Below are 288,358 nucleotides of genomic sequence, written 5' to 3'. Positions count from 1 at the left end.
GTGTCTTTCTTTCTATTCCATTGGTAAATCTATCAGTTTTTATGCCAATACCATGTGACTTTTATTACTATTGCTTTGTATTACATCTTGAAATTAGGGGTGGTGATACCTCAAAAACTTATTTAATTCTACAGAGTGGCCTTAGCTGAGACTCTTAGCAGCTGGAATCAGAGACTGAAGTGAGCACCTCCTTTAGCCAGGCAGGACTTCCAGTAGAGGGAGGGAGGACCAAACCACCCTCAAACCTTTGGCCTAAAACTTTCCCTCTCTACAAGATGTACAGGGATAAAGATGAAACAGAGATTGAGGGAATGGAAAAACAATGGCTGGCCTAACTTGAGAAACACACCATGGGAGAGAGCCAACCCCTGACACTATTAATGATACTCTGTTATGCTTACATACAGGAACCTAGTATAACTGAAATATAGCTTCAGCCAGCAGCTGATGAAAACCCATGCAGAAACCCACAGCGAAGTATTAGGCAGAGCTTGGGGACCCTGATAGAAAAGTGGGACATAGAATTGAGGGGGCCATAGATCTCAAGGACACTCCAACAAGACCTACAGAATTAACCAACCTGAGCCCATGGGGTGCCCAGAGACATATCTACCAACCAAAGAACATGCAGGGCTAGACCTAAGCCCCCACCCATCTGTAGCAGATTTGCAGCTTGGTCTTCCTGTGGGTCCCCTAACAACTGAAGCAGAGGCTGTCTCTGACTCTATTGCCAGTCTTTAGATCCCCTTCTGCTAGCTATGCCAACTTATGTGGACTCAGTGGGAGAGGATGAATTTAACATTGATGTGACTTGATGTGCCAGGACAGGTTGGCACCCATGGGGTGCTTCTTTCTCTTTGAGGAGAAGAGGATTAATGGGAGAAGAGTATACACAGGTGATAATGGGAGGAAATGAGGGAGGGGGCAGCAATCAGGATGTAAAATGAATAAAAAATGAACATAAAAAATAAAAAAATTAAATATCTACCTCAACCTATTATTGATTTCACATAAGTGGAGTTAAAACCTTTCACAACTTAAATTGTGTTTTTTACATAAGGGTTTAGTAAATTACGGTTAATTATTTTTCCTACAATCCAAATAATTGTGCTATTAAATAATTATGAAAAACTCTCATATATATACATATACATACACACACACATATATACATATACATACACACACACATATATACATATACATATACATATATATATATAGATATATATATAGATATATATATATATCCACCAAAACTAGATAAGATGGATGAAGCTAAGAAGTACATACATGCTGACAAGAACCGGATATAGATCTCTCCTGAGAGACACAGCCAGAACATGACAAATACAGAGGCAAATGCTAGCAGCAAACCACTGAACTGAGAATGGGACCTCCGTTGGAGGAATTAGAGAAAGGACTGAAAGAGCTGAAGAGGCTTGCGACCCCATAAGAACAACAATGCCAACCAACCAGAGCTTCCAGGGACTAAACCACTACCCAAACACTATACATGAACTGACCCAGGGCTCCAACTTCATATGTAGCCATGAATAGCCTTGTTGAGGCACCAGTGGAAGGGAAAGCCCTTAGTCCTGCCAAGGTTGGACCCCCAGTGTAGAGGATTGTTGGAGGTGGTGGTAATAGGGGCTGGATAGGGAGGGGAACACCCATATTGAAGGGGAGGGGGAGCGGTTAGGGAACTGATGGACAGGAAAACGGGAATAACATTTGAAATGTAAATAGGAAATATCAATTTAATAAAAATGGGGGGGAATAAATATGGAAATCAAAAGAAAAAAACTAATCTAGCTCTCCTCCAGTCGAGCAAGATGCCCAAAGCAAAGAAGGGCAAGAAGAAGAAGACCCTAGCCCCCGCCGTCCTCAAGAAACAGGATTCCAAACTGTTGGTCAATCCTTTGTTTGAGAAAAGACCCAAGAACTTCGGCATTGGACAGGACATCCAGCCCGAAAGAAATCTAACATGCTTCATCAAATGGCCCGGCTACATCAGGCTGCAGTGGCAAACATCCATCTTCTATAAGCGGTTTACAGTACCTTCTGCCATTAACCTGTTCATCCAGGTCCTGGTCAGACAAACAGCGACTCAGCTGCTTAAGCTTGCCCACAAGTAAAGGCCAGAGACAAAGCGAGAGAAGAAGCAAAGGCTACTGATCCGTGCTGAGAAGAAAGCTGCGGGCAAAGGGGATGTCCCTACTAAGAGACCACCTGTCCTCTGAGCAAGGGTCAATACAGTCACCACCTTGGTGCAGAACAAGAAGGCTCAGCTGGTGGTGATTGCCCATGAGCTGGTGGTTTTCCTGCCTGTCCTGTGTCGAAAGATGGGGGTGCCCTACTGCATCATCAAGGGAAAGGCCAGGCTGAGTCGCCTGGTCCACAGGAAGGCATGCACCACTGTCGCGTCACACAGGTTAACTCGGAAGACAAGGGTGCTCTGGCTAAGCTGGTGGAAGCTATTAGGACCAATTATAATGACAGTTATGATGAGATCCGCCGCCACTGGGGAGGCAACAGACTGGGTCCTAAGTCTGTGGCTCGCATTGCCAAGCTCCAAAAGGCAAAGGCTAAAGTACTCGCCACTAAACTGGGTTAAATCCACACTAAGTTTTCTGTGCATAAATATAATTACAAAATTATCTTCCATCTAATAAAAACTAATCTAATTTCAGAAAGCCCAAACTAAGGAACAAAAATGGAAAATTGAGATGGGAAGTTGAATGAGTGGGTAAAGATGCTTGCGGCTAAGCATGATTAGATCGTACCTTAGATCCCTGAGAGCCAGATGATAAAAGAGAGAACTTACTCCCATGAACTGTCCTCCAAATGTAACACATACACACATGCAAGCACACACACAAACACACACACACACACACACACACACACACACACACACACACACACTTGCATGCATGCCTGTAATAACTAAGTGAAAACTTAAAACCATTTAATGTGATATTTACATCTTTGTATTTTGCAGTCAAAAATATAAAGTTGAACTATTGTCACTAGGTAATCTCTGCTTGGACATAATATTAAATATATGAGTATGATAATGTTACTGACTTATCTGAAACCTTTTAATTTTGTTATTAGAGATCATTTTATTTTTACCTTTAAGATTATAGTATAGTTACAACATTTATTTTTTTCTCAATGTTTCAAATTTTTAATCACTAAAAGAGACTTTCATACAATCCTTGTCTCACTTTTTTGCTGTTGTTGTTGTTGTCAATTGTAACTAGAAAGCCCAGATTAAAGACCCGGAGGATGGTTCTGACAAATCTCAAATATTCTGTCGTGGGTCTGTTAAACTTCGCAGTTTCTTTTCATTTTCTTTTTTTTTTTTAAGATTTATTTATTTATTATATATAAGTACACTGTAGCTGTCTTCAGACACACCAGAAGAGGGCATCGGATCTCTTTACAGATGGTTGTGAGCCACCATGTGGTTGCTGGGAATTGAACTCATGACCTCTGGAAGAGCAGTCGGGTGCTCTTAACCGCTGAGCCATCTCTCCAGCCCTTCTTTTCATTTTCTTAAAGTTTCATTTATTCTTTGACAGTCCCCTACACCTTTATATCCCCACCCCCTCCTTCACATTCCCAGCACATCTTTTGCCCAACTTCATGGCCCCGCCCCCTTGAACACATCCAGTTCAGTAGTTGGTGCTGCCTGGAGGAATGTTGGCAGATCTTATTGGCTGGCTCTTGTGTTACTCTTAACCATAGCTTCAGTGAGTTGATGAGAACAAAAGTCATGCCACATCCAGAAGAGAGCTGGTCACAGTGCTCTTCCCCATTCTCTGCCACTTAACAGCTTTCCTACCTTCTCTTCTGTTTCCCAAGCTGTGGGGTGGCACAGTGAGGTGAGGTAGGGTGTTGACATGGATGTTCCATTTGTGGCTAAGCAGACACCAGTCACTTATTCTCAGCACCATGACCAGTTAGTGAGTTCCTGCATTCACATGCTACCTACTTAGGAAGTTTACGATTTCATTTTCCATTTGAATCATAATGCCTTGTTGGAAGTCTAAAGGGATAAGCATGTTTTTACCACCCCCAGATCGGCACCACCACATGCCCTTGGTCTGTTCTTCACTCCTCCCAGTGCCCAAGGTTTGAAGGTACAAGGGACTGCTGACAGTAGCCATACGTACTAGGGTTGACCCTTCTGGGAATCCACCATAACTAAAAGGAGCAGCGTGGAGAAACTACTGGCAAGAGCCAAACAGAAGTTAGCTACACAGAACAGGCAGCAGCCAACCGCCTGTGTGGTTCCATTCCCTCCTCAGTGATGGAGGATAGCTAACAAGCAAAGCTTCTTGATTATGCTGCACACCACATTTACCCTGGGGTTTTGGCTAGGAGGAAGTCTATTCTGGAAAATATGTTGGCATTTTCTCAAAAACCAAGGGAAAGAAAACACTCTTGGTCGGTCTTAGGCCAAGTATTACTAACATCCAATTTTCACCTGTAGAACTTTCTTATTGTCCATCTTTGTAGCTCTTGCCTGGGGTCAGGCACCCCTGAAAGTATCTTTCATATGTAAATATAGTCTCCTGCCACCTCCTGGTAGTCACAGGTGACTGATGGCCTCTATATTATTCTACAAGTGAGGACCACAAGACACACACTGAGATGGCACAGGGATCTGGACCAGCCCCTCTAGTCCTGGGCACTGAACTTTACTCCTCTCCTTGAACACAAAGACTTACTTTTTTTAACAGTGAGGTCTCATGGACACAGTGGTTGTGAGCAGGGAGACCTGTAGTGGGGGGTGAAGTTGGGCATTGGGGAAAATGCCAGATGACTAATAGGGCTCAAAGCAGGGGAAATGGATGAACACAGGGCTCAATTTCCTTCTTAAGAAAAACTGGTAGCTCTGAGTTGCTACATTACTTCAGCACCAACTTGGATGTCACTTTGCAGACAAAAGAGCCAAAAGCTGGCCCAGTCCAGTGGATACTATACAAAGGAGATGAAAAACTGGGTATTCTTAAAGGACAAAAAGTTGAAACCATAGGGTTAGGGATAGAATGAAGCTGGTAGAACACTTGCCTAGGATGCTGGCAGCTCTGAGTTTGTTCCCTTCATCAGTACCACATAAACTAAGTATTGGGGCACATTCCTGTAAGCCTAGTACTCAGAGACAGAGATAAGAACAGCAGAAGTTTATAGACATCCTTGGCTATCTTGAGAGCCCAAGGCCAACCTGGGATATTTAAGGCCTGTCTTAGGGTTTTACTGTTGTGAACAGACACCATGACCAAGACAACTCTTAGAAGTATATTATTTAACTGGGGCTGGCTTACAGGGTCAGAGGTTCAGCCCATTATCATCAAGGCAGGGGCATGGCAGCGTCCAGGCAGGCATGGTGCAGTAGGAACTGAGAGTTCTCCATCTTCATCTGAAGGCTGCTATCAGAATGCTTGCCCACAGGCAGCTAGAATGAGTGTCTTAAAGCTCAGGCCCACAGTGACACACCTACTCCAACAGGGCCACACCCTCTAATACTGCCACTCCCTAGGCCAAGCATATACAAACCATCATATTCCACTCCCTGGCCCCCATAATTGTATTCAAACATATAAGTCTACAGGGGCCATACCTAAACATAGCATAATGCAAAATACATATAGCCCAGTGTCAAAGGTCCCCATAGTCTATACAGTCTCAACAATGTTAAAAGTCCAAAGTTCAAAGTCTCTTCTAAGATTTATCCAATCACTTAACTGCAATCCCCAAAGCAGGGCAAACTCTAATCTGTGCAACTCCATGTCTGATCTCAAGGAGGTCCTTAGTTCTCCAATCCCCTTTTCATTGTTGACTACACCAATTTCTTTCTCCTGGACTGGTTCCCCTCCCTGTTAGCAGCTTTCCTTAGCAGATTGCCCATGGCTCTGGCATCTCAAACATCATGGGCTGTCCATGACAACTTCAATATTACAGCTTCTTGTTCAATGTCTGGGGTTGCATATGGTCTTCGGGGATCCTCCAAAAGGCTGGCATCACCTCTCCACTTCTGTCCTCTGTAGCAGTCTAAGCTCAGGTTGTTTTATTATACTGCTGCTGCTGTCCTTGGTGATCGTTCCACAGTATTGGCATCTCTAATATGCTGTGATCTTCCACTGCTACTAGGCTTCACCAATGGTCTCTCACAGGCTCTCTTCATGGGACCAAGCCTCAACTTCTTTACATGATACCTTTAGTCCTGGTCTGTTGACTGCAACTGAGGCTGCACCTTCACCAATGGCCTTCCTCAGTCTCTCACAGAGCCAAATGTCAGTTGCTCTTCATAACACCTTCATGCTTCAAAACCAGTACTACTGAGGTGACTCTTACACATACCAAATTTAACTGCAGCACAAGGTGCAACCTTGACTATCTCTGGAACACAGCTTCTTTGTGCTCTCAGAAAACACTTCCCAGAAGATTTCACTATAGTAATTCTGGTCTCTTCTTAATCAACATTAATTTCTTAGCTCCAGCTAGCCAGCATCAATTGTCCCAGTAGTCCCTTCTATTCATGACTCTAAAGCCAGAGCCACAGAGCTAAAGCTGCTGAATCCTGCTTCTTTCAGGAGCTGGAACATGGCTCGAACATGGTTCCCCTAGTTCTAGTCCATTATCTGATGTCTAACTCCTTCACTGCCTAAACTTGACCATCCTGGATTGACCTCTGTAGATTGACATTGATCTCAGAGAACTACATGCCTGTCTCCTGGGACTAAATGTATGTACCACCATACCTGGGTTTAAGCTTTTTTCACCTAGAACTTGCTTTGTCCCAGGCTGGCCTTGAGCTCAGACATCTTCTGGGATTAAAGGCGTGGACCACCGTGCCTAGATCTAAATTTTGTTGGGAAGGAACTTACCCCAAATTCCATTAATCTGTCATTTTCTAGAACTTTATTCAGTTCCATTTCACTTCCTGGTGCCCCTTTAATACTTGAATCATATATTATATTTTTCCTTTCTAAGCTTACTATGCTTGTTCAAAACACTCTTCATGAGACTTAATCATAGAATAAGTCTCTGCTGGGCTTTTATGAAACTCCCTTTGTCAATTCAATTAATATAAATCTCTTTACCTTAGCCTTAGGTCAACTCTTCAGACAGGGGCAAAAAGCAGCTGCATTTTTCAACAAAATACTAAAAAAACAGTATTCTAAAACAGAATACTGAAATTCTTCTCCTCTGAAATCTCTGAAATCCCTGAAACTGGGTCAGGTCTGCACAGTTCAAATCACTCACACCAACAAAATTTTCCATATTCCCACTAGGTTGGCTCATGAAACCCACTTAAAACATAGCATGGCTTTCCAAATCCGAAGACCCCAAATCCACATACTTCCAATCAAAAGCATAGTCAGGCCTATCACATCTGGTATCAACTTCTGTCTTAGGGTTTTACTGATGTGAACAGACACCATGACCAAGATAACTCTTACAAGGAAAACATTTCATTGGGGCTGGCTTATAGGTTCAGGGGGTCAGTCCATTAAGAATCAGGGAAGGAACCACTCAGGTGTGGCACAGAAGAAGCTGAGAGGTCATCATATTCTTCTGAGACCTGCTAGCAGAATACTCAATTACAATGTTTCTTTGTCCCTTTTCCTCCCTCCGAACTCTACCACATACCCCTCCCCCACCATCCATTATTTTCATAGCCTCTTCTTTTCACGAATTATCATTGCATGAAAATATGGATATGAATATACACATATTTCTAAATATAACCCGTTAGTCTTTGTAATGTCATCTGTGCATATATATTCTTTCTTCATAAAAAGCCCTAAAATGTTCTTTTTCATACAGATGTTAATACACAGAGAAATGCTCAAGTGTGCCCAAGAACACTATTGTCATCCAGTAAATATTACTGCTATTACTAATAATATTTGAGACATTTGTAAGTCTTATAAATAGAAATAATTCCATACTTTAAACATAATTTATCAATTAAGGAAAATCTTCTAAAAACAAATACTTTCTTGAGTAAAATGGACAAATGCATGTGGTCTGCATGACAAAGTACTTTTACCATTTTGTCTAAAACCCTCTTTTTTCTTCCTTTTCATCCCCGTGGTTTTCATTTGTATAGCTGTCAGGTGTTGATCAAATATAATATGGAATCTTATCTACCTTCTGTCCTGAACAGAATCACTCACAGCCTCCCAAATCTAAGCTTTTATTGCAGAACGTATATAATATTAGATTCCTAAGACATTTTCTACCACCATAACAATAATTACAATACCTTTGGGAAACATTAACTTCAAACGGAATGAATATAAAATCAAAAGGCCATTCTTGCTTTACATAAGTGATTTCTAACAAGCCGTCAAGCTTAACAGTCATTCATAAAACTGTATGAAGTGAGGTGTTGAGAATCTTAAAGAGCTCAGTAGTGTTTTCAAGATGTTCATTCATTGGTTATCCATTTTGAACTGCTTATCCTCACTTCAAAGTGTGCTGTGCAGAATTTGGCCCCATACATAAAAACTCCACCTCTGTTTTCCTACCCAGTTCAGTCTAAGTTGATTAATTTTACTTGACTCTTCTTCCTTTCTAGCTGCTATCTACACTATAATAAATGTTGTACTTCCTATAAAATTCCTCCCCTCTTCCAATCTTTTCTTGAGCACAATTTTGCCAACATTTTTAACAAGTTTTTTTAAAGTAGTCTCCACATCTATGTTCTATGTCTTCTTATATGTCATAATACATATTTATGAAAATATCTCTTGATTCCAAAGAAACTGAGTCTTTGGTATAAATCACAGAAAGGTTAATATATTGTAAGTTACTTTGACTTAACCTGATACTCAGCTGTGAGCTCAGCCTGTTGAAGTTTACTAAGACTTTCATAGGTCAGTGGAATAAACTTGACAATGCTATATACTTTCAGATTAATCTCTATACCCTAAGCTAATTTCAAGTTATATATATATTTTGCTTGCCTATAACCCAGAAAAATGTGTGTGTACACAATGTAGTAATCATTTGCTGAAAAGAGCAAACAAATTGGAAGCACCTTGAAACAAATGTCAACCATAAATCTTGCATCCAACATTGATACTAGTTGATAACGTCTTTGGCAGTACTGTTTGATTTTCTGGGCTGTATGGGACAGTGATGTAACTTCTTCCACTTTTAAACTAAGAGACTTCATGAAAGAATTTCTCATTTTTTTCCTATGGTATACTTTCTGTGCTGCTCAAGGGATACAGAGCAAAGCCCAGGGTTGGTCCTAGACATGGGAAAAGAAACAGGTTCAGACAGAAACAGATTAATAGGTGCCGCAGTGATAGTCAAACATCAGACAGATACACACAATGGACATGCTATAGGCAGGCCAATAAATGCAAAAATTAACCCGAGTAAGGCACAGGGAGAGAAGTAGATGATTTGAATTAGGCCTTACTTTTAATCAACTTACTCTGAGAGGAAATGCTTTGTTTTCATGACCCAATGCAACAAAGACACACCATTCAGTGCCTGAGCGATTAATGTTAATGCATTGTCCAGCACTCGTTTCTTTCTTTCTTTTTTTTTTTTTTTAAAGGCGAGGTTTATTACGGAGATCTATTATGGAGATCTCCGGGCCGACACGTATCCTGCGCAGGAGACAAAGGTGTCGACCTCGTTTCTTTTAAACATCAAGTTCAAATCATAATTTTAATATTTTAGTAGTTTTACATACTTAAACAAAATTAAGATTTACTTCATTTAACTCCAATATTGAACAATGTTATCTCATATTCATTATAAAGCAGTCTAGCCAAAATTTATAAAACTAAGGAAAAATGATAACATATATGTAGTAATAATCCTCAACTAATTAGACTACATTTAAAAAATAAATTTATATACTTTTTAAACTTTTAAAAAATATGGTGCTAGCACTGACTTTGAAATAAAAATGTTGCTTTTTCCATACATCATTTAATGATGTTTAAAGAATAAACATCATCCTCACAATTTCATAACACTACTGATACTTTTTTTGTTTGAACTTAAAGGAAAGACGATATAGGGAGAGAACTTCAAAGCAGAAAGGACACACTCAAGCCTTTCTCCCTAGACCAATATACTTCTTTCTTATACAGCTGCTCAGTGCATTTCCCCAGTTGGAACACTCATCCTGCTGTTTGCAGACTCAGCCATAGGTGAATTGGAGCAAACCAATCTGCCACTATTATATATGTAGGGATCAAGCAAGATACTATATTACATGTTTATGTAGTTACATATAGAACTGGTACATAGTATGTTCCATTAGTGAACCTTGAAAAACTATACTGTTAAAAATTTAAATTCTGTTATAATCCCTACAACCATGTTTTATTGAGAATTATCAAACATTAACCATGAATATATTTAATTTTTATTACATTTATATAAAGACATTGCTGACCTATTTGGACAAGTAACTCCCCCCCAAAAAAAACTTCTAGAGTTTAATCATTATATATATATATATATATATATATATATATATATATATATATATATATATGAAAATTCCTTTGGATCCAGTTTATCCAAATGATATTTGTGAATTTAATTATATATTTACCTAACTTAGAGGTAAGGTAAACAAGACTCTCTACTTAAAACCTTTCTTTTTTTCTTTTTTTATTGAATAGTTTTTATTTACATTGCAAATATTATGCCCCATCCTGGTTTCCTGTGTATAAAACCCCTATCCTATCCCTCCTCTCCCTTCTATGAGGGTATTCTCCATTCATCCACCCACCCCTTCCCACTGCCCTACCCTGACATTCCCCTACACTGGTGGGTCAAGCCTTGGCAGGACCAAGGGCTTCTCCTCCCATTGGTACCCAACAAGGCCATCCTCTGCTACATATACAGCTGAAGCCATAAGTCTGTCCACTTGGACACTGGACGGTGGTTTAATCCCTGGGACTTCTGATTAGTTGGCATTGTTAGTTCCCTCAGTTTTTTCTCTAACTCCTCCATTGAGGTCCTCTTGTTAGCTGCAAGCATCCTCATCTGTATCAGTAGGGCTAGCAAAGCCTCTCAGGAGTCAACCATATCTGGCTCTTGTCAGCAAGCACTTCGTGGCAGCAGAAATAGTGAATTGGTTTGGTAGCTCCAGATGAGATGGATCCCCAGGTGGAGCAGTCTCTGGATGGCCTTTCCTTCACACTGCTCCAAATTTTGTCTCCTTATTTCCTCCTATGAAAATTTTTGTTCCCCCTTCTAAGAAGGATGCACACTTTGGTATACCTTCTTCTTTGAGCTTCATGTAGTCTTTGATTGTATCTTGCTTGGATAATCTGAGTTTTGGGGATAATATCCACTTTTAAGCAAGTGCATAACAAGTATGTGATAGGATTTTTTTTTTAGGATTGGGTTACCTCACACAGGATAATAGTTACATCCATTTGCCAATGAATTTCATGAAGTCATTGTTTTTAATAACTGAGTAGTACTCCATTGTGTAAAAGTACCACATTTTCTGTATCCATTCCTCTGTTGAAGGACTTCTGGGTTCTTTCCAACTTCTGGCAATTATAAATAACGCTGTTATGAACATAGTTTGGTATGTGTCCTAGATATATGTTGGAGAATCTTTTGGGTATATGCCCAGGAGTGGTATAGCTGGGTCCTCAAGTAGTACTGTATCGAATTTTCCTTCAGACTGATTTCCACAGTGGTTGTACCAGTCTGCAATCCCACCAACATTGCAATCCCACCACATCCTTTCCAGCATCTCTTTTTACCTGAGTTTTTGATCTTAGACATTCTAGCTGGTGTGAGGTAGAATCTCAGAGTTGGTATGATTTGCATTCACCAGATGATTAAGAATATTGAACATTTTTTAAATGTGTCTCAGCCATTCAATATCAATAAGCTGAGAATTCTTTGTTTACCTCTCTCCCCCATTTTTCACAGGGGCATTTGATCATCTGTAGTGTAACTTCTTGAGTTCTTTGCATATATTGGATACTAGACCTCTATCTGATGTAGGACTAGTAAAGATCCTTTAACAATCCATTAGTGGCTGTCCTAATGACAGTGTCCTTTGCCTTACAGATGCTTTGCAGTTTTATGAAGTCCCATATGTCAATTCTTGACCCTAGAGCATGAGCCATTGGTGCTCTGTTCAAGAAATTTTCCCCAGTGCCCATGTGTTCAAGTTTCTTCCCCATTTTTTCTACTAGTTTGAGTGTATCTGGTTTTATGTAGAGGTCTTTGATTCACTTAGACTTGAGCTTGGTACAATGTGATAAAAATGGGTCGATTTGCATTCTTCTGAATGTTGACCACCAGTTGAACCACCACCATTTTTTGAGAATGCTATCTTTTTCCCACTAGATGGTTTTAGCTCCTTTGTCAAAGATTAAGAGACTATAGGTGTGTGGTTTCATTTCTGGATCTTCAATTATATTCCATTGATCTAACTGCCAGTCTCTGCACAGGTTTTATGATTACTGTTCTTTAATACAGCTTGAGGTCCTGGATGGTCATTCCCCCAGATGTTCTTTATTGTTGAGAATAGTTTTTGCTATCCTGAATTATTTGTTATTCCAAATGAATTTGCAAGTTTCTCTTCTTAATTCAATGAAGAATGGAGTTGGAATTTTGATGGCAATTGCATTGGATTTATAGACTGCTTTTGGCAAGATGGCCAAGATTGTTCAGGATAGGACATTGAGTACTACACTGAATGATGAGGGAGAGAGTGGGCAGCCTTGTCTAGTTGCTAATTTTAGTGGGAATGCTTCAAGTTTCTCTCCATTTAGTTTGATGTTGGCTACGGGTTGCTGTAATTTCTTTTAACGTGTTTAGGTATGGGCCTTGAATTCCTGATCTTTGGAAGTCTTTATATATATATATTTTTTATTAACTTGAGTATTTCTTATATACATTTCAAGTGTTATTCCCTTTCCCGGTATCCGGGCAAACATCCCCCTCCCCCCTCCCCTTCCTTATGGGTGTTCCCCTCCCAACCCTCCCCCCATTGCCGCCCTCCCCCCAACAGTCTAGTTCACTGGGGGTTCAGTCTTAGCAGGACCCAGGGCTTCCCCTTCCACTGGTGCTCTTACTAGGATATTCATTGCTACCTATGGGGTCAGAGTCCAGGGTCAGTCCATGTATAGTCTTTAGGTAGTGGCTTAGTCCCTGGAAGCTCTGATTCCTTGGCATTGTTGTACATAGGGGGTCTCGAGCCCCTTCAAGCTCTTCCAGTTCTTTCTCTGATTCCTTCAACGGGGGTCCTATTCTCAGTTCAGTGGTTTGCTGCTGGCATTCGCCTCTGTATTTGCTGTATTCTGGCTGTGTCTCTTAGGAGCGATCTACATCCGGCTCCTGTCGGTCTGCACTTCTTTGCTTCATCCATCTTGTCTAATTGGGTGGCTATATATGTATGGGCCACATGTGGGGCAGACTCTGAATGGGTGTTCCTTCAGTCTCTATTTTAATCTTTGCCTCTCTCTTCCCTGCCAAGGGTATTCTTGTTACCCTTTTAAAGAAGGAGTGAAGCATTCACATTTTGATCATCCATCTTGAGTTTCATTTGCTCTAGGCATCTAGGGTAATTCAACCATTTGGGCTAATAGCCACTTATCAATGAGTGCATACCATGTATGTCTTTCTGTGATTGGGTTAGCTCACTCAGGATGATGTTTTCCAGTTCCAACCATTTGCCTACGAATTTCATAAACTCGTTGTTTTTGATAGCTGAGTAATATTCCATTGTGTAGATGTACCACATTTTCTGTATCCATTCCTCTGTTGAAGGGCATCTGGGTTCTTTCCAGCTTCTGGCTATTATAAATAAGGCTGCAATGAACATAGTGGAGCACGTGTCTTTTTTATATGTTGGGGCATCTTTTGGGTACATGCCCAAGAGAGGTATAGCTGGATCCTCAGGCAGTTCAATGTCCAATTTTCTGAGGATTCTCCAGACTGATTTCCAGAATGGTTGTACCAGTTTGCAATCCCACCAACAATGGAGGAGTGTTCCTCTTCCTCCACATCCTCGCCAGCATCTGTTGTCCCCTGAGTTTTTGATCTTAGCCATTCTCACTGGTGTGAGGTGAAATCTCAGGGTTGTTTTGATTTGCATTTCCCTTATGACTAAAGATGTTGAACATTTCTTTAGGTGTTTCTCAGCCATTCGGCATTCCTTAGCTGTGAATTCTTTGTTTAGCTCTGAACCCCATTTTTTAATAGGGTTATTTGTTTCCCTGCGGTCTAACTTCTTGAGTTCTTTGTATATTTTGGATATAAGGCCTCTATCTGTTGTAGGATTGGTAAAGATCTTTTCCCAATCTGTTGGTTGCTGTTTTGTCCTAACCACCGTGTCCTTTGCCTTACAGAAGCTTTGTAGTTTTATGAGATCACATTTATCGATTCTTGATCTTAGAGCGTAAGCCATTGGTGTTTTGTTTAGAAAATTTTTTCCAGTGCCCATGTGTTCCAGATGCTTCCCTAGTTTTTCTTCTATTAGTTTGAGTGTGTCTGGTTTGATGTGGAGGTCCTTGATCCACTTGGACTTAAGCTTTGTACAGGGTGATAAGCATGGATCGATCTGCATTCTTCTACATGTTGACCTCCAGTTGAACCAGCACCATTTGCTGAAAATGCTATCTTTTTTCCATTGGATGGTTTTGGCTCCTTTGTCAAAAATCAAGTGACCATAGGTGTGTGGGTTCATTTCTGGGTCTTCAATTCTATTCCATTGGTCTATCTGTCTGTCTCTGTACCAATACCGGGCAGTTTTTATCACTATTGCTCTCTAATACTGCTTGAGTTCAGGGATAGTGATTCCCCCTGAAGTCCTTTTATTGTTGAGGATAGCTTTAGCTATCCTGTGTTTTTTGTTATTCCAGATGAATTTGCAAATTGTTCTGTCTAACTCTTTGAAGAATTGGATTGGTATTTTGATGGGGATTGCATTGAATCTGTAGATTGCTTTTGGTAAAATGGCCATTTTTACTATATTAATCCTGCCAATCCATGAGCATGGGAGATCTTTCCATCTTCTGAGGTCTTCTTCAATTTCCTTCTTCAGTGTCTTGTAGTTCTTATTGTATAGATCTTTTACTTGCTTGGTTAAAGTCACACCGAGGTACTTTATATTATTTGGGTCTATTATGAAGGGTGTCATTTCCCTAATTTCTTTCTCGGCTTGTTTCTCTTTTGTGTAGAGGAAGGCTACTGATTTATTTGAGTTAATTTTATACCCAGCCACTTTGCTGAAGTTGTTTATCAGCTTTAGTAGTTCTCTGGTGGAACTTTTGGGATCACTTCAATACACTATCATATCATCTGCAAACAGTGATATTTTGACTTCTTCTTTTCCGATCTGTATCCCCTTGACCTCCTTTTGTTTTCTGATTGCTCTGGCTAGAACTTCAAGAACTATATTGAATAAGTAGGGAGAGAGTGGGCAGCCTTGTCTAGTCCCTGATTTTAGTGGGATTGCTTCGAGTTTCTCTCCATTTAGTTTAATGTTAGCAACTGGTTTGCTGTATATGGCTTTTACTATGTTCAGGTATGGGCCTTGAATTCCTATTCTTTCCAGGACTTTTATCATGAAGGGGTGTTGAATTTTGTCAAATGCTTTCTCAGCGTCTAATGAAATGATCATGTGGTTTTGTTCTTTCAGTTTGTTTATATAATGGATCACGTTGATGGTTTTCCGTATATTAAACCATCCCTGCATGCCTGGGATGAAGCCTACTTGGTCATGGTGGATGATTGTTTGATGTGCTCTTGGATTCGGTTTGCCAGAATTTTGTTGAGTATTTTTGCATCGATATTCATAAGGAAAATTGGTCTGAAGTTCTCTTTCTTTGTTGTGTCTTTGTGTGGTTTAGGTATAAGAGTAATTGTGGCTTCGTAGAAGGTATTCGGTAGTGATCCATCTGTTTCAATTTTGTGGAATAGTTTGGATAATATTGGTATGAGGTCTTCTATGAAGGTTTGGTAGAATTCTGCACTAAACCCGTCTGGACCTGGGCTCTTTTTGGTTGGGAGACCTTTAATGACTGCTTCTATTTCCTTAGGAGTTATGGGGTTGTTTAACTGGTTTATCTGTTCCTGATTTAACTTCGGTACCTGGTATCTGTCTAGGAAATTATCCATTTCCTGAAGATTTTCAAGTTTTGTTGAATATAGGTTTTTAATAGTAAGATCTGATGATTTTTTGAATTTCCTCTCAATCTGTTGTTATGTCTCCCTTTTCATTTCTGATTCTGTTAATTTGGACGCACTCTCTGTGTCCTCTCGTTAGTCTGGCTAAGGGTTTATCTATCTTGTTGATTTTCTCAAAGAACCAACTTTTGGTTCTGTTGATTCTTTCTATGGTCCTTTTTGTTTCTACTTGGTTGATTTCAGCTCTGAGTTTGATTATTTCCTGCCTTCTACTCCTCCTGGGTGTATGTGCTTCTTTTTGTTCTAGAGCTTTTAGGTGTGCTGTCAAGCTGCTGACATATGCTCTTTCCTGTTTCTTTCTGCAGGCACTCAGCGCTATGAGTTTTCCTCTTAGCACAGCTTTCATTGTGTCCCATAAGTTTGGGTATGTTGTACCTTCATTTTCATTAAATTCTAAAAAGTTTTTAATTTCTTTCTTTATTTCTTCCTTGACCAGGTTATCATTGAGTAGAGCATTGTTCAATTTCCAAGTATATGTGGGCATTCTTCCTTGATTGTTATTGAAGACCAGTTTTAGGCCGTGGTGGTCCGACAGCACGCATGGGATTATTTCTATCTTTCTGTACCTGTTGAGGCCCGTTTTTTGACCAATTATATGGTCAATTTTGGAGAAAGTACCATGAGGAGCTGAGAAGAAGGTATATCCTTTTGCTTTAGGATAGAATGTTCTATAAATATCCGTTAAGTCCATTTGGCTCATGACTTCTCTTAGTCTGTCTACATCTCTGTTCAATTTCTGTTTCCATGATCTGTCCATTGATGAGAGTGGGGTGTTGAAATCTCCCACTATTATTGTGTGCGGTGCAATGTGCGTTTTGAGCTTTAGTAAGGTTTCTTTTATGTATGTAGGTGCCCTTGTATTTGGGGCATAGATATTTAGGATTGAGAGTTCATCTTGGTGGATTTTTCCTTTGATGAATATGAAGTGTCCTTCCTTATCTTTTTTGATGACTTTTAATTGAAGATTGATTTTATTTGATATTAGAATGGCTACTCCAGCTTGCTTCTTCTGACCATTTGCTTGGAAAATTGTTTTCCAGCCTTTCACTCTGAGGTAATGTCTGTCTTTTTCTCTGAGGTGTGTTTCCTGTAGGCAGCAGAATGCAGGGTCCTCGTTGCGTATCCAGTTTGTTAATCTCTTTCTTTTTATTGGGGAGTTGAGGCCATTGATGTTGAGAGTTATTAAGGAATAGTGATTATTGCTTCCCGTTATATTCATATTTGGATGTGAGCTTATGTTTGTGTGCTTTCATTCTCTTTGTTTTGTTGCCAAGACGATTAGTTTCTTGCTTCTTCTAGGTTATAGCTTGCCTCCTTATGTTGGGCTTTACCATTTATTATCCTTTGTAGTGCTGGATTTGTAGAAAGATATTGTGTAAATTTGGTTTTTTCATGGAATATCTTGGTTTCTCCATCTATGTTAATTGAGAGTTTTGCAGGATACAGTAACCTGGGCTGGCATTTGTGTTCTCTTAGGGTCTGTATGACATCAGTCCAGGATCTTCTGGCCTTCATAGTTTCTGGCGAGAAGTCTGGTGTGATTCTGATAGGTCTGCCTTTATATGTTACTTGACCTTTTTCCCTTACTGCTTTTAATATTCTTTCTTTATTTTGTGCGTTTGGTGTTTTGACTATTATGTAACGGGAGGTGTTTCTTTTCTGGTCCAATCTATTTGGAGTTCTGTAGGCTTCTTGTATGCCTATGGGTATCTCTTTTTTTAGATTAGGGAAGTTTTCTTCTATGATTTTGTTGAAGATATTTACTGGTCCTTTGAGCTGGGAGTCTTCACTCTCTTCTATACCTATTATCCTTAGGTTTGATCTTCTCATTGAGTCCTGGATTTCCTGCATGTTTTGGACCAGTAGCTTTTTCCGCTTTACATTATCTTTGACAGTTGAGTCAATGATTTCTATGGAATCTTCTGCTCCTGATATTCTTTCTTCCATCTCTTGTATTCTGTTGGTGAAGCTTGTATCTACAGCTCCTTGTCTCTTCTTTTGGTTTTCTATATCCAGGGTTGTTTCCATGTGTTCTTTCTTGATTGCTTCTATTTCCATTTTTAATTCCTTCAACTGTTTGATTGTGTTTTCCTGGAATTCTTTCAGGGATTTTTGCGATTCCTCTCTGTAGGCTTCTACTTGTTTATTAATGTTTTCCTGTGTTTCCCTAAGGGAGTTCTTCACATCTTTCTTGAAGTCCTCCTGCATCATGATCAAATATGATTTTGAAACTAGATCTTGCTTTTCTGGTGTGTTTGGATATTCCATGTTTGTTTTGGTGGGAGAATTGGGCTCCGATGATGCCAAGTAGTCTTGGTTTCTGTTGCTTGGGTTCCTGCGCTTGCCTCTCGCCATCAGATTATCTCTAGTGTTACTTTGTTCTGCTATTTCTGACAGTGGCTAGACTGTCCTATAAGCCTGTGTGTCAGGAGTGCTGTAGACCTGTTTTCCTGTTTTCTTTCAGCCAGTTATGGGAACAGAGTGTTCTGCTTTCGGGCGTGTAGTTTTTCCTCTCTACAGGTCTTCAGCTGTTCCTGTGGGCCTGTGTCTTGAGTTCACCAGGCAGCTTTCTTGCAGCAGAAAAGTTGGTCTTACCTGTGGTCCCGAGGCTCAAGTTCGCTCGTGGGGTGCTGCCCACGGGCTCTCTGCGGCGGCAGCAACCAGGAATACCTGTGCCGCCTCTTCCGGGAGCTTCAGTACACCAGGGTTCCAGATGGCCTTTGGTGTTTTCCTCTGGCGTCCGAGATGTATGTACAGAGATCAGTCTCTTCTGGTTTCCCAGGCTTGTCTGCCTCTCTGAAGGTTTAGCTCTCCCTCCCACGGGATTTGGGTGCAGAGAACTGTTTATCAGGTCTGTTTCCTTCAGGGTCCGGCGGTGTCTCTGGCAGGGGTCCTGCCGCTCCTGGGCCCCTGGAAGTCTTTTAACATGAAGGGGTACTGAATTTTGTCAAATCCTTTTTCAGCATCTAATGAGATGATCATGTATTTTTTTTTAATTTGAATTTGCTTATATTGTGGATTGTATTAACGGATTTCCATATATTCGACCATCCATGCTTCCCTGGGATGAAGTCTTCTTGATCATGATGTATAATTGTTTTGATGTGTACTTAGATTCACTTTGCAAGTATTTTATTAAGTATTTTTGCATTAATCATCATAGGGGAAATTGGTCTAAAGTTCTCTTTCTTTGTTGGGGCTCTGTGTGGTTTAGTTATCAGTTTAACTGTGGCTTCATAGAAGGAATTGGGTATGTTCCTTCTGTTTCTCTTGTAGAATAGTTTGGACATTATTGGTATTAGGCCTTCTATGAAGGTCTGATGGAATTCTGCCCTAAGTCTATCTGGTCCTGGTTTTTTTTTTTTTTTTTTTGTTTGCTTGTTTTTGTTTTTGTTTTGTTTGCTTTGTTTTGTTTTGTTTTTTTGTTTTTTTGGTTGACAGACTTTTAATGACTGCTTCTTTAGGAATTATGTGTCTCTTTAGATGATTTATCAAATCCTGATTTATCTTTGGTATCTGCGATCTGTCTAGAAAAATGTTGATTTCATCTAGATTTTTCAGCTTTGTTGAATAGTTTTGCTTTTGTAGTAGGATTTATTAATTTTTAAAAAAATTTCCTCAGATTCTGTTGTTATGTCTCCCTTTTCATTTCTGATTTTGTTAATTTGGATACTCTCTATGCCCTCTGATTAGTCTGGCTAAGGGTTTATCTTTCTTGTTGAGTTTCTCAAAGAACCAGCTACTGGTTTTGTTGATTTTTTTTTTGCATACTTCTCATTGTTTCTACTTGGTTGATTTCAGACTTTGATTATTTCCTGCAGTGTACTCTCCTTGGGTGTAATTGCTTCTTTTTGTTCTCAAGCTTTTAGGTGGTCTGTCAAGCTGCTACTGTATGCTCAATCCAGTTTATTTTTGGAGGGTCTCAGAGCTATGAGTTCTCCTCTTGGTAGTGCTTTCATTGTGTCCCAAAAGTTTGGGTATGTTGTGCCTTCATTTTCACTAAATTCTTAAAAAGTCTTCGATTTCATTCTTTCTTTCTTCCTGGACCGACTTGTCCTTGAGTAGAACACTGTTCAACTTCCATGTGTATGTAGGATTTCTGTTCTTATTGTTGTTATTGAAGACCAGCATTGATCCTTGGTGATCTCTTAGGATGCATGGGATTATTTCTATTTTCTTGTATCTGTTGAGACCTGCTTTTTGACCGATTATATGGTCAGTTTTGAAGGTATCATGAGATGCTGAGAGGAAGGTATATTCTCTTAGCATGAAATGTTCTATAGATACCTGTTAAATCCATTTGGTTCATAATTTCTGTTAATTTCTCTGTATCCTTGTTAACTTTCTGTTTGCATGATCTGTCCATTGATGAGAGTAATGAATTATTATTACTCTATTATTATTGTTTTGTGAGGTGCAATGTGTGATTTGAGCTTTAGTAAGGTTTCCTTTATGAATGTAGTTACCTTGCATTTGGAGCATAGAAATTCATGATTGAGAGTTCATCTTAGTTGATTTTTTTCTGTGATGAATATGAAGTGTCCTTCCTTATCTTTTTTTGATATCTTTTGGTTGAAAGTCAATTTCAGTTGATATTAGAATGGCTACTCCTGCTAGTTTCTTGGGGCCATTTGCTGGGAAAATTGTTTTCCAGTCTTTTATTCTGAAGTATGTCTGCCTTTGTCACTGAGGTGTGTTTCATGTATGCAGCAAAATGCTAGACCCTCTTTACATATCCAGTATGTTCATCTATCTTTTAATTTGGGGCTTGAGTATATTGATGTTCAGAGTTATTAGGGACCAGTGATTGTTGGTTCCTGTTATTTTTGTTGTTAGAGGTGGAATTATGTTTATTATTATGTGGCTATCTTCTTTTGGGTTAGTTGAAATTTGATTACTTTGTTGCTTTTTCTATGGTGTAGTTTCCCTCCTTGTGTTGGAGTTTTCTATCTCTTATCTTTTTAGGGATGGATTTGTAGAAAGATATTGTATAAATTTGGTTTTGTCATGTAATATCTTGGTTTCTCCATCTATGTTAATTGAGAGTATTGCTATATATAGTAGCCTGGAATGACATTTGTGCTCTCTTACATTCTGTATGACATCTGTCCAGGAACTTCTGACTTTTGTAATCTCTACTGAGAATTCTGAAGGAATTCTGATTGGTCTGTCTTTATATGTTACTTGACATTTTTCCTTTACTGCTTAAATATTCTTTTTTTGTTTTATGCGTTTGGTGTTTTGACTATTATGTGATGTGGGGGAATTTCTTTTCTGATCTAATCCACTTGAAATTCTGTAGGCTTCTTATATGTTTATGGGAATCTCTTTCTTTAGGTTATGGAAGTTTTCTTCTATAATTTTGTTAAAGATATTACTGGCCCTTTAAGTTGGGAGTCTTCGCTCTCTTCTATACCTATTACCTTAGGTTTAATCTCATTTTGTCCTGGATTTCCTCCTTGTTTTGGGTTAGGTGCTTTTTGCTTTTTACATTTTCTTTGATCGTTGTGTCAATGTTTTGCATGGTATCTTCTGTCCCTGAGATTCTCTCTTCTATCTCTTATATTCTGTTGGTAATTCTTATGTCTATGACTCCTGATATCTTTCCTAGGTTTTCTATCCAGGGTTTTCTCCCATTGTGCTTTCTGTATTGTTTCTATTTCCATTTGTAAATTCTGGATGGTTTTGTTCAATTCCTTCACCTTTTTTTGTTGTGTTTTCCTGTAACTCTTTAAGGGAATTTTGTGTTTCCTCTTTAAGGACATCTACCTGTTTACATGTATTGTCCTGTATTTCTTTAAGGCAGTTATATATGTCCTTCTTGAAGATCTCTAACATCAATATGAGTTGTGATTTTAAATCAAAGTCTTGCTTTTCCAGTGTGTTGGGTTATCCAGGGCTTGCCATGGTTGGGTAACTGCATTCTCAAGATGCCAAGTGTCCTTAGTTTCTGTTGCTTAGATTTTTCCTTACTCTTGCCATCTATTTCTCTCTGGTGTTAGCTGATCTTGCTGTCTCTGACAGTAGCTTCACCCTCATGTATGCCTCTGTGTCAGCACTCCTGGAGACCAGCTTTTTCCCAGAGGAATCTGGGTACAGAGAGCTGTGTCACAGGGTCAGCTCAAGGCACATATGTAAACCAGTAAGTTTCTGTCCCAGATTACTCCTTGGTTCCTCTGTACAGAGGGCTCCAGGCTGGTTCCTCTTAGGTCAGGCATGTGAGCAGAAGTGGTGGTCTCACCTGGGCTCTTAGGATTATCTGTACTTTTGAGAATCCAGCTTTCTCCACCAGGATGTGGGTACAGAGAACTGTGGCACTTGTCCAGCTCTGGGTGCTGGCCACCTAAAAACTAACAGTTGAATTACACTGCCTGATGTTCCCTGCTCAGAATCTAGATGGTGCAGTGTTTGTAGCATAGTCATAGACTTTGGGCTGTCCCTATCATGGGTGGCCAGATATAATACACATTCTAATTATTACCTATAATTACTAGATAAGAAATCTTCAATGAAATAGTAACACAACACTGTGGCATAGATCCACCTGTTGTAATGGACTTGGACAACTAGAAATATCATTTTGAGCTCTGATATTATCAGTTGCAAATAAACACACACAAACATGTATACGAAAATAAAATCATAGCCAACATAGTACACTTTGTTCAATTTATGTTGAAACTCAGTTTTGAAAACTAAATTAAAAGTTCTTTTAATTAATAAACTGAAAAGCCTACAGAAGCATTCATATGTTGCTCAACAGAATGTTCGTTCTTGGATTTGTGTGTGTGTGTGTGTGTGTGCATGTGCATGTGTGTATGTATGTGTGTGTGTGTATGTTCGTGTGTGTGTGTGTGTGTTTGTGTACACGTGCACGTGTAATACATGTAATATAGTATAGACATCTCTTAGTTCTGTTTGATGTTAGTTATAGTTGTAATGAGTTTCTCTATATTTGGTCCAGATGACTTAATTATTGGAAAAGAATATGGTGCTGAAATCGGCTGTATTTCATTGGTCTGGTGTTAATGTGTGTCTTTAATTCCATTAGTTTGCTGTTTATGAAATTTTCCACACGAGAGTGTAGGGAATATGTATTGTGCCTTTCATAATTACATGTGACTAGGAAGATTACCCTCTTCTAGAGATCAGATGCCTTGTTAATGATCCAATTCATAGTGATCAGACTTGAAGATACACACTCCAACCCAAACTCCTCAGAGTCCCAATAGTCTCTTAAGCAGGATATTCAGTAAAAGTACTGCAATTGAAAAATACAATCTGAAATCTGTGCCCAGATATTTGGGAATTCATTCATTGCTACCACACGGTATAAAGGCACGTGAAGTACAAAGAACAGATATGTGTCAGAACCAAGGCTCCAGTGAAGTTACATGAAACCATACGGTGAGAATGGACAGAAATTCTGATTTTTTTAAAAAATTCATTAATGTTCAGTCATTGTATGCTCAGAAACATTTTACAGTTTCCAAATTTTTATTTTCTATATTCAATTATGTTATTCAATACAGTTTTAAACTAACAGATTCAATGGCCATGATTTAGGATAAGTATTTTTAAGTTTTACTGTCTCAATCTTACCTCTTAAAGTTTTTCTGCCATTGAAGAGTTTTTTTTTATTTTGCTGATTATTTTTATTGAAAACAGATGTTTTCTATATTGTCTAGAGCAAGAAAATAAAGCTAACCTAGTTATTCATCAGAATATCAATAATTAATGAAAATCTGGTACATGTATGAAATGGAGTATCATTCAGCCTGGAGAAAAAGTGAAATAATAGAATTTACATGAAATGGGTATCCTTAGAATGTATAATTCTAAACAAGATGATCCAAATTCTGAAAGCGAAAAAAATCCACATATTGTTCCTCATATGTGGATCCTAACTTGTTGAAAAGATTTTTAATTCAATACACCTTCATTTTCATTTATCTATTTTAAAATAAATACATTATAAATATATTTAAAACATGTAAATATTGTTTCTGAATTGTTTTGTTTTCATGTAAAATAGGGAACAAAACTTCAATAGAGCATGTCAGAAATCATTTTCAAAGTATGTGGTTACTGTTCAGAAGTGACCATGCCTAGATAAGATTATTGCCATAAATAGTAATCTATATACATTGATATATATTATATTAATATTACATTAATATATACATTGATATATATTATAATATTATATATCTTATCTCTAGTGGTTCTATTGGCATTACCAAGTAATCTGAGCTAGATTACTTGGGGGCCTAATTTTAGAAGGGCAAAACTCTACAAAGGGAGTCCATAAATTATACTATATGGCTGTAGAATTTAATCATATTCCAAGTGGAATTAAGATGTATGAAACAGACATAACCTTTAACCATTTATTATTTTTATTGTAGAATACAAGTAGAAATAGATCACATTTGTTCAATGGATAATGTATGAAGAACTATTAGTTTTCAGAGTTATTGCAATGATGATTTAAAATAAGCTACAAAAAACACATCATCTACTCTTAGTAACACTGGACAAGAAGACATTATAGTGGGAACAAAATAAATATGTACTTATTTAACTAGAACTTCTGTGTGTATCTTAACTACAGAAACATTAATTTTTAGTTCTAAGGAGGCTTTGACTACAACTGAGAAAATATAAATAATTTACAGATAATATTAAAGATCTTAAATCTATTTCTTAAAATCTAGAAGGGTCTACAGTAGGAAGAGTGCGAAATCAAAGCACAGTATTTCTTTCTCTTTTAAAATTTTTTATTATATATTACTTTACTTAAATTTCAAAGGTTATTCCCCTTCCCCATTTCCTGTCCATAAGCCCACATTCCCTTCCCTCCCCCTGCCCCATTCGGGTATTCCCCCTATACAGCCCACATATTCCCCTGCACAGGGGGTACAACCTTGGCAAGAACAAGGGCTTTCCTTTCCACTGGTGCCCCAACAAGGCTATTCTCTGCTACATATGCACTTGGAGCCCTAGGCCAGTCCATGTATAGTCTGTCAGTAGTGGTTTAGTCCCTGGAAGCTCTGGTTGGTTGGAGTTGTTGTTTTTAATGGGGTTGCAAGCTCCTTCAGCTCTTTCAATACTTCCTCTAATTCCCCCGCAAAGGGGTCCTACTTTCAGTTCAGTGGTTTGCAGCTAGCATTGATCTCTTTATTGGACATGCTCTGGATGTGTTTCTCAGGAGAGATCTATATTCAGTCCCTTTCAGCATGCATTTTTTAACTTCATCAATCTTATCTAGTTTTGGTGGCAGTATATATGTGGGCCACATATATACTCTGAATGGCCATTCCTTGACTTGCTGCTCTAAACATGGCTTCCATATCCTACATTATGAATAATTTTCTCCCTTTTAAGAACAAGTGGGAGCATCTGCATTTTGGTCATCCATCTTCTTGAGCTTCCTGTGGTCTGTAGATTGCATCTTCGGTAATTTGAGCTTTTTGGCTAATATCCACTTATCAGTGAGTGCATACCAAATGTATTGGTTCTTTGAGAAAATCATCAAGATAGATAAACCCTTAGCCAGACAAACCAGAGGACACAGAGAGTGCATCCAAATTAACAAAATCAGAAATGAAAAGGGAGACATAACAACAGAATCTGAAGAAATTTAAAAAAATCATCAGATCCTACTACAAAAGCCTATATTAAAAAAAACTGGAAGATCTGGAGGAAATGGACAATTTTCTAGACAGATACCAGGTAGCAAAGTTAAATCAGGAAAAAATAAATCATCTAAACAACCCCAAAAGTCCTAAGGAAATAGAAGCATTTATTAAAAGCCTGCCAACCAAAAAGAGCCCAGGGCCAGATAGGTTCAGTGCAGAATTCTATCAAACCTTCATAGAAGACCTCATACCAATACTATCCAAACTATTCCACAAAATTGAAATGGATGGAGTGCTACCAAATTCCTTCTATGAAATCACAATTACTCTTATACCTAAACCACACAAAGACCCAACAAAGAAAGAGAACTTCAGAAAAATTTCCCTTATGAATATTGATGCAAAAATACTCAATTAAATTCTTGCAAAACGAATCCATGGACACATCAACACAATCATCTATCATGATCAAGTAGGCTTCATCCCAGGGATGCAGAGATAGTTTAATATACAAAAATCCACCAATGTAATCCACTACATAAACAAACTCAAAGATAAGAACCACATGGTCATTTCATTAGATGCTGAGAAAGCATTTGATAAAATTCAATGACCCTTCATGATAAAAGTCCTGGAAAGATCAGGAATTCAAGGCCTATGTCTAAACATAGTAAAAGCCATATATAGCAAAGCAGTAGCTAACATCAAACTAAATGGAGAGAAACTTGAAGCAATCCCACTAAAATCAGGGACTAGACAAGGCTGCCCACTCTCTCCCTACTTATTCAATATAGTACGTGAAGTCTTAGCCAAAGCAATCAGACAGCAGAAGGAGGTCAATGGGATACAAATTGGAAGGGAAAAAATCAAAATATCACTATTTGCAGATGATATGATAGTGTACTTAAGTGACCCCAAAAGTTCCACCAGAGAACTACTTAACCTGATAAACAACTTCAGCAAAGTGTCAGGGTATAAAATTAACTCAAACAAATCAGTAGCCTTCCTCTACTCAAATGATAAACAGGCTGAGAAAGAAATTAAAGAAATGACACCCTTAACAATAGTTCCAAATAACATAAAATATCTTGGTGTGACTTTAACCAAGCAAGTGAAAGATCTGTATGTCAAAACTTCAAATCTCTGAAGAAAGAAATTGAAGAAGATCTCAGAAGTTGGAAAGATCTTCCATGCTCATGGATTGGCAGGATTAATACAGTAAAGATGGCCATTTTACCAAAAGCAGTCTACAGATTCAATGCAATCCCCATCAAAATTCCTACTCAATTCTTTATAGAGATAGAAAGAGGACTTTGCAAATTCATTTGGAATAACAAAAACCTCAGGATAGTGAAAACTATCCTCAACAATAAAAGAACTTCTGGGGGAATCACCATCCCTGACTTCAAGCAGTATTACAGAGCAAAAAAAAAACTCCATGGTATTGATACAGAGATAGGCAGGTAGATCAGTGGAACAGAATTGAAGACCAAGAAATGAACCTATACACCTATGGTCATTTGATCTTTGACAAAGTAGCTAAAATCATCCACTGGAAGAAAGATAGCATTTTCAACAAATGGTGCTGGTTCAACTGGAGGTCAGCATGTAGAAGAATGCAAATCAATCCATTCTTATCACCATGTACAAAGCTTAAGTCCAAGTGGATCAAGGACCTCCACATCAAACCAGATACACTCACACTAATACAAGAAAAGGTGGGGAAAAGTCTCGAACACATGGGCACTGGGGAAAATTTCCTGAACAAAACAACAATGGCTTATACTTTAAGATCAAGATTTGACAAATGGGACCTCATAAAACTGCAAAGCTTTTGTAAAGCAAAAGACACTGTCATTAGGACAAAATGGCAACCAACAGATTGGGAAAAGATCTTTACCAATCCTACATCTGATAGAGGGCTAATATCCAAAATATATAAAAAACTCAAGAAGTTAGACTCCAGAGAGCCAAATCACTCTATTAAAATGGGGTACAGAGCTAAACAAAACATTCTCAGCTGAGCATTATTGAATGGCCAAAAAGCACCTAAAGAAATGTTCAACATCCTTAGTCATCAGGGAAATGCAAATCAAAACAACCCTGAGATTCTATCTCACGCCAGTCAGAATGGCTAATATAAAAAACTCAGGTGGCAGCAAATGCTGGCAAGGATGTGGAGAAAGAGGAACACCCCTCCATTGTTGGTGGGATTGCAGACTGGTACAACCACTCTGGAAATCAACCTGGAGGTTCCTCAGAAAATTGGACATTGAACTACCTGAGGACCAAGCTATACTTCTCTTGGGCATATTCCCAAAAGATGCTCCAACATACCACAAAGATACATGTTCCACTATGTTCATAGCAGCATTATTTATAATAGCCAGAAGCTGGAAAGAACACAGATGTCCTTCAACAGAGTAATGGATTCAAAAATGTGGTACATCTACACAATGGAGTACTACTCAGCTATCAAAAACAATGACTTCATGAAATTCATAGGCAAATGGAATGAATTAGAAAATATCATCCTGAGTGAGGTTACTCAATCACAGTATTTCAACAAAAGATAAAATACAGCCTATCATAAGGTCATAAAACAGCTCCAGGGAATGGAAGATAAAAGTTGGAATCTCAAAAAAAAAGGTAATAAAACATGGCTTATAATTTACGGTATGTAAATGATGTATTCTGTTTATTTTACAGCTAGTATTTCTGAGATTATTCATTAAGCAATGCCCTGGCATGGTTAGACTTGGGGCGTAGAAATGTCTGTAATGGCATGGATTGTCAGCAGGAATTGAAAGACACAAGTGTGAAACTTCCTAAGGGGATGAAAAGGTGGCTTAAGGGAGAAATATTATCACAGGTAAATAAAACTAGATAGGTTTAAGGACACAGAAGTTATTCCTAATCTTTCTTCTCTCTAATGTGGTGGTTGGAATGTCACCCATAAGGTAATATTTGAACACTTGTTCCCCAGTGCCATTTGGGGAAAAGAATACTTTTAGTACTGAGAGCTTTATGGAGGAAATATGTCACTAAGGGAAGAGATTGTAAAACCTTGCTCCACCTTGAGTTCCCTATGTTCTAAGATGGTTACCAAAATATGTTCAGCCTGCCTCTGGCTTTGGTGACTTCCTGTCATCCCATCTTAAACTTTATCAACTCTAACACTCAGAACCATAAGTCCAAACAAACTTTCTTCCTTAAGTTGCTTTTGGTCAGAGTATGTCATTACAGAACAAATGACTAATGGTTATAACCATTCACACAGTTCTTGGAGACAAGAATTGTTGAGAGAGTTAATCTGAATTTAGAGAGGAAATATAAGCATGCATTAATCTAGGTCTTCTTATACCAGCAGTGTGGGTAAAGGTTCTCAGACAATCAGTTCCTAATGCATCACTCTAAGTAGGTATTTCTAGCAGGCCTGTGATTTTTTATGGTAATGGATATAAGAATTTTCATATATGGAATGATATTAATTCCTATGCATCCACAATGATTTTTGAATACTATTTAATTTTTGAAAAGTCGTCTAAACACTTACCATTTTAAACTGAAGACAAACAAAAGAACAAACTAGTCAGAGAAGGTAACTATTAAGATTATGAAAGGTCCTTACTGTCAATCATATGTTTTCCAGGCAAACTCATTTCATCAAACAAAGATACTTATGTAAACATAGATCTTTTTTATGTTACTAAAACAAACAGCAACAATGAAACCTTTGCTTCCTAAGTATTGTTTTCAATGAGTCCTCGATAATTGCATGCAATCACTTTTGAACGTATTCACCCCTGTTAAGTTTTCCTACAACTAGACTCTCTACCCTGTCATTCCTTCCTATTCAACTTTGAGCCCTGGTGTGTGGTTAACCTCAAAATGTCACAACCTTAAAGTCAACTTTCACACCATCTATGAAACATAGTAGATCTTCATCCTGTGGTGGAATTGTGGTTTTGCCTTTCCCTCTTTAGCAGGATTTTGACTGGTTGGAGTTGGCATAGGTCTTTACACACATTTGAAATTATATGTATTATTTCCTGTTGCATCTAGAAAACAAACTTTTCTTGATTTTATCCACTACCTCAGCAACTTATAACCATTCCGGTGCTTGATTTCTTCCAAGATCACTGAGCCTTGACAGTAGGCATGTGGCATGCATGATTCAATAGCAAAAACAAAATGACATTATCTATCAATGTCTCTAACAAACATAAATGTTAAAATTCTCAACAATGTACTTATAAATTGAATTTAAGAATGCATCCAAATATTATCCATCATAATTAACTTAGCTTCATCCAAATGACACAAATTGGGTGAACATATGAAAATAAATAAATTCAATCCACCAGAAACATCAAGTTATGATCCACATGATCATATTAGATGCAGAAAAGGCAGTTGCCAAATCCATCAATCTCTTCATCGTAAAAGTCCTATAGAATTCAAGAACGGAAGTTGGGAGTGGCTTTAAATTGCTGGGTAGTGATCATATATCTTATTTAACCTGAATAACCCAGAGACTGAAAATGAATGCTGAAAACAAAGCAGAAAAACGCAAAAGTAACAAAAAATTCTGATATGCTTCTCTTTTTAAGCCCTACATTTTCATTTTAAATTATAAATGATAGCTTTGAAGATAGGTAAGTGAAGTTGTTCTATAACTTTAAATCACCTCATAGCCTAAAGGTGATTTAGTACTCTAAATACGTGTGAGAGTTAACTATTATCACAGTCTTCGCAGTGCACAGTTTGTGTCCTGAATAGAGCCATTTCACAGAATCTGAAAATGTGGGACTTAGGTTTGTACAGTGGCACATATCTTCCCTGAGAAGATGTTTAAATATGACTCATATACCTCAAGAGAACCACAGACGTTCTTATCTTACTAATCAGTTCTGTATAAGTAATATTCAGAAATGATTCTTAGTATGTACTAGATTTTCTCTCATTATCCTCTAAGATGATATTCATAGTTATAACACAGAGCATAAGATCTTCAAACTAGTGATTTCCCCTCAGGTTCCCTTGACATTCATATATCTGTGCAATAAATTGAGGAAGGTCTTGGAAGGTGCTCTGTCTAAAAGAGAAAACATTTTAATGTGTCACTACATTCAAAATACCTTCCAATAATGTAATTAAATGAGTCTTCCTGATTGAAGAGGAAAAATTCCTTAATTTTTTATCAAAGGGTAAAATTCAGCAAAAATTACATCTTACTCAAAGGATGGGCAAATATGGGAAATTCAGAATATCAGCTGTCAAACTATTTTAAAATAATGTAATACCAGTTACAAGAATTATAAAATACAATAGTAGAATTTTAATGCAAAACTTTTATTACCACAACTCATTATCATTTAGTGATATTTCTTCTGTACTACCGGTCTTTAGATATCCATACGAGAAAAAATTACAAAAGCTATAAGGCTAAGAAACATTATTATACATATTTGAAGGTGTGATTCCATGCACTTAGAAAGTATGTAGATGGTGGGATACCTGTAGGCTGGTTCTTTGCTTTCCTTCTGCCTGTTGCTGTGACTGTACAAGCTGTGCAAGGTCTCTACACACCAGTGTGCACGCTAGAGAAGTGGGTGTGATGGGAGTATACAGCTCACAGGTTGGATGTGTCTTAATAAATGATAGTTACTTTTTATAAAAACTGAACTATGAAAATGGGAAACAAGGAAAAATGTAGATAAGATGGAAAATATCGGTTGCTCATGTGACTACTTTTGGAACTTAAACCCAAATGGCTGGACATGCAGTGAGAGTTTTTCTTAAACTCTCTAAGTTCTGGGCCATTTGAGAACTCTGAATAATATAGGAGCCATCTTGAAAATGAAAAGATGATTTTTGTATCCCAGCAGAAAGACTGATGTTAGTGCATTATTTTTTCCTACGTTAAGGAGCCAAGAGTACAATGTAAAGGTGCACCAAATGACCTTAATCATTAAATCCTGAAACATAGCCAGGCCGTGTCCAGCTTCATGTAGTTAGCATAGTCATTTGTCTTCATTTGTGTTATCATGGATGGTTCTTGTTTTTAGGACTTAATGATAGAGACATCATTTGTCATCATATAAATCGCATTTTATTAATTTATTTTTCAATGAGCATGCAGGTTGTTCCCATGTCATGGATTTTTTGAGTAATAATGCAATGAAGATAAGAATGCAGATATCTCTTTAAGATCTTAATTTCAATTTCTTTGATATATATGAGAACTGGGCCTGCCAAATTATATGGTAATTAAAAACTTTAATTATTTGACTTATTTTCATATTGCTCACCATGGGAGTTGCATCAATTTACACCCTCTTCGAGATCTTTCCATATTCAATACATCCCTGTCAACTTTAGTTAGCTTTTGTTATTTGTAATAGCAACTTCAAAAGGATGAGGAAACAGCCGATTTAGATTTTATTCTTAATTTTCTTGAAAATCAAAGTTAAGTGCTTTTGACCTACTAGTCATTTGGAGAAATGTCTCAGTCAGTAGCATTTAAATTCATTACTAATGAATCAAGATGAAGAGAACTTGATAAAAACAGTCTAAAAATGACACAGAAAGATTGAAATAAGAATAATGTTAACTAGGAGAAAAGTAGTTTATTCAAAACATTAATATGTAGAAGTTAAGTCAGTTAAAAATAATAAAATTGTGTCCTGTGTTAATAAATTAAAATAGTAAAAATTAGGATTAAAATATCTACACAAGCCAGTCTACTGATTTAATTAATAATTTAGCAAAATCATAAGAGTGGCTTTTACAGAAATAATAAAACAGAACACTGCTGAAAGCTGACAGAATAACAGAAGACTTAAAGAAAACAGTAACTTTTGAGGAAAAACAAACTGAAGACAGTATGCCAAATGCTTTTACATATATTGAAAGTATAATATTATAATGAAGATATACAGAACTGACACGAAAACAGAAAGTTCTAAAGAATAAAATAGTTACACAGAAATAAACATAAGCATATAGGATAAAATGACCTTTAAAGGTCATATGAAAGGAGTCGTTCATTCAATATCATGGGCAACTTGAGTACTCAGAGGCAAAGAATGAAAATAAAGTGTACCAATATGAGCTTTAACCATAGCCTTACATGAAGCTATGTACTCAGTGGCACAGTCCTTTTCTAGCAGGTGATTTCTCTCCATACACTGAGATGGAAGAATGGAGGGATAGAAAAGAAATGGATAGAAGGTTTAAGCACATACAAAAGAATCAAGCCAAAGGGGATTAAAATTTAGATGTAAACCTGAAACAACAACACTCTTATAAGAAAATACAATGAAAAATGATTGTGCCAGTGGTCTTAGCAAAAGACTTCATGGAAATGGTAGACCCAGGCAACAAAAACAGAAATATAAGTAGATAAGTAAGACCATATTAAATTAGAATCCTTCTACCAATGAAAGAAAAAATAAATAAAATGAGCAGATAATCCGAGGAATGGAAATAACATGTATATGTTAATATTAATATCCCAAATATATAAAGGGCTTTATATAATCTAATTTTCAACTAAAGCATCAAATGCTCTACAGCTGGCATTTTGCTTTGTATAAATCCCTATGTATATGACAATATTTCTGTATTACTGCATTCTAAGCTGGGGTCATGGCTTCTCAGCTATATTGCTTGCTGTTTTCCAGAGGGGGTAGGGAATAGAAATGTCCCTCATTTCCTCTGTCTCAAGGCTCTCATATTGAAAAATGACAATACTAACACTAGGTAGTCAATGCTTCTTGAAAGAATGCTCTTATAAATTCTATTTTTGCTATGAGACATAAGACAAAACACACAAACAGAATTTCAGCACAAATTACAGTTTACTTGTAGTTAAAAAATATGAATATGAAATCCATGGAGTTTTTAAAATTAAGGATGCGGTTTTTTATAAACACAATGAAAATGTTTAAGGGAGAAGTTGATATAATGAAGTTAATCTGCGCAACTAACTATGATTTGGGTTAAGAATTATGAGTTTCATCTTTCTCAATTGGCACAAAAATATTCAGCATGTTTAATTTTCACAGTCTGTCTAGATATTACCTAGGTCTTTAATCATTTACCGATGCCCAATATGTGAATCAGAATCAAAGTTTTTCAGCAATCAATAAGAAATTCTACTGTTAATTTAAATATGAAAATGATGTATAAAATCAGCATAGTGATGATGATAATGTATGTGAACACAGAGTAACATTTTTGAAAGAAAACTTGTGTAGTTTATACTCCCCCTGTTCGTTGTTTCATGGTAGAAAGAGCTAAGTTAGAACATGAAATATGAACAGCATTACTATGCTGACAATCAGAGCAAAGGAAAGGGATTAACTAAACATTGAAACAGATACACACTGCCAATGCAAACATCAAATTGTATACATTTTAACACCTAGAAACACAGTTGTGTAAAGCATCAACCAGGTCACTTTGTGAACTGAACTTTGTGGCTTTGGTGCCCATTGTAAGTATGTCAATAGGGATCTGCTTTGTCAGGGCTCACTAGCTCCTGCCTTAAAGTTCCAATTGGAAATATTGAAACTAGTAGTCAGCTAAAATGTAGCTCATCAAACCTAGAAGACTAGTTATGCTTTAAATGTGACTTTGAAATATATTTGGACTTTAGGACTGAAATCAATGACATATTCCTTTGACTTTAACATTGAATTCAATTTATAAGCTTGTATTATTCCTCAGATATCTATTGGTTTGGGTGACTGAGCCTCTAAATATTTTAGATTTTTGGAATCTTTGATTTAAAATATATTACTGTTAGAAAGAGGCTTTCCAATCAAGTGAAATCTAGTGTACCATGTGAATTTGCCATGCAGTTCTTAGGAGTTAATAGTATAATTGGGCTGACACCAAGAGCGAACACTCATTTAGCCATATCAGCATGCTCAGACACTCAGCAGTATGAATCTCCTTCTTCCTAACTCAAGTTCTGTAATTATTGGGCTGCAAATAATGACTATTCCTTTGTGAACTGGGTTTAAATATGGATGCCCACTCATCCCCTTCTTCTCAACCTAAATGAGCAGCTGGACTCCTTTCAAAAACCACATTATTTTTTTCTAAACCGACAGAGACTAGAAAATAATTTAGCACATTTATAATGTTGTTTGACTGGCAGAACAAAAAGGTGGGGTGTGGGTGGTTTCCTGGGCTCTTCTGCTTCAAGGAGTGACTAATTTCCCAGTCCACAGAGTCCTGTGTTTTTATTAATGAAGTCCAAGCATACTACATTGCAGTCCAAGCATTATACATTGCTGCCCTATAATTTCCTGGACAAAGTGAACTGTTGCCTATGCCGAACGAGAACTGCACTCCATTATCTTTTCAATAGGCCTGAAAATGATTTGTTTAAACATCTTTCCCACTGTCACTTTTAGATGTGTTCGCAAAAGTGATTGTTATAGATTTTCCTCCTTAATTACAATTTCAGTCCTGTGTTACATCTAGTGTTTCTTATATTGCAATAAGAAAATCAATTAGAAACTTAAAAATCACCTGCTCCTTTCCCAAGAATTGGGATTTGTTTATTTATCAATATTTTGGTTCCCAAGGATTCTTTGTTCATTTATTCAATTCCTCCTTTATAGTCCTCTTGAGAGAACTTCACAATATGTCTTCCAAGGGAGAGACTGTACCAAGCCCTTAAATATATTCTTCACACAAAGTTGTTACTTCATTTCTCCCCCAACACCCAAGAAAAATATGCAGTTCTGGATTTTGTTTCTGGTGGCTTAGCTTTTAGGAACCATATTTCTGAGGAGTTTGTTTTTGATGTTGTTTTGTTTGTTTGTTCGGTTTATGTTTGATTGCCATAATCATCTGGCTCTCAAATCATTTCATTATCCAATTCAATAAGCAATTCTGTATTTTCAATAGATTTTTAGAGGTGCAACTATGGTCACTGTCAAGACAACTCAGGACCAGACTTCTATCTATGCTTTCTTTCTTTCTTTCTATTTTTATGATGTATTTTATTTTTATTTTCTATTGGATATTTATTTATTTACATTTCAAATGTTATTTTATTTCCTGATCCTCCACCCAATCCATCTGCTTCTATGAGGATTCTCCCCCTCCCACCTGTCCACTCCTACCTCACTGCTCTGGCATTCTCCTACATAGGGGTATTGAGAATTCCCAGGATGAAAGTCCTCTCCTCCCAATTATCCAGCAAGGCTCTTTTCTGCTACATATGCAGCTGGAGCTATGGGTTCCTCCATATGTATTCTTTGGTTGGTGGTCTTGTCAGTGGGAGCTCTGGGGTGTCTGGTTTGTTGATATTGTTGTTGTTCTGATGGGTTGCAAACCCCTTCAGCTACTTTAGTACTTTCTCTAGTTTCTCCAATGAGGAATTCATACTCAGTCCAATGGTTGGCTCTGAGCATCTGTCTCTATATTTGTCAGATTCTGGCAAGGCCTCTCAGAAGACAGCTATATCTGGATCCTGTCAACAAGCACTTTCTGGCATCTGTAATATTTTCTGGTTTTGGTGTCTTTCTATTGGGTGGATCCCAGGTGGGGCAGTCTCTGGATAGCTATTCCTTCAGTCTCAGCTTCACATTTTGTCTCCATAATTCTTCCATTGAGTATTTGTTCCTCCTTCTAAGGAGGACTGAAATATTCATGCTTTGCTCATTCTTCTTCTTGAGCTTCATGTGATCTGTGAATTGTACTTTGAGTATTCTGAGATTTTGAGCTAATATCCACTTATCAGCAGGTGCATACCATGTGTGTTCTTTTGTGACTGGGTTACCTCACTCAGAATGATATTTTTTAATTCCATACATTTGCCCAATAATTTCATACATATAGTTACCAAACCTAGACAATATTACTGATGCCAGGAAGTAAATGCTGATAGGAGCCTGATAGAGCTGTCTCCTGAGAGGCTCAACCAGAAGACAAATACAGAGGTGAAGGCTAGCAGCAAACCATTGAACTGAGAACGGGGTATACATTGGAGGAGTTAGAGAAAGGTTTGAACGATCTGAAAGTACTTGCAACCCCATAAGAACAACAATAACAACTAAACAGGGCTTCCAAGGACTAAAGCACTACCTAATGAGTATACTTAGATAGACCCATGGTTCCAGCTGCATATGTAGCAGAGGATGGCCTTGTTGGGCACCAATGGGAGGAGAAGCCCTTGCTCCTGCCAAGGCTGGACTCCCCAGTGTAGTGGAATGTCAGGTTGGAAAGGGGATGGTTGGGGAGGAATAACACCTCATAGAAGAAGGGGGAGGTAGGATGAGATAGGGGCTTATAGATGGGAAACTCGGAAAGTGAGTAACATTTGAAATTTAAATGAAAACATACCCAATAAAACTCTTTCTTTCAAAAATAGGTAATTACATTATAATTCATAACAATGGCAAAATTACAGTTACAGTGTAGCAATGAAATAGTATTATGGTTGAGGCTCACCACAAATTGAGGAACCGTATTCAAAGGTCTCAACATTAGGAAGGTTGAAAACTATTGGTTTAAGCATGGCTTCTTGCATCATCAGGTGCTATCCTAATGTGAAACACATGGCCTCAGCAAACTTGGACTTAATACTGACATGTAATGTCAGATATAAGCCTAAAAGTGTGACATAAATGAACTCGTTTTTCATTATTACTTGCCCCAGGTATTCTGTTATAGCATCACAAAACTGACAACATTGATATTATGAAACACTTTCCTTTATTACTGAATGAATTTCAATCTCCATATTCATGCATTCTTTCCTTATTCTTCCTCAATATGGTAGATAAAAAAATAATACCCCAGCCTTAACTAATTGACATATATAGGCTTAGTTAATTTTATTTATACCAGTTTATATTCCTTGACTTAAAAACAGCACCAAATATGCCTAACTATCTTATGTGAGAAGGATGGCATAATTAAGTGAGTTGTAATAAAACACTCCTTTGCTGCCTACTATAGCTCCTTTCTTTGCCATAGAATATGTTTCACATAATTTTGGTTATTTTAAAACTTGTGGTCAATTTGGATCAGATTTTTCTTTGTTTTGTTTTACCCTAGGTTTCATGGCCATCCAGCTTCTGGTTTCTGGCCATCCAAGTAGTGTCAGGCATGAGACTCAAGTTAGACCAGTTATTGGCTGGCTACTCCTGCAAGCTCTGAGTCACCATTGCACCAGCATATCTGGCAGGTAGGATAGGTTGGAGGTTGAAGGGTTTAGTGGATGGATTGTTGTTGGAGTTCCACCAATAGAAACCTTGCCTGGTTACCAAAGCTGGCTGTCTTTGGCTTCATAGTCTCTATTACTAGGAGTCTTCACTTAGGGTCACACTCACAGGTATCAGAAAGCTTCTACTGTAGTAGTTTTCTACATCTCCTACCTCCCCAAATGAACCCCAAATTATAGTTTCCTCTCCCTGTACTTTCTCTATGCCTCCCTCCTCTCCAACTGATATCTCTAGTTCCCATCTTCACCTGCCCTCAGTCTACCCGCAAAATCTATTCTATTTCCTCTTCACAGGTAGATCCATGCAGCTCCCATCCCCAGGCCCTCCGTGTTACTTAGAGTCTGGTGGTCTGTGGATTGTGCCATGATTATCCTTTACTTATCTGCCAATATCCATGTAGAAATGAGTACATATTATGTTTGTCTTTCTTGTTCTTGGTTTCTATCTACTCTACTGAAACTCAACACATGAGAAGGACATTTGTTGCATGTTTGTGGATCCCCATGAAATTTCAGGATTTCTTTTCAGATTCCAAAGGACCTAGAATTATGGGTTTCATTTAAACTCGGTCAAATAGTTAAACTTACACAAGTGTTGAAATTTGAAAACCCAGATAATAAAGGTTTTGCTATGATTTTCTTGTTTATTTTTGCAAAGCATGTTGGGTAAAATTGGTTGTTACTTGCCATAGTAAGAGCAGGAGTCTGGAGCTTCAAGTTCCAGAAAACTTGAAATAATGACAAAAATGCATAACTTATTCATCTTGATTGTGGCTAAAATATCTCATGGGCTTCTACATGTAGACATATAAGCCTGTGTTAATGATGGTCAGTTGTAATATTAGTGCCACCCCGTTATAAAAAGGCACTATATCTGTTTGTGGTCATGTTGCACTTCTCTGAAGTTGTCACAACCTCTCCCTTTCATGGCATATCAATGATTATATGTAATTCCCCTCCTGTCAAACACCCATTTATGATCAAAATCAAATGGATATTTTTCTTTTTCATATGAAAACTTTTGGGGATTGAAATTTTAATAGGTTTTTAAACTTATAGTTTCTCATGGAAAAGAGAATTTGGAGAATTAAGTAACTTAGTTCAACTTTAAGTCACCAATGTTCCTTCGGTGTTAGACGGTTGGATGTGGCTAGCCTACAACACAGAAAGACCATTACATAATGGTTACTTAAAATCCCAAATGCAAAAGAAATTGCTTTAATTTGTAGACTGATGATTGATGTTATATATTTTAGCCTAGGGTGTAAATAAAATTAATCATTCTATCTAGACTGTGTAAAAAACACATAATCCAGTTTTGTTTTTTGTTTTTTGTTTTTTGTTTTTTTTTTAACAACCCACAAGCATGGGTCGGGCAGGTATGGAGGTATTCTAATGCATTTCAACCTCTCAGCCATAATGTAACCTTTACTTTCTGTTTCCTGGCCACATGCTCATAGTCCATCTCCTCTCATGGTGGCTTCCTTCACTTCTGTGTCCTTTCTTCTTCTCCCTGCCACACCCTCACTTAATCCTCAGGTTCCATTTTTCTCCATCTGCTGCCCAATCACAGATCTAGCCTTTTCCTAACCAGTGAAATTGGGTAGCAAGGTTTACACAACATCATTTGGTGTATATGAAAATCTTCTCTTTGGGGGGCAACCAGATCTTGAGAGGCAGTATTTAGCATCAGAATACAAGCTGAGACAACCCACTACAGATTGGCCACATATTAGGTATATGGTTTTCAGTCAGTTATCACACTGATCTGCTTTAATTTCCTAATCGTGTAATATCTCCTATTTATACCTTTGTTGTAAGAAAGTAGATTTATGTATTTTAAGAACTATTTGACTGGTGAGGTGGCTCAGTAGTCATTAGCCATCACTGCTCTTGTAGGAGACCTACATTCAGCTCCCACCATCAACTTGAAGGTTCATAACTGCCAATAACTTCAGTTCTAGGGGATCTAATTCCCTCCTCTAGCTTCCACAGGCTATTCATGAATGTGTTACACATGATATCATACATAAGAATAATACATAATAGAATTTTAAAATTCTCCAACGATGCTGGGATGCAATACCTTTTATTCTACCAATACCTCTTTTATTTTACCAGTGCCATCGCTATTTTTATTTTTTGTAGTTTTCAAAAATTATTAGTACTAAATTTTAGTATAAAGTTAACCCAACATAGTTTTTTGCTTATTATTAAAAGACAATAAACTTCCTGAATAACACCACGTTTATATCTGTAAGTCAGTCCTCAATTACTACAGAGTTAAATAAACCAAAGAAAAAAATGAAACTAAATAAGACAAAACAAAACCACAATCTCAACAACAGAAACTCAATAAGTTACATTTTAGAAACAAATAAGCAAACAGAATGGCCAAGCTTAGGGATAGGAATGCCCTCTGATTATTCCTACTCTTTACTTTAGAGAAAGATAGGTTTCTCTCATTACACAGTAAATAAGTAGACATGGTTGCTACTTTTAACTTCCAATGGCTGTTCACAATATAAAAATACTTTAACGGTAGTTGGGACAAAGGCATTTGGTGCCTTCATTGATGAGACATGCAGAGTTAGGAGATAATTTGTTGAGAATTGCTTCAAATGAGGTCAGCTTCTCATTCCTATGCTATATGGATTTCTGTTGAATTTTTCTGCAACTATATGATGTCTCAATGAGCTCATTGTGATCCTTCTAACCAGCAGCTCAGAGTCTACTTACTTAACTTGTCTCAAGCAGCATTAAATTGATTTTGTTATCAACAGGGTCTCTACAAACACTCCTCATATTTATAAGTCATAATTATTTAAAAATTCAGCACCAAAATGTTTAAAGTGATTACATCTAATGAATCCATTCTGATTTTACTTTGAACTAACTAGAATTGTCATGCATAATTTTGGAAGGTAAGACAGAAATGAGATAAACATTGCTCAGAGATACTCTGGCTCAAGCCAATTGCCAGAATTCTAAATTATGAAAGTTTTCTGTGGGTGAAAGTCTGATTTTCCTAAAGTGTTAATTAATATTAATATGCAAACATTTCATATTCTGATCAGTTCATTTTACAGCTAAAGATTTACCAAAACTATACAATTTAATGTAAAGAAAATATTAAGAATATAAGTTTTAGGTTAGGCAAATCATTTGCCTTTTCTCAGATTACAGGAAAGGTTTACAAAAGAAATGAGAACCTCCACAAGAGGGTAACAGACAGGGAAGACAGTGGAGAAGGTTCTAGTGGAAAATGAGTGTAGGTAGAGGAGAAAGCATTAAAAAAATTGATGTTGCTCCATTCATTCAGCCTAATATAGACTAATGGAGAAAACAAATGTTTTATGTTTATAAGCATCATGGAAGCACAGAATTTATTCTGGATTTTGCAAACACAAGTTTCCATAAAAGTGATTTTGAGCTTGATTCATAGTTTGATGAATGGCAAGGCCATTACTTACCTTTAATTTAATTTAGTTTAAATTTAGTTATATAAATTCCCTCTCCCCTCTCTTTTCTTAACCATCCCATATCAGCCCATATTACTAAGAATTGAGGTCTGATAGCATAGAAATTAATGCTTATTATTGCCATTGCCAGTGCCATTATGTATATATTGAATTTATCAGCAGAAAGTGAAATTAAAATATTGAGCTTTCCATGTAATATGTTGTCTTGAAAAAAACTAATTGTTTCTAGAATCTTGTTTTGGCCTCAAATAGGAATTCCCATGAGTCCTGAACACAATAGAGAGGACTAGGTTTCTTACAGATTCATAGGGGATGAACAAGATCAATGGCCAAGGGACGGTAGAAGAGAAAAACCCTCTCCTTGCAATGAGGAGCATTGGCAAAAGGAAAATTGTGCCATCTACTTACTAGCTTTACATTGAGGCTAGCTTTTAAAATCACTGGATCAACATGTCTTTCTGAGGGATATTTTCCTGTCAAAGTGATTGACAGATGCATTTGGATTAAGATTATCTGGTAGAGGATAACAGTAGTGGTTGTTTACAAAAAACCATTGCTTTACCTAGGGCAAGAGAAACGACACGTACAATATCTTTCAACAAAAGCATTATATAAAAGAATGGATTAAAAGGAACTTAAGGGGTAAATTTCAACATACTAAAAAATAGTTCTGTTTCATTAATGTCTAACTAAAAGGAGAAGTCTTTCCTTATTTGCTCTTGAATAGTGTCCTGCCACCTTAGCCTTGCTCCCTCTCATATGCTATTTAGAAGTCTCAGAAGGGACAATGTGATACTTCCCCCTTCTTAAAATTACTGTGTTAACTAAGAGAGATGACATAAATCTGAAAAGCTGCTTAGGAGGAGATATCCCTAGCTTTGATGAGCTTCAATATTGCTAATCTCAATTAGCTGTTGAATAAGTAAAACAAACAAACAAAACTGCTATTACATATTTTAAGTAGAAAATTCAATCATTATTTGTGTAACAAAATTAAAACTATATTATAATTAGATAATGAATACAGAATATATATTTAATGCAGTAGAATAATATTAAGACTAAATGCCAATAGCTAGCCCTGAAAAGCATAAAAGAAACATTTTGAGTGATACTTCTTTTTACTCAGGCCACAGAATTATTTAATTATTGTCTTCCATTAAGGTCTTTTTATTTTAATTTAATCTTTTTCTACAGTTCAGACTTTATCGCAATCCTGGGCCACCCTCTGACTTTTCCATATCCTATGGTCCTCCACCATCTCCATGAGGCTGTCCATACTCCCCACCCCCACCCAAACAAACCTCCTCACTCCCTAGGGCCTCCAGTCTCTTGAGGGTTAGGTGCATCTTTTCTGACTGAGGCCAGACCTGGCAGTCCTCTGCTGTATATATGTCGGGAGCCTCATTCAGCTGGTGTGTGCTGCCTGGTTGGTGACCCAGTGTCTGAGAGCTTTCTGGGGTCCAGGTTAATTGAGACTTGTTGGTCTTCCTGTAGAGTGGCCCTCCTCATCAGCTTTTTACAGCTTTGCCCTAATTAAACCACAAGGGTCAGCAGCTTCTGTCCATTTGTTGAGTGTAAATGTATGCATCTGACTCTTTCAGCTGCTTGTTGGGTCTTTAGGAGGGCAGTCACGATAGACCACGTTTTGTGAGCATACCATAGCATCAGTAATAATGTCAGACCTTGGGGCCTTCCCTTAGATCCCACTTTGGGCCTGTCGCTGGACCTTCTTTTTCTCAGGCTCTTCTCCATTTTTGTGCCTACAATTTTTTTAACATACGGGGTCAGAGTTTTTGTCTCTGGGATGGCAACTCCATCCTTCTTATTGATGCACTGTCTTTCACTGGACGTAGGCTCTACAAGTTCCCCCTCTCTACTGTAGGACTCTTCATCTAGGGTCCCTCTCTTTGAGTCCTGGGAGTCTCTCACTTCCCAGGTCTTTGGTATATTCTATAGGATCCCACATACCTGCTACCTTCTGAGGCTGCCTGTTTCCATTCTTTCTGCTGGCCCTCAGGGTTTTAGTCATGTTAACCACCACCCACTACCTGGTCATGTTTTCCTCTTCCTCTCCCTGTCCTCTATTCCACCCAGGTAACTCCCCGCTCCCACCTCCTGTGATTGCTTTCTTCTCCCTCCCAAGTGAGATTGAGGCATCCTCACTTGGGCCCTTCTGCTTGTTAACCTTTTAAAGTTCTGAGGATGGTATCCTGGGTAATCTGCACATTTTTGGATAATATCCACCTATTAGTGAGTACATACTATGTATGTCCTGTTGGCTCTAAGTTACCTCACTTAGGATGATATTATCTAGTTCCATCCATTTGCCTGAAAAATTTGTTCATAGTAGCTGAGTAGTATTTCGTTGTGTAAATGAAACTCATTTTCTATATCTATTCCTCTGTTGTGGGACATTTGGGTTGTATCCAACTTCTGGCTATCACAAATAAAGCCTCTATGAACATAGTGGAAAGTGTGCCTCTTTAACATGGTGGGGCATCTTTTGGGTATATGCCTAAGAATGGTATAGGTTTTGGCTAATAGCCACTTAAAACCAGATATATAGAAATTAATAGAAGAGAAAGTGGGGAAAAGCCTCGAACACTTAGGCACAGGGGAAAATATCCTGAACAGAACACCAATGAGTTATGCTCTAAGATCAACAATCAACAAAAGACCTCATAAAATTGCAAAGTTTCTGTATGCAAAGGACACTGTCAATAGGACAAAACAGCAACCCACAGATTAGGAAAAGAGCTTTACCAATCCTACTCTGATAGAAAGTTAATATCTAATATACACAAAGAACTCAAGAAGTTAGACTACAGAGAATCAAATAAACATACTGAAAATGGGCTACAGAGCAAAAAACGAATACTCAACTGTGGAATACAGAATGGCCAAGAAGCACCTAAAATTGTTGAACATCCTTAGTCATCAGGGACATGCAAATCAAAACAATCCTGAGATTCCACCTCACTCCAGTCAGAATGGCTAAGATCAAAACTCAGGTGACAGCAGATGCCTGTGGACAAAGAGGGACACTCCTCCATTGTTGGTGGGATTGCAAGGTGGTACAACCACTCTGGAAATCAACCTGGAGGTTTCTCAGAAAATTGGACATAGTACTATTTGAGGACCCAGCTATAACACTCCTGGGCATATATCTAAAAATTCTTCAACATATAACAGGGGCACATGGTCCACTATGTTCATAGCAGCCTTATTTATAAGAGCCAGAAGCTGGAAAGACTTCAGATGTCCTTCAATGGAGGAATGGATACAGAAAATGTGGTACATTTACACAATGGAGTACTACTCAGCTATTAAAAACAATGACTTCATGAAACTCATAGGCAAATGGATGGAGCTAGAAAATATCTTCCTGAGTGACATAAGCCAGTCACAGAAGAACACACATGGTATGTACTCACTGATCAGTGGATATTACCAGGAATACCATGATTTTTATCACTACTGCTCTGTAGTATAGCTTAGGGTCAAGTATGGTAATTCCCCCAGAAGTTTTTTTGTTGTTAAGAATTGTTTTTGCAATTCTGGGTTTTTTGCTTTTCCAGATGAATTTGAGAATTGCTCTTTCCATGTCTTTGATGAATTGTGTTGGGATTTTGATGAGGATTGCATTTATTCTGTAGATTGAATTTGATAGGCTCAACATTTTTACTGCTATTTCTGCCAATCCATGAGCTGGGGAGATCTCTCCATTTTTTGAAATTTTCTTTGGTTTCTTTCTTGAGAGACTTGAAGTTTTTATTTTTTTTCATACAGATCTTTCACTTGTTTGTTTAGACTTACTTCAACGTATTATATTATCTGTGGATATTATGCAGGATGTTGTTTCCATAATGTCTTTCTCATCCTGGTTATCATTGTATACAGGAAGGGTCCTGATTTATTGGAGTTAATTTGATATTCACCGAATTTGCTAAAGTTGATTATCAACTGTAGAAGTTCTGTGGTAGAATTTTTGGAGTCATTTATGTACATTATCATATCATCTGCAAATGTGATACCTTTACTTCTTCTCTGCCAATTTTTATCCCCTTGATCTCTTTTTGTTGTCTTATTGCTCTAGCTAGAATTTTGACTATTATATTAAATTGATATGGAACGAATGGACATTCCTGTCTTGTCCCTGATTTTACTGGGATTGATTCAAGGATCTTTCCATTTAATTTTTTTATTGGTTGTTGGTTTGTAGTAAATTGCTTCTATAATGTTTCCGTATGGGCCTTGAATTCCTGATTTGTCCAATATTTTTAACATGAAGGGGTGTTGTATGGCCTAAGGCTGGTCTTCAATAACAACAAAAGTAACAGGAAACCCACATACCCATGGAAACTGAGCAACTCTCTACTCAATGATAACTTGGTCAAGGAAGAAATAAAGACAGAAATTAAAGGCTGTTTTGAATGCAATGAAAATGATGACACAGCATACTCAAACTTATGGGACACAAAGAAAGCTGTGCTAAGAGGAAAATTCATAGCACTAAGTACCCTGGCAAAGAAATCAGAGAGATTCCTTTCTAGCAACTTAACAGAATACCTGAGAGCTCTATAACAAAAAGAGGCAAACATATACAAGAGGAGTAGATGACAGGAAATAATCAAACTCAGGGAGGAAATAAACCAAATAGAAACAAAGAGAACTATGTAAAGAATCGAGGAAGAAGAAGAAGAAGGAGAAGGAGGAGGAGGAGGAGGAGGAGGAGGAGGAGGAGGAGGAGGAGGAGGAGGAGGAGGAAGAAACAGAAGCTGGTTCTTTGAGAGAATCAACAAGATATATAAACCACTAGCCAAACTAACTAAAGGGCCCAGAGGCTGTATCCAAATTCACAAAATCTGAAACGAAAATGGAGACAAAATGAAAATGGTGGAAATCCAAAATATCATCCAATCCTCCTACAAAAGCCAAACTCAACAGAACTGGAAAATCTGGATGAAATGGACAATCTTCTAGACAGATACTCATACCAAAGTTAAATCAAGAGCAGGTCAACTTTCTAAACAGGTCCATATCCTCTTAGAAAAAAGAGGAGTCAATAAAACCTTACCAACCAAGAAAAGCCCAAGGCCAGATAGCTTTAGTGCAGAATCCTACTAGACCTTCAAAGAAGACTTAATACCAATACTCCTCAAATTAGTCTATAGAATAAAAACAGAAAGAACACTAGTGAATTCATTTTATGAAGCTTTGATACCTAAATCACACAAGAATGCAACAAAAAGAGAACTTTAGACCAATTTGACTTATGAATATGGTTGCAAAAATACTCAATGAAATTCTTGCAAACTGAATCCAAGAACACATTAAAACCATCATTTACCATGATCAAGTGGACTTCTTCATCCCAGGGATAAAAAGTTGGTCCAATATATGAAAATCCATTAATGTAAGGCACTATAAAAACAAACTCAAAGAAAAAATTCACATGATCATGTCCTCAGTTGCTGAAAAAGCATTTCACAAAATACAACACTCATTGTATGTATTTGAATGTACTGTAGCTGTGTTCTGACTCACCAAAAGATTCTGTTACAGATGGTTGTGAGCCACTATGTGATTGCAGGAATTTGAACTCAGGACCTCTGGAAATAGAATCAGTGGTTTTAACCTCTGAGCCATCTCTCCTATTTTTTTTAAATAATTTAAAATAATGTTATTTTATAATTTAAATAAAATATAACTGTATCATTTTCTTCCTCCTCCTTCCAGTCCCTCTGATGACTTCCTCCACTCCATTCCATCTAAAATGCATGACTTCATTTTCTTTAATTATTATTGTTTATATATACATGTATGCAAACATATAAAAATGCAGTCAGCTGAGAACATTTACTGTTGCTTGTGTATATGTTTTTAAGGCTTCCTATTGATGTCAGAAGACTAATTAGGAGACTTACTCTTGTGGAGGGTCAAGCAGCTAATTGGTAATGGCTGTTCACCTAGCAACAGGATCCTATGAGATTGCCTCTATACATGTTGGTATGTCAAATAGTGCTGTCATCATTAAATTCTTGCTTAAGTAGCCATATTTTTGAGATTTTTTTTGGGGGGGTGCATCTTCTCTGTCTTCTCTAGAGCACACAATATGGCATCAGTCTTTACGGTCCTCTGGCATATATATATATATATATATATATATATATATATATATACATATATATATATATATGTGTGTGTGTGTGTGTGTGTGTGTGTGTGTGTGTGTGCGCGCGCGCGCGCATGTGTGTGTAATGTATATATGTATAGTTGTATGTATACTCTATGTAATCAGGAGCCTATAAAAATATATGTATTATATATGTATTGTGTTTATAGGTATAATTATATGTAGTATCTCTATATATCAATTAGAGCTGAACACATCACAATCAATTCTCTCAGTTTTGACTAGCTCTGACTTTCTGTAGTGGTGTTAGTCCGTGCAAAGAAAGATTTCTTTGGTTAGGATGAGAGCAACGCTTCCCTGTGGGTATAAGGATCCATTTAGAAATTATACTCATTAAAAAATGGTTTTACTAAGTTTTCCTTAAAGATCCATAACCTCACTAAAACAATATTGTGTTTATTTCTCACAGGCTTTCCTTATGATTTACTTTGGTATCACTGTGGCTAAATAGAAGGCCATGAAGAAACTAACACACTGAATGTTCTTGTTACACCATAGAACAATCCTTTTCCATGCAGCATGCTTTCTAACTCTCATGCAGTTCTGCTTCTTTTCTTGGCCAGGTTTCTGACATTTCTACTTGTTGATTGTAATTCATGTGCAACATTTTTTGACAAATAATTTGTTTGACCTTAAACGTCTACATATTTCTAGCCTTGGATTTGACAAATTAGAAAAGTGTGTCCCCCAGAGTATCATCTACTAGTTCTGATCTTTGTGATTGAGCCACAGGCACCTTCCATATCCCTGAACTAACATAGTTCACTGTGGAAAGATATCCATGTGTAAATAACAACTTTGAAAGTGTTTTGAAGTACACAAACATATTCATACTCAAACACATCAAATTATATGAAATAAAATTTTATATATACTGTTTTTTCTCATTGTACAGAGAAAAATAAGTGAATAATTGCTTAATGCTATCATTAAGTAGCTGACTTGTGTCAAATAGAAAATACACTCATATAGTGTTGATGGTGTTGTTTCTTCTTAACCATGTTTTGAACTTTCACTGTCACTTTTGGAATTTTACAAAGTAAAAGTAAAATATGTGTGTGTTTTAGTATTCTCAATATTTATAAGTATGTGAATTTTGAATATTAGCCCTCTATTACATGTAGGATGGGTAAAGAACTTTTCCCAATCTGTTGATTGCTGTTTTGTCCTATTGACAGTGTTCTTTGCAATTTTATGAGGTCCCATTTGTCAATTCTTGATCTTAGATCATAAGCCATTGGTGTTCTGTTCAGGAAATTTTTCTGTATGCCCATGTGTTTGAGGCTGTTACCTAATTTCTCTTCTATTAGATTCAGTGTATCTGGTTTTATGTGGAGATCTTTGATCCACTTGGACTTGAGCCTTATACAAGGAAAAAAGAATGGATAGATTTGCATTTTTCTACATGCTGACCACCAGTAGAACCAGTATCATTTGTTGAAAATGCTGTCTTTTTTCCATTGGATGGTTTTGGCTCCTTTGTCAAAGATCAAATGACCATGGGTGTGTAGGTTCATTTTTTTTGGTCTTTAATTCCATTCCATTGATCTACCTGCCTGTCTCTGTACTGATATCATGCAGTTTTTATCACTAATGCTCTGTAGTACAGCTTGAGTTCAGGGATGGTGATCCCAACCCCTGCCTCCAGAAGTTCTTTTATTGTTGAGAATACTTTTTGCTATTCTGAGTTTTTTGTCATTCCAAATGAATTTGCAAATTGCTCTCTATAACTCTATGAAGAATTGAGTTGACATTTTGATGGTGATTGCATTGAACCTACATATTGCTTTTGTCAAAATGGCCATTTTTACTATATTAATTCTGCCAATTCATAAACATGGGAGATCTTTCCAACTCTGAGTTCTTTTTCAATTTCTTTCTTCAGGAACATAAAGTTCTTGTCATACAGATCTTTTGCTTGCTTGGTTAGAGTCACACCAATTATATGTGACTATTGTGAAGGTTGTATTCCCTTAATTTCTTTCTCAACTTTATTATCCTTTGAGTAGAGGATAACTATATATTTATTTGAATTAATTTTATATCCAGCCACTTTGCTGAAATTGTTTATCAGAGGTATGAGTTTTCTGGTGGAACTCCTTACATATACTATCATATGATCTGCAAATAGTGATATTTTGACTTCTTCCTTTCTAATTTGTATCCCTTTGACCTCCTTTTGTTTTCTAATTGCTCTGGTCAGAACTTTGAGTATTATATTGAATAGAAAGGGAGAAAGTGGGCATCCTTGTCTAGTCCCTGACTTTAGTGGGATTGCTTCAAGTTTCTCTGCATTTAGTTTGATATTGGCTACTGGTTGCTGTATATTGCTTTTACTATGTTTAGGTATGGGCCTTGAATTCTAAGTATGTGGAGCCTTTATGCTTACCTCCTTAGTGGGCATTTTCTCTGTAGGTGAATGGGTGACCCAGTGCCCACACGTGTCCTCTTTACTCAAGATAATTCAGGAGATTGGACCCAACTGCTTCTATCAGATAATTTTACTGAAAACTTTGAACTGAGCTACTCAACCAATGGATCTTATTACTTGATTTCAAAGTAAAGCCCACAGCCTAATTCCTTTCTCTCTTGAACTATAGAATTTCCATTAAATTATACTCACATGAGGTATCGTTTGGGTTTATATGACCTTTTACTGTGTTTCAATTACTATGATATTTCTCCTTTTTTGTTCTGTAAGTTATGGGTAGAATAATAAAAATTGGTAGACAACATATGGTCTTCTCAGAGAAGCCTTCTCAGTATTTTTAAAGTCATCAGTGAGAGTCATGATAGTCATTATCAGTAGTCACAATACTATCACTATATCCTAATAGGAATAGAGTGGTTGGTATGTGGCATAATCTAATAATAGAAATTTTATATTTAGAATAGTTTGTTAGATACCAGAATACCACAGCCTTTTCATCTTCCTTGGTGACCTTTATTTACAAACATTAAAATCTTTCCCGTGGCTGATGTAGATAGAGCAGTTTAAATACAAGAAGTAATAAATTTTGAGTATTGGCATTTGCTTTATTTCACCATTTATCTGGCATTTCATGTATATTTTACAGTGGAAATGAAGACACTGTTATGGTCTGAATGTAAATTATGCATAGCTCATACATTTAAGGCTTGGTCTCATGTTGTGGTATCATTGAGAAACAATTAATTAGGATGTTCATTACCTCATCAAAAAATTACTCTGTTGGTGAGTTTTCAATGGGTTTAAAGAACACGGATTTAGACCGAGGGAGCGAGGCCCAGGACCTGAATGCTCTCTCCTATTTGTCTTATTCTCAGACTCGTCCTCTCTGACATCCTGCTTCTTGTCTGACATGAGACAAGCATCATTCTTTTGCCATTTTTTACTTTACTACTCACATCAAAGCAATGGAACCAGTGGACACATGCATTAAAGCTTCAACACCTTAAGTGAAAATATATTTTAAATTGTTTTACCCATGAATTTTGTCTTAATGATAGATAGCTATCATGAAGTAAATATAAGGGTAGTTCAAAACTGCTGGTCTTAGTCTTTCGTGCTTGCAATCCAGGTGTTACAAGGGCTGAAGGAGGAGGATCACCACAAGTTAGAGTCCAACCTGAGGTATTTAAAATGTTCAAAGTAAAGTATCTTGGTCTATATTTTGAGATTTGTCTTCCTATTCAAACAAAAAACCCTAGTTTTAATAGTCTTTCCCGTTAACAAATGAACAACTGATATACGTCAATAACCAATGTGCATGTTTTTATCATGTATCTCTAGATAATTTTTTAAAATATTGTTTCATAGAATAAAGGTTGTAAATTTTTAAGTCATTAATAGAATGTGGTACTCCACAGATGTGCACAGCTAATGTTAAACGCTTGGTCAGTTATTGATGCATGAAAGTAATTTCTCCTCCTAAGAATTTTTCATAAAATTGTTACGGTTTCTCATCAGAAACTGTATCTGATTGTTTACTTGTTTATCTAGATGTCTCCATGCATCTGAAAATCTATCAAAGGGACAGGGTTTGAGGATACAAAATCTTTTCAAATCAACCTGCAAACATCTTCACAGTGTGATTATTGTTGTGAAAGCTTATTCTTTATATCAGGATTTTCTTTGTCGTTTCATCTGAAAGGTGTTAGAAAGCTTCTAACCCCTCTGAAACACTTAAGCCTTGGCTTTTCTTTTTCGAGTCTTTCAGAACAAGGGTGACATGACATGAATGTTTCTATTTATAGCATACTAAGTTAAATGATTTAAGCAAAATATGGTGAGCAAACCGATGCTACAGAAATGAATCATATCTTGCAAAATCTTTTCATTTTCAGATGGCTGAAAATTTGCAAAAGTGTGAATTTGGGGGTAATTATTTCTGATTTCATTATTTGAATTGATTACATTCGTTCCAGGAAAAAACATGTCAATGTGACTTTTGAGAATATTTGATCAAAAGTATTGAGGAGGACAATTATGTCCTCACATTGCTCATATTGATAATTAACTTTATTAAAGGCAAAGAATTAGAGGGAAATTTCAATAGCTTATTAAGAATAAAAACTACAGATGTCATCCCTGTGGCTCCTGGGAGCTTCTTGCTTTCCTGGTATCTGAGACTTTCTGGTGGCTATCCCCTGTTAGCTGAAATATCCAATAAAGGGGAGAAAGAAGCTGTAGAGAGCATATCCAAAGGTTAGGCATGGCTCTCTTTTGAGGGATGGGGCCACACACCCATCTCAAAAATATTAGCCCAGAATTGCTCCCTTCTAAAGGAAAAACAGGGACAAAGAGTGGGGCTGAGACTGAAGGAAAGGCCATCCAGATACTGCCCCACCTAGGGATCCATCCCATCTGCAGACACCAAACCCAGACACTACTGCTGATCTGAAGAAGTGCTTGCTGACAGAAGCCTGATATAGCTGCCTTCTAATAGGCTGTGCCAGAACATGACCAATACAGATATGAATGCTTGCAGCCAACCATTGACCCCAATGAAGGAGTTAGAGGAAGGACTGAAGGAGCTGATGGGTTCAAAACCCCATAGGAAGAACAACAGTATCGCAACGAACCACACTCCTCAGAGCTTCCAGGGACTAAACTATTGACCAAAGAGTACACATGGAGGTGCCTATTGCTCCAGCTGCATATGTATCAGAGATTGGCTTCATTGGTAATCAATGGGAGGACAGAACCTTTGTCCTGTGAAAACTCCAAGCCCCAGTGTAGGGAAATGCCAGGACTGGGAGGAGTGAGTGGGAGGTGTGTGAGTAACCCTTATAGAAGCAGGGGGAGGGAGGGTTGGAGGGAGGTATAAGGAAATAAAATAACCAATAAAAAGTACAGAAAACTAATTTGGTATTATGATTTGATGGTATATCTTGTTGACTGAATTATGTTAAAACTTAAAATATCCATTTGATTACATAATGTATCTTTTATTACATACTACTGACTAAACCAAAATCTAGAGATTAGCAAGTCAAGGTCTTTTCACATTAGAAAGAATGATTACCTATGTTTCATAAAAGGCACATAAAATTACCTATAGATTGGAATTCCTGAGAAATGTTTTGTTTTAAGTAATTTTCCTGCTTTTCTCTGAAAATTCTGAGCTGAAGAACCAAAGCTGCAGTATCTGCATGACACGGGGCAACAACAGGATATCTGAGAGGTTTCCCTGGGAAGATCCAGTACTGACAGAATAGCCAAAGCCAGAGTCCTCAAACCAAACCAATGATTCACTGCAATGAACCTTTGCAAGTAAAGTCGTATGGACAAAGGGTACACTGTATGACACAGTGACATACCATAGCCTCCAGGGTTGGATTGTTTGTTTATTTGGTTTTTGTTTGTTTGTTGTTTGGTTTGTTTTGGGAGAGAGGTTGCAAGCAGAGGGCTGATATTGACGAATAAGGAGATGAATAGGATTGGGTCCATGATGTAAAATTCACAGAATCAGTAAAAACTTAAACAAATAACTGATTTTAACAACTATTATTAAGAAATGCTCGGAGGAACTTAGCCTGTTGGAAGTGGTCATGTTCTCTGTATGCCATTTTGATATTTGTAAATATTTTATTGAATTGATCTTAACAATAATGTACTAATCAAGAAAGTAAATGGTATAAGTAAGATCGGTTATTAAAATAGATCTAACAAGAACCTGACAGGCCTCTGGGTTTATACACAGAAAAATGAGCTTGAGTGTGTCTAAAGAAATGAAAGTTGTATTTATTTTATTTTTATGTTTTCATGCAAACATGATAGTTGATTATGGAAGGCAGCCGATGTTCTGGGTGAACTTATATTTTTCATAGTACCATCTTTTTAACTATTTAAATAAATCCAAATTACCATTTCATAATTTTCCTTCAAAAATTAGGGGTGAATTAGACACTTTCTCACTGTGTAGATTTTTACTTTTAAAATATTAAGAAACTAGTGACATTTAAAATAACTATTATGAGATTTGTTATATTTTAATAAAAAGCTTCATTTGCATAAATTATATTCTTGTTATCTAGTCATATAATAATTGGGTTATAAATGAACATGAGTTTCAGATAAAATGCATTTAAACTTACTGGATACAAAAAGTCAATGCTTAGTTTAAGTTGTGTATAATTATGAGTTTTTAAAACATGGGCATAATGACACATTCAATATTTATCAAATTATTTACTAAATGTGTAAAAATCAGTGTTCTTTTCCCAAAAATAGTGAGGGCACTAATAACAAATATTGATTAGCACTTGAATATGTTCTCCCACCTGGAAATCAACTCTTGAAGTGCAACAGCCAGAAAGTTTCAAAGTACGTGCAGCTAGTCTGCATTTTTATTGTTGGAGTTTTAAGGTTTGTTCTCCATGTATGTGTACATGTGATTTTATATTTGACTTCAATTTAAGATGGTGTAAAAATGATGGTAGGGATAATTATTGAAAGAGGAATAGCTTCATTTACAAAAATTTTCTTTTCCTCTATCCAAAGTAAATGCATGGTGGATAGTTAAACTTAGCATAGTTGAGTATTCAATTAAACAAAAGATATATCTCAGGGACAACTGAAAAAAACAGCAACGACAACAAAATTGTGTGAACATTCCATGCAAGGATCCTCCTCAGAGTGTTCTGCCATAAAGCATCCCCTCCTATGTGAGAAGAACACAGAGGTGTGAATTTGTATCTGCTCAGGAAATACTCCAAAGCAATGATAGACGGTCTATAAACATTGGACCAAGGAGAGCACGGACGCTAGAGAATGACAAGGAAACAGAGACAGACAAGTTTAATCTGTGACAGTGGCAGCTGAGTAGTGGAAAGCCACTCTCTCTTTGTACATTAAACGTCTAGATTTAAAGCAGAGCCCACCTTCTGCCTTTAGTAATGTAAGAACAAGAGGATGTGGAAACGGCCATGTTGCTTTGCTTCCAAAGTTGTCCCGTCATGGTGATCCAGTGACACTGGCTCTCACAGAGCAGGCTGGTATAAGGAAGTAAATCTCCATAGTCAGGAACACAGAAAATGCCAACCCTACTGCCACAGGCATAATAATCATAATAATCATAATATTCATTTGGAATCCATCAATTTGGGTTCTTTTGTTTCTACAAATCATGAATTACAACAAAAGGTTTGATAGGAATAATACAAAATCTTTTAACTCCAGTAGGTTTGAACTTCATAAAACTAACAATACAGAAAACAAAAATACTGCCCAAATTAGAAAACACAAAGAAATACACAGAGCGGCACTTTCTTTTGAGAAGTTCTAAAATACCTGGTGAGTCCCTATGGGCCAAAATATGGAAAATCCAAGAGTTTGTATTTTAAATGAGTTAGTAATCAAGGTTAGTACGTGGGAAACTTCACAGCCATGGATGCTGGGTGGATGAAAAATATATTTTCCTTGATTTTGTTATGTTGTAAAGTAGGTAGAGGCTTCCTGACTGGATGTATAATCTTAAAAAATTAAGAAAGTAAGTGCAAAACCAATTTCTCTAACAATATATGTTGACAGGTGCATTTATTACATAAAATCACATCATTGCAGGACTTCTTGTCACTCAGGGTTTGCAGTTTTGTAAATACTGAGTGGAGTAATAGGGTAATATTTGGTGTGTGTGTGTGTGTGTTTGTGTGTGTGTGTGCTTATCCACTTTCTTACAAATTAAAGGGGAAAGATATTTTAGTTATTTCAATTAGTAAAACCCTAATTTTTCCCTGTGGTATTTTTTATCATTCTGTTTTTTTGAATTTGCTAAAAGTATGAACTGTTAAAAAGTAATAGAAAATATAAATAAATTCAACATAAACATTAATACTAATTTAATCGATGTACACTTTCATTTTAAAACATTTTGTAATTTGTCTGGTGCACACATGGCTGTAAGCACCTTTCATGCCCTGCTCTTGTTTGTGAATATACATATGTTCAAGGTGTACAAATTAATAACTAAGCCTTATATTTATTGATATTAACTTTTGCTAATTGTTCTGTCCTTTTAATGTGAGTCAGTAACTTCATGCTTCATATTGTGTTATGAACTATTTCAATAAAATATAGTTTACTGCCTTTAATGAACAAACTCCTCAGGCTATAAAAGGAAATTAAAAAGTATTAGTGAGATCCAAAATGAATGAAAATAAGTGGTATTTTGAGTCAGCAAATGATTTTTTCATGGTTCCCTTGAAATCTTGAATCATTTCAAATGAAAATATATCTAATAATTGCCTCAAAATTATGGAAATGTATATTGGGATGTTTAAAATTTAATAACAGATATTACATGTTTAGTAATTCCGTCTCAAGATTTTGTCTAAGATATGTTTCCGTTTCTCAAAACAGTGTCTAAGGATATAAGGCATACATGTGCACACAGAACAAAGTCCTTTCCAGCTGCTGAAAGGGAATGTATGGACTCCTACTCTCAATGGAATGATGACAGGCCATCCCAAAATACAAAGTATTCACAGAGCTTTGGAAAAGTTTTCTCCAGCAGCTGACTTGGACAGCACAAAGAGTGGCTGTAGGCTGGGGACTCAGGGAAGAATAGGGGTAAGGATTGGTGGCCCAAAGGGGAGAGGAACTCCACAGGAAACCAACAGAGTCAACTAACCTGGATCCTCAGGACTCTCAGAGACAGAACTGGCAACCAAAGAACATACACAGCTGGATGTATGCCCTCTGGCACATATGTAGCAGATATGCAGCTTGGTCTTTATCTGGGTCTCAAACAACTGGAATGGAGGATATCCCGAAATCTGTTGACTATATATATGTAGGATATGTTTTTCTAGTTTGGCTGCTTTGTCTGGCCTCATTGGGAAAGAATACATCTAGCCTCATGAAGATTTGATGGGCTAAGGTGGTTAAGTAGGTAGATAGATCGATAGATAGATAGATAGATAGATAGATAGATAGATAGATAGATAGATGATAGATGATAGATAGATGGATGGATAGAGACATAGAAAGATAGAGACATGGAGACATAGAGACAAAGATGCATAGATAGATGAATGGATAGATAGGTAGATAGATGGTAGATAAATAAATGATAGTTGATAAATTGATAATAGCCAGATAGATAGATGATAGATAAATACATGATAACATGATAATCTATTTGGTAGACAAATAGATGATAGGTTGATGATAGATAGACAGATGGACAGAGACAAGATGAAAACTAATACCCAAAGAAAATGTGAGTGAAATAATGTTTAGTTTATTTTAAATAAATTGTGAGCTATTGAAGGGGATTTATAGAAATATTATCCATGAGTTTACTTATCCAGATATGTTTGAATTTGTAATTTATCTCCAATGGATATTTTATGTGCACCATTTTTTTTTACTGTATTTATTGTTAAGGAGAGTAAGGGAAAAAGAAGAACAGCCCCAGTTTAGTAGGTCTGTAGCTCATAAATTTTTCATTATTAATGTGATTGATATATTTATATGTTAGGTATTTATAATAAAAATTTATTTTTACCTAGAGTCTATGTTTGTGATATGAGAGATATTTACATATAATATAAAAAAACACCTGTCTTCCATAAAAAATAAAAACAAAAATCAATAAACATCCTGAAAAATACTGCCATCAACATAATCCCCAGCACTTTGTTGAAGATACAAATGGATCTTTTCGGTTTGCCTGTCAAAATTATTTAAGAACTATTTTTATATATGTAAATATTTATAATAATGTAACCTATAATCAGCCACTAAAAGGGTGGGACAGAAGGATAAGTTACTAATTTTAAAGATTTATTTTATATTTAAAATTATTTTGGGTCATGGGGTATGTGAACACATGTGTAGTACTAACCAAGGAGTCCTACAGAGAATGTCAGATCTCCTGGAGCTCTCGTCACAGTTAATTGTGAGCTACTACGTGGGTGCTGGGAATTTGAAATCAAGCCTTCTGCAAGAGAAATATGATGTGCCGTCACCCTCTAAGCTCTCTTCCACCACCCTAAGCTGGTCCTAAGGTATGGCAACATATACCATAGAAAGCAATCGAGTGTCATACCACTTCTCACTGCTGCACCCATGCCAGACCTAACCACAAGAGCCTTGTTTGTACGTAAGTATTTAAGAAACAGGGGATATTTTATTTCACTCAAATGGGCAATATTCACACTCTAAAACTTGTTTAGATGATAGAGAAGATGTTACTGAAAGGGAATTAACAAAATACATTTATTGGCTCATGTAATATTTTTATTAATGTTTATGGATTACTCTTTGTTTTTGTGAGGAAGGTTTTAATGTCAAGGCTGTCTTCATAGCGAATTCTGTTAGTAAGATGAAGCTGTGACCCTGGTATGAACACAATCATGCAAAGCAGATAGTAAAATCCCACTAGGAAATAAAATGGGAAAAGTCGAATGAGACAAAGGAACAGCAGGGTGTTTGGTTGGTGTTGAGAGTTTGCTTATTTTCCAGAAGATGCCCCTTTTATTGATTTTGTGAACAGACCCGATTTGCACTATACTCAAATACTGTACAAAATTGCAAGAAATGCCACGGCTTGACTACTTAATTTCTACAAAAACATCATCGTGAAGTTGCGTTTAATTTTAAAAGTCAACTAATAACTGCTAATATACATATCAGTCATAGGTAAATTTAGTCTGACAGAAACACAGTTCAGCTTATTTCAGGGACATATTTTAGGGACATACATAATATCATTTGATATATTAAAAGAAACATGAGTTTTACCCATTAACAATCAGAAACTTTATAAAATTGAAAATCATGTTTCCTAATTTAGCTACGTGGGGTGAGTGTGTGTGTGTGTGTGTGTGTGTGTGTGTGTGTGTGTGTGTGTGTGTGTGTGATATAATCCACAATCTGTTGATGATGTCTTAAAGTCATTGTTTAAAAATGTTCAACTCTTACCAAAACCTCTTCTGGTATACAAAGCTGCTGTAAATTCGAGTCAATGAAATTGAAAGTTTGCGATTTACAAAAGCGGATTTACATTAACTCTTGTGTGAAAAAGAAAGCTGCTTTCCAGACAGAAAAGTGTGCCAACCAACTGCCCTTTCCTTTAAAATGAGCGGCTTCTGAGCCCTGATGAGAAGAAGCCTTAAGGCAGAATTTGCAGTAAACAGGAAAGAAGAGAATCATATAAGTGCTCATCCGTACCTGGGACACCTATGAATTCTCATTGCTTGGAGTTTTTGGCACAGCTTTCTAATCTGATACGAGTGAACGTTGCTCTGTTGCTGCCAAGATGGCGCCTTTCTTCCATTCTCCAGCACCAGAAAATTTCAGCTGACAGCACACACCTGGAAGGACTAAGTCCATATATCTTCCTATTTATTTTATTTTTTTTAATGTTAGGTAGTTTCCAATGATTGAAGTGAACTGTAAGGTTCAGTTACTACTTTCAAATAAACTCTGAAGCTAAAAATATAATGACTGTGACATTCCAATAGTTATTTAAGCATAATTAACATCCTGTCATGGTGACTCATAGTTACTTGAGCTTGTCATGCTTGTAATATGTACATGGCTATAGATATTCTACATAGTAATTAAATGCTTTTTTCACATCTCTAGCTCTCTCCTTATGTGTGTCAAGCTTCCAATTACACTAGCAGGGGTTCAACTCTCCTAAAGCAACCAGGCCAGAGGTTTAGCTGTTTCATATATTTGAGTGACAATATTAATCTCTGATCATCCTGAGGCATCCGTAGAAATAGTTCTCTATGTAATATCTAAATCAAAGGTTTCCCGAAGTGTGACATAGGATCTCAACTTTCATTCTAATTAGAACATTAATAAATAAATTATGGGATCTGAAATCCACTTTGAACTAGGTCCTAGGTAAATGTGTTGAAAAGGCAATGGCTCTTCTGGCACGGGATGTTTTCTGCCTGTATTTCCATGAGCTAGCAAGTGCAGGTCTCCTTTAGAGGTCTACTGGTAAGCTCTACCATTATATACATACTATACATATTGGGTCATAAATTAGCAGTTATTAGTCAGACTGTACAAAGCAAAAATGAAAACAAAACAAAAACAAAAACAAAAACTAAATATAACACTGCAATACAGCCCCAAAGTAACCAATGTCTAGACTCAAGGACTAACCCCTAATACAGGCTCCCGGTTTAAATACGTAGCCCAGTAAACTAAATTAAAAGTACCAAACAGAACCGGGAACACTATTCTAGACATTCTGTCGATTTTGCTGACACTGTTGAAAGTTTTCTTGGCTTCGGCTGGCTTGTTCTCTGGCTTCTTGTTTGGTTCTGGAGTAGTTGCACTTTTGGAAATGGTAGAGAGGACAGGATCTTTGGAAAGATTCGGGGCGTAGTTGGCAACGGCTACAGCATAGGCGTTGTTCTGTATCATGACGGAGCCTTTCTCTTTTTTCTATTGGAAAATACAGAAGTGGGTTTAGCCTGCGTCCTAAAAATTTCCAAACTACAGTTCAAATTCTAGAAAAAAATATTACTCAAGCACGCATCATTATTAGTAGGCAAGAAAAATTAAGGTAAAGTAAATAAGTTTAGTAAATCCTAAATACCCTGCGTGAAGAAACTTAGAGAGAACAATACAGGCACCATTTTACCAGAAAACTAATTTCCGTTCTTTATATGAAAAATGAACACTGGAAAACATAATTTAAATAAAATTTTAACAATAGATACACTCTTTAAATTCACTCATCTGTTTTTTTAATAGTGAGCAAATAAAAAATAAAAATGTAAAGATTTTTAAAGAAGTATGATCTTCAACAATGAATGACCACACCTTTTTCCAGGTAGCACAACTCCACTGACCTTCTACTGAACTTACATGGCAGACATTTAAGGTGGCAGGAAATTGTAACTTTACATAGAAGTTACAGAGGTAGAAGAGGAGAAGCCTGCGAACCACTAATGTAATAAGAAGCTACGAATTCTATCTTTTCCGCTGCCCTAAACCCACATCCCCTTTCTTTCTTATTAAAGGAGAGTTAACTTCAGTTTGGGTATCAGTAGCTTTAGTCTCTGTTCTGACCACTTGCTTCAACCAATTCCACTTGGTGTTCTTGGCCTAACTCCTTCCAGTCATTAGAAACTATTGCTACAGGGGGAAACTTAGGAACCAACTTAGAACACAAACCCTAGGCTTAAATCTCTCCAAATTTCTGTCATGGAGCATCTTTTAAAACAAATATCCTCTGTGTTCACTAAGTATAAACCCTTGTGAGATAGTTTGGTTTTCTAAGTGTTTGTCAGCTAGGGTACCTCGGAGCATCTCGTCTTAGATTTGTTTCTACTCACCCAATTTTCCTCATGATTAATTTGTTTTCAGAATTCACCCTGGATTTCAATGCAATGTTCATGGAACACTTTGCATCTCAGAGTATTTAAATATGTCTCTGTGCTAACATTTATTAAAGAATATAAGCACTTCCTTTGACATGTGATTATTTAATTGGCATCTTCTATTCTCATTAGGATCCAAGGTTGAATGATGGCTAATGGAATCTCCGTCTTCTTGACCTTGGTAAACTCAGCACACAGCGTGAAACTTTCCCACAAATATCTTTTTGCTGGATAAGCATAGCATACCATTAACAAAAGGAACCTGAAAACGCAAACACTGTTTATATTTTTATTCTAATATAAGTATTTATGATTTACCTACATATCAAAAGCTGACCCAACAATGAGTTGCCCAAAACATAGCAAGTAATTTCCACTTTAGCTCCAAGTTATTAGGAACAGTGGTTATGTCAGTTTTAAAACACTGCAAGGGCTCCCGTCTATGAAATAGTTGGGAAGAAGTCACAGCACTTAAACATGTCAGCCTTCCAAACACTTACCATGACCTTCTGTCTGAAAATATTGTTGAACTGTGGATTGAAGTATTTTCCTCTAAAATGCCTTAGTTGAGGATTATATCACTATGCCCAACTTCACAAGTTCAATAATCCAGGAAATGCATAAAAAACGTTTGTTCTATTATTATTTCAAATATGTCTAAACTGATATTAAAAATAATAATCAGATTGAGCTTAAAGGGAAGCCTTCAGCGAAACTTGTAGCCATTCTTTTTCAATATCCTGACTCATAAGAGGGAAAGATAATGGCAAAAAGCTATACTGACTGGATGTGACAAACAAATTAACATAGGCCACTCTTACATTATGAAATTACTTTCTTTAAGAGAACTGGAGTCAACTTTTATTATAATAAACTAGACCAGTGGTGCTCAAACTTCCTAATGCTGTGACCTTTTTGTACAGCCCCTTATGTGGTGGTGACCCCCAAGCAAAAAATTATTCATTTGCTACTTCATAAACTGTAATTTTCTACTGTTATGTATTATAATGTAAACATCTGTGTTTTTCAGTGGCCTTTCGTGACCCATGTGAAAGGAGGACTCGACTCCCAAAAAGGGTCCTGGCACATAGGTTGAAAATCGCTGACCTAGACAATTATCACCTGTAAAAGTAATGCACAGCCTATCTGTCTTATTATGTATTTGGGGAAAACTACGTAAACATTGAATAGAAAGACTCAGGGAGATTTTCATGAAAATAAAGAATTAAAATTAGATTAGAAACTATGGTATAGAAGTTAAGACAGCTAAAAATATATTCTGCTGCAGTAAGGATTTATAGATACAAATACTTTTACCAATAGTCCTTCTTTGCTATACCTTACTTTTAGTTTTAAATGTATACAGTTAATAATAAAGACACTTGTGAATGAAAAAAGTGTACAACAGTTAATAATAAAGACATTTATGAATGAAAAAAGTGTACAATTTACATCAATGGCAAATAGAAAAGGAAGGCCTGTGTCAGTAGGTACTAGCCAAATTTTAGCCCTGGGTAATTTGTGGCAGGATACTTGTTTGTTCTGTACTAATACTGAACACTCTTTAAGAAACCACAAACAATAACAAAATCAACAACAGCAACAACAAAGCAGCCTTTCCAATAAGTGTTTGGAATTTTATCATTCTAAAGGAAAAGCAGTGAGGCCCTTGGTCCTGAGAAGTCTCATTCATTTACCCAGTGTAGGGAAATGCCAGTGTGTTGAGGTGGGAGTGGGAACATCTTTACAGAAGCAGGGGGAGAGGGAGGGGGAATGTGGGGAGGGGGAAAGGGGATTACATTTGAAGTGTAAGTACATAAAATATCCAATTAAAGAAGGTAATTTGGATTTAATATATGACAATAAATACACATATCAAGGAGGTTTAAGTGTGAAACAAATGGTTGGGGTGACTTCAAAACACTCCCTTGGAAGTTAGAAATGACTCTTTCCTATCAGCAGCAAGGAAAGTCCAACGTAGTACATCCAGTCCTCTCAGTAACCTACTTCTGCCATGTGGACTCTAAAACATTCACTGAATGAGATGCAGAACACTGGGATGGTGTCACGTCCGCTCTATCCTAGCTGGAGTACATCACAGCTTTCTTGACTTGGGATATTACAAATTCCTGTCTAAAGAGAATCGGTTCCACTCAGTGCACTTGAAAAGTATTGATGATTTGAAATAATTCCACGCATTCCTCTTTGTTTAAAATTAACTATACAGACCGAAATATGTTAGTGGGTTCATAACATGAATATGCTTTAGTGAAATTAAATTCTCACTGACCAGGAGAACTCTCCCTTGATGGCTAGTTTTTATAGTGTTGAAAGGTGTTACACAGTCCAGTCCAGGAGGAGATGAGGCAGGTCACCAGCTTGCCCACTGTATACTCTAATACTAAGTCTTAAAAGTAACCAAACACTCCAATAAAGTCTCAAAGCTGATCCACAAGACGTAATTCATGCTTTGAATTTAAAATGGGGTAGGCAGGTAAAGGATTTGTCTCCCAGGGAGGAACATACTATTGGTATTGAGATCAAAAGTTATACTAGTAAACTTCCTTTTAAAATTATATGTTGATGCCCACAGTTGTGTGCTGCCTTTAACATTAAGTATATTGCTTTGTTTTGTGGTCATTGACTGATGCAGAGACTCATAATTGATCAAAATGTTGAGGCTAAGTGAAGATGAGTATTGACCCTTAAATGAGACATCTATATCAATCCTTTCTTCCAGGACTCGGGCAATATCATAGAAGAGTGGAGAGAGAAAATATAGGAGCCACTGGATGGAGGGCAATAATGCAAAGAGCCGACTATGTTTTACTAATTTTAAAAAGTTACTCGTACCCATACATAGATGACCAGTAAAAACTCTTTCCACAGCACTCAATCGCTGTATCTCACTTTACTTTGTTTCTCCGGGTAATAAAAAGGGAAGTAAGCTCAGCTTAAATCTTTCCACTTGTTGGCCAAATGCACCAGTGCTCACACCTTAACCTATAAATGGGGCCACAGTATAGCCAGAACCTCATAATTAACCTGTATTGCTCTTCCAGTCAGCTGGACTAGAGTTCGTACAATTGCTGTTAGTAATGACTGGCTTTGAGTCTCACTCAGTGAGACAGCACTACCAACCACTTGCTGTAAGTGGCCTTATCCTCCCTTGCCATAGCATGCTGAACTACTCTCTATAACAACAAATAAATGTTCTTTCTCCCTCTATTTCATTTAACTGTAAGCAAATTGAAAGCATAGCATGTCCTGCGGAGACCCTAGCATATGTATTAGTCCAGAGCACACTCAGAAATGCTCTACAAAATGATAGAATTCTATTTAAAGACAAGGTTAAATAAAAATTAATAAATGTAAAAGGAGGAAATCTACTTTATAGGACAAAATAAGTACTATGTTACATAGAAATAATCTAGCCGCTTGTCCAGAATTTTACATTTTTATCCCAAGGTCCACTATGTCACTTTGTAGAGTTGGGAAAAACTGATCATTGAACAAATAACTTCAACATATATGGGGTGAGAGGCACAATGTGATTGGGTTATGTACAAGTAACTATCACACTGTTAGCCCACGGTATATTGACAACTCAGTTCTCAATGAAGTGAAAAGAAACAGAAATGTAACAATTGTCATCCCTGTGAGGGGGGACGGACAAACTCCTATGTTCCTGCTATCAGGTTTCCAGCCACAGTGGATGGCCACAAACTCATGAGCACACAGCTAGCACTCATTGGATGCAAGGGATTATCAGTAACAGAAATAAGCCAGAATAGAACATGAATCTAAGACAGAGAGAGGGTAGGGACACTATGGGGAGTGGGAGGAAGACAGTGATGAATAGATAGGATCAGTATACACGCGTGGAACTTTCAAAGAATAAGAAAATTAGTATTAAGGCTGAGAAGTAAAATTATATTTGACAAGATTCAAAGTGTTTTGAATTTACTACATTATTGGGACTGTTGATTCATATTTAAAATGTCAAGTCTAGACTCGTGACTGCTAAACCAAAGGTTTTACACAATTGTTTTACAAACTTGGCATCATTATGTGATAGAGAAAGTAACAGGCTAGTAAGTTGAAAGCATCATTTAGCTAATATACAGGCAGCAATCAGAAGCAAGACTTGACAGATGAGTGAAAATAACTACAGTGTCATCCAAGAAATCAGCACTTACAATAAGCATATAAGAATTCCTATCAAACAGGCCATGCAACAAACACTAGAAGAAAACCTAGGTTTACAAAGATGAATGTTTGTTCTTTCTACTTTGCTCTTTCACAGTGTTTGTTTGTTTGTTTGTTTGTTTGTTTGTTTGTTTTTGCCACTGGAATATCCAGTACTTGTAAAACAATAACAACTCCCTGACCAGATACTGCTTCCATTATCGCTCACTAACCCGGCTGAGAGAAGTTATACTTACAGAAGACGGTGTGAAGGTTAAAGAGATCATCTGCTTCTCCAAGTGCTGTAAAGGCTTTGCATGGCTTAAGCTGGACATTAAGAAAGCATCATACTTTATGACCATATTAGTTTAGCTCATTGAAAAACTGCCTTTAGTGAGTTGGGTGTAATTCAGTGTCTTCACCTTTTATGAAAGGGACTACAGTAAACATTGATATGAAATTCATTGAACCATTTACTGTGAAACAGTTGACATCACTTGCTACAGCAACCAGCTCACCATCATAAAAGCAATTCTAATCTAGGAAAGATCTTTTCTTTACGAAAGTTTAATTTTCCTCCTTTTTGATTAAACCATAATGCCCTGAACCCATCTACAGATTTGCTGAGCAAAGACCTTAGAATGTGAGGTACAACCAGTATGGATGTAAATTCTGCAAGTGAGACAGCTAAAAGGGATAGTTGAACCTAGTTTTCTTTGATTCTAATTTCCTTCCTCTACCTTACAGTTTTATTACAATGTATTATAACTGGATTTTATAAACTCTGAAATTTTTAAACAAGATGATGTCAAAAATGCAATCAAGGGGCTGGAGAGATGATTGAGTGATTAAGAGCACTGCTATTCTTCCAGAGGATATGGGTTCGATTCCTAGCACCAACAGCACAACTAATAACCACCTGTATTTGCCAGTTCCAGGGGATCCCATGTCCTCTCCTGGCCTCCATAGGCATCATGCATACCCAAATACAGAAATACATGCAGACAAAATATACATACGTGAAACAAAGCTAAAATTTTAATTTATAAATGAGAATAAATGAATAAGTACACTTTGAGGTGTGGTGTTACCTACAAATCAATAGGGTGAATCAAAGAAAAATTACTCACTCCATAAGTTTGGGTAATAAATTCTTAGATCTGTGTTTTATGTTATTTATTATCTTGTGTTTCCTCTGCTTTAGTTAGCCAGTTTGAACTTAATGTCTCAAATTAATGAATGAAAACAATCTGAAGAAATTGAACCAAAGCCAACACTGCTTGAACACAGGGTTAACGCCAGCTATGGGCTGGACAGTATGCTAGGTGACAAAAGATATAATCACTAATATGACAAACAGTTATTATTCTCTCAGGGGTTTTAATCAAGTGGTAAAAGGAATTATTTACAATAAAACCATGATTCAATGAACTTATACAAATGATAGTTTCAGTTGCTCTGGGAAAGAAATGAAGGGGTTTAATTTATGTAAATCTGGAAATGTTGAGGTCAAGATAAGACATTTAAGGTAATTGAAGTCAGAGAAGGAAAGAGGATATTGCACCAAGGACGGAAAGCGTGTCCAATGTCAGAGACACGAAGACACATATTTTGAGGGAAATAGCTGTGATTTGTAATAGGCAGAGTTAGAATATGAACACCAACTCTGGATAGTTTGTATTTCAGTATCAACACTTGTAAAATATGTGTCCATTACCAAGTAATTTTGCTAATGTAATCCTCAGACTTAAAGATTTTTACAGGCATATAAATATAAATTTATTATACTTTTAAAAAATCCTACATAATATTTATCATATAAATAAATCTATGGAAAACTACTTACGTGGACCATATTAGTCTTGGAATTTTACCTTCAGTAATTGACTAATAGAGCTGAAAAAATAAATGCCCTGCAGTAATACTTAGGTTACTCTAAGATGACAATGTATATTAAAAAGAAAAAACCCACTAAAAGCAGGAAGCAGTAAATGAAGTATAAAATAATACTGAATACAACACGAGGTTTATAAGGATAATGAACATAAGTTAATGCTAGACACACCACACACACACACACACACACACACACACACACACACACACACACAGAGTCCTGTTTGTTGGAATGTGACATTTTGTCATGTCCTATCTGAGGTATATTGTAGGTAAGCACCTAAATAAGAACAAAGAAAAGACAAAAAAGGAGATCAGGTTGGATTTTCCTTGTTTTGCTGCTGTTGTTTTCTGTATTTTTGGGGGGAGGCGGGTGTAGAAGTTGATAATAACCATGCTTATTAATTATTACATTACTGCCTATTCATAACAGTTCTAGAGACATCACTGTTGCACACTAACACTAGGAATCCAGTGTTTAAGGACAACTGAGAGAACCTAGGCTGAAGCTACTAATGCACTTTCATTGTTAGCAACATTGAGTTAAAAGACTTAACTTATGCTGTATAAACAACTGACCAGACACATAACAGAATCAGTTATCCTGTTCTAACATTCTAAGTCCTTGGCTTTTTAAATTTAAATATTTATTTTTTGTTTATATATTTATATATTTATTCATTCATTCCATTCTTCTATCCGATGTGTACGGGTGATTTTCTGCACATAAACAGATGCATTAACTAAGTTTCCAGGGCCTTAGGGAGCTACAAGTGGGTGTCAGATTCCCTGTGACTGCAGGCTCAGACAGTTGTCAACAATGCAGGAGCTGGGAATCCAACCTTTGTTCTTCTGGAAGAGCAGTCATTGTTTTTAACCCCTGACCCATCTCTCTGGCCCTTGTCCTTGACATTATATCAGAAAATGTGGAAATGACTGGAAACATCTGAGCACAGGCAGTTCTCAACGACTGCAGTGCTAGACAAAGTGGAAATGACTAGGGAAGAAGATGGTAGATAATTGGAATGAAACAATGCTGTCTGTAAGACAGGTATAACACTGCACTATAAGACAAGAGTGTTGGTTTTAGAGTTTTGAATTGGTAATATTTCAATAATATATGCCATGTTTACTGAATATGTAGAATATGTAAGATGCTGTGCAACTTGCCAGGGATAAATGACTTGTTAAAATGACAAGTCTGTCATTATGATCACTGGCAGACTTAAAGTTCGAATATTCAATCTCAATGGATGATATGGTTTTTCTAAAACTCTGAAAAGCACACCACTTTTAATGGGACCTAATGATATTGGAAAGCAATGTTCAGAAATAACATAAAAAACTGAAAATTGTGTCGACAATGGACAAGGATTACATGATTTGTGGCAGCAAATGGACTAATTATGGCTTTAATACTGTAGATATTCCTGCAAATTTTGTCAGTACAACTTGGAAATTGACAACCACATTGTAAACAACGAGAAACCAACAAAAGTATCAAAGACTGCTGACATGACTTTCTCTGGGGAACATGAGCATGATCTAGAAGCTCAACTGTGGCAAAGGGCTTCACAGTGTGGAATGAATTTTGCAGCTGCCAGTGATGTCAGCAAAGGGCGCTGAAGTCACTGAAGTACTTCTTACCACAAAGAGAAAAAGTTGCCCAGTTGCACCCAAGACTATGTCCTCAGCATAGCAGAGGAAGGCTCAGTGAGCATCCCAGGGGGTGTGGGGGTGGAAAACTTTCATCACCCAATAGTCGATTAGGGCTTACTGGCAAGGGGGCAGAGAAGGGAAGAATTTCAGGGTACAGAGGACTAAGAGCTGAAGTAAAAGAAAAACCACAGGGGAAAACTCATTTCAGAAGTTTCTGTGGTAAAAGAAGAGTTACATCTAGAGGTAGGGGCAACCGTGATACCAGATCTTGGGAGATGGTTCTCAGTCGTGGCAAAGTAACTAGGTCTCTTCACAGGAAAATATAAATGAGATAGTTAAAAGGAAAAACAAAGCAAGAAAGTAACAACGGAAAAAGCTTGCGAAAGCAACAGAAGAGGTTTCAGCAACAGAAGTGAAAGATTGGTTTGGGGATAGAGAAGGGCCACATTGTATAACTTCTTTTAGAAGTTCTTGGATGCCCTGCAAACAGTGTGTCCCTTACAATTCTTGTCTTTGATGAGATGTATACTTTTAGAATAAATGTTTCTTTGCTAATGCCACGAGTGAAGCTAAGCCCAATATAAAGATCCATCAAGATCTTAGAGCTCAAAAGCATCTGAGGCATAAAAAACAATCTGTCAATAGCATTTATTCATAATCTTGTATGTAAAGACCTGATTCTAGACACATGAAATTTAAGTACACGTTTCTTCTTTTCAACACACATTAGGGACATGTATGACTGAGTATCTTTTTAATGTGGCAAGTTAATGCTTTGTACTTCATAAATTGTCGAAGGAGCTCTGAATGCTGTCTGGACTGACTGGTCACAAACCTGCAGCTCTCGTGTTATAAAATGCAGAAGGAAAGGACCGCATGCAGTCCACTGACTGTGAAAGGACAAAACCTCTGTGTTTTGAGAAAACTGTTATTTTACACTTAAAATTTGTGTCTCGGGAAATCCAAATGGCTTACACGGAAAATCTCTTATGAAGTTTTTAAAAACATTTTTTGTTGAGATAAATAAGTTGTCTCATCAACGCATTGCAAAATTTAAAATAAAAAAAAATGTAGTCAGCCAAGACTCTGAAAGAGCCTGGGGTCCACTGTCATAGCCAGGTCATCTATGGAGAAAGTGTATGCATCACTAATAGAGCTAAAGAGAAGCAATCACAACGATCCGATGATGAGGAATTCTCTATATGCGAAATGAAAACAGCACAGATCAGCAGTGCTGGAATCAACCAGAAGTTAAGCATAGAAACCTGAGAAGTCCCACTCAAAATCTTATCCCTACTCCCATAGTAGGCCAACACAACTTAAAAATAAGCTAGCAACTTAATTAGAACTTCTATAGCTTGTAAGTGAAAAAAAAAGACAGTTGTCTTAAACTCTACAACTATATCTTTCCATGTGCAAACTGTAACATAGGTAAGAATTAAACATATAAATATTTACATACATTCAAATAACTGAGACAAAAATCAAACCACAATAAAGGTTTTCCAAATCTTATTGGAAAATTTGTATAATATGCTGTTCAATGAAACTTTCCAAATAGAAGTTTCTTCCAGTACTTAAAATATTTATATCACATAAAAATATATACAAAGTTGTTTCCTAGGGCAGATAGCAATTGATAAAATTGGACAGGAAGCCACTGGTGTATCTATGCATAAGTATCCCATTAGCCTCTGTACTTGAAATGTGAAGAGATAGATATCAGGACTCTTAAGAATTAATATTAAAAGTAAGTTTCCCCAATTAGACCACATGACCAACTTAAAATTCTTGGCTATTTCACTATTCATACTATATGAATGCAGTATTTCATATTATAGGGAAGAGGAAAATCCTACCTTCACTGTTACAAAGCAGTAATAGAGATATGGACATATGAAGAGTCATTGACCCATTGACAGAGCAATTAAGTCTTTACTAGATATAATTAATGCTCATTTTACCTGCAAAGCTCTATCATAATATATATTTGGTGATCTAAAGGCATGAACTTTCTTAGCAGACAGAACTGGGTTCCAGTAAACTTACTGGTCAGTTGTATGAGCTGGAGCAAGTCAACACATTTGATAAGATTGAGATTAATCGCTGTGGAAGATTAAAATTAAGAAGAGACCCTCCTTACTTCAGAGATTGTGGAAGCCATGTGTGAACCTACAACAGTGTTGTACGCAGAACTCCACAGAAGCTGAGGAACACATTTAAAAGGTGTCACTGTCACAAGAACGCTTAAAGGATTTCAAGCAAGAACAAACTTCTGAAAATTGATAATTTCAATTTTCTTTAATTTCAAATTTTAGGAAGGAATCTGCAACAAGCCTGAATGCATTCAAATTTTCCTTTAATAAGATTAGAAGGGGCTCGACTTACCTTGTCATTTACTACACTCTTTCCATCCCAAGCCCATCCTCTTTTCGTGAAGTAATTAACAGTTGCAAATTCAATTAAGGCAGAGAACACAAACGCGTAACAAACAGCGATAAACCAGTCCATGGCAGTGGCATAGGCCACTTTGGGAAGGGAATTTCGAGCACTGATGCTTAATGTGGTCATTGTCAAAACAGTTGTTACTCCTGTAAAAGAAGAGACAGGGACCAAAGGAACAGTCAGTGATTGAGAGAGAGACTAGCACAAAGTTATCCTTTTCTTTCCCTTGAAACTATTTTTGTTGTCATTTCTAATCACTAGGCAAGTGTTAGAAAACAGAGCAAGACCATTATTCTTAGCTATCCTACTTCTTGAAGCAGAGACACCAAACAGACCCTGATAGTGCCTTCATTTTTTTTTACTTCATTTTGTATTAACTCCACTTTTTCTTAAGTATATTTGATATTTAAAAAGACTGGTAATACGGAAGCATCATTAGGTGTGACAAAGTGCAGGCACTTTAGAGTGACCTATTACCCATCAGCTCAATTAGTATTAAAAACTCATCAACCATAACTCACAATCTGTTTCATTTAGATGAATCATGCTAAAGCACCTGGTCAAATCCCCACAGTCATTATAGCAGAAAGGTAATTGAGAAGGTTTAAGACTTTTTTCATTTAAGTATGGCTGTGTAAGCATGGAATTAACTCTGCTTGTTGAGCTTTGCGGAGGCAGATCTCTTGCAGCATCACTTAAATTGTGTCTGAAATAAGACAACTACTAATCCAAAAGTTTGTAAGATAGAAATAACCAATTTAAAACAACCAAAATCCCCATTCCAAGACAAAAAAAAGAAAATTTCTGGGAGTCAACTGCTGTAGAAAGAAGAATAATCAGGCTTCTCCAGGGACAAGCTCCTAACAGGCAACACAATGTGAAGTGTTCATTTCTAAACACATACATTTATAAGCAAGACTAAACTGACTCAAGAGGCTTTCTCCTTCTGCCTGTCTGACTCTCGGTGTATGTGTAACAATTATTTAAAAAGTCATAGATTTGAGAGGAAGTGGGGGAACGTATGAGGGTTCTAAAGGGTTTAAAGGGAGGGATAGACATTATAGAAGCATAATATCCACGTGTGATATATTTTAAAAAGATAAATTAAAGGATGCTTTATACATTTTTTGTGTCCCACCTTCCCCCCCCCAAATATTTCCTTTCTCCTAAAACTCTTTATGCTGGTGACAAGCAACTCACATTTATGGGGAAAAAGAGGACAATAAGTTAGGCAGGAAGTTGCAGCACCAGCACTCAAAAGGCTATAATCAACTGAAAGTCCAATAGGAGCTTAATTGCATACCTCAGGGACATTTGAAAGAAAAAGAAAATAAATGGCTTGAAGATGTTGCTCAGTAATACAGTAGTCACCGAGCTTGGATAAGGCTACAGGTCTAATCAACATCAACAAAGCAGCTAAGAAGATATGCAGGATAGTTTCATGTCAACTTGACACAAGCTAAAGTCTTTACAGAAGGAAGCCTCAATTAAGAAATTGCCTCCATCTGCCTCTAACTGGGAGGGAGGGGTAGTGGGGGGAGAATCAGCAATTCAGGATCAGGTGTGGGAAAGGACAGGACAGATGGCTAAACGGCCGTGAAAATGAGTGGAAATCTGCAACTGATGGGGGTAAGGAAGTGGGAGGCATCTCCAGGATGAGACAGAGCCCCTCATGAGATAAGGGAGTGACCCAAGAATCAGTGGGGTGACCACAACTGAGGTGCACAACGTTGGAGATATGGAACATGAAGAGGCCTGTAGCTAGGCAGGAACCTTAGTGGGGTGATAGAGACACCAACCCACCCACACATTTTCAACCCCAAGTTTACCCTGTCTACAAGAAATGCAGGCATGGGGTATAGAGCAGAGGCTGAGGTAATGATCAACCAATAATGGCTCCATTACCTAGGCAAGAACCAATCCCTAACACAATTTATTAATGATATCCTGTTATGCTTACAGAAGGAACATGTTTCCTCTGAAAGACTCCATCCAGCAGCTGACACAGACAGATGAAGACACCCACAGCCAAACAGTGGATGGACTTTGGGAATTCTTATGAAAGAAGAGGAGGAAGGATTGCAGACCTGGAAGAGGATAGGAACTCCACAGGAAGACCAACAGAGTCAACTAACCTTGACTCTTGGGTCTCTCAAAGTCTGAACCACCAACCCAAGAACATACAGAGCTGGAAATAGACCACCCAGCTCATATGTAGTAGATGTGCAGCTTGGTCTTCATGTGGGTCCTAAACAACTAGAAGGAGATCTATCCCAAAAGTGGTTGTCCAAATGTGGGATATGTTCTACTAGCTGGGCTGCCTTATACGGCCTCAGTGGGAGAGGAAGCTCCTAATGTCATAAAGATTTGAAATGCCAGGGTGGAGGGATACCCAGGGGGCCCTCACCTGCTCAGAGAAGAAGGGGAGAGGGTATCAGGAAGGATTGTGACAGGGGTGACCAAGAGGGGGACAGTGAGTGGAATGGAATGTGAAGTGAATAAGTAAAAACATAAAATTGAATTCAAAAAATAAGAAGAAAATGCCTCTGGAAAGATCAAGAGCATGATCCACAGAATCAACTTTCCAGGGCTCGTCAGTGATCACAGAGTCTGAAACAATGATAATCAGGGAAGCTCTAGAGTCTGAGCTAGGTCCACTACATACACATTATGGTTGTGGACTCAGAGGATCTCTGACTCTTTTGATTGCTCTTGGGATTCTTTTCCTCTTACTGGGTTGCGTTGGTCAAAACTTGCCTAGACTTATTGTAACTCGTTATGCCATGGTAGGTTGATCTCTCCGAGGGGCCTTCTCTTTTCTGAAGGGAAATGGAAGAAAACTGGATACAGGGGAGAGGGATAACGGGGAGTAAGGGGTGGGGTAACTGCAGTGAGGATACAATATATGAGAGGAGAATAAATTACATTTTCAAGAAGAAGAAAAAGGAATTGTCTTCCTGAGATCTGACTATGGACCACCCTATAGGGCACTTTTAAAATTAGTGATTGATGAGGGAGGGCCCAGTCAATTGAGGTTGGTACTATTCCTGGGCTGATAGCTCTGGGAACTATAAGAATTTAGGCTGAGCAACGAAGAGGAAGCCAGTAATCAGCACTCCTACATGGCCTCTGTGGCAGCTCCTGCCTCCAGGTTCCTTGCTTGTTTAACTTCCTGCTCTGACTTCCTTCAGTGATGAACTTGGACGGAAATGTAAGTCAAATAAACTCAGTCCTTCCCAAGTTGTTTTAGTCAAGGTGTTTCATCACAAGACAAAAATATATACTCAAATTTTGATTATTTGAAAAGTTGGAGGCTAGGTTTGTTACTTTTCACATTTTCTTGAGATAAGGCAGCATTTTCCCCTCATGTACAATAAAATCATGAGTATTAAGTAGTAATTATCCCTCTCACTAATAAGTGAATGCACAAGACATGGTGGTCACTGTGGAAACATTGGGAAAATAAACTGACCTCAGCAGCTGTTCAGTTATTATGAAAACTGCATTCAGAAAACCAACAAAATGGCTCAGTGCATAGAGGTGATGTCCTGTGCTCATGAACCCTGGGATTCTTGGTTGAAGAGGAGAATGAACTCCTACAAGTTGTCTCCAACCTCCCTCCACATGCATGCTATTTGTGCAATTGCACACATGCACACACACACACACACACACACACACAAATCAATCAATCAATCAACTAGTGAATTAATTAAATGTCTTTAGGAAGAGTGAAAAACATTTTTTAAAAATCCATTTAACAAAAACCTATGAATGCACCATGTTTTGAAGCAACACACTGGTGGATATTTTCTTTCAGTATTTTTGTCCAATTGGACAAATGTGTACATATAAATGCATAATTATGTGTACACATATGCCTAAAATATAAAAATCAAAAATGAAGAGACATCTGCCCTGAAACACTGTTTATGACATTAATTTCCTCTTGTTTTGATTTATGCTATAGTTTGGATATTATTTTAGTGTATCCCAAATGTTAGGTTCTGGAATCCACAGTGTGGTTGAAGTGTCGGAATCTCTTAGAGAAATAGTTTGACAATGACTGGATCATAACGGTGCTGCTCACAAAATACATTAAGGTAATGCATCGGAGAGTTTGACTGAGACCAAGCCAGCAAAAGAAAGAGAAAACCTGCAAACTAAGTAAGAGAAAGGAGGAGAGGGAGCACAAGACCCAGAAGAGACAGAGTTCAAGGCATGTCCTTGAATAGCCCTGGCTTTCTGTCTCAATATTGATTTTTTTCAGGAAGCACTCTTAACCATTCTGATGTCATAAGCCATTAGTCCCTCAACAGCTTAGCAAATGGAACCACCTCATCTTAGACATTGAGAGTCCAAAATAAATGCTCTATATTTATAAAGTAAATGGATGCTCCTTTTGTTAAAGAAAAAAACCAGAACTTTTTAGCATTTTATTTTGAACTATTTTCTTAGCTGTGATCCTGGGCACTATAATCTATAATATAATTAACATTAATGCCAACTAAATACCAAGAGTTTAAATATTTTATTTGACTATAATTCCATCACAGATTATACCATTAATTTGTTTGTTTTATACAAATATATAACTCTCACATTGTGTATTTCACTTCAAAATCTAAATAAAAGAAGATGGCAAAGAAATAATATATGTTAACTAATTTTTACATTTAGCCATAGAGTAATGCTCACTGTTAGGTTTTTAATTCTGCTGTAGATTTGAGTGACCATCGAGCATTTTTTTTTTTTTTTTTGGAGCTGGGGCCTAACCCAGGGCCTTGCACTTCCTAGGCAAGCGCTCTACCACTGAGCTAAATCCCCAACCCCTCGAGCATGTTTTCATTCAGGTGGATGATACTCTACTCAAGTTTTGCTAATGACAACACCTACTCAAATTTATATAGATATCTGAGATTAAGTAGATGCTGAAGATAATATCTGGCATATCATACATGTACTTATTTCATATATTTTCATTATTTATTGTCACTCTTCTAATAAGAATAATATTTGATTTTTAGTTAAATTGAAAAATTTAGTTTTGAAAGTTTAGAATTATTGGGAGACAGTCTTTCTTTTAACACCCTGACTGGTAATTATGATGAGTACCTCTTTCATATCAAATATCAGTTTTGCTTTTTGTTTTTTAGTGTATTAATACCATTTATGTGTTTCTATTCATGTCTTAGTACATGAATGTTTGGGACCATTGAAGCTTGTTAGCTTGGTAGACACCTATCTTATGAATGAAGAAATTTCCTTAAATGCCTAAAAACAAATAATCTAATCAGAAATAATTTCCCCAAGGCATCTTTATGTATAGTTTAATACAACATAATAACTGATTTTTAAACTTTAAAAGACAATTGTTCTGCTTGTGTGCACTCTTAAAGTCAAGCAGAAGTGAGAAGATCATTTTTTCACTTTTTTTCAGATGTCTCCTAAACACACATGTAACCCTGGCAGTATGTGACCTTATAGACTCTGAGAAATATGCCAGTGTTTGCCACAAATATAATGTACAACTCTTTCACAAGACTTCCTTTATAATATTTGTGTTTAGTTCCTGGTTTGTTCCAAATATTTTTGTTGTTGTTTTTGCCTTGAGGAAGTCTAAACCCTAAAGCCTCTTCCTGGAAATATTTTCAGTGGTTAGCCTCACCCTTTCGTATAAGGGAAGTTTTGAGTTCAGGAAACAAATAAAAAAAGACTTCTTTGGAGTGGTCTTCCAGGGACTCACTAGGAAGTGATGCTTATTCTCTTTTCTGTATGAATAGGGGTGTGTGTATGTGTGTGTGTGTGTGTGTGTGTGTGTGTGTGTGTGTCTGTGTGTCTGTGTGTTTGCATTTGTGTTTGTGTGTGTATGTGTGTATGTGTGTGTGTGCATATGTATGTTTATGTATGTGTTGTATGCATTTCTTCACTACATGTCCAAATATCTTTGCCTGTACTATGAAGTCTGGAAGATATCTTAGGTGTCTTCCTTAAACTCTACTCACCTTATTTTATTGAGGCTGGGTGTCACATTGAATCTAGAACTCACCATTTGTCAAAGATGGATAACCGGGAAACCCATATAAATCTTCCTGTCTCCACCTCCCACCATTGGGCTTTCAGAAACCTTCTTTGTTTGTGGGGATGTGAATTTAAGTTATCGAGCAACAAAGATTTTATTCACACAGCCATCTCTCTGTCCCACTCATTTTCTTTTAATGATATGTTTTAATTTCTGTAGTTGAGGAAGGTAGGCTGTTAAATTTATGGTTTTCCATACCATATCATATTATCTCAAAGCTTATTATTCTCAACAATATTCACTATTTCTTTCTTAAATAGGTGTACCCTGGGTAGCTACAGCTAGGTAATTTCCAAAGTTCTGCAAATGTTAATTTTCATGAATTTTGATAGTTCTTTTAAGTGGTTTTTATGAATAGGTATAATTTCAGAACTCCACTCCATTGTTTGCAGGTGTCACCTCTCCCAACATTTTAAAGGGGATTATCCTGTGACTGTTCACTTACACTTTTAGATAGAACAAAGCCATGTGGATCTCTGTTTCAGGAGGGTGGGCCCTCAAATGGCCCCACTTGCAGACTTATTAACCTTGTGTTTACTGTTTGTCACTAGCATGACCCTGAAAAAGTTATATAAAAGATTATTCCTTATTCTCAAGTAGAAAACAAGTAAAAATTTTAAGTCTTCTGGTGTAATATGGTGAATTATACTCTTAGCTCAAAGTCTGGCTCCCCATGCATAAATGCTATTTTTAATTCTTATTTTTCATAATATAACAACATTCTCAGAGCAATATGGATTACCAACATGACAAAAGGATATGGAGTAAATAATTCAGGAATATAATTGTGTAAACAATTCTCTGAAAGAAAAGACTCACAAATTGATATTTAAAAAGCAGAGATATTGAAAAAATGTATCTATTTACAGTATGAACAGCAGAACCCTGTGGCAACAAGGAAATAGAGCTATAAACTGATATGATTGTGTCCATGAGACATTATGGTTAAGGAAGTGACGCTAATTATGTGTAATGAAAGCATATTCAGTTGTGCTTACATGTTGACATCAATGAGCTCCGTAAAATAAGTCAGTCTGGACACACTACAGAGCATACTATCATTTTAGAAAAGAATGTAATATCCCAATTTAAAGTAGAAAGGAATGTTCCTGGTTTTAATATTATGGTCATTTTCACATTCTCACATATATTTAAATACTATTGTAAAAGTGAATGGACTATATCATTTTTATAATAAAATGTAAGCTGGAAGTGATTGTTAATTTGAATTTTTACATATTTAATTTTATTCTTTTATTAAGAATTTTAAATAGAATATAAATTCGTTTCCCTCCTTCTCTTCTCCCTTTCTATATTCCCTCCCTCTAAATTCTCTCATGTCCTACACTTCACTACATCATAAATTGAAGCTTCATAAATTGATCATATACATAAAAGCCACACTTCACTAGATTACAAGCATACATATGCTTCTAAACATATATGCTTCTAGCTCCAGTAGTGTGTGGGTTGTTTATATATGAGTTAATATTACATGACTGAATTGGATGAGCAAGCAGTGGCTCATGCATGCAACAGACTAACTTTCCCTCTCTAAAGATTTCTAGGTTTTTATATATGTGTGAAACTACTTACGGTTCCTATCTTTTACATCAGCATCCTATCAATATTCTTACTGTCCATGTCATGTTTACGCAGCTATATTGTTGAAGAGTCACTGGTAAAACTTCCTTGTCATTTCTTCAAGACATGATTTCACAGTACATTCCCTGGTTCTCTGACTCTTACAATCCATCTACCCCACCCCTTCAGAGAGGTTCTCTGAGCCTTAGTGGTGGGAGTTATGCTGAGACTGAATTTCCCATAATCAGTTGAACTCTGCTGTCTGATCTAATGTGGTTTTTCTAAATAGTTTTAATTTGCTACAAAGAGAAGCTTCTTTGATATGGGATAAAAGAAACACTTATCTGTGGGTATAAGCATACATTCTAGAATGAAGCTAACACTTTGCTGTTCTAGAAGCAAGGTAGTCAAAGATTCTCCTCTAAGGTCTGTGACCTCTTCAGCCCGGGATCATTGACTGAGTTCAATATCACTCATGATTTCCATCCTGCTGAGCAAGCCTTAAGTCTAAATGACTGCAGTCAGTTACCATCAAGATACGATTGTTCCTGTTTTACCCTTAGGTATAGCTGGTCATTGTTATAGCTCCTTGTTTTAGCACCATAGGACTGTTGATAGCGTCCCTTCCTTGGCAGCTTACATAGTACTTTTTGCTACTATGGAAACTACAGCCCAGGAAGGAGGTTCTCAGGTTAAATCCAGGTCAAATCTTCTGAGTTCCATGATTTAAGTATGTGATTTCCCCAGCAATAGGGACTTACTTTCAACCTACAATAGGGAACTGAGGAAAGCTGCATTAGTTTATATTGTTCTGGAAGCCATGTAGGCTAATCTGACATAATTCCAGGGGTAGCTTAATCCTTATGCCTAATCCTGGAGTTGTTGGTAGCATCACACTCACACACACACACACACACACACACACACACACACACACACGATGATAGATGTATAGTAGGTAAATAGAAAATAAATTTATATATATACATACATATATGGAAGATAGATAGATGATATAGAGATAGATGGATGGTAGATAATAGATATAGATGGATGAAACATAGATTCACAGGTAGGTCTGTAGATAGTTATTTCCCAATTAGATCCTCATTTTTTCCCCATTTTTTATGCTTTCTTAAAAAAAGAAACTCCTCTTTGCAGCAAATGGAGACTATTACAGAGACCACAATACGTCGTAACACAGAGATCAGTGTATCTTGGGAAACCCAGGCTCTGTGCATACACCAACAAGAATTCACACACCTAAGCCTTAGGTAACACCACATAAGAGAGAGCACAGGGAATGTAAGACCCTGAGATGCAGGGAATCAGCAGTGAGACTGTCCTGGGTTTGACAGTGAAGTTCTACATATATCTCAACAGCATGGCTTCCCAAACAAGACCTAGATAACGACAATGTCATTATTTGGGAATTTTAAGTTGAAAGGAGGAATGTCATGTGTACTTACCATCAACAAAGAACTGTAGGCAACTAAAGACTGCTAAGAGAAGAAAAACTGGACTTTCCCAAGGATAACCCTAGTTGGTTATCTAAAGAGAGGTCAACCCTAAAATCATATGCCCATAAGTCACACCATATAAATTCAGAAACGTGCAATCATTTAGTTATATTCACACACACACACACACACACACACACACACACACACACACACGCAAGTACAATAATTAAATAAAAGGGACTATTAAACTGTGAGGAAGTTTTGTGGGTTGTCTGACAGTGTTTGGAAGAAGAGGACATGAGAGTGAAGGCAGGAGGAAAGGCAGGTGAAAAATGATGTAATCATATTTTCATTAATCTTTTACAAATTAAGTATCATTTAAGTACCAATGACCAAGGCTCATAAGTTTAATTTTCTTTCAGAACTTGTACTCATAGCTAAAGCTCTTGTCAGGTCCATTCACTGAAGTGAATACCCTGTGACAGTTGATTCAATATGAATCTTCTGTGCACACATTAGCTTTGAACCATATTCAACCATTTCCCCTATGCACCTATCATTTGCTTTCAGAAGGTTTTTGAATTTGACAACAACAGTGTTCATCTCATCTGCAAAGTGCCTTCCCCCTGCCCTCCCCTCAACTCTCCCATTTACCCTTTCACGAGAAGGATAAGATTTTCATATGCTAGCTTTTCTGTCTAATGGTTCAACCCAGATGGTTCTCATTACAATGTAAACAGAAAGAACTGAACATTAAGAAGCGATGCACTAATCTGGAAAGCTCAAAAACTTTGCAGTGTCTTCCAACAATGTCAACCTGCCAGCTCATCATGCCCTCAGTAAATGAGTGTTCCCATAACATCTCTTCAGTGTTCCTCCTTCTCACCTTGGTGTGACCTGTGCAAAGCACATCTAGTTCTCTCTCTGGAAGAACTAGATGTTTCTCAGTAAAGCATGAAGGCAAGTACCTTAAAGTGCTTCATCGTTGAAAATATCTGCATATATGTGAGTAGGTGAGTTAAGCTGGTGGCAAAGACCACATCTAATCTCTATCTCTCGTATATCCTGGTTTCGTTTCTATGTAATAGTATACATAGTCATAGGAACATGTTAAATTTAATTGGTATTCCAACTCCTGTATTTGAATAAATGGCCTCGAAACAGGGCAATCCTAAGTGCTGGGATGAAATATATGTTGAATGAAGTCAAATCAGAGAGAGTGGTTTCAACACCATTCAAGGACTAGTCACCACTGCCAGATGTCTGAGTCGTAACCTGTGACTTTGGGAGATTTTCTTCACTGCTTCTTTTGTTATAATCTGTTTATTTTTAAATTAGTTAAAATCAGGGTTTTTAAATTGTGCTTTCTAATATGTTGTTATTGAGACCAAATGAATTAACAGAGTGTGAGCTAAGTCTTCTATTTTCAAAAGATATATCTACATATAAAAAAGAGTAAGAGCCTCTAGGTGGATTCAATAAATTAAATAACAAAGAGCTGCGGGGTGTGTGTATTGCGTGTGTGTGTGTGTGTGTGTGTGTGTGTGTGTGTGTGTGAGAGAGAGAGAGAGAGAGAGAGAGAGAGAGAGAGACAGAGAGAGAGACAGAGACAGAGACAGAGACAGAGAGACAGAGATACAGACATAGACACAGAGATACCAAGAGAAAGGAAGACAGAGACAGGAAGGGAAAGAGAAGGTAGACAAAGAGACAGAGACAGAAAGAGGCATTAGAAGAAATGTAAAATTGTTTGATACCACCTGCTGGCTACTGCTAGAAATCGCAGAAACAAGAATCTGATAAAAATATTTTGTTTCTGTCTTTAATCATTACAGTGAACAAAACAATACTCAACTCTTACCCAAATACAGCAATGTTTTTGATATTTTTCTACTACCACTGAGAAAGTTACAATTGTAACATAGCATAATAACGTTTAGAACTCATTACCATCACTTGGAGAAAGGTTACAATTATAACTCACAGCTCCTCTACACCTGTCCAAGGAAACATTGAGTCTTCTCTGTCTTACAGGCAATTTACACATTTATCATTATTGTAAAGTTCGATTATATTATATTTTCCTAATTTATACTTTGTGAGAACACAGATACAATTATGCCCTATAAGGTTCTATTTACAGCTTATACAATCATAATATGACTGCAGGGTGACGTATTATTTTTCTGCCTTACATGAGTAGATCACAGATTTATTAGATCCAAAACTCATTTCCAGAGTCGAATACTTTACTTCTTATAGGTCTTTTTTCAGTGACAGTGCCTACAACCTAAATGACACCCATTTCAGATTTTCAGATTCAAGGGCGGAGGCATAAAGGTTTTGTTGGTGTGAGTAAATGCACATACTTTTTTTCTGAAATTGTACTTTTTCCTCTTGTGCACATTTCCCTCGTTTATAATTTGATAACTCATATTCCTTCATGTAATGAATTGTTATTGATAATTACCGAATTCTACTTTTCACAGGTACTTGTGAGCACACAAGTTAATAAAGAGCAAAGGCTCTTGGTCTCTGTAGTAGCCATGGTATGCATGCTTCCCTTGGATTCTTTTCCTTGAGATCTTGTGTGACCTGTCATCCCTGTCATCACCTTTCCTGCATAGTTTGCACTCGTTTGCACAAGCCTATTCCCCAGTAAACTGCATGCCATCTGCCTCTTTCCAAAAATGAAAAAGAAAGGGGGCACCTAGTGGAATGTAGAAATGTACTACAAAGTTATAGAATACATGAATATTTATTTAAATGGCTCCCTAATGATCTAGAATGGAAAAACATGTATTTATTAGCATAATACCAAGAAACCTATCACTTCTTTCCTGAAATAATCCCCACATTTTGGACATGGTAGAATACAGCAAATACAGAGGCGAATGCCAGCAGCAAACCACTGAACTGAGAATAGGTCCCCTGTTGAAGGAATCAGAGAAAGAACTGGAAGAGCTTGAAGGGGCTCGAGACCCCAAAAGTACAACAATGCCAAGCAACCAGAGCTTCCAGGGACTAAGCCACTACCTAAAGACTATACATGGACTGACCCTGGACTCTGACCCCATATGTAGCAATGAATATCCTAGTAAGAGCACCAGTGGAAGGGGAAGCCCTGGGTCCTGCTAAGACTGAACCCCCAGTGAACTAGTCTATGGGGGGAGGGCGGCAAGGGGGGGAGGGTTGGGAGGGGAACACCCATAAGGAAGGGGAGGGGGGAGGGGGATGTTTGCCCGGAAACCGGGAAAGGGAATAACATTCGAAATGTATATAAGAAATACTCAAGTTAATAAAAAAAAAAAGAAAAAAGAAAAAACCAGAGCTCTCCAAGAGATATTAAAATGTAAGAACACAAATGTGTCCTACATATAATTGGGGAAGCTGCTTGACAACCCATAATAGGTCACTCTGTGTAGAGAAGTAGGTTGGGAAAATCTAACATAGCAAAACAGGCAGTAAGGAGAAATGTGATATCAAGAAGACCACAACTGAATTAGTAGATAACATGTACAAGACTGAAGGATACAAAATCCAGGCCTTCAGGGGAATTGCACAAAGGATACAAGCAAGAAAATAGAAACTGAGGATTTCAAGCAAGGCCATAACATCAGAGCCTGATTTAAAGATTACTTCAGATACTTTACCTAGAGCTGAGGTGATAGTTTTCACATCTGTTTTCATTTTCCTTCTTCAACCACACCCAAGCTTTTATAAATGTGTTTAGTTTATTGTATAGATTTTTTTTAACTTGAGTATTTCTTATATACATTTCGAGTGTTATTCCCTTTCCTGGTTTCCGGGCAAACATCCCCTTAATCCCTCCCCCTCCCCTTCTTTATGGGTGTTCCCCTCCCCATCCTCTCCCCATTGCCACCCTCCCCCCAACAATCTAGTTCACTGGGGGTTCAGTCTTAGCAGGACCCAGGACTTTCCCTTCCACTGGTGCTCTTACTAGGATATTCATTGCTACCTATGAGGTCAGAGTCCAGGGTCAGTCCATGTATAGTCTTTGGGTAGTGGCTTAGTCCCTGGAAGCTCTGGTTGCTTGGCATTGTTGTACATATGGCGTCTCGAGCCCCTTCAAGCTCTTCCAGTTCTTTCTCTGATTCCTTCAACGGGGGTCCTATTCTCAGTTCAGTGGTTTGCTGCTGGCATTCGCCTCTGTATTTGCTGTATTCTTGCTGTGTCTCTCAGGAGAGATCTACATCTGGCTCCTGTCGGCCTGCATTTCTTTGCTTCATCCATCTTGTCTAATTGGACGGCTGTATATGTATGGGCCACATGTGAGGCAGGCTCTGAATGGGTGTTCCTTCTGTGTCTGTTTTAATCTTTGCCTCTCTATTCCCTGCCAAGGGTATTCCTGTTCCCCTTTTAAAGAAGGAGTGAAGCATTCACATTTTGATCATCCGTCTTGAGTTTTATGTGTTCTAGGCATCTAGGGTAATTCAAGCATTTGGGCTAATAGCCACTTATCAATGAGTGCATACCATGTGTGTTTTTCTGTGATTGGGTTACCTCACTCAGGATGATATTTTCCAGTTCCAACCATTCGCATAGATATTTTTTAAAAGGTACATGTTCTATGTAGTTTTGACTGGTCCAGAACTTACGTTATAGACAAAACTGGTTCAAATTTGCTGTGAGTCAACGAGATCACCAACTGGTGGGGCCTGGGCTCTCACATGTATATCACCACACTCGGCTTTCTGCATGTTCTTCAAGCATTTATACTTATTTCTGTTCTTGGGCTTTCTTTTATTTCTGTGGTTCAGTCTATAATTAGTATTCCTACGTTTTCAGCCATTATTATCTCAAACATTTATTTTATACTCCTACTTCCTTCTTTCCTTATTTTCCAACTATGAATATTTAAGACATGATGAAGTCGTAGCAGCTCTTCCACTAGTGTTTAGTTGTCTGTTTGAATTACACTTTAACTTCACAGTGATGCATACCTGGAAACTCATCAGTCCTCCTTTTCTTACTCAGCTGACGGCTGAGCCTCTTCCTTGAATCTGTGTTTCCATGCTGTGTTTTAACTTCTATGGTTTCCTTTATAATTTCACTCTGTTCTGGGGAATTCATGCATGTACACAGTAAAATCTGTGTTTCCTTTTGACTATTCCTTAGTTACATCCCTCTGCCTGTGTTACTCAGATCTTTCTTGTCCTTCATGCTTACCAGCAGATCCATTAAATATTGATGGCTTACCAAACACTTTGTTTCCCATCCAGCAATACCAACAAATAAAATCATGGTATAGTGTTGGCTTTGCCACTTTACCTATTTTTATTTTACCTTCTGTCATGTCATGCAATTTTATTGTTACTAACATTACTGAGTTGGGAAAGGGAACATAGGTGGACTTGTAGTGTAGGAATTATGTTCATTGTCCTACTTTAATTTAATGTTTGCTGTATTGGGTTAATAATGCTTGCTGTAGATACGAGTGCCACCTGCCATGAGTTCTAGAATGTTCTATTTAGCTCTCTTATAGATTGTTAGAGTCCAGAGATGCTGTGATTAGCAGCTGAGGGAGGGCTGTAAATGATTGCATCTCTCTGCTAGTGACCTTATGTCCCAGGTTACAACAAACACTCACAAATGTTTCCCCATTGCCATAGCTGCTCAACTTGCTACAGCACTCAACGCATTTCTAAGAATTCAGGATGGACAGACTATGAATTATCACCCTTTTTGGTTCAAATTAGAAGAGCTAGATGGGCCGGATAGAGAAAGCTTCATTCCTATCATGGGGGAGAGCTCTAGTCTGTCTTTCTGAATGTTTTGATCTGAAGAAGGGTCCAGGAAAAGATCAGACTTATTAGTTGCAGTGACCCTGGCTATAATTCTCACGTCTTCTTATTTTTTAGTATCTAGTAATGGTAATTAGTTAGAGTCCATGAACGTGTGATGCTCCAGGAACACTGTAGCTTGATAAATGTCTCATTGCCACAGTGATACAGATTCAGTCCCAAGCAATTCATCAAAATTACTATGACAATGTTCCAACCAGCATATGGCTCCCACAGCTTCTCTTCCAGGTAAGAGCTCTTGGCTGTGTCACTCTGAGTTTGCGTGCCTCCTCACAATTTGGGATGGCACTTGGGCTGTCATCATAGTTCACCGTGAATGCAATGCGACACCTTAGTTTTCATGTTGTTCAGCTTTGGTTTGTGAGGATAGGAGAGACAGATTGCAAACTCTGCTCGTGTCAGCACTGAAATATGAAGTGTTCAGCCTCAAAACATTAGCACTTGATTTGAAAAATAAGACCCTATTATTAGTCAGATGCCTATCATTCCCTTCTGGGCGATTTTATTTTGTTTGTGGCTGATTTGCAATCAGAAAAGCTGCATAAATGCTTGCTAACAGAATACACTGATATTATATAGGCAACCTTTGAGAATTAAAGATTAGCAGAATGTAAGTTATGATAAAGACAACTCACAAATATCCCATCATGGCCTGAAATTTTAAGTAAGAAATTCAGAAATTCTACTAAGCCACTGTATGCTGCTATCTTACTTTTAAGAAACAGCCTGTGAAAACATGTAGAAATGGATGTCAATTAATTATAACCCATTAGAAGATTGATATATGATAACTTTTCCTCTGCTATTTTCAAATAATTATCCAAAACAGAAAATTCAAAAAATCAAAGTGTTTAATAATTATGCTTCTGGTTTAATTATTAAACTTGCTTCATCTTCACTCTAAGCCCCAAGCCTGAACTACAGTTTGTAAAAAAAAAAAAAAAAAAAACTATGGACCATAAAATTATTTTAATGCTTTAATGAAACCTTTAACATAATTATAGTAAGATTGAAAGTACTAATAAGCCCATACAGATATATTATTTAAGTCAATTTAAAATCAAAGCATGTAGTAACACTTAAATTTAAGACACCAAAAGATTTTTCAAGACAGAGTGAAATTAATTCACAGTATATTTGAGACTGAAAGTCCATTCATACACACAGAGATCCATGGTGATTGTAGAACTCAGATGTTGGCAGAGTCTCAAGACACCTGATCAAGGGTGGGGGTGGTACTCAAGTATTTGGTATTGTCAGAAGTATTTTTCATATTAACATAGCAAAGTTAACCAAATGTGCTGGGTATTTTTATCTGTCCTCACCTCAAATAGAACACTAACTCTCTTAAGGACAGGCATCACAGTTTTGCTTACCATTACTTCTGAAAAAACCCATCATAGTTCCTGGCAAGCATAATTTCTTTAGATTGAATAAATATAATATGCAATGTGCCTACTTTTGTGCATAGAGATGTAGAAATCTGTAAATACAATGTCTATTGCTTTACCCAGAATTCACTGTTAATCAGACGGGTTGGGGGGGGTAGGGAGGAATGAGGTAGGGGTAGAAATAGAGGTAAAGACAGAGATGAGAGTTAATGGACAGTTCAGGAACCACAGAGAGATGGAAGGCACATGGGAAAATTCAAAGGTTTTGGTCAAATGAATCAAGGAAGTATTTTTGTGCTCGTTTTCATTTGTTAATGTGACATCAACACTCCTCTAAGTTTATCTTCAATGCTTTAACGGATGCAGCTATTATAATTATAAACAAGAAAATTTAAATGAAGTGAGATTTACTATCTTATTTAAAATCACAGCATTATCAAGGAGTCAATGTAAGACAAAATTCAGAGAGCCTGACTTGAAGCTCCACAATTCTTTGCCACAAATTTAAAAAGCTGATTTCTTTCGATATTAGTTTTAGATTCATATCATTTTCCAGCAGTGCATTTTACTGGTGAAGGCTGTAAGGTCTCTCTTTTATGTTAAGGACCTAGAATTGTTGGAACAGTTGTAATTGCTTGGGATTTGGGTATGCTTAGAAAAACTGAGTTTTAAAGCTGAATGGGACTTTTAAAATCTTCGAACCACTTCTGGAGAGTGGCACAGAGGTTTAATTGCATCAAAATATAAACATCATTTTAAGTTACGTAAGACGGTGGCTTTTGCACAGCACAGCACTCCACAGTGAACCTCTTCAGCTGAAAATGGAACTGACGTCTTCTTGGATTGTTGGGCTAAGTGGTGCAGGCATATAGGTCTGCCATTTGCACTTCCTGAACAACTATACAACGCTCCTGCCATCTTCCTTCTCTCACACTGTACCTCATTCACATTCCCTCTACAACGGTGACTAAAATCTGCATTGTATAGACCTAACAGCAAACACGAATAAACCACGTAGAATCTGTCTAGTGCAGATTTCTGTAGCTTCTTTGTTTGTTTACTGTGCTTCTTAGGCCCCCTAGATAAACAGTGGATAAAGATGCTGAGAACGGAAAGCAAGGACGTAAGAGTCCCATCTAGTGGTAGACTGAGAAACACCAAAGAACACTGAACTCCATAAATGGATTCAAAATGACTCAATCGTTTGATTTTTCAGCTCTTCACGCCCCACTTGGGTTAAGAATTAGCACGGGTCATTAGAAAGGAGAGTGGGGGTGGGGAACAGTTTCTTCTCCATTCTTTCACTGTCTCCACGAAGCTGAGAATCTTTTCAAAATAAATCTGTAACCCTGGATTAATTAAACCCTTGACATTCGTGACTGAACTACTCTGTTCTCAGATGTCTCAAAGGACATGACTCAGCTCTTTAATTAGGCATAATTTGATAACGATTTGGACCTTTCAATGCCATCAGTGCTTAAGACAAAGCTCTTGCAAACGTAAACTGTCAACTTCTAGTGCACCTTATGGAGAGTGTAATTTCCAAATTTTAGCATGGCTCATAGCCAATCTCGAGATCTCTGAAATGATGGTTGTTCAGAATTGTCTTCATTAAGGTAAAGCTGGATGTAGAAATAGTCAGAAGCAGATGCCTGAGACATCTGTTTTCCTTTATCTAATACAGGCAAACCTGGTGTGACTACTGCTATATTTCACAGTAATATTGTGATTTGTTGCATTTAAGATAAAATAATATGGTTGGCACTATGACAATAAGACAATAAAAGAACATCAGACCAAAGAAAGTCCTTCTCTGTACAAACTCCCTACTGTTATCAAATCCATTTTCCTCCCATTCCTGTAAATTGCATTGCCACAAAATGCAGGTTGAATGGTGAAATGTTAATCATTTGGGAGGCTTTTGTAGCTCCCTAAGGTGATTTAGCTGGGGAAATATTCTGTTATTTATGATGAATAATGTATTAGAAAAAAGTTCCATCAAAAATTAATCCAATTAGAAACTATTTCTTTGAACTGACAGTGAACATAACTAGTAGCTTGTATAATTTTTAGAATTAAAATCTGAAAATGTACACTCATACGCCTATAAAGTAGGGGAAGAATCAAACTAGAGAAGCTATTGTTCTCTACATTATAATTTCAAAGTATAGGAATTGTAAACAAAGATACCCATCAAAATCTAAGTCAACTTAAAACCAAAGGGTACACCAGTAAGATATTATTATTTTGGAGGCCTGAGCAGGAGATGACGTCCTTCATGCCTTAGCTGCTCTACACAATAAAGTCGGAATCAGCAAAACAAATAAAATGACAATGAAAAAATCTTAGATACCCACTGTCTTCCTCATAAAATCTACAATACCATAAAGATTTCATAGATGACTTGCAAGACAAAATGTATTGTACAAACATTTTGAGAGCATGGTTAATACAACAATCAAATTATGCTCAGTTTATACTGAGTTTATAAGTGTTAGCATGGTGCAACTCTGAATAGTTATATACTCAGAAATGGCTTAATCAGGATAATTTTGCTTCAAAATGTAACAGGACAGGACAGATGAGAATGTGAAAGTTTATATTACTATATCAGTCCTATTCCACTAATAATAAAATTCATCTATAGTTCAAAGCACACAAAACTCCTTCCAATTCATCTTTTGACAGCTAACTGTGAAGATGAGAGTATAGTTCTTAGTGTTGGATGCAAATTCTGACATACTCACGGTAAACACAATTCTCAAAAGAAATACACATACACACACACATACACACGCACATGCACACACACACGCACACACACACACATACAGATGCACATGCACACACACACACACACATACACATGCACATGCACACACACACACATACACATGTACATGCACACACACACACGCACACACACATACATACACATGCGTGCACACACACACACACAGACAGAAACATACACATGTGTATATTTGCTGTTTATGTATTGACCTGATATTAGATAATAGGGTGTTATGCTTATAGAAGTTATAGGGCCTCAGAACTGTTACATGGGTCAGTTCTTTTGTAAGCAAATAGGAAAACAATGTTTATTATTTTAACTAAGAAATTGTTTCATAACTAACAACAAATCATTTTCATATACTCAACTCAGCATATAGTATAAGTAGCATTAAATAGTGCTGTTTTCAGTATTATTTATGAGCTACAAAAAAGAGTGCCTTCAACAATTATGACTATGTTGTGTTAAAATTTACAAGGCCTCATCAAAGTCTCAGTATTAGTGCGAAGTTGACCAAGTAAACAACAGCATTTACTTTTAATTACCTTCTTATACCCTTACAGAAAGATGATAGTAATTCATTAATACTGAAAAAAAACTTAGGCAGTCCAACTATATTCCCAGCAAATCATCTCAGCCCAAACTAGAACTGGAGAGGCTCTCTCTAATTTTTCTTGCCATGGCTTATTACTGTATTTTGCTTCACTCACTTTCCTAATTGGCAGTGGGATGGCTGGGATGATACTGTGGCAGCAGCAGGGAGAAAGGCGGCTGGTGGGCTGGCAGCTTGCATCTGATTAGCATGTGCTGCCTTGTGCCAAAGTCAATTCTGAGATGCCAGGTATGCCTCCTGTTAGCACTCCGCAGCCGGCGCCTCTTGGAAAAGGGAGATTGGGAATAAACTCTTAAATTATCTCTGCCATGTACAGTCTTCGTATTCATTATTTTCATACCCTGCCACCATCCACACATTTACTTCCTCTAACAGCTTCTTCTTGTGAATTTTAGTGAAAATTATCGTTTTCCTGATAAGACTGCTCCAATCCTTCAGCTACACAGACTGAAGTCTTTACTCATATAACTGTCTCCTTGCTGGCTACCAGCCCACCCATTCACCTCTCTCTCTCTCTCTCTCTCTCTCTCTCTCTCTCTCTCTCTCTCTCTCTCTCTCTCTTCTCTCTCTCTCCTCTCTCTCTCCTCTCCTCTCTTTTCCTCTCCTCTCTTTTTTTTTGCCTTGAGCTTCTACAGTGTTATTTCCTATCACTGCCTGCCCTCATCCACAGACTTCAAAATAATATGTCCATGGGTACTAGCCAGGAAACAAGCTCGGTAGGGTGAGAAATATAGTTTTGAGTCTCCAGTAAATAAAACTCTAAGTTTACAGTGGAAATTTACTCTTCACCTTGATTTAGCCAAAAGTGATTTATGCAAAAATATGAGTCCCTCTACATTTAAGAGAAATCTTGTTTTCCCCTTGATAAAAATATTAGCACACAAGATCAAGCCAACAACCAAAGAGCATGCATGGATTGGCCTGGGCCCCCTACACGTATATAGCAAATATTCAGCTTGGCCTTCATATGGGTCCCCTAACAGTTGGAGAGGAGCTGGGGCTGTCTTTGACTTGTACTCTGTTTCTTGCATTTGGATCTCTTTCTCCTCGCTGGGCTGCCCTACCTGACCTCAGTGTGGGAGGATGTGCTTAGTTCTGTTGCAACTTGATTCACCAGGGCAGGTAGATGTGGTGGGGGCCTCCCCTTCTCATTAGAAGAGAAAGGGGTAAGTGGCATGGATGGGTGGCACAGGGATGAGAGGAGGAGGTGTGTTTGAGATGTAAACTGAATAAATTAATCAATGAAAACATATTTGCATACACCCAGTGTAATTAATATCTATGAGTTTATTTTGCCTAGCTAACTATTACTACCCATCACCATCTTTCACGGCCCATAGTCCTTTACACAGTGTGTAGATTTACTGATATAGAAAATCTATATTGCTCTTGCATTTGTTATTTCATGCATCCTTCTAGCCTTTCCCTAATAAACAGCTTGCGTTTCCATTTACAGAGAAACAAGCCTAGAGTATACAGAAATTAAAAGGGTTTTCTTAACTAGCATATTCTGTTCACAGTACAATCAGTCCTAAATAGTATTGCTTATATCATTAAGTGATAAATATACACATATATGTATATGTATTGTGAAGAAATATGTGTGTGTTTGTGTGTGTGTGTTTGTGTGTGTATGTGTGTGTTTTTCCTTCCTTGTTTAATTAACTTCAAAAAAAAGCTTTCAGCATACATATGGTTTCTCACAAGTTATGATAGTGAGCTCTTTTACTTCTACTGGTGTTCAGATCATGTGCCTCGTGTGATTATGTTTCTGACAGCTGGTATAGAAGCCTGGACCCTGGATGTCTTTATAGGTTACATGCAAATGGGTATATTTTCAACACACAAATTCCATAGTAAAGAAGATATTTTTAACTTTGCACTACTTTTTTTCTATTAGTGATGACTAAATATTGAAGGCATTGATGATATTAGAGATGGAGGATTAGGTCAATGGTATTCTTAAGCAGGTGAGAAGGATGCATTCCAGCGTATAGATAAGAGGGTTTGCCACTCAGGAACATAGGTAGCAGATGATTCCTGCAAAGTAGCTGAGGGCAGTGACCCTGTGAGATTACAGCTGGGTCCACGTTTAGCTTTTGCATTGTTTTTATTCAAGCTAAAAGCCAAGGCAAAATCAAGATTCAGTGGTGGTGTTTTTAGATGGCATACATTTCTCTTTTTTTAATTGGATATTTTATTTATTTATAATTCAAATGTTATTCCCTTTTCCAGTTTCCCCTCCTTTCCAAGTTTCCCCTCCAGAAATCCCCTATCTCATCCTCCCTCTCCCTGCTTCTATGCGGGTGCTTCCCCACCCATAAATCCGCTCTTCCCCACCTCCCTGCACTAGCATTCTCCTACACTGGGGCATCAAGTCTTCCTAGGACCAAGGGCCTCTCCTCCAATTGATACCAGACAAGGCCATCCTCTGTTACATATGCAGTTTAGAGTCCTGGGTCATTTCATGTGTACTCTGTGGTTGGTGGTTTTGTCCCTGGGAGCTCTGGCAAGTCTGGTTGATTGATATTGTTGCTCACCCCTTCAGCTCCTCCAGTCCTTTCTTTAATTCCTCCTTTGGAGTCTCCATGCTCAGTCTGTGAGCATCTGCCTCTGTATTTGTCAGGCTCTGGTAGACCCTCTCAGAAGACAGCTATATCAGGCTCCTGTCAGCAAGATACTTCTTGGTATCTGTAAGAATCTATATATGTGCTGGTTATGGGTGTGGCAGTCTCTAGGTGGCCTTTCCTTCAGTTTCTGGTACACACTCTGTCTCCATATTTCTTCCCTTGAGTATTTTGTTCCCCTCTTCTAAGAAGGACTGAAGCATCCACACTTTGGTCTTCCTTCTTCATGAGCTTCATGTGGTCTGTGGATTGTATCCTGGGTATTCCAAGCTTTTGGACTAACATTCACTTATCAGTGAGTATATACCATGTGTGTTCTTTTGTGACTGCGTTAACTCATTCAGGATATTTTCTAATTCCATCCATGTGCCTAAGAAAAGAATGAAGTAAACAGGGGCCAACAATTGAGTTGAATCAAATTCCCCTCTAGAAATTGAATTTCATTACTTGCATAGAAGTGAATTTTGCTACTTGAATTGACTTGAATTGTCCTACCACTCTAAACCTGAATATACACGGTTTGGAGTCCACACAAATAAAAACTGTCAAGGATTAGAGCACTCTCTTCAAAAACCCACCCTCTGGTGATCTGATGTCAAAGAACTAGCCCACATCTATTGTTGCTAGATCTCCAGAGTTTATGATTCTTCAAAGACTCTGTCTCACGAAAGTGAGTACTGTTACTCTGCTTCAAATGGGCTGCCTACCCTTTACACATGTCTTGAAATAAAGAAGAAAGCCGTGTCTGAATCCAGATAACAATCATTGCAGATGTTTACACAGCATTTATCCTGTGCCACAACGATGGTCAGTGTTCCCTAAAGGCATGTATATGAGTGTGTTGTATAATGCGATTCTCCTAGGCTCATCTATGAGGACAAGATTAGTACATGTACAGTTTTATGGGTGGAAAAAAACGAAGGTACAGAGGATCTGAGAACCCTGTTGGAAGTCACTCAGCAATAACAAGAGGGAAAGGCCTAAGCAAGTTACTCTGTATCTAAAAACTAAGTATTTCTCATCACTTTACAATCTTTACCAACCATGTTTTAGCTTTGATAAAACATACTGAGAAATAATATAATATGCAATTAACCCAAAATAATATAACACATAATCTATAAGAAGAATTTCTAACATCTACCCACCTTCAATAGCTTGGATTTACAATATGCCCTGCCTTCAAAGAATGCTTGGTGAGCAATGGTGGCACAGTTCTTGGGGGAGTAACTAACCTATGTCTAATTGGACTTAAGGCCCTCTCCACGAGATGGAACCCATACACAACACTGCTTGGGTGACCGAGAACCAGAGACCAGATAGACCAGAGACCTGGGATAAAACCAAGTACTACTGGTTAAAGAAAGGTAACAGTAAAAATTGCTCCAAATGATATTCTACTGTGCTTATAAATCAGTACATTATTCAGCCTTCACAGAGAAGTTTCCTCGAGCAGTAGATGGGAACAAATACAAAGAATGACAATAAGACACATAAAGAGAGAGTTGTTGGATATGCAGTCTACATATAATGTCTCTGTCAAATCCCTCCCCTTAGGGCTAAGGAAAATCCACAGGAGTAGAGATGGAAAGGGTGAAACAGCAAAGGAGTGGAAGATACCAAGAGGACAAGGCCATACAAATCAACTGATCAGAGCTCGTATGACCCCATAGAGACTGAACTAGCAAGCATTGGACCTACATGGGAAAGCATTATATATATATATATATATATATATATATATATATATATATATATATATATAGAGAGAGAGAGAGAGAGAGAGAGAGAGAGAGCTTTCAGTTAATTTTTCATAGGACTCCTGAGTGTTTGAATGAATGGGTCTCTGATTCTAGTGTCTTCTCTTGGCCCTCTTTTCTCTTTGTAGGTTTGTCTTGTAGGATTCCCATGAGATGGCTTTTTTTACATTATTTTATTTTGTTTAGGGATGTATTTTAAAAAGAAGAAATTGTATAAACCTCCCTAGATTTAGAGTAAAATGTTTAAAACGGGTTGAAACTCTAGGAACATGGTTTATGGTAACTGCTTCTCATCACTCAGATGAGTTACACCATACAAGCCAGCAGGAAACCATGAAAGAAGGGTGGGGTACACAGTACAATGTGTTAAAAAATTCAATGCAGCATATATAAATATATATATATGTATGTATATAAAGAGTTATTTTGAAAACAAACAATAACTTTTAGAATTTTTGCCAAGAATGTTTTACCATTAAACAGTATCTATTTGCAAGAATACTTTCAGTCCTTATATCTATACATATATATTTCAAATCATGTACATTTTGTTCTCTCTCTCTCTCTCTCTCTCTCTCTCTCTCTCTCTCTCTCGCCTTTGTGCCTGTTTCTCATGCATTTGTATATGTATGTGCTGGCAAAAATATTCGTGCAGGTGTGGATGGATATGTGTATATGTGTGTGGAGGCCAGAGGGCAACATTAGGTGGCATTCTATAGAGACTTCTTTTATTTAAGTGTATATGTGTTTACATATGTATGTATACACATACATGCTTCTGTAGTCATTTTATAGTATATTTTTATATTGGCAGCTTAACACTAACATCCTTTGCTAATTTGGACTTAAATATGTATTGATATATTCATTGCACTTCTATTTAAATAGGTATTTTTACAGGTTTCTTATAAAATATACAAGTTTATTTTTATGCTACGAAAACCTTGTGTAGACATTAGTAAAATATTTTCCTTATAATCTGTACTGAACAAATGAGCTGTAATGTGTTTTAGACAACATATCTCATATTTACACTAAAACTCTACAGTGTGTCTCTTGTATCGCCTTGTTCTCTTCTTCATTACTATATCATTATTATCAATATTCTCCAATATTCTTTCTTTGAAAGTTACACATCCGAACTTTTGGAGTCATTACAACTATTTCCATTATTTCTGGCAACATCGTGTTTTTGCTTTTAATTAGTAATTTTCATAATGGGAAATATATATCTGAGAAAAAAATCTGTGCATCTCAATTCTGAGAAATAGCTGGTATTCAGATTCAGTGTTGAATTTGTTCATTCGTGAAGATGGTTGATGCTAAATCTATGAAAGCTTGATTGAATTCACCACTGGATCCATTTGGTATGGGAATTTTCTCTGTTTGAAGTGCCCAGTTACTTCCTGAACTGAGTACTTCCAGTTATTTCCTTATTTTTACTCTTCTGAGATTGTTTTTTTCAGTTAGTTTTTTTTCTCGCCCAGATAGCCATGCCATCAACATTACATAACTTGTTGATGTGGCCCTGTCATGTCGTTTACCTCTGCTCTGTTTACAGTCTGTAAAGTTGAGAGTAACATCCATTGATTTTAAGCTTCTGGTCTTTTCTTTCTTTGTCTGCTAGCTTGCCAATATTTCAAAGGAATGAGCTTTGATTATGGTGACAAACTATTTCTTTTATGTTTTCTATTTTTATTTCTTCTCTACTCTTATCTACTTCTCTTTATATGCATTTCATTTGGCTGTTTTTCTCTTCTGCTCTTACATGGTAATGTATATAATTTAATTATTGGAGTCTTTTTCCTTGTTAATATAGACATTAATTACTATGAATTTTCCTCTGAGCATTGCTTTTACTGAATTCTATAATGATAATTAAGCCTCATCACGCTGTTTTTGCATGCTATTTCCCCCATACATAGTCTGATTTCCTAAGTGGCTTACTATTTGGATAGCTGGTTCTTTGAGTATTTGTTCATTCCCCTATATTTCCAATTTAATTGTTATTTTTTAATTACCATGTCATTGGTATACTTGGAAGAAGGTACTTGGAATGATATCATTCACTTCACATATATTGAAAAGTGAGTTGTAACTCTAAATTTCAGATATCCTGTATAATATTCATGTATACTTGATAGCAATTCCTTCAATTTTTATCTTCCCAGTGTGCAGTTTATCACATCCATTTTGAATATTTCTTATCAGTTTCTGTATCCTCACCCATTTCTTTGCTCATTTTGTTTCCATTTATGAAATGTTTTCTTAGCTATTTTTAACATATCTTCATTTTATAAATAAGTATCTTCTTTACAATTTTATTTATGAATAGTTAATGTGGTTTTATTTCATTTGTTGCACTCAGAATATCTACTGATGATTAGAAGAGAATACATTCTTGCTCTGATTATGTGTAAATATACAGTGATTTTAATGTCGAGGAACTTTCCATTGTTGTAAATTATGCTAATACATCCCATTTCTTTGGTATACATTCATCATGATCATGTAGAACACATATTCCAAGCTCTATATCAGTAACAATGTGCACCTACTTTGATATGATGATTGAGACATGCCCAAAATAAGCATAAATATAATGATATCTGATTGGTGTCAAAAGTTCATATATATATATATATATACATATATATATATATATATATGTATATATATGTATATGTATATATGTGTGTGTGTGTATGTGTATGTATATATATACATATATATGAATATGTGTATATATACCATATATTTTATATACACTGCTCCTTTTTGAACTCTGTAGCTCAATGTCAAGCGACATTACCAGTGCACTGCTAGACTATATATAATCGAATTTTCACATACTATGTAAAAAATATTGGACAAATCTGTGTTTGGAAAATAACCAACTTATAAATCACTTCATGTAAACAATGTCAATTGTTTATAGCAAAAAAGAATTAATAATAGCATGCAATATTTTTACAAAGAAAAGATGACCAACATTAAATAAACATGTGAATACTTTTAAACCAAAATTGATTCTGGGAATAAATCTTAATTTAAATTTTATTTTCAAAAATTTTCTATATAAATCCATATACATTTTAAAATGTAATTGCTTCCCCATTATCTTTTTGCTTGCACTTTTCTTTCTTTAAGATTTGTTTTTCTCATATAATATATTTTGATAACATTCTCTACAGTTACCTAACTCTCTCCAGGTCGTCCTCAACTCAGTACCTATCCAATTCCATGTATCTTCCCTCCTTTCTCTCTTTCTCCCATGCCTGTATCTGTCAAAAAAGTAAAACTGCCAAAAAGTAAATAAATAAATGATGATTTTTAAAAACATTAAAAAATAGAAAGAATAGAAGGAAGAAAAGAGATGGGGAGGGCCATAGAAGGATGAGAAAGGGAAGGAAGAAAAGCCCTAGAGATAGAGAATAAGTCAGTAAGACAAAAGGTTTCATATCAACCACATTCCAGAGAAAGACCCATTCCTATTTGGCTAACACAAATTGGAAGTCGATCCAATTCTTAGAGCATATTGAGTCTGTTTAGTTCTTTCTAGGGCAGTTACATAAAATCTGAAAAATATTTTACTGTGACGGGGGAGATTATATCTCAGGAAAAAAATTTATGTTTAGCTCTTTATATATACCTGTTTATGAGAGGGTGAAATTGTAGTCCCTCCCTATTCTGTGTTTTCTATTCAGTTTTTTTAAAGTTTCTAAACTTCATCATTTACTGATAAGGATTCTTTCCTCTTAACCCACATTTTCCCAACTGATTTATCTGCTATGTAAATGCTACATCCATACATTCTGTTGCCTTAGCCAGAATGTTCACGCTTAGACCTGCCATTGTTTTATGTTTTATATACTTCTATTTACACATTGTACTGAACACAGATATTTCAAGTAACATCAAAAACTAAATCTATACAACCTAAATTACACACATTTTCTACTTTTCTATTCTGTTCATTTTGGTTTTGCTACTGACAACATTATTCTCTAAAAGCAATAAAGAAAAATCACTTTAAATATCTTAAATTATCTTTCCATGTGTAGTTATGTAAATATCTATCCAGACTCCTAGACCTTTTCCCAAACAACGTTTCTGCTTTTTCTCTTCATGGCCTGTATATTCTTTATTAATCACATTATTTTATTTCATTGGACTTAAATATCTCTCTACTTTGCTCTGGGACTCTGATTGTTTCTTACATTTCAGCTTTTACAATTTTTACAAGTTACAAGTAGGATGATATTAATCATACAGAGGACAACTTTAAAAATATAAATAACATTTTATAAATCTGCCACACAGCACATATACATACATATATGTATATGTATATATATATACATATATATCAATTTGTATAATACAAATGAATTCTGCCAAAAAATGGAACTTATATTTTATGTCTCCAACACACATAACAATAAAAAGCAGTTAAGAAAAAGCTAGTATACAATAGCCATGACACTTGTATATTGATATTCATTGGAATATATACATATATACATATATATATGTGTGTGTGTATGTGTGTATAATATATATATGTATAGATATATAGTGTATTGTTTTAAAAATATCAATAATACTCAAGTAGGTATCAAAATAAAACAAATAGCATATATTAAATAGCAAGCATTTTTCAGATGTTATTCCTAATATTATGACACCAAAAACAATGTGCCAGATTGCCTCTTCTGTAACTGGAGGTTCATTCTATTAAGAGGAACTGAAATCCTTTTCTCACTAAGGTCTTGAATAATACCTCTATCTGTACCTCCACTGTCCATCTTGAAACAATTCTCACCCACACACAGTGTCCCTTCATTCCTCAATGTTATTGAACATTTTATTCTCCTTGGGTATTGTTTTGTTCAGCCAAAGACATATCTGTTCTACACATACCCACTTGTTTTAAGACATTTCTCAAATATTTAATCACCATCGTATTCATAGACTTTAATTTAAGAGAATAAACTTTTGTGGATGTGGATGTGTATGTGCAATAAAGCCTTCATCCCATACTGTGATTATTCTTCGGTTATTCTGCTTACATCCACTAATCAAACCACCTGAATGCAGGAGCTATATTTTGTGTGTTTTGATTTCCAGTTCTTGGTACAGTACTGAAAGCAAATTCTCAACAACACTTTCATAAATGCATGCTGACAGGGAGCGGATATAGATCTCTCCTGAGAGACACATTCAGAGCACGTCCAAAACTGAGGTCAATGTTAGCAGCAAACCACTAAACTCAGAACAGGACCCCCTTTGGGGGAATTCGAGGAAGGATTGAAAGAGTTGAAGGAGCTTGCAACCCCCAAAAAACAATAATGCCAACCAACCAGAGCTTCCAGGGACTAAACCACTACCCGAAGACTGATTCATGGACTGACCCAGGGCTCCAACTGCCTATGTAGCAGAGAATAGTTTTATTGGGGCACCAGAGGAAGGGGAAGCCCTTGATCCTGCCAAGGTTGGACCCACAGTGCAGGGGAATGTTGGGGGGGTTAAGGGGGATGGATGGGGGGAACACCTATATGTGGAGTGGGAGGAGATTGGGGCTTATGGGCAGGAAACCGGGAAAGGGAATAACATTTGAAATGTATATGTAGAAGTATATCTAATAAAAAATAAAATTAAAAAAATAAGCAGAATAAATAAATAAATAAATAAATAAATAAATAAATAAGAGAGTCACTCCCACAAAGACACAGAGATAATCTGTTATAGAATGTGCTCAACCCTTTCTATGTTAGAAATAAAAGGCATCAAGTTCTCCTGCATTGTTTTAAGAACATCAGTTTTAAGTGGGCTTGGTGACGTGCACCCTCCAGAGACAGAAGCTAGACTCAGTTATACAGTAGAATATTGTTACAAAGAGGAGGAGTCGGTGGTCTCAAGTACACTACTTACATAAATGACATTCTATGTCTCTCACCTAAAATCCACAGATTATATTTCTTAATAAACCAAAGTAAAACCAAAGTAAATATTGAAGACCTAAAATCATGATATCCTCCAGTTTAAATTTTAAGAAGTCCATCACCCATTCTTAACTAAGAAAATCAAGTGCCCGATGGACATAAAGAAAGTCTAGCTCAATATTTTCCTTCTTCTCTAAGTGGTAAAACCGACATCACCTTTCTTCATTAAAAATGGAAGGTAAAAAAAAAATGGAAGGTAAGAAAAAATTATAAGGAACCTTTAAATATAGTATGCTTCTCCCCTGAATTAAAATCCAAAAAAGCCAAACAAACAAAAAATCCACACAAAACCTTCTTCGTCTGTTAACATAGAGAAGAATGATAAATGTAGTATGATTAAACAGAAGATACTACTAATAACAAATAGAAAAACCCACAGCTAAATATAGTTCTAGAGTATTTGCATAATCTGAGCACTTGTTTAAAGTGTAGTACTGACATAGTTTACCATTCTGTGACTCTGTCTTAGCATCCAATACCTAGAACCAACTTTTCCTGCACCACACATAGCAGGGCATGGAGGTGACAAGCATCGAGAGAGAGAAACTCTGAAATAAACTGTGCTATACTGAAGGCACTCACTCACCAAACACAGTTCTCGCTGGCACCGATTCTCTGTTCAGCCAGAATGACACTTGGGAGAGAATGACAGTCATGATGCAAGGCAGATAGGTCTGAATCACAAAATACCCAATTTTCCTTTTCAAGTGGAAATGAGCTGTCATTACCGTGTATTCACCTGGAAGGAGAATTTAAGGAGCTTAAGGAACCATAATTGTCAACCTTCAGAACAATTTGGAAATGGAAGGGATTACAAGAAGAATCCCTGACTTAAAAAAAGGAAGAAGAAAGAAATGATCACATACATTTCAGGAAAACTAGAAATGCCTCCTTAGAAAAAGAGTATCTTAAAAAGAATTACACAGTATCAGCCACCTTCCATTGCTATGCCCCCATGAGACGGTGTAAATTTTTCTCTTTAGCTCATGCACACTCCCCAGCATGGTTCTAAAGACTCTGCTAATGGATTATCTTATTAGCTTAGGTCGCTCATGCTGAGGCAGTAATTAAGTGAACTCCATCCTCCTGGGTCTCCAAAGCACTGGGGCCTGGTCTCACCATTGATGCTGCTCTCTCAGGCCAGCTTTTCACTTTCAGTTCTATCACTGATTCTGACTTTCTCTCTGCTTTGTGCCTGCCATAATTTGCTTCAATCAGTTTTGTCTAATTCTCATACCTATCTTGTTTTTTTTCCCTCTTCCACGATTTTAATTATTGCCAGGTGCCCTTTTCTTTACTGAGGACAGCCACGGAGAGGTTTCCATGCAGGCCACTGGCGATAACCCAGAAATCAAGAGTTGAAAAATCATAAATTATCCAAAATAGGAAAAGCATAAATGAGAAAACTAGGAAAAATGTTATCCCTGCTGTGAATATAAATGCTAAAGTTGACTAATTTGAGAAGACAAACATTTTTGAGTATATAGTACATTTTGTTTTAAGACATGACTTCTCAATCTTGCACGCACATATCGATCTTGTGGATTTTTGCAGACCTGCTTCAGTAATGGAGTAGTCTAAGATTATGAATGTCTCAAAAAGCTCCCAAGAAACACATGTCTTTAATCTATAGATCCCAAGGGTTAATGTTTTCAATTATCTTACGCATTTTTAATGATTTTATCCTACTAATTTCTGGGGGGAGGCATTAGATTTATTTTTAAAATGCTACTAACCTGTGCTTGATTTAATTGTCTCCTTCCCAATTGACTGGCCCAGCAAATCATACTGATTTAACCTAGAGCCATCAGGAGCAACCTGAACAGAGTCAGAAGCATTGTAAGTCCAAATATAAGTGACTTCCGAGGTCGTGTAAGCATCTGTCATGAACAAGGAACAAATGTTGGAAACACTTGAATGAGAAGCACTAACAGAATGGTTCGTCTACATTTGTAGATTCCATACAAGACTATTTCATCACAAATTAATATTTAGTGATCCAAAATCTAAAGGAAAGAATATCCTTTGATAAAATCTATAACTTTTTAAACATACTGATGAAGAGCATCAGGAGAGCCAATCACAAGCATGAAAATTCATTGGTACCATTTTGAGAGTTGATGAGTAAATTTCTCTTTCTAGATGGTCAAAGACACTGTTTCCCAAGATGCTTAAAACATTCCCTGGGTTCCAAAGTAGCAGACAAACACATTATAGAAACAAGCAATGAAGTTAGTTATACAGTTTACTTTGAAATAGTGACCACCCATGAAGTAAAAATTAGGATCCAAACATATATGGTTTTTTGAACATTGAACTTATTTAGTTAAGAGACAACAACTTTAGAAATCATAAACAGAGGCACTTAATTAGGACAGTGAGAACTAATGATAGACATTAAAAATAAATCAGAATATTAAACAGTACCATCAGATCGTAAATGCGTTTTCAACCATATCCATTTATAAACTAACCAGTAAGCACCAAGGCACGTGTATAGCTTCCCAGTGAAGATGAGTATTAACAAAGAGAAGAAAGGTAACATCACTGTATTTGAGCAACGATGAAAGACTTATCAGATGTGAAACACCTCTGGAGTTGATCAGGGTGACACGTCTGTTATTAGCAATTCTCTATGCTGATATTCCTTTGCCCTTCCGGGTACTCTTTTGGACCATCTAAGGCTCCCTGTCCCTATGCAGGGAGTCTCTTCACAATTGCAAATAAAGATGTGGGTAATTGCTGCTCCACTGCAAACCTTTGGAGAACTTATTTGTAATTTTGTTTATATGGCTGATTAGGAAACAAAGCTTAGCATGATAGTAAGGTGACAGCTTAACTAGGGAGGAAAACTAGACCAATTTTTTTCCCCTAGCATTATCTTTGCCTTCGGTTCCCTATGACACTTGAAATTAGATTTTTTTTGTTCTGTATATATTTTTGCACAGAACATCAGGGTACAAACGTGGCCCTCTTATAGAAATTAATCTAAGGTTTATTGCTAAACTGATTTCCTTTCAAGTATCAGGGGCAACACGTTGAATGATAATAGGTATGTTTGTCATTATCTGTATGATCTTTAATGACACTCAATGTTATAATTCTTACTGAATGTTGTTACTAAAATTATTATAAGTGAAATACTCCTTATACTCCTGTATGGATTTATGCATCCACAAATAAGTTGTTATGTAAAACAATTTTTAAATTGGTATTCTAAATATAGGTATAGTCATGAATACATATTTATAAATGTGGTTGTAATACTTTCATAGAGAAATATTTATCTATTTGCACATGTAAATTTTAGTTTTTCCAGAGTCTAAATTGCCAATTAGCTAATTTCAATTAAATAATCACTCATGCTGTCACTGAAAACATTAAATAATAAGTTGACAGTGTAGCTAACTAAGCATTCATTTGTAGATCATCAAGTGGTTTGCTTTGTTTCTCTCATGAGTAAACATCATGTTCCTTTCCTCAACCGCATTTCCAATGCTGTGCAATTTAAAAGACCAAACAACCATTGTTTGCATCTTATTACTATTCCCACATAACTAACAGAAACAGAAGTTTATAAAAGTGATGATATTCTTATAAAAATTGTGAGATACAGATGGGAAAAGGATATTTGAGTGCTTTTTGTATCTACTCAAAATTTTTCCTTTTAAATTAATAACCAAGCTGTGTATATTACAGTAAATCTGCATATCTGACCACAGTTCCTCCCTGAACACATTTCTAGAAAAATAAAGTCAAACGAAACATTAAAAATATAAAGAAAGTGAATGGTCCTCTATTTTTCTATTTGAAAAAAATTACTGTATTTCATTAATTAACAATCTAGATAGATAGATAATAGATAGATAGATAGATAGATAGATAGATAGATAGATAGATAGATAGATAGATAGATAGAGAATATGGTTTATATATTGTTTAGTGTCTTGAGTGGACAATGAATAGAATGCAATGCAGTGTAGCTCAGAGGCATTTCTCTGTGCTCAGACCCACCGGTGAACCAGGAGGGATCACTTTGTTTATCATTAAACTCTAAATGAAGAAGAGAGGCTAGACACATGGCCCAGCATTTAAGGGTAGGTACTATTCTTGAAGAGCATTTGGTTCTCAGCACCCACACTGTGTGGGCTCATGGGTTTTTAAACCCCAACTTCAGGTGGCCTGATGCCCTTTTGGCTTCTCTAAGCATCTGTACTCCTGTGTATTTACCCCATACCCCACCCCACACCCCAAAAATATAGAAATATTCTTCAAAAAAGTCAGAAGTCAGTTCGTTTTACAAATTGCTTTGTAAATCCCACTTGGAAAGCAGCACTTCATAGAGTGCTTTTATTTAATTTAGTCAAACAATCTATGTTTGAATGCTTGTCTGCATTACACACGTGTCTATTCAGACTTAATACTCAGTGAGCAATAAATATATTCCCAAATCACTTGAGACTATTACCTATTGTCTGAAAAATGTGAGTTTTCCCTTTCTTTGGGGCTATGCCACTGTGCTTACGTGCAGGAACTTTCGAGTCAATTTGGAACATCAAAAATATAACAATACAAGGTGATCAGAATAAAACCAGAATGGATTTTAAATTGCACAAATACAGGGAAGAGGATTATTGTGTTTGAGGAGAATGATAACATTCCAGAAGTTCAGTTCTTTCTAGGGTGACGGTACTTGTAAAAGAGAGTAAGAAGTAACTGCAAGATAATGTCATGGTTGCTTCTGCCAAAATTGTTCTATGTCAGCACATTAAGGTTGTTCTCTCACTTCACAGCGCTGTCCACACTGCTAACACAGATGCTCCAATCCTTGCTATACACAAAGATAAACAACAGAATGAATAAACTGTTTGTGCCATGTGTCAGAATATGAATGTGAAGGAAGAGAAATACAGTAAGTAATAATTACACAGAGAAAGAATAAGGAACAGAGACTTTGTATGTTAACCACATGCGTCCCTTCTCAGTGAAAACTAATAATCTCAGGCATCCGAAATCCCATTTCTTTGTAGCTGCACTCTGTGAAGCTTTTAATTTGAGATCAAACGCTTCCCAGCAAATTCATTTCTTTTTCAGTATTGAGGCATCTTGCCATTGACATCTGATGTCATAGTAACAATACCTCATCTACCGAAAACACTTGTCCTTCCCATACCATTACTGCATCTTGCATAAATTCTTTTTGGTGCCAACGCTTTTCAAGTTTCCCTTTAATGTCACTTATGCAATGCAAATGAGCTTCTCTGCTGCATCTGTTCTGGTTTTCTCAACACTGTGTTTACGTTGTATAACATGATTGACTATCTTAAATAATATTGGAAGAAATGCCAGTTTTAAAGGGATGGTTCCCATGACAATAAAGAAAGGCTTGTGGTTAAGCCCAGAGGAGGCTCAGGAAGAAAATTGAGAACTGACACCTGCTACAAGGGTACACAAAGCAAACAAGCCGGAACCTCTCGTCATCCTTAAAGAATCAGAGGAATCTGCATTCTCACAGTGACCGTTCTCTTTTAGTTTGTATTTTGTGAGAAGATGCACTCATCTTCAGTCAGTCTTACATTTAATCAGATTAGAAGTGGGCACTTCTATGGAACAAGAAAGAGAGGAGCCTGCAGCTGCTTGGAATACACAAAAATGTATGTCAGAAAGAGCACAGTTTCTAAAAAGGTCAGGGATGAAGGCATTCTCAGACAGAAGGAAGCTGCCTAGCTGCAATGATGAATTAATCCTGAACCTGCCTGGAGTGTACTGTGGGCCTGAATGGATGATCTGACTTTGCCCTTTCTATTACGCCATGGTGTGAATTCTTCTGCTTGACATATCAGATACAATCCGGTGACCTAGAGAATGGCCAGAGGCACAGACACTTTCAAAAGTGTTCTAGGTACACTGGAGACACTGGTCTGTAAGCATGCAATGTTGTCATCCTCGTTAAATGTATTCTAAGGAGGAAAAAAGAGCTTCTTCCATCAGGACAGTGGTAGACAGACAATGTTACCGGCTTCATGACTTTTTCTGACCCTTGTAACACATCAATAGGAATTCATCATATATAATTCACTCTAAGCCGAACGGTAACTTATTTCACATTTTTAACATGCTATATGAATAAATTATGGTAGTGACTCTACCACAGCTCCTGCTTTTAGTTTTATACACAAAATAAAACATAGAGTTCTTAGTTAGTAGTAAAACAAAGCTATGATTTAAACTCTAAAACATATATAAGAATCGAAGTATTTGAGCTCTGAAAAAAATAAGAAACGATTAAAGTATTTGAGCAAGACATAGGAGATTCCAATTGGGTCATATAGGACAATCATCATAGCATTAGTTCCTATAGAGCGACCACCACAGCTTTCACTTCTGCATCCTATTAGTCTATTATGAAGCCTTGCACAATATGAGAAAAAAATGCATGACCCAACAGAGATGCTGTCGACTGTGACGCGATTGATTCGTGAGACGTATGTTCACTGTCATACTTACAGCTTCCAAATTTCAGTGGGCATGAGTGAGCGTCCATTGGAAAGTCCTCCAAGTGCATTGGACATTCGGCTTGGACTGTAAGCCTAGAAGCCAAAATCCCACTCTTGGTTTAAGTGGATTCGCTAGTCAAGATACATCACTCGATACAGTTTTTAACAGAATAAGGAATTTATATTAGGCTTGAAAAGGTTTAAACACAATAAAAATAAATTATATATGTATTTGAAAAATGCTTGCCATTAACACCATTATAAATATTTAATAGCCGATGATACTTAGAGCTCTATTATGGAAAGGGCATCTTTTTTATTGTCATCTCATCAACTATAGAGAGAAGTTCATGTAATACTTTGGTGTTTGCTTCCTTAAAGATAAGCCACTTTTAATATCTTGTATTCATATCTGTAGATATGTGTTTAGAAATAAATACAAATATAGACAGACTTATGTATCTTCTAAAAAATATATTGTTCACACATATTGGTTGCTAAATTATAGATATAAATAATGACTATCAAATATATATTTTCCATGTCTGAATATAATAAACTGTAATCATTAAAAATCTGTCATAAAGAACACTTCTAATTACTTCCATTTCACATAAAAACAGATGAAATAGACAGGAAGTAAATTGAACTCAAAGACAAATCTTTACTAATTGGGCTGAGAAAAAGTGGTCACCAGCCAACTCTGGCATTAGCTTTAAACACCATTTAAATAGACTCCTCTGTAATTGTCCCTAACATTATATAATACCTGAACCATAATCTACAGGAATAAGTGGTTTAGCCAAGAGTCATTTGGTCTTTACTAGCTAAGTTTCGTACTATTCGTAGGGAGGAAAAAGGATAACCCAATGATCTCATTGCACTGTATCCAATGATTATCTAGAAATTAGTCCTCAACTCTTGGATCTCCTGCTCCCACCAGGCACACAAGAAAACAATGTCAATTAATAAAATCTAGTTCTTCACCTTCCATACAACGTTCTAAGACATCAGATGCATGGAACACGGTATCTGTATATGCAGAGTGCTATTGACAGCATTTGCTTTTAAATACACCATTAAACTTTAACGTTTCACTCTACATCACCTTATTAGGCATAAAACATTCAGCTCTTATGTAATAAAGTTAATGTGTTTTAAAACATTCATGAGACTACTTAAAATATAATTGTACGTGTCAACAAGTACAGATGCTTCTGTATTTGCACAAAAGGATGGCCTCCATGAGATTGATTTTATGTGATTACTTTTAATCATGAAATGATAATTTTAGATGGTTAAGCCTAATGCATGATTTAAGTTGACCAATTTATTCAATAAACAAAAAACTATATTAATACAGATTAAAACTGTCTATTTAAAATTGGACAGGTTACAGGATGGCATACTGAAAAGCAAATCACATCTTTCTGGCAAACAAACCTAGGGTCACAAACTAATATGTAATGTGGAGTACCAAAAAATCAATTTTTCATAGTCAAGAGAATCTTTTACTTTAAATTTTAAATTCAATTAAAATTTCTTTTTTACTAATATGCCTAGACTTTTATGAAACCAAATATAAAGTATTTAGTAATTTTAGAAAAATTTTCCAATTGAGCAAATATTTACCCATACCTTCCCTAGCTTTTCAATGCATGATTTCATAAAGACATTTCTAGTCTCTCACACCAACATACCTCATGGTGTACAGCAATGTTCCGTCATCCTGGATTCGAAGCAGCTTGTTTGGCATTGTCATATTGTGAGCCACTGACTTTTTCCCGTTGTGAAAGAAGGTGTCAGGAGTCCAGATTTTGCTAGCCATTAAGTTGTTAAGTCGAAGGATATTCATGGGACCTTTAAATTTTAACCGCTCGTCTTTCCATTTTTGTCGAAAGAAAACATCTATTGTATATTCCTAAAATATAAATTTTACAACTTTTTGAAAACAGTAAAAGTTTTTCTAAATAATAAGACTATAAAATTCAAGAGACAGTATACTCTGAATAGTTTATGAAAAATATTGTATTGAGAGGTATCCGTACTTCATAAAGATTAGTCTTTAAGTTATCAAGAAATGCTGCCTCTTATGATGGTTTAGAGTATGTCTATTTGCATAATTAGCTACCCATTCCTGAGAAAGAAAGGAACAAATTTATTTTGTACCCCCCCTCAGTTGAATGCTCTAAGTAACTGCATTACAAAAGACATCATGTACAAGTGTCTCCTGGAGCAAGGCTGCATGGGTTGTTCTACATTATTCCAAGAGGGATTGAACAGGTAGATTTCAGAGTCTCTCTCTCCCTCCCTCCCTCCCTCCCTCCCTCCCTCCCTCCCTCTCTCTCTCTCTCTCTCTCTCTCTCTCTCTCTCTCACACACACACACACACACACACACACACAAACACACACACACACAGAGAAACAACTTTTAAATGTACTGTCATATACTCAGGAACCATCATTTTCTGTTGAGAGTGAAAGTGTTAAACATCACTTTTTTCAGAAGTTCTTTTTTTTTTCAGAGCTGGGGACCGAACCCAGGGCCTTCTGCTTGCTAGGCAAGCGCTCTACCACTGAGCTAAATCCCCAACCCCTTTTCAAAAGTTCTTAACCAGTGGTGATGCATCATAATGCTAGCCAAGTGTGGGTCAGTAAATGATGAACTCAAAAACAGAGTAAAGAATTATTAATTAAATTTGTTGCAGTACAAGAATGTTAACAACATTAGACCACTTGGACTCTGAACTTTTCAAATAATATTCATGTAAAGCATGCTTTAACCCACTCATATACACTGCTATCAGTTTTCAACATTTTAGTTTAGTTGAACTGTGTGCCTCTCATCTTCTCACTTTCCTCTATTCTGATTGCATACTCTCATATTCCCTCTTCTCTCTCTCTCTCTCTCTCTCTCTCTCTCTCTCTCTCTCTCTCTCTCTCTCTCTCTCGTGTGTCTGTGTGTGTCTTTCTGTCTGTCTCTATCTCTGTATCTGTCTGTCTGTCTCTGTCTCTCTGTCACTCTCACTCTGTCTCTGTCACTTACACACATACCTTTTAGATGAAATACACACTTAAAATGGTGATTATTATTACCAATAATCTGATGGATTCTAGTTTTTGACACTGTCTATATTTGTGCATGCACACATAAGTAATAGAAATGTTTCATTATACTCCTCAGAATTGTAAACTCAGAAACAGTCTATTATGTATAAAACCAAATCATCATATGCTTGAAAATAATGTTAAGAAGTAAACAGCCTTATTCAAATAAAGTTCTCGTTATAGTAAATGGTAATTAATAAGATCTTATTATAAAAATATATTGCTTGAACTAGTATAAGCCAATTGGAAGTTGCCTAGTGGTCCATCAAAGAACCTGAGTGAGGATAATGAGAATCACACATCAGAACACCAACAGGAAAATAACAGGAGCTAATATTCAGGGGACCATTCCATGCAATCTCTGTGTCCTAGAAAGTCACTTCTTAATGTGAAATCCCATGTGAATGGGAATAGGAAAGCTATAATAAAAGATATGTGTTTGCTTTCTAAGCATCCATGCAGCTATTCCTTTCCACACACATTATCTAAAATCCCTAACCATGTGACATTATATTTTTTAAGAGAAATTATAGACCTTATAAACTTTTACAGAAAAGTTCAAATTTAACTTTTCCACTTTTGGAAAATTAAGGTAGGTTTTATATGATTCTGCTTTTTTGTTTTTTGAGGCTTTTTAGGGGGTTTTGTTTTTTCTGTTTTTAATGCTTGTTGATGTGGTGATCACATACAAAGTTAAAGGATGGCTTAGGAACTAGACTTCAGAGACTACTAAGTGGTCCCATCAAATCTGTCCAATACGTAGAGTATCTTGACAACCCTGCTTGCATTTTCTGAGGCCTCCCCAAACCAGAGACAGCCAGGTGAGACCCCTATCTCCTATACCTTAACTACCATCAAACCCTAGGGCACATCCAGCATTGGTGAAAAGCACCCTGTCACTGAACTCCATGTTGTTGCCCACAACAGCACCTATATTCCTAGAGGCCTGCCTGCACTAGAGATAACCAGATGGCTAAAGGCCAATATAAGAATACAGTCAACAAGAGTCAGGTCAATATGGCACCACCACAGTATGCTAACACACCTGAAGCACCAAAAAAATCATGAAGATGGTAGAGGCCTTTAAAGAGAAAACAAATAAATGCCTCAAAAAATACTGGGAAATATTTTTCTATCATCTGCTGGAACTGAAGCTGCTCCCTTTGTTCCTTTTCAAAGCTTTGCAGTCTTAGAAGACAATGTCCACAGCAGTACATATGCTTCTTTGGTTTCCAAGTATCTCACTAGTTTCTAGATGAATTATTCACATTTATTTGTACATCATCTTGCTTCTAGAAATATAAAAAGGTCTAAAACGTCTTACAAAGGTGCATGAGGATACTTGCTGTTAAGACTGATGATACCCAGTTAGATTTCTGTAACCCGTGTGGTAAAGTAAAAAACTAATACCTGCAAGTTTGTTCTGATCTCTACTTAAGTTTCCTACCTGGCCCTCTTTCCTTTCTCTATCATCTCTCTCACAAATGCAAATTAATTGATTGATCAATTAACTAATTAATACCATTGCAATTGCCTTGTAACTGCTTTGATTTACTTATTCTCAGTTATGGTCTCCTGGTCCTGGGAAGAACAATTTATCCTGAATTTGGCACTTATTAATCCCATGCATGAGTTTACAGATATAAAACAAATATAGCCACAATTTAAATATTCCTATAAATTGCATTCTTAGCTATCTCATTGGCAGTATTGACTTACTATCTGCATAAAGCTTAGATTCATTTTTACTCTGATAAAGGACTATATGGGAATATTATGTCATAACCTAAAGATCTTTCCTAGAACTTAAATATATCCTCCATTTATGCTTGGTCATTGTCACACACAATCTCACTGTGAAATTATTTTTCAACCCTACCCTACAAAAGTATGAGGGCTGATTTCATGACTAATGTAATGACCCAGAGAGCCACTGGCAGATGTCTCTAATTTCCAAATTTAGTACAGTTCACTTGTCTGTTTAAAATACTTTTATATTTCATTGATTTTGGCTTTTATTTTTTACTGGTTTCTATTGCATGTTGACTGCTTTTTATAGTGGTCTAAAACCAGTTTATATATGCATCTGAGAGGATACATAACTCAAAAATAAAAAGCAAAGGATGTATAAGCTATCATAGGTATATTGATAATATGGCACTAAAAATAAATTACCTGTGTCTTTCACATTTCAGCTTTCATACACCATTTTAGTCTGTGTATGAAGTAAAGGATAAATTTGTTATTGTCTGATTGAAGATACTTGAAAGTTTCCATCTGGCTTTCCACAATTTTATATTGAAAATGTTATGACTGTATGTTTGTACTTATAAACATATTGGTTTACCATATTGATGCTTTATAATTTATTTTAATCCTACTACAATTGACATGTAAGACTTTCAAGACTTTAGAATGTGTTAAACATTTTAGAATAAATATCTTTTGGAAAATCTAGTCATCCTTACATTTTATGGTGATAATGTCCATTTGCATTTATAGTTATATTAATACTGGATATATTCTCATGTAATATTACTTATAATGGGCACAATTGAAATAATGAAACTAAAGAGAAAATACAGAATCTTTTTCAGTGAATAGTAAAAACAAATAAGAAAGATATTATAATATTATAGAAAAAGAATCCTAAAAGGAAACACACATGCGCGTATGTGTGTGTGTGTGGGTGTGTGTGTGTGTGTGCGCGCGCGCACGCGCAATCAAAGCATAGGTACAATATTAGACTACCAGAAGAGTCTAGAATCCCAAAATTCCAACCATGACAAATATAAGGTAAACCTTATGGCTAAAGAATGCAGAAAATTCTGGAACTCAGACCCAGATGCCCTTCAACAGAGGAATGGATTCAAAAAATTAGGTACATCTATACAATGGAGTACTACTTAGCTATCAAAAACAATGACATTATGAAATTCCTAGGCAAATGGAATGAACTAGAAAAATATCATCCTGAGTGAGGCTATTCAATCACAGAAAAACACACTTGGTATGCACTCATGGATATTAGCCAAAAAGCTTGAATTACCCAAGATGCAATTCACAGACCACAGGAAGCTCGAGAAGAAGGATGACCAAAATGCGGATGCTCCCACTCCTTCTTAAAAGGGGAAAAATATCCATAGGAGGGGATATGGGAGCAAAGTTTAGAGCAGCAACTCAAGAAATGGTCTTTCAGAGCCTGACCTATATCTCCACCAAAACTAGGTAAGATTGCTGAAGCTAGAAAATGCATGCTGAAAGGGACCATATACAGATCTCTCCTGAGATACATCCAGAGCATGTCCAATACAGAGGACAATGCTAGCAACAAACAACTGAACTCAGAACAGGACCCCCTTGAGGGGGATTAGAGGAAGTATTGAAAGAGTTGAGGAGCTTGCAACCCCCAAAAAACAACGTCAACTAACCAGAGCTTTCAGGGAATAAACCACTACCAAAAGACTATACATGGACTGACCCAGGGCTCCAAATGCATATGTAGCAGAGAATAGCCTTGTTGGGGCACCAGGGGAAGGGGAAGCCCTTGATCCTGCTAAGGTTGGACCCCCCCCAGTGCAAGGGAATATGGTGGGGCAATAAGGGGGATGTATAGGGGGAATTCTCATATGGGGGAGGGATTGGGGATGGGAGCTTATGGACAGGAAACTGGGAAAGGGAATAAATTGAAATGTAAGTAAAGAAATATATCTAATAAAATATTTTTTAAAAAAGAGACTAGGTATTGTTCTTAGCCCCACGGTCATGAAGCAGTGTGTGGTATCTCTTTTATCTAGCCTCAAATTGATCTTAGCTAGGATTCCCTTTGTGAAGCAGAAAATCACTGGTTATCAAGACTTCCATCACATAGGAACATGCAGGTTGTTCAGCTTGGACTCAAGTGTTTCAGCATTTTTCATCCCCTTCCAGGACGTCTGGGTCCGAAAAGATTACCTTTGTTTCAGAACAGTGACAAAAATAGAATACAAAACAAAACATGAAAAACCCATCTATCATTCATGATATGATTGCTGATGGATATAAGTCACACACTTGACTTGGCTGAGAAGCAGAGTTAGCGATGACTTCTCTCCATTAAGGATAGCTGTGTAATTGAGTATAAATATCATAATCATGTGAAAAACTAGGGCCAATATGCAATCTTTACAGCCTAGCACACTAGCCCTTTTTTGTGAAAAATAATAAAATGATGCTCGTGAATGGCTAGTTTGAGAACACCTGAAGGAATAGTTCAAGGACATCTGAAATCCCAATGCAATTCACATGTTCTAATCCTATCGATACATAAATTATAAATGGGTATGTGTGCCTTTTAGCAAATGAACTTTATCTTAATAAAAAGGAATCTTGTAAGCAGAAGCACAGTGATCCATTTCGAATGGCAGTATCTGAAGTAGAATAGATATATTCATTTATGTATCATATGAAAATATTAGAATTATATATTCTATACCATTAATTTATATATACATATATGTGTATATATATGTACGTAAAGCTTTATATAAAGCATTTGCAAAAGAAGACAATTGTTTGTCTTCTCAAAGGTAAGACCAACAGTTTAGCTGCATCATACTTTGATTGTGTTTATAAGTTTACCCAAAGAGGACAGAGAGAAGTTAAGTGGGAATGGTTGGGTGATGTTCTTCCTTTCAGTGGACTGTGAAACTGCCCAATTAGTTGAATTTTCACTACATAATTCTGATTAAAATAACTCAGTTGAAGTGGAAAAATGTTCTTTACAAACTAAAATTAAGACATCATAACAGAAAACATTAATTAATTACATTTGACAAATAGAAGGTACAAACACATGCCAGGTTTATGCCTCCATAAGACACCTAAAATGATAATTTGTCCCTAAAATTTATAAGTGTACATTGCTAATATTTCTCAATGATACTATTCAAAGTATGGGTCTCCACATATTGCGTTTAGCTAAGTTTCCTTTTGAACATTAGTTAACAACAAAACAAAGCCACTGCAAACAGCGAGTTATTTTAAAATCTAAGCATCTGGAATGTGAAGCAAACACCTAAAATTGTTGGATAAGTGTTACAAATGTGCATCACAGCTCAGGAGCCAGCACATTCAATAGAAACACAGTTAGGAAGAGAGAAAAAGGCATACACATGTTTAGCACTCTAACAACTGAAATAGGAGAGAGAGTAACAACACAGAGATGAAGGTCCACACAGCCAAGGTATAGCGGGAAATATTTATAGGAAACTTAATTATTTTATAGATGGAATAATAGATAGAGAAAGTCACTTTATTGTTTCTATGCTTTCTACAGAGAAAAACCAAAATAAAAAAAAATAGGCAGTAGACTCACAATAATTTTACAAACACTAAAATTCTCCATTTACTCATCAAACTTCTTTAGTGTTATTTCCACAATTGGTCCTGCAAACAAGGAAATCATTTTCTTCAGCACAGCATGTTATATAAACACAATTTCAAGGACACATTAAACTTAGAGAAGACAGTATATTCTGTAGTACATAATTACATTAATTATAAGTCAATGCTCATAGCCAATTTCTGAAGACTATATCTAGTCACTAAAAACAAGCAAATTTCAGGACTAATTGTGGAATGATTTCTCATTTACTTGGAATTACTAAGTGTATTTAAAGGGAGTAAATTTATTTCAATATTCCCCTCTTTTGCTATTAAAGTCTATCTCCTATGAAGTAAATCCCAATCAGTATTGTTTCTCCCATAATGAAGAAAATGTGGCTTATGAGGAAGGTACATAATAACTAAAACATAACCCTTGAAATATATAAGAATATTTAAGCTTAGAGTCATATATTTGTATTTAAAAAAACTCAGTCAACAGACTTGACAATATATTAATATTAACAATCATTCCAAGGGGTAGGGCAGTTAGACTCATCAGAATGCCAATAAAACCAGTTAGTATAAAAGTGTAAATATCTGCGCATAAACATGCTCAGTTAAACACAAGTTCCAGAAGAGCACAGCTGTTCCAACAACTGTGGAGGGGAAATTCTTGTGTTTTCCCTTTGCAGTTAATGGTAGGACGTTTGAATCATTAACGAGAGAGATTCAATAGTGTTAGATCCTTACACTACATTATTAAAGCATACCTAATGAAAGTATCAAAATCACTCATTTGCAGAGATCCAAATCATTCTGAAATATTTCATTCCATCTAAAATTCATAATTACTGTGTTAAATATTCAGATTGTCCCTAACCCTTAATGGAACATGTTTCAGTTGCAATATTCAAATATTCAGAATTCTAAATTTCAATTCAAACCTGGTGCTTCCAAATTTTATAGACTTGTCATTCTATCATATATACCAACCAAACTTTGAGGCAGGAAACCACAGTTAAATACTCTTACATCATAAACCAGAAAAGGGCCAGTAAGTTACAGGAATGGTTATTGTGAATTGAGTTTTATCATCTCTGAATATAAAATCTTTAACAGTTTGGTTCTTTCCATTGCAGGGGAAACTGAGAATATGGGTTCACAAGAGTCAGAGGGTCCTTTTCTTCTACCATAAAAAGAAGTAAACTCAAAAGAGATGAGTGATTTGAACAATAAAACATATGAAAGTGCAAAATTCTAGGGAAAAAAAACAGTCGAACGCAACTATGGGAGTGTGTTCTTCTCTATCAAATAATTTACTCTCAAATATTTAATGCACCAAATATCTAAGTAAAAACCATATTTAAATATGGTTTAGTATAGTTAGTAACTATGGTTTTGTATCTAATGCATAGATTGGAAGAAACATTAACTCAGCAACAGAACAACACAATTTAAATAAATGCCTAAAAATCCTAAATGCTGAGTTTTTTTAATTAAACATTAAAAATAGCTTACAAGTACATAAAAGGTCATTCAATATAATGAATCACTAAGAAAATGAACACCACAAAGACATATGAATAAGAAAGGTTATAAAAAAGATGATAGGTCAGTGGTGGCTTAGCTATGAAGAAAAGGAACCCTATCTTGCACAGTAAGGGTGAAGGTTAAAATTAGAACTGCCATTATGGTAAATAGAATAGAGTTCTCCACAAAAGATAATTATAAGTATTGTCATAGTACATCATGAAAATGTATCTTCTTTGCACTCACAAAAGAAACTCAATTACTAACTGAAAAGTTATAATGGTGGTATATAATATGAAATGTATGCTAAGAACAGACTCTTAAATTAGGTAGATGAGAGAAATTACTGGAAAACAGATTATTTAGTCTGGTTTTATTTCAGGTGAATTTTAGAAAAATTGATAACAGAACCAGCCTGCTAAAGCTCTTAAAAAAGGTAAAGTGTAATATACAGAAATTCTGGGGAAAAGTTCAACCACAGGGACATCAACTGGCACAGATCACCTTTAAAGTAGAAGGTCAAAAAGCCAAAGCAACAGCAAATTCTGACAAAGCAAAGGACCAAGGTTAGAGGCTGTGTAGAACACCTCAGCAGAATCCTACCAGAGAACCACCTTGTGTGGATGACAATTATTTTACAATTAACAGCAATCAGAGGAGAAGTCCCATCTGTACCCAACATTTATATAAAAGATATCTGTAATGCAAACAGCATCGATTAATCACTAGTAGAATCAGACAAATAAGAATACATTCTCCCCTTTTCTAAGCTTCCTTCTTCTCCTTGCCTCCATTCTGTATCATTCCATAAGAGGAGAAGAAACATAGATGGCAAGCCATTCCTCATGGTACACCCCCCATATGTGGGAAGGAGAGGAATTAGATAGTGCACACAACATTTTGCGGTGTACACACATTAGCCTGACCTCCCTTAAGCTGTGGGATGGAGTAAGATGCTGTCACAGAACAGGAATGTTCTGAAAAATATAGCATTCCTGAATTTGGTCATTTGAGTTTCTAAAATGCTTTGAAACACTATGGCAGAGTCCCAGGTTATGTTATGTCTTCCTACCTTCTCCCATCTTGCTCAACCAATCCCCTCCTCACACACTTGCATGCACACACATTGCACTTCAGCAGGATTGACATACATGCAACTTTTTGGATGTATCAAGTCATGGGTCCCTATGTAATTCATTGGTAAGTGCCACCTTCACTCTTTATCAGCTCGCTATATTTGACCATCTCCTACACCACACTGAAAGCACAGTTAATAACTTCCTTTTCATGACTAGGTTAACAGTATCTAACAACCTGCCTGGATGACTGGATGTCAAGAGTAATTGCTCCCTGGATGAAGTTGAATGGCTGGATGAGTGAGTGGATGAATGAATGAGGGAAATCACAGGAAGTAAAACATACTGCAAGTATTCTGAGTAGTGAGGTTCTGAGCAGAGACAATGGTATAAACAGAAGCAGATGTGAAAAGATAATGCAGGTGTTAGTGCAGATGTTCTTCTTATGCCCTAACCCTTGAACCCTCAAGAAGTTCATGGTATGCACATGTGTATTTTTATATTGTTTTATGTGACTCTAAATGAGTCAGATTACACAGATGAATATGAACACATGACAAGTAAGCTTGTTGTCTGGAATCTGGAATCTGGTATTGTTGTAAAGTTCTATTTGGAATATTTACGTATCTTTGGGACCTCATTTAGATCCAGCAGCCCTCCTGGGCAGACTGTGATGACATTCCCAGGCCATCTTCCCTGTACATGGCTCTAGTAGCACTGAACTTCACATTTCACTAAATGGAGAGTGCATCTACACTTTGTGATATAGAGGTCTGTTCTTCAGCTTGACAGTCTTCTGCTAAACTTTTTCCCTGGAAATCTTGAGAATTCTAGATCCTTTGTCCATATTCCCTCGACTACATGTTTACCCCTAAATACTTAAATAAAACCATTATCATACTATTATGCATTGAGTAATCTGAAGGCACATCCTGGTTATATGTAGATACCTCTGGTCTCAAGTCTGTCATGGACAGAACATCTACTTTTAAATCTGTTGAAATATATGGACACAACTATGCCTTTTCACAGCCCAAACTGCAGTAAACAAGACAATGATGTATATGACAGACATAAACACACACACACACACACACACACACACACACACAGACAGAGAGAGAGACAGACAGACAGACAGAGAGACAGAGACAGACAGAGACAGAGACAGACAGAGAAACAGAGACACAGAGACACAGAGGCAGAGGGACAGAGTGTCAGAGAGGCAGAGGCAGAGACAGAGAGACAGAGACAGAGATGTGCACACATTTAAGAAAACTACAAAGTGAAGTACAAGGAAAAGAAAAATTACTATTTTGAAGACCCCCCCAAAAAAGCACTAGAGAAAGTTAAGTTTGATATTAGCCTTGACTACATGAAAAGAAATCCAGTTGGCAAAGCAGTAGATCAGTATAACAAGTATGGAGAAAAAAAAAATGTGTGCAAGGGCAGCAAGCTGTTAGCAATAATGGCGTGTTCAGAGAATAGTGAGAAGTTCATCGCAATCTTTAAAAATAAAAGCCTCGCTGAGAGTCAGTGCCGTATAATGGCTGCCCTCTGTGCAGGCCCCTTCTCAGCCATGCTGCTTAAAAAATGTTGCCTCCAATCTTTCTCTGCTTCCTCACTTCCCACATGCCTCCGCCCACGGCAATCTGGCTGCTTTCGCCACCACCAGCAAACACCTCCTTGTTCTTAATCTAATGACATATTTAAGCATTTTTTTCTCCGCTTTGCCGTAGAAAAAGGGGTAGTTTTCATCTCACCACTTCAGCAATATTCTTCAAGATGCATCTTCCTCTTCTTGTTACTACTGTAGAGATCCCACCACAGGACCTGAGACCGTCTCATGCCCACCAGTCTATCTGTAGGATATGTCTTAGAGACAGTATGGGAGTTTGCGGCAATGAGTAAATTTAATTCTTCTTCATTTATACATGCAATTTCTGGATTGCTTGCCTAAAATCAAAGGTTCCTGCAGACTTGCAATCTAGGAATCAAGCATTCGGTCTCTGGACTTTTCATTCACTTATTTATGTTTAGAAAGAGCATTTATTTTGATTCACACTCACAGGGTAGAGTCCATCATAGTGGAAGAGCTTTGCAGTCAAGCAGCTGACGGTGCTGCACCCACACTCGGGAGGCACAGGGTGATGGGGACCAGTGTTCAACTTCTATGCAGTCATGTCTGGATTCTGGTTTTATTTGAAATATGTACATTCTGTAATTTATGCGTATGGGTCTCCTTGTTGCTGTGTTCAGTGTGTCTGCCACCCATGTATCAATTCGTAAAGAAGCCAGAAAATGGTGTCAGAGCCTCTGAAACTCAAGTGTTCTGGCAGTTATGAGCCTTTCAAAGGGAGTGCTGGAAACCAAATCCGGGTCCTCTGGAAGAGCAGTAAGCACTCTTAACTGATGACCCATGTCTCCAGTCCTACAAGTCTTAGATTAAAAAGCACTCGAATTCAAGTAGTCCATTTCTTATAATTGAATAGGAAGTAAGTTACCCAACAGAATGGCGAGCATGGGAAATGTCATTCAGTCCAAAGGAAACCAGGACATCAAATACAGATGGTTTAAATTTACAAAACACTCCCCCGTCCCCTGAAAATTAATGGGTGGACTCATTCTAAACTCATCTTCACTTACTCTTTTTTTTCTGGATTTGTTACCTTCCCCCCAGATATTCATTCTGCATTTTTTATTCAGCTTCTACATCCAGTAGGTCAACAAGTCATCACTTGCATGCATAGCGAAGTTTAATTAACTGCCTTATTCCTCGTCTTCTACCACCATCTTATCCTGTCCCACCTCAGCCGACAGTCATGTCTTGGCTAAGACGGTCTCCTTCTAGCTTACTTTTGCTTCTCCCCCACATCTGACATCTATTACAGGTTTCTGAGGACCACACAGACTCTAAGATACAAGTCTACCAATGAAGGTATCATACTCTCCACCTAGTGCACATCAATTTTGAGAGGCACCAGGGAAACAACTAATTTACTAGAGACCCCAGACTATTCCAATAATATATTTGTGATTGTTTTAGTTTGAGAAACATTTTTACATGTTTTCATGGGGCTGGAAAATATCTGATGTATGAAAGTACTCTTCAAGCCTAAACTTCTCATATCAAAGCATCAATAATAAGCTTGAAACTAACTTTTTTTTTACCTTTTCATTTTACACGCCACTCACTGCCCATGTCCCTGTCAGCCCCTCCCTCAATACTTCCCCATTCCCCTGCCCTTCTCCTCTGAGAGAGTGGCTCCCCCTAGGCATCTCCCCACACTGACACTTCAAGTCTCTGCAAGGCTAGATGCTTTTTCCCCATTGAGGCCAGACAGGGCAGCCCGGCTAGAAGAACATATTCCACATACAGGCAACAATTTTGGTGTTAGCTCCCGATCCAGTTGTTTGGGACCCACATGCAAACCAAGCTGCACATCTCCTATAATTGAGCAGGGAAGTCTTGGTCCAGTTCTTTGGGTGGTGGTTCAGTCTCTGGGAGTCCCAAGGGTCCATGTTAGTTGATTCTGTTGGTCTTCCTGAGGAGTTCCTCTCCTCAGAGGGGCTGCAAACTAACTAAAATGCCAGTTTTAAAGTTGGCAAAGATGCTAACTTCAATTCTGATACACACCACATCCCAAGTTCTCTGGATCAATTATACCTGCAAATGTCGATGTGAAGAAAGATAACAAGGAAGCCCAGAATGAGGTTTCCACTAGACACTCGTATCTCATGGCTTTCTGTACTTCTGTACTACACAATACTTCATTGGCTTCTTGGGATTTCTACTTTGTATGCGTATTTACAGAGAGGAATAAACATATGACCCAAGCAGACCAATGTAATAAATACATGAAGTTCACAGTCGCCCAAATGTCTAATTTGTTAACAATATAAAGGATAGCACAGTGTATGAGAACTCACAATTACACTCCAAAGTTTCCTTGCTATAGCACTAACACTGAGCTAGGGGCAACCACCTAAGCTGTGGTTCTTTTGTAAGCCTGGGTACAACATTTTGTAGCTACACTGCTCATGTCACAGATGTCACAAAATATACACATGCTGAGAAATGTTCACCAATACAGGAAAAGAAATCAAAACATATGTTCTGAGGAAAGGACATATTTCTTTATATGGAAATTCATGGAGGGAGGGAGGTCGGGCATAGACACATTTCTTTATATGGAAATTCATGGAGGTAGGTCAGGCGTGGGAAAAATGGCTGTAATGTGCACGCCTACTGCAAACTTTGTCCATTGTTAGCTACCAGTACGTCCTAATGCTTAATTACCTTCTTACTCATTAATTTTCAAAGGTTGAAATTAAAGATTTCTAACTTAACTGCAGACACTATAATTAGAATCACTAATTATAATTCAGACCCACAACTTTCTTTGGACAATTACACTGGTTAATGAGTTTTTGATAGCCAAAAGTAAGCATGTATCTGCATGTTTATGTGCATGTGCACATGTGTATATATGAGCATGGGTATTTTTTCTTTGGTTCTTAATTCTTTGTGCTATGCTGCTATTTTCTCTCAGGCTGGTGTCAGAATGAATCTACATCACTGACCTGAACAGGAGAGCCTAGGAGTTTAGTTAGGCTTTGCTACGGATTATGTACTTCATGGAAAGCACAGCAGTTACACTAGTAAAAAGGAAATGAAATATCTTCATTATTTGACTTATTAACTAAAGGCTTTTATGAGACATGAGCCATTTGCCTCCATATCTTCTTCTAGTTGTAGGTTATAAAATGAATGCACTTTTTCCCCCAATTGCTGCACGTCTGTTTAGATTTTATCTGTTGTCAGTAATCACAAGTTCAAACTTGTCCTCCTTATTTTTCTTACTTTTCACCAAAAGTAAGTATTCATCAAGAATAAAATATTTCATCTTGTCATGAAAACTGAGTCATTTCTCATCACAAAGTTGACGAGGACCCCTTTTATACTTCACTTGCTTCCTGTTTTCTACTTTTATTTTTTGGGAAATTTCATGCATGAAAGTTATATTTATATCACTTCCAATTTCTTTTTACATCACATTAATCTTCTCTAGCAGACTTGGAGTATAAGCATGTATGTTAATGTAATCTATAACTTGCATATATGTATATTGTATTTATGTAGAATTATAAACAGATAAGTGTATGTACATGTATACAAATGTGTATACACAACGCTTTTAAAATAAATGTTCACTACTTTCATATTTCTTTCCTGGACCTGGACAAATGCGATATCAAAGCTTCTCAATGACTGAATTAGTACCTGTCCCTCACTTTAAATCATCTTTCCATTCTATGCTACTATGTGTCCCAGGGCTCGGTACTTTGTCTCACCTCCAAACCTCCCTTATGACCCCCTTTCCCTTAGATTGGGCGATGGAATATTTCATTTTTTTTCAGCTATGCAGTATCCGGTCCATCAAATGAGGTATCTGGAGGAACACTCCAATGTCATGTCAAGAGGAGAAAGCTTTACTTCCTGACTCTTTCCTGGTGTTTTCTGGGGCAAAGCTTTTAGGACTACCATGCTGGGAATTTTCAGCACCAGGCAAGGCAGTGTTTGGAAACAAGCATCCCTTCACATGTTCCTTCAGCAGCTGCAGCTTGACGTTCCTGGCTGCTGACTCTCTTCACTGAACTGTGAGCTCTGTCTTGGAGGATTGCATTCTTTTGCCCTCCCTCATCCCCTGCTTCAAGCTGCAGCTACCTGTGCATGCTGTTGTTCTCCTTTACTTTGCTCTAAGTGCTATTGTAGCCATTTAAGTGCACATCAGACGTCTTGGTAGTTAATAATGCTTTATATGAGATTTTCCTACTCCCAGTGTTCTTGTAGGCCCTGTCTTAACTTTTAAAATTATATTTGAAGTTGAAACAAGATGGCATTGCCTTCCCCTTTCTCTTCTCCCTCCCGACAGCCTTTCTCAGGTACTCCTCCTCCATCAGCTCCCACGAATCCCACATGTAGTTGCAGCAGCCTCCTTTGGCCCCGGTTATTATTGTTTCATATATACACACATATACATACACTGTGTAGGTGTGAGTGTGTGAACAAACAGCAGTAACAACAAATCCCTGCTATCTCTGTTTGCTGTGTATATGGTGACCAGGCTAAAATTAGAATTGGCCAATCAGTAGGAGCATTGATCCCTGGGAAAAACTATTTCTTCTCCCATGAGTCAGTAGATTTTGCCTGTGGTGAGTTTCCATTAAATTTCCCCCTTCTATATGAATATTCTCATTGGTATTTCTATTGTGAGAGTCCACCTCCAGTAGATAAACAGAGTCTCAAATGGAAGGACTGGGTTACCAATCCAGGCAGAAATTTTTCTGACCCAGAATTGTTCCTGTCTAAAAGAAATACAGAGACATAAAAAAGGAGTAGAGACTGGAGGAAAGGCTTTCTGGTGACACCTCATGGTAGGGGAGTGGGGGGAGGGTTGACTGACACTATTACTGATGTTATGATATGCTTACAGATAGGAGCCCAGCATGGCATCCTCTAAGAGGCTCTATCACTTACATGACTGAGACAGATATTTACACCCGACCATTGGACTGAAGTGGGGGACACCTGTGGTTGAATCACAGTATGGATTGAAGAAGCTGAATGGGAGAAGAACCTCATAGGCAGACCAGCACTCTCAACTAATCTGAACCCCTGAGAGCTCTCAGAGACTGAGCCACCTACCAGACAGCATACACCAACTGCACTGAGGCCCCTGGGACAAGTATTGCAGAAGACTCTCTGATCTGGCCAGTGGGAGAAGATGTGCCTAATCCTGGAGACACTTAAGACCCCAGGGAAGGGAGATGCCTTGGGGGTGGGGGGGAAACACCCTCTCAGAAGCAAACTGTGGGAGGGAGGTCCATGGCTGTTATGTAAATAAATAAAATAATTTTTTAAATGAAAAAAAAAACAAGAAAAAAAGTAAAATAAATGAACATGATTATGCTTGCACACATGAGCATGCACACAAGCATGCGCCCACATGTACAATGCACACACACACACACGGACACACAAACAAACAAATGCACATACACACACACACACACACACACACACACCCCTAAGATGTGTTTGCACCCCAATACACAAAGAAATCTAACCAATCAAAAAGTGATACTTTATTTAAATAGTATCAAGTGTAAGTCCACTCAAATGAATCCAATTTAAAAATAGTTGGAAACATGAGCACATTCTAATATTTACTGTAAATTACATGAGTTTCCACAAATAAAAGTATGTCTTGAGAATACTAAATAGTTTTTTTCAACAAAAATACCAAAGTATTTCAAGCAAAATTTAGACTTATTAAAAATTGGTTCAATTCTTCATGGCTATGTACTTAATAGTAAATTTCTGACATTTTAAAATGCCTTTAAATGGTCAAAGTACATAGAAGTAGAAAGTTAATAAAATTTATCACTACTAGAAGGAAAACAATTGCATAGAGTTTTCCAGAAATAATGTGTGTTGTCCATTCTTGCTCACTTTTCTCCCTCCTTCTCTCTCCCTCACCCTCCTCTCTTGTTTACTTCAGAAACATGCCTCAACTCGGAAATACTGATACTGTAGGTGTATTTTTCCACAGTATTTTGTTCTAAATCTCAAAACATGAAACAGAGGATGCTATTAGAAATTGATTATAAATAAATATGTTCTCCATTCATGAGATTATTAGGTGAAAATATTCCCTTTACGAATCAAAACTCTTGCTACAATAACTCACTTCTTATATTCTTAATACAATTAATAAAAGAGTTACATAATTCCTGGTATCTAATCATTTGATAATATTTCTCTATTTTAGCTAGTAGTTAGACATAAATGTAACCATTGAAACTACATAATGTGTATGTTATGCCTCAAGTTTTTCAAAATAATGCTTCATAAAATGTTGCCATTCCCTGTTTCTTTACATAGAATCTAGTTATTTGTGGACACATCTAGAATCTATGAGCATTTACTAAGACTAGTCTTATTAAAACTAAATAAAAAGTTTTCAACCAGGCTATAAGACTTGGTGTATGTGCTACTACAAGAATGGGCTTGACATCACTTCAAAGTCCTGTCCGCTTGCATTGACCTATTGTGCAGACAGATTATTATTTCAGGTTAACCATTGAATGTAGCACAGTAGTTGAATGACTCTCTAGCTCTGGTGTAAATTCCTAAAAGTGGAGGAAAATAAAATCAAAGAGTGAAAATAAAAGTTGGTGATTCACTGAGAGGGGTAGATTGCATTAAACAACATGTTTTCCTGTTGTTGTTGTAAATCAACTACCCGTAAAACTCATCAGTCATTTAGAAGTCAAGCAAATAAGTGCCTTAATTCTAGGCAATCATTGCTAACAATGTAATTGTCCTTCTTATATTTTAATTGTATGCCACTTTGCAGCTAAGTAGGTAAGATTAGGATATATATCTCTATATATATTATATATAATATATAATAAAACATATTACATATATGTATACATATATATATATTTAGAGAGAGAGAGAGAGAGAGAGAGAGAGAGAGAAGGAGAGAGAGAGAGAAGATAGAAAAAGAGAGCTTATTTAAACATTCTGGAGCTGTGTTCCACAGAACCAGAAACACATCCTCAATTTTCTGCTAATGTGGCTAGAAATGTTTTACATGTAGAGTTCTATGACAATAAAAATATGTACTGACTATAAATTCCCATCATTTACCAAGTAAGTTAAAAAAATGTATTTAACATTCAGAAAAGGTAAACTTACCATATCTGTATCTGAGACAGGGCCAAAACTGGTCACATAGATGTTGGTGAAGACTTCAGTAATGCTGTCTAACAGGAAGAAAAGAAAGTGGACATAGATTATACATAGTGAAATCTGTATAGAAAAGGAGTTGAGTATACAGTATAATACAGAGGTGAATGATAAAGCAGTATCAAGATACACTTGATATTGAGTGAAGATAATCTTCACAACCAACAAAACTTATATCTAGAAGTTCTTTAACCTTCCTCTTTAGAAGGATGCTTGATCAAAATTCCTTTTTAAGTATTGCATTGCTAATTATAAATAACTTCTTTAAACCATCTTGAGTAAATAAGTCAAACAAAGTTTTATCATTTATGCTGACAATAGACCGAACTTATTCCGTGATATTATAAATTTGATGATTAAACTAATATTTCAGATGTCATTTTACAATGATTGAGATTGTTTGTACTCCAGACTAATTATTTTGCCTAAAAATCAATGTTTTTCTATAAAATAAAATAAAATCAAGTTGTCCATCATTATAAATAAATGTGCCTCATATTCATATATAACCTTATCACTTAGTAATATAAATATTAAAATAACTTAATTAATCCATATTGGATTATTTTTCAAAATGGCTCTATAAATGTCTTTATAGCATCCTGAAATGCTAATGTTCAAGTGAATTAGATCCTAAAATTATATAAATATGAACTATAAAACAATTAACAAAATTTAACAATTAACTTGACAATTTAGACACTCAAACTCAAATTAAAACAATAAAGGCATCATTTGTAAAGATTGTACTTCCACATGGACAATATAATAACATCTTTCCTATCCAATAATGGGCATTAATTTACAAAGGGGTAATCTATGCATACAATCTTGAAACAAGAAGGTAATTTTTAAGTAAAAGAAGTTTTAGGACACAGATTTCAGAAACAATTACAATTTTTACTGCACTAGCTATTCTTCAAAGAAATTGGTATAGAATAATGTTTATATCAAAGCTATAGATTCTCTGTTACATCCCTGTGGTATATACAGTATTTCACGTAAACTATGAAAAGATGTCAAAAACCCACACCAAGTATAGACAGAGTCCAGTTTTAAAACCCAAGTCCTCTGATTGCTAAGACTTCTGCTAAGCCAAGGAACTGTACCACATGGACAATAGATGAGAATATAGCAAATTTAGATTCCTATTATCAATGTTTTTCTACTTGCTCTATAGTCTATATGAAAATATGCTGAAAGTATATTGATTAACAAATTTATTCCCCACTATTCTGTATACAATCTCACTACTTTAACTACATTTAACTCTATTGTATTGAACCTCAGCACATAAATTATTCAATGCCATTGTTTTCCTGACAATACTTGTCAAAGACACACATAGGTTTCTGGGAATGCCACCTGTGCAGAAATACTAGATCCCATACTTAGAAATGTCCTGTGCTTGATATTTTTCCTGCTCTATTAAAACCTGGAATTATTTTCTAACAAAAGTCAAGAATTTCCACTTTGACACAACTATGTGTTATCATGAAGAAAGTCTAAAATTAAACTCAAGATTTGCATTTTATAAGACATCAAACATGCCACTATATTTATTGAAGATATAAATAACATAAAATTCAGATATCATAAACATCTAATTAAAATGCTCCAGGGAAGAGAAATCATAGTATTAAGGAGCTTTTGCTCTACCCAGGAAATATTGTTCCCCTCAGTCTGAGTAGTAAAATTGGGGAAGAGAAACAATAAAATTGTGCAATGCAAAAGATTTGAATAATGTTTTGTCCTATTGACAATGTCCTTTGCCTTACAGAAACTTTGCAATTTTATGAGTTCCCACTTGTATATTGCTGATCTTAGATCATAACCCATTGGTGTTCTGTTCAGGAAATTTAGCCCTGTTAGAGGTTCTTCCCTCTTCTATTAGTTTCAGCGTATCTGGTTTTATGTGGAGGATTGGTTCACTTGGACTTAAGCTTTGTCCAAAGAAATAAGAACAGAACAATTTGCATTATTCTGCATGCTTCCTGCCAGTTGATCCAACACATTTTATTGAAAATGTTATCTTTTTTCCACTGGATGGTTTTAGCTCCTTTGTGAAAGATCAAGTGACCACAGGTATATGGGCTCACTTCTTGGTCTTCAGTTCTATTCCATTGATCTACCTGTCTGTCTCTGTACCAAAACCATACAGATTTTATCACTATTGCTCTGTAATACAGTTTGTGGTCAGGGATGGTGATTTCCCCAGAAGTTCTTTTATTGTTGAGAATAAATTTTCACTACCCTGGGATTTTTGTTATTCCAAATGAATTTGCAAATTCCTCTTATTAACTCTATGAAGAATTGAGTTGGAATTTTGGTGGAGATTGCATTGAATCTGTACATTTTTTCAATGAGATGGCAATTTTTATTATATTAATCCTGCCAATACATGAGCTTGGAAGATCTTTTCATCTTCTACGATCTTCTATTTCTTGCTGAAATTCTTGTCATACAGATCTTTCACTTGCTTGGAAAGAGTCACACCAAGGTATTTTATACTATTTGTCACTATTGTGAAGGGTGTGATTTCCCTAATTTCTTTCTTAGCCTGTTTATCCTCTGAGTAGAGGAAGGCTAATGATTTGTTTAAGTTAATTTTCTATCCAGCCACTTTCATGAAGTTATTTATTAGATAGAGGAATTGTCCGGTGTAATTGTTTAGATCACCTAAGTATACTATCATACCATCTGCAAATAGTGATATTTTTACTTCTTCCTTACCAATTTGTATCCCCTTGACCTCTGATTGCTCGGGCTAGGAATTTAAATACTATATTGAATAGATAGGGAGAGAGTGGGCATTCTTGTCTAGTCCCTGATTTTACTGGGATTGCTTCAAGTTTCTCTCCATTTTGTTTGATGTTGTCTACTGGTTTGCTGTATATTGCTTTTACTATATTTAGTTATGGGGTTTGAATTCTTGATTTTTCAAGATTTTTATCATGATGGGGTGTTGAATTTTGTCAAATGATTCCTCAGCATCTACTGAGGTGAACCTCTGGTTTTTTTTTTCTTGGAGTTTGTTTATAGTGAATTATACTGATGAATTTCTGTATATTGAACCATCCCTTTATCCCTGGGATAAAGCCTACTTGATCATGATGGATGATCATATTGATATGTTCTTGTATTCGATTTGTGAGAATTTTATTGAGTATTTTTGCATTGATATTCATAAAGGAAAACAAAGGTATTATGAAAATCCTGGGACAAATTCATGTGAGTAACAACTGCAATATGTAAAAATATTTCCAACCTAGGTTTGGAAATCATGGATGTCTTCAGCAAAATTGCTAGCATTCAAACTAAGTTCTAAAATTACTAGAGATAGTAACCCATTTTCTGAAACCTTGGGGTCACATGTATTTATCCAGACTTCAGAATAGAGGAGTTAGAGAAAGGGCTGCAGGAGCTGAAGGCATTTGCAACCTCATCCTAAGAAGACTTTCAACCAACCAGACCCCCAAGAGCTTCCAGGAACTAAACCAACAACCAAAAAGTACACATGTAGGGACCCATGACTCCAGCCACACATGTAGCAGTTGATGGCCTTGTCACACGTCAATGGAAGGAGAGCCCCTTGATCCTGTGAAGTTTCAATTCCCCAGTGTAGGGAATGCCAGGGGGAAGAGGCAGGAATGGGTAGGTGGGTGGGGAAGCACCCTCATAGAAGCAGGGTTAGGGAGGATGAGATGGGAGTTTTCAGGAGGAGAAACCTTGAAAGGGGCTAACATTTGAAATGTAAATAAATAAGATATCCAATAAAAAAGGTGTGAATAATGATCATTCCTCTATTCATAACAAGCAACGAGTAAAGGGGACAACCAGCATCTGGTAGCGGTCAAGATTGCCAGCTAAGGAGTAGAAAGGTGAAAATTAAAATATGCCCCAGAGCCCTAAGTATATAAGAGAAGCCACAAAGACATGGACTACACATGTATAAAGTTTCCTCAAGGAAAAGAAAATGACTTTATGCTTTATGATTTTTATGGAACTTCCCAAATAATATATGCACTGGAAATGATTTCCTCTATGAACATTCGGGACCAGGAAAATCAGCAAGGGGGTGTCTGATGTTGGGTGTCAAATATTTATCTATGCGATATCTGAGCCTAGGAAATGTGGATTTGGGGCAGAGATTTGCGGATTTTGATATAGATGGCTGTATCGAAGTATAAACTAGTAGTGTGTACTAATGATATGCTCTGATGACAATGAAAAACTTGATATACCTAACGACATTCTATAGTTCTCTGTCCAGATTTCAATGTGTGATTATGATTTGATAATTTGTAAGATAAGGGATGTAAAAGGAACAGAGTTAAAGAAAGGTATAATTGCCCAGAAAAAAAATTACATGTGTCATATGACACTGACTTGTCAAAGGTGGTCTGTAAGTTATTTCATGTTTGTGTCTATGGGTTAGAGCATGGTAAAACTGAGTTATTGGTGTATGTTACAATATTTTGATTCATTAGACTGAGGATATCACAAAGTAAGCAGATATTTGCTGGTTGGTAGAAGCCTCGATCTCTGCATTTTAGGAACCATGAGTCAGCCTCCTGGGTGTTCCTAGTGAACAGCCTAGGGTAAGGTCCTGAGTCATCCTGCACACTGGTGAGGATCCTTTCTCACCCAAGCTTGAATAATTGCTTCTCAACCTTGATGTATCTATTTAATTGTTTCTCCTCTCCAACCATGGGCGGTCAAATCAGTTTACAGAACCAATCATGAATTCCCCTCTCAGTGAGGACAACTTAATTTCAATTAGACAGTGTTGGTTACAATGAAGATAAAGGTACCACTATCGTGGTCATCGGGGTAATCTTGCTAGGTCACTGGAGTACTTGGAGGCTCTACAGTTGGGTAGGAATTTTGATTGCTTTTTCCCTTGGCAGCTTGCAATGCACATTTGGATACTGTGAGAGCGAGTTAGTCTTTAGGGAGGATGATTTCAGCACAGTTCTGGCTTGATTCCACAAAGTTCTGTGTCAACACTGTGGGCTATTTTCCAAACTAGTCTTAACTTCATGTTCAGGGACTCCACCAAGTGTAATGGAGCAATGGAGCAAAGGTATTTCTCTGTATTATTTTGGGAATCCCTGGGTCTGACTTGACAAACTCACAGACAGATTTCACACACACACACACACACACACACACACACACACACACGCACGCACACACTCACACACACACGTGTGCACACATATAAACACAGGTAAAGACCTTTAAAAAAAGACTTCCTTGTTTATTATCTCAAATACTCTTAAATATCTATTACCTGTCCTTTTTCCTTTGTTCTCTGTATTTTCTCCCTCTCCCAGTTTTTCTTAGCACCCTTTTCATAACTCGTGTACTTCTTCTCCACTCCCAGCATGCTCCCTCTCTATTTTATACTTTCTGAAGCTACTTCAACTTACACACTTAAATGTAAAGATTGTGAGCTAGGATCCATAAAAGAGAGGGACCATATGGCACTTGTTTTTCTTTGTCTTGGTTATTTCACCCAGAACCCTTACACCTAAGGATCAGAGAAAACAATCACAAAAGAGAGAACAGCAAATATTATAAATATCAGAGACCTAGAATGCTACTGGGGTGATAATATCTTCTAAATATGGCCAGGAAGCTGCACTCAAGAAATTTCAAAAATATGGTGTCCTAAAGAACAGAGGCGGCGATGAATGGCTGCTGATTGGTGGAAAAATCATTGTCTTCAGGGACTATCCTCTTCTTTGGTTAGTCAATCCCATGTGGAATTTTTAAATATATGGGTGGGTGGCGAGTTAGAGAGAATCTGGGACGAGTTAAAGTGTGAGAAACCCTAATCAGAACATACTATATGAAAACAATCTATCTTCAATTGAAAATTTTAAAAAATAATAAAGATTGACACCCAGAGGTAAAATGTACACAAAGTAAAATGTCCATGACTAATTTACATCCTAGAGGAGGAAAAAAAATTCAAAGTTGTAGTTCCAAAATGAGGTCACAGTTTCCAATGATAAGGGAAGCACTTGAGACGAGATCTACAAGTGGGTTTCACTCTTTTTGATGTTCGAAGTGATACGCAATCTCAAAGACAGCAAAATGCAGGAAATATATTTCAGGGGAGTATCCCACATGCAAAAGTCAAGTCCTGCAGACAGGTTGGGCTCATGAACTTAATCTACTGTATATGCATATGAGTGCAACATCACACAGGAACAAAAAGCAGAAGTTTGTGTCAAAATAAGAGCTGATCAACTATAATTAGGAGAACAAGGTCACTATATTTCTGGCATCATGGAACTGCCATGAGGAACTGAATTTTAGAATAGTGTCTAATTAGAAGTGCTATCCTATCTTCTCTGTATAAATCTGGCTATGCAGGGTCAGAAGAGTCTATGTGCATTCTAATCGCTGCAGAAAATGTTCAGGCAAAAGAAAGAAATGAGTTTGAAAATAAGAAAAGTCAAAACAAACAGAAAGACAATTTGTCTTTTTTTTTTCAAGTAATGTTAGTGAAATTGACTTTTTGATCTGACAACTAGAGACAGTTTTTCAAGACTGAAAATGAATGACTTCTGTGGAGCTGTACCAGCAGGAAAAACAGGAGATAGGGAAAGGAAATGGATGCTGAGACACTAGGAGAAAAAGTAGAGCGCACTCTTTTAAAAGCCTGTCAAAAGGATTCCCGATGAACTCACAGGTTGTTAGCCTGTACTGTATCATACAGCACACAATACCACTCATAGTTTAAAAAGAAAAGACACTTCTAACACGTGGCAAGAGCAAAACCATGTTTTTCCTAAAAGATTACTAATAGTCGGCTGGCTGTTCTCTGTAACGTCTCCTTTCCCACCCTCCCCAGGACAGATACATTCTCAAATTATTTTCTCAAATAGGTAGGGCAGATTCAAGATTAGGAAAGATAAAATATAATAGCATGAAACAGCTCTGAGAGCTTTTACATACAGCAAAGGAACTTACAGTGGGCAACTCTTTAAGCTATTCGTAAACTCTCAGTTATACTGGAGACTCTCACTCCCTCACGTCACTGTGATGGGATCTAGGGAACCTGCCTAAGCCCTGGCTATATGTAACTGAACCAGAAAAAGTAATGTGTGCCATTTTCCAAAAGGCATATTACATTTTCACACTTGTAATCTGTTACTATATTAGCCAAATTTCAATAAATATTGAGCAGCAGTGAACATGGAAGCATCTTGTTAAGTAATTTTTCAATTTCATGTTAGCAGAAACACTCTAAGAACGGGCATTTCCGGAAGTGTGTTAACCCCAACCGATGGATGCAAACCAACTTTCCACAGTTCCTTGAAAAGCATCTGTGACTGTGGATTTTGTAGAGAGTGTTGTCCTTAGTCACTACAGAATTTTCTTCGAATAGACTATGAAGCTATTGTTAATCTCTCCCCTTCCTGTGGCTGATGATATAGTCTTATATTTTAAAGGGTTTAAGGCTCTAGATGCTTTCTCTAATGTGAAGTAGGAAGACTAGAAGGATTTTCTTATCTAAACATGGTGTCAATCAGATGAACAGATAGCATAGGTGAAGGGGAATGTAGATATAGCCCAGGGCATGCATCTTTTGAACAGTAATTCTCTCACAGAAATCTGTACTACAAAGACCCATCATGGTTCCATTGTTACTTCCCCAGAGCAATGGTCATAATGGTATGGGAATACTGGTCCCATTCCTCTGTATTTATAGTCTACTCATTGACTTTTAGTAAAATATTTATAGTGTTGCTACTTAAGTCATATGAAATTTGCCCTTTAAAATTGTATGACTCAGTGTTTTTGAGTACAGTAGCAAGTCACACTTCTCCCGTCACCAAGGTTTTAAAACAATTATTACTTATTCACAGATTTCTCTTGAATCTCTATATATCTTTTCATTTGGCCTAAATGACATCAGCAGAAGCTCTTAAATCTCTAGTTATTTTTAGAGCATTTGTATCACGAAAAAAATTAATAAATTACTTTTTGAGACAAGGTCTGACACGGTATCCCAAGATAGTGTGGAACTCCCTATTAGCCTAAGTTACCTCTTCACTCACGATGATCCTCTTGCCTTGGCTTCTTGAATACTTGGGTCACATATCTGAGTATAACTAAGATAATAAATGCATTTTCTTGGCTATATGGTCATTTCATTTATGTAAAAATATCTTAAAACTCCCACTTTATTTCATTGCTTGAGATTTTGCCATTATATATGCTGAAAATGCATTCATGTATGTGTCCTTTATGTATTCATTTATGTATTCATTTATGTCTTTGTGTGGGTATATGTGTGTAGGCATATGTGTATGCACATGTGTGTGTGCTTGTGTGAGTGCATGAGTGTATATGTGTGCATGTGTGTAATCTTCTGTGTGAGTGCATATGTGTGTATATGTGTGCATACATGTGGTATATGTGTCTCTGTGTGTGTCTGTGTGTATAGACATAGCACATGTGTGGGTGCTTGAGTGTGACTGCCTCACTTTCTCAAATTAGTTTTGGTTTTGACTTCTAATTTTAATCTATTATGGTTATAAAGCACACAACTTATGATTTTATTTTTTTAATGTATTACACATGATTGTTGGTCTAAATTTACTGTACTTAGAGAGTGATCCATGTGAGGAGTAGATGGTTGTGTATTATTGTCTTGAACATGGCTATGTCAAAGACCCTAATACTTCAGACTTATTGGAATGGCCAAGCCTTCTCTAGATCGGACTCAGAAGAATGTCAAAACCACCTCAGTAAGAATGAGTAGACATGTTTACGACCTTTGATATTTAGCTACAACCAATGTACTCAAACACTATACATAGCTTCCTATCTCTCAGATGACAGCAAACTGAGTCAGCTCCCCTATAGAGACCTTTTACAAAGATCTAGTCCAGCTCTTCTCTTTCCTTTCTATGTAAAAACCTGAAGAGTTTCCAGGCATCTCTATCAGAGTGCAAGGCCTGCCAGATTCCAACTTCTCTGGCATCCTCTATTTCTGATTCCTCTATGTTGTGTGGGTCACAGATTTCTGTGCATTTAACAAAGTCAGTTATTGGCTTAGATGGGCTTTAGATACTTATTCATCCTAGTTGGTTGGCACTGTTCTAAGTCTTCTATTTCCGTGGACTTCCTTAATGTAAATAGATAGGTGCATGGCTGTTATATATGAAATATCTGTTTCTCCTCTTCAATATTTTCACTGTGTGTCTATAATTCCTAATTTTATTTTTATTACCTAGGTAAATTAATTCCCTGTCTATGACAGCATTATGAGTTCTTTCATTAGTTCTCAAAAAGGAGATTGCTACCTCAGCCTCCTCAAAATTATTTAAATGGAATTAACATAAAATTAATTCTAATAATAAACAAAAGTTTGTTCCATTGACACTTTTCTTGAATCAAGGAACATGTACATTTATAAATCTTCAGATCACTAACACTGCACTGCTCTAAGATAAGGTAACTGGTTATGAATGAAATAGAAAATATTTATGACAGAAAAGCATTCACTCAAGAGTTTTCTCAGCTGCATAACTACTTTTTGATTGCTTTAAATGTGTGGAATGTTAAGTCATTGTCTGACTAAGTGTGATATCAAAGCTTTCCAAAGGTTAGTTTATTTTGTATATGAAACTGGTTTCTCTGCTTCCTTGCATGAATGGGAACTTGACATTTTAGCTAATGTAACATGGTAAGTAAAACTCAGAAATTCACCCCACCCTACCATTTGTTACTTTTACTACTTTTCTGTTTGATGTCTTTGTAAGACCATTTCTACAAAGCTTCTAATATTTCTACTTTGCATTTACTGAAATGTTAAGTCTCTTGGTCAAAAGGCAGTGTTTGAGAGGTCATGTAGGAGTTTCAATAAAATCTTCAACTCTACTGGTTGATTTATATCTCTGCCTTAGCCTTCACTCCCAGTTTACACAGAAATCAAGGCCACATTGAATGAAAGATCAAAACCTTGCCTGTTTTTTTTCCAAAGTATGTGACATAACTCTGCTTCTTTCTATGGCAAAAACTTCAACCCAGAATTGTTCCTGTCTAAAAGAACTGCAGGGATGAGAATGGAGGAAAAACTGAGTGAAAAGAGGTCCAGGGACAGGCCCACATCTTAAGGGGAGGTTCTGAGGCCTGACACTATTACTGATGCTATGGTGTGCTTACAGGCAGGAGCCTAGCATGGCTGTCCTCCTAAAGGCCCAACAAGCAGTTGACTGAGACCCTTGCACCCAACCAATGGACTGAAATCGGGAACCCCTGTGGTTGAATCAGGTAATGAATGGAAGAGGTTGAGGAGGAGGGCAACCCCATAAGGAGATCAGCAGCCTCAACTAACCTGGACCCCCAAATTCTCTCAGACACTGAGCCACTAACAAAGTCGCATACACTGGCTGGTCCAAGACCCCTGACACATAAACAGACAAGAACTGCCTGGTCTGGCCTCAATGAGAGAAGACACATCTAACAATCTCAAGAAACTTGAGACCCCAGAGAGTGGGGAGGCCCAGCAGGTGTTGGGAGATAGAGGGTGGACAGGAACATCTTCTTGGGGGAGGAAGAATGGGATGACGAACTGTCTGGAGGGCAGGAGGGGAGGAGGATAATGACTGGACTATAAAAAAAGATTAAACATAAAAATGAAAAAGATTTTCAGAAGTTGTAAGTCCCTTGCTCCTCCAACTATCATCTTAGTTTCAGTTCTTTTTCTTTTCTATTTAAGTTTTTCTTTAAAAGTCAGGTTCTTGTTAGCTCCAGATGGTGTCTCTGATAAAATATCTGTGAACCAAAACAAAAAAAAAACTATGTTTTCATTTCGTTTTGTTTTGTTTTTCTGGCTTGTGTCTTGAGAATAGTGTTACCTGCACAAAGTCTAAAGTACCAAGTTAAAAGAAGACAAACCCTGAGAATGGCAACACCATCATAGAGCAACAGTTCTCTGGAGATGGTATGTTTTTAAAAAGAAGCTCTGTTGCATTCTGGCCCTCCAGTGATTTATGGGATGTTGAATTTCATGATTTGAGTAGTTATAAGGCTAGTAGTCTTCAAATTGAGCATGTAACACAGATAAGTGAGCAGGATGATAAAGTTAAAATGCCAGAGGAAACCAATTGACTTATTGTAATACATCCATATTATTTTTCTAAATGGGACTGGGATATTCGCAAGCCTCTAGTTAATATCTAGAGGTCTCTGAGAGTCAATTATGTAACTCTGGTTACTGTTCTTGCCACTGCTTTTGCAGGGGAAGATTTCTTGAGGACCTCATTCTGCCACTCCACATGCTTTTTAGCCATTGTCTCCTTTTAACTCACAAATGAGTCTGTGTCACTTCACGTCGTGATCGGCTAGAATCTAAGTCTCTACCTAGAAGCTAAAGTTATGCCCTCCAGATTCCTAAGAAATACAACACTTGATACCCATGGAGTAGCCTTTTCTGGTTTTCTGTACTATTCATTGATCTGTTTCATTGATTCCTGAACAGCCATCAAACATGGATGGTCTTTGCAAGCATTCAAAAGATCATAGTTTTACATTTATACTTTGCTCTCTAACTTCAATGAATTATGTTATGTTCTCTATTTATTTGAATGTATGTTTCCATGTAGTGCATTTCTTAAAACTTAGCAAAATAATATTTCGAGTCTTTTCTCAGACATCAGATTCTTTTTACATTGAGCCACAAATGAGCACTGTAATTTAAAGAGCACCATTCCTTTACCACCAGCACTCCACTGCTTTCTTCAATTTATAATATAAAAATGATATCTCCCAACAGTTTGTAAAATTTGCTTACATATTACATTCACTCCTTAAAACAAAACTGAAAAACCAGTTGTAGTTCTACCTTATACTTCTCAGAGTTCCTGTGAAACTTAAGGCTTACGGCAATATAGGTCAGGCCAGTTAACAGTGTCTGATGAGGTTAGGCCCCGTTTTTGATCCCAATATTTCATACTACAATGGACTCTTAGAAGTGGATTGATTAAATCAGAAGACCCAACAGAGAAAAAGGACAAGATTTCAAAATTTAAAGAAATTAGAAAAATATGCCAAGAAATTGGATCAAGGAAGAAAATCCAGAGAAAGAAAGAGAGAGAGAGAGAGAGAGAGAGAGAGAGAGAGAGAGAGAGAGAGAGAGAGAGAGAAGCAGTAGAGAGTACTATAAGAAAGATGATGTGTGGAGGAGGCAATGTTGCAAATTCAGGTCCAAACTTGATTAGGCTGTCTTTAGCCCATCTCAATAGCCATTGCTTGTCCACTTCTATGTTTCACCTAGTATCATGTGACTGGGGAATGTACAGACCCTTAGCACCCACCAACCCAAGAGCTAAAAATGTCATCACATCATCACATAGCATTTGAAGTCATTAACAGAGATTCACTTAGGTGAAATTGGGGAACCCTAAAGAAGAAGAGGAAGAAGGATTGTAGGAGCCAGAAATGCTGAGGACACAAAAGAACACGCCCCAGAGAATCAACTAAGCATGTTTCACAGGAGCTCACAGACATTGAAGCAACAATCACAAAGCCTGCTATACTAGAGTCTATACTAGAATCCAGACTGAGAGACATTGTGGATGGGACTAAAGGGTAGGGTTGAAGCCATCTATGATTATCTCATAACTAGGCCTCCAGCCTTCAATGAACCAATGAGAATGAGCCTCATTCCAGCCTTTTCCAATCCCATGACTCTAAGTATATATCAGACAGAAGACCTGTTCAGTGGTATTAAATCTCATATGAAGTTTGGGACTGGAACAATATGACCTGGCCGCTGAAGACCTCATCCTGTCACTGCCTCACCTTTTCCTCTCTCTACCACCTGCCCCTACTTTGACCAAAAATAAGTTTTGCTTCACTGGAGAAAGAACCTTCTATCTTCTAAATTATAAACTGAAGTCATCCATATGGCTAGCAAATCAAAGTGTGAGAATATATAGTGGTGGGGTTTTGCTTTGTCTTGCTTAAGATGAATTATAACTGAGAATATAGCCTTTGGACAAGGACACTGTAGTAGACAAGGGAAGATCAAATATGTAGGAACAAAAAGAGATCAATGACAAAGGAAAACTCCATGACATCTGTCACAAGATATTGGTGAAAGACACAGGGAGTGGAAAGCAAAAGCTTAATCCTGTTAAGAGAGAGTAGAGGAAACAAATCAGGTATTGACTATCAACTGACTATTAGCAAAAATGCCAAGAGCACAAATAGACAGAGAATTGTTTCTTGGATCAATCAGATTAAAAGAATTGGCAAACTCTATGCAGGAGAATGAGCTTGGACTGTGTTTACACATGGAGACCACTCAAATCAGAGTGAAGCCTATACTGGTAAAATATCTAAGAGACAGGACCATGTATTGGCCTTGGAAATGTGTTCCTTCATAGAACCCTAAAACATAATCTACAACAGTAAGGAACTGGACACATCACCACACAGTAAAAAACTATCTAGAAAAATCAAGGACCAACTAGATTCGCTGCTGACTTCTAAGGAATTTTCAGATATTTAATACTAATCTGTCTCAATTTGTTCCACTGTGGGGGGAGAGAACAAAGTCATGCTATGAAGCCACTGTATATTATGCTCTTACCTACACTAAGGACAAAGGTATAGGAAAGTAAAAATATAAACCAATTTCTCTGAAGAATTCAAATACAAAATGCTCAGCAAACTATTTGCTAAGTAAATTCAGAAGTGCATTAAGACGTCCATGTATCCTGATCAAGTTGTCTTCTTTCAGAAAATCCAAGGTTTGTTCAATATATGCAAATCAATGTAATCTGTCACATAAATAAATGTAAGCACTTAAACAATGTAAACATTTTATTTGATGCCCAGAAAAGTCATACAACAAAAGTCTGAAAAGTATTAGGAGTCAAGTGAACATATCTGAAGACAGTAAAGACTGAATACAACAAATTTACTATGAACATTAAAATCAATGGATACAAGCTGATAAAACTTCCTATGAAATTAGGAAGCAGACAGGATGGCCAGTGCACAACCTCTTATTGATATAGTGCTCAGTTTTATCTGTAGCAAGTAGGCAACAAAAAGATATAAAGGGGATCAAAATCTAAAACTGCATTCAGGAGGCAGTTGTAGGTTGATCTTTGTGAGTTCAAGGCCAGCCTAGTCTATAAGGAAAGTTCCAAGACACTCAAGGCTACATACTCAGAGAAACCCTGTCTTAAAAATCAAAAACAAAAACAAAACAAAACAAAAAAAACAAACAGGGAAAAAAAGAAGGTAAACAAAATGTACAAAGGAAAGAAGGGAGTGAGGGAGGAAGGAAGACTTGCAGATAACATAATTCTACACTTAAAATTTCATATACATTCTACTAGAAGTCTTATGTCTAATTAACACTTACCAGTAAAGTTGCAGAGTGCAAAATAAATATAAAAACAAACACTAACATTTACATATACCAATAATTAATTCTCAAAAAAGAAATTTAGAAAACATTATCCATCATATACCAATGAATAGCATCTAGGAATAAAAAGATGTAAAAAAAGAGGATGAAGGAAAAGAAGTAAAAGGACTCTGCAAAGACATTGAAAGGAGAAACAAATGAAGCACTAGACAGTAAAACGATCTTCTATGCTCCAGAATTGGGAGAAGTAACATCATGAAATTGTTTAAACTACCAAAGTTAATCTACAGATTTAACACACTATTCATTGAAATTCCTATGTCACAGTTCACAGATTTAGCAAAATCATACAAGAATTGACATGGAACCACAAAATAGCGGAAACATCCAAAACTATTCTAAGGAGCAGAGCGGGATGCATCACGAAGCTTGACCTCAAATTATGCCACAGATTATAGTGAGAAAGACAGCCTGGTGCTGGCATACAAACACAGAACAATTGAACAGAATAGAGGACCCAGAAATAGACCGAAGCAGTTTGTGTTAAAGATACAAACACAGAATAAGATAAAACTATCTGCAAGGTGTACAACAGATAAGATGTTCATACCTAGAAGTATTATAAAATTCAGGCATATCAGGAAAAAGTAATAGTTTTAAAATGAGAAGAAGATGGACTATACATTTCTTCAGTGAAGACATAGCATAGCCAACAGTTCTAATAAAATATAGTCATCATCACTGATCAACAAAGAATTGCAAAACGATGCACAAGACTTCTCCCACAGCTGTTAAATAGATATTATAAAAAAACACTTACGTTATAATAAGCATTGGAAAAAATAATGAAAGGGGAAACTATAATAGTCTATGGTAGGAGTATAAATTAATACAGCAATTTGGAAAAATACATAAATTTCTCAAGAAGTATATATAACCTATCACATTGTGCTCTAAAACATCTTTAGTTCTTTTTTTGTTAATCAATACATTCTTTTAAAATAATTAAAACCTTTAGCGACTAAAAACATGCTATAGACAGACATTAAAGGTAAACTCAGGTTTGAGGGTTTAGTCCCTAATAACTTTCTTTGAAATCTATGCAGTTTATTTCTTCTTCCCCCCTTCCCTCTCCTACGCCCCTTCCCACTCCCTCCTACTCTCTCTCCATGTCCCTCTCTCTGTGTGTGTGTATGTGTGTGTGTTTGTGTGAGTCTGTGTACAATAATTGGAAGACCATTTCATGCCCTAGAAATGACACATAGTTAGAAGAAAGGGAGTGTTTTATTCTCCCTGTAAAGTTTGTCTAAAATGTAGATTCAGACTACTGGTGAGGGAGCTATATTCACAGACTTTTCCAAAGCAACAGTGATGGAAATCCAGGAGGAGAGCCAGAAGAGATCTAGCACTTATTGTTTTGCATTGGTGTAATAGGACCATTTAGTTCCATTTGGTCCAATTAACAAATACCTACCAAGGGCTTACTTAGTCAACACAAAGACATCCCCTGCTTGACTGTCGAGGCAGAGAATACTACCTCTGAGGCAAGGTGCAAGGGATATCACAGGCCATTTACAGCCTCCAAGGCACTATTTTATTAACGATTTGTGCATTCTTCAGCCTAGCCTTTTATAAGCACAGAAGTTAGGCTGTTTGAGGGACACAACTTTTTATTATAAATAATATTCTACTGGAAGGAGATTCTAGTGACTTTGCCACTCACCAAGTTGTGAAAGATGAGATCTTGAGCACATACACTATGCTACAAACCTAATGGCCAAAAGATTAGTCAGAGTAACAGTTACAACTGTTCAAGTACAGCTGGTTTTGATAGTAGTTTATTTATGAGTGCTAGTTATGCTGCTCCCAAAGACGCACTGGGAGAAACGGGATTAACAACTGAATAAAGAGGATTCAAATATAAAATCTATATTAACATAAAGTTTTACCTGCCTCCAATATTCGTAATAACAAAACAATTTGAATATCCAATATATAATGAGGGTTAAATTTATCTAAATAAAATGAGAAAATATTTTACAAATCAAAACACACTGAAGATCTCAATGTTCTAAGATCCACAGTTCTTGGGTGTCACTAATGTCAAGGGTATGCATATTTATTATTTACACTAATCAACATTTATAGTGTTTTCAATACATCCCCCACAATACTACTTCTAACCACATTTCTGTCTACTTTGAAAATAAATTTGTCAATGTTTGAGGAGATAGTTTAAACATTAAGGTGCTTACCACATATGCATGAAGACCAGAGTTCTTATTTCCATCACCTACATAAATATTGGGTGCATTGTTAGATGACTATAATCCCAGTGGCTGGGGCGTGGAAAGGGGAGGATCCTTGGGCTTAGTAGACAGCAAATCTAATTGAAACAGCATAGTCTCAAAACGAGATGAAGACTGACTGAGGAAACAGCTATTGCCACATATCCTACTAGATATCATACAATAAGCATAGCCTTAGTGATGAGAGGAAAATCTCAGAATGCTGACTAGGGACATAGGCTATTTGCTGAGCTACAGGACAAATAAAGATAGGATCCTGAAATGAAAAAGATAGACCACATCTAAGTAGTTACACCAAGGTTGTTCTTTGTCTCCACATACATGCAAACATATATGTGTAGGCACAGACTCAGCCATTCACAACAAATAATAAGCAAATAAGTCATCATTGAATTAGAGAAAACAATGTTTTAAGAAAATTCACTTTCTTTCTAAGCTTCCTGTCTGAGGTAGAGGATTTCTTTGATTTTCTCCTTGCTGGATTGTATACTCTAATCAAGAATAAACTGGGACCGATTAAATGTAGGAAAATTGTTGTGATGACAATCACTCCACTTGGAAAGTTGAGAACAAGTCATCTTGGGAAATAAAAAACCTTTAATCATGGGAGTCTAGCATTTAAAGGCTCAGGACCATAGGTTTTAACAGCATTTACTTTTGTTTCAAGTAGAGCTGAGATTTCACATTCAACAATCCAGTGATTTTCATCTCTGGCTTGCCAAAGAGAAACGCATGCAGAGTCTTGCTGGCAATATTAAAGCTGTTGCTATCGTCCCCAGAATCTCCTGGATCAGTCGCCAGAAGAAACTGTACTCATAACACAGTGCCATGGAGCTTATTGACATTCTCGTTTGATGATACTATCACTTTCTCCTCAACAATAATGTCAGCTTCAAGACACAGAAAGGGAAAGAAGAGAGCTGCTGAAGTAATTAACTTCAACACACACTTCTAGATGCTGTTTCCTGGAGCTATGTATGTTAGGAAATATTATGAATACTCTATAGCTAATATATAATTAGGAACTTTTAGAACCTTAAGTCACAACTCTGCATTCGTCGTATCTGCTGAATACCCAGTGAGATAACAAGAGAAATTTACCACCTCTTAAGCTTTTAGAATATGCTCTGGTGGGTTAAATTTATCTGCACCCTCACCTTATAAATTGCATGTTATTGTATTTATTTTATCTCTTATCCAAATATAACTATTAAAATGGGAAAAACTACACTGAAGTGTAGTACTCTCATTTTATATTGAGTTATCATAAGCACTACAGTAATAAAAGACCATTTTGAAACAGCCAGTAGAGGTCTGGAGACACGGCCTGGTAGAGCACTTGCTTTACATGCACAGTCCAACGCTCAGTCTGCAGCATCACTTAAAACCAGGAAGCAAAACAGGAACAGCAGAACAAAGGCTTTGTATTGATTTTATGATTACCTTTTGAATAGTACCATTATAAAATTACACGTATGGACTATGAAGTGATTATAAGTCAGAAACACACAGTTGGAAATGTAGAATGATCCAGGCTCCTGTAGCTCAGATACACAATGTTCATTTAGTGCCTCAATAAACTTCCCTCTGTCATCGCTATGAACATGATAGAGACCCAGTGTCTGCTTTCAGCATTTGTTCTTACGAACACCTTTGGAGGGTCTTTGTCTAATACCTTGTGCTATGGCTTCTCTCTTGCTAAATTTCATCTTATTTGAATTTTATTTTATTTATCTCTTTCCCTTTTTTATCCTATAGGTCTTATGGCTATACATCATGGCTTCCAGTTTAGTGTTTTTCTGGAATTCATGAGTGAGCAAATAAATGGGTGGATATCAGCACTTACTTCTGTTTCTTACACCTTTTCTCAGGCTCTTCTCCTTGTATTTGGTTATTCTGATGTGTTCGTTTTTGTTTTACCCTGTTATTTTATCTTCTTTTATTATCCCTTAGAATTTTGTTTGTTTGCTAACTAATGGCAGAAGGTGGAGGATGGGAGGGAATGTGGAGGGAACCTGGACAAGTAGAAGGAGGCAAGTCCACAATCAGGAAATATAATGTGAGAAAAATTCTATTTTCAGAAAAAAGAAAATAAAAATAATGAATATATTTTAAAAGATACATATTTTAAATTTATAAAATGTGTTTAAGTATAAACTATATAAATATATGTCATTTTGCTCTTAAAATATAGATAAGCATATATCTTATGTATAATATAGATATGATTCATATGTTAATTTCAGTACTGCATTGCCTCCCATTCAAATAAGAACAACTACAAAATTTTGTTACTATAAAATTATTTAACCATGTAATTTCTCAAAAATAAAAAGTATATACAGAGATAAATTTTCTTTTTTATCCTTTTATTCCTGTTTTTCTTTTTTTAATGTTTTTTTAAGATTTATTTATTATTTTATGTATATGCGTACATTGTAGCTATCTTCAGACACACCAGAAGAGGGCATCAGATCCCATTACAGATGGTTGTGAGCCACCATGTGGTCGCTGGGAATTGAACTCAGGACTTCTGGAAGAGCAGTCAGTGCTCTTAACCTCTGAGCCATCTCTCCAGCCCCCCCCCCGTTTTTCTTCTTTATAAATAAATAAATAAACAAAAAGTAACATTCTGAATGCCTGTTCTGCTCTTCTCTGTCTTAGATAAAAGACAAAGAGTGTAGCATGTGATCACCAGGATCTTCTGAGAGTAAAGAACCAAGTGGATGCATTAATGCCCATCGAGTATGGTCAGATGGAAAGGATCACAAACATCTAATCACTGACAAGGGAGATAGAAGAGAGGTGCTAAGTAAAGGGAGATGTAGAGAGCCAAAGACACACACACACACACACACACACACACACACACACACACACACACAGGGTGGGGGGAGGTGTGTGTGGGGGAGAGAGAGAGAGAGACAGAGAGACAGAGAGAGGGAGGGAGGGAGGGAGGGAGGGAGGGAGGGAGAGAGAGAGAGAGAGAGAGAGAGAACACCAAACAAACAAAAATAAAAAACAATTCCTGAGCTTTGGTGCTGAACAGACAGCAGAATAGGTAAATACTTCCTTTTTACTTACAATGTATGCTCCCTTTTTAAGAAGAAAAATTATCACCTCTCCTTATTTGCAGTTTTCATGATTGTAGCTTTGAAAACAAAGAACAAAAGAGAGAGGGGAGGGAGGGCTAAGGGAAGGGAGGGAAGGGGAAGTGAGGGGAGGGGACACTTATTCTAAAATGGTAAGCATGTATGGAGAACTCCAGGAGATTTAACATTCTACATAAGGAGAAACCCTCAAATGTAAAGTTTGTGTCTGGAATTGAGTATGAAAGTTAATAGGAAAAGACTTAACAGTAACATCAAATTTCTACATAACAGAAAGAAGTGAATTAGCCCAACCCACAGAAGGTAGCTGCAACATGAACATGAGTGTGAGCCTTGAGACTCTCCCAAATTTGTTGTGAGACTCACGCCTGGATAGTATCCCCAAATGCTAATATCGATTCACTGCATGTCATCAAGTTCAGTATTCTTCAGTGAATACAAATTTAATTTCACTCTTTTTTTTTATTAACTTGAGTATTTCTTATATACATTTCGAGTGTTATTCCCTTTCCCAGTTTCCTGGCAAACATCCCCCTCCCCCCTCCCCTTTCTTATCTGTGTTCCCCTCCCCACCCTCCCCTCATTGTCCCCCTCCCCCCAACAGTCTAGTTCACTGGGGGTTCAGTCTTAGCAGGACCCAGGGCTTCCCCTTCCACTGGTGCTCTTACTAGGATATTCATTGCTACCTATGAGGTCAGAGTCCAGGGTCAGTCCATGTATAGTCTTTAGGTAGTGGCTTAGTCCCTGGAAGCTCTGGTTGCTTGGCATTGTTGTACATATGGGGTCTCGAGCCCCTTCAAGCTCTTCCAGTTCTTTCTCTGATTCCTTCAACGGGGGTCCTATTCTCAGTTCAGTGGTTTGCTGCTGGTATTCGCCTCTGTATTTGCTGTATTCTGGCTGTGTCTCTCAGGAGCGATCTACATCCGGCTCCTGTCGGTCTGCACTTCTTTGCTTCATCCATCTTGTCTAATTGGATGGCTGTATATGCATGGGCCACATGTGGGGCAGACTCTGAATGGGTGTTCCTTCAGTCTCTGTTTTAATCTTTGCCTCTCTCTTCTCTGCCAAGGGTATTCTTGTTCCCCTTTTAAAGAAGGAGTGAACCATTCACATTTTGATCATCTGTCTTGAGTTTCGTTTGTTCTAGGCATTTAGGGTAATTCAAGCATTTGGGCTAATAGCCACTTATCAGTGAGTGCATACCATGTATGTCTTTCTGTGTTTGGGTTAGCTCACTCAGGATGATATTTTCCAGTTCCAGCCATTTGCCTACGAATTTCATAAAGTCGTTGTTTTTGATAGCTGCGTAATATTCCATTGTGTAGATGTACCACATTTTCTGTATCCATTCCTCTGTTGAAGGGTATCTGGGTTCTTTCCAGCTTCTGGCTATTATAAATAAGGCTGCAATGAACATAGTGGAGCACGTGTCTTTTTTATATGTTGGGGCATCTTTTGGGTATATGCCCAAGAGAGGTATAGCTGGATCCTCAGGCAGTTCAATGTCCAATTTTCTGAGGATCCTCCAGACTGATTTCCAGAATGGTTGTACCAGTTTGCAATCCCACCAACAATGGAGGAGTGTTCCTCTTTCTCCACATCCTCGCCAGCATCTGTTGTCCCCTGAGTTTTTGATCTTAGCCATTCTCATTGGTGTGAGGTGAAATCTCAGGGTTTTGATTTGCATTTCCCTTATGACTAAAGATGTTGAACATTTCTTTAGGTGTTTCTCAGCCATTCGGCATTCCTCAGCTGTGAATTCTTTGTTTAGCTCTGAGCCCCATTTTTTAATAGGGTTATTTGTTTCCCTGTGGTCTAACTTCTTGAGTTCTTTGTATATTTTGGATATAAGGCCTCTATCTGTTGTAGGATTGGTAAAGATCTTTTCCCAATCTGTTGGTTGCCGTTTTGTCCTAACCACAGTGTCCTTTGCCTTACAGAAGCTTTGCAGTTTTATGAGATCCCATTTGTCAATTCTTGATCTTAGAGCATAAGCCATTGGTGTTTTGTTCAGGAAATTTTTTCCAGTGCCCATGTGTTCCAGATGCTTCCCTAGTTTTTCTTCTATTAGTTTGAGTGTTTCTGCTTTGATGTGGAGGTCCTTGATCCACTTGCACTTAAGCTTTGTACAGGGTGATAAGCATGGATCGATCTGCATTCTTCTACATGTTGACCTCCAGTTGAATCAGCACCATTTGCTGAAAATGCTATCTTTTTTCCATTGGATGGTTTTGGCTTCTTTGTCAAAAATCAAGTGACCATATGTGTGTGGGTTCAATTCTGGGTCTTCAATTCTATTCCATTGGTCTATCTGTCTGTCTCTGTACCAATACCATGCAGTTTTTATCACTATTGCTCTGTAATACTGCTTGAGTTCAGGGATAGTGAGTCCCCCTGAAGTCCTTTCATTGTTGAGGATAGCTTTAGCTATCCTGGGTTTTTTGTTATTCCAGATGAATTTGCAAATTGTTCTGTCTAACTCTTTGAAGAATTGGATTGGTATTTTGATGGGGATTGCATTGAATCTGTAGATTGCTTTTGGTAAAATGGCCATTTTTACTATATTAATCCTGCCAATCCATGAGCATGGGAGATCTTTCCATCTTCTTTCTTCCCTTTTAACTTTGAACATTTTATTCTTTGACAATTTGTATATATGGTTCATATCCATCCTCCCTTGTTTTCATTCAAGGCCCCTACAGCTCCCAGCCTGTCCCCCACAACTTCTTGTTCTCTTTTATATTATTATTGATAACATCTACCTTTTTCTAAAAATATTTTTTCAAATCTTATTTTTTTCCTCAGTTGCTCAGAACAATGATATAATTTTAAGCATTTTTAATAAAAGTATTAGAGAAAGTTGAAATGTGTTTTTATAAACAATATTCTCAAAGACACATCATTTGAAAAGACCAATGTACAATAACATTGAAGACTGGTTTGTGGAAAACTGATATTCAAAGGAAAAATCTTGCAAGCCAGGCTTGAAATGTTTAAAAGTGTTTTCTATTCGGTCTTCTAAAACCTCAATTTTCAGCTGCAGCCAAGTCTTGTAAAATATTTTACTGTAAATACTCTTGTTGTTTTGCCCTTGTTTCATTTGCTCTTAAACTTTCATTTTTTGTTTCTTTCCCTGCTCAGATGAACTATAAAGTAGTAGCCTTTTCCCCTTCCCCTATTCAGTTTCCAGCATCACTTCCTACAAAACTGTTTACTGCTGTCTACTCTTGTAAATTAATGTCTTTGGGGTTTTAAGAGAAACTGATTCCCACCTGCTCAGCCCTGCTTTGTGCCTGCTATTCCTGATAGTCTTTTAAGCAGCTATTTCAGCTCTCCAGATAGTTTTCAAAGGCTACAATCCCAGCTCACAGATCAAAGCCTTTCACCGCCCGGTTGCCCTCACTGCATGCAGAACTTGGAACTGTGAGGCTTCGCTGTAAGGGTGGACAATCGCTGTCAATGAGCCTTTGCCACTCAGGCCATAAGAACATGTCTGGTCTGCAGCTGGGAGACAGTTACAGCTAAATCAGGCCATTCCATCCTTGCCCTGGCTATCCCCACCCACAGCGCCTGCTTGGAAGTGACTGCAGCTCTGAACTCTATTTACAACTGTTGAACCTCCATGTCCACGTTTTGCTTACATTTGTGACTCCACTGATTATGAAGGGAAACAAGGCAGGAAAAGTGAGCTACATAATTTATTTTTCATTTGGTCCTCCAAGAAATAACAATGCTTGCTTCTCCTCTCAGAGCGAAGCATTTATACACCCCATCTATAAATGCTCACAGGGATATAAATCTGATACAGAAATAAAATGTATCATTTCCTGAAAGCATGGTGGCACTTCTCTGCAGTTCATAAGGATGTAGCACGACCGAAAGAGAAATGATGAGATGCTTTTTCTGCCTAGAGGAGAAAAATTTTAGGCAGATGTCTAAGGATTTATTTAATCAGGTAATTTCACCCATTGTCCATTTCTATGTGGTCAGAGGGCCTCATAACTCTCAGTGCTCCTACAGTAGAACACTGTCTGAGATAGCAAAAGCTGTGCCAGCCATATTGATTGGTGGGTGGATGATGCAAAGTGCCTGAGTGGGGTTTTACCAGAAATGAATACGCAGAGCCAAACCTTGGAACCTAGGAAAAGGTTTTCGTGAAAGTCTCTACTACTCCACCCTCTGATGTTTTCTCTGAGCAGACTTACCCTCATATCCTTCAAAACTATAGTCAGAGTTTACCTAACACCTATTCTGCACAAATAAACAAATAGATAGATAAATATAGGAACAAATAAATAAAATTCGATTTGTTTCATGGGAGTTGAAAAATGGTTATGCTCATTGTGTTTTGTTGCTGTTGTTTGGTTTGGGTTTTGAACTGTGCAAATCAAGAAGCCACCCATTATAAAATACCATTAATTGTATTTCTTATTACTCTTTCGGGTGCTTGGGCCAATTATCCAATTAAGGTGATTACTCTTGACCTCCCTCTTTCCCACATATTCATTGCATGAAGAAGTCTGTTGACACTACCATCAAAATCTACGAAGGATGCCCCTGCCTCTCCAGAACTCAACCACCACCGTGTCCCACCTGAGCATGTGTGACCCGTGCATGATTCCTTTGCTGCTCTCATCTTTACTCTGGGCCAACAGTGTCCACATAACACACAACAGTGGCTACATAGAATGTGTGAAAATCAAACCAGGCTGTACTTGGTGTTCAGAATGCAGCCGTGATTCACCACTTCACGGAGAAGTAAATGTTAAATTTCTTATAATGGCTAAGAGGGTCCTGAATGATGACTCAGACTCACATGAGCTCAACCTCTATCAATCCAGTTTTCCGTCATTTTGGCCTCCTTTCTCCAGAATAAAATTGCCTGTGCTGCCTGCCATCCCAGAGTCCAAATCACCTCACAGCCATCCTTAAAGTGATTTTCTTAACCTTCAAGTCCTAGTTAAAATGTCAGTATCTCAATGAGATTAAAAGTCCTGCATAAACCGAAAAATATCTTAGTTCCAGTTTTACCATTCCTCACCTTGTGCTTTATTTTGCATTTACTTTTATTTCTGTCAAAGCATTTTTCTCTCTCCTACAATCCATGAATTTTATTTCTTTCTTCTGCTTACTGTTCTCTTCCTAAATGCTAAAATGCAAAAGGGAACCAGCAACCTGTATTGGCCTCCCTCTAATGGAGTTCAGTGGATTGAAAAACGACATGTACTTGGTGCTGTTCAACAGACACGAGGTAAGAAAAAACAACAGATACGTTCTCTTATCTCCTCTCACAAAAAAATGTAAGGTTAGAATCGCTCTTATTGACTGCTACAGAAACTGATATTCTACAATATTTTTTGTTTGCTCAAGGTTGTACAGCATGTAAGTGCCACCGGCAGGGCAAGAAACTCACATCCCCCACTGGAGCTAAACCTTGGATGTTTACTGGCTGTGACATCCTGAGAGTAGCAACTGGTTTCACTACACAACTCTGCATAAGGATGAGGCTGTGATGGGTAGGAAAGAATCTAAGTTTTTTGGACTGGAGAAAAGAAAGTCATTACCCAGGCTTATGTTATTCCAGAGTATGTTCTATATTTGGAAACATCTTCCCACGATACTGGCTCATAATTTTCACAAAGAGAGGCAAATAAAACACAGAGTGCATGGATTAATTTTAGAATAGATTTTACATTTGTTGTCATCTTATTTGTGTATGAAGGAGAGAGAGAGAGAGAGAGAGAGAGAGAGAGAGAGAGAGAGAGAGAGAGAGAGAGAGAGAGAGAGAAAGCGCTTGCATGTGAGGTGCATGTGTTGGCACTTTCCTGGAGTTGGAGTACAGTGGACTATGAACTGGTGTCTGAAAATGAGTCCAATGCAAGATCAAAAGGCTCTTATCTGCTGAGTCATCCCTCCAGCCCATTAAAAACTTAAATATATATTTAATTTATCCCCTCCTATCCTCATTCTCAGTTTTCCCCTAGGGATAATTCCTAAGCACATCCAAGACTTGACTTCAGTACCTTATGTCTCACTAACACCAAAATTTAAACACTAAAAAATTAAGCATACCTAAGTAAATTATATCACTGATTTTATTCATTGAAACTGTTTGTTTGGGATCATATAACCCAACTGATCAATTGACCATCACTGAGTGTTACTGCTTTCCTGTCCAGTTTGACCAGAGTCTCAAGAATAACACTCGAGCCCTTACTTCATAAAAGACAGAGTCATTAAGTTCCCTTGTACACAGAGTAAATGTAAGCACTTGCCCCTTTATACGCATAACCTTATTTCAAGTTTAAATTTGTCATCCAGCTGGAGGGTAATTTGTACCCATCTGTGTCATGTGTCATTCGTGGCTCCATTTATGTCTTAGATTCCAAGCTTCCCTGGGAGAGGGGCTGAATACAATTAGACATCCTAACTCTCTTGATACTGACCTCACAGGCAGCCATGTACCACATAGACTCTTAATGTGTGCTTTCTGATAAAAATATCCTATCTACTCTCTGCCGAGGCACCCTGCACCCACGCCAACACTTCACTTTCTTCTTCATTTGGTGAGTCATATCGGTGCTGGCAATTTATAGTAAATGCTTCAATCCCAATTCTTGACTCTTCTTTTCTCCTTTTTTTTTAAATCCTTAACCTGAAAACCCTCAGAGTGGTAATGGTTCATGGCTCTGGATAGAAACATAGAAAAATCTATACACACTAAAAACAGACTCCAAGCATCTCAATGCACAAACATCATTTTCTTTGAGAATTAAACATTTATCATGCTTTAAAAACACTCCAATGGATTGTCTTCTAAATGGCACTATAAACAGCAGTTGTCCCTTCATTTCTAAGTTTGGTAAAGACTTAATACATCCTGTGGGGTCAGGCTAAGTTCCATTTTCCCTACAGTCAACACATTAACTGCAAATAACGTTTCTTAAATGCATCCTAAAATTTCTTTTTAAATCAGAGTCATTATTAAATTAATCAAGAGAAGATTTGGTGTGTGGAAAAAACACAGAATGAATCTGCAGGTGTGGTGATCTGTATATGTTTAGCTCAGGGAGTGACCGTATTTGGAGGTGTGGCCTCATTGGAGTGGGTGTGTTACTGTGGATGTGGGCTTAAGACCCTCATCTTAGCTGCCTTGAAGTCAGTCTTCTGCTAGCAGCTTTCAAATGGAGATGTAGAACTCTCAGCTTTTCCTGCACCATGCCTGCCTGGATGCCACCATGTTCCCACCTTGATGATATTGGACTGAACCTCTGAATCTGGAAGCCAGCCCGAATTAAATGTTGTCCTTATAAGAGTTGCCTTGGTCATGTTGTCTCTTCAGAGCAGTAAGACCCTAACTAAGACAGTAGGGAAGCTCTTTTACATATTCAAGGCATTTGGTTCTTCCGCTGGGAAAGAGAACCTTGAGCACAAGATCTGTAAATAACACACAGTACTGTCTCGGATTTACTGGAGAAAATACAGCAAAAATGTGCTGCAAATCTTCATGTTGTTTTCATAAACTTATTGCAACAGTTAACATTCCTTTAGAATAATACTGTGCTAATTAAAATGTCAAATATATAATAAGAATCTCCAAGGATCTTTAGAAGTACATGCTCTATTGGTTTCTTGGATGACTGGAATCAAAAGTGATTTAACATAATTGTATTTATGTTTTCCAACTACCAGGCTCAGCATGTGATCAAGGTTTTACTCACTCCAAGAGACGCTGAGCTTATCTTCATTTTCACTGAAATTACTATAATGTTAACTTCCTTTGCTTTAAATAAGATGCCATTACTTGTACTGTGGTACTCGGTGCTGTCACCTCATTGAATGTCATTTCCATCTCATACCCCCTCCTAAAATCAATTCCATCAACCAATGCTCTCTCTTGTCTTCCTCAGAAAGTTTTCAAAGTGCCAACAATCGCTCTGAAATCAAGTCTGATTCCTTTTGCTCTAATGAGCATCTCTTCCCTGAAGAATTCCAGTTTTATCCTCCTCCAGATGTGCCAAAGTAAATTCTGGTGCTGATGATCTACCTGTTTTCTCAATTGCCATCACATCTCTGGTCATAAGGGAATTTGCTAGTTACCTTCAACAGGTCTAAACAATTCACTGAGTGCAAGACAATTACTCTCTCTCCCTGTTATCTCTCAATCCCACGTGTCAGAATAAGTGTCCCTTTGAGAACCTCCAGTGCACACATGAAAACCATGTGCAAAGTTCATAGCAACTTCAGTACTTCAGAGATGGCACCGGATGATGAAGAAGAAAGCTCATACCTCTAGGATTTCCAGATTCTGCATTATGGGATTTTAAAAGAAAGAGCAAGACACAGCTACAGCTCTACAAAGATAATGCTTAGTGGGAAACATTTATTTTCATGCTTATATGATCGTGGGTAGTTCCCTCCCGAGGGTGAACATTACTATCTCCACTCACCACTTACCCAGATATCCCTGACTGAACAGTCGTGATTTATGCCAAGGAAGACAGAGCAGGAACTAAATATGTTCGGCACCACCTCTCCAGCATGCTTAGGATCTCTGCCCAGTTGTGATTTTCCATTTTCACTTCTTGTGGTAAGCAACATGTTTCCACCGACTAGTCATCCAGAAGTCTGAAAGAATATACCTCTTGGATGCCTTATCAGAACTCTGCATATGAAACTGTGGTCAGAAACAGGTCCCCTACAACATCTATACTCTCTGGGCTGAGATATCAGAAAACTTCACTATTATGTTTGGTTTAAACCACATTCTCTAATCTAGCCTTATCAACAATAAAACTAAAAACAATCTCTATACTTCCCTTTTCGGTATCTGATTGGCATTTGGGATGTTGGTATTGCTAGTTGGATTTGGGTTTAGAAAACAAATTAAGGCATCTTGATAAAGGCCCATGGCCTCTCAAAAGCAAGTTATGAATGTTTCTTGCTCTGCATGCTTTAGTCTATGAGGCCCTTATGGAGCAAGTAGACTTCAACCTAAATCTTAACTGTTTAAATTAATATATTTACAACATTGAACATGTACTTAAACTCTAGGATTGTTGACTGAGGAGTCATGAGGAAGTAGTATTCAGATAGTGTTTAATAAGTACATATAATATATTATGCACTGTACTAGAATCTAAAGCTATACAGTAAAAAGATCAATGACCTTATAGCCTCCCGAGAGGCTCTGCCAGAGTCTGACAAATATATATGCAGATGCTCTCAGCCAACAATTGAACTGAGAATGGGGTCCCTAATGGAGGAGTTAGAGAAAGAATTGAAGGAGCTGAAAGGTTTTTCAGCCCCATAGGAAGAACAAAAATATCAACCAACCAGACCCCTCAGAGCTCCCAGAGACTAAACCACCAACCAAAAACTACACATGGAGAGACCCATGGCTCCAGCTACATATGTAGCAGAAGATGGCCTTATTAGGCTTCAATGAGAGAAGAGGTCCTTGGCCCTGTGAAGGCTCAATGTCCCCATGTACGGGAAAGCCAGGGCCAGGAGATGGGAGGGTGTGTGTGGGGGGTTGAATACTCTTAAAGAGGCACAGGGAGGGGTAAGGGATAGGGGGACCCCACAGGGGAAATTGGGAAAGGGGATAACATTTGAAATATAAGTAAAGAATATATACAATAAAAATAAAATAAGATAAAATAAAATGCACAACCCTGTGAAAGAGGAAAAAGACTTCAATGACCTTGTCAGCTTTACATTATGTTTCACTAGGTAACATTGATTTTTACCTCTAAGGTAAGATCAAAATAAATATCACATGGGTTAGTATACAAAAGCATAATAGTACCTGGGACAGAGGAAGCTTTCAGTGAGTGTTGATGAACATAAAGATATGGTTGTGATGATAATGATGATTATAATGATGATAGTGGTGGTAGTGATGACAATGGAGATGATAATGGTGACTATGATGATGGTGGTGATAATAGTAATGGTGATGAGGAGGAGGAGAATGGTGAGGATGATGGTGATTGTAGCTGGGATTATGATTATGAAAGTGTTGATTATGATGTACACTTCACTGAAGGAAGCAAACAATATCTGAGTAACAATAGTTATTAAGGAAATTATTTTCTGTGATTTTTCTCTGAGATCGAGGACCACCTATGACACAATAGAGAAAGTATTTTGCAACTTTCCATCTTCTAAGAGAATACTTGTATTTATCAAAAAAATGTTGTATCATGGTAGAATTGTGTTCTGCCTTTAGAGGTACAAGGCTTTCAATTTTACCTCAGTTTGCTTTGCAACATTCACAGAAAGCATCTGCTGTACAATGCACTGTGGTTTGAATTGCATTGTGACAGGCAATATCAAATACTTCATTTATATTGTTCATTTTTTTTTCTTTTTTTTTTTCCTTCGGAGCTGGGGACCGAACCCTGGGCCTTGCGCTTGCTAGGCAAGCGCTCTACCACTGAGCTAAATCCCCAACCCCTATATTGTTCATTTTTAAATGAGAGGCTACCACTAAATAATTTTGCTTACTTGACATGGGGGTGGGGATGTTACCAAATAATATTGGTATCACATTCAGCCTGTTGTAATCACAATCTCAATCGCATCACTGGACAGTTAGGGATTTTAAATGTAAATGTTTATTAGTGTACAGCATAATGTAAAATTGGCTATATTCCTGACCTTAGGTCCATTCAAACTCACTGTACTGTCTCCATCAGAGCAACCTTTCACATGTGTATGATGTGAGCTGTAATGGTCTTAGACTCCGGTTTAGCATCTTGGTACAATCTCTCCACTTAGAATCTATCCATCTGTGACCAGCCCATTTATCTCAGCCGCATTAATATTCTATACAGATAAAGAATGATGGATTATATGTACAAATAATCAGCAACAACTATGAACAACTATCAGCAAGTTCATTTATTTATCTATTCAGTTGATCACTATAAATATGTGACCTTTATTTATCAAATGATAAACTCTTAAAATTCATCTTTATTTTGAAATAGAAAATCAAAACAAGAGTTTAACTGCCTATAGCTCATAAAAAGAATACCAAATAAATTAATCAAAATATATGCTCCAGATATTAAGTTTTTCAAATTACAGAGATCAGATTGAAAAATATTTTCAAAATCTGCCCAATTACATTGTAAAATTTATTGAAAGTCTATTACTGCAAAGTTAAGGTGATGGTCTCATTCAAAATCTTAGGAATATAAAATTCTCTAAGACACTCATTCACTGAAAGTTGAGTAAAATTCACTTATTCAAAATGTACAAATGTATTGACAAATAAATCAAATGGTTGGGAGAATTATTTGTCTGTGTTCATGTATGCATGTATTGTATGTGTTTATGTTGTGTGTTCATGTATCTGAGTGTATCCATGGCTCTAGCTGATTATGTAACAGAGGGCTGCCTTATTGAGCATCACTGGAAGGGGAGTCCCTCAGTCCTGTGGAGGATCAATGACCCAGGGTAGGGGAATGCAGAGGCAGGAGTGGGTATGTGGATGTGGGAGCACCCTCATAGAGGAAGGGGTGGGGCCAGGGGGGGTAGTTGGTTTGTGGAGGGGAAACTGGGAAGGAGGATAGCATTTGAAATGCAAATAAATAAATTAACTAATAGAAATGGGAAAACGAATAATAAAGGTATTCTCCTTTATTGTTTTATTCATACACTGGCTTTTTTGTGTGACTAAATTCATTAGAATAAACAAAAACATATATTTTGTAACAAGTTTTACCACAGTCACATTAGTTAAGCAAGGAATACATGAATATAAATTCATTGGTTTATAGAGGAGAGATTAATTAACATTCATAACACAAAAAAATCACAATTTACAAATATAAGTAACTTTAAAATTAATTAGAGAACAATGGTCCCAAAGTTACCAGGAAGTGAAAATTCTGAGATGATATCCCTAAACTTCTATCCCAGTTTTCGAGCATGTTTCTAGTACTTAGGAACTGAAACTTTGAAGAACTAGAGAGAAAATTTTTATTTTATACAACCTTTAAATTTCACAAAGACTTTGAATGTTGAAAGAAAGTTCACATGTTCATAAAAATACTAGACAGCTAATGTGCTTGAATTTTTAAAGAGTATGAAACTTTAAAAGTTTGGAATATATTTTATATTGTGATACTGGCCTATAAGATCTTGGTGGTATGCAAGAAAGGAAAGGATATGATTTATTAGAGATGTCTTTGTGTATCAAATGGACAAAGGGTCGATTCTGCTCCTTGGTTGTCATCTTAACACAACCTAGACATATTGGAAAGAGGAACCTAAGAGTGGCCTAGAAGCAAGCCTGTGCAATGGTTTCTTAGTGATTGATATTGGAGGATCAAGTCTACTGTGATTGCCTCTAACACTAGGCAGGTAGTCCTTTGGTTTATAAGAAATGAGTGGGAGAAAACCAGGAAGATTGGGCAAGCCACTAAACAAAATATATACATAGCCAATGATTCAGTTGAAGTTTCCAGGCTCCTGCCTTAAGTTACTACCCTCTACTACTTGGAGAATGGCCTACAAAACATAAGAAAAAATAAATCATGTTTTCTCCAAGTTGCTTCAGGTCATGATGTTTTATTACAACAATATAAACCTTAAGATATTAAAATAATATATTTGTGATAATATTTTTTGACTTTGGAGACAGCACAAATTCAAAAATTCAAAATCTATTTTAAAAGTTAATATGTAGCTATTGTTCTCAAAAGCGCAAGTAGCTGTGGTTATTTCCACAAGACTTGCACAAAATCAAGCTAGCTCCAGCAAGGAGAGCAAAGGGACAGAAGGCCCCACACCTTGGCTAAAAAGTGCTATTGGCAATTGATGCCTGCTGAAGACAGAGGTTTTTTATTTAAGGGAATTTTATTTAGGTAGTGTGGTCAGAATTGTGTTGCCCATGCTATAGCCAGTATTAAATAGATAAAGTAGAACTTTAAACAGATTTTTTAAGGGTATAAAATTGAGGGAAAAATGTGTTGGGGATATCAAAGGAGTGTTAGGGTGGTAGAAGGTAGATTTTATCATAACATACTGTCTACATGTGCAAAATTCTCAAAGAATAAATAAAAATATGTAAAGAGAAGCTAGGGAGGGCAGAATCGTAAGCATAATATAGGCCTTTCTAACTTACATAACAGTTAGTCTTCTCCCTTTGTAGATGCACTCCTTAGCCTAAGGTTTAGGCTATGGACCTGAGTGTCCTCCAAAGGCACACGTCATAAATCCTCAACCATCCTGCCCTCCCCAAGCTTGGTGACATAGAGAAGAGGCGAAACCGTTGACAGGTAGGACCCCCTAAAGTGCTTCTTATCAAGATGAGAGTCCTTGGAGTGGATGTTTGGAAACATATTTACTTCCCTGTCGTTAACCACCCTGTCAGAAGATGACTGGGCTCCCTCTATGGCATGCTCTGCCACATGGAACAACAACACAACAAAGCAATGAGTCAAATCCTCACAGACAGGCGCGAGCGAAACTACCAACTACAATAAGCCTCCCCTATTGTGTTTATGTGTTTTTAAAAATAAGAAAGGACACATACACACATGTAAATACATACATACATACACACGTACTGAAACCAAATTTACACAATACCTTTCCACAAATCCAGGCCTACAAAGGATAATAGATGAGAAATGCAAACAAAAGAGGGAAAATATACCCTAGAAAAAAATTAAGAAAATAATCTAATTTCCACTAACCCAAAAGAAGATAGCCACGTCGAATCACTATCCCTGACCTCAAGCAGTATTACAGAGCAATAGTGATAAAAACTGCATGGTATTGGTAGAAAGACAGACAGATAGACCAATGGAATAGAATTGAAGACCCAGAAATGAACCCACACACCTATGGTCACTTGATTTTTGACAAAGGAGCCAAAACCATCCAATGTTTTCATTTTCAGCAAATGGTGCTGGTTCAACTGGAGGTCAACATGTAGAAAAATGCAGATCGATCCATGTTTATCACCCTGTACAAAGCTTAAATCCAAGTGGATCAAGGACCTCCACATCAAAGGAGATAAACTCAAATTAATAGAAGAAAAAGTGGGGAAGCATCTGGAACACATGGGCACTGGAGAAAATTTCCTGAACCAAACACCAATGGCTTATGCTCTAAGATCAAGAATCGACAAATGGAATCTCATAAAACTGCAAAGCTTCTGTAAGGCAAAGGACACTGTGGTTAGGACAAAACGGCAACCAACAGATTGGGAAAAGATCTTTACCAATCCTACAACTGATAGAGGGCTTATATACAAAGAACTCAAGAAGTTAGACCGCAGGGAGACAAATAACCCTATTAAAAATGGGGTTCAGAGCTAAACAAAGAATTCAGAGCTGAGGAAGGCCAAATGGCTGAGAAACACCTAAAGAAATGTTCAACATCTTTAGTCATAAGGGAAATGCAAATCAAAACAACCCTGAGATTTCACCTCACACCAGTGAGAATGGCTAAGATCAAAAACTCAGGTGACAGCAGATGCTGGCGAGGATGTGGAGAAAGAGGAACACTCCTCCATTGTTGGTGGGATTGCAGACTGGTACAACCACTCTGGAAATCAGTCTGGAGGTTCCTCAGAAAATTGGACATTGAACTACCTGAGGACCCATCTATACCTCTCTTGGGCATACACCCAAAAGATGCCCCAACGTATAACAAAGACACATGCTCCACTATGTTGATAGCAGCCTTGTTTTTAACAAGAATCTGGAAAGAACTCAGATGTCCCTCAACAGAGGAATTGAAACAGAAAATGTGGTAAACTTACACAAGGGAATACTACTCATTTTTAAATACAATGACTTCATGAAATTCATAGTGAAATGGATGGAAGTAAAAAATATCATCCTGAGTGAGGTAAATCAATCACAAACAAAACAAAACAAAAAAAAATCATACTCATGGCATATACTCACAGATAAGTGGATATTATCCAAAAGCTCAGATTACCCAAGATCCAATCCACAGTCCACTTGAAGCTCAAGCATAAGGAAAACTGAAGGCAGATGGTGCAGTTCTTCTTAGAAGGGGGAACAAAAATTCATAGGAGGAGATATGGATACAAAGTTTGGAACAGAGACTTAAGGGAAGACCATCCAGTGTCTGCCATACCTGGGGATCCAACCCATATACATACAGCCACCAAACCCAGACACTATTGCTGATGCCAAGAAGTGCATGTTGACAGGAGCCTGATATAGCTGTCTCCTGAGAGGCTCTGCCAGAGCCTGACAAATACAGAGGCAAATGCTCACAGCCAACCACTGGACTGAGAATGGGGTTCCCACTGGGGGAGTTAAGTAAAGGACTGTAGGAGTTAAAGTGGCTTGCAACCTCACAAGAACAACAATAACAACCAATCAGAGCTCGCAGGGACTAAACCACTACCCAAAGAATACACATGGACAGACTCATGGCTCTAGCTGCATGTGTAGCATATGATGGCCTTGTTGGGCACCAATGGGAGGAAAAGCCCTTGGTTCTGCCAAGGCTCAACCTCCTAGTGTAGGGGAATGTCATGGCTGGTGGCAGAAATGGGTGGTTGGATGGGTGGGGAAAGCCCTCTTAGAAGAAGGGTTGATTGGATAGGAGGGTTATGGATGGGAAACCAGGAAAGGGGATATCTTTTGAAATGCAAATAAAATTCAAAAAAAGAAACAAATATAAAGAAGTAAAGAAAGAAGATATAAACTTTGTAGTAGAAGGCATGGAAAGAGTTGGAGGGAGAATACTCAGAAGGACCTAAAGGAAGGAAAATAATGTGGACAAAGGGATTATTTCTACTTCAATTAAAAATGTAATTCAAAACCCACAACAGAAAAGAGAAGAATGAAAAAAGAAAGCCAAATAAAAACTTTGTGTTTTCTTAGTTTCTATGCTTTTACCTCATTTAGTAAAACAATTTATTTTTCTACATTTTTACTACCTACAAATTAGACAGTGTCACAATTATCATGAGTTGATTACAAATAACATAAATAATGAGGCCTTGGTATATAGCACAGGTGCCAGAGTATTTGACACCTAGGATCACCAAAATAAACAACAACAACAACAACACACACAGACACAGACACAGATACACACACATACAAAGAGAGAGAGGGGGGGGGGGATTCAGTGACTAAATAGTGAAATAATGTAAGAAGAAAGATTAAAAGGGCAAAGAAGAGGTTTGTGGCAAGTGGGGTTGTTGAGTTGATGAAAGTAGTTAATAGATAGACCTAGGAGATGTTTAGTTTCACAGAGCTTAAGTGAAATTTGTAAGCCAGAAAGAGATTCTGGAATCATGTACCCAGGAAGCAACTGGATTTACCAGAAAGGAATATATTACCAAAAATGAAAGAGATGAGAAGCCATCAAGGAACAGAGGCAGAAATATATTAACCAAATCTATGATGAGACAGTGGCCTATTGGAGAATATAGAATGATCTGTAACAAGTTAAAAGAATAATTTTGCAAATAGATGCTTTGAAAACAGATTTTATTAGATAATATTTCTAATGTGCAGTGGAACCACATAGCTCCCTTTAGCTATGAAGTTAATATTCAAAGAATATTTAATGACATATTTAATAAAGGCTTACTAATATTAACAATCTTAAAATGGCTTTAAGAAACATTTATTAAATGTAGGAAAAGTAATAAAAATACAATTTAATATTATAAATGTACCAATAATATATTTTTAAAATGAACCATTTGTACTATGCAATTTCAGTCAGACAAATGATAGCTCTGAGCTTTAATTGACACCCCAAAATTGTTGGATTTAATTCAACTTCTCTGTGGTATTTTCCTCAAAGGGAAAATTCACTTACTATGAGGATTGAAAACTATAACATCCATGGCTAGTAATCTTATAACCTAAATACCAAATAAAATTTCTTTCCTTTTTCCTGATGAGTGTTCAGAATTATAAAAGGCAAGACTGACTACTCACCAAAGTCTGACTCTAAATGACATTATATAATGTCTATAAATTATCTGTCTTTACATATAAAAGGGCCACACAATATACAAGCCTTAAAACTATAGAAGGCAAAATTCAAGTTCTAATCATATGCAGATAATTTTGTATTACAAATATTACCTAATCTGTATGAGTTAAATAGTTTAATGTATTAAGTAGCTTACAGGATTAAAATACCTATGCTGTGATATTTTAAATAATTCAATCAGGTGATGTTTTCTAAGTTTATTAATTTAAGCATTGAAGACACCTGACTTTTAAAAGCTATATTAACTGTCTATTGCTCTGAAACAAACTGGTACAAATACACTGGAGAAATCAGTATTCATGTAGAGTTGGTAACCCAGAAGTCCCTAAGGAGGGATGCACTTCAGGATCCTACAAGGTTGAATTCAAGGTTGTCTGGATTGTGTCATTTCTGAAGACCTGCATGGTTGTTGGCAAGTCAGCTGGTGCAGCTTTACATGTAGGCTGTCATTCCCTAGGGGGACTTCAGGTCTCATTTCGCAGTGTATTCACATTTATCATCACTTGCCCCCAGCAGTGACACAAACTCTCCCTACTTCTCAAATACCTCTGGCTTCTTTTTTTCTGACCTTACATTCAGTTTAAAAGCCTTTTGTGATGAGGTCTGGCCCATCTTGGCTATTCTTTCTTTTCCAGAGACAACTATGTTACATAGTGAAAGCTCCCTATTGTCATTCTAATCAAACTCCCAGGACTGTGCAACATCTGTGAAACAGGTAGGAAGAACCTACCTTGGTAATGAGCCCTTTGAACACTGTCTATTACAATAGCCGTGATAGCATTCATCATAGTGCTCCATTGAATACTACCTCTAATTCATTTTAAAGTTATCTTACCCAAAGTTTGAATAAGTGATATATGATTAAGATTAGAACTTAGTTCGTGTTCTCATATATTTAGTGTTTAGCTTTAGATAGAAATATGTATAGTTAGAGCAGGAGGCTGAATTTTTAAGTCCTGAAAAATCTGCTGTATATTTGCCTTTCTGATGACTTCTAAGAAGTCCAGTTTTGGTTCTAATTTAAAAAGAAAAGTAAGCTCAAAAACTGAAAGTTTCCTACCTTTTAATTCTGATGTAAGACAAGGACTCCTGTACAAATCACAGAATTTATGGATGTTCATGGACAGAATACCACTGGAAACAAATCCTGTTTAATGACAGCTAACTTTCGAATAAGGACATTTATGAAGATAACAAAACTAAGTGAATTTCCTCAATAAATCTATCCATGTGTCCTGTTTGCAAAGGACCAATGCTTTTAATGCACCACTTCCTGAACTATGAATACGTGTCTACATTATAAGAAGTGACCAAAATTTAAGAGCACTTAGGAGAAAGCCATGAATGTACACTTATAGCACTTATATGCGGCACTTATATGCAGCTTACTTTCATTCAAATTTTACATTAGAATATTACATACATTTAACCGACTCTTTGTAACCTTTTGTATAAATGACTTTTTTAATTAATGAAAAAGCTAAGGCTTAGAGGTGTTAATCAGTGTGTATAAATATTCAGCTAATCTGGGCTACAAACAGCAGGCAGAGATATTCTCATTACTATTCATTACACTTGGTAGATTTAGAGATTATGCATAAACTTTGGGTGAAGAGAATTGAAAAATATGCGTCGTGTGGAATGTCTACTCTTTTTAATAATAACTGAATGACATGAGAGAATTTATCACTACTTTTCATTATCTCACCTCTAAACTTGGAGATTATCTACTTATCGCTTGGGATTTACAAAGAATAAATTATAGATATTTAATATTCTCCTAACACTCAAAACATATGAAATAATATTAATTTAATATTCATTTTATAGTATGTAATTGCATAGCCTCTTTATGCATGAAACTAATGATAGCTTTGCAAAATCTCAACAGAGATGCACAGTTTAGTCTTACATTCTGGACTCTATGTTCTAAAGCACACTAATGAATACAACTGTTGTTTCCATTATGTTCAACTAAGAGCACTTCTATATGTTCCTTGGTCATGTAGACCACTGTGATGCATGCTGTAGCATTAACGGAAGCCATGGTGTCTGGTACATGATTATTGATTGCATGGTCTGAGACCCTGTAAGAGTAAAGGAAGTGAATTATCCCATCTGATTATGTTAAATTCAAGGTCATTCTAAGGACTTTTATATGCTATTGAACATAAGGTTAAGTACAACAATTTAATCTCATTTTAGCAGTTAACATTGTTTCTAAGAAGAATGCCTAATTCTGATAAGTAGAAGTTAAAACAACCAAAATTCACATATAAAATTTAATGTTAATTGTCCAAATATCTGGAAACCCAATAAATCCAAAGTAGATGTACCATGAATGTTTTATTCAACCACTTAATTATTAACAAATAGTAGGGTGGGGAGAAAAAGCAGAAAACAAAACAAAAAAAAAAAAAAACCAAAACAGTAAATGCTAGACACCTGTATGCTCACACTAAGAGGACAGAAACAACAAAGAAGGTACAGTCTCTGCTCCTCTCCACTCTACCTTCACACTCCTTGGAAATTATTGGCATAGAGGATTGAAATTTTAGGCTAACAATTAATAGATTATTTCCCTGGAAAATTTTAGTCTCAAGAGCTCAGAAAATAAATGACTTTGAAGTTATATCCAATTGATTATTCCAACTCCCCACACAATTTTGTAAATACTCTGTGTATTTTATACACCAATAATAGTTTTGAAGTCATAAATTCTCAGTTGAAATTCAACCCATATCACAAAGGAGTGTGAATGGTTTGTCATTACCAGAGCAATGTGTAGTTCATTCAAATTGTGACAGTCATCAAGCTATTTGCCAAATATTCTCATTTCTAATTCTGATTGAGGGTTCTCCTTCTAATTACAAGGTTCTCCTTTTTTCCTCAGTCAAAGTTAACCATATTTTCTGACTTCCATTTGAGGAGTGTCTACAAGTGTTGATACCTACGGTCACCAGCATTTAGTTATATTCTGAATATAATTCCTTTCTCAGAGACTGTAACAAGGATAGTGTACAAAAGACAATTGTAGACATTCATCCTGTCTCTGTCAGCATGTCTGGGTTGTACACAAGGTATGTGAGACAGAAGGGAGCTAAATATTTTCATTACAGTGAAAACTAGTTTTCTATGATGCATCTGTACTTTTAGAATTATGTCCATATCCATATGAAACTGAAGGCAAGCTCAGAAAAATTGGAAGTCAAAGCCTAACTGGGTCAAGAGGGTATTTCAAGCCTACTTTGTCTAGTAACAGATCATGTTACTACCCACAGTTACTTTTCTTCATAACTTAAAAGAACACACATGGTATGTACTCGCTGATAGGATCTAAAAAGAAGCTTGGAATATGCATGATACAACTCACAAACCACATGAAACTCAAGAAGCAAAGAGATCACACAAAAGTGGGGATGTTTTAATACTATTCAGTAGGGGGAAGAGAGTAATCTCCAGGAAGAAGAGAGAGAGAGGAGAGAGAGAGAGAGAGAGAGAGAGAGAGAGAGAGAGAGAGAGAGAGAGAGAGAGAGATCTTAGAGGGAGAGAGGAGGGGGAGTGAAAGGGGGGCAGATTAGATATGGAAGGAGATGTATGAAAAGTACAGAGGGTCAGTAATTTGAAAGTAGGTGTATAGCAGTGGGGAAAGGGGAACTGGGGTAGTCACTAGAAAGTCCCAGATGCCAGGGACCCAAGAGGTTCCCAGGACCCAACAGGGAAGACTTTAGCTAAAATACACAACAAAGCAGAGATAGAACATGTAGAGACCATATCCAATGAGTCGGCATGGCCCCCATTTGAGGGATGGGGTCACCCACCCACCTCAATAATATTATTCCAAAATTCCTCCTGTCAAAAGAAAATGCAGAGACAAGGAGTGGAGCAGAGATTGAAGCAAAGGCCATCCAGAGACTGCTCCACCTAGGGATCCATCCCATCTGCAGACACTAAACCCAGACACTATTGGTGACACCAAGAAGTACTTACTGACAGGAGTCTGGTACAGCTATCCCATGAGAGGCTCTGCCAGGGCTGGACCAATACAGATACAGATGTACACAATCAAACATTGAAGTGAGCACAGAGAACTCCATTGGGGAAGTTAGGGCAAGGACTGTAGGAGCTGAAGGGAAGAACAACAATATTAACCAGACTCCACAATGCTCTGAGGGACTAAACCACCAACCAAAGAGTAAACAGGGGGTAACCCATGGCACAAGTTGGATTTGTAGCAGAGAATTGCCTTATCTGGCATCATTGGGAGGGGAGCCCCTTAGTCCTATGGAGGTTTGATGACCTAGGACAGGGGAATGCTAGGCCCCTTGGGGCAGGGGAGCACCCTAATAGAGGTGGGGGAGGGGAAGGGGATAGGAAGCCTGTGGAGGGGAAACTTGGAAAGGTGCTAACATTTGAAATGTAAATAAATAAAATAACCAATAAATAATCACAGAAAAGGATGTAAATAAAGTGCTTTGAAAGAAAGAAAAACAGGAAGGCATGATTTAAAAACATAAGCTGAGGACAGATGACAAGATCCAGAGTTCTGACCATGTATGTCTAATTCAAGAACACTCATGAAATGTGGAATACAGAACCAAACATGTATTGCAGTATATTCAAGGTTTGTTAAACTTCCATTTATAGAGTTTGGTAACTGATTTCTACATGTCCTTTATGGAAAATAAACAAACAACAACTTCCTTTCAGGTCAAAAACTAGAAACTACTTTCAGATGTTTATTCTCTCTTTTCTGGGATTTTTGTTTGTTTGGTTTGGGGTTTTGTTTGTTTGGCTGGTTGGTTTTTGTTTTTGTGGGGGGTTTTTGTTTTGTTTTGTTTTGTTTTGTTTTGTTTTGGTTTGGTTGGTTTGGTTTTTTTTCACAAGATTTGTTTTGTTTTTATTTTATTTTGAATTTGTTGGTATTTGAACTAGGTCTTCGGGTCAGAGCTTGATCAGCAGATAAAGGTACTTTGTGCCATACTTGAGGACTCATGAAATTTGGAAAGCACTCCTTTCTATAAGTTGTTCTTTGATCTCCAATAAGCCCACTTTAGCATGCACGCATGCGCGCGCGCGCGCGCACACACACACACACACACACACACACACACACACAACCTAACAAGAAGAGGAGGAGGAGGAGAATGAGGAGGAGGAGGACGAGGATGAGGAGGAGGAGAAGAAGAAGACTACAAATAATAAATACTTGGATATGTTTCCCCAAAAAAAGTCAAAATTTTCAACAGCTTTCACTCTAGAAAATTTAACTTCAAAGATGTAGTTCAAACACAATCAGATAGACTCAGCTCATTCACACTGGTTAGCATATTCTCCAGTTATCTTGCCTCCAGAAATCTCATCTCTGAACATTCATTCTGCTATTGGGTAGCAATTGAATAAACCTTTCATTGTTGTTATTAAATGCTGTATTACACAGACTGGAGATTATATTCTGAGCACTAGGGAAAAGAATTCAGAGGGGATTTTGAGTCTGGGAATTGCATAATTTAATGCAATAAAGAGAAAAAACTGGTAATGTGAAAACAGTCATGGACTAGATGTTTCCACCTCAGTAATTCTTGGAGCAGCATAATATGCAGTGGCTGGCAGTACCTTGGCTGAGGGACACAGACTGAATAAGATCTCTTAAAAATACAGATTTCTGTAAAAACAGAAGCTATTGCCCAGTTTCAATGAATTATTGTCAAGAGAAGTTATACACATACACTGAAAATTTTTAAAGTGAGGCAAGTATCTGCATTTTTTGTTGGAAATATCCTGATGTCAAATTTTGTAAGTTAATTATTTATGTAAATGAAACAAACCCATAAAACAGATTGATGCCTTAAACTGTAGACTAGCAATACTAGGGCCAAGTGGCATGTAGGAGTAATGTGAACAGAAAAGGACATCCTTTCAGAATTGCTAAGTTGTTTCAGCCTGACCACTCCTCATTCCATTGACCACACAAAAGATCCATAACAGGCAAAGTGCTTTCCTTGGGCGAAACTGTAAGTATGAAATTTCCAAAACAAAAGGATTTTTAAGGAGAAGGATTGAAGGAGCTGAAGGGAATGGCAATGCCACAGGGAGAAAAATACTATCAACTAACCCAAAGCTCTCAGAGACTAAGCCACCAACCAAACAACATACATGGACACGTTTGTGGCCCCCAACATATCTGTAGCAGAAAACTGCCTTATCTGACCTCAGTGGGAGAGGATGTGACTAGTCCTATAGAGACTTGATGCCCCAGGGAAGGGGAATACAGGGCAGATGAGGTGGAACGGGTGGGGAGCACTCTCTCAGAGGCAAAGGGTAGGGAGGATGGGGTGAAGATGGACCACGGTGAAGGGAATATTTGGAATGTAAATAAATAAAATAATTTATTAAAAAGCAAATCAATGGTGCTCCATGAGAAACATATTGAAAGGCCTTAGGTGTTGATAATAAATAAATTTATATATATATATATATATATGTGTGTGTGTGTGTGTGTATGTGTGACATTAAAAGTATATAAAAAAATTAAATAAAAATATCTGAGTATAGCATATAGAAGTTGCTTTTGACAAATTCATATAAGAAATTCATATAAGAAATTCATATAAGAAACTTTGAATCCTTCTAGTCAGCAAATAATTCGTGTCTAACTTCTAGAAGCATGCATACTAAGGATAGAACAACCAACAAGAAGTAAGAAATTTCTGAATCTAGGTAAGTTGTATTCAGTATACAAAATATCACAGCAGTACCAGGAGTAGAAACCCAGTAGAAACTCAGTGATTTATTCATAAAAGGGTTTTGAATGTGGACAGGGCTGTTGGTAGTCCAGTAAGGATTCCCAAAGCAGTGACATTTAAACAAGAACATGAAGATAAAAGACATGCTTGAAGCAAAGACAACAGCTTCTACAAAAACTGAGTGAATGAAAGAAATAAAACATATTAAAAGATAAACACTCAGAGGCCATCAATCTAGACTAACAGCTTGACTAACAGCTGTGCATAGGAGAGATGAGAACAAGAGACAGCAGCTATGTGGACCACTGTAAGTGTTCTATACTTGATCCTGAAAGGCATGTGGGTAAGAATTTGGGGGGTCATATCATGAAATGGTGTATGAACTGGTAACTCAATTTATTGAATTATCATCTCATTTGTTAGTATTTTAGCATAAGGGCTTTAATGAGATTGTTCTGGGAAAGTCCTTGAAGTACAAAACCACAGCATGCAGTTAAGATAAAACAATAGAAAAGAAAATCAAAGAACAAAACTAGTGAGAAAAGTGGAGAACAAAAAAAATGGGAAAAATAATCATTGTTAAGTAGAGTATATTGAGGATTCCAATAGAGCCCAGGGGTAAAAGGGTGAGCTTGAGAGAGATGCTGCCCTTCCTATCCCATGCCCGTGGGATAGAGTAACATTTAGATCATAAACAGGGGTGAGCATGATTTGATGCATTTATCACTAACTCTAACAATCACTTCTGCTTCCAATTTTAGGGGGATCTCAAAACTCTTGAATTTCATTGCTATTCAGCAGAAGTATGTATTTTGTGCAAATTCCCAATAGATAAAACTCAAACAATTCAAGCAACTTGTGTGCTTCCAACCTGGACAGACTTCAGAGGCAAAAAGCCTTATTCTGCTACCTTGAATTGAGACACATACTCTGCCTTTCTATTTCTCTACAATGAAAGAAAAACAACCCTTTAGATTTCTGTCTTAAGAAATTTACTTTCTACTCTATTAGCCTTGAACCAATCTAAAAATTAGGAGAAGCATTTTAGATGAAGATAACATATTCAAACACTGTCTATAGGTCTAGAATCTTCATGTATTAGGAACCAAGGAACAGAAATAATAATCACTTATCAAAGCATGTTGATTATTTAATATATGCTTTTTGTATCTAAGAATCTACTTGTTTTGTTTAGGACAACAAGTATCTAAGCACAGCTTTAATAAAAGCACTTTATTTTCTTATACTATATAAGTAGGTTTTAAAATACTATATACTTTTCCATCACAACTACCTAGATAAAATGAAAGACCCATATGTCTCTGAATTCTTCAAAATAAATATATTGATACCACCATGGTAAGTGGGGGGGAACAGGATTGAAGCCCTGAAGGCCAGCAAAAAGAATAGAAACAGGCAACATCAGGAGGTAGGAGGTGGGGGGGACCCTCTCAAATGTACCAGAGACCGTGAAGGTGAAAGATTCACAGGACTCAAAGGTAGGGACCTTAGATGAAGTGCTCTACAGTAGGAAGGAGGAACTTGTAGAGCCCACCTCCAGTGGAGAGACAAGATATCAAGTAGAGGGAGGGGGTTGCCATCCCACAGTCCAAAGCTCTCAGAGTTGTTCTGATGGAACTGCAGGGACAAAAATGAGAAGAGAATGAGAGAAAGGAGGTCCAGTGACAGGCTCAAGTTGAGATCAAGCTCAAGGGGAGACCCTGGGGCCTGGCACTGTTATTGATACTGTGGTGTGCTTGTGGACAGGAGCCTCGCATGGCTACCCTCCCAGAGGCTCAACAAGCAGATGAGAGTCAGATGCAGACACTAGCACCCAACCAATGGACAGAAGCCAGGGACCCCTGTGGTTTAATTAGGAAAAAGCTGGAGGAAACTAAGGAGGGCAGTCCCATGGAGAAACCAACAGTTTCAACTGACTTGGACCCCCAAAATCTCTCAGAGACTGAGCCACTAACCAGGCAGCACACACCAACTAATATGAGGCCCCTGGCACATTTACATCAGAGGATGCCTGGTCTGGCTCAGTGAGAGGAGATGCACCTAACCCTCAAGAGATTTGAGGCCCCAGGAAGTGGGGAAGTCTGGTGTGGTGAGGATGGGAAGGTGAAACATCCTCTTGAAGATGGGGGAAGAGGTATGGGATGGAGAGAAGTCAGGGGGCAGACCAGGAAGGGGATTGTTGCAGTAAAAAATAAAAAAAAAATAGTTTCTTTTATCCCATGCTAATGCCAGCACTGGCACTGGAGGGCCACATGGCATCTGTGAGATATTTTCATCTCAGTCAGTAAAGCATCTCACCCACTAAGCTCCATCACATCTCACACTGCTGATGGCTACTCTCGGGGCCTGGCAGCAATCTCTACCCATCTAGTTCCCAAGGTGGGTCGCTGCCACACTAGTTTAACACAGAGACCACCTATGTCTCCTTTACTGTAGACTCAACTATGTTGACACATGAAAGAACACACCACCTGATCTAATTGATAAGATATAATATGCCCATCTAGACAGCACAAAATTCCATACACATTCAACCCTTAAAAATAGTGGTAGCAACCTGTATCTATGTGCAGAGAAGAATCTTAACATCGGCTGCCATGTTCTCCCAGCTCTTCCTCTAGCTTCTTCTCTCCTTCACATCATGGGTTTATAAAATGCAATGGAACATTCCTTAATCTCAGCTCTAGGGAGCTCGAGGTGCTTCCCCATTCTCAAAATGTCAGACAAGACTGACAGAATAGGAATCACGAAGACCTTGCTAGAAAGCAGAACGGTGAACCCAGGAGACATAATCCAAGGCATCCATTCACTTTCATAGCTATCGTCCTACCTTCATAAAGCTACAATCTGAAGAAATTCTGGGATCAATGCTCCACCCCTAGTCAAGAAACTATTGACAACTGAGAGCTCCTGACAAAGTAAGGGTCAAGTTTTTTAAGCTTATAACACTTATAAGTTGGCCATACTCCAGTGGAAGGTCACACATTCAAAAATATCAAGCAGCACAAATTGTCCTTAATGGGGGAGCAGAGACAAAAAAAATGTTATTGGAAAGGGAAAAGAAATGAATCTGAGAAGAGTTGGGAAAGAGGGGGTAAAAATGATCAAATTACACTGTACGAAATTCTAAAAGTGGTGATGATGATGATGATGATGATGATGATGATGATGATGATGATGATGATACCCTGAGATTATGAAGAGCCACAGCCACTCAATGACAGTTGAAAGGAGGGAGAATCAGTATTAGTTACCCAATACCAGTAGTCAACTTTAATAACATAGGTATACTACATGTTAGAAATACTGCATACACTCAGCAGGTTGTATTTATATTCATATGTATATACACATGTAACAAGAATAATTAAAGAAAAACAAGAAGCAGTGAACATAAGGATAACAATATATACTAAAGATGATTTTGTTCTTAGAAACAGGGTCGTGTTATATACTCCTAGTCCTACCTGGCCTGGTATTTAGTACATGGCCCTGGCCATCTTCCCTGAAGCTCCTAAGTTCTGGGATCATGAATGCTCACTCTTAGCTGAATTTGAGCTCCTTCTAAGAATAGGTCAGTGACAGGAACCACCTACTACTAAGTTTCTTGTTTATATGAACCTGACTGCCACAATGAAGCCAATATAGATTAAATTTGTAAAAACAAGATTAGCACACTGTTAATTGTTAAAGGTGACCATGGTTTTATTTTTTCTCCTATATTGGATTATTAATTTCCAATGCTGGTAAGATCTTTCCATTCTTTGCAATTGTCTTTAAAGATGCAGTACAAAAAGCTACTCGGGAATACCGTATCTTCTGATTTCTCAAAACAGACACATCCGAATGTCCCAGCACCCTATCTAAGTGAGTGAGCAAATTACAGACATGACAGGCCACAAAACAGCTCCCTGGGGGAGAAAAGTTTTGATGAAGTGCCATCTGTTTTCTGCCCCACTAACTTTTAGATCTACTCACTTACACACACACCTGCCCACTTCCGCATCTGCTGATAGATTTTCTTCAACATCCCAGCTGGTTCAAGACAATGACAACAAAAGCCACAGCTGCCTCCTGCAACTGGTGGCAGTCTGGGAAAGAGATGCCTCTATTAGACGCTGTTACCAAAAGCGACAAAATCCAAAACTGTGTGCAGTAGTAGATAAAAAGCATGACAGGCCAGTGATGTCACAATTCAACAGCCCCCAACATGGAAATATCTCTATCCTGAGTCAACACCTAGGTCCCATGGGACGTCATCACCCGTGTGTTTCACACGTAGTAATGTAAATCCTAAGTGACCCTCTCTGTTAAAGCTATGAGTCAAACCCTCAGCTTGGTGACAGCCAAAAATATCTCCAAGAACCTTACAGATTATGTGGGATGCTGAAAGGAACGAAAGCTAAGAGGAACCTTCTGTCAGAGCAATATTCTGCTCACTGCTCCATCTGGCTCCTGCTCTCCTTTAAAGGATCCAGATACTTGGACCTAGGAAGACAGCTCTGTTAATGTTAGTGCTTGTCTTGAAAGTACAAGGACCTATGCTCAACCCTCAAGACACATACACACACACACACAGAACTCAAAAACTATCTTGATGTATCTCTTTAAGCCCCTATTTTTATGGTGGTCTCATACTTTAGTCTAAATATTGATTATAACATAGTTTTATGCAGATTTCCTTTGACCCTGTATGTTTCCTTTTATGCATATTTAACTTTTGATCCTACCACCCTGTGCACTGTACTAAGAATCCAGATTTCCTTTGATCCTGTTTATTTCCTTTTGTGCATATTTAACTTTTGATCCTACCATCCTGTGCACTGTACTAAGTCAAGAGCTCCTGGTAATCAAAAGATAGCTCATCTTAATTTAGACTTATTAGGTGACACTCTTCTCTTGGTAATATTGTCATCATTACTCCCTTGGCAGTAACTACAAACATTCTCCCTCATTCTCTCACACCTTGTCCCAACCTAAGCTTGCTCCATGCAGTTTTCAAATATGCTAAATATTTCCTTACTTGGGTAATCATTTTTATATTCTCTGCAGTATAATCCCCAGTTTCACATTTTTTTTTTGCTTCAATGATTACCCTTACATGCCCTAGATAACTAATTAAATCTACACTCCCATATTCCCTTCTACTTGACTGAAACGCCAACCTTGAGATTCCATTTTCTTTTAATTAAGACTTCCTTTCTGGGTATGCAAATTTTAATCTTCCTTGTAAACCTGTCGGGTATTTTAGTCCACTGTTTCATTTCTTGGGAATCTAAAGAGTTTCTGTATGTAATTACGGTAACAAAAATGAATCTGCTTCATTCATCACAATTCTCCCTTCCTGGGATGCTTAAATTTGGTGTAGCAACTTCTAAGAGATTCGTATAATAAAAATATACTATAGACCTCTAACACAAGGACTTTAGTAGTAGTGCATCATATGTAGCTTTGAAAGTATTCTTACATGAGATGGAAAGTAGATCAAAACTCTTCATCTCTTTTTAACTGTCTCCCAAGACATAGGTCAACCCTTCTGAACCACTCCTACAGTTCAAGTCTGAAATCTTTCTCTATACCAGAGACCTTTAAATACACATCACACATCATTCTGAGAGCAACCAAACCTTCGACCACCTTTTTGCTTTTCCGATCAGGTACTGTCCTCAGGGTATTCTGCATCCCTGATTGTTGCATAGCACATTTTAGCCTTAAAATTATTCAGTTGTTCAGATTAAACTTGAACTCATGATCTTCCTGGTTCAGTCTCCCTAGTTGCTGGGTTAAAGATCTGTGTTATCAAGTGCCTTGTTCCCAAATGTTTATCCACATCTATATTAGATTACTCAGACATTACCACAAAACACAATCTAAGCAAAGCTTGGGAATTTTATTAGGATATATTATTGTAGAAACCCTGTAGAGACATACAGAGGGATAAAACTTCTTCTACCTTTTCTAACTATAATTTGGCATCTCTAATTACAGGTAGGATCTAATAGAACTGTGCATCATTCCATATATTTGAAACACTTGAAGAAATCTTTAGACTTCGTTACCTGTCTTCACAAGCAGTTGAAAAACAGCCTTTGTTAGTTTTCTTACTGGTTTATGGGTATACTTGCAAGCTCCATGTCATCAAAGAAAGACTACCATTTTATTAGGTTTAAATGAGGCATCTTCATTCTTTTTGCTTCTCTGCACCACGCAGAATAAAGAATTGTCTTGGGCCACATAATGAATCAGTTCAGTAATACTCTACTCAAACAAAATTTCTTTTAAGATTTCTGAAATGCTTCTTTCCAGAAAATGTCACTGCAGGTGGTGCTGGGGCACTTTGTACTTAGTCCCTTAAAAAACTGTGGACATCCTGAATTAAATAAAGATATTATTTCCACCTTTTAAGCAATAGAGGCTGTTTTAATGCAGAATAACTTTTGAAATTTTATGTGAAGCATTTTGTTGCCTTAATCACGGATACACAGATCAAAACAATAACAACTATAAAGAAGATTAAAAAATAAATTTTAAATTAATATGTAGATGTAACCCTATTTCCTGTGTTGGATTTTGAATTTATTAAAGGCATGATAAATATAAAATGCAATGAGAATATTGAGATCTATATCTTACAATGCATTGCTAACCTAAATTTGATAGATCTGTTTGAAATATGTGTAAGTATTAAGTTCATCCTTCCAGGACAGGTGTAAATAAAACGAACTCTACCTTGAAAAGTGAGAGTATTTCAAAGTAAATACATGTTTTTCAGAATCTATGTTGTATCAAAATTAGAAATTCAAAACAAATAAGCATGCTGTATAATATATTGTTCCTCCTGTATTTGTTTTTATTTTATGCTTCTGGCAGAGCTACTTTTCAATGTTACTGTAGAGCACAACAAATTAAGAGGGCATGTGTTTTCCTTAAGGTAAGTGAGGAGTAGCCAGACATTTCAAATGGAATTGTGCATGACTTAATATCTGTAAGAATCGGTCTCTAAAAGAGATCACTCTAGAACCTTACTGCAGACAGAACAAGACCTGCTCTCCGAGGTTCACAATGTTCTTCAGGTTCTTAGATCTCAGATTGGCAGACAATGCCCAAGAATTCACTCGATCCTCCTGAGAAAGGACTTGTTTTTCTAACAGGAAAACACACGATTCTACAACATCCTTAATTAAGACAAAGGGGCAGTTTTTAACAATATATATCTAGGTATGAGAAAAGAATGATATCATTTTATGCGAAGCCTAGCCTTTGCTCATCACAATACTTCCAGCATTTAAACTAATATAAGGAAGTCCTCAGAGATTAGTAAGAATGACTGAGCTGTATGTGCAGCTACAGGTTTGCTCTGTTCTATGCTACAGGGAAAAGTAATTGATTTGTCTGGACTTCAGTAACTTGTCCTTTCCAAGAAACATGGGGTGACATTCAGAGTCATCTTATGAATGGTAGCACACATGTCTCTTGTGCCCCTCACCAAAAGGAAACTCATATCTATGAGACCAACAGCAACTTTAAATCCTGTAGTGTTTTTACTTTGGCCTGACTTCAATACTCATGAAGGAACAAAATAGTACAATAATTTCATTTGATCCTCTCCATTGAACAGTAATAAACTGCAAGCTGCTAAAACTTTTCATTTGGCCATCTTTTCTGATTCCGATATCATAAAATATGATTCAGGTGAAGTAATAAAACCGATGGGTGGTTCATGCATACATCACTCAATCCATTGAGTGCTGACAAAGGAGGGGAAGCTTTTAATGTACTGGATCTAAGTGATAGAAATAAGTAAATCTAGTAAGTAATGTGTGTTTGGGCCTCCAAGAGGCAAACTAGTAATAAATAAAACATTGGTGGTATTTATGGGTCTTGCTTTTCAATGATGTCACCCTCTGAAAGCACCCATGCTACTTAGCCTAATACACATAACTGCTATCACTCACTTTGTAAGCTTTCCCTGTAATAGTCGTGCAGTTACACATAAGAATAGATTTAGGTAAAACTCTAAATCTATATACTGATTACACTCTGCTACACCGCCCATTTCTGGAGTTCGCTGTTTTGGCACCTTCTTTCCAGAGTATAAAAAACACACAGTGTTAAGAAGGGTGTCCAGAAATGCTATGATGCTGTCTAGCTATACCATAAATTACTAAAAAGAATACAGAATGTTGTATATAACAGTCTCATTGTTTTTGTTGAACCTAGCATACATTGGGATGAATTTGCCAGTAACCTAGGCCCCTACAAGACTGAGAGACCCAGGAAGGTCCTAGACAAAACTGAAATGATTTCCAGAGTAGGCATCTGCCTAATCGTACTGCACCACAGGAAGCTAGAGGCTTAGGTCTTCCTTACAGCCACCCACAAAGTATTTTATAGAGAGAGGAAGTGATAAATGACTCGATATCCTGCATAAACATGTTTAGAGACACCTACTTGCACACCTGTGTGAAATCCCACTTATTTATTCTCACTTTGTCACTCTGGAAATTCCACTTGATCTTAGCCAAAAGGCCGAGAAGCAATACTCTGGAAATTCCAAAGGCAGACTTCACTCAGCCTTTAGAGCAACTGAAAGGATGGCTATGCTACAGAGAACAAAATAGGCTCTGAAATCTTCCTCAGGCTTGTCCTGAATGGTGTCCTATTAGAGGCTCTCTAGGAGTCTCTGCTAGTCTCAGTGACAAGCAAAATCTGGCCAGATGCACGATTCTACTGCAGGAGAACTGGACTCAGCCACAACTGTATCAGGGGTGAAGAGGCAAAAACCAGACTCTGCAGTTTTTAAGAGAAACCCACCCCCACTTTTGGGGTTTACACTGTCTCTATCTGGGATCACAACTTCTTAAAAGACCAGCTAAATCTCTTCTCCACACACACTGCAGCCTATCTTTCCTCCGTCTTCCCCTTAGCTCTTCCATTGCATGTGCTTAGCTCTCAAATCACTATTCCCACTAGGCACGTTGCAAGAACTAGGTTTTTTTTCCATTCAAATTTCTGACACCACCCCGGTTAGTTTAGATTTGGCAATTGTCAACAACATTATGTAATGGGCTTTGCATTAATGCAATCTGTTTCGTAAACCAATCTATTTCATTAATCGATTAGTTCACATTGTCACACTTCCTGATAATCACAAAGAAAAAAAAAACATCAAAAGGAAAATTTTCTTTTGTGTACTGGTTTTATCTCTAGAGACTCCTTCAATATACAAAAGTATGTGGACACAATATGACTGAATGAGGAGGAAAAGCACATTGTCTTCTTTTACTATCACAGCACAATATGTCCAGGCTAGACATGATGCATCCCTTTAATCCCAGGACTCAAGAGACAAAAAATTCAAGGCCAGATTGTCCTAACAGCAAGTTTCAGGCCAGCCAAGACTGAACAGTAAGACCCTCTCTCAAAACCAAACAAAACCAAAAATTGAATTTTATCTGCTCAAAAGTAGACAAGTTTTACAAGTCCCGTGTTGTACAAAGCAAGTGTAATACTGAACATTGTCTGCACAGCAAGGAAGTACGACCAGTGACTATCATACTATGGACAACGATTGACGTCAGCCTTCATTTACGGAAAGCTACGCAAAGGCCTCAGATGCACATAATAAAATAAGTCCCCAATAGACAAATATGCCACTCATTTTACCTCTGTTAAAAAAATCCCCAAGGAAAGGTTGAGTACCATACTAAAAGTTATTCAGTTAACATTTTATGACAATAGAACTCAGGACCCCAAAGAAGACTTACCTCAGTCATTATTAATAAATAAATAAATACATATATATGCAATAAAATAAAAATGTAGTATAGACCTCTAACCCCCTTAGTAGAATGATAATTTGCTTCTAAAGTATCCTTACATGTGATTGAGAATAGAATGCAAACCTTTCATTTCTTTTAAATGGTTTCCAGAGTCATAGGCCCTTCCTTTATAAACCACTCCTACAGGTCACTCTAAAGTCCTCTGTACCAGAAAACTTTGAATACATATCACACATCATTCTGAGAGCTCATGGACCTATGCTTTCAACAATCTTTTTCTTTTCTGACCAGAAACTGTACTCAGGTTTTTGGACATCACTGAATTATATATCCAGCCCTATAATTTTTAATCCTTTTATTTTACTATATAGTCTTGTTACATAGAACAGGTTAGTCCTCAATTTGTCCTGTTGTCCAGACTAATCTTGAACTCATGATCCTCCCCATTAGCCCCCCTAGTATCTGGGAAACATCTCGATATTTTTCTGTATATCTTGAATAGCCCATGTTAATTTTTAATAGATTCAAGTAACACAATTTACAGAGACAGGCTATTACACATTTCTCTGCATTCTAAGGATAAGACTGAACTTATAATTGGACATTCGGACCTGAAATCAATGACTTGACCTCATGCCTTTTATAACGGTAGACATTAAACTTTGTATGACTTCAGATCATAAAATAAGGACACTAGGAAAATATGTTCTGGAAGAGCTCTTCAAAACAACTTTTCCAAAAGTGTAGTTAAGCACGGTACTCAATCTAGATTTCACAGACTGTATCCATAATTTAAATGTCAAGGCTTGTCATTCCTAATAGTTATCATTGCCGAGCAGCACTGTGACTGTTAACTGTCACAAATACATGAGGTCTGTCTACACATTCATTCTGCCAATGACCCCAGAAAATTGATCTAAAATGAACGTTGGTCTTTTTAGTCGGTTAACAATTTGAAAGATTCCTCAGGAAAGTAAAACTATCAGTTTATCTAGGTTGCTACCTCCAATGTCCAACATGGAGTAACTTTATTCATGCATTAGCAAGTGCTGGCTAATTTTAATGTATGTTCTTGATTGACAAGATCTGGGGACAAGTCTATCTTGTATCTAATCTTATTAAGAATTAAGATTGCAAATTTTTAAGAACTATAATTTGTTTCCTCTAATTTTTCAAAGAATACCACCTCCAAAGAGATAGACTTCATGAAGAGATGGCCTCTGATATTTGTACAAATCCAAATGTGCTTTTCCCAACTCCCAGCTGTATGCCACATGATGCTTTATTGAGGCTCTATGACTAGTTTAGCCACACACCATCTCTGTGAGAGAAAAGGCAGGTAGGTAAGTAGAACTCAATCTTCCATTTTACAGATATGAAGTAAAGCTGGAAATAAGACAAGTCAATCATTTCAAATCATACTCTTAGTTTGTTGAAGAATCATTAGGTTTTGAATAATTTGGTAGCAAACCTGGTCTGATCCACCTAAGTGTCATCTTTAAATATGGTGGCGGCAATATTGAAAGAACAATATGGTAATCTGGTCATAATTATTACGTTTCTCTTAAGGAAAAAGGTAAAGTGTGTTTGTAATTCTTTTTGTGCTGCATGCTAAAACTTAAGTTCATTAGAATTAAATTTCATTCAAGAGATTCACAGGTGGTAATCTGAATCTGAACCTCTGTTCTGGAAGATTAGGATGGATCTACCAGTAAATCATGCAAGAAAATTTGCAAAAGAATTACAGGCTTGACAGTCTACATGTGTCTTTACAAGAGATACAATAAGCAATTAACTTTATAGTAATAAATAAATTAGCTTGTATATTAAAAAGTGTCTTCAGAAGAATGAAACTAGGTAAGAGCAATCAGGATTGATGGAACAGTTTTGCTCTAAGATGTATTAGGTTAGCCAAGGTAGGTGACATCAATGAACATTCTACGTACAAAGAAAACATCAACCAAAATCCCCCACAGAGTAGACTGATGTGTCACCTAACAGGATGGATGCCAGGGTAACTGAAGAGACATCTGCAAGCAGGGAGTTGTGTGAGAAGAAGTCTAAGAATGAATGGAAGGTAGATCACTCAGGGCTGCGCAGATATCCAATGCAGAATGAGCAGGGTGTGATCACAGAACTCTGAGCAGACAAACGATATGATCTGATTTCAAATTGAAAAAGAATCTACCATTAAGTATTACATCCTTTTAAAATGTATAATCCAATATACAGCATAACCTGTGCCTTGTATCTTAATTTCAATCCACCATCCTTCCCTCAGAATTAAATATGACCACTTACACCAATTAAATGTCACTCTCCCCCCAAAAAAATCAAGTCTTAGAGTGTCTAAGGAATTTCTCTGTGTTATATCTAATATTAAAAAGAGCTGAATGACTTTACTTTTATTAAAATCTGACTTCTCTTTTCTTAAGTGTGTGTGTGTGTTTGTGTATGTCTGAGTGTTATAAAAGGATAGAAGTAATGTTTATGATTAATTATCTAAGTAGATGTTCATTTTAGTATATTATAAATACACTAAACCATTGAGTATAAACCATTTTCTATATTAATTTATGAAATGTGACTATTTACCTGAACTTACTACTTCACTTTCAGGTTAAGACTTTTAGGTTGAGAGCTGAAGGGCAGTAAGGAATGCCTGCAGTTCACAAAGAGGACCTGCATTAATACCTCAGCACCAGCAAAACCTCCTGTAATTCCAATTCAAGGAGAATCTGACATCTCTGACCTTCAAGGACACCTGCACTCAGGTGCACACGCAGCCTAGACATGATTACAGATAAAAAGAATATATGTTGCAATGTAAAAGTAATCAGGATAATTTAAGTTTGTATGAGTCTATTTAGAAAACTTCCACTGGTGTTCAGTTACTTTTCAGTCACTTTCTAGTTGTCTTTGTGTACATCATTTTGCAATATTCAACTGTATATGACATCATACTCGACGTTTATCAGAAGAACTGAATTATAAACCTTATTTAAGGAATAATAAGTGTGAATCTACAGAAACAGGGTATTTAAAGTTAACACAAGTGCTGAGAACCAGAGCTGGCAAGTTAAATCTTCTGAATAAGAGGCTCGTTTCTCCCATTGAGTGACACTGCTTACCTAAGCACTCATAACTATTAGGGCATCCGGGTACAAATATTCCCATTTTTCCAGGTGGCAGAAACTTAATTCTGAAGTCAACATTTATCTTATGGCCACAACATGCAAATGAATATCCAGTAGCAGAAACCAGAGGATTTATGATATGAAATCCTTACAATCTTATAAGATAACCAGAGGCACATGGAAATGAAATAAATAATACAATAAAATATGTGATAAATGAGATAGAAACAACAACTAATTAAAGGAATTCAGCAGACAGAATTGAATCTCAATATTTTAATTCAGTTAAGAAGGTCTGTATTAAAGACCCCTAGTGTCATGACAGTTTTCATAAAAATGTTAGGCTTTCAATCAGCTGAGAAGAGGAATAAAAGTCACTCTAATAATAGGAGAGCATATGAAAATGGATTGTCAAAAGAAAATAGTGAAGCCTGAGGTGCCAGATAGATGGGAATTGATGCAACACGGAAAATGTACCCCAAGAAGCAAACTGCAGGACACTTGGCTTTTCTTGAATGTGTTTGTTTTATTTTGTTTTGTTTTTGATCCTATGACAGGGGGGAAGGTCATTTGCTGAAATATAATGTAGCCTGTGTTATTGTGTAACATTCCTAATCAACTTATAAAATAGAAAGGTACACACAGAGCATTCCTTTTAATCAAAGGAAACAAGGCTTCTCTGCTCTGGCACCTTAGCAGGCGGGGCATAGAGGAGGGCGCCATTGTAGATAGGGTTACCCTCAGCCTATGCTCAGTCCAGGACCATCAACAGGATCAATGACATTGGGGGCATCGAAGGTATGGGATCAAGGGAAGACAGAGACATGTGTAAAGCAGTTTCAGGTAATGAGAGTAATCAGATCACGCAATATCTGTAGCTAATCATTACAAAGGGATTGGGGAAGGAAAAGAGTAACCTAAGAAGTGACACAATGTGTTCCATTAAAGCAAATACCAAGACAATGAGGATCCAGATTTGAATGTGAGCAAATGGAATTTTAATGTAAGAGACAGTACTAAAAAAAAATAGAGATCATGGAAATATCTGAAACAGAAAATAGGTAGCCTCTCCTACCCAGCCATGCAATCCAAAGGCAAAGATCGTTTTTGAACTGAAAAACAATGAACTTCAATATCTAGCTTTCATATTTTACAATGTGTTTTACCCCAGGCAATTTATTTAAAAAGAAAAATTTCTATGTTTGATATAAAAGAGCTTCCCTCTTACAATCCAAATCATAAGCCACCATTACAGATTAGGACAGTTTTGTGTTAGACTGGTTTCTTTAGGAAGAGTATGGTAACAGTTTCCTGGCACATTTTCTACCATGATTTCCAAGCCGTTATGTTTCAACTAATTAGAAGTATCCAGTATTAAGGAAATACAGTGTTCCTTTTTGTTTTATCTGTTAGAAAATTAAGTGTTTTTTTTTAATTTTTCTCCTTAAAGAAATCTCTTGTAAATATAACCTGCCACTGTGTCATATTTGAAATATTGTTCTTCCCTTGGGTCATCTTTTAAATGCAAAGTTCCTCCCAAGGATTCATGTTACTAATAAAACATATTTAAATGATAGACTGTTTACAATATATCGACTGTTTTCTTATCGCTGTCAATATATTCTGTACAGTTTCAAAAGATACACTGAAAACTAACTAATCTCTATCTTTATCAAAATACTTACTAATATAAAAATTTACACATTGAGTTAATGTAAAGTTTTGACCAAGTCACACGTACCCCAGGCTAGACCGGAACTCCCTGTGTGGGGAAAACTGACTTTGGTTGCTGACACCACAGGTGTCACCAGGCCCAGCTTTATATAGATCCTATCAGCAGCACTACAAAGTCGTTAATGCTGGAACAACGACATAACTCTATTGTTCATTTCCTGGCATGGAATGTTCAGCTAATTTGTCTAATTTTTTAATCAATTAAGCATTTCAATAACTACGTGTACACGGACATATTTATCACATACAGTTTCATAGTTAACGTTTTAAGTAGCATGTCTCTATCTATACACATAGATAAGCATTTAACATTATTAAAACTCATGAGTAACAGTATATTGACTTGGGACAGTTTTAGCAGTTCCACCTCTGCGCTTTCTTTTATATAACTGTAGTGACACTTGGCAATCCTGGAGACTAATTGACATTTAACACAATAGCCTCCTCTAATTTCCTTTACTTTCTTAGATTAAAAAATCATGTTTTTTATTTTTCTGGAAAATTGTTGTTGAAGCTTGATATTCATCCATGTGAAAACTTTGTAAAGTAGGATTTTAGTCACTACATATTTAAAACATCTTTATGTCTCTTATTATTGTGTATCTATGCTGATGTGAAAATGGGCATTTGTAAAAATGGTAATTTAGTAAAACTTGTTACTACACCGGCACATCAGATATATAACACAAACAGATATATTCTCTTTATAGAAAACAGGATGTTTCCAATAAATAAGAGTACTCACACACGCACGCACGTGCATACACACACACACACACACACACACACACACACACACACACACACACACACATGTCCCTATAAGAATATGAGCATTCTACACAATATATAACTAAATAGGTTAGGCATGCGCAATGGAAAATTAAAATGTTTATTTTGTGGTTTTTACTTTCCATTATCTAGGACTTGAAAGGCTTGACAATTTCTTCATGCACGGAATGCATTAAGATGAGAACGTTACCTTGAACTTGTAAAGCCATTGTTTTCTGAAGGTTTAAAAAGAGAACTATTTTTACCTCCCAGTCCTGGTCTAAGACGATTATCGTAACCATCCAGAAGTCTGTCTAGAATTCTTGTAAAGATGGTGATATTATTTTTAGCCTCATCTTCTTGGATGTTAGCCAGCACCAACCTAAACAGATAATTTTACACATTTGTATATATGTTATATGTACACACAGTGTTTGGTTAAGTGCCGAAACGCTCTCTCTCTCTTTGATCTTAATTTAACTAAATTAAAGGCTCCTGCAGCCATTAGTGACCCACATTTCTTTTTCTTTTCCGCTTTATAAAAAAAAGAACAGTAAATGCTAAGATATCAAATGAATAATAATAACACTTTTGAGCCTTCTAGCACTTGACATTCTGTATGAACTTTGATCTTAAAGTCTATTCTTTAGAACACACCAAGTTTGTAGATTCTCATGTGCAGACATTGTCAGCGAGACTGCTTTGCAGTTAGATAGAATAACTAGAGAAACTTCCGAAGTAAGTCTTCAGTGTTGTGAATATTAATTGGAAAATAAACTGTTAGTTGTCTTGGTGGCACAAAATTTCTCTATCATTCTTGTACATAGCATTATTGTTCTCTTATGTCTTCCACGGTTTTTCAGATGAAGGTAATTTCCTCTCTTGGGGTATACCTCCACCCAATGGCCAAGTATAATATAGACATCAGGGGAACTCCATTGGCAGGCTGCCAAGCTCCAGTGTAGCCAGGAGATGGAGGTGGGCTCTGAAGGCAGGCCCAACACATAGCCTCACAGACTCTGAGAAAGCCAGGACCCTTGAGTGGCCTCAGAGGAGTGATAAGGGGCTACATAAAGATGAAAGTGTCCAGTTACCCTTTCTCCGGTGATAAATTTGTGGCAAGGAAAAAGGTCTAAACACCCCCCAGCGAAGCTTTAGAAGCAGTGATTTTTCTCCATTATTTCTCTGACATAAAGCCAGAAACCTGATTTTGTGACAGCAATTTGGTACTAAAGAAACTGAATGTATAAAACAGAGTGTCCCCTTTCATTGCCATTTTTTTCTCAGAATGATTCAGAGATTTAAATTACTGTCCCCAAAAAAGAATCATTTATATAATAGAATAAAATACTGCCGTGAACATTATTGGTCAAATATAGAACAAGAAATGAGTAGGGATATTTATTTAAGCTGTCAGTGGTGGTTCTTGGTGCTTATTAATTGATAATTGACTGTCCAAGTCTTTAGAGTTAATGAGCATGTGTACTTACATTCTAGAAAATATATATCATAGAAAACATCACTGACAGAGACCACTTACATTTAAATGAATGCAGAATCAGAAGCTAACAATACTCATAATGCACCAAAATTGGCAACAAACTTCAAGCTGGCATTTTGAAGAGCAGAGTGGATGTTGAAGTGCGGACATGAAGATGAACATCCCCAAATTATGTAAGAATATCAATGCATACACTGTACTATCAAAAGTTTCTCATTCTAATTTTAAAGCCAGTCCCTGAGATAGTCATAAGAGTCTCGCTGAGGTGTTTCACCTACACGTGTTTGTTTCTCAGTCTTATTTCAGATTCTCTTTCTAAAGTCAGTATTCAGTTATAGTGGGCATTTCCCAATTAAGTGAAGTATTTCCAAATAGATTTCTTTTAAATATCTTAAATATTGTTTGGTTAAAACTCACAAAGGGAATAATAAAATGATATAACACTTATTAAAAAGTAATGGCTACAGAATAATTCTTACAAAATTCATGTTCTAGTTTTTCTTGGGCTTAAAACCATTTCCTACAGGCATTCAATGAAATATGCCCACTGCTAGTTTTTTAAAAAAAAATCAGAGAAGACGGCATACAATTAATATGAGATTACTTAAAGCAATCAAAGTATAATTTCTGTGTAAATAATAGGCAAAAGAAAAAATCGCACATTTGAAGTAACTACTCTTTTTATCATTAACCATGTGAAAAACAAAATATCTCTAAATTAATGAGATGAAAAAGTTGGTTCCTAAATCAGCTTTTGTTTCATTGTTTGTGATTGTCAAATTGTATGCTGCCTCCACCTAGAGGCTTCAGACTCACACATCAGTTAGGTTTTCTATATCGTCTATAGATGCCCGGATAACTAAAACCAAACCGGAAAGAAAGAAAGAAACAGAAAGAAAAGAAAAATACTAAGTTGCCACTTAAATCATTTAGCTGATATTTTTCTTTCTGTTTGTTCCAAGGAGAGATTGGCTACCTTGCCAGACTTTGGTATAGCTATGTGTGCCTTAACTTCAGGCATTCTTCGGGCTAAAACATTCCTGATAGAGCAGTCTTTTCTTCAATTAAACGCCTCAAATGGAAAAAGTTCCCATTCACTATTGTGTTTGATTGCTTTTAAGAAGGAATCAGCAAACTTTTTAGAGTTTCAGACACCTAGGTCAATTTCTTGTACAATCCATTTCCACTAAAAATAATTCCTCAAAATACCTAGTCTATTAAAGAGTATGGTTACTGTTCTGTCACTTAAAATTTACTCCTAGATCTGAAATGAAGAAATCAAAAACAACGTCTCACCTGGCTGGGTTCCACACCAGGAGAACAAGCAGCGGAAACCATACGTTGCAAGTGCTCAATTTTGTCCTCATCTTCCTTGTTTCGAAGCTATGGAAGAAAAACAAAATTAAATTAAATTTGTTCTCAATCCTACCAAGCAAGTAACCCAAAAGAAGAACTCCATTTCAATTGGGGGGGGGGGTGTTACTCCTGTCTTCTAGGTGTAGAGCTAGGTGGCAGGAAGGGGGGAGGGTTTTTTTTTTAATGGCAATATGACACCACTAATATATTTTTCCTTTGCCCTTAACTTCCCCCAGCCCCATTCTCTGCAAACACTTCGCTATGCACATATGAAGTGACAACACCGGGACTCTAAACTGACACAGAAGCTTATGAAGGAATAGGTTGGAGGAGTGTGTGCGAAAGAGGTGGAGAGATTGATACTCCACGCCTCGCCCTCTCAAGGAAGACCACCTCCGCAACCCAGCAGGAAAAGCAAGCAGCCTACTTTTTCATTAGTATCTTTCCCTTAGAGTGAATTGTGGTCCTAGCACCTTCACTTTCCTCAACAACCACCACCACCTTCAAAAGATATATAGAAAATCCAATCCAAATCATTCTCCCTGCCCTTCCACATTTGCCTACGTCCATGTTCAAGAGGCAGTGGGGTGGAAATCAAGTGCTGCGAACTATGCGTTTGACAGCTGCTCTGGAGCCAAGACTACCAAAGAGCGTGAGGCTCAGGATCAGATGCCGAGCAGGCAGGCAGCGCAGCCAGTGTGTGCAAAGTTGGAGACTGTAAAAGAGCCGGGCCGGCTTGCAGCCACCGCGGGACTGGCTCTTGGATTTTATTGTAGTTGCGAATATACGTTTCTGGGGAGGGACATTGGAATTCTATTTTGGAGGCTGGAGAGAATAGGAGAACCTGAGCCTCCGTGTCAAAGGAGCATGAAGAGTGGAGTGGGTTGGTGGGGTGGGGGTGTCATGCTGGCGAAACAGGAGAATGAGCAAAGGTCCCCCGCTGCCACCAGTGTCTGCGACCCTACCTGAACAGCAAGCAGAAGTAGATGTTTTCCTCCAGTGGCTCTGATTCTGTCTCCACAGAAAACTTGAGAAGAGAGAGAGAGAGAGAGAGAGAGAGAGAGAGAGAGAGAGAGAGAGAGAGAGAGAGAGAGAGAGAGAGAGAGAGAGAGACTGAGTCGGAGACTGCAGCAGCCTAAAGAGCAGGCAGCGAACCGATGGGCTGGTGGAAGCTGGAGCAGAGCTTGAGGAGTCGTGGCCGCGGGAGGAGTAGGCGGCGAAGGCGTCCGTAGTGGCGGTGATGGGCGGAGGAGGAGGAAGAGGAGGAGGGAGTAACGATGGCAGGAGCCAGGGGTGGGGGCGCGGAGGCGCGATGCGTGCAGGCAGCAGCGGGCACGAGCCCCGCGCCTGGAGGAGGAGGAGCCAACCTAAGGAAGAGGACTAAGGAGGTTCCCAAGAATAGGGGACCCCCTACCCCCACCCTAATCCTGACCAAGCGGCCGCTGCCCCCTGGGCACCTGGGGCAGCACAGTCAGGGTGGCGATGGGCACCCTAGTGCGCCTGGGAGCGCCGCTGCCCGCGCCCACACCGCGTTGGAGGAGTGGAGCCCACACCCAGCCCGGAGCTACTCTCCGGAGGCAGTGAGCTTCCTGGTGTAAGGGTTAGGGGGCCGCTGCTGGTGAGTGTGGGTGATGAACTGTGAATGGTGTGTGTTTGTGAGGCCCTAAATCCCGCGGGCCGCTCCCTGCCGCTGGTACCCCGACATCATCCCTAGTGGAGCGACGTGGCTGCCTGGAAGAGGTAACGATGTATGGCTCCCACTGGAGGGCGAAGGGGCTAATCACGCCTTTACTTAGTCATCAGCGCATCCACGCAGGACCATGTTAAATGCACGTTACGTGGAATTACACAGCAAGAAGTTTCTTTGATTTTTCTTAGCCCTCTGGATGTACCCCTCTTTCTTCGGTGTTCCCACAATTAGGGCCAGTTTCCTCTCAAGCTAGGAGATCTGGAGACTTGCCCATAACTGATCAGTGAGGGCCCTGTGCTGACCTTACACTTCGGGAAATCCCCTACCTTCTTTCAGCAACACCTTTCCCTATTCTCTTTGTCCAGGCATTCTCCTTACCTGGTTCAAGATTCAGTCTAAGAGCTATAAAAAGTTTACATTAGCCCGGAGCAAAGGAACCGGCTGCCTTCTTTCCATTGCAGTCTGCAGACAGAAGCCAGAAGCGAGATGGAGCCCCTTTAGGGCTTTTCCTTGGCAGAGACTTGTCATTCCAAACCTATCATACACTTTGAGAACTCTGTGTTTGATCTGTCTGATTTTTTTTTCTTCCGTTTTATCTGGGGCGATAAAATCGAACCATGCAACTTGAACAGAAAAAGAAAAGGGAAACCAATGAAAAAGAAAAGAAAGATGCTTTCCTTTTTGGACTGCGCAGGAAACTGAATCTTATGATCATTCTACTTAAGCAAACCAGAGCCGCTCTTGGCTCTTTATCTTTTTCCCAGAAGTTTTCATAAATGTGAGACACTATAAAAGGGAAAATGGGAGAGTTTACTAAGCTTGTACGACTCTGTTGTTTTACATTCTGAGTTCATTATGTGCCAAATACAGCATTTTGGTAGTTGGGCCCCCCAAAAATAAAGATGTTTTTTGCTAGATGGTACAGTTTTCCTAACAGGCAGTGCTAATCTACAGTAAATTTTAGCTTCGCTAAAATTATGGGAGGAGAGGAAGACACTTTACAATAGAAATATTTCAGACCGTTCCTTTTTAAACCATAAGCCACCACTTCTCCCAATGAGTGTTTAGAGTCTTAGAACCCAAGCAAACATTTCTTCTTATTTAGCCGGCCCTATGAAGAAAGGAGAAACACGCAGCCTTCTCCTCCTCCATCATTAATATTCCTTCCCTGACTTGCCCATTGAAGAGTCTAATTGAAATTCACAAAGATAAAAGACTTGCCATTTAAAACCTTGCAAGCAGGGACTCTAGAGTCTTTCACTTGGGAAGAACCCTCCCTACTGCCCCTTCCTGCTCCACTCCTGTGTATCCATTATGGTTAGGAACTCTCCCACTATGCCATTTACTTCGTAGCTAAACTGTTCATATTTTGACCAGTGCAACCATATTTGCCATAACCCCCCCCCAAAAAATTTCTCTTTTGTGAACTTCAGTCTGGACAAATGTGTTCACATAGTATTCTAATGCTTGTATAGTGCTATTATTCCTTCTTGATTCTGATATGGGAAAAATAGATTCTGATTCTAACTGCCCGCTTCCATTTTGAAACTTTTTTTTTTAAGAAAAACACATTTGTCTGTGAACAGCCTGATTCAACTTGTAATCTCACTGACAATCCACATTTGAGAAACTTTGTCAAGTTCAAGCAGGCTGTTCAGAGTAATTTCTTTCCACCACTTAGTTTCTGTGAAAGTCTGTGTTGAAACAGTTTGAAGATGTGCATACACATTTACAGATCTTAGAGTATAACTAAAACTCTTTTAAATCATAAAAGGTTGATTTTTTTTAATATTTCTCCCTCCAGAAAATGTTTTATGACTTCTATTGAGGTTGGACACCGAGGATTCAAACTTCAAAGCTCATTGAAGGAATTGGAAATCAGAAATGCTGACAGGAGGTAACAGTCATCTGCTCCAAAGCTATGTTCATGCAGATATCTCACTGTAGTCTAGTCACTGTCCAGTCTCCTCAAACATCTGAATGCAGCCTGGTTTTCCTCTCAGCTCCTTAGAGTAGCGAGTGGGTTAACAGCCTGAACTTTGTGGTTGGTGACTAAGCTTTTCCCACTTCCTTTGGAACATATCCTGGAGAAGCTGACCCTGAAAAAAATGATAGATAATTGGTTGCCAGTAAATCCATTCCCATCCATGCTTGGCCAGTGCAGAGCCTCCTGAGTTGAACCCATTTGATTGACTTGTCTAAATTGGATTGGAGGGAGAGGAGCAATACATCTGCAGCGTCCAAGGGCATGTAAAGTCCAAGAATAAAAGAAAGCGAATGTGAAGCCCTTTTATTTATGTTGCATTTTTCTTATATCAAATAATACTGTGTGATATTTAAATTTGTTACAAAAAATGTGTTTCCATTTTTCCAGACCAAGGTGGGCACTGCTACTCCAAACTCTCTACATGCCTTTAGAACATCGCAACCCTTGAAACTTTTGGCAAGAAAGCAAAGAGTTTATGTGTGTCTGCAAGTATAAATGTACATTGAGAGTGTATTGCAGAAGCTCCCTTTTACAGTATAGAATAACTAGTGCAGAGGCAGCTGGTCAGCTGGCAGAGCATAAAGGACTGGAGTGCTCAGCGATAAAAAGGCCAGCTATATCATACCACTCTTCTCATGACTCAGGGACAATCACAGAAGATAGAGTAGAAAGACTATAAGAGCCAGAGGTAACAGCCATCTAAAGCAACAGAGTATTGTCTGGACAGGACAAGACTATTGCACACACAAACTCACAATAGCTTTGAGTGCACGCACAAGACCTGCACAGACAAAATGCTAGGATATATTTGGGAGGGGCTCAAAACGTGGAAGCCTTCTCTGAAAAACTGCTAGCAATTGATAGCTTCCTGGGTAGAGATTCAGTTTTCCTCAGGGATTAGATGCCTAGGAGACTATTCATGCTCCAATAGATGGCCCTACCCAAGTACATACGGACCAGCATTGAGTGGATGTAGTGGGTTAACGAAAAATAAAAGATCATAAGAGAGATTGTGAAGGAATCGAAGGGTTGGGAAAGGTGAGTGGATTTGATTGAGATATAATACAGGCATGTGTGGGATACCCAAACAAGTTATCAACATTCATCAAAAGAAATATATAAATTTCAAAACAAGGTAGATGTAATAAATATCTATGTTATATGTCTGAAAAAATAAAATTAGTGAGAGGTTTTAATATCATTTCTACAAACTTCAGTTTCCCATTTGGAATAATAAACCAGAATTACTTTATTAAAGGTAGCATTGCATCATATGCAAATGTAAAATAAACGTTTATTCAAATGAGGGTATGTGTCCTGTTGAAACTGTTTATCGAACACAATGAAGACTGTGGACTTGTGTTTGATTTCCAGGATCAAGTGGTAAAAATGAGAGAAGCACCTCCCCCCATGTGCATATCATGACACATCCTCTACCCCAAAATAAGTAAGAGAAATGTTTCTTTATAATAAATGCCCACAAAAATCCCAGGTGAGAATGCAAGTCGGGAACTGAAGGATACAACTTTGTTTACAAAGTGAAAGAATCTTCTATATAAGTTCCTTAATAATTCCCAAATATGTTCTGAGTATAAATCTGTTTTCTCATATTTACCAAGTTAGAAAAACCAAAACAGAGAAATGAAAAGAAAACTGGAGCAAACACCCATTTGGCAATTCTCAAGTCAAAATTGTAGCTTGATCAAACTCTATTTTCCTTGAAAGCTGTATTTAGATGGATGGTTAGACTCCCAGATTCTTGAAAGAAAAACAGCTGTAAAGTGGGAGCAACTAGTCTTACAAAGAAATAGTCTGAGCTACTACTCTCTCACACTAATGTATCTGGGTCACATTTCATTAGCGCTAAATGTCTGTGTTCCACCAGCTAGATTAAGCTGTATACATTGCTTCTTTCAAAGAGAGTCTGTAAATGTTCGTAAAGTAGTTTTACACTAGAATATATCAACCATTCAGTGTATATTGATGGTTTCTGATATTTTTAAAGCCAACTATTCACACAATTGTAAACATATAGAATAGATGGTAAGAAATGCATTGCTAACTTTCTGTGAAATTGTCAATAGATTGCTTTTCAGTTTATTCAACTATTCTGAAAACACAAATCGAACTTCAATAACTCAACCCAAAAACTCCTAGAAAAGTGCACTATGAATTTTGTTCAGTCTTTGCCCAAGTATATGTCTGTCATTACTAATGAAATCATGAACTTACAGGAATTTCATTTGTAGAACTGTTTATTTTATATTTAAGAAACCTTTTATATATTAATACATGTAATCTTCAAAATTAAGAGTTAAGCTTTTATTATTCCAACTTTATGATAAGAAAACTCTGAGGTTGCATTCATAACTACCATGGAAATGACATACTTATATATTGAAAGGAAAAACCCACAATCAGTCTATGAATATTTCAACATCAATCAGAGAAATGAAACAGAAAACAGTGATCAATTATTTCTAAAAAAAAGTGAAATAATCTATAGTAAGTTAATTATGGATATCAAATGATGTCCTGTACAGATCATTATCCTTAGAGACACATTGTATTTGCCAGAGTGATTTGCTCATAGTTGTCTTAAATAATTGCTGGCATTTGTGGATTTAAGTTCTTTGGTATACAGATCAGAAGACTCGATGCCAATATTAAAGGTGATATGACCTTGGTTGTCTCAGTAGATATTAGCATATCTAATGTATGCTTTTGATTCCCAAAAGTGCTTTCTGAAAACATACTGGCCATCACTGTTTAGACATCTATTTTTCCTCAAATTGTTTCACTTCTATGTGCTGCCTTCTATGTGCCACCTAACTTATGCCTCCCCCAATCCACATCCTGAAAATTCTTGCTCTCTTAACACCCTGTAATTACCTTAGAGGCACATTGGTTGATGATGAGAAATGGTTGATTACTGTTGCTGTCAGTTGAATCACAGCTCATTACCAATTCCAACCCCTTCACAATTTCACCATTGGCTGTAGCCCTTCAGTACCAATAAATCGTAGCCTGCTACCTACTCCCTCTCTTTCTGTTGCCTGTTTCTCTAGTTTATCTTTCTAAAGCCAAGATATTGCTAGTACTAATGGATGGCGCCATTTGAGTCATTTAGAATTCTTTTTTTTTTTTAGAAACAATCCAAGTTAACAAAACCATTTCACATATCACATTGGAATCTAGCTTCAATTTTGCCCTCCCTGTGCTGCCCTTGTAAATTAACTACCTTTTGGTCACTGTGATTCAAAGCATGCGAGTGAACTTTAAAAGGAGTTTTATTTAGGTAGCATTTAAAAAAGATAACGTCCATTGCAATGAGGGAGGGCATAGCAACCAGAGTGTCTTTGCAGCTATAGTAATGAGAACTTGTTTACACTTGCTGGGATCAAGAAACAGAAAGAGGGGGCAGCCAGTACTGAGGTCATCTTCTCATCTTCCGATTTTATTCAATCTGGGACCCAGCCCTTGGGTCAGTGACTCCAACATTCAAACTGTATCTTATCCCTTCATGTAATCCTCCCTAGAAATGCAAATGACCTCACAGAAATATTCAGAGGAGTACTGCACTGATACCCTAGATTTTATTTAATCCAATTCCATTGACTGTTAACACATGTACGTGAATGTGCCTGTACATGACTGAAGCATGGCCAATGTCATCACTGTTCCTTCAAGCATTCTCTTTTCTACATGCTTTATACCTTCATAGCTCATCCTATTTCTTTCAAATGCTAGTGTTTCATATCCCTATGCCTCTGGATCCCACTGCTTTGCCAAATGTAACCTCGCTTTCACACTCTGTGTAGTGAATATTCTGCGCTTCAGTCCTAGAAATTATTTATTAAGTTTGCAGGAAAAAAATCATACTTGAATTTGTAACCTCACTCGGTATAGCATAGAAGTTTAGCATTGTGCCCAAAATGTGGAACTTAACTATCCTATCTCAAGTAGTGATGTTATTAAAAGTACCATACCCCAGAAAGCTTTTAAGCAGCATAAATCATGTCTACATGGTTCTAGAGGTGATAAAGGCTAACATTGGGGCCAATGTAGTAAATATCTGCTGATGAGCTACTTTCTCCTCACCGAGTCCACAAGTAAAACATGATAAAATACATATCCCTGGGACCTCTTTTATATGGATCTTATTTCACTTGTTTAGCTTGGATTCACTCCCATGACCTGTACACCTCGTCCATGATCCCACCTCCAATTCCTTAGAGCATAGAGATTCAGTGTGTAAATTTGAGCAAGACACAAACATTCACAGCATAAAAGAGGCTTTCTGACTCTCAGTTGGTCTTCTCCCTTTCACATTGTGTTCAGTCCAGGACCCAACCCACAGGACAATGCCTCTGACATTCTACTTCTATCTTTTCATTAGATAAATTCATCAAAGGTCTTTAAAGGTAGGAGTCTCTCCCCAACCCCATCTCTTCCTTCTTCTGTGGAACAGATTGGAGCAATTAAAGAAATTCTTGGGGAATTAATGAAAAAAATCAAAGGATAAACCTACTGAGAGGACAAGAATGCTCATTTTCCATTATATATATATATATAATATGTGTGTATATGTGTATATGTATATATGTAAATCATCAAATATCCTTTATTAAAAGTGAGAGACAGCAGTTGTGCTTCAAATACCTAGATGAACATCTTATTGACACTCTTTCCTAACCATTCAGTTTGGGACAAATTCTTCAGCTCCAGTGTCTTATTTTTCATTCACAAAGAATAAAAGTAGTTGCAGATCCTATTTCATTTGGTTGTCATGAGGACTCTGTGGGTTGATATGAGTGCACAAAATATAACTGGCTAGTAGGCAAAAGAACACAGTCCTTGGTGTTACTACAGACGTATTTGAAAGCTGTTAGGTCCTTATCTCTACATTTAGAAGATGGAATTCAGCTTTACTCACAGCCTTTGACTGTACCGAAACTTTTTATTCTGTTTTTCCCATGAGTATGTGTACATCCATGCTGTCTTCCCCACAGTCAGGCATTTACAGAATACTCCATCAGAGCCCAATAAACATCCACACATTTTTTTTCTTCCTCGTGACTATACTGTTTTCCTCACTCATTTTTTTCTACATTTTTCTCTTGCTTCTGTCCTCGTCTAGCAAACCATGCACTCTTTTTCCCCCCAGCTACCCTGCATTTCCATCTTTTCCTTTCACTTTCTAGTGGCTCCTTTTCCTCACCCTTCCTCATTAGTATTCATATATAGCATGAGTCCACATGTATGCAAATACTTGTCTTTGACATGGAAAACACCATGTGCTTTGGAGGCATACAGATAAGGTGTCTAAGCAAAAGGATTTGTGTGAGTGTCTGCTGTATGGGCACAGGAATTAATATCTATGTGAGTCTCTAAATTAAATCCACTCAAGTGTATCTACTGACCTATTTTATTAATAATATTAAAAACCCAGGTGATTATTTTTATAAACCTAAAATAAAAAATAATAAAGTTGCTACAAATTGAGAAGAAAGGGAAATAAAAAACAATATTTGTGGCTTTCAAAGAGTCAAAGTCACTTGACAACATAGGGGCATATAGCTGTCCTAGCCTTGTCATATCCTCAAATTAATGTGACATCTGGAACAGCAAAGTACTTTCTGATGTTAACTTGCAAGAGAGACAGGGAAATCTTCAACATGAAGAGTTGGCATTTAATAATTTCCCATAAAGGGCTTTATTTTTGAGGGAGGAAGAAATTCCCTGAGAGAATAATAAAAGGTATCAGAGCTCTTCAGAAAAATTTTGTCTACCTGGGTGTCTGATTGTTGCTTTTGAAATTAGGGGAGGGGGCAATGGAACTTGTTATGTCCAGGACATGTGAGCACAGGAAAATGGTTTCCAGGGTTGGTATGGATCAGTATGGATCAGATTCATCATGCCTTCTGTCCTGTTATCGGTCTGTGGAGAGTGATGGCCTACATTGTGGGCCAATGGGTACCCAAGAGTGGAAGATGGATATCAGATCTTCTAGGTTACCTAGTTGGTTGTATAGGATAAGAACAAATACTTGTTTTATGCTTTTAAATCTTGAAGTAATGTGCAACTATAAGAATAATTTGGCTTATGATCCTGATGAAAAGAGAAAGAAGAAGAGTACAACTATGATATTTGGTGTTGTGTTATTTGAATAGCCTACATAAAAGAACCACACATCAAGTATGTTGAAGTAGAGAAGACTTTCCCAAAGATTAAGAAATTTTAGTGCCAAATTACCTGTGTATGCACGAGTGGACGCATCGTTTCCTAATGTTTGTTGATATTAATACTTCACTTCTGTCTTGCAAATGCTCTTTCTTTCTCAATAGAAACATAAAGAAGAAAAGGTCAAAGGTTGTTCTTGATAAGCATTTTGTGTGAAACATCAATTCATCCTTCTCAATGGTGGAAGCATCAGGCAGGTACATGATATTCACTGAGTTTCAGTGGGAGCTTGGATGATTAAAACATATGACAGGTATTGCATTATAACTTCAAACATTAAAATATAGTTTAAAAGAAGAAAAATAAATAAAACAAAAATGTATAGAAAAAGCAGGGGCTATAAAAAGAGGCTGAACTATGACAGCAACTCCTAACTGTTCAAGTTGGTGAGAAATGAATATGCAAATGCATTTGAGTAGAAAATAATGTGAAGGGTATAATCCCATCTCTACTACATGGAGAAAAACAAAGAAAATCAGTTCTAAACTAACAATTCAGTGCCAATACTTGAAGCAACTTTTATAGATGCCTGACAAGAAAGAAAAGGCCAACCAACCACAGCTTTTAATATAAATTCTACCTGGGGATTCATCCCATAGGCAGCCACCAAACACAGTCACTATTGCTGATGCCAAGAAGTGCTTGCTGACAGGATCCAGATGTGGCTGTCTCCTGAGAAGCTCTGACAGACCCATACTGATAGAAATGAGGATGCTTGCAGCTAACTGTTGGACTGAACAAAAAGACCCCAATGGAGGAGTTAGAGAATGGACTAAAGGAGCTCAAGGGTTTTGCAACCCCATAGGAAGAAAAACAATATCAGCCAACCAAATCCCACCAGAGCTCCCAGGGACTAAACCCCAATCAATGAGTACATATGGAGGGACCTATGACTCCAGCCACATATGTAGCAGAGGATGGCATTGTCCAGCATCAATAGGAGGAAAAGTTCTTGGTCCTGTGAAGCTCATTTCTCCAATGTAGGTGAATGCCAGGGTGTTGAGGTAGGAGTGGGTACATGGGAATGGGAGCATCCTCATAGAAGAAAGGGGAGTTAGGAAGGAGAGGGGAGAGGGAGGAAAGGGGATAATATTTTAAGTGTAAATACATTTAATATCCAAGAAAAATGAAGTTAAAAAATTCTATTGTCATCGCCCAATTCATTGGAGCAAATTTTTCTCGCTTTAAAGTGCTCTTAGTGAGTCAGTCAGCATTGTTCAGGTACAAGTCATTGCAGCAATTTAACATTCGAATTCCCAGAAGAAAAACTTACTTATCTTTAATAAGTTCTTGGGGAAGCCAAAGATGATTTAGATCTCTTCCTATGCCCCACATTGCTTTACATGTGGAAGACACTCAATGAATGTTAATCAACGGAAAGACACTTAAGTGACTAAAACATAAATAAATGAATAAAAAATGCCAGATTGTCAGAAAAACCCAAAGCATTGTTTACAGTCACGTGTTCCACTTCTCTGTCTGACCTTCCTGCCATTCCAATCCTTAACATCCCAGTGCCCATCCCATTAAGACCCAAATCTTTATCATAATAAAATTTCATATAATTTAGCTTCTGCCTTGGCCTCGGCCACCAGTTCCCTCATTCCATCAACACCAGCCTATTTTTGGTTCTTAGAATGTGCCAGCTTCCTGGCTGCTATTTCTCATCCTGTCACAGGATGTTGTAGCACTATTTGCCTGTGTTGGAAAGGTCCCTCCACCTCTTTCATTTCAGTTCTCTCTACTCATCCCTTCTTCACTGAAAAAGGAACAGGAAGTGCTTCTCAAAACCTCTTCCCTAGCAGTCCACATCAACATTCACTGTGTTCTTATGTGATGTGTTCTTCCCTTCTGGTAACTTCTCTTTGTTTTGTGATATGAGTAGCATCTGCCTACAATATATGCTATATGTTGTAGCATATATTTCTGGCCCTGTGCTTATTTTTGGATAACATTGACTTTCCTTAAATGTATACACCAAATGATTCAGAGTAACCATTGAATAAATAATTGCTGGGGTAAAAAGAATGATGGCAAAAAAGCACTGTATTTGTTATTTTCAAGGCCAGTCAACCCTAGTCCTAAATTTAAATCTTTAGTCCAAAGATTGAGGTAATTGCCACAGTGATTGTACTGGCTTTTTGTATGTTAACATGACACAAGCTGAAGTTATCACAAAGAAAAGAGCCTCTGTTGAGGAAATGCCTCCATGAGACCCAGCTGTAAAGCATTTTCTCAACTAGTGATCAAGGGAGAAGGACCCAGCCCATTGTGGGTGGTGCCATCCCTGGGCTGGTGGTCCTGAGTTCTATAAGAGAGCAAGCTGAGCAAGCCAGGTTAAGCAATCCAGTAAGCAGCATCCCACCACAGCCTCTTCATTAGCTCCTGACTCCAAGTTCCTGCCCAGTGTGAGTTCCAGTCCTGACTTCCTGTGGTGATGAACAGCAATGTGGATGTGTAAGCTGAATAAACCCTTTCCTCTCCAACTTGCTTCTTGGTCGTGATGTTTGTGCAGGAATAGAAACCCTGACTAAGGCAGTGATAAAGAACCTCTGCAGAGCATAAAGAGGAAGATTGTGACACTGTCTTGTATTCATGTACAATGAGAAGATATACATTGTATTAGTAGCAAGTGTATGTATAGATCCAGGTGGGACAAAGAATTCAATCAAGGTAGCCAACAAAATCATGTATTTCACAAGCTGGAAGACACAGTTATTAGATATTAGATATTAGTTTTGATCTGGGAGATGAATGGACTCTTACCTTTAAAAAGTAAGGTGCCATGCAAGTCTTTGCGCTCAGCAAAAACCATACTTAGTAATTTGTGCCTTGAATGGGATGATCTGGTGTTAATTAGAAGGAGTATAGAATCATACAGATTTAAAAGTATCTCTAAAAAGATTGGTGCTATGAAGGAGTGGTAATAAAGAAAAAAACAGAAATTGGATCTTTATGGGTTTCTTTTGTTTGTTTGATTGGTTGTTTTTGTTTTTATTTCGTTGTTGCTTTTTATTTTACTAGTCTTAAAATGTTTCTCCTTATTTTTAGTAAACTAAAATATTATGAAGTACACTAAAATATCATACACAAGAAATTAAAGAAAACACTAAGTATCCAGATAGATGCAACATCAAAAGCTCTAAGATCTCACTGTGAGTAGTGGCTACACACAAAGCTACAATGTGCACTGAAGGAAATATTTTCTCTACAGAAAATCTTATCAGCTCTACAAGAACCTGTACCATGTTGGTACTGATGTTAGTGGTGAGCTGCACTTGAATCTCACATTCCTAGCCAATAATAATGATAATAATTAATGATAATAATTAGAAGAAGAAGAAGAAGAAGAAGAAGAAGAGAAAGAAGAAGCAGAAGAAGCAACAGAAGCAGAAGCAGCAGAAGCAGAAGCAGCAGAAGCAGCAGAAGCAGAAGCAGCAGAAGCAGCAGAAGCAGAAGCAGCAGAAGAAGCAGCAGAAGAAGCAGCAGAAGAAGCAGCAGCAGAAGAAGCAGAAGAAGCAGAAGAAGCAGAAGAAGAAGAAGAAGAAGAAGAAGAAGAAGAAGAAGAAGAAGAAGAAGAAGAAGAAGAAGAAGAAGAAGAAGAAGAAGAAGCAGCAGCAGCAGCAGGAGGAGGAGGAGGAGGAGGAGGAGGAGGAGGAGGAGGAGAAGAAGAAGAAGAAGAAGAAGAAGAAGAAGAAGAAGAAGAAGAAGAAGAAGAAGAAGAAGAAGAAGAATTGATACATTCTCTCATATACTATACATCCACCCAGAGTTTCCCATTCATCCACTCCTCAAACTTCCCCTTACCACCCTATGCCCCAGATCCAATACTTCTCCATTTCTCCTCAGAAAAACACAACCATCCCAGGGATGTCAACTGAGCATAGCATAACAAGTTACAAGAAGATGAGCCATATACCCTCATATCAAGGAGGAAAGAGGTCCCAAGAACAGACAAAAGAGTCAGAGACATCTCTCAACTCCCCCTGTTGTTAGTCCGAGAAATATCCCAACCTAAACAACCACAACATGTATACAAAGGACCTAGTACAGTTCCGTGCATGCTCTTTGGTTGCCACTTCAATCTCTGTGAGCCCCCATGAGGCCTGCTTAGTTGATTCTGTATGCCATGTTCTCATGGTGTCCTCAACCCCTGTGGCTCCTACAATCCTTCCTCCTACTCTTCCATGGAGTTCCTAGAAATCTGCCTAATATTTGGCTTTGGGTATCTATATCTTCTCCTGTCAGTTTCTGGATGAATCTTCTCTGATGACAGTTGGGCTAGGCATTTCTATATGAGTATAGCAGAATATCATTAGGAATCATTTCATTGACATATTTTTGCCAGTTGTGTTTGGTTTTATCCTAGGTCTTTGGGCTATCTAGCCTCTGGTTCCTGGCCATTCAGACAGTGTCAGGCATGGGCTCCTCCTCATGGAGTGAGCCTCAAGTTATACCAGTCATTGGTTGGCCACACCCACAAGTTCTGTGCCACCAATACTGCAGCACATCTCACAGGCAGGTCAAATTAGAGGTCGATGATATTGTGGCTGGGTTGATGTCCCAGTCCCACAACTACAAGACTTGCCAGGTTACAGGAGATGGCCACTTCAGACTGTGTCCCCCATTACTATGTGTCCTCTCTAGGGTCACCTTCATAGATTTCCAGGAGTTTCCACTCCATTAGGTTTCCACTTCACCCTACAAAATGCCCCCAAATTACAGCCTCCTCTCCCTGTACTCACTCCCTTTAACATGTTTCTCCTGATTTTTCCTATTCCCAACCCCACCCTCACTCTACCCTCCAAATCTATTTCCTTTTCACAGGAAGATCCATGTATCTCCCATGTTACTTAGTCTCTCTGGATCTTTGCATTGTACCAGAGCTATGCTTTACTTATCAGCTAATATCCCTGTATGAGTGAGTGCATACTGTAGTATTTGTCTTTTGGGGTCTGGGTTTCCTTGCTCAGGATGATTTAGTTTTTTCTAGTTCTATCTACTTGTCTCCAAAATTCATGGTGTCATTTTTAAGTCACTGAGTAAGAATCTATTGTGTAAATGTACCACATTTTCCTTATCTATTCTAAATTTTCATTTCTCCATTTTTCCTAAGTCCTTTGATCTTGCATCTGATGAAATTGTTCTCTTCCTCATATTCTTATGAATCTTGACACATACTCAGAGAAATGTGCTAGTATTCATAGGTGTTTAAGTGAATAGCTGCACTCTGCATCCCCCCACACCCAATATGTATTGTGTGTGAGTGCACAATATATGTACAATATGTGATATGTATATATATATGAGTATAGCATATAATGTATGCATACATATATACATGTGTGTGCATGTGTGTATAAGTATGAGTGTGTGTGTGTGCATGCGTGTGTTTGTGTGTGTGTGTGTAATAATCAACACTAGTCTATTAGGCATCAAGACTGCGACTATCCTTTTTGTTATTTATATGAAGCATTACAGGACCCAAACCATTTCCCTTTTGAAATAAAATTGCAATTTAAGGGGTATTTGTGTGCCATAATGCCAGTGCTAAGTATCCGTGAATCAACCTACACGGCCCAAAGAATCTACTATATTTCATGCTTGCCCTCAAAGTCAATGAAATCACTACCCTCTAGACTAAGTAAGACTCACATATGAAATCTGAATAATAAACTAGAATAGGAGTCCTATAAACACAATTGTGGTTTTATACATTTTAAACAGTTAATATTTAAAAGGATTTTAAGAAAATATTATACAATTAATACCAAAATGTCTTGGTAAATCAGAAATCGTGTTTTTTAAAAAGGAACAAAAATGTTTTATATACAATTTGTAAAATATGAAGTGATATGGTAGACTTTAGTTTAGATTGGAAATAGAATAAACTAGAGTGACCATCACTCAAGAAAGTGTTCAGAGAATGATTATAAAATCTAAAACAAACAAAAAACAACAAAAAGAAAACACCTAAGGGCAAAGCTCTTATGTTCATTCCTGTGAGTTGGTGTACCTGTGTTGTCACCTGCTCCTGTGCCTGCACTGTTGTTCTCTATTGAAAATGATTGACATCCTTCTCCTCATTGGGTCATGAACTCCTAAGAGGAATAGCTCCTAATTTGTTCCTGTGTCCACTTCTGTGTAGCACATGAATGCATTCTTAACTAGGAATAATTTAGAAAACAGATCTATGCATCATTGATTCTGTCAAATCAATGTTGCTGTTGAACATGATTATCTCAACCCCAGTCAGAAGATCCTGAAACAAATTGACCCTCAGATGTGATAGCTGCTCTCTGTGAGCACCCATATTGGTGACTCCCGTTCCTTATTACCTTCCCTTAACAGAAGAATATCCTTGTCTTTCCAACCAGTGTATTTCTGTCACACAGTTATTCGAAAATGGTTCCACTATTTAACTCATGACTAAACACCAACTAGAATTTACATCAGTTGATCCTTTCTAAAGTATATTCCAGTGGATAAGCTGAAGTGAAATCTAATAAAGGCAGACTGGATTGTTTTAAGTAATGTTGACAGTTCAAACGTCAGTGTATCTAACCAAATAGCTACAATAAATGCAAAGTCTCAGTCTTTGAACTTTTTTTAAGTGTTTGTTAGAAGGAGTGTATATCATTTAAAAGCCAAAGTGTTGCTGTGAAGAACTGACAGAGATCCAGAAAGAGAGTCATCAAGTAGAGAATGAAATCTTCTCAAGATATACATCAGGACTGTGATTTTGCAGGTCACTCTTAGAGTGGCCAATGGTATGACTTCTTAATATTGGTTAAAAAGGTGTAAGACTTTGGGACAAGAAGCCTAGACATATTATAGGAACTATTGCTTGTAGGTCATTTAGTTGCAGCCAAGAATGGATCCTACCCTGGGCTCTTAAAGTAACTAGAGCAGAATAATGCAGTGTGCCCTGGAAACAGTTTAATGGGCAAACCTCAAGTCAGCCTTGCTGTGATTCCTCTCTGAGCTGACCTTTTAGTTATAGAAACAGAACATTTTGGTTGACATGAATCCTAACTAATACTGGACTTTGATTAGAGCACTTCCACTTTATCCTTCCACATTCAACTCCTACTTTGGTTCACTTATTTCGCTACCATTTCTCCTGAGATGTACTTTGTCTTTATGATTGTGGAACTACAAAACATGGACTTGAATTCTAAGTCCCTGTAATTTTCTTTTCACATCATTAACTATTTTATTCTTTCTGCATTCTCATGAAGTTTTTACTTCTTTGGCGAAATAATAGTTTATTAAATTGACAAACAAATTGACACCATATTATGTCTAAAAACTGTTGACTTTAGGGCCTCAGACACTGGAGGTTTTAGAGGGTCCTAAAGTGCCATTTAATCCTACCCTTCCATACATTTATACTGAAAATAGTGCCTGCTCGGTAAAGATGAACACTACCAAATTACCACTAATTTTATCTTCACATAATTTAGGAGTTCTTTGAAAAACTCTTACACCCTCAACAGGATAGTTTACATTTTGTATTTTTAGATGTAAGTAACTTTAAAATGTCAGTATATGTATAACACATGAGCATAGATAAGTTAAATTTAACTAATAATTTATGGAATCTTAATTAATCTAATAAAATTTCAGTGCAAATCATACTCTTTATGTTAATTATTTAGCATAAAACCTGTGAGAATTGGCTTTATTAACAATTATATTATGATTTGAGACATGTGAAAAGTTGAGAAATGTTTAAGAAGAACCAAATTATTTCTAGACATTAGAGGAAAAAGAGCTCACTTAAACAGTTGATTTGAAAACAGTTTTCAAGTAGACCCACTGATAAAGCCGAGATATCCTCTGATTCAAACCTCTTGTAGCCCACTTGGGGTTAAGCCTTCCAGAAGACCATTGGTTCATTCATGGGCCTAGGATAAAGGAATGAAATTTTATAAGAAATTTCCTTAGTTAGATTTTTTAAGCATTTTCTGCTCTGCTGGTTTTCAGCAACAGGTAATTTCGTACTGACACAAATGTAGAAGAAAAGGGACCATCTTTAGCAGTGGCATTAATGGTGCTCACATGGCAGTTAGTAAAGGATCAAGTTGGCTTTAGCACTCTCACTCTTGGATATCGCAGATGTATGAGAAGTAACTGGAATGTTGGAAAATGACAGAATGAGGAGAAAGTGCCCATGACAAAATTCAACACCCCTTCATGATAAAAGTCCTGGAAGGAATAGGAATTCAAGGCCAATACCTAAACATAGTAAAAGCCATATACACCAAACCAGTAGCTAACATTAAACTAAATAGAAAGAAACTTGAAGCAATCCCACTAAAATCAGGGACTAGACAAGGCTGCCCACTCTCTCCCTACTTATTCAATATAGTTCTCGAAGTCCTAGCCAAAGTAATCAGACAGAAAATGGAGATCAAACGGATACAGATTGGAAAGGAAGAAGTCAAAATGCCACTACATGCAGATGATATGATAGGATATTTAAGTGATCCCAAAAGTTCCACCAAAGAACTACTAAAACTGATAAACACCTTCAGCAAAGTGGCTGGGCATAAAATTAACTCAAATAAATCCGTAGTCTTCCTCTATACAAAAGAGAAACAAGCCTAGAAAGAAATTAGGGAAATGACACCCTTCATAATAGTCCCAAATAATATAAAATACCTCAATGTGACTTTAATCAAGCAAGTAAAAGGACTGTATGATAAGAACTTCAAGCCTCTGAAGAAAGAAAATGAAGAAGACCTCAGAAGATGGAAAGATCTCCCATGCTCATGGATTGGCAGGATTAATATAGTAAAAATGGCCATTTTACCAAAAGCGATCTACAGATTCAATGCAATCCCCATCAAAATACCAATCCAATTCTTCAGAGAGTTAGACAGAACAATTTGCAAATTCCTCTGGAATAAGAAAAAACCCAGGATAGCTAAAACTATCCTCAACAATAAAAGGACTTCTGGGGGAATCACTATCCCTGAACTCAAGCAGTATTACAGAACAATAGTGATAAAAACTGCATGGTATTGGTACAGAGACAGACAGATAGACCAGTGGACTAGAATTGAAGACCCAGAAATGAACCCACACATCTATGGTCTTGATTTTTGACAAAGGAGCCAAAACCATCCAATGGAAAAAAGATAGCATTTTCAGCAAATGGTGCTGGTTCAACTGGAGGTCAGCAGGTAGAAGAATGCAGATCGATCCATGCTTATCACCCTGTACAAAGCTTAAGTCCAAGTGGATCAAGGACCTCCACATCACACCATATACACTCAAATAGAAGAAAAAGTGGGGAAGCATCTCAAACACATGGGCACTGAAGAAAATTTCCTGAACATAACACCAATGGCTTATGCTCTAAGATCCAGAATCCAGAAATGGGATCTCATAAAACTGCAAAGCTTCTGTAAGGCAAAGGACACTGTGGTTAGGAAAAAACGGCAACCAACAGATTGGGAAAAGATCTTTACCAATCCTACAACAGATAGAGGGCTTATATCCAAATGTACAAAGAGCTCAAGAAATTAGACCGCAGGGAGACAAATAACCCTATTAAAAATGGGGTTCAGAGCTAAACAAAGAATTCACAGCTAAGGAATGCCAAATGGCTGAGAAACACCTAAAGAAATGTTCAACATCTTTAGTCATAAGGGAAATGCAAATCAAAACAACCCTGAGATTTCACCTCACACCAGTGAGAATGGCTAAGATCAAAAACTCAGGTGACAGCAGATGCTGGCGAGGATGTGGAGAAAGAGGAACACTCCTCCATTGTTTGTGGGATTGCAGACTGGTACAACCATTCTGGAAATCAGTCTGGAGGTTCCTCAGAAAATTGGACATTGAACTACCTGATGATACAGCTATACCTCTCTTGGGCATATACCCAAAAGATGCCCCAACATATAACAAAGACATGTGCTCTACTATGTTCATAGCAGCCTTATTTATAATAGCCAGAAGCTGGAAAGAACCCAGATGCCCTTCAACAGAGGAATGGATACAGAAAATGTGGTACATCTACACAATGGAATATTACTCAGCTATCAAAAACAATGACTTTATGAAATTCATAGGCAAATAGATGGAACTGCAAAATATCATCCTGAGTGAGCTAACCCAATCACAGAAAAACACACATGGTATGCACTCATTGATAAGTGCCTATTAGCCCAAATGCTTGAATTACCGTAGTTGCACAGAACACATGAAACTCAAGAAGGATGATCAAAATGTGAATGCTTCACTCCTTCTTTAAAAGGGGAACAAGAATGCCCTTGGCAGGGAATAGGGAGGCAAAGTTTAGAACAGAGGGAGAAGGAACACCCATTCAGAGCCTGCCCCACATGTGGCCCATACATATACAGCCACTAAACTAGATAAGATGGATGAAGTAAAGAAATGCAGGCCAACAGGAACTAGATGTAGATCTCTCCTGAGAGACACAGCCAGAGTACAGCAAATATATAGGTGAATGCCAGCAGCAAACCACTGAACTGAGAATAGGACCCCCATTGAAGATATCAGAGAAAGGAGTGGAAGAGCTTGAAGGGGCTCGAGACCCCATATGAACAACAATGCCAGGCAACCAGACCTTCCAGGGACTAAGCCACTCCCCAAAGACTATACACGGACTGACTCTGGACTCTGACCTCATAGGTAGCAATGAATAGCCTAGTAAGAGCACCAGTGGAAGAGGAACCCCTTGTTCCTGCCAAGACTGAACATCCAGTGAACATAATTGTTGGGGGGAGGGTGGTAATGGGGGAGGAATGGTAGGGGAAGCCCTTATAGAAGGGGAGGGGGAGGGGTTAGGGGGATGGTGTCCTGGAAAGGGGAATAACAATCAAAATGTAAACAAGAAATACTCCAGTTAAAAAAAATTATTAAGGTTTCATGGTTTCCATAGAGTGAAAGAGCCTATAATATACACATTGACTGGAATCAGGAAAGAAAGAAAAGCTGTCTTCACAATGACTACCCTCTTCTGATAGATATAGGAGGGGGAGCTGTTTACAGTACAAGTAGATGAACTTTGAATAGAAAAGGAAATTTATTTCTCAAACAATTGTAGGTCATATGAAAACAACTGTTGAACATCTTTGTTGGATTATCCAAGTTAAAGCCAAGGAAATGTTTTGGGTAACCATTCCCTCATTAATGAGATGGAGAGGCAAAGAAGATGCATTTACAGCCCTGAAGTAGAGGGGGAAAGCAGGGAAAATAGCGGAACAGTTAGTGTGTGCAAGCTACTGTGAAAGGAAGGAATCATTGGCTTCCATTCTACCCTATCCTGGGGGTGGGAAGGCAGAGTAAATGAGTTCCCAAGAATGCTACAACATTCAATAATAGCAAATGCAGCAAATCATTACACCATAGGCCCTTATGAAGACATGTATTCTCCTAAGTTAAGGACAGATATTTTATATCAAGTTCTTTTGAAGATGGATGCTTAGGCCCACCCTTATCAATTTTCAAGTACTCTTCTCTCCAAAAAAAAGGAGATTACATTGAAAATGTTTTCTAATTATTTTTTGCAAAAACTCTCCCTGCCATCACTAGGTGCCAACACACATGACATATTAGATTGCTAGTTTCGCCACTGCAGAGAGCCCCTGGGCAGCACCCCACGAGCGAACCTGAGCCTCGGGACCACAGGTAAGACCAAATTTTCTGCTGCAAGAAAGCTGCCTGGTGAGCTTGGGAAACACGGAAGTAGAATTTCTCTAGGACCGGACACGTTCTGTGTTTACCGGAAGTCCCACACCCGCGGATCCCGGCCCGCAGCAGCTCTCTGCTCCCAGACCAGGTGAGAGAGAGACCCAACCGCCTGGTGAGGTGGGCACTCCTGAGGCTGCAGAGCGGAAGAGACCACCAACACTGCTCACCCCTGCCCACATCCCTGGCCTAAGAGGAAACTGTATAAGGCCTCTGGGCTCCCGTGGGGGAGGGCCCAGGAGCGGCAGGACCCCTGCAAGAGACACCGCCGGACCCTGAAGGAAACAGACCGGATAAACAGTTCTCTGCACCCAAATCCCGTGGGAGGGAGAGCTAAACCTTCAGAGAGGCAGACAAGCCTGGGAAACCAGAAGAGACTGCTCCCTGCACACACATCTCAGACGCCAGAGGAAAAAGCCAAAGACCATCTGGAACCCTGGTGCACTGAAGCTCCCGGAAATGGCGGCACAGGTCTTCCTGGTTGCTGCCGCTGCAGAGAGCCCCTGGGCAGCACCCCACGAGCGAACCTGAGCCTCGGGACCACAGGTAAGACCAAATTTTCTGCTGCAAGAAAGCTGCCTGGTGAGCTTGGGACACACGGAAGTAGAATTTCTCTAGGACCGGGCACGTTCTGTGTTTACCGGAAGTCCCACACCCACGGATCCCGGCCCGCAGCAGCTCTCTGCTCCCAGACCCGGTGAGAGAGAGACCCAACCGCCTGGTCAGGTGGGCACTCCTGAGGCTGCAGAGCGGAAGAGACCACCAACACTGCTCACCCCTGCCCACATCCCTGGCCCAAGAGGAAACTGTATAAGGCCTCTGGGCTCCCGTGGGGGAGGGCCCAGGAGCGGCAGGACCCCTGCAAGAGACACCGCCGGACCCTGAAGGAAACAGACCGGATAAACAGTTCTCTGCACCCAAATCCCGTGGGAGGGAGAGCTAAACCTTCAGAGAGGCAGACAAGCCTGGGAAACCAGAAGAGACTGCTCCCTGCACACACATCTCGGACGCCAGAGGAAAAAGCCAAAGACCATCTGGAACCCTGGTGCACTGAAGCTCCCGGAAGGGGCGGCACAGGTCTTCCTGGTTGCTGCCGCTGCAGAGAGCCCCTGGGCAGCACCCCACGAACGAACCTGAGCCTCGGGACCACAGGTAAGACCAAATTTTCTGCTGCAAGAAAGCTGCCTGGTGAACTCAAGACACAGGCCCACAGGAACAGCTGAAGACCTGTAGAGAGGAAAAACTACACGCCCGAAAGCAGAACACTCTGTCCCCATAACTGACTGAAAGAGAGGAAAACAGGTCTACAGCACTCCTGACACACAGGCTTATAGGACAGTCTAGCCACTGTCAGAAATAGCAGAACAAAGTAACACTAGAGATAATCTGATGGCGAGAGGCAAGCGCAGGAACCCAAGCAACAGAAACCAAGACTACATGCCATCATCGGAGCCCAATTCTCCCACCAAAACAAACATGGAATATCCAAACACACCAGAAAAGCAAGATCTAGTTTCAAAATCATATTTGATCATGATGCTGGAGGACTTCAAGAAAGACATGACACACTTAGGGAAGCACAGGAAAACATTAATAAACAAGTAAAAGCCTACAGAGAGGAATCGCAAAAATCCCTGAAAGAATTCCAGGAAAACACAATCAAACAGTTGAAGGAATTAAAAATGGAAATAGAAGCAATCAAGAAAGAACACATGGAAACAACCCTGGATATAGAAAACCAAAAGAAGAGACAAGGAGCTGTAGATACAAGCTTCACCAACAGAATACAAGAGATGGAAGAGAGAATCTCAGGAGCAGAAGATTCCATAGAAATCATTGACTCAACTGTCAAAAATAATGTAAAGCGAAAAAAGCTACTGGTCCAAAACATACAGGAAATCCAGGACTCAATGAGAAGATCAAACCTAAGGATAATAGGTATAGAAGAGAGTGAAGACTCCCAGCTCAAAAGACCAGTAAATATCTTCAACAAAATCATAGAAGAAAACTTCCCTAACCTAAAAAAAGAGATACCCATAGACATACAAGAAGCCTACAGAACTCCAAATAGATTGGACCAGAAAAGAAACACCTCCCGTCACATAATTGTCAAAACACCAAACGCACAAAATAAAGAAAGAATATTAAAAGCAGTAAGGGAAAAAGGTCAAGTAACATATAAAGGGAGACCTATCAGAATCACACCAGACTTCTCGCCAGAAACTATGAAGGCCTGAAGATCCTGGACTGATGTTATACAGACCCTAAGAGAACACAAATGCCAGCCCAGATTACTGTATCCAGCAAAACTCTCAATTAACATTGATGGAGAAATCAAGATATTCCATCACAAAACCAAATTTACACAATATCTTTCTACAAATCCAGCACTACAAAGGATAATAAATGGTAAAGCCCAACATAAGGAGGCAAGCTATACCCTAGAAGAAGCAAGAAACTAATCGTCTTGGCAACAAAACAAAGAGAATGAAAGCACACAAACATAACCTCACATCCAAATATGAATATAACGGGAAGCAATAATCACTATTCCTTAATATCTCTCAATATCAATGGCCTCAACTCCCCAATAAAAAGAAAGAGATTAACAAACTGGATACGCAACGAGGACCCTGCATTCTGCTGCCTACAGGAAACACACCTCAGAGACAAAGACAGACACTACCTCAGAGTGAAAGGCTGGAAAACAAATTTCCAAGCAAATGGTCAGAAGAAGCAAGCTGGAGTAGCCATTCTAATATCAAATAAAATCAATTTCCAACTAAAAGTCATCAAAAAAGATAAGGAAGGACACTTCATATTCATCAAAGGAAAAATCAACCAAGATGAACTCTCAATCCTAAATATCTATGCCCCAAATACAAGGGCACCTACATACGTAAAAGAAACCTTACTAAAGCTCAAAACACACATTGCACCTCACACAATAATAGTGGGAGATTTCAACACCCCACTCTCATCAATGGACAGATCATGGAAACAGAAATTAAACAGTGATGTCGACAGACTAAGAGAAGTCATGAGCCAAATGGACTTAACGGATATTTATAGTACATTCTATCCTAAAGCAAAAGGATATACCTTCTTCTCAGCTCCTCATGGTACTTTCTCCAAAATTGACCATATAATTGGTCAAAAAACGGGCCTCAACAGGTACAGGAAGATAGAAATAATCCCATGCGTGCTATCGGACCACCACGGCCTAAAACTGGTCTTCAATAACAATAAGGGAAGAATGCCCACATATATATGGAAATTGAACAATGCTCTACTCAATGATAACCTGGTCAAGGAAGAAATAAAGAAAGAAATTAAAAACTTTTTAGAATTTAATGAAAATGAAGATACAACATACTCAAACTTATGGGACACAATGAAAGCTGTGCTAAGAGGAAAACTCATAGCGCTGAGTGCCTGCAGAAAGAAACAGGAAAGAGCATATGTCAGCAGCTTGACAGCACACCTAAAAGCTCTAGAACAAAAAGAAGCAAATACACCCAGGAGGAGTAGAAGGCAGGAAATAATCAAACTCAGAGCTGAAATCAACCAAGTAGAAACAAAAAGGACCATAGAAAGAATCAACAGAACCAAAAGTTGGTTCTTTGAGAAAATCAACAAGATAGATAAACCCTTAGCCAGACTAACAAGAGGACACAGAGAGTGTGTCCAAATTAACAAAATCAGAAATGAAAAGGGAGACATAACTACAGATTCAGAGGAAATTCAAAAAGTCATCAGATCTTACTATAAAAGCCTATATTCAACAAAATTTGAAAATCTTCAGGAAATGGACAATTTCCTAGACAGATACCAGGTATCGAAGTTAAATCAGGAACAGATAAACCAGTTAAACAACCCCATAACTCCTAAGGAAATAGAAGCAGTCATTAAAGGTCTCCCAACCAAAAAGAGCCCAGGTCCAGACGGGTTTAGTGCAGAATTCTATCAAACCTTCATAGAAGACCTCATACCAATATTATCCAAACTATTCCACAAAATTGAAACACATGGAGCCCTACCGAATTCCTTCTACGAAGCCACAATTACTCTTATACCTAAACCACACAAAGACACAACAAAGAAAGAGAACTTCAGACCAATTTCCCTTATGAATATCGACGCAAAAATACTCAATAAAATTCTGGCAAACCGAATTCAAGAGCACATCAAAACAATCATCCACCATGATTAAGTAGGCTTCATCCCAGGCATGCAGGGATGGTTTAATATACGGAAAACCATCAACGTGATCCATTATATAAACAAACTGAAAGAACTGAACCACATGATCATTTCATTAGATGCTGAGAAAGCATTTTACAAAATTCAACACCCCTTCATGATAAAAGTCCTGGAAAGAATAGGAATTCAAGGCCCATACCTAAACATAGTAAAAGCCATATACAGCAAACCAGTTGCTAACATTAAACTAAATGGAGAGAAACTTGAAGCAATCCCACTAAAATCAGGGACTAGACAAGGCTGCCCACTCTCTCCCTACTTATTCAATATAGTTCTTGAAGTTCTAGCCAGAGCAATCAGACAACAAAAGGAGATCAAAGGGATACAGATCGGAAAAGAAGAGGTCAAAATATCACTATTTGCAGATGACATGATAGTATATTTAAGTGATCCCAAAAGTTCCACCAGAGAACTACTAAAGCTGATAAACAACTTCAGCAAAGTGGCTGGGTATAAAATTAACTCAAATAAATCAGTTGCCTTCCTCTATACAAAAGAGAAACAAGCCGAGAAAGAAATTAGGGAAACGACACCCTTCATAATAGACCCAAATAATATAAAGTACCTCGGTGTGACTTTAACCAAGCAAGTAAAAGATCTGTACAATAAGAACTTCAAGACACTGAGGAAAGAAATTGAAGAAGACCTCAGAAGATGGAAAGATCTCCCATGCTCATGGATTGGCAGGATTAATATAGTAAAAATGGCCATTTTACCAAAAGTAATCTACAGATTCAATGCAATCCCCATCAAAATACCAATCCAATTCTTCAAAGAGTTAGACAGAACAATTTGCAAATTCATCTGGAATAACAAAAAACCCAGGATAGCTAAAGCTATCCTCAACAATAAAAGGACTTCAGGGGGAATCACTATCCCCGAACTCAAGCAGTATTACAGAGCAATAGTGATAAAAACTGCATGGTATTGGTACAGAGACAGACAGATAGACCAATGGAATAGAATTGAAGACCCAGAAATGAACCCACACACCTATGGTCACTTGATTTTTGACAAAGGAGCCAAAACCATCCAATGGAAAAAAGATAGCATTTTCAGCAAATGGTGCTGGTTCAACTGGAGGGCAACATGTAGAAGAATGCAGATCGATCCATGCTTATCACCCTGTACAAAGCTTAAGTCCAAGTGGATCAAGGACCTCTACATCAAACCAGACACACTCAAACTAATAGAAGAAAAACTAGGGAAGCATCTGGAACACATGGGCACTGGAAAAAATTTCCTGAAGAAAACACCAATGGCTTATGCTCTAAGATCAAGAATCGACAAATGGGATCTCATAAAACTGCAAAGCTTCTGTAAGGCAAAGGACACTGTGGTTAGGACAAAACGGCAACCAACAGATTGGGAAAAGATCTTTACCAATCCTACAACAGATAGAGGCCTTATATCCAAAATATACAAAGAACTCAAGAAGTTAGACCGCAGGGAAACAAATAACCCTATTAAAAAATGGGGTTCAGAGCTAAACAAAGAATTCACAGCTGAGGAATGCCGAATGGCTGAGAAACACCTAAAGAAATGTTCAACATCTTTAGTCATAAGGGAAATGCAAATCAAAACAACCCTGAGATTTCACCTCACACCAGTGCGATTCGCTAAGATCAAAAACTCAGGTGACAGCAGATGCTGGCGAGGATGTGGAGAAAGAGGAACACTCCTCCATTGTTGGTGGGATTGCAGACTGGTACAACCATTCTGGAAATCAGTCTGGAGGTTCCTCAGAAAATTGGACATTGAACTGCCTGAAGATCCAGCTATACCTCTCTTGGGCATATACCCAAAAGATGCCTCAACATATAAAAGAGACACGTGCTCCACTATGTTCATCGCAGCCTTATTTATAATAGCCAGAAAATGGAAAGAACCCAGATGCCCTTCAACAGAGGAATGGATACAGAAAATGTGGTACATCTACACAATGGAATATTACTCAGCTATCAAAAACAACGAGTTTATGAAATTCGTAGGCAAATGGTTGGAACTGGAAAATATCATCCTGAGTGAGCTAACCCAATCACAGAAAGACATACATGGTATGCACTCATTGATAAGTGGCTATTAGCCCAAATGCTTGAATTACCCTAGATCCCTAGAACAAACGAAACTCAAGACGGATGATCAAAATGTGAATGCTTCACTCCTTCTTTAAATGAGGAAAAAGAATACCCTTGGCAGGGAAGGGAGAGGCAAAGATTAAAACAGAGACTGAAGGAACACCCATTCAGAGCCTGCCCCACATGTGGCCCATACATATACAGCCACCCAATTAGACAAGATGGATGAAGCAAAGAAGTGCAGACCGACAGGAGCCGGATGTAGATCGCTCCTGAGAGACACAGCCAGAATACAGCAAATACAGAGGCGAATGCCAGCAGCAAACCACTGAACTGAGAATAGGTCCCCTATTGAAGGAATCAGAGAAAGAACTGGAAGAGCTTGAAGGGGCTCGAGACCCCAAAAGTACAACAATGCCAAGCAACCAGAGCTTCCAGGGACTAAGCCACTACCTAAAGACTATACATGGACTGACCCTGGACTCTGACCCCATAGGTAGCAATGAATATCCTAGTAAGAGCACCAGTGGAAGGGGAAGCCCTGGGTCCTGCTAAGACTGAACCCCCAGTGAACTAGTCTATGGGGGGAGGGCGGCAATGGGGGGAGGGTTGGGAGGGGAACACCCATAAGGAAGGGGAGGGGGGAGGGGGATGTTTGCCCGGAAACCGGGAAAGGGAATAACACTCGAAATGTATATAAGAAATACTCATTTTAATAAAAAAAATAAAATAAAAAAAAAATAAAAAATATCCAATAAAAAATGTAAAAAATAAATAAATAATTTTAATTGAAAAAACAAGATTGCTAGTTTCTACAATTCATAGTAGAAGCAAGATGTTTACAAGCATTCTCTTCTCATATTAAACAAGCTTTCTACAGACACTTTTTAAAAATCTGGCAAAAAATAATAATCCAGAGTGGAGGAGATGTCTCAGGGACCCAGGTTCTATTCCTAGTATCCATATTGCAGCTCACTGTCTTCTATCACTACAGCTCCTGGAGACCTGACACACTTCTGATCTCCACGTGCATTGTGTAAGCACCAGTGACTTTGGATTCATACATGCAGTCAAAACATGCACACACATAAATTCTAATTAATGGGTTTTTAACGAAAAATATTTCCCTGCATTTAGGTAATGTATCCAAGACACAAAGCTAATCATGTTTCTAGTTCTAACTCTGCAATGGGATTTCTATTTCAGATGGTAAGTAAGTGCATAAAATATTTTTGTTGAAATAATAGTACAAAAATCTAATGAGAAGTTCCAAATGGTGACTTCATCTGTTACAAGTTTATGAATCTATATACTCATTGTTCTGGATAATTCTGTTGTCTAATTTTTTATATGTGATTTGTTTTATCATAATGTTTTTTTAAAAAAATAAAAGGTTAGATTTTTCATTTCTTTGCAAAATGTCAGAACACAAATAAACATAAAGGAACAAATCTAATCTGAGTACTGTTCCACTCTTCATCTACTAAGGATACTGATAGAGTTTAGCTTCATGCATAAGGTTAAACTGTTAACTCTGCAAAGGCAAGAATTGTATCCACAATAGATAGGTGCTATACAAATTTCCAAACTTACACACTAATTTCTTCCCATAGTAATGTAACAAAACTGCCACAGTAGGCTTTATGTTTGTGTTTTTAAAAACCTTTTTGGCTTTGGTAATAGATCCAAATTATAATGGCCTGCTAAGATATTGTCTCTGCTTTGAAGATTAGTAGAATATGATGTAACCCAGATGTTATTCCAAGTGATTCATTCAAGATGACTGGGCCATTTCCCTGGAAGCCTGAGAACTTTTGCATTTGTAAAGGGCCACTTCCACTATGAAAAAGAAATGTAGAAATGTAATGTCGACCACAATGTAAGGTGTATTTGCTCTCACACACTCATTGTTATTACATTTGATTATTTGCTTTTGATTTCCAAAAAAATTAGAGTGTTTCTATGAGATCCTAAAAGTGCCTACATTCTATTGTGCAATGATTAAAATGTAAGTTGATCCTGCGGAGACAGTCTCACAATCAGTCAGAAGGACTTACATCAGATTGGCCCTTCCACAGATTCCCTCCATCTTCATCCACACCAGATTTCAAACCTCACAGGACTCCTCACCTCAACAATTATTAAAATATTAACATAACTACCTCATCTGATTAAATTCTACAAGCTTATAGCAATCAGAACACCAATTTCTTCTCCCCTTTCTGGAATATAAAAGCTGAGGAATCACAGTGGAAGCGGACAAGGTGTCTGTTCGCTGCAAAAGCAATGGAGGTGTTTTCTTCATAGTCACTGAACGTCTTAGAGGACGAAGATGCCTAACCTATCTTTATCATTCATGTTTTCATTCCTGAACCAAAAGAGCATGCAGGTGCACGTGGCTATTTAAAGGAAACTGTAAATCGCTTTCATATCGCCCTAATGTAGTCAGGATGTATAAATAGTTGCACGTGGCAGATAATTAGTTTATGCCAACACATTACTGTGCTTAGCAGCATCTGGATATCAGCTACTTGGCAAAAGAACCAAAGGATGTTATTGCTAACAAATACTACAAAGTAATTTGCAAAATGCAGAGTGGTGAATATTTAAGGGACAAAAGGACTATGTTAAACTCAAGCAAATGATTATGATCTATTTTTTTTTAAAGAGGGAAATTCACAGAAGAAGGAGACATAAGAAAACAAGCTATGCTTCATATTGAGGTTTCTTTTGGCCTTATCATTTTAACACTTTTTTGTAAAATAACAGAAGTTAATAAATTTATTAAAACATCATTTAAAGGGACAAGTATAAATAATATATTTTGTAACTTTATTATGAAGGCTATTATGCTACATTTGTAGAGGACAATGTAAAGAATAATATTTTGCACAGTTGACATGAGAAGCTTCCAGGCGCTTATTTAGTTCTAGCATTCATTCGTGTTCTTTATTGTCCCATAGTTATGAGCTTCGCCCATTTTTGGAGAATGCTGAGTTGTGCGCCTCACCTACATTCTGGCTGCTCTTTGTTCTCTTCTGCTTTATCCTCCCTCAGTGCCTCTTGCGACACTGATACAATGTCTATCTGCGGAGAAGTAGAAAGGTAGACTATGAGCACTGCTCCCAAGTCTACCTCCAGAGCAGTATCAAAGATGCAAGGCTAAGTCGACTTCAAATATATACTGGTAAGATGGACAGAGAGTCAATATCCTTATTCCAAATGAAAAACAGAGGACTAGAAAGAGTGATTGGCCCAATTCAAGACCAAAATCTCTGTGGTAAATTATTAAATCCTCCAACCCCAGTGCCATCATCTAGTGCATACTGACTGCAATGGAACATAACATCCCCAAACCAGGCACAGCACCTCCCCTACAGCTTGGCTGGCTGAGTGCCACATGGCAACTCTCACAGGCTACTTTTGCACATTGCCTTAAAGTTTCCTTGGCAGCTGTTGTACGTTGCTGTCATCCGTATCTTCCTGAGGCTGCATTATAATTTCAACCTTCCCTTCCATATACCATGCATCCCTTTGTCCGTGGCTATTTACATGGAGCCCAGCCTACAGTACACTCCCTCCACGCACAGGACTTCTAAAGTATTCCACATGCTGAAAGCTGCTGTGGGTTCACTCTTTTTTGTAATAGCATGTTGACAAAATCATCACTGTGTGGATGACAGCAAAGTCTACCCAGACAGCAGTTTACAAGGACCTACTTGAACCCCAGGTAATTTGAACTCTGAATGTCTTAACAAAAAGTAAATCCCAGAAAACAATTTTCTAAGCAGGATGTCCAGAGTGAAGAGGGTGTCAAGGAAATGTTTCACACAACAAAAACAAAAACAAAAACCCAAACACCAAAAAACAAAAGACCTCTGGAACAAATCTGCATTTCTATACTTGTATGGATTAGTTATTTGTATTGTCACTGTGAGAATACCTGTCAGAAGTAAAAGAACTAGAAGCTCATTTCGGTGTAGGATTTATAGCCTCCAGTCCATCATGGTGGAAAAGCATGGGAAATATGAAGGCTCCCCCCAGGTGATGCTGTTTTGTAGGATGTGTCATTCACACCTGGACAGATTAAGAAACAAAGTTGGAACTAGAAGGAATGCTCGAGCGCTCAAAGGTTGCATTCACTGAGCTAGTTCTAACTAATTTTTTATTGTTTTATAAACTCACAAAACAATGTTTTTGACTTGGAACAAAAGGTGAACACACATGAACCAGTGGGAGCCATTTTAAATTTACATGATCACAGGGTGGCTTTGCAGATTCCTTCAAGTCTGTCCAGATATTTTTCCATCCTATTCAGTGCAAAACACTTGTATCCCTTTCAATAAGGTGAGCTGCCACCCCTCCTGTGGATGCCCTTTTACACACATTTCTCTTCTAAACAATCTACAAAGCTACAAAGCTTTCTATAATGCTGCCTTTACTATGAATCTCATATATCTCTCTAAGAATAGCTAGCATTGCTTCTTTTTATTCAGAGAAAAGATAACAGAGCTTTCTCTTGTCCCATATCTTAAGCCCTTTGTGGCCTTTGTGTGGATATCTGCATGGGTCATTTGATGTAAGTTATCACCCAGCTCATCAAGAGCTTTAGACACAGTTTCTCATTCTCACATCCTTTAAGTAACCCTCTCATAGCTTGGACTCATGGACAGTACTTTGTCTAGTTAAGTTTTGATATCTATGGCTATGACTCCTCTGTCTCCTTTCTACAAACCTCTCATCATTGTCTGTGCTCTAACCTCTAGTGTGACCAGGACTCTTCCCTTCGCCCTGCATTTTTTCAGCCTATACTCATTCATTGGGCAATTATGCTTGTTTGTATATGTAAATGCTACCATTATTTCTCAAGTCTAGATCTCTAGTTTAGACCTGCTCAAACGATCTAGCCTCATATAATCAAATACCAGTTGGGCTTTCCACCTAGAAGCCTAAGTAGAGCCAAACCGTTAGATCTGCTGAACTGGCTTTTATCCCAAAATCTGTTTCTCCTGATCTTTTCACATTTCCATAAAATGATAGTTTCCTTCTTCATGGTTCTGCAATATAAATGACACAGTGCTCCCTGCAGACTCACCTTCTATTGTATGTGATCCACCTGATAATCTGTTGCTTCTTCCTCAAATTATATACAGATCTTTTTCAAAAAGACTGTGACTACTTTAAAACAAATCTGAACTTCCTCGTTGGATTTAGAATACCTACTTCTAAATGTTCTCTATCCAAAATCTTCCACTCCTATCTCCATCCGCATAGGACTCTACTGGGCTAACTGCTTACCTTATGCCAGGTGACAAACAGTAGAGGCCAGGTGTCTAGATACCACCCCGATAGCACATGATGTTTAAATTACAAAAGGAAAGTTTGGTAACTTCACTGTAGGGTAAAAATATGGTATATAGAGAGTGTATCTAACCTAATGAGATTTTAAAAACAGAGTAGCACTTCGTAGCAGAATAAAAAGTTGTTAATACTGAAGATTTGGTGTTTTATCGGGAGCCCAGGTTCATTGCCCCTACCCAGCACTGTTAGGGGGTACCACATCACATATCACAAATGTTAAAAAGTATAAATTTTCAAAATCTGAAGTATTATCACTATTGAATATTCTGTATTTTAAAGGCAAATTTGCATTATTAGGGTCTGTCCGTAATGTTCAATATTTTGGATAATTTAGTCATTTAAGGTTATTTTTAACCAGTGATATGCTCACACATATAAATATTACACAGACCTTTAATGAAAACCTAAACCACTTATCTCAGGTCATAGTCACTCCTGAAGAAAGACAATGTTTTTTTAACTCATTAGCTGCCTTCCCAAGCTGTTTTCCTCTCTATATACAAAGATAAAATGAAAAGCACACACGATGTCCTGGTGAGCTGAATCCTAATATTATCCACAGTCCTTGGTACTTCATATGAAGAACTATGTCCTTATAAGTAAGTCAGCTCAACTTCTCTCTCTCTCACACATGCCTCTGTGCTTTTGCTTCTGATTCTTGTTGAATCAATAAATGCACACAGATGAATGTAGTCGGTCAAACATTTTGTACTAGAAGCCAGATAACATTTTTCCTATTATTTAATGAATATTTAATATTCCTATTAACATGATTCATGTATAATACAATTAATATATATTAATATAATATTCCTATTATTTCCTATTATTCCCATTATTTTATTGTTCTAAAACTTTTCATTACCTTCTATCATTTTTACTATATACACAAATGCTCTTTCAAGGCATGTGCTAGTAATTCTCTTGAAACAGTCTCTTTGCACTGTGTCCTAGGCTTTTCCCTGAGCTGATGGTGTAGTCTCCACTCTAATTTTGAGTCAGATAATGTGATTTAGGACAAGAGGATTACATTTCATCACCTGTAACACAGAGATAGGGCAAATTTATATACTGTGCTTAGAAACTTTGAGGATTAAATGAGGAGCATCAACTAAAAATTTACCAAAAGGCATAAAGGCACTGCTATCATCGTTACCCAAATTATAATGCTCAGGTTGAGATGTCAACCAGCTTCACGTGGCGAGCCTTAAGTAGACAGGAGTTTTCCCACCAACTCTGCTTAATTTCACCTCTGAGTTTAGCTAAAATCAGCATAGCGCCTTCAAAGCAGTCCAGTCTTCCTACCGTAAAGACCTTGACTAAAGCCTAAACTATTCAGTAACTGTCTTTAAATTGTCTATATTGTCATAAAAGCTCATATTTTACTCTTTTTTATGTGTCATAGTTTCACATATCTAAGACTTGGCCTTAAATTTCTGATCTGAGTGCCTCCATACCCTAGTACTGGAATTACTGGCAAGTGTCACCACAGCTGGCTTATGTGATACTGGGAATCAAACTCAAGGATTGATGAAAACTAGGGAGCCACTCTAGGAACGAGCTAAAACCATATCCAAATCTCATATTCTGAAGGCCTTATTCGAAATCATGGTACCATGGGAAACTTAAGGGGAAAGAAGTTGGGCCACATGGTTATGTTGCTAACGGAAAATTGGGGTTCCATGTTTTTAGAAAAAGAGTGGAAAACTTTTTAAACAGAGTTGTAAGGCCAATAGAAGGGTTTTTATTATGTTTCAAAGCATTTTAAGGTTTTAGCATAATTGGCCATTCTAGGAAAAAGTGTGGTTTTTTTTTTTTTCTGAGCCTGTTATTGAATCTAACAGAATCAATCCAAGCATCTGGATCATCCCCTTACATCTTCTGCAAGTGCAAAGCAAGACAGCTACCTGGATGAGAGGACCAGGAATGCACAGTGCACAGTGTGTGACTCAGCACTTACACATTGGCTGACTGAATGGGGTGACTTCAGTCCAAATAGCCACAGTATTAGTTTAGATCTCTTTGGCAATATCACTTCTCGGGTCGTATACAAAGCAGAGCCCATCCCCAACTCCCTCTCTCTTTAGTGCAATGGCTGCATCCTCTGAGCTGTGGCTGGCAGCTTCTGTTTCAACCCACACATATCAAGTACCTCCTATCACAGATCTCTCACATTCCCTCCATTCCTTCATTGCTAGTTGTATCCACTCTTTGAAGTCACTGATTTGTATTTTGAGACACTACATACAGGCATTCCTTTTAAACTCCTTATCCACTCATGAGAAAAATAAACCTAGAAACTAAGTACATCTCAATCATCTATTATTGATATCCTAATCCAAACTATACCATCGCATACTTGCATAACAATAACAGCTTTGCATCAGTCTGCTTTTAGCTCTACCCACTGAGTCACTGACTCATGTGTCCACCATCATTACTACTCCCCTATTTATATTAACATATCATCCATGTGTACTAATTTATCACGCTATACATTTTTCAATAACATCCATGGCCTAACAGTGTCAGACTAAGCTATACTGTCTGTAACATAACACAATAACAGGACCTATGCGGTTTCTTTCCCACCACAATTCCTGTTTCTTCTCAGTTATGGCAACCAGAGTCTTCCTTTCCTTACCCCGTGCCAAGCACATGGTATATGTTCTGCTTTGGTCTCTCAACTTTACTGATTTTTGCTCAGAAAATTCTATCTCAAATATCTGCTATCTCTGATAACTAGCACATGATTTGACATTTTGGGGGGGGGGGGGCTGGGGACCGAACCCAGGGCCTTGCACTTGCTAGGCAAGCACTCTACCACTGGACTAAATCCCCAACCATGATTTGACATTTTGACACTATATATACTTTGCATTTCCTCATGACATCACAGCTTGACATTATATTATGTATCTGCTCAGTTATTTATCTACTTTCTGTGTTCTGTGCAAGGAAATGCAAGCTAAAGAGCATGAATTAAGTACTTTGTTCTAGCCACAGTTCTATTCATCAATGGATTCCACATCCTAAAACAGTGACTTATATACAGTATACATCTAATGATGTGTTTGAGTGGCTGAATCCAGAGGTGAGGAAGTAGAGACTGGGAGAGCATTCTCGCAGTGCATAGTGAAGCCAAAAGAAAGACTTAAAGGTAGACAAAGTGTCATGATGTCCTACAGCGTTATCTCCTTTCATGGACAGTTCAGCATGATTCCTATTCTTATGGAGAGACTAGAGTAACTCAAAGTAAGGCACCAAAATTGTGAGAGCTATTTCTAACAGCCATTGAGCACACAGTGTGAGCTTAGCAATTGCATGAATATTAGACGCACAGACAGTATTCAGAAGTGAGTTCTAAAGGTTTGTAGTTTAAGAGTATCTACAAATAACTGTGGTGCACTGTGGTAAGTAAAATAATTGGTGTGTAAGTCTCATAAATACTTTGTAGAGACTCAAATTAGGATGGGAATCACACTGGGCTAGAGGAGACAAGGAGGAAGCTTTACAAAGGATTATTTTATCAAATTAGCCCTTGGGCCAAAATCCATACTCAATAAATGTCTTCTAATTTCTTACAATTTGATTTTCTGAAAAATCATAATTTATTCATAGAAATCTTAATTTGTTCTTTGAAATGCCTTATTCTAATTAGTATTTTTTCCTGACAGATTAAAGACAAATAATCTTATCAGTCTATTCAAAGAAATAGAGGAAGGAATAATATGGTTAGTCAAATAGAATACATGTTACAAACCTGACATAATCTAAGTTTAACCTCTTAATACTGTTCACACAAAACTCATTAAGCAATTCTGAACACTTCAGTAGCAGCGAAGGTTGCATGTGTAGCATAAAACTCTATTAAGCAGATCATATATATTCAAATTGATTTTAAGTGAAAAAATGAAGAGTGGAAATATTTTAATGACATTCTACTTTCTGCAATCTTTGAGAAGGCATATTTTAGAAAAAAGAAGCTGATTAAAAGCAAAATTATTGCCAAGTCTCTTAAAACTATGGTTAATCTTCATTGTCTACAGGGCTTTGCAATTAAGCTGGAGACACATCTCTGACCATCACTTAGTCTGTTTCTAAGGAAGTTTTACAGAACAGGAAAGACTGATCTGGAACATGGGTGGGACCATCCCATAAAATGAAACCCTAACCTCAATATAAAGTGGGGAGTGGAGGTTAGAGTCATGACTCAATGCTTAAAAGCACTCGATGCTCTTTCAGAGGACAGGAGTTTAGTTCAATTGCTTGTCCATCTCCAGGGCACCAAATGTCCTCTTTGGCTTGTATAGTCACCCACATATATCTGGCATACACCCTGCCTTCCACATACACACACATTAAAAATATACATTTGTTTCATTTTCTTTTTACACTTAGTGAAAATATAATTGCATCATTTCTTCTCTTCCTTTTCTCCCTCTGACAAAGGGAAGTGAGCATCCATATGTCTCTCTGCTTCCCTCTGCAGATTCACTAAGGCACTGATAGATTGTATCCATTTTTAAAACCATGACATAAATTATTTTTGTCGGACTTTAGGTTGCTTCTTGCCATGCAGTAGGTCAAAGTAATAAGAAAAGTAACTGTTGTATATGCCCACTGCATTTTTTTTGAGTACTCGCTTTAATCATTTGTGTTTAGAGGATTTTTTTTGAGGATTTGTCCCTCCATTTCAAATACAAAGGGAGCTAACACAACAAAGAAAGGACCCCATGCCAGTCTATATAGGTGAGGCAGCATGTTGGCTGGGCATATTTACATTAATGTGGATAACACTCAGGTAATTTTGCCATCAGCTACTCCTTATCCTCAGCATGAATAGCTCACAAATAACTACATAACTGAAGAGTCTCAATCCCTGTCCTCCACACTCTACCTCTCCCATACTCTAGAACTCCTAAGGTCAAGTGAGCATGATCAAGAGGAAAGTAGTGATGGAATTTCAGAATAAGCTATTTTGATTCTCCTCCCTCCCTTCAAGGAGGACGTTCACAGCTTCATTACTGTTAGCATAGACCTGTTCATCATCTATGCTGTTCTTATTTTGCTGCCATGACTCCAGGTTAAGGTCTTATGTAGACCATAACAACCACTGTGCTTTGGTTGTCTTGGAAATTGCTCTGTAGACTGACTTTAAACTCAGAGGTCTGTGTGCCTGTCTCCTAGGCACTGGGGTTAAAAGGTGTGATACACCAAGTTAGGATTTAGGTTTTTCTTCATATAGAACTTGTTCTAGGTTGGCCATGAACTCAGAGATCAACTTGTCTTGGCCTCCTAGGACTAAAGCTTGTACTACCATTCCTGGACCTAAACTTAGCTGGGTCAGATCTTGCCCTAAGGTCACTAATCCCTTAATTCAATTTAATATTCTTGAACACAGGATTCAGCTCCATTTCATTTCCCAGTGTCCCTTTAATATATATTTCCTTTCTCAGCTTGCTATGCTTGCTTAAAATGTTCTTCATGAGTCTTAACCATAGAACAAAGTGTATGATGGGTATTCTGAAACTGTCTTTGTTAGTGCAATTATTTTGAGTCTCTTCACCTTAGCCTCAGGCAGACTCTTCAGGCAAGGGCAAAAAATTAGTCACATTCTTGACCAAAGTACTACAAAAACACTCTCTAAGCCACATAAAGAAATTCTTCTCCACTGAAACCTTAAGAGGCCAGGTCTGCACACTTCAAATCATTCTCAATAACAAAGTCTTCCATACTCCTATTAGGATAGTTCATTAAGCTCCATTTAAAGCATTCCACTGGTTTCCAAATCCAAAGTCCCCAAATCATCATTCTTCCAAAAATAAAGCATGGTCTGTCACATTAATACTTCAGTTCCTGGTAACAACTTCTGCCTTAGGGTTTTACTGCTGTGAAAAGGCAGCTCATTTTTTGTTATTTTATTTATTTACCTTTTAAATGTTATCCCCTTTCCCAGGTTTCCCTCCACAAACCCCTTATCCCATCCCTACCCTCCCCCCTCCCCATGCTTCTATGAGGGTGTTCCCCCACCTACTCCCACCTCACCACATTAGGATTCCCCTACACTGAGGAATCAAGCTTTCACTGGACAAAGGGCCTCCTCTCCCATTGATGCCAGATAAGGCCATCCTCTGCTATATATGTACCTGGAGCCATCTCCCCAACCCCCATGTGTACTCTTCAGTTGGTGGCTTAGTTCTGGGGAGCTCTGGTGAATGTGGGGTGGGAAAGGGTCTGGTTACTTGATATTGTTGTTCTTCCAATGAGGTTGGAAAGCCTTTCAGTTCTTTTAGTCCTTCCCTTAATTCCTCCATTGGGATCCCAGTGCTCAGTCCAATGGTTGGCTGAAAGCATCCACATCTGTATTGATCAGGGTCTGGCAGAGGTCTCAGGAGACAGCTATATCAGGCTCCTGTGAGAAAGTACTTCTTGGCATCAGCATTTGTGTCTGGGTTTGGTGTCTGCAGATGGGATGGATCTCCAAGTGGAGCAGTCTCTGGATGGCCCCTCCATTAGTCTCTGCTCTACTCTGTCCCTGTATTTCCATCAGACAGGAGCAATTCTGAATTAAAATTTTAGAGATGGGTGAGTGGCTCCATCCCTCAACTGATGGCCCTGCCTAGCCTCTGAATATGGTCTCTATAGGTTCTCTCTTCCCTTTGTTGGGTATTTCAGATGATGCCATCCCTGTGGGATTCTAAGCACCTCTTACTTTCCTGGCATCTGGAACTTTCTGGCAGCTACCCTCAGTTCCCCATCTCCCATTGCTATGTACCTCTGTTCAAATTCCTGACCCACTGTACATCACCCCCATCTTCTCCCATAGCTGTTCCTGCCACCCCCTACTCCCTCCTCTATTCCTCCCAATTTTTCCCCACTCTCTATCACCTGGTGACTATTTTGTTCCCCCTTTGGTCTGCTTTCTTCTTGAGTTTCCTAGGGTCTGTGAGTTGTATAATGGGGATTCTGAGTTTTTTGCCTAATATTTACTTATCAATGAGTACGTACCTTGTGTGTTCCTTTGTGACTGGGTTACCTCACTCAGGATGTTATTTTCTATTTCCATCAATTTGCCTAAGAATTTCATGAAGTCATTTTTTAATAGCTGAGTAGTACTCCATTGTGTAGATGTACCACATTTTCTGTATCCATTCCTCTGTTGAAGGACATCTGGGTTATTTTCACCTTCTGGCTATTATTAATAAGGCTGCTATGAACATAATGGAGCAAGTGTCATTGTTATGACACAAGTAGGAGCATCTTTTGGGTATATGCCTTGGAGTAGTGCAGCTGGGTCCTCAGGTAGTACTATGTCCAATTTTCTGAGGAACCACCAGACTGATTTCCAGAGTGCTTGTATCAGCTTGCAATCCCACCAATAATGGAGGTATTCCTCTTTCTCCACATCCTCACCAGCATCTGCTGACACCTGAATTTTTTATCTTAGCCATTCTGATTGATGTGATATGGAATCTCAGGGTTGTTTCGATAAGGACAGCATTTAATTTGGGCTGGCTTACAGTGTCAGAGGTTCAGTTCATTATCACCAAGGTGGGAACATGACAACATCCATGCAGGCATAGTGCAAGAGGAACTGAGAGTTCTACATCTTCATCTGAAGGCTGCAAGTGAAATACCAACTTCCAGGCAGCTAGGGTGAGCCTATACCCACAGTGCCATACCTACTCCAACAATGCCATATCTCCTAATAGTATCACTCCCTGGGCTGTGCATATACAGTCATCACATTTTTAACATATAAACAATTAAAATTAGCAAATTTTCAGGACACAAAATTATTGTTACTTACAATATTTTTATACAGTCTCTCTCTCTCTCTCTCTCTCTCTCTCTCTCTCTCTCTCTCTCTCTCTCTCTCTCTCTCATCTCCCTTACCTGTACAAGGGGAAGTATACAACCCTACTTCATCAAACAATAAATGAGAATCCTGCAGGCTTCTAGAGACAGCTTCTTTTTTTCTAAACAGACACATCAAAAAAGAGTGTTCTTTTCCCCCACTAGGCATGGACATTTTCAACAAAGGATTAGATCTGAAACCACCATCTGCATCTTACAAAAGACTTCACCCGGGGCATTACTGAAAGAAGGAAGAAGTCTTGCTCCCAACGGTGCATTGATTTACAAAATTAGCTAAGTCTGAAATCACTACAGATCTCTTAACTTTTCTCTTGTCTTTCACTTGACAAGATTGTTTTCTTATTACTAAAGTCATTTCTGTTATGCATAGCTAACATCATGTTATCTGCTTTAGGCTCAAAAGGATGATATATGAATTATCAAATTGTGAAGGATACAAATCCCAATTCTATTCACTACATATCAAGCTGAGATTCCTTTATCCCTATTTCTCAGACCCAGATAGGAAAATATACAGCAAACAGGCTGCAGCTGCTGAGTGACTCAGCCTGGCAAGGTTCCTGCCTGGAATTATGTGCTGCTATGAGTACCTCTCATCAAAGCTCACCCCAGGAGCAGAAGCATGTGCAGTCAATAGACATTAGACCCACATAGACAAATGGAGAGACCCTGTGTAAGACAGCAGGAAGCTAAACCCCAGCCTCTGTCCTTGGTACTGACCATCACAATTAAGCAAAGCCACAATAAATGAAAGCCAGGAATAAATGAAAACTAAAAAGACAAACAAAGAATGTCAAAGACAGGGTAACACTGAATACCAATAAACAACGTGATGAGTAAACTGTATGAGCTAATAAAGGAGAAAAATTTTTTGTCATAGGAAGCAAGGAAGAGTCACAATTTAAATCATTAAACCAGGTCGACATTGAAGAGAACCAAACTGACTTGATTGACACATCATTTTTGATATATTGCAAGTTAGTGAGTACAGATGATTGTATTTACAGCTCATCTATGGGCCAAATAGAGCAGGGAGGGTTTAAAAGGAAAAATAAAGAAAAAAAAGGTGGAAGGTTTTAGCTTCACATGGTGTTGTAGTGGGTTAAGAAAGCCCTTTGTAGAGAGCATGAAGTGGAAGCAGCGTGTAAGTGAAGAGTCAATGTTAAGGGAGCGTATACATTTGGGTTGACTAAGCAAACGTTTGGGTACTAGATGCAGAAGTGGTCACAACTTACACTACTATGCCAAATTGACACTGCATATACTTGAGAGAGTAGACAGTTCCATTAAAAATAAGTGTTTGGGGGCTGGAGAGATGGCTCAGCCGTTAAAGGCTAGGCTCACAACCAAAAATAAGTGTTTGGCACATTGCAAATTAGTACACAAGATGCAGATCAGTTTTTCCCTTTGGAAAATAATCATTTCCAAAGATAGAGCTTCATGTATAAGATAGAAATTTTCAGTTGGTTTAAAATGAAAAAAATGCTCTAAGTTCTTAGTCTTAACTGTTTTCTTTTATTGTACATATTCAAAGTGGGCAATTTGTAATTTTGGTGTAGGTATGTATATATGTATGTATGTATAGTTAGGTAGTAATTACAAATGAGATAATCTGCCATACATAGTACCTGAAACTGCCCTTTAGCTAACCTTGTAAGTCCATTGATTGAGATATTATAGACTATAGTGTGCAGTTTAGACACTAACTCTAATGGTACTCTTCTGTGTGCCCATAACTGGTGATCCCTTGATCTCTACTTTCCCACTTCACCTTATTTTCTGTCCCCTGACAACCAACATTTTACTGTCTGTCAGTGTTCAGTATGTTAAGATTCAATACATAGAGGGTATTAGCCAGCAATTTTTTTCTGAGTTTGGCTTAATTCCACAATAAGAACATCTACCAGGTTCATCCTCATTATAACAAACAGCAGAATCTTTTGCTGTGAATACAAATGAGATTCTAGTTTTCATATGTAGCACAATTTCTTTCCCCATTCAACCATTGAGAGTTCTTAAGTTTTCATAATACGGCTACTGTGAGTAATGCTGCAAAGAATAAGGGAGGAATACAAATGTTTAATAGAGCAACGATTAAGATTTTATATTTGAGGATATATCTAACAAAGAGAATGGAGGATCTCTATGGTACCATCATGGTTAGCTCTATACTGGTGTACTCTCTTGTTTGTTTGTTTGTTTGTTTGTTTTTGTCAGATTAAACCAGCTATAATCATCAGAGAAGAAGGAGCCCCAATAGAGAAAATTCGCCCTAAGATCAAGCTATACAGTATTTTCTTAATTGATGATAGGAGGACCCAGCCCATTGTTGGTAGTACCATCCATGAGATGGTGGTGCCAGGTTCTATAAGAAAGCAGACTGACAATGCCATGAGGACAAGCAAGTAAGCAACTCTTCCCCATGGCCTCTGCTTCAGCTTTTGCATCCTGGATCCTGCTTGCTCAGTTACTGTAGAGAGTTGCTTTGGTGATGAGGAGCAATAGGAGAGTATAAACTGAATAAACCCTTTCCTTCCCAACTTGCTTTCTAGTCATGGTGTTTTGTTGCAGCAAAATAGATTCACAAGGACATGTCCTCAGCAACAATGTACACAAATCCCATGTTCTGTAAATGATAACTGTTATTCATTTCTCTGTTCAATGGGACAACAGCAACAACTTATGATGGCTTTAATGTGCATAATCTTAAATATTAGTGAGTTTAAGGAGCCTTTTCTATATATGTTGACCATTTTTTATATTTTATCCACAGAAAATTTTATGCAGGTCATCATTTTATACTTTTTTCTTATTTTCATTATTTAGCTTTTCTTCTGTCATGTGAGTCCTAATATTTGATTTAAACTATTTTCCCCATTCAATATTCAGCCTCTTTTAACTTTGTTGATTTTCTTCTGTTCCAAATTTTTATTAGTTGAATAAAGCTCTACGTGTTTTATTATTCTGTATCCTGATCTAATGGATAGGGCTTTTTTTTTTTTTTTGGTTGGTTTTTTTTTTTTTGGTTTTGGTTTTAATATAGGACAGACCAATTATAGGTTAAAAATTGTTTATTATTTTCTAACATATTTTTTGCTTTTATGCTTCATACTTGGGTCTTTTAAACGTCTTTGGTGACTTTCTCTGTTAATTCATGAATTTAGATGACTCTGAAGTAGTTAAGCTTGAATGTATTTGTTGTCTTATTCTTGATAGAAACACCATTGATTGACAAAGCTGAAAAAGAAAAATGTTACTTCTTCCATTTGCTCAGAAATCTTTATATTTGTCAATATAAGTTCATTTATTTATCTAAACATTCATTCACTCATTTATGCCAGTATTCAAAGATATTTCATAAGTGCTAGCTGTTAGGTGCTCAGCAGTAGAGATACTAAAGCTATCAGAAAGAAAGATGCTTCCTTTTCCTTGACTTTCAGCCTTCAGAGAGGACCCAGTGAGCAGCTATATCTCACTATATGCTATAATTTATAGTAATAACAGTGTAGGGTAAGTTTGATGAAATACTAATCTGTATTGTTATTCTCATAGAACATAATAGTTCTTCTATCTCTTAAGTCCTGTGTGATCCTAAGCTGATTAACTAATCCCTTCTACATAAGAGTTCCTCCGCAATGGGTATCTCATATAGTGAGTGTGCCTATCTGGTAATGGCTGCCTGACAAGGTAACCTCTCAGTGCATGTCAGTAATCACCTCAGTTATTAGTTTTTCTTCATCATTGTTATAACTACTCTGGATCATGAAAAAAGGAGTCAAGGTTGCAGAAAAACACAGCAATAAAATAGAAAATCACTCTATGTGGATGATATACTAGGTCTAATAGAGTGGGTAGATCCTATTCAAGAAAAAGTCTAAGATGTCTGTTCAAAATCAATGGGAGCTGAGCAGCACTCTTTGTCTGTTTTCAAGTGTTCACCACGTTCTTATTCCTTACTTATTCTCCATTCTATGTAGCATGTCTACAATGTATTACTTCTCCAGGCAGCACTTTCTGTGTCTAATCATACAGTGGCAATTACAGGCCATGCTTATCATGTGCACTTCCTGGTAGGAAAAAGATTCTGGTATGAGGTTGAGTTTAAAATAAGCTCTCATTGGGTGAAAACAGTGTGCCAAATGTCATTCTATACATTACTTTTAATGTGATTACTCTAAACTCAAACAGCAAATACCTCCAAATTGCATGGAGGTGTAGTTCTCCATGTACTTTGATACTTTTTTCCTTTCTTTCATTTGAACTTGGGAGGGATCAGTGTTTTCATCACTTTTTTCAGGGAGCTCTCCAACTCCTTCAATTCTTCTTTAAGAAGGGATGATATTAATCCATAATTAGTATAACCTTGGCTAATTCATAAATGTTCCAAACATTTTAAAATAAATTTTGTGTCCTCTAATGTTTCCAGATTTTTAGCTTATGAATATCTTTTGGTGTACTGAAATCTACAAGGATATGCTCGATTATGAAAAGGCATTATTTCCATGTTTAGTAAAATATTTTGAGCATTAATTTATATCTATAATTCAAATGGTTATCATAGTTAGTAAATATAACGTCAATGAGAGATGACCTGTGAGTAACAACGTATTTCCCCTCTAGTATATTACATATTGACATTCTTTCAAAATAAAAATTTTAAATAAGTACTTCACAATAGTTAAAAGATAAAGTCAAAAAGTTTGCTATCTTATAGAAGTTGGTGATGAAAGAAATCTCATCAGCCATCTTACATGAACTATTCAAGATGCTCCATTTAATTTGTATAAGAAATGAGGAAACATGGTCATTTGAAAGAACCCCCTCAGACAACGCAAAAGGGGAAATGAGGAAAAAGAGATACTCTGGAATACTTGCTCCAGATAGTGTGCTGGCACATGGCTAAGATAGAGATGGTCCTCCTCTGCAATGAGAATCCAACCAAAGCTAAACAGCAGAGTCAATTCCCAGAGTCATCAACATTAGGAAAATTCCAAGTTGATTACAGGGAGATTCCCTGAGTCATCCTTGGTGTTACTAGGTAATTAAAGATTTTCTGTAGATGAAAATGAACAAAATTATGTTTGCATTACAGTTCCAAATAAATGTACAATATAATTATACAAGCATAGGAAATGATTCACATGCTGTATCTATTAAACCACAAGTCTCAGTTTTGAAATAGTTTACCTCTTTGACTAGGCTTTGGTAAAGTCGGGCGCAAATCCCCACATGGCCATAAGAACACTTTAGCAGACATTATCAACTAGAGAAAAAGCCAAAGCAAAATAAACACAGTAACCTGATCAAATCTTGTCATAGTGTATTTATATCATGTTAAATTGGCTCATTCTTATGCAGTAGACCCACAATGCTAATGCCTGTGTAGTAAAGCCTACTTGGACAGCCCCGTCAAACAGACAATAGACACCAGTTTACCGTGTGACCTCCCTGACTTCTATGGCTTCCAACAATTTTGAATTCTGTCGATATCAGTTTTATTCTAGGCACTCAAGCAAAATATCTTATTCACATCACACACACACACACACACACACACACACACACACACACACTCCAAACAAACACAGAAAAATGGTAGTTCTCCTTGAATGTTTACCATCAGCTAGGCTTTATATAAAATAACCGTTAGATTTCCTGAGAGAAAGAGAGAGAGGGAGAGAGAAAGGGAGAGAGAGAGAGAGAGAGAGAGAGAGAGAGAGAGAGAGAGAGTTTCTCTCTGTGTAGAGACCCACATGTATAGAACTGTAAATGTATATATGTATACATATATGTAGATACCTGAAGTCTATCTCCAGTGTCTTTCCTCAGGAACTCTCTACCTTGTTTTGTTTGTTTTTTGGTTTGTTTGTTTGAAACAAGTTCTCTTACTGACTAAAAGCTTGCCTAGTAAACTAAGTTGGCTGATCACAGAATCCAGAGGAACAGAGATTTCTAGTACACAGGATTTCATCTAGCCTCTTACATGGTTTCTATAGATTAGACTCTGGTTCTTCTCATCCTGGTACAGCAAGCATTTACTAAACAAATTGTCTCCTCAGCCCTGTCAGTATTTATCAAAACAAAATTCTTAAATACTTTTCCTGATAATATTTCTATGGCACAAAACAAACATTCGTTAATGAAAAAATCCAAATATTTTTTTAAAAGATAACAATCCTTATTGGATTCACTCTGCCATAGCAGAAAAACTTTCTTGCTTTTCATCCATACATCCCATAGCCAATAAAGCAATTTTGCTTAGAGCATAACGTTTGAGCAAAAGCAGAGAAGTAGTGAATGTTTGCTGGAATTGTGAGTCATGATTACAGAGCTATAGGGGTGAAGTTGGAAAAGGTGAGTGGCACAAGACTGCCAAAAGATCAGAGTCTAAGACAAAGGTTTTGATTTCCATCTTAGGAATGGAGGAGAAGATAAGGACTCCGGAGTGAAGTATGTGTTTGTGGGAGAATGGTTTTATTCTCACAAGGTTTTAATAGCATCCTCTATAAAGAAACAAGCTATCTTTGGCTCTACTTCAAAAAGAAGTTCTACATCAGCAACAATAATAAAGTTAGAACTTATAAGCCTTTTTCTTCCAAGACCTAGATAGTTAATAGGGATTATGGGACAGCCTGTAACAGAACCATTTGATTTCTCATTATTTTAAGGCGTATGAGGTTGCAGGAAAATGTCAAAAGAATCTTTTAAAAATTTTAATTAAAATACAGTTACTCATGGGTCCCTTTCTTCCCTCCCACCTCTTTCATGTCCGTCCCATCTCTCTATGCCAAATCACTGCCTCCTCTTCTGTAACCACTGTTGTCACATATACCCCTGAAAATCTCAACATATAACTGTAGCCTGCTTAGTCCCTTCAGTGTTGCCTTGCATGTACATGTTCTAGCCTGGACCATGTGTTATTGGATGACAAGTCAGGGGGTTTAACCCTGGAGAAAACTAATTCTCCTGCAAAGAGGCTGGTGAGAAGGTTAGCTGACAAGAAAGGCTTTGGAGGAATCAGAGAAAGAACTGGAAGAGCTTGAAGGGGCTCGAGACCCCATATGTACAACAATGCCAAGCAACCAGAGCTACCAGGGACTAAGCCACTACCTAAAGACTATACATGGACTGACCCTGGACTCTGACCTCATAGGTAGCAATGAATATCCTAGTAAGATCACCAGTATAAGGGGAAGCCCTGGGTTCTGCTAAGACTGAACCCCCAGTGAACGTGATTGTTGGGGGGAGGGCAGCAATGGGGGGAGGATGGGGAGGGGAACACCCATAAGAAGGGGAGGGGGAGGGATTTGGGGGATGTTTGCCTGGAAACCGGGAAAGGGAATAACACTCGAAATGTATATAAGAAATACTCAAGTTAATAAAAAAAAAAAGGTTTTGGACAACAAGCATTATAACCTGAGTTTAATCCTCAGCACCCGTGTGTTCGAAGGAGAGAACACCCTTGAGCACATTGCTCTCTGACCTCTGCACATGTGCCATGATGTTTGTGTACCTACACACATAAATAACCAGATGTAAATCTTTAAAAAAGAAAAATACGATAACAGTCAACCCAGTATTTTATGAGGAATTCCACATGATGCACTGGTTGCTCTATTAAGACATTGGGGGATTTTATTTAAAAATGTTTCTCTTTATTCAAAGGTTATTTTATTTGAATTATTAATTTCTTTACCTAACCTTCTTAGAAAACCAAGCTATCATGGATGCATTTTTTGCACGTTTGTGTTTATATTTATAAAGATTGCATGATTAAATAAAACTACAGAAATGTCTCGATTAGCAATCGGAATCACAGTTTGTATTTTAAAATATAAGCCATGTTTTCCTTCGTCTTAGGTTCTACAAGTTACAAACACACTGGTAGAGTTTACCAAAATGTCTTTCAAAGCATCGAATCATTTCTCTTAGATTATTTAAAACAAAATCCACACACATTGCAGAACAGCATTGCTTACCCTGCATTCTACACATGTGAGAAAGACAACTAAGGCCCAGAAATGCATGGATTTGGAAGACAGAGAATCCGACCGGCATGACATTTTCTACCCAGTTAAAAATACACATGCATATGTCTGCATGACTCATTCTACACAACTCAAAATTGCTGGAGAGTGGGTGTAGCTATGAATATTACTGCACAATGTAGCTCTCAAAGGAAAATAAAACAAATCTGGCAGTTTCCAACTATCCTGGGAAACGAGATTAATTGAAGTTTCAACTAATAAAATGTGCATTGAAGGTGTGCCAAATGAGGGAAATTAATAAACACCTAGCCTAGGTGAAAACTATTATGTAGGTGTATGTATCTACCTATCTGACCAAATTCCAACTGTTAGGCCATGTCTGAGCCAGTGCATTGAAATGGGGTATTGATGTTACATTTCATTGTCTCTCAGATCCAAAGTTTGAGACATCTGAATGTCCAAATAGTTATTACCATTTCAAACATGGTGTATGATTTGTGACAAATTTCTTAGCTACAAATGAACAAATTTCTACAAATATAAAGAAGGTTGTAATTGCAGTTTTATGCCTTTTATAATGTAGGATAAATTTATAAATAACTGCATTATTATAAACTAAATCTTTACTATTAATATTTTAGTTAGAGAGAAAGAAGACAAACAATATATCATATTACACAGAGCTAGCCTTGGCAAAACTCAAAACTCAAATCAGTCATTTTGTGAAGTTGAACACTGTGTCATAACTACTACCTGTTTTTATTTTAAAATGTAGGACATTAAGACTCCATTTATTCTGCAATTAAGGCCAACAATTGACAAATGGAAACTCATTAAATTAAAAGGCTTCTGTAGAGCTAAGGAAACAATCAGTTCAGTGAAAAAGAAATGCATGGAATATAAGATAATTGTTGTGAACTATTCATCTCACAGAGGAATAACATTCAGAATATATAAAGAACTCAAAAATAAGGAGTCAAGGAAGCAAATGATCTAATTAGAAAATGGGCTATAAATCTGAACACAGTTCTCCATAAAAGAAATATAAATGGCTTAAAAATACTTAAGAAATAATTCATCATCCTCAGCAATTAGGGAAATACAAGTTTTAAAAAAATTTGAGATTCCATTTCATTCCAGTCAGAATGCCCCATATAAAAACAACTGACAGCAAGTAGTACAGAGGATTTGGGGAAAGGGAAGCCTCATTTATTCTTAGTGGGAATGCAAACTTGTGTAGCCACTCTGGACATTAGCAGGAAGAATCGTTAAAAGGCTAAAAATAAATATATTATATGACCCAGCTCTACAATTTTTGTGTTTTATAAAATGAGGTAATAAAGTGAGGTGGGAGGGAGCACTTCAGTGGGCCCTGCCAAGGTTTTCCCCCTGAGGAATCAGCCATGCCACAGACTTAGTATAAAGAAGGTTTATTGGTGGGATGGGAAGGGAAAAGAGATAGAGGCAGAGGAAAGAGGGGGAGAGAGAAGAACAAAAAGAGAGAGGAGAGAGGAAGGGAGAAGGTCAGGAAGAGGTCATCCAGGGACATGTGAGGAAGAAAAAGAGAAAGACAAAAAGGTAGATAGATAAGGAGAGTGATCTTATATGCTTGGCTCCTGTCTCATACCTGGCTGGCTGAGATGCAAGCTGCTGCTAGGTAATTGTTGGGCAGAGTCTAGAGGAATTGCTAATAACCATTACTTGGCATATGACCAAAGGACTCAACATCCCATTCCACCGATACTTATTCAATATTCATAACCACCCAGTTCAGAGTAGCAAAAAAGTGGAAATTACCTAAATGTCCTTCGATGAATCAATGGCTACATTGATCTATACAATGCAATAGTATTTGGCTGTAAAAAGTAAAAACTTCAGGCAAATGAGTAGAACTACAAAACATTGTATGGAGTAAGATAACACAGGTGTCACTCCCAAAGGAAACTCCAATTCTCCAAATACTAAAGACAGGCCAAATATCCAGACATGAGCTCAGCTTGGCCTATAGGATGATTTCAATGGCTTAGATAAGAGCCAGAATCCATCAGCAACTTGTGAGACCTGTTCCCCATCTACCAAAGGGAATCCTTTACCTAAGTCCTGCAAATTGCTCTCAAATGGACATATATCTGTGGTACCAATCAGTATAATCCAGATCCTTGCTAGCCCCCAGACTCCCTCAGTGCCTGAACACATGCGTTTGTTATACATTTCAAAGACAGTTCCCTGACCCTTCCCTCCCCTCAGCTACTTAACCTTCTCACAGTTCAGCCTGTCTCCCTAGTCTCCTACTTCTACTAATCTCACTAAGCTTTCTCTATTCCCTCTTCCTTTCTATTCTCACTCTCACACGCAGAGAGTCCTGGCCAGGTCCATTCTGTTGGCCATGTTCAGTGAATTTTATGTCTCTGATATGGATTCCTCAAGATGTCTCTGACTATCCTCTCTCTCATGACCACAATACAGCATTGCCATACTATGAAGCAGTCACGTTGACAGTTCATACCCCAGGGCAGAAAGTCAAACATTATGTTTTCTTTCATCTACACACAGTTCCTAGCTCCAAGCCTTCTGATTTGAGCATATAACCTGGGATAATGGCAGACACCAGAAAAATAAAAAAGGGGACCTTTGTTGTGTTTTATAAAATAGCAGCCCTGCTAGGGCTCTGCCAAGGTTTCCTGCTGAACAATAAATCCATGAGACAGAGGTAATATAAAAAGCAAGTTTATTTGGGACCTGGAGAACAGGGTTGAGGCAGAGGAGAGAGGGGGACAGAAAAGAACAGAAAGAGAGAGGATAGAAAAAGAGGATGGCCAGGGACACATGGGGATGAGAGATAGAGAATAAGAAGAGAGAGTGGCAGGAATGGGTGGGAGGGTGGGGAATCACCCTCATAGAGGCAGGGTGAGGGAGGAGGGCATAAGGGCTTATGGAGGGGAAACTAGGAAGGGAGATAATATTTGAAGTGTAAATAAATAAAATAACCAATAAAAATGAAAAAATGAGAGAGGCAGAGAGGAAACAGAGACAGAAAGGGAGGGAGGGAGGGAGGGAGGGAGAGAGAGAGAGAGAGAGAGAGAGAGAGAGAGAGAGAGAGAGAGAGAGAAGGTGTAGAGTCCATCATGTATAGAGTGAGATAGGCTTTTACCTGGCTGTTACTAGACAACTGTTGAACAGAGCCTAGAGGAAATGCTAACAACCTTGGTGGGAGAATAGAGTGTGATTAGTAGTATTATGTGATATGAGTGGAAAAATAGGCAGATAGGGAAAGGTCTCTAATGAGAGTCATTATTGAAGAAAGAGGGGAAGGAGGGATAAGTGATATCAGGGGTACTTGATAAAGCCTCAAAGAGTCATATTATTATATACATCCTCGAAACTTTATACTAAGGTGAGCACACGCATGTATCTGTGTGGGGGGGGTTGAGTGAGTGTGTGTGTGTGTGTGTGTGTGTGTGCACGAAGTGAGTATGTGTGTGTGTTGTTATTCTAGTTAAGCTGACAATTACAAGAACCACAGACTATCTGATCACTAATAAAAACTCCAGTAGCACTCATGAGAAATCTCCATTGGATTATTGGTCAGGGGAGTTCAAGTGACTCTCAAAACAATATAAACTATTTATTTATGTTGCTTTTGGTTACCTCCACTAGGTAGAAAGTGAGTCCCTATTGCAAAACATACTTCAGATTTCAAACACAGGATTTGGAATATTTGAGCTAGATATAACCCAAAAAGACTCCTTCTGAGGTCTAGATTTTATAACATCAGAAATTACTATTCAAGCTGTCAAGAGAAGAAGCAATAAATTCTCCTATCCTGCTTTGCTACCAATGAACTTTAACACTGACAACATGGAAAGATATTCCTAAAGGTACAGTAATGCCACTCATCTCTTTACAGTAACCAAAAGCTGTCTAATTAAACTTGAGACCCACACAATAGAGAAGACAACGTGCCTTGTTCTAGAAACCTAGTGAGTTACTAGGGGCTAATAAAATCATAGGCCTTAGAAAAGAGAACACACGATTGACACTTTACTCGACTAGCATTGTTCCTAATTGCATTCTAAAATTTATGCTTGTACTCACAGATGAATGTTGTACTCATCTTTTATCCAAGTTTCACTTTATAGAAAATGGAAAGCATCAGAGAAAACCACAATGTCATAATGTGGAAATCAATAAGTCATGGAGCCCAGCCCCAACTGATACATCTAAATACAAAATAGCTTCTAATATACCTACATACAACATAACTTCTTTTTTATGTTTATTCACTTTACATCCTGATCATTGCCAACTTCCCCTGCCCATTCAACCCCTCCTACAATCCTTCCCTGATCCCTCTCCTCCTCTGAGAAGGTAGACATCCCACTGAGGCCAGACAAGGCAGCTCAGCTAAAATATACTCCACAAATGGGCAACTTTTGGGATAGCCCCTGTTCCAGTTGTTCAGGACCCACAACACAAGAACACCAAGCTGCACATCTGCTACATATGTCCGCTGGTGGGGGGGTGTTCCATTCCATGTATACTTTTTAGTTGCTTGCTCATTCTCTGAGTGCCACAAGGGTCCAGTTTATTTGAGTTTATTTGTCCTCTTATCCCCTTCGGGTACCACAACACTTCCCCAAATTCTTCCATAAGAGTCCCCAAACTTTGACTGCTCTTTGGCTGTGGGTATCTTCATCCTTCTGACTCAGCTGCTGGATAGAGCCTCTCAGAGGACAGCCATGCTAGACTCCTGTCTGCAAGCCTAACAAATTATCATTAACAGTGACAGGGATTGGTGCTGGCCCAAGGGATTGGTCTCTCATTGGGACAATTATTGCTTGGCCATTCCTTTAGTCACTGCTCCAATCCCAGTCCCTGAATTTTTTAATTGGATATTTTATTTATATTTCAAATGTTGTCCACTTTCCTGGTTTCCCATCCATAAATCCCCTATCCTATCCTCCATCCCCTTTCTTTTTGAGGGTATCCCCCCACCCATTCAACCAACACTTCCTGTGTCCCTGCCCTGATATTCCCCTACAATGGGGGATCCAGTCTTGGCAGAACCCAGGGCTTCTCTCTCTATTGGTGCCAAACAAGGCCATCCACTGCTACATATACAGTTGGAACCATGGGCCTGTCCCATGTGTACTCTTTAGATGGTGCTTTAGTCCTGGTTGGTTCATGTTGTTGATCTTATGAGGTTGCAAACTGCTTTAGTTCCTTAAATCCTTTCTCTAACTCTTCCAATGGGAACCCCATTCTCAGGTCAATGGTTTGATGCTAGGATTCACATCTGTATGTCGTGCTATGGCAAAGCCTCTCAGGAGACAGCGATATTAGGCTCCTGTCAATATGCACATCTTGGCATCAACAAAATTGTCTGGGTTTGGTGGCTGTATGCATATAGGCTGGTTCCCCAGGTGAGGCAGTCTCTGAAGTCTTTCCTTCAGTCTCTGCTCCAAACTTTGTCTCTGTATTTTCTCCTCTGAATATTTTTGTTCCCCCTTCTAAGATGGACTGAAGCATCGGTACTTTGGTCATTCTTCATCTTGAGCTTCATGTGATCTGTGGATTGTATCTTGGGTAATTCAAGCTTTGGGGCTAATATCCACTTATCAGTGACTGCATACCATGTGTAGTGCTTGTGATTGGGTTACCTCACTCAGGATAATATTTTCTAGTTCCATTCATTTGTGTATGAATTTCAAATGATGGTGCCTACACCACCAGTGTGTGAATATCGGACATAGGTCTGAGGGATTGAAAGAAAACATGTACACGGGTCACCCGTTTTCAGAGTGTTACCAAGGCTTAACTGTGATCTCCTTATAAACCCAAGGCAAAAGCCATGGAAAAACAATAAGGCAGGTGAAATTCCACAACCAGGAAACCAGGAAAAGTCTGTGTGGTGGAAAGTTCCGGGCCCAGTCAGGGCCATAAACAACTTCTTAACAACACCAAGCTGGAAGGCTTGGTGCGGAAGAACGGTGCCATGGAAAATCCTGGCCCCAAATCAGGGGCTAAGAGCAGCTGCCAAGGGTGTAAACAACTTCTTGATATAACAGGCTAAAAGGCTCAGTGAGGGGGAAGGAAAACACCCCAAAGTAGGTTTTTTTTTTTTAGTAGCACCTGTCTTAGGATCAATCTGGGGTTCCAAAACTCTTTCCAGTCTCTGAAAACCCTGCCAGTCTCAGGGTTTCTGACTTAGGTGTATATGGTCCCACAGAAGGTTGCCCATCTTTGACTAACTACTTGTTTAAACTGAGCCTAATTTGGGCCATGGATTATTCCCTGTCAAAGAAAACCAAACCTGTTTGATTTCAGCCTGAGACTGGATCTGTTGGTACTTAAAATGGCACAGCAAAACAGTCCAAGGGCAGCTGCTAAGAGTGAGCAATCAAGAAAAGCATATAAATCCCCAACAGCCTTGCTGCTATTAGGGACATTAACAGGGTTACACACAGAATGATAAAAGGTAGAACAAGATATAACATGGGTTTCCCAGAGAAAAGTCCAATTGAGAACAGTTTGTTGGTTGAGATTAAGAATAACTGACTGCACCCAAATCCCGTGGGAGGGAGCACTAAACCTTCAGAGAGCTAGACACGCCTGGGAAACCAGAAGAGTCTACACTTGGCCCACATCTCTGACGCCAGAGGAAAACACCTAACGCCATCTGGGACCCTGGTGCACAGGGGCGCCCGGAAAGGGCGGCGCAGAAATTCCTGGTTGCTGCCACCCCAGAGAGCTCATAAGCAACACCCCAGGAGCAAACTTGAGCCTTGGGACCGCAGGTAAGACCAACTTTTCTGCTGCAAGCAACCTGCCTGGTAAACTCAAGACACAAGCCCAACAGGAACAGCTGAAGACCTGTAGAAAGGAAAAACTACACCTCCAAAAGCAGAACACTCTGTCCCCATAACTGGCTGAAAGAAAACAGGAAAACAGGCCTACAGCACTCCTGACACACAGGCATATAGGACAGTCTAGCCACTGTCAGAAATAGCAGAACAAAGTAACACTAGAGATAATCTGATGGCCAGAGGCAAGCACAGGAACCCAAGCAATAGAAACCAAGACTACATGGCATCATCGGAGCCCAACTCTCCCACAAAGCAAACACAGAATATACAAACACACCAGAAAAGCAAGATCTAGTTTCAAAATCATATTTGATCATGATACTGGAGGACTTCAAGAAAGACATGAAGAACTCCCTTAGAGAAACACAGGAAAACATAAATAAACAAGTAGAAGCCTACAGAGAGGAATCACAAATTCCCTGAAAGAATTCCAGAAAAACATAAATAAAAAAGTAGAAGCCTATATAGAGGAATCACAAAAACCCCTGAAAGAATTCCAGGAAAACACAATCGAACAATTGAAGGAATTAAAAATGGAAATAGAAGCAATCAAGAAAGGACACATGGAAACAACCCTGGATATAGAAAACCAAAGGAAGAGACAAGGAGCCATAGATACAAGAATCACCAACAGAATACAAGAGATAGAAGAGAGAATCTCAGGAGCAGAAGATTTCATAGAAATCATCGACTCAACAGTCAAAGATAATGAAAAGCGGAAAAAGCTACTGGTCCAAAACATACAGGAAATCCAGGACTCAATGAGAAGATCAAACCTAAGGATAATAGGTGTAGAAGAGAATGAAGACTCCCAGCTCAAAGGACCAGTAAATATCTTCAACAAAATCATAGAAAAAACTCCCTTAACCTAAAAAAAAGATACCCATAGACATACAAGAAGCCTACAGAACTCCAAATAGATTGGACCAGAAAAGATACACCTCCTGTCACATAATAGTCAAAACACCAAATGCACAAAATAAAGAAAGAATATTGAAAGCAGTAAGGGAAAAAGGTCAAGTAATATATAAAGGCAGACCTATCAGAATCACACCAGACTTTTCGCCAGAGACTATGAAAGCCAGAAGATCCTGGACAGATGTCATACAGACCCTAAGAGAACACAAATGCCAGCCCAGGTTACTGTATCCTGCAAAACTCTCAATTAACATAGATGGAGAAACCAAGATATTCCATGACAAAACCAAATTTACACAATATCTTTCTACAAATCCATCACTACAAAGGATAGTAAATGGTAAAGCCCAACATAAGGAGGCAAGCTACACCCTAGAAAAAGCAAGAAACTAATCGCCTTGGCAACAAAACAAAGAGAAGAAAAGCACACAAACATAACCTCACATCCACATATGAATATAACAGGAAGCAATAATCACTATTCCTTAATATCTCTCAACATCAATGGTTTTAACTCCCCCAAAAAAAGACATAGATTAACAAACTGGATACACAATGAGGACCCTGCATTCTGCTGCCTACAGGAAACACACCTCAGAGACAAAGACAGACATTATCTCAGAGTGAAAGGCTGGAAATCAACTTTCCAAGCAAATGGTCGGAAGAAGCAAGCTGGAGTACCCATTCTAATATCAAGTAAAATCAATTTTCAACTAAAAGTCATCAAAAAAGATAATGAAGGACACACTTCATATTCATCAAAGGAAAAATCCACCAAGATGAACTCTCAATCCTAAATATCTATGCCCCAAATACAAGGGCAACTACATACGTAAAAGAAACCTTACTAAAGCTCAAAACACACATTGCACCACACACAATAATAGTATGAGATTTCAACACCCCACTCTCATCAATGGACAGATCATGGAAACAGAAATTAAACAGGGACGTAGACAGATTAAGAGAAGTCATGAACCAAATGGACTTAACAGATATTTATAGAACATTCTATCCTAAAGCAAAAAGATATATATTCTTGTCAGCTCCGCATGGTACTTTCTCCAAAATTGACCATATAATTGGTCAAAAAACGGGCCTCAACAGGTACAGAAAGATAGAAATAATCCCATGCGTGCTATCAGACCACGATGGCCTAAAGCTGGTCTTCAATAACAATGAGGGAATAACCCCCACATATACGTGGAAGTTGAACAATACTCTACTCAACGATAACCTGGTCAAGGAAGAAATAAAGAAAGAAATTAAAGACTTCTTAGAATTTAATGAAAATGAAGATACAACATACCCAAACTTATGGGACACAATGAAAGCTGTGCTAAGAGGAAAACTCATAGCTCTGAGTGCCTGCAGAAAGAAACAGGAGGGAGCATATGTCAGCAGCTTGACAGCACACCAAAAAGCCCTAGAACAAAAAGAAGCAAATACACCCAGGAGGACTAGAAGACAGGAAATAATGAAACTCAGAGCTGAAATCAGCCAAGTAGAAACAAAAAGGACCATAGAAAGAATCAACAGAACCAAAAGTTGGTTCTTTGAGAAAATCAACAAGATAGATAAACCCTTAGCCAGACTAACAAGAGGACACAGACAGTGTGTCCAAATTAACAAAATCAGAATTGAAAAGGGAGACATAACTACAGATTCAGAGGAAATTCAAAAAATCATCAGATCTTACTATAAAAGCCTATATTCAACAAAACTTGAAAATCTGCAGGAAATGGACAATTTCCTAGACAGATACCAGGTACCGAAGTTAAATCAGGAACAGATAAACCAGTTAAACTACCCCATAACTCCTAAGGGAATAGAAGCAGTCATTAAAAGTCTCCCAACCAAAAAGAGCCCAGGTCCAGATGGGTTTAGTGCAGAATTCTATTAGACCTTCATAGAAGACCTCATACCAGTATTATCCCGACTATTCCACAAAATTGAAACAGATGGAGCACTACCGAATTCCTTCTATGAAGCCACAATTACTCTTATACCTAAACCACACAAAGACCCAACAAAGAAAGAGAACTTCAGACCAATTTCCCTTATGAATATCGACACAAAAATACTCAATAAAATTCTGGCAAACCGAATCCAAGAGGCACATCAAAACAATCATCCACCATGATCAAGTAGGCTTCATCCCAGGCATGCAGGGATGGTTTAATATACGGAAAACCATCAATGTGATCCATTATATAAACAAACTGAAAGAACAAAACCATGATCATTTCATTAGATGCTGAGAAAGCATTTGACAAAATTCAACACCCCTTCATGATGAAAGTTCTGGAAAGAATAGGAATTCAAGGCCCAACCTAAACATAGTAAAAGCCATATACAGCAAACCAGTTGCTAACATTATACTAAATGGAGAGAAACTTGAAGCAATCCCACTAAAGTCAGGGACTAGACAAGGCTACCCACTCTCTCCCTACTTATTCAATATAGTTCTTGAAGTTCTACCCAGAGGAATCAGACAACAAAAGGAAATCAAGGGGATAGAGATTGGTAAAGAAGAAGTCGAAATATCACTATTTGCAGATGATATGATAGTATATTTAAGTGATCCCAAAAGTTCCACCAGAGAACTACTAAATCTGATAAACAACTTCAGCAAAGTGGCTGGGTATAAAATTAACTCAAATAAATCAGTTGCCTTCCTCTATACAAAAGAGAAACGATCCGAGTAAGAAATTAGGGAAACGACACCCTTCATAATAGACCCAAATAATATAAAGTACCTCGGTGTGACTTTAACAAAGTAAGTAAAAGATCTGTACAATAAGAACTTCAAGACACTGAAGAAGGAAATTGAAGAAGACCTCAGAAGATGGAAAGATCTCCCATGCTCATGGATTGGCAGGATTAATATAGTAAAAATGGCCATTTTACCAAAAGCAATCTACAGCTTCAATGCAATCCCCATCAAAATACCAATCCAATTCTTCAAAGAGTTAGACAGAAGAATTTGCAAATTCATCTGGAATAACAAAAAACCCAGGAGAGCTAAAGCTATCCTCAACAATAAAAGGACTTCAGGGGGAATCACTATCCCTGAACTCAAGCAGTATTACAGAGCAATAGTGATAAAAACTGCATGGTATTGGTACAGAGACAGACAGATAGACCAATGGAACAGAATTGAAGACCCAAAAATGAACCCACACACCTATGGTCACTTGATTTTTTTTTTTTTTTTTTTTTTGGAGCTGGGGACCGAACCCAGGGCCTTGTGCTTCCTAGGTAAGCGCTCTACCACTGCGCTAAGTCCCCAACCCCGGTCACTTGATTTTTGACAAAGGAGCCAAAACCATCCAATGGAAAAAAGATAGCATTTTCAGCAAATAGTGCTGGTTCAACTGGAGGGCAACATGTAGAAGAATGCAGATCGATCCATCCTTATCACCCTGTACAAAGCTTAAGTCCAAGTGGATCAAGGACCTCCACATCAAACCAGACACACTCAAACTAATAGAAGAAAAACTAGGGCAGCATCTCGAACACATGGGGACTGGAAAAAATTTCCTGAACAACACACCAATGGCTCATGCTCTAAGATCAAAAATCGACAAATGGGATCTCATAAAACTGCAAAGCTTCTGTAAGGCAAAGGACACTGTGGTTAGGACAAAATGGCAACCAACAGATTGGGAAAAGATCTTTACAAATCCTACAACAGAAAGAGTGCTTATATCCAAAATATACAAAGAACTCAAGAAGTTAGACCGCAGGGAGACAAATAACCTTATTAAAAATGGGGTTCAGAACTAAACAAAGAATTCACAGCTGAGGAATGCAAAATGGCTGAGAAACACCTAAAGAAATGTTCAACATCTTTAGTCATAAGGGAAATGCAAATCAAAACAACCGTGAGATTTCACCTCACATCAGTGAGAATGGCTATGATCAAAAACTCAGGTGACAACAAATGCTGGCGAGGATGTGGAGAAAGAGGAAAAGTCCTCCATTGGTGGGATTGCAGACTGGTACAACCATTCTGGAAATCAGTCTGGAGGTTCCTCAGAAAATTGGACATTGAACTACCTGAGGATCCAGCTATACCTCTCTTGGGCATATATCCACAAGATTCCACAACATATAAAAAAGACACGTGCTCCACTATATTCATAGCAGCCTTATTTATAATAGCCAGAAGCTGGAAAAAACCCAGATCCCCTTCAACAGAGGAATGGATACAGAAAATGTGGTACATCTACACAATGGAATATTACTCAGCTATCAAAAACAACGGCTTTCTGAAACTCGTAGGCAAATGGTTGGAACTGGAAAATATCATCCTGAGTGAGGTAACCCAATCACAGAAAAACACACATGGTATGCACTCAGTGATAAGTGGCTATTAGCCCAAATGCTTGAATTACCCTAGATGCTTAGAACACATGAAACTCAAGACAGATGATCAAAATGTGAATGGTTCACTTCTTCTTTAAAAGGGGGAACAAGAATACCCTTGGCAGGGAATAGAGAGGCAAAGATTAAAACAGAGACAGAAGGAACACCCATTCAGAGCCTGCCCCACATGTGCCCCATACTTATACAGCCACCCAATTAGACAAGATGGATGAAGCAAAGAAGTGCAGGCCGACAGGAGCCGGATGTATATCTCTCCTGAGAGACACAGCCAGAATACAGCAAATACAGAGGCGAATGCCAGCAGCAAACCACTGAACTGAGAATAGGACCCCCGTTGAAGGAATCAGAAAGAACTGGAAGAGCTTGAAGGGGCTCGAGACCCCATATGAACAACAAAGCCAAGCAACTTAAGCTTCCAGGGACTAAGCCACTACCTAAAGACTATGCATGGACTGACCCTGGACTCTGATCTCATAGGTAGCAATGAATATCCTAGTAAGATCACCAGTGGAAGGAGAAGCCCTTGATCCTGCTAAGACTTAAGCCCCAGTGAATGTGATTGTTGGGGGGAGGGCGGCAATGGGGGGAGGGTGGGGAGTGGAACACCCATAAAGAAGGGGAGGGGGAGGGATTGGGGGATGTTTACCCGGAAACCGGGAAAGGGAATACTATTCGAAATGTAAATAAGAAATACTCAAGTTAATAAAAAAAAAAAAAGAATAACCGAGTGAATCTGAATATTAACGCTATTCTGCATAGTCAATGCCTTGGGGACTTCCCAGACAATGTATTCACAGTCCCAACGACAGCTGTCAATTGAGATATGGCCACAATGGCCACCGCAGCAGCAGTGGTAGTGGCTGAAATGGTGATGGTAGCAATGACTCTTGTAGTTATGCCAAAGTCTCTTTTATGTCTGTAGAGTACCACTGGGAATCAGCCTTCATCCAAAGGTATGGGGATCACACCAGGAACTCAATCAAAACCTTCCTGTTCCCCACAACTGATCAATAGACAGGACTTGGAAGAACAATTGAGAATCTCCTCCCTTGACACTGCCTTAGTTCCAATTCCGAACCAAAAGGGGAAAAGGGATACCAACATGATGGCACAGATTTCAGAAAAATTGTTTTTCTTAATTGACCAATGTCTCAAATATTGAAAATATTGAATCGTTTTCTGGAGCAGCAGCTACTCCCCAAAATTTAAAGCACGTTGTAAGAGTAAAGGCTTGTAGTAAAATTAAAATGTCTATACAATGAATAATATACACTGAAAGATTCAAAGTCTTAGCGTCTTGTATTGAAGCAGTGACAAATTTTTTTTTAATGTAAGGTGAAGAGTGATTCCTCGAGGCAAAACTCTCCAATGGTATCATTACATGGGCTCTCCAAAATTATAAGCAAGCTTACTAAATGAAATTCTTTCACAATCGCCAGGATGTAAAGAAAGCATAAAAACCATCTTTTAAATCTATAACAATTGTATACGTATTTCTTGAAATAGCAGTTGGAGTGAGCAAACAAGCTGTAATGCTCTTATAAGTTGCATAGCTTCATCAACCTTTTGTAAATCCTGCAACAATCTCCACCTGTTTGATATTTTCTTAATTATAAATATGTGTGAGTTAGAATCTTGAGCCTGTCTGTGATCAAACTGTAAACTGTAGCCAATGTAACACTGGTAATCTTTAACCACAATCTTTAAGTTTCCTTTATAACACCAGAGCACAACCATAACTTTGGAAAGCAAAACTCAACCTCCAACAAACCATCTATTCTCCAAAATCCAGTCTCGACAAAGCACCAAGTCCATTCCTCATGCTTTAAAGTTTGACTGCCAATTCTTGCATATAAATGAACTATGGTGTGGGCTCTAATTACACAACAAAGAGAGATTGCCCTAAATTCTTTTATAAGTCTGGTTTCTAGGATAAGAATTATATTAAAGTATCATTCTAATTTAGACCTCTTTCCCTGGGTTGGTTCATTCCACAGGTTGTCTAGAATGAGTCCAGTTTTAAGCCAACTTTTTGTTACCAATGTTACAAATTTTTAACCATACCCAATAACTTAAAAGCCAATAAACTATAACCAAGACATGTAGAGTGTAGTATATATCTAAAACTAATCAGAAAAAAAATGAAGTGACTACACATATCTTTAATATTTAGATCAAACACCGTTTTTACCTTTTCTAACTGTGATTTTTAAAGAAGCACCTTGTCACCTGTTGAGTCCAATAATCACAGTCAAAGATTTTTCTAAGAGAAACCCCATCAGTTCCATTACCATAGAAGTTGTGAAGCTCCTGGTGCCTTTAGGATCAGCTAGTGTAAACATTTAGCCAGCCCCCTGTGGAGCTTCACCAGAGGACCTAGGTTCCTAGCTATAGATGCAGGGCTCCAAAAGCCAATTGAAACTGCTTTTTATTTATTTGTTCCTTTCTTGAAAGGAGTTAAAACTACATCAAGGGGTGAATGAAGCAACATTTAAAGTTTTAACCATTTTTTTCTTTTAAACATGAAACACAAAACTTTCAAGCAATGAGAAGCAAAACCCAGACATAAATTGATATACATGGAAATCTTGGTGCACCAAGGACAGACAATAGACATAGAGGGAAAGAGCTAGATGGTGTCCCACCAAAAGAACCCAGATATCCTACCTAAAGGATCTAGAACCAGAAATGAGCATTTCTCTAATACCAGCAAGGAGGCAGGACCATTCCTGCCTTCCTTCTGTACCTTGGAGAGCTCTTAAAAAGGTTAAGCTCATTTTCCTTTTCTTGCAAAGCATCTGTAGAGAGTCTGGGAGGACTGTTTTTCTGGACTTCATTCTCTCTCTTGTCTAGGGTGTAAACTATCTCTAGTCAGGGTTCAAAGACTAAAAGCCTCTATAAGAATTGACTTTGCTTCTCTAGATTTTAGCATAACTCTAAAAGAACACATACACAAAACATTTTATCATTATTACCTTGTCCCTTTTAACCTGTTTCCAATCTGGAATATTCAAACCGCCATTAGCTATAAACCAAGGACTGACTTGTTCTATAGTTTTGGGCTATCTTTACCTTAATAACAGTACCTTATTGTTTGAGGAAACTTACAAGCTGATCTACAGCCAATAACGGGGAACTTGTAGTTCCCATGGCTAAGACAAAACCTTTGTAGTGCTACTTACTTCCAGTTTTGCCCCGTGGTCACTGCTTGCCCCGCTTCCTTGATGGCCAGCCTCTTGGAAAGATCCTGTCAGGTTGTCCTCTCTTTCCCGATCTCGGTGGAACCTCCAGATGACAGCACCTGCACTGTCAGTGTGTGAATATTGGGCGTAGATCTGTGTGATTGAAAGAAAACATGTACACGGGTCACCCGTTTTCAGAGAGTGCCACCAAGGCTTTACTGAGATCTCTTTATATACCCGAGGCAAAAGCCATGGAAAAACAACAAGGCAGGTGAAATTCCCCAATCAGGAATACAGGAAAAGTCTGTGTGGTGAAAATTCTCAGGCCCAATTTGGGGCATAAACAACTTCTTAACAACAACAAGCTGGAAGGCTAGGTGGGGAGGAAGGGTACCATGGAAAGTCCCAGCCCCAAATCAGGGACTAAGAGCAGCTGCCAAGGGTGTAAACAACTGCTTGCTATAGCAGGCTAAAAGGCTTAGCAAGGGGGAAGGGAAACACCCCAAGGTTGGGCCCTACAGTCATTGTTTTTGATAGCTGAGTATCCATTGTATTAATGTACCACATTTTCTGTATCCATTCCTTTGTTCAGCGACATCTGGGTTCTTTCTAGTTTCCGGTTATTATAAATAAGGCTGGTATGAACAGAGTGGAGCATGTGTCCTTATTATATTATGGAACATCTTTTGGGTATATGTCCAGGAATAGCATAGCTGGGTACTCAGGTACTACTATGTCCAATTTTCTGAGGAACTTCCATGCTGATTTACAGAGTGGTTGTACCAGCTTGTGGTACAACCAACAATGGAGGAGTTTTCCTCTTTCTCCACATCCTGCCAGCATCTATTGTCACCTGAGGTTTTTTTTTTTTATCTTAGACATTCTGACTGGTGTGAGGTGGAATCTCAGGGTTGTTTTGATTTGCATGTCCCTGATGACTGAGGATGTTGAACATTTCTTTAGGTGTTTCTCAGACATTCAATATTCCTCAATTGAGAATTCTTTGTTTAGCTCTATAATCCATTTTAATAGGAGCCAACTCTAGAGATAGAAAGCCTAGGAAAGAGATCAGGAGTCATAGATGCAAGCATTACCAACAGAATACAAGAGATAGAAGAAAGAATCTCAGAGGCAGATTCTCATAGAAAACATTGACACAACCATTAAAGAAAATGTAAAATGCAAAGAGCCTCTAAACCAAAAGTATCCAGGAAATCCAGGACACAATGAGAAGATCAAACCTAAGGATAATAGGTGTTGAAGAGAGCAAAGATAACAAACTTAAAGGACCAGTAAATATCTTCAACAAAATTATAGAAGAAAACTTCCCTAACCTAGAGAAAACCGATGCTCATAAACATACAAAAAGCAAACAGAATTCCAAATAGATTGGACTAGGAAAGAAATTCTTCCCATCACATAATAGTCAAGACACCAAATGCACAAAATAAAGAATATTTAAAGAAGTAAGAGAAAATGGTCAAGTAATATGTAAAGGAAGACCTATCAGAATTACACCAGTCCTCACCAGATACTATGAAAGCAAGAAATTCCTGGGCAGATGTCATACAGACTCTAATGTAACACAATGCCAGCCCAAGCTACTATATCCAGCAAAGCTCTCAATTAACATAGATGGAAAAACCAAAATACTCCATGACAAACCAAATTTACAAAATAGCTACAAAGGATAATAGATGGAAAACTCCAACATAAAGAGGGAAGCTATACCCTAGAAAAAGCAAGAATGTAATCTCCTTGTAATAAAACCAAAAGAAGAGAGCCACACAAACATAATTCCACCTCTAACAACAAAAATAACAGAAAACAACAATCATTGGTCCCTAATATCTCTCAGTATCAGTGGACTCAATTCCCCAATAAAAAGACATAGACCAACAGACTGGATACCTAAAGAGGACCCAGCATCTTGCTGCATACAGGAAATGCACCTCAGTGACAAAGATAGTCACTACCTCAAAGTAAAAGGTTGGAAAATAATTTTCCAAGCAAATGGTCCCAAGAAACAAGCTGGAGTAGTACTATTATTGAACAAAATCAACTTTCAGACAAAAGTTTTCACAAAAGGTAAGGAAAGACACTTTGTATTCATCAAAGTAAATATCCACCAAGATGCATTTGTAGTAGGCAGGATAAATATTGTGTCAAAGGTTTTGTGGCAGGGTTTGTGTCCCTCCTATGCCACTGGGTTTTCTGTCTAGCTAAAGGAAGTCATCTCTTCAGGTTCTATGCCCCCAGTGTGGTGAATCACAACTAAGGTCACCCTCATTTATTCTTAGGCTCCTCCCCTATCCAAGGTCTTGGACATATCCTCAAGATGTCCACTACCTACACTCCTATCAGTTGCAGATTTCCATTCATTCTCATAGCCATCTGGCCATCCCTCTTGTCCTTCACCACACCTGATCCAGAATACCTCCATTCTCCTCCCCATTCCCTCTCTCACCTATCCTCCATTTGTCTCCTATAACTATTTTATTCCCCCTTCTATGTGAAATTCAAGCATCATCACTTGTTCTTTCCTTCTTGTTTAGCTTCTTTGGATCTGTAGACTTTAGGATGGTTATCTTGTACTTTATGGTTGATATCCACTTATAAGTGAGCATATACTCTGCATGTCTTTTTATATCTGTGTTACCTCACTCAGGATGATTTTCTCAAGTTCCATCCATTTGCCTGCCAAATTCATGAGGTCTTTGTTTTTAATAGCTGAATTGTATTCCATTGTGTAAACATAATACATTTTCTTTATCCCTTCTTCACTTTGAGAGACAGCTAGGTTATTTCAAGTTTCTGGATATTATACATAAAGCTGCTATGAACACAGTTGAACAAGTGCCCTTGTGAAATGGTAGGGGATTTTTGGCTATATACCCAAAAACATTATATCCCGGTCTTTAGGTAAACTTAGTCCCAGTTTTTGGAGAAGCCAACAAATTGATTTCCAAAGTGGTTGTACAAGTTTGCGTTCCCACCAGCAATGGAGGAGTGTTCCCGTTGCTCCACACTGTTGCCAGCGTGTGCTATCACTTGAGATTGAACTAAGACATTCTGATGGGCGTAAGATGGGATCTCAGGGTTGTTTGATTTGCATTCCCCTCATGACTAAGGGTTTTGAACATAGTAAGTGCTTCTGGGCCATTTGAGATTCATTTGTTGAGAATTCTTTTTAGCTCTGTACTTCATTTTTAATTGGGTTATTTAGGTTTTTTGTGTCTAAACTTTTTGAGTTCTTTATATATCTTTAAAATTAGTCTTCTATTCATTGTAGGGTTGGTGAAAATCCTTTCCTGATCTGTATGCTGCCATTTTGTCTTATTGACTCTTCCTTTGTCATACAGAAAAGTTTCAGTTTCATGAGGTACTATTCATCAGCTGTTGATCTCAGAGCATGAGCCATTGGTATTCTGTTCAGTAACTTGTCTCATGTGTGATTGAGTTCAAGGCTATTTCTTACATATTTTTCTATTAGATTTAATGTATCTAGTTTTATGTTGACTTCCTTGATCCACTTGGACTTGAATTTGCACAGAATGATAGATATGGATCAATTTGCATTCTTCTACATGCAGACATCCAGGTAGACCAGAGCCATTTGTTGAAGATACGTTTCTCCCACTGTATGATTTTTCTCTTCTTTCTCAAAAATCAAGTGACCATAAGCATGTGAGTTTATTTTAGTGTTCTTATTTAATTACATTGATCAACTTGTCTGTTCCTATACCAATACTATGCATTTTTATTACTATTGCTCTGTAGTATTCATTGAGTTCAGGAATGATGATACCTGTAGGAGTGATTTCATTATTCAGGATTATATTTTACTATCCCAGGTTGATTTTTCATATGAAGTTGATAATTGGTGTACTAATGTCTGTGAAGAATAGTATTAAAATTTTCATGAGTATTGCACTGAATCTTTGCATCCATTTTCTGATATCTTTCTTATTTTCTTTCTTCAGCAACTTGAAGTTCTTGTCATACAGATCTTTCACCTGCTTGGTTAAAGTTATACCAAGATATTTTATATTATCTGTGCCTACTGTAAATGATATTGTTAATTTCTTTCTCAGCCAATTTATCATTTGTATAAAGGAGGGATACTGATTTCTTAGAGTTTTTTTTAACCCAGCCACTTTGCTGAAGGTGTTTATCAGCCATAGGAGTTCTCTCATAGAATTTTGGGAACACTTATGTACACGATCACACCATCTGCAAAGTGTAGTGCTTTGACTTCTTTTCCAATTTGTATCCCTTTGATCTCCTTTAGTTGTCTTATTGCTCTTCCTAAAACTTCAAGTACTATTGACTAGATAGGGAGAGAGTGATCAGCCTTGTCCCTAATTGTAGTGGAATTTCTTTAAGTTTCTCTCTATTTAGTTTCATGTTGGTTATTGACCTGCTATATATAACTTTGATTATGTTTAGATATGAGCTTTGTATCCCTGATCTCTCTCTAAGACTTTTTAGCATGAATAGGTTTTGGGTTTTGTCAAAGGCTTTTTCAGCATTTAATGAGATGGTAATGTGATTTTTTTCTTTCAGTTAATTTATATGTTGAATTAATTCATAGATTTTCATATATTGAACCAACCCTGCATCCTGGGATGAAGCCTATTTGATCAGAGTGAAGGATATTTTTGTTGGTTCCTGGATTTAGTTTGCAAGTATTTTATTTAGTATTTTTGCATCAATGTTCATAAGAGAAATTGGCCTGAAATTCTCTTTCTTTGTATCATTGTAGAGTTTAAATATCAGGATAACAAATGGCTGCATAGAATGAGTTTGGCAGTATTCCTTCTGTCTCTGTTTTGTGAAATAGCTCTTCTTTGAAGGTCTGGTAGAATTCTGCACTGAAACCATCTGTCCCTAGGCATATTTTGATTGGGAGGCTTTTGATGGCTGCTTCTATTTCATTAAGGGTTATGGGGTTACACCATAACGTCTTTCCTTGGAATTCAGGAAACATTAAGCATGATGGAGTCAAAAGATTGTAAGAGAAGATCAAGAAGTCTACAGTGAAATGTGTCTTCTACAAATGACTGGAAGCCACATTCCTGATATCTAGCAATATAGCTGCCTAAAGAAGACCTAGAGAATGGAAACATCAAGAGCCATGCCAAGACTGAAAGGGGAAATCTCACAGGGAATTACCCCTAGATAAAGAACCACAAGTAACTGATAACTACTTGGAGAGGTAGAATAATCCTCTCCTTGGGTTGATTGCTAATTGGTTACACAATGAAAAGTCATCAGTTCTGAAATCATATATACAAAGCCACATTAAACAGGTTTAGCAGGTTTTACTTATGTACTATACATATATCTCTATCTGTGTCTCTATATATACACCTCTATATATGTAACAGTAACAATAAAAAGAGGTCATCACTTTGAAGGGAGTCAAGAGGAAGACTTGGAGAAATTGAAGGCAAATAGAATGGATTGAAGGATGTGTAGAGGAGCGGGGATATAATGTAAATATATTTAAATAAAAATGCATATACATATACATATATATATATATATATATATATATATATATATTCGTTCTTTGAGAACTTGGTTCAGCCTACTTTAATAACATTCATACATTATCTTCTCCCAGATACAGCTGCCTTTGTATACTTACCCAATTTTGTATTCCTCTTAAAGGAAAAACATCCAGTCCAGTGTGCTCCCCAAATACCCTTGGTTGTGATGCCTTTCCACTGGAATGTGTAAACTAGTACATTTGTTGTCCTTTCACAAAAATTATTGGTTCTGTTAAGCTGAGACTCTGGACCCATGAACAATTACTAAAAGTGAGAGAAATGACAAAAACACAGTTTTATATATGTGGATTAAGGATAGTGTAAATCATTATATCTATGTCATCTATATATCTATACCTATACCTCTATGTATACCTATACTTATGTAGATATGTAGCTTATGCATTGCATAGTCTCATTGTATATAATTTCTTAGCAAAACTTTATAGGTAACAAAACCAATATTAGTGTCCTTTATTTTGTTTAATAATGATTTTCAAAAATATAATGTAAATTTCAGAAATTGCACTGGAAGCTTGTTGGAACAGTTTTTACTTTTTACATTGTGCTCATTTTTAGCTACAATGCAGCTCAGGGCACAACAGATATTACTTTAAGAACATTGTTTTGAATCAGATGGATTCAAAGGGTAAAGTGCAGCCAGACTGATTTTGAAGGACCCTACTTCCTGAGATGAGGACTATGTGAAGTAGACAAGATTATGGCTCCTCTAAATGCTGGCAAGCATCTGTGAGTCATTTCTGAGCATGCAAAATATCAAGGCATCTTCTGCAGTGTTGGCTGTAGCTCTTGACCATGAACTTGGCAAGCCATGGAGGCAATCTATGCTCTGCTCTCATCATGTCATTGATTTAAGCACAAGGAGCCCCAATTAGCAAATATTCTCTTTGTACACACTGAACACAGCAAAAAATCAACAAAGCAAGCATTTTAACTCTTCTTTTCTGATACTGTGCCCCCCCATCCTAGCCTCTGTCAATCTAGCTTTCACAGATTCATTGATGACATTTGCCTTTGTCTTGAACTGTTCCACTTTGATCAACCCAGTGTTCACCCAGTTTCATAGATCCTTCTCTATCTCACAATGATTATAATTTCTACGTTTTAATTTTCAAAGATTTTTTTCCTCTGTGTTTCCCTTTTCCTTGTTCCTCATAGTCAGTATGTCCCAGATGGCAAATATAAGCTTTTAAGCATAAATGAAGTATTAAATTTATTTACTTTCTCATACATTTGGGAATTATTTCACTCATTCATAAAGGGTTATTATTGTGAGATTAAGCAGCACCACTATAACCTTTGGTTTTTTTAGAAATAACAAATCGTTACTTATTCACATCTTCAGATTGTTTTTCTGTAAAATATCTAAAACTCATAGTGACTTATAATTGTGATGAATAAAAAAAGAAAATTCCTGAAGAGTTTCAAAACACAACCTGGCAGATACCCAGGGCATGGGGTTTTGTCATATTTTATAGCTTCGGTAAATGTTCAACTAGACAAGAGACACTTGTTAGTTTCAACAAATAGTTTATTAAATATTCTTTTAAAATATAACTATTTAAGTGGTTGGAAAAATAGACCCTAGGGGTGAATTTATTACTTTCTTTGCTAATTTGGCATACTATCAAACTGCCTTTTGAAGTCTTATTGTTGTATTATTAATACGAGCCATAACATGAATGAACATCTACTCATGCCAATACACAACCAACAGCATACAAAAGCATGGGTGCCACAATAGTCAAACTTTGTGAACCAAGTTTATTCTGGTTGCTTGCAGTGTTATGAATAAAGGGAATGTACAGGAAGAAATGACTCAAAGATAGCTGCACTTAAAATGTACCCCAGCATGGGTGAACTGCAGCACTGGAAGTCACTGTAAGACTCACTGTTAGCAAACTATGTCAAAGAGTATCTTTACAAGGCAACGAAGGTCGCCTCTAGAAAGTTTGGCTTAATTCCAGTTTTCAGTCAATATAGTTATTACCTATAACAGGCAGTTTGGCTGGTCTGCCTCTTCTATACTATTCATCTTACCCAGCCACTTCTGGGTTGCTGAACTTGCCCAGGAGTGTTTTCAGTGGGTCTTACATATGACCCCAGGGAGAGAGAGGCCTAGTGCACACTGGTGAACTTCAGGGTCAGTCATTTACCTCCTAAGCTTTCATGAGTTTCTCAGGATGACAGAAAGTTTCACCTCCCCTTTGAACGTCCTGAGTCTTACAAAATTTCTCTCTTTTATAGAATGCTGTATCTCAGAGAGAAACAATACATGACATATAATTTCTGGGTTCATAAAATAGAACCGATGCCAGCACTTATCGGAAAACTTCTTTTTGCAGTGGGCAGCAGTTAATACAGGGACTTAGAACATGTTCAAGTATAGAGAATGAATATCTATGGGAAGACTCAGGTCTAAATGAGATATTTATATCATTGCCCTGGTTCTATGACTCTAAAACACAAACCATAGAAAATAAAATAGGGAAATTGTAAGAACCGTGGGTCAAGTTAAAAAAAAGAACAAAATGTTTCTTTTTAGCCCCTACAGGGATGCTGCTGTCATGAACTCACCGTTTCTGTGCTTGCCTACACAGCATCTGCATAGGGTCAGGTCTGATAGTGTGCCAGCATAGATAGGAAGGGCTGATGAAGCTCCTCCTCTAACAAAAAAGCTGTTGACAACTGATAGCTGCTGAAGGCAGAAGGTTTTGGTTTTGTTTGTTTGTTTGATTTGGTTTGATTTTTTTCCAATGAAAATACTATTTCCCCTAGTACACTGACTGCCTTCATTAGTTTCCAACCATGCAGATTTGTATAGCAGTAATTTTAGACTCAGTGCCTTATTCATTTATTTATCATTTTCAAGAAAGAAAATTAGGTTGGTTGGATGATAGGAGATATTGGAAGATTTGGAGGAAGAGTGAGGGATTAATATGATCAGAATACATGTATACATGTATGAAATTCTCAGCTAATGGTTTTTTAAATTTCTTTAAATAAAATTAAGCTTTTGAAATAAAAGTTAAAAGTTCAGTCACTATATTTATGTATGTATGCATTAAACTATATTAAACATATAGATGGTTCATTTGGAAGGGAGCATATGAAGGTTAATGGGGATCAAAAACAGGAATATTAATGTTAAGAGAACATGCTTTTGACTACTGATAACTCAAGGTTAAAGTGATCATAACAAAATTATCTCTCATTCCTGAGAAGTTAAGAGCACAGAGGGGAAGCAAATATCAAATATAAGAATTCATCTTGTTTATAGGAACCAAGAGAAAAGTAAATACATGTGAATAAAAGGAACAAATGCACATGTTTGCAGTTAGTGAAAAATAATTGGAATTCTACTTGGTAAACTAGCCTGCTCCTGTCATCTTTATTATGTCTCATATTATATTATATGCCTATCCATCTGTTTGTCTATCTAATTATCTATCGGTCTATCAATTATCTATGTGTTTATAATGAAATCCCATTCCTATATCTTTCATTTATTTATTATTTATTTATCTATACATTTATTCATCTATGTCCTCACTGAAAAGATGTAACATATGGCATTCAAATTGTGATCAATTTCAATTTATAAACATTTCAGTCTCCTTGGTGCAAATCCTCTACCATAATATGTTGAAGACACACATACAAATCTTCCAATTCAGTCTTCCTCAAATAACATTATTCTTGGGACAAAAAATGTATTCTATTCACTGATTTCCAGCTAAAGGGTTAAATATTTATATTCCATAATAAGAAATAGTTTATAGTTAAGGTGCACATATTAAATCATAATATGCCCCTAAATTTGGAAAAATCTTAAAAGCACAAGTCACGTGTTTTAGTCGTGTTGAATTATTTACAGTAGGAAAGCAAAATGTAGCAATTCGAATGAGTATAGACATTGAATTATAGTTATAGTAAAGTGAAAAGAATGCATTTATCTGTAAAATACAAATATGATGTTGTTTTATAACTCAGAAAGACATTTGTAAAGCCAACTACCCATGATCTACATTCTCCTATTGATTACAATGATCTCATTTATTATTTTAATTGCAACAAACTTATTAAAATTCTAGTATAATTAAAATAATTTAAGGTTTTGTTTTCTGCAAAACAGTAGTATATATGCCAGCATAATAGCAAAATATTTTCAGAGAACACTTTCTATCATACACTTTTCCTGTTACTCTTTTAGCACAAAGTATTTAGGGAACATAAATCTTACAAAGCACAGAGCTGTTGATTACTGGGGTACATAGTTCGTTGATCAATTAACAATACTTGCTGCTTTGGTAAAGGACTTGCTGCTCATGTGTGATAGATAGATAGATAGACAGGTAGATAGATAGATAGATAGATAGATAGATAGATAGATAGATGGATGGATAGATATAGATATAGTTATATAGATATTGCTCACATACAAAAATTTTAGGAAAATAATTAAAGTACTAATTATTATCATCAAAAGTTATTTCAGGGTTGGGGATTTAGCTAAGTGGTAGACCGCTAGCCTAGCAAGCGCAAGGTCCTGGATTTGGTCCCCAGCTCCGAAAAAAAGAAAAGAAAAAAAAAGGTTATTTGAACATAAAAACTTTAATGTCTTCTTGAGTGTATGGAACTCAATCCCTATTAATTATATCTTGAATAATAACCTTTAATATAGTTAATCCTTAACTATTTTATTAGTTCTCAGATATCATAGAATTTATCTTCTGTACATGAAAATTTACATGTGTTATCCATTAGTTCATAAACTACTACGAAGTAATAATGATAATGTTTAGTAATATATATTTGAAAGTTGCTTCAGAGGATACAATTTAAACATTACAACATACATACAAGTGATAATTATGTAGAGACAATAGATTATTAATAAAATGGTTTGTGGTAATCATTTTACAATGGTTTTATATGTATACATATATGTTTTTCACTTTAAATATATAATTTTCAGAACTAAGGAGATGGATCAGTTGTGTTTGCATTGTGAATCCCTGAGTTTATTTCTCAGCATCCACATTAAAAAGCTAGGACCTGCAGCAGCTCTCTGCTCCCAGACCCCGTGAGAGAGAGACCCAACCGCCTGGTCAGGTGGGCACTCCAGAGGCTGCAGAGCGGAAGAGACCACCAACACTGCTCACCCCTGCCCACATCCCTGGCCCAAGAGGAAACTGTATAAGGCCTCTGGGCTCCCGTGGGGGAGGGCCCAGGAGCGGCAGGACACCTGCCTGAGACACCACCGGAACCTGAAGGAAACAGACCGGATAAACAGTTCTCTGCACCCAAATCCCGTGGGAGGGAGAGCTAAACCTTCAGAGAGGCAGACAAGCCTGGGAAACCAGAAGAGACTGCTCTCTGCACACACATCTCGGATGGCAGAGGAAAAAGCCAAAGACCATCTGGAACCCTGGTGCACTGAAGCTCCTGGAAGGGGCGGCACAGGTCTTCCTGGTTGCTGCCGCTGCAGAGAGCCCGTGGGCAGCACCCCACAAGCGAACTTGAGCCTCGGGACCACAGGTAAGACCAACTTTTCTGCTGCAAGAAAGCTGCCTGGTGAACTCAAGACACAGGCCCACAGGAACAGATGAAGACCTGTAGAGAGGAAAAACTACACGCCCGAAAGCAGAACACTCTGTCCCCGTAACTGACTGAAAGAGAGGAAAACAGGTCTACAGCACTCCTGACACACAGGCTTATAGGACAGTCTAGCCACTGTCAGAAATAGCAGAACAAAGTAACACTAGAGATAATCTGATGGCAAGAGGCAAGCGCAGGAACCCAAGCAACAGAAACCAAGACTACATGGCACCATCAGAGCTCAATTCTCCCATCAAAACAAACATGGAATATCCAAACACACCAGAAAAGCAAGATCTAGTTTCAAAATCATTTTTGATCATGATGCTGGAGGACTTCAAGAAAGACGTGAAGAACTCCCTTAGAGAACAAGTAGAAGCCTACAGAGAGGAATCGCAAAAATGCCTGAAAGAATTCCAGGAAACATAAATAAACAAGTAGAAGCCCATAGAGAGGAGACACAAAAATCCCTGAAAGAATTCCAGGAAAACATAAATAAACAAGTAGAAGCCCATAGAGAGGAGACACAAAAATCCCTGAAAGAATTCCAGGAAAACACAATCAAACAGTTGAAGGAATTAAAAATGGAAATAGAAGCAATCAAGAAAGAACACATGGAAACAACCCTGGATATAGAAAACCAAAAGAAGAGACAAGGAGCTGTAGATACAAATTTCACCAACAGAATACAAGAGATGGAAGAGAGAATCTCAGGAGCAGAAGATTCCATAGAAATCATTGACTCAACTGTCAAAGATCATATAAAGCAGAAAAAGCTAGTGGTCCAAAACATACAGGAAATCCAGGACTCAATGAGAAGATCAAACCTAAGGATAATAGGTATAGAAGAGAGTGAAGACTCCCAGCTCAAAGGACCAGTAAATATCTTCAACAAAATCATAGAAGAAAACTTCCCTAACCTAAAAAAGGGATACCCATAGACATACAAGAAGCCTACAGAACTCCAAATAGATTGGACCAGAAAAGAAACACCTCCCGTCACATAATTGTCAAAACACCAAACGCACAAAATAAAGAAAGAATATTAAAAGCAGTAAAGGAAAAAGGTCAAGTAACATATAAAGGCAGACCTACCAGAATCACACCAGACTTCTCGCCAGAAACTATGAAGGCCAGAAGATCCTGGACTGATGTCATACAGACCCTAAGAGAACACAAATGCCAGCCCAGGTTACTGTATCCAGCAAAACTCTCAATTAACATTGATGGAGAAACCAAGATATTTCATGACAAAACCAAATTTACACAATATCTTTCTACAAATCCAGCACTACAAAGGATAATAAATGGTAAAGCCCAACATAAGGAGGCAAGCTATACCCTAGATGAAGCAAGAAACTAATCGTCTTGGCAACAAAACAAAGAGAATGAAAGCACACAAACATAACCTCACATCCAAATATGAATATAACGGGAAGCAATAATCACTATTCCTAAATATCTCTCAATATCAATGGCCTCAACTCCCCAATAAAAAGACATAGATTAACAAACTGGATACGCAACGAGGACCCTGCATTCTGCTGCCTACAGGAAACACACCTCAGAGACAAAGACAGACACTACCTCAGAGTGAAAGGCTGGAAAACAACTTTCCAAGCAAATGGTCAGAAGAAGCAAGCTGGAGTAGCCATTCTAATATCAAATAAAATCAATTTCCAACTAAAAGTCATCAAAAAAGATAAGGAAGGACACTTCATATTCAACAAAGGAAAAATCAACCAAGATGAACTCTCAATCCTAAATATCTATGCCCCAAATACAAGGGCACCTACATACGTAAAAGAAACCTTACTAAAGCTCAAAACACACATTGCACCTCACACAATAATAGTGGGAGATTTCAACACCCCACTCTCATCAATGGACAGATCATGGAAACAGAAATTAAACAGTGATGTCGACAGACTAAGAGAAGTCATGAGCCAAATGGACTTAACGGATATTTATAGAACATTCTATCCTAAAGCAAAAGGATATAACTTCTTCTCAGCTCCTCATGGTACTTTCTCCAAAATTGACCATATAATTGGTCAAAAAATGGGCCTCAACAGGTACAGAAAGATAGAAATAATCCCATGCGTGCTATCGGACCACCACGGCCTAAAACTGGTCTTCAATAACAATAAGGAAAGAATGCCCACATATACGTGGAAATTGAACAATGCTCTACTCAATGATAACCTGGTCAAGGAAGAAATAAAGAAAGAAATTAAAGACTTTTTAGAATTTAATGAAAATGAAGGTACAACATACCCAAACTTATGGGACACAATGAAAGCTGTGCTAAGAGGAAAATTCATAGCGCTGAGTGCCTGCAGAAAGAAACAGGAAAGAGCATATGTCAGCAGCTTGACAGCACACCTAAAAGCTCTAGAACAAAAAGAAGCGAATACACCCAGGAGGAGTAGAAGGCAGGAAATAATCAAAATCAGAGCTGAAATTAACCAAGTAGAAACAAAAAGGACCATAGAAAGAATCAACAGAACCAAAAGTTGGTTCTTTGAGAAAATCAACAAGATAGATAAACCCTTAGCCAGACTAACTAGAGGACACAGAAAGTGCGTACAAATTAACAAAATCAGAAATGAAAAGGGAGACATAACTACAGATTCAGAGGAAATTCAAAAAATCATCAGATCTTACTATAAAAACCTATATTCAACAAAATTTGAAAATCTTCAGGAAATGGACAATTTCCTAGACAGATACCAGGTATCGAAGTTAAATCAGGAACAGATAAACCAGTTAAACAACCCCATAACTCCTAAGGAAATAGAAGCAGTCATTAAAGGTCTCCCAACCAAAAAAACCAAGGTCCAGACGGGTTTAGTGCAGAATTCTATCAAACCTTCATAGAAGACCTCCTACCAATATTATCCAAACTGTTCCACAAAATTGAAACAGATGGAGCCCTACCGAATTCCTTCTACAAAGCCATAATTACTCTTATACCTAAACCACACAAAGACACAACAAAGAAAGAGAACTTCAGACCGATTTCCCTTATGAATATAGACGCAAAAATACTCAATAAAATTCTGGCAAACCGAATTCAAGAGCACATCAAAACAATCATCCACCATGATCAAGTAGGCTTCATCCCAGGCATGCAGGGATGGTTTAATATACGGAAAACCATCAACGTGATCCATTATATAAACAAACTGAAAGAACAGAAACACATGATCATTTCATTAGATGCTGAGAAAGCATTTGACAAAATTCAACACCCCTTCATGATAAAAGTCCTGGAAAGAATAGGAATTCAAGGCCCATACCTAAACATAGTAAAAGCCATATACAGCAAACCAGTTGCTAACATTAAACTAAATGGAGAGAAACTTGAAGCAATCCCACTAAAATCAGGGACTAGACAAGGCTGCCCACTCTCTCCCTACTTATTCAATATAGTTCTTGAAGTTCTAGCCAGAGCAATCAGACAACAAAAGGAGATCAAGGGGATACAGATCGGAAAAGAAGAGGTCAAAATATCACTATTTGCAGATGACATGATAGTATATTTAAGTGATCCCAAAAGTTCCACCAGAGAACTACTAAAGCTGATAAACAACTTCAGCAAAGTGGCTAGGTATAAAATTAACTCAAATAAATCAGTTGCCTTCCTCTATACAAAAGAGAAACAAGCCGAGAAAGGAATTAGGGAAACGACACCCTTCATAATAGACCCAAATAATATAAAGTACCTCGGTGTGACTTTAACCAAGCAAGTAAAAGATCTGTACAATAAGAACTTCAAGACACTGAGGAAAGAAATTGAAGAAGACCTCAGAAGATGGAAAGATCTCCCATGCTCATGGATTGGCAGGATTAATATAGTAAAAATGGCCATTTTACCAAAAGCAATCTACAGATTCAATGCAATCCCCATCAAAATACCAATCCAATTCTTCAAAGAGTTAGACAGAACAATTTGCAAATTCATCTGGAATAACAAAAAACCCAGGATAGCTAAAGCTATCCTCAACAATAAAAGGACTTCAGGGGGAATCACTATCCCTGAACTCAAGCGGTATTAGAGAGCAATAGTGATAAAAACTGCCCGGTATTGGTACAGAGACAGACAGATAGACCAATGGAATAGAATTGAAGACCCAGAAATGAACCTACACACCTATGGTCACTTGATTTTTGACAAAGGAGCCAAAACCATCCAATGGAAAAAAGATAGCATTTTCAGCAAATGGTGCTGGTTCAACTGGAGGGCAACATGTAGAAGAATGCAGATCGATCCATCCTTATCACCCTGTACAAAGCTTAAGTCCAAGTGGATCAAGGACCTCCACATCAAACCAGACACACTCAAACTAATAGAAGAAAAACTAGGGAAGCATCTGGAACACATGGGCACTGAAAAAAATTTCCTGAACAAAACACCAATGGATTATGCTCTAAGATCAAGAATCGACAAATGGGATCTCATAAAACTGCAAAGCTTCTGTAAGTCAAAGGACACTGTGGTTAGGACAAAACGGCAACCAACAGATTGGGAAAAGATCTTTACCAATCCTACAACAGATAGAGGCCTTATATCCAAAATATACAAAGAACTCAAGAAGTTAGACCGCAGGGAAACAAATAACCCTATTAAAAAATGGGGTTCAGAGCTAAACAAAAAATTCACAGCTGAGGAATGCCGAATGGCTGAGAAACACCTAAAGAAATGTTCAACATCTTTAGTCATAAGGGAAATGCAAATCAAAACAACCCTGAGATTTCACCTCACACCAGTGAGAATGGCTAAGATCAAAAACTCAAGTGACAGCAGATGCTGGCGAGGATGTGGAGAAAGAGGAACACTCCTCCATTGTTGGTGGGATTGCAGACTGGTAAAACCATTCTGGAAATCAGTCTGGAGGTTCCTCAGAAAATTGGACATTGAACTGCCTGAGGATCCAGCTATACCTCTCTTGGGCATATACCCAAAAGATGCCTCAACATATAAAAGAGACACGTGCTCCACTATGTTCATCGCAGCCTTATTTATAATAGCCAGAAACTGGAAAGAACCCAGATGCCCTTCAACAGAGGAATGGATACAGAAAATGTGGTACATCTACACAATGGAATATTACTCAGCTATCAAAAACAACGAGTTTATGTAATTCGTAGGCAAATGGTTGGAAGTGGAAAATATCATCCTGAGTGAGCTAACCCAATCACAGAAAGACATACATGGTATGCACTCATTGATAAGTGGCTATTATCCCAAATGCTTGAATTACCCTAGATGCCTAGAACAAACGAAACTCAAGACGGATGATCAAAATGTGAATGCTTCACTCCTTCTTTAAATGAGGAAATAGAATACCCTTGGCAGGGAAGGGAGAGGCAAAGGTTAAAACAGAGACTGAAGGAACACCCATTCAGAGCCTGCCCCACATGTGGCCCATACATATACATCCACCCAATTAGACAAGATGGATGAAGCAAAGAAGTGCAGACCGACAGGAGCCGGATGTAGATCGCTCCTGAGAGACACAGCCAGAATACAGCAAATACAGAGGCGAATGCCAGCAGCAAACCACTGAACTGACAATAGGTCCCCCGTTGAAGGAATCAGAGAAAGAACTGGAAGAGCTTGAAGGGGCTCGAGACGCCAAAAGTACAACAATGTCAAGCAACCAGAGCTTCCAGGGACTAAGCCACTACCTAATGACTATACATGGACTGACCCTGGACTCTGACCCCATAGGTAGCAATGAATATCCTAGTAATAGCACCAGTGGAAGGGGAAGCCCTGGGTCCCGCTAAGACTGAACCCCCAGTGAACTAGACTATGGGGGGAGGGCGGCAATGGGGGGAGGGTTGGGAGGGGAACACCCATAAGGAAGGGGAGGGGGGAGGGGGATGTTTGCCTGGAAACCGGGAAAGGGAATAACACTTGAAATGTATAGAAGAAATACTCAAGTTAATAAAAAAAAATTAAAGCAATCATTATAGAGACAGAAGACCCATCGATGATGTTACTTTATATCTGAAATTATTCACATGACAAACCTATAGTATCTTATATTAATTAATGTATTCATAAGTAAAAAAATAAAAATAGACTTCTCATATTAAAAAAAAAACCTAGGACCTGTGGAATAAACTACAGTCACAGTATGACAGGAGGATAGTTGGGGTTTGATGGCTATCCAGTCTAGCCAAATCAATGTGTTCAAGATTCAGTGAGAGATGAACTCTCAAAGATTAAAATGGAGGGAGTGAAGTAGACATCCAATATCAATTTCTGGTAACCACAAGAAAGCACACACAGGCATGTGAACACATGCATGAATGTATTACATTTGTATAATTAACATGTTGATAATGTTTTGATACAACTTCTCTCAACATGTACTTGAAGTTATCAAAGACATGCAGCAGTCACCAGACATCATATTTATATTTAAATGTAAAAGAGAATTAAGTAGCTCTAACCCTGCTGTGGCTGTCAGTTGTTGAATGGCCAAGTTCCTGCTACTGCTGTTCAATTGAAGTGGATCCAAGAACAATGGCCTGCTGATTCAATAGAACAGTCAAGGAGGTATGCTACATATATAGTAGTTAGTTTACAACACATAAAAAAATATCAAGTAAAATAACTCATCTTAGAGACAAATGCATACACACATTGTACTGGTTTGGTAAGTTTGGCCCAGGGAGTGGCACTATTAGGATTTGTGGTCTTGTTGGAGGAAGTGTGTCACTTTGTGGGTGAGCTTTGAGAGACCTTCTTGCTAGCTGCCTGGAACATAGTCTTCTCCTATTTGTCTTTGAACAAGATTTAAAACTCTCAGCTTCTTCCAGCACCATGCCTATCTGGGCATGCTTCCCGTCTTGATGATAATGGACTGAACCACTGAACCTGTAAGGTAGCCTCAATTAAATGTTGTCATTATAAGAGTTGCCTGGGTCATGGTGTCTGTTCACAGCAGTAAAACCCTAACTAAAACAAGCACCAATGAAGGAAACAAAAGAATTAGGAAAATGTTAAAACCTGCCCCCAGATTTATACTTTAATGTAAAATCCAACAAGGCTGTATTCAAAAAGATGATTGCTAGGTGAGAAACTGCAAATATATTGTATCTACTATCAAAAATAAAAGCATTATAGTCTGTAGTAAAGATAAAAATGCCTTTAGAGGGGGAAACATTTGACAATTGCCTGGATAAATACCAGTGAAGAAGAAGGAGTTATGTTGAACAGAACATAGAGAAAGCAAGATCACAGAATAAATGTATAAACCTAGTGAGTTTTCAACTGCATTGCAAGGCCACTTATGCTGCTTTAGTTACAAATCTTAGAAAAATAATTTTCAGGAACAGGTGTTCAAATTCCTTTCATAAAAGATTGGTATTGTTACAGATATTAGTATTAACTTTCCCCTGTATAAGTAATCTATTCTATCTGAGAAATCCATATGCAACAATGCTTTACTCTTAACTGAAGATCTATTGGACAGGATTGTTTCAGTATGTTCTGTTTGTGCATTGTGCCAGTTATTTGGTGTTACTATAAATAATTACTTAAGACTGGACACTTACTTTAAAATTTTTTAAAGGATAAACTTACTTCACTGATAATCTTTGAGGTTCAAATGTTCCCACCTTATAATGCCATTCTGGCTGATAAGAGTCGTAAGAAGAACAAGGCATCATACATCCAGGAAACCAGAAGTTCACAAGTATGTTTCATAGTCAGTCATGACTACATCTATCATGATAGTCATTTTTTCTAGTCATCTCTCAGAGAGTCTTAAGCCTCCACATCTCAGACTTATTGCCTATCCTTTAATATTTACCATAGAACTAAATTCATGCAAGGACTCTCGCAAGGCATACACAAACCCACATCAAACTAGAGCATTCATTTACATCTCTGAATTCCATTTCAAAAGATAAATGTTCTTTTCTATTTATTAATCATTTTATTTATTAACATTTCCAATGTTATCCCCCTTCCCTGGCTCCCCTCCACAAACCCACCACTCTATCCCCTTCCGCTTTTCCTCTAAGAGGGTGCTCTCCTTCGCTCCTGCTTCTAGCATCCCCCTACACTAGGGTATCAAGCCACCACAGAGTCAAGTGCCTCCCTTCCCACTGATGCTAGGTGAGGCTGTACTCTGCTACATATGTAGAGGGAACCATGGACTTATCCACATATACTCTTTGGTTGGAAGTTTAATCCCTGGGAACTCTGAAGGGTCCAGTTATTGATACTGTTGTTCTTCCCATGGGGTTGCAGTCCCCTTCAGTTATTTTCAGCCTTTCCCTTAACTCTTCCATTGGGGTCCCCAGGCTCAGTCCAATGGTTGACTGTGAGTATCTGCATCTGTACTAGTTAGGCGCTAGCAGAGCCTTGCAGAGAACAATTATACCTGGCTCCTGTCAGCAAGCACATCTTGGCATCAGCAATAGTGTAGGAGTTTGGTATCTGCAGATGGGATGGATCCCCAGGTGGAGCAGTCTCTGGATGGCCTTTCCTTAAGTTTCTGCTCCATTTTTGTCCATCTCTCCTCTAGACAGGGACAATTCTTGGTTAATTTTTTTTACATGGGTGGGTGGCCCCATCCCTCCACAGGGGGAAATGCCTATCTACTGGGGGTGTCTCTACAGGTTAATACCCAACAGCAGAGAAATAGAACCTGAAGACATAAATCATTTTTAGTTCAGTAAAAGTTACCAACAACGTTGAGAATAAGCACATCGTCAACAAGGGACTAATAGGATAAAATATGATTTCAATTTGGAACAAAGTAGAAGTATCCAGATGTAAAAAAAAGAAAAGGGGATTGTGTTTGGAAATTAGTGGTCTGCTAATGGAAATTGATGTACTGAATATGACAAGGATGAAAGTGAACGCTGGAGAAGAAATGGTAGGAAGACGTTTGATAGAGAAACAATGAGAGAAATGATAAGAAATGCGTGTTGCTTATCCATAAAGGAATGAACAAGAGGGAAAGACAAAAACAGCTGTGTGTTAGTAAAAGCTCAAAATTTTTTTTCTCTTCATTGTCTCCAAAATCAAAACAACATAGAATTACCAGGAGCAAAAACAAATGTTCTTAGAGGGGATATATTTGTGGTTTAGAAAATAAATAAATTCAAGCAAATATGGTTAATAAAAAGTGCATATATAGAAGTAGATCTATTGTCATTTATTCATATTTATATAAAACCATATTAAAATCATACTATTCACATTATTAGATTCTATTACTATTCCATATGAATATATATTTATATATTTGTATATATAACTTTTCTACTTTGATCATATGCTCTGGGACTCAAAAGGAAATTCTATATTAAATTATTACAAGCTACAATAAACATACAGTAAATACAGGATTCAGAAGTCAACATTTCTAATAATTCATGAGTTGGTGGTCATTGAAAAAATGTTTTTCCTCTGAAGGCTGTGACATCAAACAGTAAAGGGAAAAAATGTAGTTAATTTTCTTCCTGCTGCCAATCCCAGCTTCCTGTGGAATGAAGAGTGGGAGAAGTCAGGCAGTAGTAATTTCAATCACCTTGAGATTGATTTATTTTCAATTGCAAGTTCAGTCTGGTGAAAGGTGTTATAATGACAGCTCGAGATCCCAGAAGTAAAGTAGAACATGAGAAGCAGTAATTTAAACTGTTCCAAATGCAGATGGCTACCTTGACCCCAAGAGAGCAGCTGTGGGCATTCAATTATTGCACTCTTTTCCTGATTACACTAATGCTACTTAGCTTGTATCTTGTCTGTAGAGTGAAGGGTCCTTTGTGCAGTTCCTGTCTATGCCTTTGGCAAATAAAAGCAGAATTGCACTGTCCTCCCATTACAATTCTGTAGTGAGAGACAAGGCATTTCTGTGGACAATGGTGTTAACAACACATGTAGCACTTAGTCACATCACAGAGTGCTCCAATATTACTCTTATTTGTAATTAACAACAGTATTATAATTAAATTGACATAGATGAGTGCTTTCTCTGTGATTGTGCCAAGAACAGCATTGTTATATAATTCACACTAGTACTTTCATATCTCAGATCAATAGCATGCTGAATATCTGTAAGATCTTACATTTTTAATGACCTTATCAATGTCATTAATAAAGCAGGACTGTGGACCTCTTCTAAATGATTGTAATTATCTAATAAGTAAATACTAATGCATTTCTACTTCTGTTTCAGAATTAGAGTTTCCAAACCATTATTTGCTAAGTAAAATCCTAAAATAGCACTAATATTAACCACAGTTTCTTGAACCAGAATTCAAAGACTGAGATTATATCTACAGACATTTTCTTGGAAAGACAAATACATTACATTCAGCAAACAGAGTCCACTGAAGCTAATATAAGAAGAAAATACTTTCACTCCAGCCATAAAAAAGCACGAAGGCTAACTACAGATCTCCACTTCTCCCTCTTCATCCCCAAATACAACCCCCAACCAAATCTCACTCCCAGCTCTATAGCAAACCAACTGCTGAGGTCTCCCCTCGCTCTATGCCCCCATCACCAGCATATCACATAAACCTCCTGCTCTAACCTTCCTTTCTTGCACCTATCACATCACGAGTCACCAGCATGCACTGAGAGTCTTTAGAATACTCCAGTAAAGGAAGCAGGTAGGCTGCTTGCTTATCTACACCTCTTGTTTAATTCAATACACTAGTCTCATCCCCAGTGCATACCACATACTGAGGCCTTCCCTCCTGCTATGCTGTCATTTCTAGCAGATCACAGATCTTCCCCTCCAACCTTCCTTCCCCTAATTCATTGTTTTATTCCAACCCCCAACTTCACCAGACACTCCAGCAAAGCCTGTCAAGGAAGCCAGCTGGCCAGAATAGCAGAAGGCAAGCTTCAGGTCTTTGTATCCCACTCCTCTCATCTAAATCCAATTCTTCAGCACCATCCACAGCTCTGGAGCAGGCTACCTGTTATTTCTCCTCACTCTCCACCCCAATCCCCAGGCTACTAAGCTGGTCTTGATGGAACACCATACTTTCTTCCTTTCTTTGGGCACCCTCAGAACCCATCCCAGCCAAAGGGTTAATGCTTAAAAACATTGATGTTTGGTTTGATCTTCAAATATTTTTAAATATCTCCCACTATCAGGTTGGACTTGGACATATATGTCTCACATTATAAAGCTAGTCATTTAAATGCAATGAATTTAAATTGATAATGCACTTATCCTTATAATTATTTTTCATAGGCCTCTCTCATTTTCCTATACATTCAAAGCATCAATATTCCCCATTTATCTTTTTCACCAATTAGATATTTAGTCAATGTATGATATTGATGCTATTTATGCATACATTCATACATCTTTAACCTCTTACCAAAATATTGTCTCAAGACTATAAAACATTAGTTGACCCATATTTATGTAACTCCTAAGAAATTCTGATTCTTAGTTCTTTTTTAGAGTCATATATTTCCAATCAATAAGCAGAGGGATGCATCACATCTCTTCTAAAAATCATTAACACTTTTATTGTCAGTGGCTCAGATCAATTGAAGTGTTCATAAATTAATTAATTTAGATAATTTGTTGAATTAGTAGGGATATCCCCATTGTGATGCAATTTTGTTTGAGTTTCTTAAGAAGTTATTAATAAATAAATACTACTGACTGGAATTGGTTCTTATTATGTCAATGTTTTGCTGTTCTTTTTCTCTTTGCTTGTTTAATCACTACTATAGGAAATAGTAGTAAAAAGGATGTTGTGGTGGTTTGAAATGCTTGGCCCAAGGAGTGGCACTATTAAGAGGTGTGGCATTGTTGGAATAAGTGACCTTATTGGAGGAAGTGTGTCATTGTGGGGGTGGGCAATAAGACCTTCCATTTAACTGTAGCAAGAACAGTGGGCCCACCTCTATGTAAATGCTGGGGGCACACAGCTGCAAAAGCATCTCCTGTAGGAGAACCTAATTAAGGACCACCTGAGGGAACAAGAATTGCTGGTTCAGACAATCCCAGCCAATCAGGAACTGCTGTTTAGAAGAAACGCTTTTGGGGGACTAAAGGGGGAGCAGGTTGAGAGTATTAAAAGAGCTGGTAGAAGTGTTTAGAGAGCTTGCTGCTGCGTTTCTCACTTGCTCCCTGAGTCTGTGTCCTTGAGTGTAAACCACCTTTCCTCTAACTCCCAAGGGCAGGTAGGATCAGATGGTGAGTAGTTCTGGGCACAGGCAACACCTAATCACTTGGAATCCAGACCTCACCTATTAGCCTTCAGATAAAGATGTGAAACTCTCAGTTTCTCCTGCACTGTGCCTGTTGGATGTTGCCATGCTACCACCTTGATGATAATGGACTGAACCTCTGAACCTATAAGCCAGTACCAATTAAATTGTGTCCTTGTAAAAGTTGCCTTGGTCATGGTATCTTTTCACTGCAGTAAAACCCTAACTAATACAGATATATAAGAGATCTACTTTCATATATTTTAATTTTTTAATAAAGTAACACACAATAAGTATAGAAAAAGACAAATAGCAAAAACAGCAGATAGGGATGGATATTTAGAGAAAATAGACACCTGTGGTGGAAGCCGACCATGGGAGCATGTGACATTCATTACACAGGAAAGCTCTCTCCTAATATGGCATTCATGCTAACATCTGAATCTCAATGCTGACAGCCATGTGAAAATCTGAAGAAAGGACTCTCCATGGAAAAATAAGTGAAGAGCCTTTGCTGACCGACTGAGTTCAGTATACTCACAGGACTGAGGGACAGAGAACATAGCTACAGTTAGAGACATAGTGGGTGTAGATGGGAGAGACACTGGGAAAGACACCAGGACTAAACAGTATTAACTGCCCTGCCTCTTGCTCTGGGTTGACCTCTTCAAACAGTAGATAACTGTCTGGAACTAATGAAACAATAGTCTTAGAAATCCCCCAAGGGGTTACCTCAATTTCCTGAAGATAGCTATAATATTTATTTACTATGAAAATTTTAGAAAGTAGCATACACTAAAACCTTTACTAATCCCAAATCTACACATAAAACCACATGAGACTCATGTCTGTGTGTTTTCTTTCTTGATACTTAAAGTTTGACAAGTGCTGTTAAAGGCTGAAGCACAAATACTTTAGACTTTATAAGTGATCTGTTCTTTTTACAGATAGCTCAGTTATATTGTTCTATACAGAACCAATCACAAATATAAGTAAGGAAAGAATTCTCACCACTTACTCAATACAACTTTAGAGAAATTATACTGATATTTGCTTTAAATAGAATTTTCACATATAATAAAATATTATGATTTTGACATACTAAAAACAATTAATTATTTTAAAGACCTTTCTTAGCTAGGAGGTTACAGCCATCATAAATGGCCAAGTACATGTGAAGTTGATCCTTAGTTTAAAAATATAAAATGTGGATACATCTCAATACATCTGTAAAATACATACCTGTGTAGGATGCACATGAAAAACATGAAATGTATAATACATACAAGCTTTGGAACTTCTAACGCTTACTAGCATTTATTCTATGACATGATTTTGCATTTTCTCAGATTTCTGTGGGATTAATGGCTATTACTGGGTACACTGAAGAGGGGTTGTGAAATTCAAGTCTTAGTTAAGCATATACAGATGCTACTGCAGGCAGTCAGTGTTCTGAATAAGAACTTGTCATAGGGCCCTGTTGCTTCCACAATGTATTTTGCATAAACAAGGAATGATTCATATTTATCTAATGATGTTTCCAAAGATGAATCTTTAGAATTATTGATTACAGTTTACACACTAATATAATCCATATTCTAAAATACCACCAGTGGCTGGGAATATAGCTCAGTGGAAGACACATGCCTAGCATGCATGAGGCCAGAAGATCAATCTCTAGCACCACAAAAATACCATCTGCAAAATCATTTTTACAGCAATACATTTTTTCATTATGTAAAAGCCCAATAGAACAGCATAACAGCAATCACTTGGCTAGATTTCAGATGTGTTACTTTCCAATTTTGTCTAATATATATTCTAGTGGAAATAATGGTATTTTCATTTGTGTGTGACAAATTCTAGCAATGTAGTCTTTGCGATAATGTATTATTTTAAGGTTCATTGCTATAATTGTCCCAAGTTATCCAGCATACGGTTTGTGTGGTTTAAGATTATTTCTGGTCACATGTGTTCTATAAATAATTTTGTCATTTTGATTTTTTATATAAAATAAATAATCTGGCATTTCCTTGTTCTAGTTTTAATTATTAGCTACTAATGGTCAATGCATTTTCAGGGTGTTTATAAGCCCTTGAATTTCCTTTTAAAAAATAACAGTTTTCTCTTGTCTTTGCTCATTGTTTTGTTTTTTTTAAACTGGTTAATAAAAACTTATGCATAAACAAGAATGTGATCTATCACTTATTTCATATTTCATTTTCTTATTTTATTCAATATATATAACACGCTTTTCAAATGTATACAAATTTTTAATCTTTGTTCTTAACTTTGTTCTTTATTATTTGATTTCAGTTTTTCTCATGTAGAAAATATTCTTATGCATCCTGAAATAGCCACATACTTCCAAATAATTCTATTCTTTATTGTTTCTTTTTTATGATTTAGAGCATACAGACTCCTGGCAGCCAAAATTGTCAGTATTTTTTTCCACAGAACTTGGAAATCTGGTATTTACCTGACTAGCAAAGGGGGTTTACATATGTGAATAAAGACAAGATGGAGTCATGTCAAGCTAATGAAATAGCTCTGGTACTCCTAAAATGGATGCAGGCATAAGGTCAGGAGAAAGATGACAACTAGGTATGTGCCATATCTGTAATGGAAACATTTGGGAGGCTGAGGCAAGGTGACTGCCATAAGCTTAAGGCCATCCTGGACTGCACAGTATGTTCCAGATCAGCATGTGTTAAAGAGTGATTTTATTTTCTCAACAACAGCAAATAAGAGAAAGACCCAATAGTTAGTCAGTGGAGCACACAACTGCCAGGGCCTCCTGACATCAGGAAGGCAGGAAGCTGTTGTGTTCTAGGGCTTCCAGAAGCAATTCAGTTTTGTTGACACCTTGATTTTAGATGGTTCCAGTCAATGCCAGAGCTCAAACATCAGTACTGGAAGAGAGTGAATTTGTCCCTTTGTAAGACACTCCTCAGACAATTATTTGTCACATCAGCCAAAAAGAAAACAGTGCCATAAAACACACTGAGGCTCACAAACTAGATTTACTTATATTATGGGTTGATGTTCTTTAAATGCTACCAGATGTTGCTGCGAGTGTGTAGGGGACAAATGATTTTCTCAGAGCGCTGTGAGTGGCCAATAACAGTGTGACTAGAATAACAAAAATAAAAATTTCGAGGGCAATAGCTAGAATTCTTATTGGAAAATTTAAACAGTATAAATTCATGGAGGAATTAGAGAAAGGATTGAAGGAGTTGAAGGGGCTTGCAACCCCATAAGAACAATAATGCCAACCAACCAGAGCTTCCAGGGACTAAACCACTACCCAAAGACTACACATGGACTGACCCATGGTTCCAACTGCATATGCAACAAAAGATGGCCTTGCTGGGCACCAATGGAAGAAGAAGCCCTTAGTCCTGACAAGGTTGGACCCCCAGTGTAGGGGATTTGGGGGGGTAGGGGGCTGGATGGGGAGGGGAACTCCCTTATAGAAGGGGAGGGAGAAGGGTTAGGGTTAACTGGGAAAGAGAAGAACATTTGAAATGTAAATAAGTGCCAAATTTAAAAAAAAATTAATGTGAAACAAAGAAAGAATGAATGATTTTGATTTGTGAAGAAAACTTTTAAGTAAATTACTCCAAATAAAAAAAATCAGGTTCTTATGAAATTTTAGCCCATAAATTTAAGTTTCAATTTATCATAACAGATAGCCACGGTACCCTGTTAAAAGTGGACCAATGATTCCAGTCACTCAGAAATCCTCTCCATATCTTGTCTGATTGCCTATATGTATACACACACACACACACACACACACACACACACACACACACACACACACACACACACGATTCTGGGAATGTCAAGCAAAGGTACAGATGTGAATTTCTTAACAGGTTTTAAAGTTATTTCTAACATGACATTTTTTACATAATGAGGACAATTTTACAATATGAAGAGGCACCTGTTACCAACTCAGGGGCTATGTATGTCCAATTTCCTGACTATTAGAACACGCTATTTCTTCTTCTACTTCATGAATGCTTATTATTTTAACTCTTATGCATGGTCTTCAATAAGTGAAAATACCCATTCCCCCTGAAAAAAGCTCTCTGGTGTGTGTGTGTGTGTGTGTGTGTGTGTGTGTGTGTGTGTGTGTATTTCTTAGCAATCCATTGTGTACTCTGAACCTTAATTTTCTCATATATAAGAATATTGATAGATGTAACCCAAATAATAATGATAATATTTTGATAGTATTAAATATTATCTTCAATAATTAATGTTGTTAACTTATTTCTTTTTATCCAAATAGCATTTTTAAAAACTTACCTATACTTCAGTGGATAAAAGGAATCGTAACAGTGGGAATGGAGGCCTGAAGGGTGTTTGACTCTTTGCCTGCTCTTGGGACCCTGTCCTCCTACTTGGTTGCCTCATTCGGCCTTGATATGAGGGCTTGTGCCTAGTCTTACTGTAACTTACTATGTTCATATCCCTTGGAAGCCTGTTATTTTGGGGGGAAGAACAGAGGAGGAATGGATTTGGGGGTAGGGAAAATGGGACAAAGGGGGAGGAGGGGAAGAAAGCGAAATTGCAGTCAGGATGAAATGTTTAAAAATGAGTTAAAAAAAAACTATTTTGAGCAACTGCATATCATAATATTCCCCTTCCTTTCTAACATATTTACAAAGTGCTATATTAAAAATAAGAAAATTTATTTCATTAGATTTATAAAAATTTATTTCTTTTTTAATTTTAAAAAATGATTTGCTTCGTTTTACTCACTAAGGGTATGTTTAATAGTAACTAATTGCTGGGTTGTTTGAACCAGTTACAGTTTTCACACATGTAAAGTTGAGATGTTAACAGTACTTACAGATGCTTAATGTGAAAATTAAATGAATTATGTAAAATGTGTGGAAAGGTCTGAAAGCTAGGAGTGCTATTTTTTTCAACTTCAATTATTTTTAATATGCACAAAATTGTGCAAAAGATTTTAACAGGACAAAAACACTATACCATGTATTTGTTTAAAGGCCTTTTGCCTCAGCTATCTTACAGCAACAATGGAAGTTTCCGCCCAATGTCAAGTCTACTGTGTTTAAAACTATTATTTGCATACACGGTCATCAGCTCCTGAAAAATCTAATGTGTGACTAAATACATGGATATAAATTGTAGAAGAAATGAATAGGAATATTCAAGCATCTTTTTTTTTTCTCTATCTAAGCAATTGAGAGGATTTTCAGCTGCTTTTCCATAAAACATCGGCAACTACAAGTCACCCATGCGAGCGAATGGCTGAGAATGGTCTGCAAACACCAAGAGCTCCAAGCTGTTCATCCGTATACCCATGCTAATAGTTAACAACAGATTTAGTACACGGGGAGACCTTGTACTATGAAATACGACTTTTTTTTTTATAAAGCCATGGAAAAGGTGAAAATTTCTCAAAAGCTGAGGAACTTGGCAGTTGTATAATGTGGGAAGAAGCCAGACAGGAAGTTTCTGGAGATAAAAAAAGATTCCTTTTAAGTGCACATTAATTATCAGTGCCCAGATATTTTACTTTTTTTTTTCTCAAAGGGCTGCTCCTTCCTAGATATTTCTGTTGGCCAGAAGGCAAAAAAGCAGTCTAGTGTATGAAATGTTCCCATTACCACATAAAATAGTTTACAAACCTTGTCCTATATTGTTAGAATGTTTGACTGAGTTCATTATTTTCATTATCATTCATGCATTATTAGTTTTCTTATTCAATAAACATGGGTTGACGATAAGCATATGAAAGATACCATGTTAGATTTCCTTAAAATGTGCCTACAACTACAAATAAAAATGGTTATTATTTTAATGACTAGTAAACTTGGTAACATATTACAGAGTACTTACTATGAATCAGATGAAGAATTTTTCTAGGTATTTTATTCTCACAAACAAAAATAGCATACAGTAACACTACTGAAAATGCTGAATTGTTGATTAGGTATTGGGGCACGAGAGACTTTCCTGTCCCATATACTAGTAAATGTCATAGTTTGTGTAACGCAGGTATGACCATTAGCCACCTTGCTAGAGATGTCTCTGGGATAATCTCAAGGTGCCCAAAATTTGACTGTGATACAAGGAGGCAAACATACATGAAGGAGTGGGACAAAACATAGTAGGAAAAGTGTACATGTTATGGGACAAACGTGGGAGGCACATACAGCTCAGGATGTCAGCATGAGACACACCAAGCTGAGACCTGAAGCGTCATGTGGTCCTAATCAGATGCAAAGCTATGAGTTGCACTGTCCTAAAAGGAGGAAGCATCCAGCCTTAATATGAGATGGTTTAAATATCTACTCTGGAAAAGTCAAGTTCACTGGCTCTGTAGACAAAGATGAGGGCAGTGAACCTGGTATCATTCATTGAACTCGGATACCAGTGAAGCAGATCCTTCACAGCTCTTTCTTATGGGGCTTTTGTGTGACCTGCCTTCCAAGGAAACCTATGATAAAACATGTATGCATGTTTGGTTGTGATAGTAGCTGTCCAAACAGAAAGCGTCCAGGTTGCCAGGGAGACAAGCCAAAAACTCCATCTCTGGACCAACCTGTTAGCTTCTCGAGAATCATCTTGCTTCTAATTTGAAAATAAACATGTATGAGGAATCTTATATGGCTTTAAATAAAGGAATGGAGTCTTAATGTTAAGCAGAGAGCTACTCAAGGGAATGAACCTATAGGAGGTTTAAATTTAGTTGCTCAGTTATCCTTTCAAGGTGTCAGAGGCTGGCCAAGAAGCTCAAACATGATATAAACAATGACTTAAGAGGGCCTGGGTAAAGACAGCACTTTTAGATGGAAGTCAAGATTCCATACGGCCCCAGAAACATTTTGTGGTGACAGTAGGCATAGACGAGCAAAGAGGAGGAGACTGAAAAAAGAAGAGGGAATATCAAAGTGCAAGTGAACTGTGGCATTATCAGGGAAACATCCAGAAAACCCAAGGTAACAGCAACAACAGAAAATGTAGTACCGTGAAAGAGGTTGGAGACGCACTCCAGATTTTGAAAATAGACATGAAAATAGCAGAGAAAAAAAAGGAATTAAAAAGCAGACAATTATTTTTTTTAGAAAAAAATGTGTCACATAAAGAGCAGTAACGCATTAATTGGAAGGGATTAATTAAGAGGCGACAAACTGCCCTGTAGAAGGCAGTTCATAAATTGGACAGACTTACTGAAATTAAAATACAATTGGGATTAATTTAGATTTATTATATTAGCATTTTTGTTGCTTGGTTTTTTTTTTATCCCTTCGAAAAGAAATCAAAGGGGGGAAAAACCTTTGTATGAGAGAATTGTGTGGAACAGGTGGAAAGGTCAGCGCAAGAAAAATATTCATAATAATTATACAGTGAAGAACTGGAGGAAAGACATGAGAGCCAGGAGGCAATGGGCATAACTAGACACAGATCACAAGACCCCCATAGGCACCTCGCTGCAAAGGCTTTGGCAAGCTTAGCAAAGGCATGACACACAGGGCAAATGATACACCCGAGAGCCCAAAATAGATAATTGTGGATTTCAGAAGAGATCTGAAACAAGCCCAAAAGAAGAGGTGAGAGAATTATTGATGAGTTTATTCAAAAATACAGCTTTGATGAGTAGCCATAAATAATTTTCTCTCTTTGAATTTAGAGTCAAAGAAGTGTTTCCCATATAAGCTACTAGAATAAATATGGAAATTGCATGTCAAAATGATCCACATGCCAGTGGGTAGGAAAAAAAATTAATGTGACAAAGGCATTGAGACAGGTACCATCACACTGTCTATTGTTTTTATGTGTGTTCCACAGCCCTTCGTAAAGAACATCTGAGAGATGTTAAATAAAGATGATTGTTAAAAGAGATTTGCCATTGTAGGTTAATAAACCCATGCACCTTATGTGTTTCTGTCAATAGCAGAAAAGCAAAGAAGTGAGAAAGTCTGAAAATCTCAGCAATGCATTCTAGAAAGCTGAAGAAAAGGGAGCCCATCTCTGTACCATGCCCTCAGTGGGAGAGGAAGTGCCAAGGTGGGGAGATACCCAGGGGGCCCCGCCCACTCAGGATATGGGGAGGGAGAGGAGGAAGGATTGTGGTAGGGGATGACCAGGAGGGGGCATTGAGCAGGATGTAAAGTAAATAAGTAAAAAATAAAATTAAAGATAAAATAAGGAAGACAAAGGCCAATCCCATAAGATGAAAAATAGCAAAATGCGGGCCACTGCAGTGCCTGACTTCCTCTGGAGAGGAGGGAGACGTGAAATGACATTAGGGCAGTGACCCTAAGAGAACAGAAGATGAAAATAAACAAAGAGTACCCGAATGTTACTCAGAAACAGCCTACGAGTCAGCGCTGCCTGGTGCCGAGCCATATTTGCACATTGCAGCTCCCTACACTACTACATTCAGCTCCCTCATGAACTGGTCATGGTGAAGTCCTACAGAACAAAGGATGGGAAGGAATGGGATGAGTGGAACTCTGAACGGTGCTCTTCCTGACAGGATGCAACAGTCAGAGTTGACATTTTTCTGTGGATAGTAGTTTAACATGTTTCCAATATATGATGGAAACAAATAGAAAATGAGGAAAGACGTTGAAGCACCCTGGAAGTTTAAGCGCTCCATCGTCATCAGCCGGCTCAAGTCTGGGTGAGTCACACACCTAATCAGACTACGCTTTTTTAATACATAAGTAAGTGATGATGGTCGTGTGTGTGTGTGTGTGTGTGTGTGTGTGTGTGTGTGTGTGTGTGTGTGTGTGTGTGTGAAGTGTTGAATGTGTAGCTGCTCAAATACTTTGACAGAATTTAGCAGAAGTAGCATTTTCTAAAATCTAAATGTTCAGAGAGGGAGAGAAAATGCAACATAAACTTTTTTAAATTAATGCATTTGAAATTTAGGGCTTTCCACATGTCTCTATAGATTGGATATAATTTTGATGTGAGAGATTTCACAAACAATATATTGTACAGTAAACAAATACACAGCAATAATCGCCTGTACATGCACTCCTACCAACTGCCACATGAGAAATGGGAGAAGAAAAAGTCTTTGGAGCCTCTTATAAATGGAGAGGAAGGAGGATTAGGACCAAACTTGTCAATTGTAGTGTTTAGGGGGCACTATTGAGAAAAAAATAGTCAAGAGGCCAAATAAACATGAGCAATGTTCTCAATGGTAGCAGGAAAAAAAAGCATTCATTTGTCAGTCTGTACATATTATTGTGTAAAACATTTGAAAGTGATACAGTGGAAAGGATGCAAAATAAATTATGTAAAAAATGAATAAAGTGTGACAGAGGACTATAGGCATAATGTTGCGCACTGTGTTTACCCTTGTCTTATTCTAATGCTGATTTCTCTGTCCTCCTGTCTGGTAATCTGCACATAGCATGGTAATGCTTATGTAAAGAATCTCTGGTCTCAAGTTCGTGTAAACAATGCTCATCTTTTATTTTCTGCCTTGTCAATGAACACTGGAAAAGCCAATAAGTAGGCAGTAGAGAGAGAGAGAGAATGGCAGGGGGTTGGGGGGACTTCCGTCAGCTAGGGGAGGAGGGAGAGAGAGGGAGAAGAGATTCAGATTCAGTTGTGAGGAAGAGGTCTGTAGAGATAGAAACACAGAACACACCTGAAGCCCAGAGGCCCAGACTAGTACAAAAATGCAAGTATTCTGGGGATTTGGGCTGGAAAGAAACAAGATTAGATTAGAGGATTAGAATAGATTTGTAATGCCTGGTTGCTGTACTTTAAGTTGAAAATAAAATTTGGTCTCTCCGTGTTGTTATTGGGAAACTAGTTAGGATAAAGAAAAATAGCCACTATATTAATTTACAGCCTACATGAATATTAATATTAATTGTTACGGACGACTATAATGTCTGTTTAGATTTACTTACTTATATCTGCTATGACTGTAAAATGAGAAGAATTTACATGAAGGTTAATGGGATGCATTGCAGCCCGATGCAAAAATGCTTAATCGAATTTTCTCAAATTTTAAAAAGAATTGTTAGATACAGTGACTCAATAGCCAAAAAGCGAGACCCATATTTCACTCTGACCTCAGTCACTTCTTTTGGCTGCTTTGGACAGGCAAG

The 288,358-nt window shown here is 37.6% G+C and overlaps 2 protein-coding genes and 1 pseudogene across 3 annotated transcripts; 2 read left to right on the top strand and 1 right to left on the bottom strand.

Moving 5' to 3' along the window:
• The first annotated feature begins 1,835 nt into the window (after positions 1–1,835).
• On the top strand, positions 1,836–2,617 carry LOC148001320 (large ribosomal subunit protein eL8 pseudogene; annotated as a pseudogene).
• A 55,883-nt stretch (positions 2,618–58,500) lies between these two features.
• Positions 58,501–191,286, bottom strand: Gabra2 (gamma-aminobutyric acid type A receptor subunit alpha 2). Its single transcript, NM_001135779.3, is given in 10 exon segments — positions 58,501–60,691; positions 71,764–71,966; positions 102,551–102,703; positions 103,701–103,844; positions 108,472–108,554; positions 110,162–110,382; positions 128,315–128,382; positions 187,677–187,792; positions 190,208–190,294; positions 191,233–191,286. Coding segments are annotated over 9 exon segments (1,356 nt in total). The 5' UTR covers positions 190,279–190,294; positions 191,233–191,286; the 3' UTR covers positions 58,501–60,394.
• Positions 191,287–191,544: 258 nt separating this feature from the next.
• LOC120096599 (uncharacterized) lies at positions 191,545–196,980 on the top strand. Of its 2 annotated transcripts, none has more exons than XM_087584544.1 (3): positions 191,545–191,885; positions 193,762–193,854; positions 194,332–196,980. In XM_087584544.1, exon 1 carries the CDS (start codon positions 191,545–191,547, stop codon positions 191,863–191,865), a length of 321 nt encoding a protein of 106 aa, XP_087440670.1. In that variant the 3' UTR covers positions 191,866–191,885; positions 193,762–193,854; positions 194,332–196,980. The 2 variants fall into 2 exon arrangements, with proteins under 2 accessions (XP_087440670.1, XP_087440669.1); XM_087584543.1 differs by having other exon boundaries at positions 191,545–192,007.
• The last annotated feature ends 91,378 nt before the right edge of the window (positions 196,981–288,358 follow it).

This window comes from Rattus norvegicus, chromosome 14, assembly GCF_021556685.1.
Source record: "Rattus norvegicus strain SHRSP/BbbUtx chromosome 14, alternate assembly SHRSP_T2T, whole genome shotgun sequence".
NCBI lineage: Eukaryota > Metazoa > Chordata > Mammalia > Rodentia > Muridae > Rattus > Rattus norvegicus.
The sequence above is the reverse complement of the archived record's forward strand: the minus strand, read 5'-3'. Positions and strand labels throughout refer to the sequence as shown.

Coding starts and splice junctions, on each gene's coding strand:
- LOC120096599 (XM_087584544.1), top strand. CDS start 191,545: ATGGCAGGAGCCAGGGGTGGGGGCGCGGAGGCGCGATGCGTGCAGGCA.